The sequence below is a fragment of the Globicephala melas genome, chromosome 16, assembly GCF_963455315.2.
Source record: "Globicephala melas chromosome 16, mGloMel1.2, whole genome shotgun sequence".
NCBI lineage: Eukaryota > Metazoa > Chordata > Mammalia > Artiodactyla > Delphinidae > Globicephala > Globicephala melas.
The window spans coordinates 58,989,552-59,223,315 of record NC_083329.1 but is presented as its reverse complement, the minus strand read 5'-3'; the positions used below and the strand labels follow the sequence as shown (position 1 = coordinate 59,223,315).

Below are 233,764 nucleotides of genomic sequence, written 5' to 3'. Positions count from 1 at the left end.
CGCAGGAGAAAATCTTTTTGGTGCTATAGGCTGCTGTCAACCTATGTCACTAAGACACGGTGAGTTTTGACCAAACTGAGCTCTAATTATTATATCTTTGGTCCATTAAATTATAAAATATAAGTATCTCAAAATCCTATATTGGGGATTACGGATGTATGATTAAGATTTACGTATAAAGATGTTCAATGCAAATTATTTATAACTAGAGAATTTCTAAACAATTAAATTTCCAATATCTAAAATGTCTGACATACTTAAATATAAGTTCTTTTTTTAAGATAAGAACTTTGGGGACTTCCCTGGCGGGTGGTTAAGACTTCACCTTACAATGCAGGGCGTGTGAGTTAGATCCCTGGCTGGGGAGCTAAGATCTCACATGCCTTGTGGCCAAAAAACCAAAACATAAAAAAAAAAACCAGAAGCAATATTGTAACAAATTCAATGAAGACTTAAAAAAAAAAAGATAAGAACTTTGTCTTTTCCCCTATGGTACCCCTAGTGCATAAAACCCTAGTATCTGGCACATAGTAGGCACTGAAATATTGTTGAATGGATGAATGAACAGTGAGGGAAAAAGTAATTAAATCATGATATACCCATATGATAGAATTAAAAACTATATTGAATAATAGTTCATTAAGGTTCCTGAAAATAAGGTAGATAACTCCAGTCCCTGCATACCTCCCCATCCCCTCGCAACTCCCTCCCCCAAGAACTAAACCACAGTGAAAGGCAGACTAGAAAAAAAAAAAAATCTACACCAGTACAGGAAGGTGATAAAGGACTTCTTTGTCCCCAGCCTGGGCAAATATAAAATCTGTGAATTTGAAATCAGTAGCCTGCTCTCATTCAGTTTTGGGGTTTAAATTGGCACCATCTATGTGGTATGGTCCCAAACTCCCAAACTAAGAAAAGACTTTAAGTAGTATTTGTAGACTTGCAGATGTAAAACCCCTCTGGAGGGATACACTCACTACCAGGGCTTCCCACACTGAAAGCTCTGCCATACATGAGGGCCCAGTTCAATATTTAAAGGCACATAAACGTACACAATCTTACATGAGCAAGAGTTAGAAGACAACAAAATTGCAATACTTGTTTTAGATATTGTTGGACATTTGGGTTATTTACAGTTCTCAGGCTGAGATTCTAAGAACAATAACAGAATTACTGAAGTCTAAAAAATGAGTGTTAAAGTGATTAAATGTATTGAAAATGAATTAAAAATCATAAGAAAACTAAAATTCTATCAGTAAAGAATATGGTGTGAAAAATGTTAATATGCTTACAAAAAAAGGCTACAAAGTAGTAGATCAGTTCTAAAAGTACTTATTGCATATGTATAGATGCATAATATTAATAAATACTTTGGAGAATTCCAAGGTATAAACAATGATCATCTGTGAGTGGTGGGATTCCTTTTTTAAAAAATTTAATTAATTAATTAATTAGGCTGTGTTGGGTCTTTGTTGCTGTGCGCGGGCTTCTCATTGCAGCGACTTCTCTTGTTGCGGAGCACGGGCTCTAGGCACACGGGCTTCAGTAGTTGTGGCACACGGGCTCAAGTTGTGGCTCATGGGCTCTAGAACGTAGGCGCAGTAGTTGTGGCACATGGGCTTAGTTGTTCCGTGGCATGTGGGATCTTCCCAGACCAGGGCTCGAACCCGTGTCCCCTGCATTGGCAGGCAGATTCTTAACCACTGCGCCATAGGGAAGTCCCTTTTTTCTTATTATGAAAGTTAAAAAATAGTCATTCTATAGAAATCAGAAAATACAGTTACCAATTTTTTTAAAAAAGGGAAATCATCCAGAATCCCACCACTCAGGGACTTCCTTGGTGACGCAGTGGTTAAGAACCCGCCTGCGAATGCAGGGAACACGGGTTCGAGCCCTGGTCCGGGAAGATCCCACATGCCACGGAGCAACTAAATCCATGAGCCACAACTACTGAAGCCTGTGCACCTAGAGCCTCTGCTGCACAAAAGAAGCCACCGCAATGAGAAGCCCGCGCACCGCAACGAAGAGTAGCCCCCGCTCGCTGCAACTAGAGAAAGCCCGCGCGCCAAAAATAAATAAATAAATATATTTTTTTAAAAAACCCTGCTCCTATGTTATGGGGGTATAAATTAATAATAAACAGTTTAAGTTTGATAATTTTAGTGTGTTATGGTTTCCAAACTATTATACTTAAAGGTGAAAAATGCATTTGTAAGTTATTTATTTATTATTGAAGTATAGTTGATTTACAATATTATATTAGTTTCAGGTGATTAACACAACGATTCAAAATTTTTATAGATTATATTCCATTAAAAGTTATTATAGAGTCTCTGGGAGGGCTCACGCCAAGGAGTACTTCCCAGAACTTCTGCTGCCAGTGTCCTTGTCCTCACTGTGAGCCACAGCCACCCCCCACCTCTGCAGGAGACCCTCCAACACTAGCAGAGCCTTGGACCCTGAACCTTCAGAGACATGTCTGGTGCCCCTCATTGTCCTATGTTTTTAGAATGAAGAAGTTTAATTTCCGAAAAGTTTTGGATGGCTTAACTGCCTCCTCCCCTGGCAGTAGTAGCAGCAGTGGCAGTAACAGTGGTGGCGGGGCTGGAAGTGGTTCCATGCATCCAGGAGGGACTGCAGGGGTTCTCAGAGAGGAGATTCAGGAAACCTTGACTTCAGACTATTTCCAGATTTGTAAGCTTGTGCAAGTAAAAGCATGCAAGTGAAAGCTTGGAGTCCTAACCACTGGACCACCAGGGAAGTCCCACAATTGAATAGTTCTGTTGTTAGTAGTAATACTAGTATTGTAGCTTTGAAACTATTTTACGCATAATATACATTATATATGTATATGTTATGTATATGCATAAGCAAATACGCAATCATGTTAATGTCATTAAAACCAAGATTTTCAGTGTGAAAGCAAAGGGATACGAATATAATAACTGATGATTTAATTGTTCACTTAAATTGGAAATATCCATATGAATGCAAGATTTAGTTTTCTTTCTGAAATTCACATATTTCCTAGCTTTATTTACTGAGAGGGCATAGAAATAATGACAGTCTGGTAGAAGTGAGCATCCCCAGTGCTGATCATAGTCTCTGAAAGCCATTTCCCAACAAAAGGAAGAAGGGCTCCTTGAAAAGAATGGCTGATTCTAGGTCTGGGGCAGGAAATGTACCAGATGAGCTTGATACCTCTTGCTATGCCAGAAAGCAGGAATGCTTTCAATACCACTGGGGTTGTGTGGATACAGGGGTCAACTTCAAGGAGTTCACATTGGCCAAATTTGGGACAATTTGAGCCTTGAATACTGCAATGTATAAAGCATAACGTATACAGGCATATCTCATTTTACTGTTTTGCTTCATTGCGCTTTGCAGATACTGTGCTTTTTACAAATTGAAAGTTTGTGGCAACCCTGCGTCAAGTAATCCTCTTGGAACAATTTTTCCAACAGCATTTGCTCATTCCATATCTCTGTGTCACGTTTAGGTAATTCTCACAATAATTCAAACTTTTTCATTATAATTATATTTGTTGTGATCTGTGATCTGTGATCTTTGATGTTACTATTGTAATTGTTTTGGGGCATCACGAATCTGTGCCCATTTTTTTTTTTTTTTTTTGAGGTACGCGGGCCTCTCACTGTTGTGGCCTCTCCCGTTGTGGAGCACAGGCTCCGGACGTGCAGGCTCAGCGGCCATGGCTCACGGGCCCAGCTGCTCCGCGGCATGTGTGATCTTCCTGGACCGGGGCACGAACCCATATCCCTGCATTGGCAGGCGGACTCTCAACCACTGCACCACCAGGGAAGCCCCATTTTTTTTTTTAACATCTTTATTGGAGTATGATTGCTTAATTGTGTGTTGGTTTCTGCTGTGTGGCAGGGTGAATCAGCTGTACATATACATGTGTCCCCGTGTCTCTTCCTTCTTGTGTCTCCCTCCCTCCCACCCTCCCTATCCCATCCCTCTAGGTGGTCACAAAGCACAGAGCTGATCTCCCTGTGCTATGCGGCTGCTTCCTACTAGCTATCTATTTTACTTTTGGTAGTGTATATATGTCCATGCCACTCTCTCACTTTCTCCCAGCTTACCCTTCCCCCTCCCCGTGTCCTCGAGTCCATTCTCTAGTAGGTCTGCGTCTTTGTTTCTGTCCTGCCCCCTAGATTCTTCATGACCATTTTTTTTTTTTTTAGATTCCATATATATGTATTGGCATGCGGTGTTTGTTTTTCTCTGACTTGCTTCGCTGTGTGGCAGACTCTGGGTCCGTCCACCTCACTGCAGGTCACTCAATTTTGTTTCTTTTTATGGCTGGGTAGTGTTCCATTGTATGTATGTGCCACATCTTTTTTATCCATTCATCTGTTGATGGACACTTGTCTTGCTTCCATGTCCTGGCTATTGTGGATGGAGCTGCAATGAACATTGAGGTACATGACTCTTTTTGAATTATGATTTTTCTCAGGATATATGTCCAGTGGTGGGATTGCTGGGTCGTATGCTAGTTCTATTTTTAGTTTTTTGAGGAGCCTCCATGCTGTTCTCCATAGTGGCTGTATCAATTTACATTCCCACCAACGGTGCAGGAGGGTTCCCTTTTCTCCACACTCTCTCCAGCATTTGTTGTTTGTAGATTTTTTGATGATGGCCATTCTGACGGGTGTGAGGTGATGCCTCACTGTGGTTTTTATTTGCATTTCTCTAATTGATGATGCTGAGTATTCTTTCATGTGTTTGTTTTGCCTGGTCTCTTGAAATCACTTCCTAACTGATTTTGTCACCTCTTGTTTTACCCTATTCCAATTCATTTTGTTATAATAATGGTTATTTCTGAATTATAATGTAATTATGTCATTTATCCTGCTAAAAATTCTATGTTGGTTTCCCTAGAGCAGTGGTGATCTAGAAACAAAAGTCTTATGTAAAATCCCAATAAAATAACACCTATTAAAACAAATAAATATGGTACTTCATTGGTGTACATTAAAAAAAGTTATTATAAAATATTGGCTATATTCCCTGTGCTGTACAATATATCCTTCTAGCTTATTTATTTTTTACTGAAGTATAGCTGATTTACAATGTTTCAGATGTACAACAAGAAAATGCATTTCTAAAAAAAGTGTTCCAATCAAGAAGAATGCAAGGAACTTTTTGGATCTCAGTCCCAGTTCCAGTGAGGCCCCAGGTTTAAGACCTTAACCTGGATGCTTTTGTAGATGTTTTGCTTTTTAGGATCTTTAGGGCAAAGCACAGGTTGTATCACTGCTACTGTTCTTTTACAAAGTTAGCATTTTGTTCTATTGTTTATATTTGGTAACTTCTGAGTGGCACATAGCTCTCCTTTGACATACATTGAGACTTTGTCCCAGGAGGTTGCAGTCACTCACAATAAGTATAAAAATATCATGAGTATTCAAATCTCAGAAAACTGTTCCTTTTGTCTTCTGTTTACAGAGGGCTCACTGCAATCGCTTTTATCATACAGTCAAAAATAGGTTCCTATAGATGCCACTAGGGCATGTTTATCATTTTACTTTGTAGTTTCATGTGGAGCTAACTCTACTGGTGTTACAAAAGCTCCCAGATCCTACAGAAAATATCTCTAAACTGTGTTTCCTACTTAAGTGACAAAATATGCCATATACCTGAGAGTCTGTTGTAGGGCTTTCAGCAGTCAAAATCATTATCCCTGGGAGTTCCCTGGTTGCCTGGTGGTTAGGACCATAGGCTTTCACTGCTGGAGCTTGGGTTCAGTCCCTGGTAGGGTAACTGAGATCCTGCAGGCTGCGCGGCAAGGCCAAAAAAAAAAAATCATTATCCCTAAGGCCGCAGAAGGAGAATCCACATTCAGTCCTCCCTGAATCACGCAGTTCCTGCCCTGATTCCCAAGTCTCTTGAAAGGATAGACTTAGGCCGTCCTTAATGAAGGTACAGAACTTGCTCTATTACGTTTTTTTTTTAAGAGAAACTAATTACAGGATGTTCTCTTTTTCTACATTTTAATTTTGGCTATTGAAAATATTACACTTTGGGGCTTCCCTGGTGGCGCAGTGGTTGGGAGTCTGCCTGCCGATGCAGTGGACATGGATTCGTGCCCGAGTCCGGGAGGATCCCACATGCCGCGGAGCGGCTGGGCCCGTGAGCCATGGCCGCTGAGCCTGCGCGTCCGGAGCCTGTGCTCGGCAACGGGAGAGGGCACAACGGTGAGAGACCCGCGTAACGCAAAAAAAAAAAAAAAAAAAAAAAAAGAAAAGAAATTATTACACTTATTAAATAAGTGTATGTCAAATATGGCTTCACGGATGGGGAGGGTGGGAGGGAGGGAGACGCAACAGGGAAGACATATGGGAACATATGTTTATGTATGACTGATTCACTTTGTTATAAAGCAGAAACTAACACACCATTGTAAAGCAATTATACCCCAATAAAGATGTTAAAAAAAAAAAAAAAAAAAATATGGCTTCACTTTCATCAATGATCCCTTCAGTAGAGATAAGAAGCTAACGGCATCCACCTGGGGGAATAGATGTTTGAAACGAGTGCATTGAAGATAAATTTGCTTTTTATCATCCCTAGATTGAATAAGGGTTTCTGAAGGTATACTGTTTGTTCCTTGTCTGCAATAATAAAGTCTGCTCCCATCTCTAGGTGCTCTGTGGTTGATGTTTTATCACTGAACTTGTTTTCCTTTCACTCCACTGCATGTAAATTCTTGCCTCACAGCATAATATTGGCAAAGTACCTTGAGGTTCAATTCAGTAAATATTTATTACCCTTGAAGTTCAATTCAATAAATACTTATTGAATTGAGCCATTCAATATGCTAATTACCCATGATACAGAACTAAGGCAGACCCTGCCCTTAAGAAGATAATAGTCATTTTTGATAAAGGAGGTAAGAATATACAATGGAGAAAAGTCAGCCTCTTCAATAAGTGGTGCTGGGAAAACTGGACAGCTACATGTAAAAGAATGAAATTAGAACACTCCCTAACACCATACACAAAAATAAACTCAAAATGGATTAAAGACCTAAATGTAAGGCCAGACACTATAAAACTCTTAGAGGAAAACATAGGCAGAACACTCTATAACATTAATCACAGCAAGATCCTTTTTGACCCAACTCCTAGAGAAATGTAAATAAAACCAAAAATAAACAAATGGGACCTAATGAAACTTAAAAGCTTTTGCACAGCAAAGGAAACCATGAACAAGACCAAAAGACAACCCTCAGAATGGGAGAAAATATTTGCAAATGAAGCAACTGACAAAGGATTAATCTCCAAAATTTACAAGCAGCTCATGCAGCTCAATATCAAAAAAACAAACAACCCAATCCAAAAATGGGCAGAAGACCTAAATAGACATTTCTCCAAAGAAGATATACAGATTGCCAACAAACACATGAAAGGATGCTCAACAACACTAATCATTAGAGAAATGCAAATCAAAACCACAATGAGGTATCACCTCATACGAGTCAGAATGGCCATCATCAAAAAATCTACAAACAATAAATGCTGGAGAGGGTGTGGAGAAAAGGGAACCCTCTTGCACTGTTGGTAGGAATGTAAATTGATACAGCCACTATGGAGAACAGTATGGAGGTTCCTTAAAAAACTACAAATAGAACTACCATATGGCCCAGCACTCCCACTACTGGGCATATACCCTGAGAAAACCATAATTCAAAAAGAGTCATGTACCAAAATGTTCATTGCAGCTCTGTTTACAATAGCCAGGAGATGGAAGCAACCTAAGTGTCCATCATCGGATGAATGGATAAAGAAGATGTGGCACATATATACAATGGAATATTACTCAGCCATAAAAGAAACGAAATTGAGTTATTTGTAGTGAGGTGGATGGACCTAGAGTCTGTCATACAGAGTGAAGTAAGTCAGAAAGAGAAAAACAAATAACGTACGCTAACACATATATATGGAATCTAAGAAAAAAAAAAAACGGTCATGAAGAACCTAGGGGTAAGACGGGAATAAAGACACAGCCCTACTAGAGCATGGACTTGAGGATATGGGGAGGGGGAAGGGTAAGCTGTGACAAAGTGAGAGAGTGGCATGGACATATATACACTACCAAACGTAAAATAGATAGCTAGTAGGAAGCAGCCGCATAGCACAGGGAGATCAGCTTGGTGCTTTGTGACCACCTAGAGGGGTGGGATAGGGAGGCTGGGAGGGAGGGAGACCCAAGAGGGAAGAGATATGGGGATATATGTATAGCTGATTCACTTTGTTATAAAGCAGAAACTAACACACCATTGTAAAGCAATTATTGTAAAGCAATTATACTCCAATAAAGATATTAAAAAAAAAAGATCATAGTCTTTCAGGGGAGACACAGATTAACAAATAGCACCATGTAAGTGCAACCACAGAAGTATGGGCAAGGTATACAGTAGGACAAAGGAGGGAATGACCCCCTGTAGCCACCTGAAATCCTTTTTTAAAGAAATTTAGGATGTAAATAAATAAAAGGAATAACTGTGGTAGGAGACCAGTGCAGGAACAGAATTCTCAAAGATGAATGCTGTAAAAGAAACTAAGTATGGTTTTGTAATGCTTTGATTATTTCCAAAACACAGGTATTTATCTGAGCTGAAGGAATATGATGATGCATGTAAAAAAGCCCAGCAGACAGGAGCATTTTACCGCTTTCATAACCTGGCTCCTTTGGTTCAGAAATCAGAACATCAATACCTGGCCCCGCCAGCATAGCCTACTAGGTAAGCCCAGAGTAGACTAGTAAAGTAGACCAGGCTGTGGCCGCTAAGCAGAACTCGGTCCATATCAAATCACTGAGAAGAATCCTCCGAGTTTAGAGTCCAGATTTTTCAAACTTCTTCTGCCAATTAATTATTTAACGTATAAACCTGAATTGCCCAATCGAATATTTTTGGGTGATGGTTTGAACCACTATAGCCTTAAACCAAGGGTCAGGAAAACTGCTGTCCAAATTGGAACCCATGTCTGTTTTTTAAATACATTTTTATTGGAACACAGCCTCACTCATTCATTTACATATTGTTTATGACCGCTTTTGCACTACAATGGTAAAACAGAGTATTGTGACAGAGACCGTATGGCTCACAGAACTTGAAATATTTTGCCAACCCCTGCCTTGGACCAGCAATTTCCAGCCTCCAAGAAGCTGTTCACTGTTACACTGTTTAAGATTTGCATCATGACTTAATTTCTCCTTAGAAGGGTCAAAACTAAACGTGAACTAAAATTGTTTTGAGAACTCTTTTAAGGTATATAACTAGAGATATCTAAGCCATTGGGATTTGGCATTCAAGATGCTACCTTGAGTTTTATATGATGCCACTATGCAGAAACTTCTAAATACATTGCCAGGGTCAGATGTTGGAATACTTAGATAGGTAGTTTCTAGCAGTGCATAAGTATATGAGGATGTTTATCAGAAGGCACTAAATATTATTTATAGATTAGCAATGTAATCTTGTATTATGAACAAATAAATATGAGCCCTTCATGCACAGGAGGATAGATTTTCTCCCTATACAGCACTTGTCTTTACAGGCCAGGGTCTCAGATGAGTAGTCTACCCTGGCCCAAAAAAGCAGCATGATTTGAAGAGTAAACTATAGACCTGCTTTGGTCTCTCTACCATTTTAAGTTTGACACTTATTTTTTTTTCAGTGCTTTAATAAGTCAACTATCATGTATCTTTAAAACTAGGGGATATGCTCCTTTCATGATACAATCATAGAGTAATACAGTGTTACACAGAAAGAATTCCTTTAAACTCTTCAGACTGCTGATGAGAAAATGGAGGCCTTGAGAGGTTAAGTGATTAGGCCAAGATGATATAGCTAATTAGCTGCAGGGCAGTGACTAGAAGCCAGCTGTACCTACTTCAAGTTGAAGTAGATGGTTTCCAATAAGTCTAGTATGGCTCTGATGGTTTAATTAAAACCCTTGTTTTCTTCCCTTCTCCTTCTGTGTTTCTTCGAGTTGGAAAGACTCCTGGGTAAGTTTGGGCAGGACATGCAAACAACAGAATATTCCGTGCTAACTGGATGCTCCGAACAGCAAGAAGCATTGTTTGCTCTGGATCTAGGTCTAAATAGCTCCTCTTCCATAAATGGTACATAACATTATTCCTGATGGGTACTTCCCAGTGGTTCTTAGACTTTGGGATTCCACATAATAGTAAAATTTCAAAGAACATTTTAAGAATACAAAACAATTTCAATTTTTCTTAAGTTAGGACCTTAAAAGATAGTACCATCTACCATCATCATCACTTAAAGGACATTTTAATACTTTCTTTCTCAGCTAGGTGGTGGTACAAAGATGTTTACTGTATTATTCTCTGTACCTTTATACATTTATACCTTTATATGTCTTAAATATTTCATAAGAAATGTTTTAAAATCCATGACATTATTCTTATTTCTCTTATCAATGCAGGTGAATAAACATGTTACCTTGGAGTAGCTCTGGGTGTTCAGACCTGCATTTGGGAACTGGTTTGCTAGAGGCTCATGGCTCCTGTCAGGCTTTCCTTCTCTCTTTCACGGTGTAGCTGTAAATGTAATGATGCTGGAATGGAGGTTCAGATAGGAGCTTAGAGGTCCCCTTTCATCTTTTTAGCCAGGGATAGTGTGTGGCTAGTGCGAATGTTCTTATTGCCCCGAAGAGGATCTTGGGAAACACTATGCTCTAATGTTTCCCAAATTTGCCTGAATATAAGAATCTCCTGGTGCTTGTTAAAAAATCAAGATTTCTGGGCCTCACTCACCTGCTATTCAGAATCTCCAGGCAGGGGTTTGAGAACCTGTATATTTTTTTATTCTCCCTAGTTGAGTCATATTAGGTGAGTTTGGGAAACAATGTTCTAACAGAATATACTTGAGAGGGTTCCTGAGGTAAAGCTTGACATTCATTTCATTTTGTTCTCTTTTCTAATTTTTTAGCTTCCTTACAGAAACCTGAAATGGAGACAGAGCTCAAGGGGTCTTTCACTGGGCTGAGGAAGGCTCTCTTTCAGCTGAATGTGAAGGATGCCTCCTTGCTATCCATGGTAGATTGATTTCTTGGTTCTGTAGGAAATTAAGTAAAGTAGTGTATATGGGAAACATTTGATTTTTTTTTTTTTCAGATCATAGTCCTTCCTACAAACCTTGGCAGAAGGACAATGTGCTGTAGGGAGATTGCTTATTCTTCTTTCTTTTACCCTGTTTTTGGCAGGACCGTTGTTAGTACCATTGTCTCCTGAGGGTGTGCAGATATATGGCAATATGATCTATCAGCCTTATAAACATTTTTAATGACCCACAGCATGACATATACATCATGAGAAGTTATTTTATATTGCTTTAACGACTTGTCCTCCAGCTTTAGATTTCACTTGCTAAAGTGCTTTTGACTGCCCATTTAAAGAGGTATCTCTAAACATTTTTAAAATTATTTATTTATTTATTTTTGACTGTGCCAGGTCTTAGTTGCGGCACACAGGATCTTCGTTGTGGCATGCAGACTTCTTTAGTTGCAAAATGCAGACTCTTAGTTGCAGTATCTAGTTCCCTGACCAGGGATGGAACCCAGGCCCCCTGCATTGGGAATGTGGAGTCTTACCCACTGGGCCACCAGGGAAGTCCCTTAACATTTTTTTTTTGTTTGTTTTGTTTTTTGTTTTTTTTTGCGGTACGCGGGCCTCTCACTGCTGTGGCCTCTCCCGTTGCAGAGCACAGGCTCCAGACGCGCAGGCCCAGCGGCCATGGTTCACAGGCCCAGCCACTCCGCGGCATGTGGGATCTTCCCAGACCGGGGCACAAACCTGTGTCCCCTGCATTGGCAGGCGGACTCTCAACCACTGCGCCACCAGGGAAGCCCCCTTAACATTTTTTATTTGCAAAAAAATTCCAACTTTATTGGAGAGGAGTACATGTTGGGGTGGTAATTATACTGAAAATGTTTTCTTTTTAAGCTGGCTCATAAGTTCACAGGTGTTCATTATGATATTTTATATATCATATTTTTAAAATAATTCATAATACATTTAAAATATGCTTTTTAAAAATTCATACTTCAGAGAATTCCCTGGCGGTCCAGTGGTTAGGAGTTGGGCTTTCACTGTTGTGGGCCTGGTCAATCCCTGGTCGGGGAACTAAGATCCCGCAAGCCACACAGCACAGCCCCCCAAAATAAAATAAAATAAAATTCGTACTTCAGATGCTAGAGGACTATGTTCAAATAGTTTCCTTATTTTAAAGTTTAAATAGTTAATAAGCATTTAAAGTAGGTGAGCTGAAAAGGGATTGGTGTGTCCCTTTGAGTTGCTCTAAATAGTAGCCCCAGCACCATTATAATGAGCCCCACATACTCTCCAAATGAAACCAAGCCCATCTTTGTATTCCTAGGCTCAGGCTCTTCTCCATTGGCATGATGCTCATCAGTTCTGCAGCAGAAGTGGACAGCCCACCAAGAAGAATGTGGCTGGCAGCAAGCGTGTGTGCCCTTCCAATAAGATCATCTATTATCCACAGGTAATTATCGCTTTAAAAGGTCAGTAATCCAAGAAGGCTGTGCACTACTTTGTCTTGTGGATGGAAGCCTGTACAGCTAAAAGGCTTTCCTTAGTTACCCATTACTTTGTTTCATTAACAGGCCCCAAAGCCCTAGTGCCCAAGTTTCCATCCCCTTTTCCTAGATGACTCCTGTGGTGATCACTCTGGTGTCAGATGGGACTCAATGACTGCTTGCCCGCCAGAGTTCCTTTCCCAAGGGAATGTATTCTGCCTTGGCAGGTTTTTGTGATAATAGGTAAGGAATTTCGGGCATATACAGATAACATTGAAAGACATGAAATCTTATAGTATGCAATAGTATGTATTTCTTATTCTTGTTGCCATAGTGTCTCAAGCACATTCTTCCCTATTATATCAAGAAAACTACTTTGTGGCATCAATTCTCCAATATTTTATAGGCAAATTTTCAAACATAAGCATAGCTGGAAGATTTATACAGTAAACACCCATGTACTCACCACCTAAATTCCATAATTACTATGTTTACTTTATCACATATCTGTCTATGCATTCCTCTATCCACCCATTAATCCATCTTATTTTTTGATGCATAGATTGCAGACATTAGTACACTTCCTCCTAAATATTTCAACATGCATATTAATATTATATTAACTAGAATTTAATATTTATTTACAGGTTTGTTTGGTTTTTTGGTCAGTCTATTGGGGTAAAATTTGCAAATGGTGAAATGTGGCATTTGAACTTTATTAAAAACCTGAGGGCAGCAGTAGCCTCTCCGACTCTTATTTTGTGTAACTAACCTAGTAGGTTCAAGTATTGTGGTTCAATACCCAACTTCAGACTTGATTCCTAGTGTAGAGACTCAGAGATTTAGGGCTCCCCCAAGAGTATTTCATTGACTTGGGAGCCAGTTTTGCATTCCTTTCGCCAACGGGCTTCTGTATCACCCTTCCTGCTGCAGGGCTGTCCTGAATTAATCTGTGTGCTTATAGATGAAAGTCTGGAAGAGGCTATCTGGCGAGAAGCTGCAGGAGAGGTGGGATTGGAGGTGGAAAGACTGCAATACTCTGCATCTCAGCACTGGCCCTTTCCTAATGGTGCACTCATGATTGCTTGTCATGCAACTGTGAAACCAGGGCAGACAGAGGTGAGTTCTGATGCTTCCCTTATGATATATCCTTTGCCTCATCCAAGCTGGTCCATAGGTACTTACTAAGCACCTGTCTAGTCCAGCATTGTTTAGATTATACAAAGACATGTAATATATGATTTATACCTTTAAGGAATTTGCAATCTTATAAACAACTAATCACCATAAAAATTGGGAGTGCCAACACAATCACCATTCTTCCTTGTATATATCTCAATCATGAAACAATTTATCTTTCATCATCAGGAAATTAACAGTCTTGCATAGAATAGGCACACAATAAATATATAAAATTTAATGACTGATTTCAGAATTGGTATTATTGCTCCAGTCAGGATGTTGGGGACTAATAATATAAAATCATAGGAACTTCTGATTGAAAGGGACTTAGATGTTGTCTTATCCCACCTCACCTTGCTCTAACATCCCTGACAGATGGTGTTGTGGTCCCTATGTGCCAAAGTCTATTTTGTGCTTTGGTTTCTATACAATGAATAATATCTAATCTGTCTCAGCTCCCTGTGGATGCAGTTTGCATTTTTGCTTCTTGCAAGGCAGATACTATGCTTTTGACTATCATTAATTAACACATCCTTTGAAGAAGAGTAACATGTATATGTTCTTTTTTTTAGTTATATAATTTTACCTCTCAATGTTAACCACTTTTTTTTTTTTTTTTTTTTTTGGCCATGCCTCATGGCTTGCAGAATCTTAGTTCCCCAACCAGGGATTGAACCTGGGCCACAGTAGTGAAAGTGCCGAGTCCTAACCACTGGACCGCCCGGGAATTCCCAAACCACTCAATATTTTACTATTTGAGCTTCCAGGATTTAAAAATTTTTTTTTAATATTTAAAATATATACTTAACTCTCATCTCTTAATTATGGTACTTTTGCTTCTGGACCCTATCTAGAACAGATTATCTCCCAGACTATAGATCCCAGATATTACCTTCTAAGATTGCTCAGTTCTGGAACCATTTTCTCATCTTTGGCCGTCGTATTCTAAGTTTTGTATCTCCTAACCTTATAGCCTGTTTTTCCTTATGTCTTTCAGATCCAGGTGAACTTGAGAGAACTAGAAGCAGCTGCCTGGTTCAGTCATGATGAGGTGGCCACAGCCCTGAGGAAAGACAACCCATATTATCAGCAACAGAATGGGGCTTTCCCATTCTGGTTGCCCCCCCCCCAAGTTAGCCTTTACCCACCAACTGATAAAAGGAGTGGGTGGAAAAACCGACCTGTTCTATCCTGCCTGCTTAGCTCAGATCAGGCCACCTAATTAGATAAATCCCTCCTATCTCAGAGGGGCACATCAGAGATCAACTGATGAAGAGGTGGTGACGAAAGGTCATCTCCAGGCCAACATCATAAGAAGGCAGAGCAGATGGTGAGCCCCCAGCAAGGCACATCTGCCAGCAGTGTTAATAAAAGAAGTTCCTAATCACAGGCAATCAAAAATGCCAAAACTGATGAGATGACAATTGTCAAAATCAGAGGAAAAGCTGAAGCATTAGTTTGGATATGGGCCCTTGCTCATTCATTTTCTCCTGTGCTTTGGAAGCAAACATCTTTTGGCATGTGGCTTGTCAATGCTGGGTTTATACTAACTGCCAAAATGTGCCTGGTATAATTTTGGTTACAACTTTTATTTTAATATTGAAAATATATAGCAGATCTCAACCCTCTACTGAGTTCCTTTTTATCCTCATACAATTTAAAAAATAGCACATATTTTTTAAACAAATTTATTTACTTATTTATTTGTGGCTGTGTTGGGTCTTCGTTGCTGTGCGTGAGTTTTCTCTAGTTGCGGCGAGTGGGGGCTGCTCTTTGTTGTGGTGTGCGGGCTTCTCATTGCGGTGGCTTCTCTTGTTGTGGAGCACGGGCTCTAGGCGTGCGGGCTCGGTAGTTGTGGCTTGCGGGTTCTAGAGCACAGTCTCAGTAGTTGTGGTGCACGGGCTTAATTGCTCCGCAGCATGTGGGATCTTCCTGGACCAGGGCTCGAACCCATGTCCCCTGCACTGGCAGGTGGATTCTAAACCACTGTGCCACCAGGGAAGCCCAGCACAACATTTTTGAATTTGTGTAGAGGTAATTATTTTGTACATTGTAGTTAAATAAAAGTCATATTCCTTTAAGTCCTTCATCCCAGGAAAGTGGAAGTTAAGGTCTTCCTCAAGGTACTCTCTAGTAAATCAGAGGCAGTGATGTTCTATTGAGGTAACTGCATGCCAGTGGGGCTCAAGAGCGTAAGTCTTTTTTGCTGTTACTTGCTCAGTTTGTGACCCAGGGAAAAGATTATCACTTGCCATGCCTGTTTTCCTAAAGGTAAAATGGTTGCTGCCTTTTGCACACCCAGTAAGTGTAACTTCAATGAAGCGATCAGTGAAGATGAACCATTTCTTGAGTTTTATGGGATAAACTAAATTTAGGATTTCTTATCATTCATATATACCATTCTAAACCTTGTCATAGGGAAGAAGCACTTATCTGGAGGAAATGGAATAAATTTCTGTACCTTTGTTCAGATGTATATTTCTGTCTTATGAAGTGAGAAAATTGTAGAAAGTGAGAATTGGGGGTGGGAGTAATCTATTAGTGTGACAAACATTTAAGTCCAGATTCCAAGTCTGTGGAATGACTAAAGCAATATTCAGAAGAAATCCTGTTAGAGGTCTGTTTGAAAAGAGGAATGGCTGGGGAAAGTCTTATCTTCAGGTACTTTTAGGCAACTAAGTAGTGATTAAAGACACAAGTGCCAAAGACCCTAAGATTATTCACACATCCAAGTCCCACAGGACTAAGTAAAAGAGATTCTAGAACTAGAAAGATTGAAGTGACTGAATTTCCTTTTGATCCCAAAAGGTTGTTACTCTCACCATTGCCAGCAAAACATCATTGCTTTGGGGAAATCAAACTGCCTTCATCAGGAAATATTGAGGGATAATATGTGATGGGACTTGATTGTCCTGTTAGATTGGCAGCTTGCCCTGACCTGGGCTGAACCTAGCATGTAGAAGGGAAAAGCACTCTCGAAAGAGAGATCCTGAGATTTCTTCATATCTTGCAGTTAGAAGAAAACAGTTCAGGGTCCATGTGTATTACCATCTCCCAATGTTTTCTATCTCTTTGTGGGTGTGTTTGTGAGCACATGTGTACACAGTATTTTCAGACTGGGGAATCTGAAAATACTGATAGAAAGGGGAGTGTGCAGGACTCCTGGTTGTGAGTTTCTCAAACTTACCATGGAGTGTTTACTTTTGGATTAATGTGTTGTGCTGGAAAAGAAAAAATGAGAATGGCTAATAGGAGGAGCTGCAACATTGAACTTTGTTTCCCAGCAGTGAGTGGGAAGAGGGCTTTGCTTCTTAGAACTCCAAGGATAACTGAAAGCAGAGGCCAAAGAGGGCAGGGTTGGGGTACTGAAAAATGGCAGATAAATAAAAGAAACTGGTGCAGGGCTCACCTGGCTGGAGAATATTTATGTGGCAATGAATCATGAAGGTGCTAAGGATAAAAAGAACCCAATGAGTCCATGAAGAAGAATAGCAAAAACAGGTAAAACGCTAAAATTATTGGACACCTGAGGGAGACAGACTCAAGGTCATTGGTAACTGGAATAAAAAGGCAACTCATTCATTCCTCATGTTTGCCTATCTACCTTCCTTCCTCTACCCAATATTTAATTCTCGATAAACTTAATGTTCTAAACATGGAGTGTACATCTTATCTCAAGGGCTTGATTCTCTCTCTTCTGCTGATTTCAAAACCTTGTGTGCATCCCAGAGTTGAGATCATAAAGACTTGTGCAGAGAGGGCAACATTTGGGGCTCACAGAGGAGAAGTTAATCTGTGAACTTAAAATGAAGAAAACATTTTTACTAAATGTGTAATCAAAACTAGAAATGAGCATAGACAGACTCAATATTTATTTAAGAAGAAAAAACAGAGGCTAGGTTTGCTGGCTAATCTTTTGTTGGCTTACTCATGGGTCCGTGATCAGCACTGTCAGGCAGCTGCACACCCATGCTTTGTAAAAGGTTGGAAGCAGGTCCTGCCAGTCCAGCTTGGGAACTATAGGATTCCAGTATGTTTGAAACCAGGTTCAGGTCTATATCCACTGGTGTCATAACAGATCCTCCTGCACCAGAATCTTCCTCCTCTGAATTGTTACTGGCAGTCTGGGATAGAGGCTCCTTGTTCATGGAGGGAAAAGAAAATCATGGTACAATATGCTATTAGGTTGGATGGTAGTTACATTAAAAAGCTAAGTAAGCAACAATGTAAAATTGATTTCCATATTAGAAAGGAAATTCCCTTGATAGAAAATAAAAATGAAGTCTAATAATAAACTATGTAATTGAACACACATATTAAAATTTGGTTCTGAAGATTAAAACACACTTCTTCCTAGGATAAGTTTCTGCAGATTAAATGGATTTCTTCCCGATTTTGAAATAGCCCAAGGGAGATAACCAGAATTAAGGAGGTAACTTTATAGCTTGCCTAAGAGTTTTAAAAGGGAATAAACAGAAAAATGAACATTAAAAAAAAAAGAATCTAAATTTTCTCTACGTGAAAGAAGTGAGATTTCTTCCCTACCCACAATCCCCACCCCAATGAGAAAACAAAATTAAAAACCTGAGGCCTGGGCTTCCCTGGTGGCGCAGTGGTTGAGAGTCCGCCTGCCGATGCAGGGGACACGGGTTCATGCCCAGGTCTGGGAGGATCCCACATGCCGTGAAGCAGCTGGGCCAGTGAGCCACTGCCGCTGCGCCTGCGCGTCCGGAGCCTGTGCTCCGCAGCGGGAGAGGCCACAGCAGTGAGAGGCCCGTGTACCACACAAAAAAAAAATAAATAAAAAAACAAACAAACAAAAAACCTGAGGCCTTGTGGGATCCAACCACAGAGACTGTGAATTGGTACTTGAGCCTCTGATTTCATAGGCTGAGGAAAGAATTTGAGAGATTGCAGCTTGATCTATAGATTTTTATATCTTTGCTACCCAAAGTGTGGTCCATGGACCAGCAGCACATCCATCACTTGGGAACTTGTTAGAAATATAAAATCTCAGGCCCACCCTAGACATACTTAACCAAAATCTATATTTTAACAAGATCTTCAGGTGGTTCATATTCACATTAAAACCTAATGTATGGTTTCTAGTAGGTTTTGGCAATACTAAAAGTGATTAGTTTTAAATGTGGTTAAGATGATCAAAGCAAGGGGAATGACATTAATTAAGGGCTCATTATGGGTTTTACTGTTGTCTCATTTGGTTCTCACGTTCATTCTATGACATGAAGATTATTGGTTAATGGATACATTCACAGTGGATAGCTGAGCTGGATTTCAAACCCCGCCCATGAGACTCCAGGGTCCATTCTCTTTCTATCTGTGGTTAGACAGTGCTGGTATAAAAACTAGGATAAAAACATGAGTAGAAGATAAATTCTAAATTTGGCTCTAAATACGGGAAACATAAAAAACAAACACTATTAAGACTTGAAAATTACTTGGATATTTAATATCCCTTCTCTTTTTTTAAAATCAATTTAAGCTATTAGTAGAAATATGCAACCACATACTAATTTGAACATATCACATGACTTTAAAAAAAAATCCTGATAGATAACATAGAATAATATAGTCAAGCTTATGTTTAAGAAAATCAGTAATCCGTCAGCCTACCAGTGTTAGGAAAAAATTAGCATTCTTATTTATTCAAATTAAAAAATTCATCACAGAAAATTATCATGAATCAAATAGAAAAAAAGAAAAGAAAAACTAAGATAAAATATGGTTTTAGCTATCCTTTGTACTAGACTCAAAAGGGAAAGAGGTTGAACACACACATACCATTTGCTTCTGGGTGGTGAAACTTTTGCCAATGCTGGTATGTGCGAGTTCCTGGTCCATCTGGGCCATGTATGACTTGAGATCAGCAAGAGTTCCTTTTACAGATGCTTCTTCCCCAGGCTCCTGTGTTTTAAGATCCAAGTCATCATCACTATCTAAACATTCAGAGTCTTCCTCATCCAGTTCCTCAGAGTCTGAGTCATGGGGCCTTGAACCTACATAGACCCCAACACAGAAAGAGCCACTCATTAAATTTTTTTGGAGTGATTACACATCTCAAAAGAATTAGAATGTTATCTAAAATGTTATCAAAAAAGAGCGAATATTAGGCAAACTACTTCAGAAAAATCCCCTCCAGAAAATGGTACTGCTGGCAAACACTTGCAGAAAAGTACACAGCCTGAGCTGAAAGATTCAGCTTTTTCTTTTTAATGTGAATTCAATTAATTAAAATTTTTTACTTAAAAAATTTAAAAACTACATAATCCAGGAATACATTTTGATGTAAACATTCAAGTTATGCAGAATTGTCTCACACTTCACTCTCTTCCCAGAGTTAAAGATCTTTTCACAGTTCAGTGGGTACCCAGACCTTTATTTATGCAATTCTGTGTGTGTGTGTATATGTACATATATATAAAACACATTTGTTATATATATACATATTGAACTATGGTTTGCTTTTCTACTTTTTTTTTTGTAAAACTGAACTATAATCCAATTTTTGCTACTACAATGTTGCAATCACCATCTTAGCATATATAACTTTTTCATAAATTAAATTCCTGGAAGTGAAATAGCTAAGTCAAAGTTTATGAACATTCTGGAGTACCAAACTGCCTTGAGAAAAGACAACTTACACTTCTACTCCCACAGTTTGACAGTGCTCATTTCTCCAACTCTTGAGAAAACTGGCTATTATCAATCTTTTAAATTTTTGCCAATATGATGGGCAAAAAAAAAGTTCTTATTTTTATTGTGTATTTACTTGCTTACTAGAAACAGTTAACTATTTTCAAATATTTATTGATTATATTTATTCTTCAAGGCCTGTTTATATTTATTGATTATATTTATTCTTCAAAGCCTGTTTATATCCTTTGTTGATTTTTTTTAAAACTAGGCTATTTGTGTTTTTATTATTAGTGTATATGTGCAGTATGTCTAAAAGAGAAAAAAAACAGTGTAATACAGGAGCCCATGTAAAACCCTATCTAAACACACAGCATTCATTCATTCAACAAAGATTTAATGAACAGCTATGTCAGGCACTAAGCAAAGCATCCTCTGCAAAATCATTCAATAGGGCAATAATTAATGGTTGAAAGCAACTCAAAATCATTAAAAAAAAAAAAAAAGCAAATGAGATCCAATGCTCCAATGCTCTAGCAATTGCTATACTACTTACACTTGCAAAATGAAAATAAACATCACACTGTAACTCACCTAAGATCTTATCAAAATAATTAAGAAAAGAATCTGCATCAAAAGTGACTGGAGCCTCAGAATGTTCTCTGTAAGATTAAAGGAAAAAGACAATTTATCCCAAACAAAACTCTTTGAAACTTTTTCTAAACTGGTGCCATTCTTAGGAACACTCCAGATATATACTCTCAAAAGAGGCACAGAAAGGAAAACTGTAGTTTCAATTTTAAAACTTATGCTTACTGACAGGGCAACAGAAATGGGAAAGATTGATGAAATAAAAGTAAAAACTGCACTTTGATTATGCATATTTAATTTACGCTGATTTAGGGATCTACCCACCCTCCACCTCCCATAAAATATATCTAACATTAGCAGAAGTTGTTATTTATCCAAGTTCATTTAAATAAAGTTTATCTGGGCTTCCCTGGTGGTACAGTGGTTGAGAGGCCACAACAGTGAGAGGCCCGCGTACCACAAAAAAAAAAAAAGGCTTAAATAAAGTTTATCTTTTTTAAGAACCAAGTCTTTAAAAATAAGTAAGAACAAACCTTCCCTTATCTCTGCTTTCTCAAAGAGAGAATACTAAACATAAACTTTAATCTTCTCATGAGGCTAACGAGCATCAACATTAATGAAGAGATACTTGCTGTGCAAGTAACAATTCTATCTACCTTTTTTCCCTATTACTTGCCGAATGTAACATCTCATTTCTTCTGTTATTATTTCTTCCTCTGATAAACACTTTTACCCTCCTCTTTTGAGTCTGAAGCTTCCAATCTGCTTGAGGGTGGGAGATCAGAAGTCTGAGCTTGATGAGAACTAGAAGTTAGGAGTCCATAAAATTCTGAGTAAAAATCTAAAGAATAAAGTACATGGTTGCCCTGCACAGCTCTGGGGTGGTGGCCTTTACATCTGCTGAGTGGTCTCTTTGGCTTACTTCAAGGATCATAAGGGATCAGGTTACTAGAAATCTGACTCCAGATAAGTAAGTTATCATAGTACTAGGCACCAAAAGAGGAAAACAAAGCAGTAAAAATCATTTATTTAAAAAAAAAATTTAAACAAAGAAAAAGGAAAAGAAAGAGAGAGAGAACTGGCAATGACTGGATGATGTCAACATATAGGCTATAACCATTTAGATATTTATACTTTAACACAAATTACCGAGGCAGCTCTGCTCCTTTGTGGGTTGAGACTTTGGATATGAAAGCTTTCATGCTCTCTGAGACTTGAGTTAAGTCATAGTTCTCCTCCTGCCCCTTGGAAACGGGCTCTGGTTCTTTTTTACCAGCAGCTTCCTGCAGCAGCTGGTCCAGCTGATCTGGTGAGAGATCTAACCACTGGTCATCTGAAAAAGAAGCATGACACTGCCATACTATACTCACATGACAGGTACTCTCAGGAAAGGACCCTCTGAGACTTAGTGGAATGTTTCAATTCTCTCTAACCCCTCTGCTCTATCCTGGTCCATCACTCACCATCTTCTGGGGGAAGATTAGCTTCTTCTTTCTTAAGCTCTTCTATATCAAATGGTATTGTCTGTAATAACGTTAAGATTTCTTCACCTGGGCTCATAGCATGAGAGCTATAAAAAATCAAAGACATGGGTATTTAATGAGAACTTAGAATAATAATCACGAAAACAGAGTATTTTAAAGTTGGAAGGGATTATCTAGTTTAATTTGTTTTTAAACATTTGTTTAGGACACAGAATCCTTTTTCTCAAAATTCCACCAGAAACTCTAAAATATAAAAGTGCTCAAAGAAAAACTGCTCTGGGGAGTTCCCTGGTGGTCCAGTGGTTGCACTTGGCACTTTCGCTGCCGCGGGTTCAATCCCTGATCAGGGAACTAAGATCCCACAAGCTGGGTGATGCAGCCAAAAAAAAGAAAAATTGCTTTGTACAGGAAAAGAAATCATCAACAAAATGAAAAGGCAACCTACAGAATGGGAGAAAATATTCACTAACCAAACATATGATACAGGGTTAATATCTAAAATATATAAAGAACTCATAACAGCAAAAAACCTCCCAAGCAATCTGATTTAAAAATAGGCAGAGGAACTGAACAGACATTTTTCCAAAGAAGACATACAAGACAAGAAAAGGTGCTCAACATCAACTAATCATCAGGGAAATGCAAATAAAAACCACAATGAGATACTACTTCACACCTGTCAGAACGGCTATCATCAAAAAGACAAGAGAGATAATGTGTTGGCAAGAATGTGGAGAAAAGGGGACTCCCTGGTGGTCCAGTGGTTAAGATTCCACGCTCCCAATGCAGGGGGCATGGGATAGATCCCTGGTCGGGGAAGATCCCACATGCCACGTGGTGTGGCCAAAAAAAAGAAAGAATGTGGATGAAAGGGAACCCTTGTGCACTGTTGGTGGGAATGCAAACTGATACAGCCACTATGGAATACAGTATGGAGGTTCCTCAAAAAATTAAAAACACAGCCACCATATGACCCAGCAATCCCACTTCTGGGTATTTATCCAAAGAAAATGAAAACAGGATCTCAAAGAGATGTCTGCACACCCGTATTCCCTGCAGCATTATTCACAATAGCTAAGATTGGAAACAAGTGTTCATCAACAGATAAATGGATAAAGATGTGAATAAATAGACAGATAGATAGTGATTACATACACACAATGGAATATTATTCAGCCATGAGAAAGAAAGAAATCCTGCCATTTGCAACAACATGGATGTACCCTAAAGGCATTAGGCTAAATGCAATAAGCTAGACAGAGAAAGTAAAATACTGCATGGTATCACTTATATGTGGAATCTAAAAGAAAAGTCAAACTCATGGAAACAGAATAAAAAAGAGGTTGTCAGGGACTTGGGATGAGGGATATAAGCAGAGGCTGGTAAAAAGACAAACTTTCAGCTATAAGATAAATACAGTCATAGGATCTAATGTAAAACATGGTTACTAGCGTTGATAACACAGTATTACATAATTGAAATCTGCTAAGAGAGCAAAAATTATTCTCACACACATACACAGAAAATAAATATGTGGGGCTTCCCTGGTGGCGCAGTGGTTAAGAATCCACCTGCCAGCACAGGGGACATGGGTTTGAGCCCTGGTCCGGGGAGATCCCACATGCCACGGAGCAACTAAGCCCATGAGCCACAACTACTGAGCCTGTGCTTTAGAGCCCGTGAGCCACAACCACTGAGCCTGTGAGCCACAACTACTGAAGCCTGTGCGCCTAGAGCCCATGCTCCACAACAAGAGAAGCCACTGCAATGAGAAGCCCGCGCACTGCAACGAAGAGTAGACCCCGCTCGCTGCAACTAGAGAAAGCCTGCGCACAGCAACGAAGACCAAATGCAGCCAAAAAAAATAATAATAATAAATAAATATGTGAGGTGATGAATTTATTAATTAACTCGGTGGTGGGAATCTTTCCATAATGAATAGGTATATCAAATCACTACGATGACACTTTAAATATCTTATAATTTTGTAATTCTGTCAATTACACCTCAGTAAAGCTAAAAAAAAAAAAAAAAACCTGAAAGACTGCTTTGATTGAAATGGACGCTGGAGGCTCAGAGACCTGCCCATTCTGCCTTCCCCTTTGGATCTGCAGCAGGCTCCATGGAACACTATCATGAAGCTGATGATTTACTATCACTCTTTCGATTTATATATATCATATATACGAGGAAAAGAAAACCCAGAAGAAAATATGAACAAAAATTAATCTAACATGCATAAAGTATGAACAAAATTTAATCTGTCAGGGCTTCCCTGGTGGCCCAGTGGTTAAGAATCCGTCTGCCAATGCAGGGGACATGGGTCCGGGAAGATTCCACATGCCGCGGAGCAACTAAGCCTGTGCGCCACAACTACTGAGGCTGCACTCTAGAGTCCGCAAGTCACAACTACTGAGCCCGCGTGCCATGACTACTGAAGCCCGTGCGCCTAGAACCTGTGCTCCACAACAAGAGAAGCCACCGCAATGAGAAGCATGCGCACTGCAAGGAAGAGTAGCCCCCGCTTGCCGCCACTAGAGAAAGCCTGCGCGCAGCAGCAAAGACCCAATGCAGCCAAAAAATAAACAAAACAAAAATTAATCTATCATATATTAAATGCTAGGCTAGCACTTCAAATACATTTTCTTTATTATTAGATTGCTAGGCTAGCACTTCAAATACATTTTCTTTATTATTAGATTGACTTCCCCACCAGGGAAGTCCTCAAATACACTTTCACATTTAGCCTTCTACTTACTATTATGAGGAGGTAATAATCCTGTTTTACAAATGAGAAAACCAGAGCCCAGTGAATTTCTATAAGTTTTGCAAGGTCATTTAGTTGGACAGAGCAAAGGCTTGAAATCAAGTCTTCTGATACTATTTTGTGCTCCTCCTACTATAAACTGATAATGAAATACACACAGATTATTTACATGATGAGTGAGTTATTTTGTGATGGTGATGTGATTTGTTATATAAGTTCATGGAACCCTGTCTGAACTATTTATAATGGAGCAAATCAAGTTACATAATGGACTTGCATTCATTTAATAAACATTTGCACACCCTGCTAACTCATGTGGGTAACAGGAAACTATCCCTACTCCATAATATGTAAATATTACTAGGAGAGAGAAAAGAAATATACAAATAATCATAATAAATTACAAACATATAAAGTCACAGACGAATAGCAAATGCTATCAATACAAAGAATCATAGGAGGGATTCCCTGGTGGTGCAGTGGTTAAGAGTCCGCCAGCCAGTGAGGGGAACACAGGTTCGATCCCTGGCCCAGGAAGATCCCACATGCTGCGGAGCAACTAAGCCCATGCGCCACAACTACTGAGCCTGCGCTCTAGAGCCCGCAAGCCACAACTACTGAGCCTACGTGCCAATAACTACTGAGTCTGAGTGCTACAACTACTGAAGCCCACACGCCTAGAGCCTGTGCTCCACAACAAGAGAAGCCACGACAATGAGAAGCCCATGCACCGCAACGAAGAGTAGCCCCCACTTGCCACAACTAGAGAAAGCCCGTGCGCAGCAACGAAGACCCACCACAGCCAAAATTAAAAACAAATAAAAACAAACAAACAAAACAAGGGTCATAGGAGAAGGTAATTATTCACTGGGGTGGAGGCAGAGAAGTTTAAAAAAAAAAGAGAGAGATAATGGAAGAAGTTGAGTTAGGCCTTAAAGAATCAAGAGGATTCTGACAGGTAAGATAGGGTAGAGAAACTATGCAAGGGGATAAATGAGCATTTGTATAGAGGCAGGGAAGTGAGGAACATGTTCAGAGAGCAAATGGGGTTCAGTTTGGCTTAAGGGTGGAATCCGAGGCTGAATAGATGGGCTGGGATGACAGCATAGCAAGCGTGAAATGGCTAAGTTTAGACTCAATGAAATAAGGAGTGGGTGATCACTGATGGCTTCTTTGTTATTTTTAATTTTTGTTTTATGAGATTTAAATAATATAGACAAGTTGAAAAGGTAATACAATAAATGCCCATATCTCTACCACCCAGAATTATAATATTGTTATACTTATCTCTACTCTAATTATATGATTACATTTATACATTTAACATAAAAACCAAACTAGTAATATGTGCGTGTACTTACAAAAAAATATGATAGATAAAGTTAGTTTCCTTTGATGATCAACACTCCCAGTTCCAATCCATTTCTCTGCTACCCAAAGGTGATTGCTCTCACAAGAATCCTCCTGGGCCACTGAGTGTGTGTGTGAGACAGAGAGACAGAGAGATAGAGATCGAGACAGAGACAGAGAGAGTGTGTGTGTACTATTTGTTGTATTTACTGTTTTGTTCTCTTTACCTGAAATGTTATTCCCTCAAATACCTGTCTGCCTCATTCCCTCACTTCCCTAGATCTCTTCTGAAAGAAAAACTCCTTGGCCAACCTATCTAGAAGAGCAGCCCTTATATCTCTCCCCCCAAACGCTGCTTTTTCTTCAAAGTACTCATTACCATCTAACATCATATAATGGTTTACCGTCTTTCTCCTACACTAGTATATAAGCTCCATAAGGGCAGGGAGACTTTGGGTTCACTTGCTGCATTCCCAGTGCCTGGAATAGGGCCTGGCACATAGGAGATAATAAGTATTTATTGAGTGAATATAGATGCATGTATCTATACATAATACATGATATTTTGTGTATTTTTACAATTTATATGCATAGCACCCGTATTTTACAAATTTACAACTTGCTTTTTTCCCTCAACATTATGTTTCTGAAATCTATTCATTTAGACCAGTGGTTCTCAACTGGGGACAATCTGGCAATGTCTGGTGACATTTTTGGTTGTCACAATTGGTGGGGAGAGGGGAGCCAGTCCTACTGGAATTTACTGGGTAGAGGCCAGGGATGTTGCTTCACCTCATACTAATGCACAGGACAGTCCCCCACAGCAAAGAATTAAGTGGTCCAAAGTGTCAACAGTGTCAAGCTTGAGAAATCCTGAATTAGATTTATGGATATTTAGCTAATCTCTGATTAACTAATGGAAGTAGGCCATCATGTAAATACACTGCAATTCATTTATCTACTATTGATGGACACTTAGATTGTTTGTAATTTTTCACTATTACAATCTCTAATAATTTTTAGGAGACGGGAGTAACATGATTAAAGACGTACTTCAAGCAGATTCTCCTGGCTCTAACGGTTGAATTGGAAGAGAAGAGTCTCTAGAGGTTGAGAAACAAGTTTAGGTGTAGCCATAGTTCAAGAATTAAAGTAAGTAGAGTAGCTAGCTGGGCAGTAAGGAAAAAGAATGCAAGACACAAGATAATAGTAGACAGGATCTAAGGACTGGATCCAAGGAGAGAGAGGAGGTCTGGGTGATAAGGAGGATGGTGGTACTATTAAAAGACAGTAGGAAACAGTCTATGATATTAATTCAGCTAATAAAAAAGAACATTGGGAAGTAAAGAAGAGGTCTGGAGGGAGATGTGAGTTTGGTTTCAAACTGTTTAGAAGTTATCCTGGTTTGGTGAATGGGAGCCTCTCCTGCAACACTCATTAAAATGTTGGATATTTAAGCTATTTGCAATAAGTAAATTATGGTCCATTTGCTAAAATGCTGTGTGGTTATTTAAAACTATGCTTATCAAAACTTTTTAAGGTCATGGAAAATGTAAGATCGTAACGAGTAAAAATTATGAACAGGATACAAGATTTCTATATAGTATAAAAAATGTTTAAAAAATCAACCGGTTATGGGGAAAAAAATCCTGGAAGGCAGTAGATTGGAATAATAATAGTGGTTTACTCATGATATAAATTTTTTCCTTCTTACATCTTTCTGTATTTGCTGTAATGAATGAATATGTTACTTTTATAACAACAAAAAACTTTATTATATTTAAAAAGAACTACCCAACCATCAATCTATCTTATTTTGTGGGAGAAGCCCTAACTCTCCTACATGTGAGTCTCCCTCATTTCTTAACTTCTCTTCAACCTAAGACTATCAGGTAACACTTTTCAACAAGGGGAGTGGTCTCCTAGAGGAGACAGGGATCATCATAGGGGGAGATTCTCCTAACTATGAGGGCCACCTCCTTTACTTTCTTTCCCAAGTTTTCTTAAAGGATACCCTAAGAAGGCATCATCTTTTCCAATTACTGAGATAAAACTGACGGGAATGGGACAAAGGCACCCCTAGACACTTAAAAAAGAGTAAAGACTGCTGTAAAGTCATTACCACCTCACAGACACTGAGGTTGGAGTTCTCTCAGCATCAACTTTGCTTCATGCAGTCTTCAAAGAACATTTTATTACACAAATATGTGATGTTTGAGATGCTGGCAAAATGACTGGGGTTCAAAACCACATTGGTTTGACCAAAAAAAAAAAAAAAAAGCCCAATGACAAAACAAAAACCACACCCACACACAACTCAGGACCTTTTAAACCATAACATATACAAAGTTATTTCTTTCATGTTATTTAATACCTTTATTTCTTTCATGTTATTTAATAGCTTTAAGTATCTCAAATTCAATTTTGCAAACATAAACTGAACTTTTTCCAGTATTCAAATTCTGACCTTTGATTCTTCAGCTCAATAAGACCTTCTGCAGGAGCTCCAATTTCCTTGAGCCACACTGACTAGAAGTACCCTCAAGCGACAAGTCAGACAAATGTGATTTTCTTCTTTCAGTGATCCTATTCCCTCTGATTTTTGCCTGCTTTTGTTGTTTCCCACTGTCTTCAAATAATTGTTTTTTATATTCTGTCCAGGGTTTATCATTGTAATTAGCACAGGGTTATTCTGATATGTTACTCCACCATTACCAGAACTGAAACTCAATTTTATAAAATTTTAAAGGGGAGCCATTTCCTTCCAACCCTGTGTTCATTTCTTTCTTCCCCCAGAAAATGTATGGCAGGTTAGAATGAGATTTGATTTGGAAGGTGAACGCCTGCTTCATCCTGCGTTTCAGATCCACCTAAAAAAATCTAAACACAGCCCAGAACTCCCATAGGAATTAAGCACATGGCTCAATACTAGACTGCCTGAGTTTAAATCCTAGGTCTGTCACTTTATTAGCTGTGTAACCTTTGGCAAATTATTTAATCTCTCTTGGCCTCGGCTTCTGAGCTGTAAATAGGGAAAATAATAATTGTACCTATTTCATAGGGCTTTAAGGGGGATTAAACAAGTTAGTGGCCTATGCTTTGTAAGTACTCAATAAACGTTAGCCATTATATGATGATGATGATGATGATGATGATGACGGTGATGGTGGTGACAGCTGCCAGTGCCAGCAAACTTCTGTAACAACACTTCCTCTCCCTAACCCCTGCTCCTTCAGTAGTCATGAGCCTGGCCATTAACTGTTTAAATATGGAAACTCCAACATCTGCAACTATCTCAAGAGTAAGTAACTCCTTAACTTCTGGCAAGTAATCAATCTCTTCAGGTAGCGATAAACTCACCTTTCTGGCCGGTTTATGGAGAGTTGGAAGTAGTTCTTTGCCATTTCTAGCCTTTCCTGGTACTGAGCAGAACCTTTCATCAGTCCCTAAAAAAATAATAATGCCCATCAGAACATTATATATATGGTATCATTAAAATAACCTGCTCACCAGCAACTTTCAGGGAGGCAGTGTACGATATAATATATTGTTCAAAAATCATGAGGCCTGAGTCGTAGTCCCTGTTTTGTCACTGATGTACCTGTTTGGGCTCCAGTTTCTTCAAAAAAGGGACTAGGTTAAATGTAGTGGTCCCTCATCCTTTTCACCATTAAGGGCCTCTTTCCAATTTGGAAGGTTTTCTATCATTTTCTATTATTTAACTCATTATTAAGAAATAATTGATTAACTAGTAATTAATTTATAAAGCAAAGTACAAATTGAGCCAAAAAGTAGCATAATCCCACCTTAACTACCATTTCTATCTTTCACATGCATGTTTATGGTGGCATTCATACTTAATATTTTATATTCTTTAAAAAATATACTATAATATAAGCAGTTTTCCATACCACTACACAGTCTTTAAAATCATCATATTCTTAAGGACTTTTCTACTTCTTGGATGTTTCCTTAAAGTAGATGATTTATTTCTTTTAATTAATTAATTAATTTATTATTTATTTTTGGTTGCATTGGGTCTTTGTTGCTGCGCGGGCTTCTCATTGTGGTGGCCTCTCTTGTGGAGCATGGGCTCTAGGTGCGCGGGCTTGGTAGTTGTGGCTCATGGGATCTAGAGCACAGACTCAGTAGTTGTGGCACACCGGCTTAGTTGCTCCGTGGCATGTGGGATCCTCCCGGACCAGGACATAAACCCGTGTCCTCTGCATTGGTAAGTGGATTCTGAACCACTGTACCACCAGGGAAGCCCAAAGTAGATGATTTAAATTGAAGGTTCCAAGTTTGAACCTTTCTATAGTTCTTGGAATACACTATCAAATTACTTCCCAGTTAAGGTTCTAACTATTACGATGTTATCAGGAATGTATAGGTGTATTATTTTCACTATATTCTCAACAGCACTGAATATCATTCATATCCTTTTTACATATGTGAAAAACAGTCTTTATTATTATGTTAATATGGTTATCTTTACTACTTGTGAGAGTGAATTTTTTTTTCAGTACGCGGGCCTCTCACTGTTGTGGCCTCTCCCGTTGCGGAGCACAGGCTCCGGACGCGCAGGCTCAGCAGCCATGGCTCACGGGTCCAGCTGCTCCGCGGCATGTGGGATCTTCCCGGACCGGGGCACGAACCCGTGTTCCCTGCATCGGCAGGCGGACTCTCAACCACTGCGCCACCAGGAAAGCCCGAGAGTGAATATTTTAAGAGAAATTTAGTAGTTGTCTTTTTGCAATTTTTTTTTTTTTTTGGAGTATAGCTGCTTTACACTGCTGTGTCAGTTTCTGCTGTACAGCAAAGTGAATCAGCCATACGTATACACATATCCCCTCTTTTTTGGATTTCCTTCCCATTTAGGTCAGGTAAATTTTTAATCCATGTCTCTGCTAACTTTTCTATTTGGTGTCTTCATGTTTGCTTTACAGATTTGTGCAAGTTGTTCATCTGATACAAATAATAACTTTTATCACTTTATATAGATGTTATTATTTTTTCTAAAATATTGGAAACAGTTTATAGACACTCCCTCATTACCACCAAGCTAGAATGGTGCCTTTCAACTCTAGTTCCTACAATTATGTCACACATTAAATACGGACATAGAACTTTAATTCACTGGCTTGACTTACCCTGGATTGTCCAATTTAAAAAATGCATTGCAAGTCCTACCTTAAAGTAATCATTCTTTTTCAGACTTTCAAGGAAGCCAGCCCAGAGCGGTGAGGTAGTCACAAGAGATTTCTTGGCATCAGAAAAATGTGGGCTACATTTGGAGCATAAGATCTCAAATCCATGAGCCTAGATGGAAAAGATAGAATTTTTATTATTAGGTTAATTTCTTTCCATTTAACCACACTCAAGAACTAGGTGATTGGACACATGGGTATGTGGACATTTAAAACACTTTCTGAATTTTAGGAAAAAAAAATCTGACTTTATTTCCAAGTTTCTTAATCTCTACAGATTAAAAATTATAAAGGGGAAGCAAATAATACAAAACAAAGATTCTTATTCTCTTCAAAGAGATTTCTTTTCTCACTAATTAAAAAACTAGAAATTTAAACTTATTTCTTGTTTGCTTAAAAAAGGCTTGCGAGGCAGAAATAGAGACACAGATGTAGAGAAGAAATGTATGGACACCAAGGGGGGAAGTGGGGGGCGGGGGGTAAGTGGGGGGTGGTGGTGGGATGAATTGGGAGATTGGGATTGACATGTATACACTAATATGTTTAAAACAGATAACTAATAAGAACCTGCTGTATAAAAATAAAATAAAATTCACAGAAAAAAGGCTTGCAAAAGGTTTCTTGTCTAACAGAATTATAAATGAATTAAACATAGTCTCAGGCATAGTAAACGGAGGGAACCACTTCATTTTAAGAGTCCTTTGGCTAAAAAATATAATAAATGCACATGGCAAAATAATTCTAATGGGGGCTTCCCTGATCACTCTAGAGAAAACTGTCACCAATTCCTTACATATCCTTTCAGAAGTAATCTATGCACTCAAGCAGATATGTGTGTGTCTGCATATGTCCATCCTCCTACTCCATCCCTTTTATTACTAAATGGCAACATACACACTGCTCTGAACCCTGCTTTTCACTTAGTGATATACCTTAGAGATCATTTCATATGAGCATATATAAATTTATCCATCCCACTTCATGGACAGACCATAATTTATCCAACTACTCCTCTACTAACAGACATTTTGGTAGTTTCCAATCTTCTGCTACTATAAACAATGCTTTCATGAGTATCCTCGTACGTCTTTGTGCACAAGTAAAATATATGGAGGATAGATTTCTGGAAGTGAAAATGCTGAGAAGGGTTTGTGCATTTTAAATGTTATGGAAAGTGACAAACTGTTCTAAGAGACTGATTCAACTTATATTCCTATCGATAATGTTTGAGGGTACCTCTTTATGTATTTTTACAAACCCAGTATGTATTATCAAACTTATAGGTACTTGCCAATCAAATGGTGAAAAATACTATTTTGTAGCTTTAAACTGCATTTCTTTTATTATGAGCAAGTGTCAACATTTTTTATAAAAATCATTTGTATTTCCTTTTCTGTGTTAATGGTTTCTGATGATTTTTTGATTGATTAGTACTATTTTTTTATATTGAATTGTGGGAATGCTATATATTAGATAAATCAACTTTTGTCATTTACTAGTTTTTTTCCTCTTTGTCATTTAAACTGCAAATATAGGGCTTCCCTGGTGGTGCAGTGGTTAAGAATCTGTCTGCCAATGCAGGGGACACGGGTTTGAGCCCTGGTCCAGAAAGATCCCACATGCTGCAGAGCAAATAAGCCCGTGTGCCACGACTACTAAGCCTGGCTCTAGAGCCCGCAAGCCACAACTACTGAAGCCCACGCACCACAACTACTGAAGCCCGTATGCCACAACTACTGAAGCCCGTGTGCCACAACCACTGAAGCCTGCACACCTACAGCCCGCGCTCTGCAGCAAGAGAAGCCACCACGATGAGAAGTCCATGCACCGCAACGAACAGTAGCCCCTGCTCGCCACAACTAGAGAAAGCCTGCACACAGCAATGAAGACCCAACGCAGCCAAAAATAAAATAAATTTAAATAAATAGCAAATATATTTTACACTTTTACCAAGTTTACTATCTTTTGACTATATTTATGGTTTTTTCATACAGAAATGCTTTTTTTTTTTTTTTTTTTGCGGTACATGGGCCTCTCCCGTTGTGGAGCACAGGCTCCGGATGCGCAGGCTCAGCGGCCATAGCTCACGGGTCCAGTCACTCCGCAGCATGTGGGATCTTCCCGGACCGGGGCACGAACCCGTGTTCCCTATATCGGCAGGCGGACTCTCAACCACTGCGCCACCAGGGAAGCCCGCTTAATTTTTATATTATCCAATTTATCAATCTTTTCTTTCATAGTTTCTAGTTTCAAGTCGTGCTTAGAAAGGACTTTCCTACTCAGATTTTCAAAGTTTTCCTATGTTTTTCTTTCAAATTTTATGGTTTCATTTTTTTCATTTAAATATTTGGTCCAACTGGAATTTATTTTGGCATAGGCGTGAGGTAATCAACTTTAATTTTTCAGATAGCTTCACAGTTTTATCATCACTTACTGAAGAATCCACTTTTCCTTCTTATTTGAAATGCTACATTTTACTACATTCTCACATTAATAGGGTATATATCTAGATTTCTAAGCTCTGTCATTATTCTCTTAAGAGCCCTTTGACATAAAGGAAGAAAATAAAATTTTCTGGTTTAACATTACCAACTTCATGCCCAATTCGTGGGCTCGGTATTGGGGATGAGATGGAGGAGGCAGCCTGTATCCACTCCGCAGGTCTGGCACAAACCTTTGTTGCACCAACTGTGCATATAGACATTTAGTGAAAGTGACCTGGACATTGGGGCACAAAATATGTGAGTCTTTTCCTGAAATTAAAAATTTGAATATAATTTCATAGTTAATAATAACTTCATAGTAACTTCATTTATGAGCTTCATATTCATATAAATGCAAAGAAGATCCAACCTATTTACTGCCTATATTTTTTAGTAACAGCTTTACGGAGATATAATTCATATACCCATAAAATTTACCTTCACTTGTCTGTATTTAGTTATCACTAAGGTAATTCAAATCATTAGTTACATTACACAGCAATTTTGGTGGGTGGATGATATAGAATAATTCTTAATTCTCTGGAAGAAATGAAATGTTTTATTGTTAAGAGGATGTAACTACTCAAATAGGGAAAATATGGTCAGAAATAGCTAGGGAACATTGAAATACAAAATAAGGAGTCAGGTCTCTTACAATCTTCCTCCCCTGGATAGGAGAAAAGAAAAAATTTAAAAATGTATATTAACTTGCTATGAGGAAACAGAATATTTCCAATTTTTTTCTAGTGAACAATTAAATAATGTTCCATTTTATTTCCAGTGAGAGAAACTAAATGACCAAGAGAACTAGCTTACCGAAGTCATTATTCGTGTTTCAGGCAAGAATGTCTTGAATATACGACAGGCTCGCAGGTCAATGGGGTCCCGCAGGTAAAATGCCTGGACTCCTGCAGCCACCAATCTGGGGCGCTGCTTTAGCACTGCTACAATGCCAGCTGGAAGGAAGCAGTGTGCTTGATGAAGGGAGGCTTTAATTTTTTCTGGGTATCTGTGACAGGTAACATAATTATTTTTATTTTATGACATGTAAACATCCAGGATTCTTATACCATTTACTTCCCCCTTAACATTTTATCTTGTCTTGGTTCACCAAGAGTGAGATGGAAAAAGTGACAAGAGAGGTGAAGATAAAGATACTGTAGGGAATTCCCTGGCAGTCCAGTGGTTAGGATTTGGCACTTTCACTGCCAGCGGCCCAGGATCAATCCCTAGTCGTGGAACTAAGATCCTGCAAGCTGCGCGGCCAAAAAAATTAATTAATTAAAAAAAAAGATACTGTATATACTAAAGACTACAAGAAGGAAGAGAGACAGAAAAAGCGGGAAGAAATGGAAAATAAAGAAAAGGGATTAAGGTGGCCCAATAAAAAATAAAATCAGAATTTATTCTCCTAAAAAATGGTACAAAGTGTACTGAAGCGAAGCTAAAAGAAATGTTTAATACTGTTAAGACCTGAATGGTGCTAAACATTTAATAGGCACTCATATTTGAATGGCTGAATTAGTATGTTATTAGACTAAGGTATTCTCTTCTGAATAGAGCCTAAGGTGCTCCACCTAGGTCAAAGAATCCCATATATACTCCAAGAACCACAGAAAAAGCCTGAACACAATTGTGCTCACTTAGGTTTCCATTTCTAAAGGTCTGAAAATTTCTATCTATGGATCTACATAATACTTAGCCATAATATCTAAGGTAAATAAATGCAAAACTATTGGGCCTATGACACTTTTAAATGGAAATTAAAAGATACATCTGTTTCCTGATTTTAAAACACGTAAGTTTAATTTGTTGGTCAATTTCACGAACGATGAAGACAGCATGAAAATTAGCATTAATTTAGGTGAAAGAAATTCCAGATTCAACAGAAGACTTGAGCGACATGAAATCAAAAGGCTCCTTAACTAGCAGTGAAAGTGTTATTTTTCTTACCCTCTGATGCGTCTATTCACAGCAGCTCGTATAGATTCTGAAGCCAAAATTTTTTCTGGGTGTGTTGAGATTATATTCAGTGCTTGTGAGATTGTTTGGAGTGTGGTCGGTAACCAGGATACTGCTCCAGGTTTCTTTGGTGCAGGAATAATGCACAACTCCCCATGATGGAAAAACACCTGCAAAATGATGTTTTAATTTTCATACCAGGCAGTGACAAACTCTCAGTGCATATGAAAATGTTGCAACATGATTTCACCTCTGTAGATTTTCCAAACTTGGATATACTTACCCTATTGGCACTATTATCAGGATCCAACCATTTAGGGAGAAAGTCAGCAGCTTCTATTAACAAGAATTCACCGTCATTGTCTTCAATCCTAATGCAAAAGAATTTCTAACTTTATATTCAAAAAAGCACATATTTGCTAATAATCAAACAAATTTGTTCTAATACATTTTCTCCTTCATCTTAGTAAATATATGAGTATGTATCATGTGTAGATTTCTATAATTAAGCAAAATGTTTAAGATACCACTAAGCACTGAAGGAGACTCTAAGATTGTAAGGAGGAATTCCTTAGGTGAGGGTGACAAGGAGAGAAAAATAAGTACATAAATAAATAACAATAGAAAAAAATATGGAAAATATATAAAGTACTATGGGGTTTCAAAAGAAAAAAAATCACGTATAGCCAAGATTAGGAAAACCTTTATGGAGGAGGTATTACTGGACCTTGAAAGATAATTTTGTTTTGCCTCATTTGCATGACTTTTAAAAAATTTAAATTTCTGAATAGATAATACAGTCACATGGTTAAAACTTTAAAAAAATACATAAAAAGTTATACAATGAAAAAGTCTCCTTCCTGCTTTTGTATCTATATGCACAACCCCTCCACCATTGTTATTTCTTGTTTATCCTTCTAGAGTTTGCTTATGTGTAATCCAGCCAATAGGAATATAAATTCTTTCTTCTCTTGTTGCACAAAAGGTAGCATATCATATATACTGTTCTAGATTTTTTTTAACTTTTAATGGGTGGAGATAACAATATACGGAGAAAAGGAGAGATGTTCTTGGGAGAGAGAAGAGCATAAGCAAAATCATGGAGGTAGCAAAGTTAAGGTAGATATTTGAAGAATGACAATGAGTAAAGAACAAGACTAGAAAAGCACAGTTATATAATTTTGTGAAGAGCTTTAAATGTTGGCAGAATCAATGAGAATGAGTTGAATTTTATAGACAAAATGAATGAAAGGTTTTAGAGTAGCGTAGTAAAATGGTTCGAGCTCTACTTTAGGAATATTAATCTGGCAGAGACATACAGGAAAAACGTCTTCCTTTTTCTAATTTTTTAAAAAACTCCGACAAGACAGTAGATGCCTATTAAAGAGCTTTAGGGGCCTAGTGTGTAGGTATGAACCATCGTTACATGTATAAAAATCAGAATCAGCACATGAAAGGTATTGCCCCCTTCTTATTATCCTAGTAAAGATAGAAACTACGATTTTTGTGTCTGTTCATTTAAAATTCTATCATTCATTAAAAAATTATTGCTATGTATTTGTAGGTATGGTAACAGTAGTGTTTGTTATCTCTTAGATTTACATCCTGAAGTATTTAAAAATCAAATGGCATAATACTGGAGATCTGCTTTAAAATAATCTTGCTATGTGATGGGGGAGTGGGGAAGGAAGTAAATGAAATAAGAATCACCAGGAGTTGATAATTACTGAAGCTGGGTGATGGGTACATGAAGGTACCCATCTCTCTACTTTTATGTATGCCCGAAATTTTGATATAATAACAAGTTTCCAAAATTGTTGTTCTTTTTTCCTTCTTGTTCTGCTGGGGAAAAGACTGGGTGGATAGAAGACCAGAATTTGGGGGCCGATGAGGAAAACTAGGACATATGTTAAATGGGTGGAGCGCCCTCTGCTGGCAAAACTTGGGAATTACATATAATTATCCATTCCTATTTTTAAAACTGAATTAGAATGCACTATCGTCTACTTTGCTTCCTGTCCATAAAATTGCACACTAATTTATCTTTAAATTTCTTCTGTATATGATTTCTCATAAAATATAGCTATAGTCTAATAGAGGAAGACACAGTAAAGAAATCTGTGAAATATGCATATCTGAGATGAATTTCTTTTTTTTAAAGACACAAGAAATTTGACGGTGATTACTTTTGGGAAGTCAGAGCAGTACACCCTTTTGTATTGTTTGAATTTTATTTACCATGTGTATTTGTTCTTTCATAACAAGAAGAAAAAGAGAAAATCTAAAATAAGGAGGTTTTGTTTGAAATTTTTTTGAAGTTGAACTCTCAAATGATTCTTTAATTCTTCTTCAAGAAAAGGAAGTCACAAGAGAAAAGGAAGAAAATACAGAAGTCACGTTTAAAATCTACATCCCAAGTTTGTACAATTTCCACCAGACTACAGAAAAAAATACTACTAAATGGATAAAAATGTAGTCATTTTCAATAATAGAATTCCTTTAGAATTATTAATAAAGCTATAATACCTTGCTACTAACTCTGGAAATTCCTTTGTAATTTGCTTTACTATATAAACAATAAACCATTCATCCTCAATGTTATCTCCAAACTTTGTCATGCCAAATATATGAGCAGGAACACCTCCTAAAAACAAGAGAAAAGCAATCATATAACCAAATAAACATACCAGTGCAAATAAAAGTACAAGTAATCATTCAATTAAACAAACATTTATTGACTGGCTATGCTCCAGGTACTATACTGGGAGCTGGGGTTGCAATCCTGAACAAGATACAAGAAGCTTATTCTTGAGGAGCTTAGGGTCTAGACAACAGGAGATAGACAACCAAGCATCACAAAACAAGATGATGAACAGAGGTATACACTGAGGGCTATGTGAGCATAAATATGTGATATCGGAGCTACACTCATCTGGAGGAATGACCAGAAGTAGGCTTCCAGAAAGAGAGAACATGTGCATGTGCAAAAACACAGAGGCATGACAGACAATAGCATGGTTCTGGGAATATCAGCAGAAATTTTCAAACAAGTGCATTATCCAAAAATATGTAGAACTTAAACAAGACACTCAGACAGCCAATGGGTCAAAGAAGAAATCACAAGGGAAATTAGACAATATCTTGAGACAAATGAAAACAAAAACACAACATGCCACAAAGATGCGATGCAGTGAAAGCAGTGCTAAGAGGAAGTTTATAGTTATAAAAGATGTCAAATCAACAACCTAACTTTATACCTTAAGAAACTAGAAAAAGAAGAAAAAACTAAACTCAAAGCTAAAGGAAGGAAATAACGAAGATTAGAGCAGAGATAAATGAAATAGAGAATAGAAAAAATATTTTAAAAATCAATTAAACAGAGTCGGTTTGTTTAAAAGATCAACAAAATTGACAAAACTTTAGTTAGATTAACTAAGAAAAAAGAGAAAAGACTCAAATAACTAAAATCAGAAATGAAAGAGGGGATATTACAACCTATGCCACAGAAATAAAGAGGACTGTAAGAGAATACCTATGAACAATTGTACATCAGCAAACTGGATAACTTAGAAGAAATGCATAAATTCCTGGAAACACACAAATTATCAAGACTGGATTGTGCAGAAATAGAAAATCTGAACAGATCTATAACTAGTAAGGAAATTGAATTAGTAATCAGAAACTTCTGCACAAAGAAAAGCCCAGGACTAGATGACTTCACTGGAGAATTCTACCACACATTTAAAGAAGAATTAACATCAATCCTCCTCAAACTCTTACCAAAAAACTGAAGAGGAGGAAACATTCCCAAACTCATTTTATGAGGCCAGCATTACCCTAATACTAAAGTCAGACAAAGGCAATACAAGAAAACTACAGACCAATACCCCTGATGAATAATGATGCAGAAATCCTCAACAAAACACTAGCAAACTGAATTCAACAACACATTGAAAGGATTGTACACCATGACCCAGTGGGATTTATTCCTGGAATGTAAGGATGATTTGACACAAGAAAACCAACCAATGTAATATACCATATTAACAGAATGAAGGTCAAACAAGTGTAGTGCGGAGTGTCTCAAGAGCTACCACGGCAAAAAGAATCCCCAAACAGGTGGGAAGAGCTGCCCAACCAACTCTTCTCCCTACTCCAGATTTCCCAAGTTTCATCAAGTATAGAAGCTCCAGTTAGGGTGTCTATTTTTATCTACCTTACATATTAAACTTCAATTTGAATTTCATCCAGAAGCAATGAGGAACTCCTGAAGGATGTTAGGCAGGAGAGTGACATGATCAAATTTGTGTTTTACAAAGGTAACTGGCAACAGGGTCAGGAACTGCAGACACTGGAACCAGAGAGGTTAGTTAGGTGGCTACTGTAGTCTTCCAGATGAAGAGATCAAGGGGGCCTAGACTGTAGCCAAACAGATGTAGAGAGGGGTCATATTTTAGGAGTAATCACACTAGGATTTAGTGCCTGACTGAACATGGTGAAGTGAGGAGTTGAGGATGATTCTGAATTACTAACAAGCTTGATAACTAGGTGGCTAGCAATCCCATTAAGCAAGACAAGAAAACACTGTGTAAAAATGATTGATTTACTAGAAAAAAGGTAGGGAATTGGTTTTGGCTGTGCTAATGGGACAGTGTTCTTGCCAATAAATATCACGTGTTTCAGTGAATAGGTGTTTAATAAAATTAACGTTTTGCATTTGGCAACTGCTAGCCAAAAGGAAACAGATAAGCACTAAATTGAGAGCCAGAATGATGGTATCACAAGATGCCACGCTCCTGATCTGAAATAAGACCCCACAGAAGTCACTGCATGAGTAGAGCCTTGGTCACCTATCCATGATTCATTTTAGTAAAGTTATAAGAAATGACAGGACAAAGTACCATATTTGGCCAGAGGTCAGATCTCAAGCACTGACAATACAGGGAAGCAGTGAAGGAACCTCAAAATGCTTCCAAGTGGCAAATAATGGTCATTTAGCTCAATTATTTCTCTTTATAAGCCAAGCAGAGCCACTCTTAGATCCTTACCAAAACAACTATGTGAAAGGCAGCCTAGTAAACATACTATCAAGACTGAGGAATACAGAATAACAGCTAAAAGAACTATGGTTAAGGAAGCCAGATGCCTGAACCTGTTTAGTATAGGTACCTAGATACATTATGGCATAGTAATTAAAGTTCAAAAGAAGAGCCATGGCTTAATAATGTTGAATATATATTAGTACCTAAGATAATGAGTATTAGAAAGCATCCATCAACATGAATTAAAAAAAATTTTTTTTTAAGTTCAAGGGCTTAACTGAATAGAGGCAAACACCATAAAAAGCTCAGGATATAAATCTCCTGACAGGGTTTCCCTGGTGGTGCAGTGGTTAAGAATCCGCCTGCCAATGCAGGGGACACGGGTTCAACTCCTGATCTGGGAAGATCCCACATGCCGTGGAGCAACTAACCCTGTGTGCCACAACTACTGAGCTTGCACTCCAGAGCCCACAAGCCACAACTACTGAGCCCACATGCCACAGCTACCGAAGCCCACGCACCTAGAGCCCGTGCTCCCCAACGAGAAGCCACCGCAATGAGAAGCCCGCACACCTCAATGAACAGTAGCCCCCGCTCGCTGCAACTAGAGAAAGCCCACACACAGCAACAAAGACCCAACACAGCCAAAAATAAATTAATTAATTAATTTAAAAAAATCTCCTAACACTGAATGAACTATGGACTATTACACATCACTGTTGTCAGAATGACATTAAAAGTCACACATATCAAAGCAAAATAAGCAAAAGAGCCTTACCTTTCCCAGGTTTATATTTGAGATTGAAAGGCTGATTCTGCCAGATATAGGGGACCAGCATAGGTGCAAACTGGGTCATTATCTTCTCAATGTACTTTTGAAGAATCTCTCTGTGTTCTTCTGGGTCCCTTGGTTCATCTGGTATCAGGAACAGGTGGTATTCTACAGTGTCTTCCACTGTAGCAAACTTCATATGTTCCTCCATTCTTCTTTGAAAGCTACATTTAAAGTTTCAATAATATAAACCATATAGAATAATGTAGAAGTAATATCCCATTCCCTGAACTATGCTAGGCAATTCCATTAATGTTGTTTCCCAAAATTCAGTTATCCACATACCATCATCATGATTTTTGCCTATACCAACTATAATAACATTTATTTAACATACTTTTAATGACATTGTTATACTTACGATTACATTAAAGGAACTTTTGATATAATACAATAAATGGAAATCCAATACCACATTCCCAAATTAATAAGTATGTAAGAATAAAATAAAAACTGTTTACCCTTGCACTAGCAGTGGTGTGTATAACACACTTTTAGAAACACTGAAATAACATCTTTTGAAACACTATCACAAGTCCCAGTTCTACCAGTAGTCCCAGTTGTGTTATTCTGGGCATTTCACTTTCTTCCTGGGGCTTTTTCCTTAATTGTAGAATAAGGCTGTTACTGTATCGTCTCTATAATCCGTACCTCGTTTAAATTTCTATTATTTAAATTTTCTGAAAAGCAAACTCCCTTACTCTGCAGAATTAAATCTCTCCCGTTGTATGGCATAGAGGAATTCAAAACTACAAAACATTCATGCCCTATCATTTCACCCCCAAATAATCTGCCCATGGCTCTTAATTCTACAACTATCTATCCTAAATTTTCCCCCTTCTCAGGTCTCAAAGGGTATAGCTCTGGCATATTAGGAGGTGGTAAATAACTATTTTCTAAGGGTTCCCCTTACAAAGAAAAGTACTAGCTCACTATTGCTTCCAGGTGAGGCTTGGTAAAGGAAGACACTGTTTTGGATTATCCACTTTACGGCTGCAATTCGATTTTTAGACTTGTTTTTCTAACGGAGTAGTAAAACGAGGTCGAGAGGAACTTGCATCTTCTATCCAGACACTCATTCGCTACTTTCTGTCCAAATCATCATTTGGCCTTTTAACCCTGGTAGACAGATGCTAACTACCCACCCGAGGACTATAAGGGGCTTTGAGATCACTCAGGCTAACTCCACACTGTACATATGAGAAAACACTAGAAGGGGCTTTGAGATCACTCAGGCTAATTCCACACTGTACATATGAGAAAACCGGGAGCACAGCAAGAGAAGCAACCAAGCAGCAGAGGCCTGACTTGGGAGTCTAGAGCTTTTTACTCAGACTAGGCGCTCTCCTTCATCCAACAAAATGAAGCCAATTCCGCTTACGGTTCTAGGGCCTGGGCCTCTCCGGCAAGTCTCTGCTGTGGCACCTTTCCTCAGCCGCCTCTCCTATCACGTGAGCTGGTCAGGAGCTGCCAGTAGCAGCCAAAGCCTGGCTCAGACTGGGTCCACACGCTCCTCTGGGACCAGAAGACAGCAGAAACTCTGAAAGTCAGAAACCGGCTCAGCCTCGGAACCCCGGGCGTCGCCCCTGTTGCGCATCGGCGAGAGCATTAGGTGGGTGCCCGTGTGCCTTCGTCACTTCCGGCTCCACGGGGAAGCAAGGAGGGCGGAAGACTAGGGAGGTGGGGATCCTGTGGGAGTGACGGCCCGGAGTCTAAGAGACGGGGCGTGACGGGGCCGGAAGGTGGCGGGAGGGAGCCGAACCGGAGCCGGCGGGAGGGCCAGGCCAGAGGCCCCCAACCTGGCTTGCCCGCCCCGGCCGCGGCTGAGGAGGAAGAGGAGGATGATCTCCAGATACACTCGGAAGGCGGTGCCACAGAACTTGGAGCTGTGAGTGGACTGCGCAGCCACCCCAGACCGAGGCGGGCCGCAGGCGCTTTGCGGACCCTCCCTGACCAGTCCCTTGCTCCTTTTTCCTTTCCCAGGGCGAGGGAAAGAAAATTTTCTTCGGAATTCTCTCCTCCCAGCCTTGCCGGACGTTGCCCCTTCTACCTCCATCTCCAGCTAAGGGCGTGTTACCTGTGCTGTCCCAGGACTTGGCCCTCTTGGGTTGCACTTCTTGAGCTCGGGGACTGGGTTTCCTAAGGCATTTTGTAGTTTCCGCAGTGCTTCGTGCCCCAGTGTCAATGACCATTGACAACTCGTGAAGCTATTAATAGCTGAGTGCTACAATGAAGTTGAATACGTCCAGTGCCAAGCACAGTGCAAAGCTGCTTACATGCATGCATTAGCTCACTTAATCGTGTCAATAAGGAGAGCAGATAGGAACTATTATTTTGCCCTTTCTACAGATAAAGATCCCAGACTTAAAGACTGTAGCATGCCAAAGATCACACAGCTAGAGGGTGGTGGTGGAGCTGAAGTACGAACCTGTTGTCAATCTGTTTTTGAAGCTTGTGGTCATAACCATTACACATACTGCCTCTGCACCTCTGCAATTTAGTGTCAGAATCCTTAAGGATCAGTTTTGCTTTTGAGACTTTAGACAGCAAATATTTCCCGCTTAAAGACCCACCTCCCACCCCTAGTGAAGTGTTATAATGTAGGAAGTAATGATAATGTCATTCATTTATTAATGCTTTACACTTTCAAAAAGATTTTCACATTTTGATTCTCTTAACAACTCTGTAAGATGGGTATGATTATCTTTAGTTTTTCAGCAGATGAAAATATCAGAAAGGTACACATCTTAAGATTATATAACCAATAGGTTTTGAGCTTGGGTTTTTCAACCCCAAATACCAATATTTTTCCTCCACTAAACTATGTAATTTTAGCAACCATACATTTATTAATTAAATATTAACTATACAGGGCAATTAACAGGCATGGTATCTTCAGTCACATCTGGGTTTCTGTTTAGACTCTTCTGTAGCCTTGTTAATTTTAGGCAAATTACTAAATCTTTGAGCCTTCATTTCTGTAATATAGGAATAAGACCTTATCTAAAAGCATATCTAAAGTGATGGCATAGGGCTTGACACATAGTAGGTCCTCAGTAAATGGTAATTTCCTTGTCCCTTCCCATCTTTGCTTGGTACAATAGCCATACAAACAAAATCAGTCTATGATCTTTCCTTGCCTTTCAGAAGCTTATTATCTACTAAATAATAGGGTAGGACACAGAAGCAGTTCAGTTAATAGGCTTTTTTAGCAAATAGGAAGAAGAAAGTCATTTACCAATAAAGGGAACAGGGCTTAGGCAAAAATCTGCTTTTATAATTAATTCTGACCATTCTGAGAGTGAAAAAAATATCATTTATGGAAAAAATTGTTGATAGCACTTATTGGGCCAGAATTATTGACCCAGTATGGTTATGTTACTTGTTCTCTATTGTTGACTTGATACTCCATAAAGATAACTCTCCCAAAAGATGATTCTCTAGAAGTGTCAGAATAACGTGAATAATGATGATAATGAAGATTATATGCATCTAAATAACAGTGTATATATATATATATATATATATATATATTTTTTTTTTTTTTTTTCTCAGTACACGGGCCTCTCACTGTTGTGGCCTCTCCTGTTGCGGAGCACAGGCTCCGGACACGCAGGCTCAGCGGCCATGGCTCACGGGCCCAGCCGCTTCGCGGCATGTGGGATCTTCCCTGACCAGGGCACGAACCCGTGTCCCCTGCATCGGCAGGCGGACTCTCAACTACTGCGCCACCAGGGAAGCCCTAACTAACAGTATATTAAAAGTAATTTTTACTTTAGGTGTTATAATGATAATTTGCTTTGAAGAAGTAATTTTAGTTTTCTCCCTAATAGTTCCAAATTATAGATATTGAAAACAGGTTGGGATAAAATATACAGCTTAACATTTTAAAAATGGTAAATCTCAAGCATAAATGTATAGTGAATAATATAATGACCTACCCGTCACCTACATTAAACAGTTATCAAAATTTTAATATATTTGCTTCATCTTTCATCTATATATTTTTTTCAGCCTGTCTGTCATCTGTGAAATAAGGAAGGAAAACCCCAGACACTATCATTTCACCCCATATACTTCATTATGCATTTCTAAAAATTATACACATTTTCTTATGTAACCACAAAGCTATGATCAAATTTAATATTTCTTTGGTATTATCTAATTGTCACTTGATAACCAAATTTCTCTGACAGACTAAAATATGTTTTAAGTTTCTATTTCATAGCTGGAATCCACATTTCTGATCCCCGCCACTGTCTCAAAGACAAGCTTTTGGTTGTAAAATCACTGAATGAGAGAAGTACAAATAGCTCTACACAAATCCATGCCCACCATTTGAGAAATAGTTTAAAGTACAAGCTCTGCTGACTAGGTCTTTATATACAAAAATGGTACAATTTACTAAAATCTCAAACTATTCATTTGCTCTGAGAAGCCTCAAACAAACTACTTGGATTTGAATCCTGGCTCCATTACTTACTAGCCATATGACCTTAAGCAGGTTACTTAATCCCTCTGTGCCTCACTTTCCTTTCCTGTGAAACAAGAGTATTAGATTTATAATATACATTTGCATATTAAAAGCCCTGGGAAGACCTCTTGTAAAGAAACCTGTGTAACTTTGTTTAACCTATCATGTTATTTGACTACAGAATTTTGTGGGGAAGGAAAGTCTATTGTGGATGATTAAGACTGGAACATATAATAATTGACCCCATAGTTTATTCTAATGCACATGTTGAACTCTCTAGAACAGTACTGTCCTATAGAAATATAATACAAAACACATATATAATTTAAATTTTTCAGGTAGTCACATTAAAAAAATAGTAGAAACAGGTGAAATTAACTTTTTTACCTTTTTATTTTGAAATAATTATGGACTCACAGGAAGTTACAAAAATAGTACAAAGTCCCATGAACCCTTCACCCAGATTCCCCCAATGATGACAATTTACGTAACTATCATATAATTTCAAAGCCAGGAAACTGACATTGGTACAGTACTGTTAACTAGACTATAAACCTTATTCAGTTTTCATCAGTTTTTATATCCACTCCTTTGTATATATGTATATATAGTTCTATGCAATTTGGTCTCATTTATTGATATATGTAACTACCAATACAATAGAGATACAGAGCTGTTCCATCACCACCAGGAAACATCCTTATATATGCCTTTACAGTCACATCCATTCCTTTCTTCACACCCTGGAACCACTAATCTTTTTTCCACCTCTATAGTTTTGTCATTTGTGAATGTAATATAAATGGAATCATATAGTATGTGTAACCTTTTGAGATTGGCTTTTTTCACAAAGTATGATGCCCTTGAAATCCATCCAAGTTGTTGCATGTATCAGTTCACTCCTTTTTTATGCTAAATCATATTCCATTGTGTAGATATACCAAAGTTTAACTATTCAGCTGTCAAAGAACATTTCAGTTGTTCCAACCTTTTTCAATTATAAATAAAGCTGCTGTGAACGTTTGTGTACAGATTTTTGTGTGAACATAAATTTTCATTTCTCTGGGATCAATGCCCAAGAGTGCAATGGCTAGGTCTCATGATAAACACATGTGTTTAGTTTTATAAGAAACTGAAATTATTCCAGAGTGGCTGCACCATTTTACATTCCTACCAGCAATGTATGAGAAATCCAGTTTCTCCATATCCTTATCTGCGTTTAGTGTTATCACCATATTTTATCTTAGCTGTTCTAATAGGTATGTGGTTATACCTTATTATATTTTCAATTTGCAGTGAAATTAATTTTAAGAATATATTTTGTTTAACCCAAATATATCCAGAATATTATCATTTTAAAATGTAATCAAGATAAAATAATTAATGATACATTGTACATTCTTGTTGTACTAAGACTTCGAAATCCTATGTGTTTTACACTTAAAGTGCATCTCATTTCCAACTGACCACATTTTAACTGCTAGTGATTAATGGCTACTGTATTGTACAGTGCAGTTCCAGAACAGCAAGAAGTAGGTGACGAACTTGTAGATCAAGTTACTGAAAAGTATATATTTTTTCTTTACAGGAAATATAACTTTGTTTTTCTCTTTCACAGGAAAGGAATAACAAAACATCCTCCTAATCATCATCCCCTTCCAGAGCAGCTGGATGCAATTTCCTCTACCAATGACAGCCATGAAAACGACATAAGTTCCCAAAGGTAATAACAAAAATTGTACTTGTTTGCTTATTGCACTTGATAATGGCAAAAGTTTTGTTTTTTTGCCTTAGGATTGGTATCAAGCCTTGTACTAATGAAAGAAAACAAGAATTTTTATCACACTTTTTCAATACCATTCAACTTTCATTCTGGAACAGCTAATGGAAACACACTTATTTTTATAACCTTTGAAAAGCAGTATTATGAAGTAGTTAAAAACAGAGACTCAGGAGGAACCCAAACAGATCTGATTTTTAATCCTGGTTTTGTCATCTATTAGCTGAATAACAGTGGGCAAGTTACTTACCTGGTAATAGTATCTCTTAAAGGGTGTTCTGAATATAAATGAGATAAAATACAGTAAATGCTGAGTAAATATTAGCTGCAGTTATTATTTTAAGAAATAGAGGATACGGTAACTTCACAGAGGGTTCTGAGAAGCAATGTGGTATCATAGAATAATTACAGTCATAAAACCTAGTTTCAACACCTAGTACTAAATCTCAGATTCTTTGTCTTAAAAAAGGGGTTGAGTTCTGCATCACCAGGTTGTTGTGAGGATAAAATGGGGTTAATATCTGTGAAAGTGCTTGGTAAACTACAAGTGCCATACAAGTTCACATACTATTCTATGTGAATTCCTAGACGTTTCTGAAATGTCTTTAGTTCTCAAGGGTAGATATTATAAGTGGAATGTTAAAGTATTCATTGTAAACTAAGACTAGAATTATTTAGAATGGCTGCCATCAATTCTGTAGGAATTAGATCCGACTTTACTATGATGCTTACATTTCAAGTCCTTCATTTATTTTTACCTCTGTGGATATATTTCTACACATGCTTATCACCTAATAGATTGCTGAGTAGTTAATGCTGCAGAAACTTGAGGAAATATAAGAATTTTTCTGTTTTCTCTTCTCCTTCCAAATTGTGCATTTAGTGAGTCTGACATCACACAAGAATCACCTTTTACATCAGCTGACACTGGGAATTCAAGGTCTGCTTTTCCAAGTTATACAGGCACAGGGATCTCTACTGAAGGCAGCTCGGACTTCTCCTGGGGATATGGTGTGAGTTTTATGTTATTGGTCTGATGGATTGCTTGGGAGACTGTTCTGGAAGTTAGCATTTGTCAGTTTGGTCAGTATATTTCATGCCTTCCCTCTCCTACACTGTTTATTTTTAACTTTAGTTTATTTTATTTGGCCGTGCCGCGTGGCGTGCGGGACCTTAGTTCCCCAACCAGGGATCAAACCTATGCCCCCTGCAGTGGAAGCCCGAAGTCTTAACCACTGGACCACCAGGGAAGTCCCTCCTATATTGTTTATTTACTCTTTAAAATAGCTGTAAAGAAGCATCAGCTTCACCCTCTTTCAGTATTGCTCTGTTTTATGGATGTAGTAGTTGATCCTTAGAGATGCTTAGTGTTTGGCTTAAACACTTGCACGTTGGTATGGATCTGAGCTCTGGATCTACTCCTTCTGCTGTGCTCAGTCCACTAGTGTCTCTCTCCACTACTAATATTACCTTGTTGTTTAAAATGTTTTTGAAAGTTTATTACCAAGCCATATAGACTGGGAAAATGTTTATATTACTAAATGAGAAAAAGCACGTTAAAAATAAATGTATAGGGCTTCCCTGGTGGCGCAGTGGTTGAGAGTCCGCCTGCCGAGGCAGGGGACATGGGTTCGTGCCCCGGTCTGGGAAGATCCCACATGCCCTGGAGCGGCTAGGCCCGTGAGCCATGGCCGCTGAGCCTGCGCGTCCGGAGCCTGTGCTCCGCAACGGGAGAGGCCACAACAGTGAGAGGCCCGCTTACCACAAAAAATAAATAAATAAATAAATAAATAAATGTATAGTGTAGTTCTAATTCTATTTTACAGATATTTTTGCTTATATATACTAGAAAAAAAGACTAAAGATATTTACCTAAAATGTTACTCCTTTATTAATTGGGTGTTGAGATAATGAGATTTATTTATTTATTCATTCATGACTATCTGCCATTATAAGTATTATTTTTAAAAGACCAACAACCTTAAAAGAAAATTTAAAAAACAAATTTTATGCATGTTTCTCACCTTGATGCAATAGGTATTTTTATTTCTGTATCCTCTTTCAATCTATATTTAATTTGGCCTAGCTATAGTCATGGTGTACATACAATACTATGCTCTGTTTTCTCACTTACTGTTATTTTGTAAGCACTCTTCCACAATACTGACTTTATACAATATTATTGTTAGCAACCTGCTTTCTTTACAAAAAGCCTGCTAATTGTTACAACCTTTTTGTCACTATGAGTTATTTTCTAGTCATTTTAAGTTGGATGTATATATAGTTGCCTTACATAGTTATATGATATATGTGCATCCTGATCTGCTTCTTCATTCACCATTATTTCATATAGACATTTTCTTTTACTACTTCCATACTTGTCAATTTGAATAGTTATATATAGTTATATAGCATTTCCTTGTTTTAATATATTATATCATAATTTAGTAATTTCATTATTATCTGATACTTGGGTTTTCAGTTTTTATTTATTCAACAAATATTTATTGAACGCATTTGTTGTCAGACACTGTATTTGGGAATATGGGGTGAATGAGATTTACATGATTCAATAGTCTAATGAGGGAGACTGACAAAAGCAAATGAACAAAATAACTACAAAAGGTCATAAGTACTCTAAGGAAGACAACAGGGAGCTGAAATAGAACACTATAAGGGGGATTCACTTTAGGTAGGGTATCATGTAGGGTAGATCTGAGACTTGAAGACTGAAGAGTTAACCACGTGAAGAATGAGGAAAAGAGCTTCCAGCAGGTAACCAGCAGCATCTGCAAAGGCCCTAAGGAGGAAGAGATCTTCATGTTTCCAAGGGAAAGTGTTTGGTATGTTCTTGGAACTGGAAAAAGGTCAGGGTGGTTGAAGGATGGTGTACCAGGGGAGAAAGCGCTAATGAGACTGGAGAGGTAGGCAGCACTAGATCTTGTAAGGCATTGTAGGCCATGGTAAAGAATTTAAATTTTATCCTTACGTAATGATTTAATTAATTTGATGACTTATTTTGAGGTTTTAGTGTACTGACTATATATTTCAATCAGTTATCTCTATAGTTTAATTAGTATCTCTTTATAAGTTATGAATGTCATACAAATGTTTCCCATTTCCCTTCTTTCCTTTTGGTATTTATTGTGTAACAGATTTTTTTAAAAAAATTCAAATATAACCATTTTACTTTTGACCTTAATTTCTTTGCTAGTCAGGATTTTATCTTTAGAAAGATGGAATATTATAATATTCTTTTTCATAGCTTTTTAATAGAATTTTGCGTGTATAACTTTTTAACTCACCAGACTTTTAAAATAGTATATGGTGTGAGGATAATTAAGTTCTTTTACTGTTGAACCTACTTTGTTTGAACAATTTTTCTACATTTGACTTAATATCTTAGGGTTTTCATGATATTTTAAAAATCTTGGAAAATCTATTAGTGTTCATTAAAAAACATGTATTATTTAGTATTTGTGTCCTCTTTGCTCTTTCAGATAAATTTTATTTTCCCTTGTATGAAATTTTATAAAATATTTATGAGGGATTTAATTGATATTGTATTACAACATTATATTAAATTAGGTGCAGGGAGAACTAAAATTTATTGAATATTTAATAGGTGCTAGGCTCTGTACTAATCGCTTTATAAACACATTTCAGTCATTTTGTACCTTAACTGAACTTAGTATTCTACCTAGAAATATAGTTTACTTAGATCTTCCTTTAATTTAATCCGCTTTATCATTTCATTATTTATTTTGAGTAAATCTCTTGTTGTAAGATACAACTGATATTAAAATTGAACTTAGTATTTAATTATACATTTTCCTTGCTTTTGAACTTAGGTGTTTTTGAGTTATCACTGGTATATAGGAATACAGTTTTCCCCCCAATTTAACTAATGGCCTACTACTTTGCCAAATATATTTATAATCATGCTGGCGTTTATATTCTTAGGTTTATTTCTTTTAAAATATTGTTTTAAAATTAACAAAGTTGGGGACTTCCCTGGTTGTCCAGTGGTTGAGACTTCGCCTTCCAATGTAGGGGGTGTGGGTTCGATCCCTGGTCGGGGAACTAGGATCCCACATGCCTCAGGGCCAAAAAACCAAAACATAAAACAGAGACAGTGTTGTAAGAAGTTCAATAAAGACTTTAAAAATGGTCCACATTAAAAAAAAAAAAGTCTTAAAAAAATTAACAAAGTTATTATAATGATGTGAAGGAAGACTTTCCTTTTTTATTCTAATTATATCTATTATTTAAAGTTTTATAGTCAACAATCATAAAAATATCTAACCCAGTTCTATTCTATTTTAGTTTTATCTACTTCGGATTGATTTTTTTTTAAATAATCAAATAAGGTTTATTCTAGGAATACAAAGATGGGTCAATATCTGTAAATGTATTAATATGTTTAACATCAGTGAATTAAAGGAAAAAATATGATCAAGCCAATAGATGTTAAAAAGATACTTGATAAAATCCAAAAACCATTCCTTATAAAAATTTTCAATTAGATAGGGAAGGAAACCCTTGAAACTTGATAATGACTATTTGTCAGTTAAATATCAGTTTAAATGGCAAAACACTAAAGCTGTTTCAGTTACAGCAAGGAACCAGACAGGGATTCTCTATTTACAAATTTAATTGATTCCTTTGCTAACTTTGTACATTTTAATTTTTACATAAAGCTTGTCATCATACACTCTATCCAGGGCTATTTGTTTTTCCACTTAACACTATCAATATATTTTGAAGAATATATTACATTATAGCATATTATGTATATTATAGTATATTCAAATATATATATTATTAAAAAACTAACTGCTTTGTTCTTTGATGGCTGCATAGCCATTGCTATTACAAAAAAGTGCTGCATTTATGACTCTGTACATATATTATTTTACATATATATGAACATATCTGAGGATAAGTTTCTAGAGGTTGAATGCTGCTCAAAAGATACATGCTTTTGTAATTTTGAAAGTTGTTACCAAATTGACCTCTGTAAAAGTTATGACACTCTGCAATCTCACCAGGAACATATGAAAGGGCCTATTTTCTTACACTCTTGACCAAAACAGTGAATTATCAAACTTTTTCATCTTTGCCAGAGTTTTAGTTTTTTTTATTTAAAGGTATCTGATGCAATGGGGTTGATTAGAAAAGAAAAGTTGCACACCTTACAGAAAACTGCATAACTTACATATTGGGTGTGCGTGTGTGTGTGTGTGTGTGTGTGTGTGTGTGTGTGTGTATGTGTGTATGTGTGTATGTGTGAAAACAGTACACAGATCAAGATACAGACAATCAGCATCCCACAAGGCTCCTAGATGCCCTCTCCCAACCCCAAAGATAACTACTGTTCTGACCTCTATCATCAGGTTTACTTGTTCTTGCCCTTCATATAAATGGAATCCTACAGTATGTATTTTTTATATCTGGCTTCTTTTGCCTAGAACTGTTTGAAAAGTTCATACATGATGTTGCACATATTTGTAGTCTGTGAATTGCCTATTAATATTTTCATACTCATTTATTATTTTATTTATCATTTTCATATTAATTAGTAGGAGTTCTTTGTCTTTATTTTTAAATTTATTTTAACTTATTTTTTATTTATTTATATTTTGGCTGTGTTGGGTCTTCATTGCTGTGCGCGAGCTTTCTCTAGTTGCAGTGAGTGGGGGCTACTCGTTGTTGTGGTGCGCGGGCTTCTCATTGCAGTGGCTTCTGTTGTGGAGCACGGCCTCTAGGCGTGCAGCCTTCAGTAGTTGTGGCATGAGGGCTCAGTAGTTGTGGCACAAGGGCTCAGTAGCTGTGGCTTGTGGGCTCTAGAGCGCAGGCTCAGTAGTTGTGGCGCACGGGCTTAGTTGCTCCACTGCATGTGGGATCTTCCCGGACCAGGGCTCAAACCTGTGTCCCCTGTATTGGCAGGTGGATTCTTAACCCCTGGTACCTCTTTGTTTTTTAGATTAGGGGTGGTGGGTGTACTTTTTGTGTAAAGGGCTAGATAGTAAATATTTCAGGCTCTGCAGACTCTGTCAGGACCCTCAACTCTCACTGAGAAGGCAGCCATAAGCAGTGTATAAATACATGGGCATGACAATGTTCCAATAAATTTTATTTACAAAATAGGCTGTGGGCTGGATTTGTCCCACTGGTCATAGTTTGCTGACCCCTGTTCTAAATAGTTATATAATGTCCACTCTCCATGTACAACTATAGAACTTTTGGTATTGTACCCAGTTGAAAATTTATTTACCAACCTCTGTTACAGGTAGAGGTAGGTAATGAATTGTACAATAAGTCAGGAGATGGGGCTTTCTGGAATGCTGTGTTTTTGAGAAAAAATTCTGGAAAATTCCTAATTCCTAATTAGGAATTCTCCTAATTCCTGCCTGGAACATGGAACTATGGCCAAAGGTAAAGCAGCCATCTTGGACCATAAAGTATCACTGAGGATGGAAATGATAGAAGAAACTGAGTCCTTGATAACCATGGAGGCACCATATCGCTTTTAATGCCTACCCCTAGATTTAATTTTTTTGAGAGAGAAATTAAACTTTTATCTTGTTTAAGTCACTGTTGTTTTTATTAGTAGTAACTAAATTCAATTAATCACTGATACACTCATTCTTTGTTAAATGTATTGCAAATATCTTTTCCTGGTCTGTGGCTTTTGTAACTTTCACAATTCCCACGCTTAGGTCTTTAATCCCCCGGAATAGTTTTTTGTATATGGTATATAGCAGGAACATAATTTTAATTTTTCTATATGGATAATGAATTGTTTCAGCACCATTTACTGACTAGTTCAGGATTTCTAAGCAAAGGCATTTTTGGCATTTTGGATATGGCTGTTGTACAGCAATGTCCCATGTATAGCAGGATGTTTAGTATTAATGATCCCTGCCTATTAAATACCTGTAGCAACCTCTAGTCATTGTGATCACTAAAAATGCACATATATATTTCCAGCTTCTTCCATAAAAGGTAGCATTATTTCCGGAGAGTACTGTTGCATCCTTTCTCCATTGATTTGCTATGTTACCTCTGTTATAGATTAAGTTTTAAAATATGAAATAGTCTGTTCCTGGGCTCTCTAAACTGTTCTATTCTAAACTCATGCGAATACAACTGGCTTTTTTTGTTTGTTTGTTTTTTTGCGGTACGCGGGCCTCTCACTGTTGTGGCCTCTCCAGTTGCGGAGCACAGGCTCCGGACGCGCAGGCTCAGCGGCCATGGCTCACGGGCCCAGCCGCTCCGCGGCATGTGGGATCTTCCTGAACCGGGGCACGAACCCGTGTCCCCTGCATCGTCAGGTGGACTCTCAACCACTGCGCCACCAGGGAAGCCCAATACAACTGGTTTTCATTAAACTGTAGCTTTATAATAATCTATAATATGTGATAGGGAAGTCTTACTACATTATTGATAATTGTCTTGGCCAACCTTTTTTATGTATGTTAGAATCTGATTATTAAATTGCATAGGACAATTTGGGGAAGACTGCTATCTTTATGATAGTGAGTTTTCCTAATCATGAATTTGATATATAAATCTTTCCATTTATTATCCATTTCTTTAATGTCTTTCAATACATTTTTATAATTTTATCCATAAAAGTAATATACATTTGTTGAAGATTTATTCCTAGGTACCTTGCATGGTATATTAAAAATCATATTTTTAATCTATTTGTTGCTGGTATATAGGTGTAGAGTTCATGTTTTGTTTTGTTTTTTTAAATTAATTTATTTATTTTTGGCTGTGTTGGGTCTTCGTTGCTGTGCGTGGGCTTTCTCTAGTTGCGGTGAGGGGGGGCTACTCTTCGTTGTGGTGTGTGGGCTCCTCATTGCAGTGTTTTCTCTTGTTGTGGAGCACGGGCTCTAGGTGTGCGGGCTTCAGTAGTTGTGGCACACGGGCTCAGTAGTTGTGGCGCATGGGCTTAGTTGCTTCGCAGCATGTAGGATCCTCCTGGACCAGGGCTCGAACCCGTGTCCCCTGGATTGGCAGGTGGATTCTTAACCACTGCACCACCAGGGAAGTCCCAGAGTTCATGTTTCCTAAGGGAACTGAGTTCTAGGCTAACATTGGCTTCTGGCAGAAATTTATATTCTTTGTCATGTGTTTAACTTTTGATATTTCATTTAAATGTTTTAATAGATTTCTCATCTGTTTAATACTAGATTAGACTTTCATTGGATTATTTTTACTTTTTTTTACTGTGATAGTCACATACATAAAATTCACTCTTTTAAAGTGAACAATTAAGTGATTTGCAGTATATTCACAGAGTCGTGCAACCATCCTATCATTTTCATCACCCCAAGAAGAAACCCTGTCTCCATTAGCAATTACTCTCCATTTCTCTCTCCACCCAGCCCCTGGCAACCACTAATCTGCTTTCTGTCTGTATGGATTTGCCTATTCTGATATTTCATATAAATGAATCATACAGTATATCACCTATTGTGTCTGGCTTATTTCACCTAGCATATGTTCACATTTTATCCATGTTACAGCGTGTGTCAGTACTTCTTTTTTATTAATGAATATAATTTAATTGCATGGATATACCAATTTTGTTTATTCATCAGATGATGGACATTTGGATTGTTTCACTTTTTTGCTATTATGAATAATGCTACTATGAACACTTGTGTACAAGTTTTTCTGTGGACATGTTTTGAATATTCTTAGGTATACACCTAGGAGTGGAATTTCTAGGTCATATAAAAACTCTATGTTTAATATTTTGAAGAATGCATTTCTCTTTGAAACTTATAGCTATAATTGTGATTGTTTTCAAGGTTCCTGGTTAGTATATAAATAATGTTGATATTTTCCTTGTATTACACAAACATTTCATTGCAGATTTCACATGTATGTCAGAGTAGGTAATTCCTGTGAAATCCATTATTAGTAATGGATTGTGTCTTAATCAAATTCAAGTTTTGTGATCAAAGTTGCAATTACTGCACATTGTGTTTTCTTAATAACTTGGAAACAACCTCAAACTTACAAAAAAGTTGTAAGTATAGTAAAAAGAACAGTTTTCCCTTGGTATCCATGAGGGATTGGTTCCAGGACCCCCTGTGGATACCAAAATCGAGGGATGCTCAAGTCTCACATAAAATGGTGCAGTATTTGCATATTACCTACGCATATCCTTCTGTACACTTTAAATCCTTTCTAGATTGCTTATAATACCTAATACAATATAAATGTGTTTTACATTTACAAACCCATGAACATGGAGGCCAACTGTTTTTTTCCTGAATGGTTTGAGAGTAAGTTACTGACATGATACTCCCTTGCACCAAATATTTTAGTGTATATTTCCTTCAAGCAAGGACACACTACATTACTAGAGGGCAAGAATCAAATTCAGGAAATTAACACTGATATATTGCTACCACCTAATCCATAGATCCCATTAAAGTTTCACTAGTTGTCCCAATGATATCCTTTATAGCAAAAGTTTATATCACATTGTCAAGTCTCTTTAGTCTCCCTCAATCTGGAACAGTTCTTGAGTCTATGATACGACAGAAATGAGCTTGTTTTTCTCATTGCATTCTATTAGGTGGCACATAATTCCATTTGTCCCATTATTAATGTTGTTCACTTTGATCACTTAATTAAGGTGATTTGCCTTTGCATTTGAAAGTATTTTATTGGGGATATATGTATACGTATAGCTGATTCACTTTGTTATAAAGCAGAAACTAAAACACCATTGTAAAGCAATTATACTCCAATAAAGATATTAAAAGAAAGTATTTTACGGGGCGGTACATTGAAATTATGTACGTACTATCCTGTTCCTCCTCAGACTTTCAATTTACGATTTACATCAGTGTAGACTCAAGGATTCCTATTTTGTTCTGTTAGTTATAATATATAATACATCATTATTTATCATGAAGTTCCAATTGTCCCAGATTTGGCCCACAGAATTCCCTGCAAGCTGCTTCTGTGCCACTTTGACATGTTCCCATCCTTCTTTAAATATTTCCTTACTTTCTGGCACAAGATATCCAGGCTTATTTTGTACTTTCTTTGCCCCAACCCTGGAATCAGCCAATTCTTTAAGAAGCCCTGGTTCCTTTTATGCCATGTTTAGAAACAAAGATTTGGGTGCTAAGCGTGCTCATTGCTTTTTAGGTGTCACTTATTCCCAAACCCTCCCAGTGGACAGAACTAGGGAATATAAGTACTCCTCCTATCCCACTGTGAAATGACAAGGTTCATTCTAGTTTTTTCCTTTTCTAATTTGTAACTTCTTTCTCTGACAGTGATAAACGTGGCTTCCGTTATTCTTAATATATTTACTTATTTGATTAGTCCCCCTGAACATAACCAGTTCCCCACTAATCCACTGCCTCTTAACCTCTGCAAATGCTCTTCTCACTCCACATATGTTTCAACACCCTGTGCTGAGTCACTGACCCTTGCATTCTCGCACCCAATGAATGATCTCCTCATCCCACTCAGAGTCAGACACCCAATGTTGTCCTTGCCTCCGAATAGGCACCTTCCTCAGGCTGCTTGGGCTATCACCCTGTGTGGGGCTGCCGACTCCCCACATGGTAACTTTCTTCTCCATTGTTGTTCCAACATTATAAGCTGGCTGCTCTCCCGCAAGGACATCCTCCTCATCTCACTTGTGCTCCATCACCCTGCAACGACCTGCTCCCCATGCAAACACCCACTGTGGCAGATTATATTTTCAAGTCATGCCAATATACATCCATCTGACATGCCCTTATTACAAGATACTGATATTCCTCCACTGAAGAGATAGGCTCTTTCCCTTTGTTCTTTCCCTTTGAACCTGAATGGACTATTTAACTGCCTTAATCAGTAGAATGCAGTGAAAGTGATGCTGCATGATTTTTTAGGTTAGAAAGCAACACAGCTTCTGCCTGCCTCTTTCTGTTTCTCTCTCTCTGGATGCTTGACCTTGGAATTCAGCCACTATGTTGTGAGGAAGTTCAAACCACATGGAAAAGCCCATATAGAGAGAAACTGAAGCCCCCAGCTGAAAGCCAGCATCAATTGCTAGATATTTGAGTGAATGAACACTCAGATGCTTTCAGCTCTAAGCCTTTGAGCTTTTCAACTGATATCCCAGATGCTGTGGAGAAGAGACAAACCATTCCTGCTGTGAGCTATGTAAATTCCAGACACATGTAAACCTGCAAAGATAATACATGATTATTGCTATTTTGAGCCATTCAGTTTTGGAGTAATCTGGTACACTGCCAAAGTAATTAGAACACCCCTCTCACACTGCTCAGGGTCAGAAAAACTGCTTAGATGTTCTCTTTACCTCTCTTAGGCTCCTATCATACAACAGGCTGTCTTCCTACACAGACGCCGTCATTACTGTGCTTAGGTTCCAATATCTTATAACAGGCTGCCTTCCCAGGTTGATGCCTTCCTTATTCTGTTTTGGCTCTGAAACTCCATGTTGACTGTCTCTTGAGGCATTGGTTAACAGGCAGCCCATATCGATAATCCCTAAGAGAAAAGAAACTCATAAGGTAGGCAGGCCCCTGTTTACCCTGGCTCCCTGCCTGGGAATAATTTTCTGACTATGGAATTGTAAGATAGAGTCCAAACAAAGCACAGTGGTCCCATTTTGCTGAGTAACAGAGATCAGAGTTCAGGGCAGATGAAGCAGTTGGAATCTTTAGGACACAGGGAGATAAAGAACACCAGAAACTAAATAGGTGGGTAAATACAAAGTCTATATTTTTTAGTGATTTCTCTAAAGGATAACTGACTGAATAAAGCAAAACATGTGCAAGATGGAGTTTATATTTGTAGAAGTAAAAGCTGAGACAAACATAGCTCAAAGGATGGGTGAATATAAATGGAATTATACTGTTATACGATTATTACATTTGTGAAGTGTCAGGTATCAAGACAAGTGGGAAGTATGAAGAGGGAGGTGTGAAGTGGTAAAATATTGACTAACTAGACTTTGATAGGTTAAGAATGCACATTATTAGCCCTAGAGCAAGCATTAAAAAATTATAAGAAGAATAAGCTAAGATGCCAATAGGGGAAATAAAATGGAATACTAACAAATATTTGATTAACCTAGAATAAGACAGGAAAGGAAAAGAACAAGAAAGGCTCCCCCCCCCCGCAAAAAAAGGGACAAATGGAAAAGAAACAGCAAGATGGTAGACTACAACCCAACCATGTCAATAATTAAAACAAAAAAAATGGAATGGATAAAAAATGGATAAAACACAGAATGGATTCAAAAAAAAAAACAAGACTCAACTATATACTATATGGAAGAGACGAACTCTAAATATAAAGACACAGATTGAAATTAAAAGGACAGAGAAAGTTATACTGTGCACACAATAGGCTTATATTAATATGAGACAAAATAAACTTCAAGACACAGAGTTGATTACTAGGAAAGAGGAATATTTTTTACGGATAAAAAGGCAGTTTGGGGGCTTCCCTGGTGGTACAGTGGTTAAGAATCCTCCTGCCAATGCAGGGGACATAGGTTCGAGCCCTGGTCTGGGAAGATCCCACATGCTGTGGAGCAACTAAGCCCATGTGCCACAACTACTGAGCCTGCGCTCTAGAGCTGCTACCCACAACTACTGAGCCCGCGTGCTGAAACTACTGAAGCCTGTGCACCTAGAGCCCATGCTCTGCAACAAAAGAAGCCACTGCAACAAGAAGACCACACACCACAAGGAAGAGTAGCCCCCGCTCGCCACAACTAGAGAAAAGCCTGCACGCAGCAATGAAGACCCAGCGCAGCCAAAAAAAAAAAAAAGGCAGTTTGGGGACATCCCTGGCAGTCCAGTGGTTAACGCTCCACACTTCTACTGCAGGAGGCACAGGTTCGACCCCTGGTCAGGGAACTAAGATCCTATATGCCATGCAGCCAAAAAAAAAAACTTTAAGAAAAAATGCTTGCATTCCTATACACTAATGACGAAAAATCAGCAAGAGAAACTAAGGAAACAATCCCATTTACCATTGCAACAAAAAGAATAAGATACCTAGGAATAAACATACCTAAGGAGGCAAAAGACTTGTACTCAGAAAACTATAAAACACTGATGAAAGAAATCAAAGATGATGTAAACAGATGGAGAAATATACCATGTTCTTGGATTGGAAGAATCAACATTGTGAAAATGACTATACTACCCAAAGCAATCTACAGATTCAATGCAATCCCTATCAAACTACCAATGGCATTTTTTCACAGAACTAGAACAAAAACTTTCACAATTTGTATGGAAACACAAAAGACCCCGAATAGCCAAAGCAATCTTGAGAAAGAAAAACGGAGCTGGAGGAATCAGGCTTCCTGACTTCAGACTATACTACAAAGCTACAGTAATCAAGACAGTATGGTACTGGCACAAATACAGAAATATAAATCAATGGAACAGGATAGAAAGCCCAGAGATAAACCCACGCACATATGGTCACCTTATTTTTGATAAAGGAGGCAAGAGTATACAATGGAGAAAAGACAGCCTCTTCAATAAGTGGTGCTGGGAAAACTGGACAGCTACATGTAGAAGAATGAAATTAGAACACTCCCTAACACCATGCACAAAAATAAACTCAAAATGGATTAAAGACCTAAATGTAAGGCCAGACACTATAAAACTCTTAGAGGAAAACTTGGGCAGAACACTCTATAACATACATCACAGCAAGATCCTTTTTGACCCAACTCCTAGAGAAATGGAAATAAAAACAAAAATAAACAAGTGGGACCTAATGAAACTTAAAAGCTTTTGCATAGCAAGGAAACCATAAACAAGACCAAAAGACAACCCTCAGAATGGGAGAAACTATTTGCAAATGAAGCAACTGACAAAGGATTAATCTCCAAAATTTACAAGCAGCTCATGCAGCTCAATATCAAAAAAACAAACAACCCAATTAAAAAATGGGCAGAAGACCTAAATAGACATTTCTCCAAAGAAGATATACAGATTGCCAACAAACACATGAAAGGATGCTGAACATCACTAATCATTAGAGAAATGCAAATCAAAACCACAACGAGGTATCACCTCACACCAGTCAGAATGGCCATCATCAAAAAATCTATAAACAATAAATGCTGGAGAGGGTGTGGAGAAAAGGGAACCCTCTTGCAGTGTTGGTGGGAATGTAAACTGATACAGCCACTATGGAGAACAGTATGGAGGTTCCTTAAAAAAACTAAAAATAGAATTACCATATGACCCAGCAATCCCACTACCAGGCATATACCCTGAGCAAACCATAATTCAAATAGAGACATGTACTACAATGTTCATTGCAGCACTATTTACAATAGCCAGGACATGGAAGCAACCTAAGTGTCCATCGACAGATTGAGGCCACTCTTCCTGGCTTACTGTCTCCTCACATGACCTTTCTCCTGGGCACAGGCACAGGTAGAGAGATCTCTGGTGTCTCTTCCTCTTCTTATAAGAACACTAATCCTATCAGATTAGTGCTCCACCCTTATGACCTCATTTTACCTTAATTTCCGACTTAAAGGCTTTATCTCCAAATAGAATCATGTTGCAGATTAGGGCTTCAGCATATGAATTTGAGGAGGACACAATTCAGTCCATAACAACGTATACCAGGAAGATGTAACAATTCTAAATAAGTAAGCATCTAATTGAGTTCAAAATGTATGAAGAAACACTGATGAAACTAAAGAGAGGACTAGGTGAATCCACAATTATTGTTAGAGATTTTAGTTATTAATAAAACAATTAGAAAATCAGTAAAAACATAAAAGATCTTATGCTATACTGAACAAATGCAGAGTACATATCCTTCTCAAGAACATATGGAACGTTGACAAGGACAGACTGTATGGTGGGCCATAAAATATATCAGTATTGTTCAAAAGATTAAATCTGGGCTTCCCTGGTGGCGCAGTGGTTGAGAGTCCGCCTGCTGATGCAGGGGACACGGGTTTGTGCCCCAGTCTGGGAAGATCCCACATGCCGCGGAGCGGCTGGGTCCGTGAGCCATGGCCGCTGAGCCTGCGTGTCCAGAGCCTGTGCTCTGCAATGGGAGAGGCCACAACAGTGAGAGGCCCGTGTACCGCAAAAAAAAAAAAACAAAAAAAAACTTCAAATTTACGGATGCAGCTAAAGTAGTTCTTATAAAGACATTTATACCTTTAAATACCTATTTTAGAAAAAGAAGAAAGCTTTAAAATGAGTAACCTAAGTTTCTACCTTAAAACGCTAGGAAAGAAGAGTAAATTAAATCCAAAGTAGAATGAAAGAATTAAAAGCATAATTAATCAAATAGAAAATAGGTAAATAAAAGAGAAAATGAACAAGTCCAAGAGTTGATTCTTTGGAAAGATTAATAATTAATAAGCCCTCTAGTGATACTAGTCAAGGAAAAGCAATAAAATGCAGATTACAAATATCAGGAATGAAAGAGATGTCACTACAAATTCTACAGACATTAAAAGAATATTAACAGAATAATATATACAATTTTATGCCAATAAATTCCATAACTCAGATGAAATGGACAAATTCCTCAAAAATCTGAATAGTTGTAAAACTCTTAAACTAAATCAAGCAACTCTCACAGAGAAAGCTCTAGGCTTAGGTGGAAGAACATACGTTTGTGGAAGAAATAACAGTCACACAAACTTTTCCCCAAAACAGGAGCATTTTCAATTCACTTTATGTGTCAGCATAATATTGATGCCAAAACCTGACAAAGACAATATAATAAAAGAAAATTATGAGATGGGACTTCTAAATAGTGTGGCAGAGTGAGTAGCTTGACAAATCTTCCCCCAAAGCAACAATAAACTGGATATAATTGTCTAAAGCAATCATTTCAGGATTCTGAAAATTGACTAAAGGTACACAGCAAATGGAGTAGCAGTTATTCATGAAAATCAATAGAACTTTGAGTTAGGAACAATAAGAATCTGTTCAACTTTAAAGGGACAAACTATGAAAACTAGCAGCTTCACCACCAGAGAGGGCTCAATAGATTTGGAATGGAACTTGGATGAACTCTAAGTTCAATAGCATTGTCAACAACAGTAGCACATTCGGTAGCATATGAACAAGGAAAAACAGTGGCTCAGATAGTCTGAGGTTTCAATACTAACTAGGGCAAAAAATGGATTGGCAGACTATCCAGAAATTTATTAAGGAGGTCTGGGAAATAAGTCGTAGGAGGGCCTAATAAACTCTCCACATATCCATGCAGGAGAGACCAGAGAGGGCCCAAACTATGCACACACAAATGGCTGACTATGAGTCAGCACACAAATGCAAAGGAGATGCGACGGCACAGAAATTAAGAGCCAAGGCAGCCATTAAAAACTGCTTGAATTTGAACACAAAGTAAACTTTAAGACATAAAATACTACTAGAAACAAAAGGACATCTCCATAATGATAAAAAGGCCAATTCTTTAGGAAAATAAAGTAGTTATAAATGTATACACATCTAACAACGAAGCCTTAAAGCATATGAAGCAAACTACAGAATTTAAAAGAGAAATGGGAAACATAACAGTTGTAGCTGGAGACTTCAATACCCCACTCTCAATACTTGATAGAACAACTAAACAGATCAGCAAGGATATTGAAGACTTGAACGGTGCTATCAACCAACTTGACCTAATTGATTCTATCCAATGACAGCAGAATGTATAATCTTCAAGCATACAAAAAACAAGTTTCATAAATCTAAAGGGATTGAAATTGTACTAGGTATGTTCTCCAACCATGTTGGAATTAAGTTAGAAATCAACAATGGATATAAATTTGGGATATCCCCAAGTATTTGAAAATTAAACACTGTTCTTTTAAATAACTGATGGGTTAAAGAACAATCTACAAGGGAAGTTAGAAAATATTTTCAATTGAATGAAAATGGAAAAGCAGAATATCAAAATTTATAAGACATAACTAAAGTGGTGCTTAGAGGGAAACTTACAGCTTTAAATACCTATAGAAAAAGAAATCAAGCTTATAGACACGGAACAGATTGGTGATGACGGAGGTGGGGTTGCGGGGTTGGGTGAAATGGGTGAAGCATGTCAAAAGGTACAAACTTCCAGTTATAAAATAAATAAATCATGGGGATGTAATGTACAGCATGGTGACTATAGTTAATAATACTGTATTACATATTTGAGAGTTGCTAAGAGAAAAGATCTTAAAAATTCTCATCATAAGGAAAAAACTTCTGTAACTATGTATGGTGATGTGCTATGGAGATCAATTCACCAAATATACAAATATTGAATCATTATGTTATGAAACTAACATAATGTTGTATGTCAATTATACCTCAACAGAACAAAAGTGCCTACAGAAAAATGGAGCATACTGAATCAATAACATAAGCTTCCACCTTAAGAAACTAAAATAGACCAAATTAAATCCAAAGGAAGCAGAAGGAAGGAAATAAAATAATACAGATGAGAGTAGAAATTAATGAAACAGGAAACAGAAAAACAATAGAGAAACTCAATAAAGTCAAAGTTCTTTGAAGAGTCAACAAAATTGATAAGTCTTTAGCTACTTTGACCAAGAAAGAAGACGACATAAATGAACAAGATTAGAAATAAAAGTGAGGACATAACTGTTGACCTTACAGAAAGTAAAAGGACTAGGGAAATATAATAAGCAGCTTCATGTCAAGAAATTAGATAACTTAGATATAACAGGTAAATTTCTAGGAAGACACAATTACCAAACTGACTCAAAAAGACATTAATAATCCATACAGATATATATTAATTAAAGAAATTAAATAAGTAATTTAAAATCTTCCTACAAAGAAAAGCCCAGGCACAGATGGCTTTACTGGTAAATTCTACCAAATATTCAAAGAATAAATAATAACCATCTTTCATAAACCCTTTCAGAAAATAGAGGAAGAGACACTTCCCAACTCATTCAGTGAAGCTAATATTACCCTGATACCAAAGCCAGACAAAGACACCAGAAGAAAAGAATTCTGTATGTAAAAAATTCTCAGGAATTCACAAAATGAACAAACAGAACTGCTTAGCACCAATACATGAGTTTAACAAGGCCACAAGATACAAGGTCAGTATAAAAACGTCAACTGTATTTCTATATATGCTTAAATATTTAAAGAAGAAATAATACCAATCTTTCAGAAAAGAGGGAATGGTTCCTAAATCATCCTATGAGGCCATCCTATAACACCATAGTCAGACAAAGGCATCACATGAAGAGAAAACTACACATTAATATTCCTCTTGAAATTATACAAAAAACTTTAAATTATTAGCAAACCTAATTTAGCAACATAAAGGGATTATTTACCCTGAGTGGGATTTATCCACGAATGCACAGCTGGTTCAACATCAGAAAATTAAATTAATACATTATAGTAATGTGAAAAACTGACATGATTATCTCAATAGACACTTTGAAAAAGCATATGATAAAATCCAACACCCACTCATGATAAAAACTCTCACAAAACTAGAAAATAAAAGGGAACTTCATCAACCTGACAAAAGGCACCTAAAGCTAATAGTGTATGTAATGGGAAAAGACTGAATATTTTCCTCTTCAGATCAGAACAAGATAAAGATGTCCATTCTTGCCACCTTTATTCAGCATTGTATTGGAGGTTCTAGTCAGTGCAATAGACCAAAATAAGGAAGTAAAAGCCATCCACAGTGGAAAGGAATAAGTTAAACTATCTTCATTCACAGATGACATGATGTAGAAAATCCTAAAACTTTCCCTCCGCCCCCACCCCAACTCCATCTACTAGAACTAAGAAATGAGTTCAGGACGGTCACAGTATATCAGATCAATTTACAAAAATCAATTGTAAATGTGGTATATTTATGTAATGTAATATTATTCAGCTATAAAAAGGAAAGAAATACTAATACATGCTACACTATGGATGAACCTTGAAAACATGCTAAGTAAAAGAAGCCAGATACAAAAGGCCACATGTTACATGGTTTCATACATATGAAATATCCAGAGGAGCAAATCTATAGAGACAGAAAGTAGATCAGTAGTGGGCAGGGGCTGGGCAGAGAGAGGAATGGAGAGTGATGGCTAATGGAGCCAGGGTTTCTTTTGGGGTGAAAATGTTCTAGAATTAGATAGTTGTGATGGTTGCACAACTGTGCATATGCTACAAACCACTGGGAATACACTAAAACCACTAAATTTTACACTTTCAAAGGATGAATTTCATCGTATGGGAATTGTATCTAAATTTTTAAAACCTATTGTATTTCTACACATTAGTAATGTATAATCTGAAAGTGAAAATTAAAAATAAATTCAATTCACAAAGAACAAAAAATTGTTAGGGATAAACTTAATGAAAGGAGAACAAGACTTATACACTGAAAAATTTAAAACATTGCTGAGAAAAATGAAATATAAACAAATAAGAGACATTCCATGTTCATGGATTGGACGACTAAATACTGAGATGGCATTTCTCCCCAAATTGATCTATATATCCAATGCATTCCCTATTCAAATCCCATCAGGCTTTTTGTAGAAACTGATAAGCTGATCCATATTGACATGGAATTGCAAAAGACCCAGATTAGTCAAAACAATTTTGAAAAAGAAGACATGGACTTCCCTGGTGGTGCAGTGGTTAAGAATCCGCCTGCCAATGCAGGGGACACGGGTTCGAGCCCTGGTCTGGGAAGATCCCACATGCCACAGAGCAACTAAGCCCGTGCGCCACAACTACTGAGCCCACGAGCCACAACTACTGAAGCCCGCGTGCCTAGAGCCCATGCTCTGAAACGAGAAGCCACCACAATGAGAAGCCCGCGCACCACAATGAAGAGTAGCCCCCGCTCGCCACAACTAGAGAAAGCCTGCACACAGCAACAAAGACCCAACTCAGCCAAAAATAAATAATAAAGTAAATTAATTAATTTATAAAAGAAGACAGAGAACTTACTCTATCACATTTCAAACTTAATGGTACAGTAATCAAAACAGTATGGTAATGGCATAAGGATAGGCCTATAATTCAATGGCACAGAATAGAGAATCTAGAAATAAACTCATATTTATGGTCAATTGACTTTTAGTGATGACAATTCAACAGGGAAAGGATATTTTTTCCAATAAATGTTGCTGGGACAATTGGATATCCATATGCAAATTGGATGAATTCAGACCCTTACCTTACATCATACAGAAAACTTACTCAAATTAATTATAAATTTAAATGTAAGTGCAAAAACTGTCATTCTATTTTTTTTTAATTAATTTATTTATTTTTGGCTGCGTTGGGTCTTTGTTGCTGCGCATGGGCTTTCTTTTTTAGTTGCGGTGAGCAGGGGCTACTCTTCATTGCCGTGTGCGGGCCTCTCATTGAGGTGGCCTCTCATTGCGGTGGCCTCTCTCGTCACGGAGCACCGGCTCTAGGCGCGCGGGCTCTAGAGCGCAGGCTCAGTAGTTGTGGTGCAGGGGCCTAGCTGCTCTGCAGCACGTGGGATCTTCCCAAACGAGGGCTCGAACCCGTGTCCCCTGCATTGGCAGGCGGATTCCTAACCATTGCACCACCAGGGAAGCCCCTGTCATTCTTTTAGAAGAAAACGTATGAGAAAACCTGCAAGACTCTGGATTAGGCAACGAATTCATAGATATGACACGACAAAAGCACAAGCCTAAAAAAATGGATAAATTTGACTCCATCAAAATTAAAATCTTTTGTGCTCCCAAATACACTATCAAGAAAATGAAAGAACAAGGCACAGACTGGGAGAGAATATTTGCAATACATATATCTGACAAAGGTCTTGCATCCAAAACTTAAAACTCCATATGAAGGAGATAAATAGACCAGTTGAAAACAAATGAGCAAAAAGCTTGGACACTCTGTAAAAGAAAACATATGAATGGCCAAGTAGCATATAGAAAGATGCTCAATATCATTATCATCAAGGAAATGCAAATTTAAAACGGTCATGATACACACTCACTAAAATAGCTAAAACTAAAAAGACTGACCATACCTAGTATTAGCCAGGATGTGGAGCATATTTAATGCTCACACATTTCTTGTGGGAGTGCTAACCTGTACATTTATTCTGTGATATAGTTTTAGTAGTTTATTTTAACATTAAACATCCACTCATTATAAGACCAGTAATTCTACTGCTAGGTATTTATCTGAGAGAAATAAAAATATATGTCCAGAAAAAGATTTGTGCATGAATGTTCATATATTTACTCATAATAAAAAATATTGTAAATAATGCAAATGTCCCTCAACAGGAGAATGGATAAACAAATCGTGGCATATTCTTACAACGCAATACTATGTAGTGAATGTAATGTAATGAATACTAACACATGCAACAACATCGGTGAACCTCAAAAACATTCTGCTGAAAAACATTCCACCTCTCTCACTGAATCCGTCATCAAGTTTTGTGTATTTTATCCTCACAATGTATCTCATGTCTTTTTTTCTCCTTTTCTTTTTTCTTTTTAAAAATTGAGATATAGTTGACATATAACATTGTATTACTTTTAGGTATACAGAGTAATAATTTGATATATGTATATAATGCAAAACACAAAAAAGTACATCCTGCATGATCCTGGTTATATGAAGTTCTGTAACAGACAAAACTAATTTATAGTGCTATAAATCAGATCAATGGTTTCATGACATGGGGAACAGGAAACTTCAGTTGCACAGGGGTATGAGGGAACATTCTGGGGTATCAGAAATGTTCTTCTACATCTGGAAAACAATGGTGGTTACTTGGGTGAATACCTTTGTCAAATGTCATTGTGCTGTAGATACTTGAAATGTTATTGTATGTAAACTATTCCTCAATAAGGTTTATTAAACTTTCTAAATACTCAAAGAGTTAAGGGATAAGATAGCATCCATTAAAATTATTGGAGGTTTTAAAACAAAGCAGGTAGAGATTTTAATTTAAGAAAAGACAGATATGAAAATTCAGTTTAAAATCTTAGACATGAATAGCATTTGAAATATCTGAGTAGATAACTGGACATAACTACTATATGTAAACTGGACCTAGTGAAACAGAATAGTAGTGAATTGAATGAGAGAACTAAGAAAATCACCTAGGGGCTTCCCTGGTGGCGCAGTGGTTGAGAGTCCGCCTGCCGATGCAGGAGACATGGGTTTGTGCCTCGGTCTGGGAAGATCCCACATGCTGCGGAGCGGCTGGGCCTGTGAGCCATGGCCGCTGAGCCTGCACGTCCGGAGCCTGTGTTCCGCAATGGGAGAGGCTACAACAGTGAGAGGCCCGCGTACCGCAAAAAGAAAAAAAGGTGTAACTTTTCTTCCATCAGAATGTAAAAGGGAACATAAAAACAGATGAAGTAGAGAGTAAGCAGAGAATCAGATAACATGATCAGATTCACATTTTATAGCCATCCTTTTGGCTGCTGCAAAAGGATAAATTATAGGGCAAAGATTTAATGTAAACTGTCAGGTGAAAAATGCAGACTACAAAGTAATATATATATGGGATTGACTGTCTACCTTACGCTCTAAAAAGAATACTGGAACCAAGCAACTATAATAAAATTAACAATCATTATCTTTGAGTGGTAGAATTATTGGTAATTTTTATCTTTCTTTATACTTTTCTGGATATTTTTGATGAAGAAAATGTTACTTTAAAAACGTAGATATTTCCACAAATTTTCTTTAAATAGGAATAGGGAGGCCATCTGAATATTGTAAGATCCCAAAACTCACTAACTTAACTTTTCTTTCACACAAGTGGACTAAATATTGAAAATAAAACAGAATCTGATTGCTTTCAACCTTTATGATTATTAACAGAGATTGAAGCTCATCTAAATATTTTGGGGTGATAATTTCTTTTAGGAACTTGATCAAAATGCCACTGAAAAAGTCCACGCAATGTTCACAGCCATTGACGAGCTCTTGTATGAGCAGAAGTTGAGTGTACATATTAAAAGTCTACAAGAAGAGTGCCAACAGTGGACATGTAGCTTTCCTCACCTCAGGTATTGGAGCCCTTGTATATTCATGGCTAATACTAAAATTTGAAGAGCAGATTTCCAAGAAAGCTTGTATTCTGAAATCTCTATGGGCATAGATTTATATAAATGAGGCAATGTGGTATAAAGCCTCAGATGACAGAAAACTCATGTTGATGGAAGTTTCTCAGAGTTTTCATAACTACCTATATTGTCCTAATCAAGTAAAAACAACTTCTATACCAGTAACTGTGATCTGTGTACTATGGCTGTCCAAACAGCCTTGCTTTTGAACAAGAGGGTCAGAAAATGTATTTGATTACACTGTTGTCTATAAGTAAATTCTTATGCATGTATACTTGAAAGCAAACATAGGCTATTAGGAAGCTTTCCTTAGAAACCGCATTAGTGCACTTACTACACATACTTAAAATTTATAAAGCTTCATGTTCTTAAGAATATAATTCAGTTTTCACTAATTTGGCCTGGCTTTCACCCACTTTGGCAAATTTAATGAAGATTGCTATAGGGGATGGAGGGAAAATTACAAATGTTTGCCCAGTTCCCTTGGATTTTTTTCAGTGGGGTGGAAAAGCTTTATCCTTTCTATCTCCATTGTATAGGAGAGAGATATACCTTTAAAAAGGCTCTGGATTCACATTTCTCTCAAGAATCATTCTAAATCAGTAACGGACTAAGTATGTACTAGACTTCTATGTAGAGCCATCAAATTTGTTCCAAAAATACCTACATTTTGTATGTATGCCAGGTGAAGGTGCTTAATTATCTCTTTATGTTCTTCACTTTGAAGGATTCTGGGTAGGCAGATAATCACTCCAAGTGAAGGTTATGGACTGTATCCTAGATCCCCTTCTGCTGTTTCAGCTTCACATGAGGCAACAATGTCTCAAGAAAGAGATTCTACTATGTAAGTATTCTAATATGTAAGTACTTATGTATTCTAATGTGCAAGTATTATATTCTACTAGTTATACTAAGGGATTAAAATACTTCTTCCTATTTATTGGTATTTAGTAAAGCACAGCAAATTCTGTAAGATTGACCATAGTCTTTATGCATATTAGAATTTTGTTACTTAGTTTTTTGTTCAAAAGTAAGACATTCTCTAGGATTTAAGGGTTATTCAGATTCATATATATCTACGTCCATCTATAAATCTAGGCACTTCCCTCTTGGAATAAATGTGTAGATAGACTGGTTTAAAGAAATTCAGGGATCTAAGAAACAGACTTTAAAATTTTTTGAAAAAAATTCTGAAAAGTCATTTTCTTAAACATATAATACTAATTAAAACTTAATTTCTTTATAGAAGTTAAACTGGTATTAGTTTATCAGCTTAAAATGGGTAATTAGTACACTAGCTAAAATGGCTAATTCTTTAACACCTCAAACTCTTTATTTTTATTTTTACTTTTTAAAAATATTGGGAATTCCCTGGTGGTCCAGTGGATAAGACTCTGTGCTCCCAATACAGGGGGCCTGGGTTCAATCCCTGGTTGGGGAACTAGATCCTGCATGCATGCTGCAACTAAGAGTCCCCATGCTGCAACTAAGAAGCCCGCATGCCGCAACTAAAGATCCCATGTGCCACAACTAAGACCCAGCACAGCCAAATAAATAAATAAGTAAATAAATAAATTCCTTTACTTTTTCCTAAGACTGTAATTTTACTTATACTGATACCTTCTAAGAGTTGTAGTAATACTTTCTTTTGATGCCTTTTGGGGCTTGTAGTAATTTCATCAGACCACAAAGTAAAACATTATTGTCTTAGGCCAGTTAAGGTTATGAGATCTGGGTTATCAACTAACTGATTTTTGGTCAGAGAATGGGATTTGTTTACTTCTTTCAAAGTGATTTAAGCTCAAGCTTCTGGTCACTAGGCTGAGCTTTCTTTCTAAATTTAAACCTCATGTATTACATCAATAAGCCTTTTTAAGTTTACTCCTTTTATATAAAGGTCAGACTTTTACAAACTAATGTCTCCCACAGAAATGATGTATCCTTTAATTCTCACTGACCAAAATTACATAACTTATGTCCTGCTATTAAGATATATTTACCTGATCTATTAGTATAAACTTTATATATGCCTTATTATTTTATAACTATAAATAGCAGTTCCATTTAGAGATTCCAAAGAAATAAGGAACAAATCTGAGCAGTTAGCTCCTCCTTTTTTAGGACATCTGGCTAAATCATCATTCTGCAACTTAGTACAGGCAACCTTTCTTTCCTTTTTACTTGCTACCACCACTGCTGCTTGGTGCTTCTTATTTTTCGTTCTGCTTTTCTGGATTATTTGACTTACAGTTTTCAATAATTATCTTTCTTTACTATACAGATGAAACAATTACCTATCTATACTTTATATACAGAGATATTTAAATGAAACAAGTTATTCAGCTATATTAGCACGTCACTACTTATTGAAAATAATAACAAATTAAATATAATCCATATTTATTTTCCTATCACTACCACTTTGTCCATACTTGATACTTTCTATCTTGAGTACCATTAATGAACTCATTGCGTTTCAAAATATTTATATATTTTAATTAACCATAATTATTATTGATGCTCAAATTGTTACAACTTGGCCATGTCAAGCTAGTTCCTTTGTTTTTGTCTTGAATGTTTCCTTGTTTTCTGGTTACAATAGGATGCTCCAGGCCCATCCTGGAAAAAAATTGTTTCTTCCTTTAAGGCATGGTATCAGCTGAAATTCAAGGAAATCTGATTCCTTTGAGAGGCTACTAGTATTTGAGAACAAAATTTGGGTAGTGAGGGTATGTAAGTTGGTGATGCTGCTGCAATTCTGCCACTTTTTGTAATAAGTGGTGTGAAAAAATGTGTCAAGAATTCATTTTGATATTTTTCAGTTTAACAAATCAGTTTTCCATAAAATATGAGGTTGATCATCTACTTTCTACAAAAATAACATTTCAAATTATATCCATTCTTGCCCCTCCACATTACATCAGATTCTCCTTTTAAAGTTCAGCGTTAATCCTTTCTGTCCCCACTTAAAAATCTTCAATAGCTTCCCAGTGAATTTAAGATACAAATCTAAAATTATATCATAAGCTGGCCCCAGCCTACATCTCTACCTTTATCTTCTGTCACTCTCTCTCTCATTCATTCATCCTCCCACACTGGATTTCTTTCAAATCTCAAATGTACTAAACAAGGTATTCGGTCCAGCTTCCATTCTTGAGGAGTTCTTGGGCCAGAGGAGAGTAGTATAATAAACAACACAAAAATACAGTCTCTTCCTTTTTGTATCTCTAACACCTCGTACAATGCGTAGAACATGGTTAGCATCAACTTATTTTTTTTTTACTAAATCATATTTATATGAAAACAAACTCCATGAAAATGAATTAATTGATATTATGGTGGCAAAACAATGTTATCAATCAAGACAAATTAGTGTCTAGGTCAAAATGGAATTCCAGGAACTTTATAACAATAGAAGATGGTGGCAGCATAAGGAGAAAACACAGCCCAGAAAAGGACCATGAAGAAGATGAGTCTGAGGACATTTCCATTTGAAAAGAAACTATGCAGTCATCTGCTTCAAGTTAGCTTAAGGGGCTTACCTACCCTTACTTTAAATACATACCTCAACAAAAATTAACTATAATATCTAATAAGTTGCTAAAGTATATGACTATATGCAGAATTATAACCCTTAAAAAATCATTAAAGAATGGAGAGCTCAGAAATAAACCTCTGCGTATATGAGTAAATAATTTTCAGCAAGGGCGCCAAGACTACACAATGCGAAAGGACAGTCTCTTCAACAAATGGTGCTGGGGAAAGAATGCAAAAGAATGAAGTGGGACCCTTATACCATATACAGAAATTAACTCAAAATGGATTTTATAGACCTAAATGGAAGACCTAGAACTATTAAAACTCCTAGAATAAAACACAGGGGAAAAGCTTCAGGATATTGGATTTGGCAATGATTTATTGGATAGAACACCAAAAGCTTAGGCAACAAAAAGCAAAAACAGACAGATGGGACTACATCAAACTCTAAATTTTCTGTGCGTCAACAGAAACAATCATCAGAGTGAAAAGGCAACTTATGGCATGGGGGAGAATATTTGCAAATTGCATGTCTGATAAGGAGCTAGTATCTAGAATATATGAGGAACTTCTACAATTCAACAACAACAACAAAAATAACCCAATTAATAAATGGACAAAGGGGGGCTTCCCTGGTGGCACAGTGGTTAAGAATCTGCCTGCCAATGCAGGGGACACGTGCTGTGGAGCAACTAAGCCCGTGCGCCACAACTACTGAGCCTGCGCTCTAGAGCCAACGAGCCACAACTACTGAGCCTACATGCTACAACTACTGAGGCCCATGCGCCTAGAGCCTGTGTTCTGCAACAAGAGAAGCCACTGCAATGAGAAGCCCATGCACCGCCATGAAGAGTAGCCCTGGCTCGCCACAACTAGAGAAAGCCTGTGCACAGAACAAAGACCCAACGCAACCAAAAATAAATAAATAAAATACAATAAAAAGAAAATGTGGTATATACATACGATGGAATATTACAGAAGGAAATCCTGTCACATGCTACAATAGGGATGAACCTCAAAGATATTATGCTAAGTGAAATAAGCCCGTCACAAAAGGACAAATACAATATGATTCCAGCCATCTTTAGTATCTAAAGTAGTCAAATCATAGAAACAGAAAGTACAAGCGGAGTTGCCAAAGGGAGGGGAGGAAGGGGAAGGGGCAATGAGTGTTTAATGGATATCAGAGTTTCAGTTTTGCAATATAAGAAAGTTCAAGAGATCTGTTGAACAATAATGTGAACATACTTAACACTGTTGAACTGTATGGTTTTAAATGCTTATGATGGTGTATTTAATCTTATATTGTTCACCACAGTTTTTAAAATATCATTAAAGTGACATGGTATGGTTTCTCCTAAGCCCACCTCCCTCATGTCACTCATTACAAATTATAGCTTTTGCTTTCATTTTCTTTGATTTTTTTTTTTTTTACAACTGTCCTAAATGCAAGAGCCCAGTCAAGCTAATTACAAATCAGACTTTTTCAGACATAAAGAGCTTTCTGAAGCTCTCCAAAACCATGGAGATGTTCTCTTTCCGTTTTTCTACTGGTAGGGCCATCCACAATCATATTTCCTTTCCTAGTGTACTAAGTTATATTTTCTTCCTTTTGGCATCATGAGATCACAACTTCATGTAACTTTCCTCTATTTTGATCATCGCTAGAGGTCCACTGGAAGATAAGTTGGTCTGAAATGGAGTTGAGAGTGGTTAATTGTACTTTTCAGATCCTAGTCAGGAAGGAGAGAGCTCTTGGCCACTTGTTCCTCCTAGCCAACCTGGAGGGCCTTGCAGTGATCACCTCCATGAAGGCTGCAGAATTCTGCCTCCTAAGGCCTACACCTGAGGGCTGGCTCCAAATTAAACTCTTTGTTTAAATAAGAAACCCAGCAAAGTCATTTTATCCTCCATGCATGTGGGAGAAGAATAAAGTGGCAATGATTTCTTTCCGCTCACAAGAAAACAGATCTGAACTTAAATATTACTATCAGGGCAATACATTATTAGATAAGACCACTGTTATTTTTTTAGTAAGTAAGAGAATTACAAACATTTTAGAAGTTAAAGGTTATTTTCCAGACATGGTAATCTCTGAAGTCTGATGATTTAAAAGATCCCTTTGTTAGAAACAACATTTGCAAAGACAGCTTTATGATGTAGAATACTATCTGTTCTTTGCTGCAGCTTTAGGGGAAATGGGAACACTTTTCCTTCTCATCTAACTGAAAATTTTTTTAACTGACAAAAAGGCCTATACTTTGTTAGAAAAGCCTATTTTTTTTTCAGAGCAAGTAATTCCATTAGTTACCACTGACTAAAAAATGATTGGTTAGTAATACAAATGGAACGATACAGTAGCACAATAACATAAGGAATGCTGGGAGTGCAGTGTTTGACATGGGTTTGACAGCTTTTAATTTTGTCATGTTGTCATGTTGAAAAAAAATACTAACACCACTGTTTTATAAAAGAAATGACATATTAACACAAAAAAGCATGTCTCAAAATAAGGACAGTCCTTTTCAAGAAAGGGCATTTTGTAGTCTTACTGAGCATTGTTCTTATTTTGCTCATTTTGATGTGGATCCGTAAAAATTTTGTCATGGATTGCCATAAATCTGTTGACTAGATTTTGGGTATCACTGTTTAGAATTTCAGAACAGAGACTTAAAAAACCTAAAGTCTCAAGTTTAGAGACTTTTATAAACGATAATACCAGTTGGTTTTGATATATTTGTTCTTCAAACTGTTTTCCCATCTCTTATTGTCTCTCTGTCCCCCATGCCTCCTGCCATGGTCCAGGCTCTCATCAGCTTACCAGCTCTTGTTTCATCTTTTGCACTAGCCTCCTAACCACATTATCCTCTTCATCACCACCATAGTCATCTTTTAAAGCAAGGATGCTGTCATTCCCCTTCTTAAAAACTTCAATGCCATTGCTATCAATTAGCCAAAGTTAACAAAGTACTTCACAGTCTGGCCTAATACCCTTCCAACCACTTCCTATGAACAATACACCTTATTTAACGGCTTACATAACAGAGAAATTTCTCTTTTAAAAGAAGTCTGGAGGAAGGGTATCTAAAGATAGTACAGTGGTAGTATGGTGTTTTCAGGGTCCTAGACTCATTTCATCTTTCTGCTACATTGTGCTAGCCCAGGATACTTTTCCTGAGTTTTGGGGTTTTTCTTGGTGGTCCAAGACAGCTGATAGAGTTCCAAACATGACATTCACTTTCCAGGTAGCAGGAAGCAGGAAAGGCATAAGGGCAAAAGGGCACCCCTTAAAGCTAACCCAGTTCTCTTTAAACAGCCTCCCCAGAGTCCCACATAACAATTCTGCTCATATCTCATTGGTCACATCTGGCTGCAAGGTGGTGGGAAATGTCATCTTTGAGGTGCGTGTATTGCTCTCCTGAATTAAATTGGCATGATGTATTAGGAGAGGCAGGGAGAATCGATATTGGGGGCACCTAGCGTTCTCTGCCACATATGTATAGAGTTTTTTGAAATTACTGTACATATTTTATAATCTTTTTATAATTACCATTTTATTATGGGAATCTTCCATTTTGTCCCCCAACATTAATTTAGTAACCTCATAGAATTCCACTGCATGAATATACCATTATTTAAACAACCAATCCCCTATCCTATATTTTGAAACAGTTGGGCCAGTTTTGAATTTTAGCAATTATAAGCAGTTCTGTGATGACAATTTTTATAGCTAAATCTTATAGGTCATATCCTCGAAGGAAATCCCCTACAAATGAAACCACTGAATCAAAGTGTATTTCTGTTTTAAGGTTTCTAATGCATATTTCCAAAATGTCTTCCAAAAAGATTTTCCCACTAGCCTTGCTGAAAAGTGCCATAGGTTTATTCTTTTTTCATTGTTTAAAAAATACTTAAGGTACAAAAAGGTATAAAGAATAACACAAAGCATACATTGGTTATATTTAATATTTGGTTAAACTGAGAGCCATTTAAAAAATTGTACTGCTCAGATTTGACTGACTTTCTCCAAAGTAAACCTGCTGAAGTGAAGGCGTCATCATATATTCGTTGAATACCTGGGTAGGATGAGAAATTTAAATAGAAGTAAGGGAAGATACTTGCCCTTTAGGAGTATACATTTTGAACAATGACGGAGTTATTGAAATAAGCATATAACCTCCTGAGGTACTTTAAAGAGCTAATTATGAATGTAAATATTATTAGATTTTAAAAAATATTTTATAGCCATAGCTGTTGCATCTGAAAAGATAGCAAGCAGTATTCAATAGTGCATAATATACCTAAGCAGAGTGGGTCTATGGCTAGTATTTATTTATTCCTGTTCTGAGAAATAACAGGTATTAAGGTTTAGAGTAGCCCAGGAAGGTGTCACTAGGGCAAGGGACCTTGAGCTGAAACTTGTGCGAATGAGTTCCTTTGAGAACTGTTTATGTTGAACATAATTAATATTTTTCCTCTTCCAGATTTGGTATTAGGGGAAAGAAGTTACATTTTTCATCTTCATATGCTCCTAAAGCATCTTCCATTGCCAGATCCCCTAGCTTGTGTTCTATGGAAAGAGAAGAGGAAGACTGTATAATCTTCTCGGAAGGAATAATAGAGGAATACCTAGCATTCGACCACACAGATATGTGAGTATTATGTCTTTTAAACTTTTTACTCCCCTGCTATTTTGTTGTTAATATCTATTTTTTCTAAAGTATACTACCAATACTACCTATAATTAAGTTGATGTCTGTTTATTTCTTTTCTATTAGTTCTCAGTTATCCAGTGTCATGTACTTAGTTGATATAAATTCCTATTGCTTTCATATACCAGTCTTCCTTGTATATTTTCTTCCTACACACGCCATTTGCCTCTTCCTGAGATTAAACATTTTTTAAATGAATTTTTTTCTCCACATAATTTGATTTTCCTCTTTGTAAAGTATCACCAGTAACTCATGAAAACTTTATTCATCTGATTCTAAATCCAGTGCTCTCCTCACTATTCCATGCTACTTTTCTGATATATTAAACTCTTAAATTATTCCTCTAAGCCTTTAAAAGCTCAGAATTGATAGTCACAGTAGTACATCTAGAAGTGAGAATTTCATTTTAGGCTGTGAGGCTGTGGTTAGGTCTAGTTAGTGTCACATGATTCTGGACTTCTTCCCATATTTCCTACTGTGCCATGTTTACTACATGCTCAAGGTACACAGTCCTAGGGTCAGGTAAACACAACCCAGATTTCCAAACATAACACCGTTGAGCTAGCTCATTGTTCCAAGGGAATCATAAGTATGCTGTTTTGGTTTTGCAGAGATTGCCCCCTTCCCTTTCACTTCATCTGGCCTGAGTCAAATTATTCATATTTTCTCTTCCTTTTTCCTCAAAGGTCTTTTCCCTTCATTTTAGCTTATAAAAAATACAGTAGATTTAACTAATTTAAAATGTGATGTTCATGGCTCATAGGTGTCCCTGGGGCATCTCTTCCCCTTTCCTGATAGTAAACTGAAATGAATTTTCAGGTAAAATGGAAGATTTTTAGAAAGGCAGTCTTCTCTTTAGAGATATCACTGAGATATTGAGATGTGATGAATGAAAGCATGTAAGTTTGGAAGAAAATGAGATATGAAAGATTTTTTTTAAAATAACTTGGGAATAGGGAAGGTCTTTCTAACCATAGCACAAAATCTACAAGTCATTTAAGAAATTCTTTAAAAAACTACATAAAATAGTATTTCTGCATAGAAAAAATTCATAGAGTCAAAAGACAAATGACAAACTGGCAAAAATATTTGCAGTTCATGCATAGACCGAGGCTTAATTTCCTTAATATGTATATCAGTAAGGAAAAGATTAAAGATGAAACAAAGAACATGAATAGTTCACATTATAAGAAGATGGATTTTAAATATATGAAATGGAATTCATTCACAATTAGAGATACAAATTAAAACTATAATGAGTATTCTTTTACATGTCAGACTATCAAAGAACAAAAGATAAAGGAGGTTAATAATTCCTTGAATGAGAAAAGAGGCATATTCTTTCACTACTGGAGAATTATACCACCTATTTATTTATTTATTTATTTACTTAGGTTTATCAAAAATTTATTCTTCTTTATTGTCAGCACGTTCCATGGTATGGATGTACCACAGTTTGTGCACCTGTGGAAGGACACCTGGGCTATTTCTAGCTTTTGGCTATTATTAATAAAGCTGCTATGAACATTCACGCACAGATTTTTATATGAACAAAAATTTTTATGTCTCTGGGATAAATGCCCGAGAGTATACTTTCTGGATCCTATGTATACCACCTCTTTAAATTGAAATGCACATACCCTTTGACTCAATAATTCTATTTATAGGAATTTATCCTACAGATATAATATCCATGTAGCCAAAGAAGTACATACATATTGTTCCCAACTTAAGATGAGTTGACTTATGATTCCTTGATTTTGCGATGGTACAAAAGTGATACATATTCAGTAGCAACTGTACTTTGAATTTTGATTTTTTTTCCCTTGGCTGGCGATATGCAGTATGATACTCTCTCGGGATGCTGGGCAGCGGCAGCAAGCTGTGGCTCCCAGTCAGCCACACAATCATGAGGGTAAACAACCAATATACTTAAAACCATACAACCATTGCTTTTCGCTTTCAGTAGAGTATACAATAAATTACATGAGATATTCAACACTTTATTATAAAATAGTTTTTGCGTTAGATAATTTTGCTTAGCTGTAGGCTAATGTAAGTGTTATGAGCACATTTAAGGTGGGCTACGCTAAGCTATAATGTTCAATAGGTTAGGCCTATTAAATGCATTCTTGACATGATATTTTCATAAGTTCATTGGGCTGTAACCCAATATGTAAGTTGAGGAATATCTGTAGAAGGGTATTAATTGCAGTATTGATTATAAAAGCAAAGGTTAGTTGATCAATAACTGTCTAGTTAGATATATTATGGTATATCCAATGGAATACTCTGCAGTTATTTTTGTTTGTTTGTTTGTTGCAGTTATTTTTAAAAAGAGGCAGATTTATATACATTGATAGGGATCATGGACAAGATACACTGACAGAAGAGTGAGGTGCAGTACAGTGTATAATGTAACTATCTCTCTGGACCTACGTGTTTGCTTCTGAGAATGGGGACTGGGGGACAGAGATGTAGGAGACTTATTTTTCACTACATACATATATTTCCTTCTATACAATATGAATTTTTATCATATGACTATGTTATCTCCTCTAAAAAGAAATATAAATTGAAATACATTTAATGCTAATCAGCCTCCTCTGCCACTTAATGCCAGGCTAGCTCTTCCTTGGGAAAGGAGAAGCAAAGGGAGTCTGGCTGCCCTGCTTAAATCTCTTAGCATCCTTCTTACCTGCCTACAGTTTCCTATTTCATTCTTGAGCACTTTGTTGCCCCAGGAGTAACTTTCACTGTAAAGGTACTTCTCTCCACCCAAGCCAGTCCCAGAATTTGCTTTGTCTTAGTTTATAATACATCTGTCATAGATAAGCACATCCATCAGCCAAATTTTCTTCCCCCAGAAATCTGGGGCTACTGGCACTCATTGCCAGAGAAGAGACAGACTTGCCTAACTGGAAGTTTCTGGATTATAGATACACAGTCTCCAGAAGAGTCTCAGAGTAGTTTCCTGTGCTGTTGGGCTTCCCTCTTTTTCCTTTACAGCCAATTACCAAATGTTTATTTGGATTAGTAAAAGTATACTAATTTTAATAATCTATGTGGACTACTTCCCTAATGAATCATTGCCTCAAATAATTATGCAGCATAATCACAGTTATATGCGCATCGTTAAATGTGTCAAGTTAATATTAATCTAAATGTTACCCAGTTACAACAAAAAGAGTATTTTTGTGTGCTTAATTGTCATAGGTTGCTTGTTGATCAATTTTAAATGCCCATCTATTTAAAGCTTAAAAAAGTACAATGATTCTGTCTTCTTTTTCTTGTTCTATTTTTTTGGCAGAGTAGGGGGGTGGGGTGGGATGGATGTAAAAAGGGAAATGCAGAGTCTCCTCTGTTGAAAACTCCCTTAGTTCACAAGCCTATTTAATACCTGTGCTATATATGCGGGGAGGAAGGGGGGGGTGGTGGCGGGGAGGAGCATAAATCACACTCCTAAGCAGCCAAAAGACAGTGGTGAACACCCAGTGAAGAATAACCATGAAGTCTTTCCTTCTTGCTTCTGTTAACAGGGAAGAGGGGTTTCATGGAAAGAAATCAGAAGCAGCTACAGAGAAACAGAAATTAGGGTACCCACCTATTGCTCCATTTTACTGCATGAAAGAGGATGTCCTTGCTTATGTGTTTGACGATGTGTGGAGCAAGGTCCTAAGCTGTATGGAGCAGCTGACACGTAGTCACTGGGAGGGATTTGCTTCTGGTAAGGCTCTTTGTGAAAACAATATAAAAAAATAATTGTTTATGCTTTCCAAACCGTAACCAGTCTATTAAATTATATGTTCATTAGTACTAAAGAATCATATTTGTATTTCTCATAGAAACTAACAGATATTTGGAAAGTATCTGGGAATGAGTGCATAAGTAACAAGGCCTACTCTATGATGACTAGATAGAGATTGTGCTTTCTCTTTGAATATAATTATTTGTGAGAAAAAACATGTGCAAATACATTTAAAAAACTGCTTTATTGAAGAATTGATATACAATAAACCAATCATATTTCAAGTATATTATCTGATAAATTGACCTATGTATACAGCCATGAAACCATGAGACAATCAATACAGTGAATATATCCATTACCCTCAAAGTTAATAACCTTGTAATCCCTCCCTCCTGCCCCTACCTGACCCACCATCCCCAAATGACAAGTTATCTGCTTAAATGGTATCATGTAGTATTTACTCTTCTTTTGTCGGCTTCTTTCCCTCAGTGTGATCATTTTGACAGTCATCCATGTCACTGTGTGTGTCAGTAATTTATTCCTTTTATTGTTGAGTTGTATTCCATTGTTCCACAACTTGTTTATCCATTTATCTGTTGATGGACATTTGGATTGTTTTCATTTTTGGACTATTAATGCTGTTATGAACACTAATGTACAAGAATTTTGACACATATTTCCTTTTCTCTTGGGTAGATTTCTTCAAGTGAAATCGTTGAATTATATGGTTAAATGTATATTTAACTTCTTAAGAACTGTCTGTATTGATTTTCTATGTTGCACAAAAATTATCACAAACTTAGCAGCTTCAAACAACACACATTTATTATCTCACAGACTTGTGGGTCAGAAGTCCAGGAACAGCCAGCTAGTCATTTACTTAAGATCACACAAGGTTGCAATCAAGGTGTTGGCTAAGGCTGGGTTCTCATGTAGAGGCTCAACTAGGAAAGGATCCACTTCCCCTTTTGTGTGTTTTTGGAAGCATCCAGTTTCTTGTAGCTGTAGCAGTCATGGCAGCTTATTTCTCCAAAGCCAGCAAGAAAGACTGAGAGCTAATCTGCTAGCAAGACAGAAACTTATATAACATAATCATGGGGGTGACATCCCATCACTTTTACCATCATCTTTTGATCTGAAGCAAGTCACAGGTCCTGCCCATGCTCAAAGGGAGGGGTTTAAACGAAGGTGTGAACATCAACAGCTGAGAATCATGGTGGGGGGTGGGGGGTGCACCTTGGAATTTGTCCACTAGTCTTCCCACTGGCCCTTAGTGATTCATGTGCTCCCACAGGCAAAGTACATTCAACTCCCTTCAAAGGTTTCCAAGAGAATCATCTATTACAGCATCAGCTCCAAAGACTTTGAATCAGGTCCTGGTATGAATGAAGTTCCTGGATGTAATACAGGAAGTGAAATTACTGGGGCACAATTCCTTTCCATCTATAAACCTATGAAACTAAAGCTTATATACACAGGTATATAAACATCTAACTATATAATCCAGCCATTCTACTCCTAGAGACAAGTTATTTGACCCCAACACACCCAACATACAATAGTGGGCCAGGAAAAAGATAACCATTATAGACACTCCAGTTAAAAGGCTGGGGTCAGGGAGGTGAGAGTAAAAAAGGGTCCACAGCAATTCTGAAATCCAGCTGTGAAAATACTGGGAGTTCCTTCATTAAGTTTTAATTAAGGCCTGGAAATAATCCTCTCAGCTTTCTGCTCTACCCTCTGAGCTCTTGGTTTTGACCTCTGAGTCATCCTTCCTTTTTCATGAAACATAGCACATGTTTGTAGCTAAGTAATTTTATTAGGCTGCTTCCTGCCAGTAGAATTTTGGGGGTCTGATAGCCTTCCTTTATTTAGAATCTTTTGCCATCTAGAGAGATTGAGAATTTTCAAAATCATCAAGTCCTGGTTTCTTTATGTTTAATAGTTTTTCCCTCAATTTATCTCTCTCATCTCGTGTTTGATTATAAGCAGCAAGAAAAAAATCAGGCCTCACCTTCAACACTTTGACTGGAAATCTCCTTAGCTATACAACCAAGATCATCACTTAAAAGTTCTGCTTTCCATGTGACCACAGGAGACCATTTCACTAAGCTCTCTGCCACAAAATAACAAGCATCTCCCTACTTCCAGTTTCTAATAACATGTTCCTCATTTCCTTCTGAGCCCTCCCCTACAGCTTCCTCCAAATCCAGATTCCTACTAAGTCTGTTCAAGGTAATTTATGTCTTCTCTATCATGCTTCTCAAAGTTCTTCTAGCTTCTACCCATGAACAATCAAAAATGAAATTAAGGAAACAACTCATTTATAATAGCATCAAAAAGAATAAAATACTTAGGAATAAACTGAACCAAGGAAGTGTAAGACTTGTATGCTGAATACTACAAAATATTATTGAAAGAAAATAGAGAAGACCTAAAGAAATAGAAAGACACCCTCTGTTTATGGATTGGAAGACTAAATATCGTTAAGATGGCAATACTCCCTAAATACATCTACAGATTGAGTATAACCTTATCATAATTCTAACTGCCTTTTTTGTAGAAATGATCCTGAAATTCATACAGAAATGCAAGGTATCCTGAATATCCAAAACAATATTGAAAAAGAACAAATTTGGAGGATTCATACTTCTTGGTTTTAAAACATAATACAAAGCTACAGTAATCAAAACAGTGTGGTACTGGCATAAGAACACATACTGATCCAAGGAATAGAATCAAAAGTCCAGAAATAAATCCACACATCTATGGCCAACTGATTTTCAACAGGGGTGCCAAGACCATTCAATGGGGGAAGAATAGTCTCTTTAAGAAATGGTACTGGCAGGGAATATAGCCAATATTTTATAATAACTATAAATGGGGTATAACCTTTTAAAATTGTGAATCACTATGTTGTACAACTGAAACTTACAGAATATTGTAAATCAACTATATGTCAATCAAAAACAAATTCAGATAGGAAAAAAAAAAGAAATTGTGCTGGCACAACTGGATAGCCACATGGTAAAGAATGAAGTTAGACTCTTACTTCACACCATATACAAAATATCAACTTGAAGTGGATTGAAGGTACACATTTAAGAGCTAAAACTATAAAACTTAGAAGAAAACATTGGAGTAAATCTTCATGAGCTTGGATTTGGCAGTGGATTCTGATATATGACACCAAGACCACAAACAACAAAAGAAAAAATAAATAAACTGGACTCCATCAAAATAAAAAACTTTAGGGTGTATCAAAGGACATTATCAAGAAACTGAAAAGACCGCCTACAGAATGGGAGGAAGTGTACGTAAACCATACACCTGATAAGAATCTAGTACTCACAGTCTATAAAGATCTACAACTCAAAAACAAAAGAAAAAACAACCCAATTTAAAAATGGGAAAATAGGGCTTCCCTGGTGGCACAGTTAAGGATCCGCCTACCAAAGCAGGGGACATGGGTTCGAGCCCCAGTCCAGGAAGATCCCAGATACCGCAGAGCAACTAAACCCATGCGCCACAACAGCCTGTGCTCTAGAGCCCACGAGCCACAGCTACTGAAGCCCACATGCCTAGAGCCCATGCTCTGCAACAAGAGAAGCCACCACAATGAGAAGCCCACACACCACAACAAAGAGTAGCCCCCACTTGTCGCAACTAGAGAAAGCCTGTGCGCAGCAACGAAGACCCAATGCAGCCAAAAATAAATAAATAAATTTATTTTTTTAAAAATGGGCAAATAACTCAAACAGACATTTCTCCAAAGAAGATATACAAATAGCCAATAAGCACATGAAAAGATGTTCAACATCATTATTCATTAGGGAAATCAAATCAAAACCAAAACCACAATGAGACACCACTTCAAACCCACTAGGATGGCTGTTATTTTTTTAAAAAAAAGAAAAGGACAATAACAACTGTTCATGAGGTTGTGAAACTGGAACCCTCATAAATTGCTGGTGGGAATGTAAAGTGGTACAGCCACTGTGGAAACAGTTTGGCAGTTCCTCAAAAAGTTAAACATAAAATTACCATATGACCTAGCAATTCCACTCAAAGTTATATAATCAAGAGAAATGAAATATATCCACACAAAACCCTGGCATGAATGTTCATAGCAGCATTAGTCATAATAGTCAAAAAGTGGAACCAGGACTTCCCTGGTGGCGCAGTGGTTAAGAATCTGCCTGCCAATGCAGGGGACACGGATTTGAGCCCTGGTCTGGGAAGATCCCACGTGCTGCAGAGCAACTAAGCCCAGGCACCACAACTACTGAGCCTGAGCCTTAGAGCCTGCAAGCCACAACTACTGAGGCCGCATGCCACAACTACTGAAGCCCATGTACCTAGAGCCTGTGCTCCATGACAAGAGAAGCCACCGCAATGAGAAGCCTGCGCACTGCAACGAAGAGTAGCCCTGCTCGCCACAACTAGAGAAAGCCCACTCACAGCAATGAAGACCCAATGCAGCCAAAAATAAATAAGTAAAAAAATTTATTTTTTAAAAAAAGTGGAACCAACCTAGACATCCATCAACTGATGAACGGATAAACAAAATTTGGTATTCAAAACAAAATTTGGTATATCCATGTGTTATGGACTGAATTGTGTCCCCCTCAAAATCCATATGTGGAAGCCCTAACCCCCAATGTGACTAGGTTTGGAAATAGGGCCTTTAGGGAGGTAATTAATGTTAATTGAGTCAGAAGGGTGGGACCCTAATCCTATAGGGTTGGTATCCTTGTAAGAAGAGGAAGAGACATCACAGCTCTCTATTTCTGTGTGTGTAAAGAGAAGAAGTCAGGCAAGGACAGAGGGAAAAGGCAGCTGCATAGGAGCCAGGAAGAGAGATCACACTATAAACCAACCCTGACAGCACCTTGATCATGGACTTCCAGCCTCCAGAACTGTGAGAAAATAGATTTCTGTTATTTAAGCCATCCAGTCTGTCATATTTTATGGCAGCTTGAGTAACTAATACATCATGCAATGGAGTATTATTCATATATTAGAAGGAATTAAGGGACTTCCCTGGTGGCACAGTGGTTAAGAATCTGCCTGCCAATGCAGGGGACATGGGTTCGATCCCTGGTCTGGGAAGATCCCACATGCCACGGAGCAACTAAGCCCCTGCGCCACAACTACTGAGCCTGCGCTCTAGAGCCCTTGAGCCACAGCTACTGAAGCCCACATGCCACAACTACTGAAGCCCATGTGCCTAGAGCCCGTGCTCTGCAACACGAAGCCACCGCAATGAGAAGCCTGCTCACCACAACTAGAGAAAGGCCGCGCACAGCAACGAAGACCCAACGCAGCCAAAAATAAATAAATTATTTTTTAAAGAAAGGAATTAAGTAATGAAGCATCTTAAAACATGGGTGAACCTTGAAAATATTACGTTAAACGAAAGAAGACATACATAAAGGGCCACATATTGTATGATTCCATTAAGGTGAAATTTCCAGAACAGGCAGGTCCATAGAGAAAGTAGTTTAATGATTGCCAGGGGATGGAGGAAGAGGTGCATTGGGAGGTATGGGGTTTCTTTTTGGAGTGATGGAAATTTTCTGAAATTAGATAGTGGTGGTGGTTACAGAAAATCATGAATATACTAAAAACCACTTAATTGTATACTGTAAAATGGTTAAAAATGGTGACTCATGTTATGCAAATTTTATCTCATTAAAAAATTTTTTTTTAATTCTTGCAACCTGAGAGATGTCCTCTAAAACTTTTTGTATGTGAGTCTGTTGGTGAGAAATGCTTTCTTTTGATATATGAAAATTTCCTTATTTTTCTTTCATTTCTGCAAGATAGTTGTGTGGTGTACTGAATTTTAGGTGGACACTTTTTCTCTTGGTACCTTTTTTTTTTTAACATTCAGTGTATCTCATTTATTTTTTAAAAAAATTTTTATCATATTGGAGTATAGTTGGTTAACAATGTTGTGTTAGTTTCAGGTGTACAGCATAGTGATTCAGTTATACATATACATGTATTTCCTTTTTTTCAAATTCTTTTCCCATTTAGGTTATTAGAGTATTGAGCAGAGTTCCCTGTGCTATACAGTAGGTCCTTGTTGGTTACCTATTTTATTTTATTGGAGTATAGTTGCTTTACAATATTGTGTTAGTTTCTACTGTACATACAGCAAAGTGAATCAGCTATACATATACATATATCCCCTCTTTTGGATTTCCTTCTTCATACTTTAAAGATGTTGTCCACCGTCTTCTCACTTGCACAAGAAATCTGATGTCATCCTTTTCTTTGTTCCTGCGTTCATGTATTTTTTCTTTGGCTGCTTTTAAGATTTTTCTCATTTTCACTGGTTTTGAGCAATTTGATTATGATGTGCCTTGATGTAATTTTCTTCATGTTACTTCTGCATGGAGTTTGTTGAGCTTCTTGGATCTGTGGGTTTATTGTCTTCATTGTTTGGAAAGTTTTCAGCCATTATTTCTTCAGATATTTCTTCTGGTGCCCACCATCCCTTAGGACACCAGTTACTCATATATATTAGTCCATTTGCTTACTGATCCCTCAAATGTGATGCTTTAATTAAAGAATTTTCTTCTCTGTGTATTTCAATTTGGATGTTTCCTATTGTGCCTTCAAGTTCATTAATATTTTCTTTTACAATGGTGAATCTGCTGTTAAGCTCATCCAGTGTATTTTTCTACTCATTGTTTTCTGTGAAGTATGATTTAGGTGAATTTTATATCTTCCATGTCTCTTTTTGAAAAAGTGGGATAACTCAAACATATGTGTGAATTCTGGGTTGGTTTCAATGATTGATATTCTTCTCATTGTGAGTTGTATTCTCCTGCATGGTATTCTTTGGGTGCCAGACATGGTGAATTTTATCTTATTGGGAGTTTTTTTTTTTTTTTTTGTATGTATCTTCTTCGGTTTTTCCTGGGATGCACTTAAGTTACTTGGAAAAAATTTGATCTCTTCTGGTCTTGCTTTTATGATTTGTTATAGACAGGTCATCAGTCCAACTAATTATCCCCCAGATACTGAGGCAAGATTGTCCTAAGTACTCTGCCCAATGCCCCATTAATTATGAGTTTTTCTAGTATGGCTGGAAGAACCAGGCACTGTTCCTGGTCCCATGTGAGCAGCAGGCACTATTCCCTCTAATTCTTTCAGTTGGTTCTCTTTCCTAGCCTCAGGTGGTTTTTTCTCATACATGCAGTGTTCAATACTCCTTTGAGTACTCAAAGGACACCCCACACTCTACAGATATCCTGGGTTCCCTTTCTGTGCATTTTTCTTCTCTGATACTCTGTCCTATGAACCCTAGCAGTCTTGGTCTCTCTGGACTTTCAAATCAGGGAGTCCACCAGGATCTGCCTTTGTTCTCCCTCTTTGTGTCATGTCTTGGAAACTCTTTCAAGGCAGTTGCAGAGCTAGCATCATTTGTTTACTATCTCATGGTTCACTGTCTTTCATTACCTGATGCCCAGTGTCTTAAAAGCTGTTGTTTCACGGATTTATTGGTTGTTTTAAGCAGGAGGGTAAAGCCAGTCCCTGTTGCTCCATCTTGGCTGGAAGCACAAGTCCAGGAAATACATTAAAAAAAACACTTCTATTAAAGTGTATCTAGGGGAGAGACTTCCCTGGTGGTCCAGAGGGTAAGATTCCATGCTCCCAATGCAGGGGGCCCAGGTTCGATACCTGGTCAGGGAACTAGAACCCGCATACATGCCGCAACTAAGAGTCCACATGCCACAACCAAGAAGTCCGCATGTCGCAACTAAGATCCCATGTGCCACAACTAAGACCTGGTGCAGCCAAAATAAATTTTAAAAATATATTTAAAAAATATAAAGCATATCTATATAGAATATTGCAAAATAAATTTACATCAAGCTTGATTAATTTTTTTTTTTTTTGCGGTACGCGGGCCTCTCACTGTTGTGGCCTCTCCCGTTGCGGAGCACAGGCTCCGGACGCGTAGGCTCAGCGGCCATGGCTCACAGGCCTAGCCACTCCGTGGTACGTGGGATCTTCCCAGACTGGGGCACGAACCCATGTCCCCTGCATCGGCAGGCAGACTCTCAACCACTGTGCCACCAGGGAAGCCCTTGATTAATTTTTAAAAACTGAGTCGACTTGTATGACCAATGCTCATATCAAGAACAGAACATTACCAACACTTCAGAAGCCCCTTTCATGTTACTAAACTCCTACCCCCCAAAAGTAAACCTATCCTGAGTTACAGCACCACAGATTAGTTTTGCCTGTTTTAAAACTTTTAAGAATGGATTCAAATAGTATGTGCCCTTCTGCATTTGGCTTCTTAAACTCAACACTGTTAGATTCAACTGTTTTGAGTGTAACAATAGTTCATTTTCATTGTTATATAGTATTTTATTGTATGAATATATCACATTGTACTGTTGATGGACATTTAGGTAGTTTCCAGTTTATGTCTGCTGGCATATAGTGCTGTTATAAACATTCTTGTATATGTCTTTTGGTGAACATATGTAGTGGGTACATAACAGTGGCACTGCTAGGTCATAGGATATGCTATTCCCACTTCAGTGGATACTGCCAAATTTTTTTCCAAAGTGGATGCATCTATTTACACTTTCTCCAGTATTGTATGAGCATTCCAGTTGCTCCACATGTTTGCCACAGTTGATACTGTCCATGTGAGTTTTTTTTTTTTTTTTTAAAAGCCACTCTGTTGTATGCATGTTTAAGTTCCCTTTTAAAGCTGGTATTGGAGAAGAGTAGGTCTAAGACCCTTTCAAAACAAACTGCTTTATATTATGTGAGGTTAAGTTTTGGGAGATACAGGACAGATAAAGTCCAGAGACATATCCAAACCCCAATAATAATAAATCCTGGTAATAAAGGAATTACTTCAGTTTTCAGTATCAACCACTGAAAGTTTTCAGAGAAAACTTTCATTTTACCTTTCACAATTTTACCAATGTTAGGCTATGAATTAATATCCTTTTAGTTTATTTTTCCATGCATCCATAAATTTAGGTTATTTCATTGTATAACTATTGTGATTTTGAAACTTAAAGTTTGAAAAAAAGACAATGATCTTATAATGGAGCTGGAAGGTCTCTGACTGGTTTAGTGGGTTGATTGACCTAAAATAGGGATCAGCAAACTTTGTGTATAAAGAGCCAGATGGTAAATGTTTTAGTCTTTGCCAGCCATCCAGTCTCTGTTGCAACTACTCAACTCTGCCCTTGAAAGCAGCCATAAACAATGTGTATATGAGTGGATGTGGCTGCGTATACTACTATATACTCAGTATACATCTTCCCCAAGGACATATATAAGAATATCCATGACAGCATTATATACTGGAAAACATAAACTGGAAACTACCCAAACATCCCTCAACAGCAGAACGTGATATATTCATATGATGGAGTACTATACAGTAATGAGAATAAGCAAATTACTCTTACAGCTTTATTTACAAAAACTGGCAGTGGTAATGGGCATGAGGTTTCACTAGTTGTGTGTGGCTATTTAAATTTTAATTAATTACAATTAGGTAAAATTTAAATTGTTCTCAATCACACCAGCCATATTTTATTTTTTTTTACTTAAATATAGTTGATTTACAATGTTGTGTTAATTTCTGCTGTACAGCAGTGATTCAGTTATATACATATGTACATTCTTTTTTAAATATTCTTTTCCATTGTGATTTATCATAGGATATTGAATATAGTTCTCTGTGCTATACAGTAGGACCTTGTTGTTTATCCATTCTATATATAAAAGCTTACATCTGCTCACCCCAACCTCTCACTCCATCCCTCCCCCAGTGCCCTCCCCCCGGTGACCACCAGTCTGTTCTCTATGTCCATGATTCTGTTTCACAGAATCACAAAGGTTCATTTGTGTCACATTTTTAGATTCCACGAATAAGTGATATCATATGGTATTTGTCTTTCTCTTTCTGACTTACTTCACTTAGTATGATAATCTCTAGTTGCACCCGTGTTGCTGCAAATGGCATTATTTCGTTCTTTTTTACAGAGGAGTAGTATTCCGTTGTATATATAATATATACCATGTTTTCTTTATCCATTCATCTGTTAATGGACATTTCGGTTGTTTCCGTGTCTTGGCCATTGTGAATAGTGCTGCTGTGAACACAGGGGCATCTTTTTCAATTATAGTTTTGTCCAGATATATGCCCAGGAGTGGGACTGCTGGATCATACGGTAATTCTGTTTTTAGTTTTCTGAGGAACCTTGATACTGTTTTCCAGTGGCCACACCAACTTACATTCCCACCAACAGTGTAGGAGGGTTCTCTTTTCTCCACATCCTCTCCAGCATTTGTTATTTGTAGTCTTTTTTAAAAAAATAAATTTATTTTATTTTATTTTTGGCTGCATTGGGTCTTTGTTGCTGCACGCGGGCTTTCTCTACTTGCGGCAAGCGGGGGCTACTCTTCATTGTGGTGCGCAGGCTTCTCATTGCAGTGGCTTGTTGCAGAGCACAGGCTCTAGGTGCGTGGGCTTCAGTAGTTGTGGCATGTGGGCTCAGTAGTTGTGGTGCACAGGCTCTAGAGCACAGGCTCAGTAGTTGTGGTGCATGGGCTTAGTTGCTCCGCATGTGGGATCTTCCCAGAACAGCGCTCAAACCCATGTCCCCTGCATTGGCAGACAGATTCTTACCCACTGCACTACCAGCGAAGCCCCCTGTAGACTTTTTAATGATGGCCATTCTGACTGGTGTGAGGTGGTACCTCATTGTAGTTTTGATTTGCATTTCTCTAATAATTAGCAGTGTTGAGCATCTTTTCACATCTTTTTCATGGCCATCTGTATGTCTTCTTCGGTAAATGTCTGTTTAGGTCTTCTGCCCATTTTTGGATAGGGTTTTGTTGTTGAGTTGTATGAGCTGTTTGTATATTTTGGAAACTAAGCCCTTTTTGGTTGCATCATTTGCAAATATTTTCTCCCATTCTGTAGGTTGTCTTTTCGTTTTGTTTATGGTTTCCTTTGCTGTGCAAAAGCTTGTAAGTTTGATTAGATCCCACACTAGCCGTATTTTAAATGCTCTATAGCCACATGTGGCTAGAGGCCACTATACTGGACAGTGCATATGTAGAACATTTCCTTCAATCTCCAAATGTTCTATTAGACAGCTTTGCTCTAGTAATCTTTGCTTTTCCTTATGCCAGGTACAAACAGGAATCACCAGCCTGGGAAACACTTTAAAATAAATTCATGGTTTAAAGCGTTTTTTTGAACTGTGCAGGTGGTATGAAACTGGGCTGCAAAGCTGTGAAGCCTATCTTGAGATTATGAATTCTCATGAAAGATTTTTTTTCACAGTACTGTTGTTGTGGGTCTGAAGATATTCATGGATAATAGATTCTATTCCTTTGCTCAGATGATGACAGTAATGTTGCAATCACCAGACCAGCTTCAGAAAGCCCCTGTGTGCTGAATGCACCACAACCTTTGGTCTTACCTCGAGTGCCACAGTCTAAGGTGCTGTCCATCACCTCAAATCCGGTAAGTCGCACAGGGGAATGTACTGGAGAACCTAGGACTGTTCTTGTAGATGAAGTTTGCTCAGTTATTTGCCTTAATTGTATCACTATGACTCTTTTCCAGTAAAGTTATGTGTTTATCACAGTAATCCAGTGACTCTTTGCAAAGATAAGTTTAATTTCAGTTTAAAAAATAGCAGCGAATGCACTCATGTCAATGAATTGTACATGTGAAAATGGTTAACACAGTAATATTATGCTATGTATATTCTACCACAATTAAAAAAAATTTAACCTGTTAAAAAATTAATAGAAAATTAGAGTTGATAAGTAATTCTCAATCAGCTCTTTTGAAAAGGCATCTATAAGCTGTGCAATCTAGACTCAACTATATGGTCAACTTAAGTCTGCTTTGGAAAAAATGAAAAATATGAAAAGAGGGACCAATATCAGATCTTCTGTGGCCTTAACATTCTGTCCTTTGAATTTCTTTTTGACTTCTTCCCTCTTTTTTCTCTTATCTCAGACTACCTGGTTTTTGTTTTATTTTTAATATTTGAATCTGTTGACATTTTTGCTTTTTGGATGTTTACTAATCATAACCAGATGTAAAAGGCAAATGAAAGGGAGGAGAAAATGGTTTCAAATAAGTCTGTAGACAAGCATATAAAAATGGCCATTTCTTGCAGAAGGTTGATAAGCCTGGTCTCATCCACGTGTAATGATTTATGTAATCCCAGTTCTTACAATGATAGCTTCCCAGTGTTACTTGTAGCAAAAAAAGTGTGGGAGCAGGGGAGGGATAAAAAGAAAAAGGATTCTCATCCTTGGCCCATGCTCATCGAGCCTGGGTTTAGTACCACATCTAGTATTTGCTTTGTTGGTGTACTGGCCAGATATTGTGCAGCTATATTTTAAAAAGGGTTATTTAAAAGTAAACTCAGCTTGTGAATCACTATACTGTACACACCTGTAACTTATATAATATGTACATCAACTCTACTTCAATAAAAAAAAGTAAATAAAAATAAACTGAGTAAGGCCCATACCTTATCACACTGGAGTATGACCTAGGTAATAATCTAATATTCCTATGATGGTAATAAAATACTTCTACATGTTGAACTGGCCTGGTTATGACCTAGGTAGCCTAAGCCCTGAAAAGTTAACGTACACAGTTCTGGTTGTTAATGACCAAAGGAAGGAGAAGCAATAATCCAAACATTCTTAAGACAAAGTAGGAGGAAAATGCATACTGTGGCAGAGAAGGAGCTGGCCAGAAAGGGCACTTAACTGACTAACTGAGAGAGAAAATAAACAGGACACTAAGGTGGCGGTGGCAGTTAAGATTAAATCCTGCTAACATTAAGATACAATTAACTCCTTCTAATAAAGTCTTCAGAATTTACGTTATTTTTGAGAGCTGACTGCTCCAGGTGTAGTGAAGGAGAAAGCATTAGTTGATGCAGAGCATAGGATTATGTGATGGTAAAAGAGATAGCGTTTACCCCTATTCTCCCCATTTTTGTTCCATATTTTGTTTTCTAGTATAATGTAAATAATAATAATAAAGGTCCTCTCTCCCCTATGAGGGTGACTATTAATTGCTTTCATCTAAGTTGACCAGGCTTCCCCATTTAGAAATGGAGAGGAAAGCACTCTGATCTTGTCATCTTGACAGTGGATTTGGGGCTCCAGCTGGGGTACTGACCAAGATTTACAAAAGTTAAGGCATAGGAGAAAAATGTATAAATGACCTAATTTGGAAATACTAACTTCTGGCAAAGTTGGGAAACCAAGCTGCTATCTTCACCAACCAATGAGTAACACCTTCTTTTGATATGTAGATGAGTCTCTGTCAAGCAGCAAGTGGTCATCAGCCAAATGTGAATGGTCTCTTGGTTCATGGGATGCCTCTACAGCCAAGAAATCTCTCCCTAATGGACAAGCTCCTGTAAGAAGTATAAAACTTTAAGACTATAGAGTTTAAGTAGATCACTGAGAAATAAAAGGAAAGCAAAGTCAGTCAATCAACATGCATGTATTGAGTACGTACCAAGCAACCAGAGACATCTGGGGAGTAAAAACATATAAGGAAAATGGTCTCCACCTTCAAGGAGCTGATAAAATAACTGTTGAGAAGGCACAAAGGTAAAAAGAGACCTAACCATACAGGGCATTCCTGTGACTGAGGGCGAAGTTTGTGTACTCAGTGTGAGCACTATGGTAGTCCCAAAGAAGGGAAGCATTTTGGTGGGTAAGTGTAGGTTTTGAACGTGTCCTTGAAAGACAGAAGTTTGGATAAGCAGAGAAGAGCAGCAAGGCTATTCTAGGTAGGAGGAATGGTGTGGAAAAAGGTTTGGAAACAGGAAAATACAAATATTTAGAAGAGAAAGCCGACCATTTTTGCTGTAGTAGGATAGGAAGCAATAGGTTAGAATTTTAATGTTCTGATCAAAGACCACTGACAATCTTCTACAACTAAAATAGACCATGGTGTGATTAGTGGGAAAGAAGACACTATGAAATTAAAGAACTTTGGGACCAGACTATGGAGGGTTTTGAATGTCATGTTTTTGAGATCCATCCATGTTGTTGCATGTGATTCTCTTTTATTGCCAAGTAGTATTCTATTGTAATAGTACACCACAATTTGTTTATCCATTCTTCCGTTAATGAACACTTGGGCTATTTTCCAGGTTGGGGCTCTTATGTATAAAAGGCACTATAAATATTCTTACACATGTCTTTTTTGTGGACCTATGGTCTCATTTTTCAGTATCTAGAAGTGAAAGTGTTACAGAATAGGTTAAGTGTATGCTTAACTTTATAATAAACTGCCATACAATTTTCCAAAGGAATTGTACCATTTTACATTCCCACGTGAGCAATGTGTGAGTCCAGCTGGGGAGCACATATATTTAAAACAGGAATCTGAAAGATAGATTTCACAGCAGTAGGACACAGATTGGATTGATGCAGGAGGAAATGAAAGTAAGGAGTCTAATGCAGGAGTTTAGGCTGCTATGGGTCTGTTCTCAAGTTGTAGCAAGACTAAAAAAAGGAATGAAATATTTTAGGAGATATTGCAAAAGAAATCACATTCTATAAAAATACAGGAATCAAAGTCAACTCAGATTTCAAGCTCAAGGAAAGCTTGTTTGGCAGGGGGAAAATGAGCTTAGGGTGTGTTGAGTTTACAATGATGGGCCATGTAGAAGGTCAGATTTGAAGGCTGATCTAGAAGTGTGGAGGTGATAAATCCAGTTATGAATGAATAGTCCAGAGGAAGAATAAAGATGAACAAAGAGCAGCTAAGGCCTAAACCCCTGTAATTAGAAAGCAGTAGGTTGTGTAAAGAAAAGGCTTAAGTGAATGGTTAGGAAGATCAGAAAGATCTCATATGAGTAATGCTCAAGGTTTAGCCCTATTCTGTGATGGGCATTTTTCCTTCAAAGTTCTCCAAACCCTGAGGCATATTTTGCACTAGAGGACACCAAAGTGGCCTGAAAGATTGAGGAACTTGCTGAAAGCCAAGAGCACATGGCAGAGCTTTATTCTTTCACTTCCCCTCCACATCACAGTGTAAATACTATCTCTTAGATGCCTTACAATAGAATCAAACATTCTCTCATCTGCTTAAAACACAAAAACAAAGCCGCTGAATCTACAAGGCAGAGTTTAAGCTACTGAACTGTTGAGCATGGTATTTTATCAGAGTACTTACAGGAAAGTGTTATATTTCACAGTTGTTTATGCAAATGGGGATCTACTGCCCTGGGCTGTACAAAGCTCTGGACCCTTTGCCTGTTCCCAGCTTTCCAAGGAACCCCCTATCCCTGTAGGCTCCAGCTAGCTCAGCATTTTAATCTCTGCAGTGGGAGCCACACTAGTGCCACACCACTACTAAGCAGCAATATTGGCCTTTCAACTAAGTCTTTCTGGTGACATTCCTTCAGCACAAAAGAATGCTTCAAACATGGTAGGAAGCACAGACCCTGAGGTAAACTTTTGGGAAGCACTTTGGAGTCGGTACCCTACAGGTTAGTCTTTATCAGTAACTGAAGAAGTGACTGTGATGGCAGGTGAAAAATGGACTTGCTTTCCCAAGTCTCCATTCTAGTAAATTATGTGTAAGATTGAAATGATGTCCTTCTTTTAGGTACACATTCTCATGCCTGAGCTAGATTATGTAACTTCTAAAACTAGGTTATTTATTGTTTTCTCTTTTCGCTTTTTTCTCCCTTGAATGTATTTTATAGTCTAAGGCTTTTTACCTTTTGAGTTCTGTCTCCCTGTACAGAGCAATCTTGATCTCACTGTGGGTTTCTGATATTTGGACACTAGAGATCTTGATGACAAGCTACTTATGAGGCCTGGGTCCAGTACCATCCTTTCAACTCGAAATTGGCCAAATCGAGCCCTGGAGCTTAGTACATCATTTCTGTCATATACAGTGCAGTCCGCCAGGAGACGCAATCCCCCACCACGTACCCTTCATCCCATCAGCACAAGCCATTCACGCGCTGGAACACCAAGACCTATGGAAGAAATACTCAGAGGATCCCGAGTGTAGGTTTCAAAAGCAGAATATCTGGAATCTATGGTAAAACTAATGAAGAATTTTACATAGAGAATGAATTTAAATCTAAGATTGAAATATATGCCTAAACAGTAATCATTACATATTCTTATGATGAACTGCACACTGGTGTAAATCTAATACAGAAAAAATGGAGTTAAATTTGAATGAAATATAGATATACTGGATCTTCCTATTGGTTTAGCTAAAGATTTATATTTCTACAAATAAAATGTTGGCTAGAATACTTCAGTAGAACTCACCAAAGGAATAAAAGACATATGTATTTTATTAAAACATTTTCCTTAGTGGGAACATCCTCAGTGAAATTCTTCCCCAAATAATAGTTAATTCTCCTTTAATATTTTTCTGTACCATTAGGATCTACCTATTCCATTGACAATGAAAACTTTAAAAGCTCAGATAAGTAGATGCTTATACACCAGGAAATATGTCCCTTGGCACGTCTTAGGAAGTAACACTAAACATGTTCTCTTCCCTTTTCCCACCTTTCATTCACTAGACACTCTGAGCCTCACTGTGCAAAAAATACCAAGCCAAGTCTTTAAAATAAAATTCTTTCATTAGTTGTTGACTTACAAAACATCTTAGGATAGTTAATTTCTAAGACTAAGAACAAGGGTGTGAGATGACAACACCATAACTGTGTTTTGAATTCAGCCTCTAAATCCAGAACGTCACTATACTTCTCTCCCAACACTTCTTGATTTTGACTTTTCAATTTCTTGTTACAATTTATCCCAATAGACTTACTAAAAGAGGTGTCCAAAACCACCAAAAATCTTTGTTAGGACACCAGGGTTCTCAGCTGCTCTCTATTTTGTTGATATACCTATATCTATACTGATATAGCTATACATTCATTTGAGTATGAGTGGTCTTGATGTATAATTAATCTCTCATCCCTCTGACAGTGCTTTTTTCCAAGTGGAAAAGTAAGCTGCTTTGTTTTTTCTGGGACATGAAAAGTATCATTCAGCTTTTAATTACTATCTTGGGCATGAGTAATACTGCAAACTGCTCCAAATCCCATGGAAGGAAATAAGTTTAGGAACTTTACCTGGAAATTATAGTTTTTAGTGAGAAGGACAACCAGAAAGCCCAGAACTGTGAGTTCCATCAGATGTGAAATTACAAATCCATAACTGTCAGAGAAATACAACACAATATAGGGAAAATTGTTTTATTCCAGTTCTCTGTGGGAGAAAGGGTCAACTTCTGCTGTATGCTCAGGATGAAGTTTCAACAATAAGAAAATACTATGAAGGAAACCCAAAACTTTAATTCTCCAAAATCCTTTCATTGAGATCTCTTCACTTAAAAATGTAGGCAGCTTAAAGCTTTCTGTGCATGAAATTAAACTCATCTGCTCAATTTATTTGATTCTAATCAGTTTGCTTATATTGTTATAACTTTATGCTTTCATGTCTTGGTTTCTGCTGATGGGATCTGCAGCCCAGTGGCGGCCGACTCACTCTCCTCTCCCTCACCACTGCCCCTGAGTCGAAATAATCTGCTGCCACCTATTGGCACAGCTGAAGTGGAACACTTGAGTACTGTGGGGCCACAAAGGCAAACGGTATGTCTTTCCTATTGCCTTTCAATGTGCTTGTAAAACCTCAGGGTCAGTAATTCTGCAGGGTCTGTGCTCTGGTCTTGACTTAACACTATATTTTGTCAAAAGTACACACTGAATTCTGATTCATAACGATGGCATTGGAGCTGCTTGGCCTGCAGTGACCATAACTGTTAGGGTTGATAAAGGACATGCACAGCTCCACTACGAATTAACTGTTTCTGTAATTTTTATCTCTTCTGCAGAAAACCCATGGCGATTCCAGTCGAGCTCGAAGTGCAGCGGTGGATGAGCCTAACCATCAGCAGCCCCACGAGAGGCTCCTTTTACCAGACTTTTTCTCCAGGCCCAACACAACTCAGTCATTTCTGGTAGAGTGACATACTTCCTCTATGGTCTTGATAGTTGAGGAAAGGGGAAAAAAATAGTTTGGCAGACTTAAGGCTTTACATGGTGGCTTAATCAAACTCTAAGAATAAAAGATGAGGTTCTAATAAAAATAATATTTTTAAGTTTTAAGTATATTTTGTTGAAACTCTAACTGGTCTCTGTCACTCATTCTTTTAACTTATACATAAATTGCAAATTCTAAGCAATTTAAAGTTTAGCTATTTCTGAGAATAAGCAAAATGTTAAACCCCAGTGTGTATCAGATTAGCATTAACTTCATTCTCTAACACTGCTCTTAGGGAATTACACAAAAAATGGTATCAGATTATGTATGTGGACTGGTGGATGTGCGAGTTAAGACTTTTGGGGGTTCTTAGTTAATTGGTGTTTGAAATGCTGACAATGCTTTACCACTTAATGTACATTTACTAGCCCTTTTACTTTTAAACAATAGAAAAAAACCTGATTGGGAGACTGGAGATCATGCACTGACCTTGCCCAAAATTGTAAGCCAGGAGCTCAGCCCCACCTCGTTTGCTTTGTGCAAGAGGGCTTGGAGAGCCTAGGAAGTGACTGGGGCTACACTTATGGCCCAGGAACCAGGCACCAGGAACCCACATCCTATACCAGTTTTCAAGACAGTGGTATTTGCAACACACTTATCTCAACTCATAACCCTTAAAACTGTATCAGCCTAAAGCACTGTACGATTCTTCCTCCATTACAAGAGTGGTGAGAGTAGTAAATGAATGGGACATTGTACTAGTTTCCTAGGGCTGCTATAACAAATTACCACAAACTGGGTGGCTTAAAACAATAGAAATTTATTCTCTCAATTCCAGAGCCTATTAAGTCCAAAATCAAGGTGTCAGCAGAGCCATGTTCCCTCTGCAGGTCCTAGGGAAGAATCTTTTCTTTCCTCTGTCGTAGTTCCTGGGCTGTTCGGCTTACTGCCTGTTTTTGTAAATAAAGTTTTCTTAGAGCAGAGCCACCATGCTCATTCACTGTCTGTGGCTGCTTTCCTACTGTAACAGCAGAACTGAGGAGTTCCACTGACAGTATGTACCACAAAACATAAAACGTTTACTATCTTGCCCTCTACACAAAAAAAAGTTTGCTGATCCCTGATAGAAAACATGGGGCTTCATCAGGAAAGAAAAAAAAAAAATCTCAAATCTCTTAATACCAGTGCTGACAGGAAACTGAGAGGGACGTTTTTATTCTAGAAGTACCAGTGGGATGGTATTGATAGCTTTTTTTAATATCTGCATTTAGGTATTTTAGTTGTATCTTAAAATCTTTAAATCCCTTGAGATAATTTTGAAATGTTTGAGTTCCATATTGAGAGTCACATTTCAAGCATGGAAGTAGTCATGGGTGTTTCAATGTTGCTGAAAAGGTTCTGGTTCTGTTGTTTTAAACAGTCAGCAGGCAATGGAAATCAGATAAAAATTCCCTTCACAGCCAATTTTAAGTATTTAGAAATATTAAACCATACGGATTATTTATAAATGCTAAGATTTTCTTAAAGACATATTAATAAAGTTGTAGAACTTGAAATTTTTACAAGTTAACAATGGCTCTGTGGGCTTCTGGCTTGGGATTTTTCTTACTTGGAACGTAAGAGTACACTTAGCCAACTTGTCCCTCAGAATGTCAGATGATGTCGATTACATTGCTGTCCAACTTCAAGGTTTTCCCTCCTACCAAGTAACACATTATCCTCTGGGAGAAGTCACATCGTAAGAAGTGTCTCATCTTCTCTCTTTTTCAGCCGGACACACAGTATCGTCGTTCATGTGCTACTGAGCATCCTCATCAGGCCCGACCTGGTAGGGGATCTGCAGGAACAGGTCGGGCCATGGCTTTTATTTTACTACTATGTGGTTAAGACCCTGCTGTTTTCCATGTTTATTTTTCCTTCCTCCAGATTTTATTACATTTTGTTTTCCTACATCTTTGTAAATTACCTCAAATTCATTTTGGAATATGGGATATAATAAAAAAATTACAGAACTCCACTGCTCAAAGCCAGAAAGTTCCAGATTTGTTTTCTCATATAAAAATTAACCTCTTGCCATTCCGGCAAACTACTTTTTTTTTTAATCTAAAAAATTTAAGCCAAATAAGTCATTTTCGTAACATTCAAACATTGCATGGATTTTATTACTTGGCAAACCCCATATTGCTATGGATTAAACTGATCTGGTCAGTTAAGCTGCTAGGCCAAGGTAAGAAAAGAAATTCACAATGTCAAGACACAAGGAGTCTGATTCTATCCCATTAACTTTTTTGTCTTCTAAGTTATATTCTATAGTTTCTATTTTCATGTGAGTGATGAGAGAAAATTTAAGGATGTCTTAATTCTTCCTATAATGGTCTCACCATCAGGGTCATTTTCTCTTTATGTTATAGGTGAAATTTAGAACTATTGGGCAGTTGAAATGTTTCCTGTTAATAATCAGATTAATCAGCAAGTACATTAAAAAGTAATCTGCCTCAAACCTTCTCTGTAATCCAAGTGAATTCTTTTAGTTCAGTTCCTAGTAGCATCATTTGGTAGTCTTTGAATGCTTTCAGTGGATTCGGTTCTTGGATCAGTTCTCAGAGAAGCACTGCTGCCTCTGAGCTAGTTATTACATTTGGCCATGCTGCCGGTCAAGTATAACTAGTATAATATTTAGGTAAGTCCTTTTAAATTAGTGGCTATTTTCTAAAATTAGGTTACTGCTTTCATATCTAAATATAGATTTCGTTTCTTTATTTTTACATTATAAAATACACAAACATGATTTTTATTGCCTTGGTAAATATATACTTTACTATTTAGTCACAGGCTCCAAATTTAAAGTCTAACTGATAACTGGAGCAAAAAAGCCCATACATGAACTTGAGACAATCAAATCTAGAATGTCTACTAATGTTACTCTATGATGTCATCTTTGTCTGACAGGTCCTCAGTTACATGGATCTACAAAATCTCAAAACAGAGGTGGACCTATCACTAGAACCAGGCAGGGACCATAGGGCAAGTGAGAAGAACCTGCCTCATGCTGCAGGGAACATGTGGGAAGATTTCACAAATCAGTGTTCAGTCATCTCGTGATGCAGAGCTTGTAAACAGGAGACAACTTGAAACTATCTTCATGAAGAGTTATTTTGGTACAACAGACTGAGAACAGTATCAGCCAAAGATTACATGGGTACTGCTTCTATCTCCAGTTACTGTCTTCTTTCAGCATAAGTTAACCATTTCACTGGACAGTAAAATTTGTACCCAAAGATGTAACAAAAGAGTAATATCCTCCAAATCACTGTTCATATTGTCTGTTAACAATGATCAGTTCAATTATTACAGGATTCTATCAGACTATACATACACAAAAAGTAGGAAATTGTTTGATAACATTATCACTGGCTTCGGAATACTTCTGCTTGTGTTAATTTTTGGACAGGTGTACTCACTTTTACGTCATTTTTAGGAGACAGTGCTGTCAAAAATCTGAGCTACTCATCGAACAGGTGAGTCGTTCCTAAAGTTTTCTCTTTAGATGTCCAATTCCATAGGCAGACAGATATGGCAGGGGTGAGTAACTAAAGACATAAATGTTGAGCACTGGTGTAAAGTAACCTATGTAATAAACCATAATGGATTTTTTTTTCACATAGGACGACTCAACCTCACAACACCTGCTTGACATCAGGTTATGCTTCTTTTCTTCTTAAAGTACTTTAGTGGTCGTATTTATTTCCAAATATTAAACTCACCTTGCCGATTTTCTCCTGCAGATCTAAGAAAGGCAATTTAAAAATTTATAGAATATTTCTATTAGTGAGCCAGCAAGACACAACTTCTTAAAATTTCAGAAACCCTGCAAATTAGTCCAGTATAAACATATCCTAAGAGCAAAGGAAGAGAACTTGGACATTCTTCCAATTTTCACATGGACCTTTCCTGAGTGCACTCATTAACAATGGTTTTAACTATGGCTTACATTTATTTTATTTAAATTTCACTGAATTTTAATTTTGATGATCATACTGGTTTTAGATCTTACTGTTAATCTTCAGAGTTGATCAATTCAATTGGGGTAATTTTATTATTTTGCACTTATCTAATGCTATCACATGAAGACGGATGCTTCAAACAACCTGCATTAAAATTGTATTTTTGATGCAATTAAAGAGTATTTTTTAACCTGTTTATAAACACAAACTGAAAATGTGTCATGGGCTTACCCCAGATAAATCATGATACATAAATCTCAGTAACAGAAGGCTTGTTTTATGTATATGGTATTGAATATATTAGCTTACAAATCAGAGATTTTAAGTTGCACAGTCCCTAAAAAATTTCCATATATTCTAATGAGTTCATACCAATTCAACTAAATATAAGTGAAAATCTCTGTACCATTCTCACAAATCAATACCAGGAGTACATAATAACAAGCCACTGGATCAAGACGGCTTGCCTTTCAAGGTTAAAGTTAAGAGTCAGAAGGAGCCTCTAACAAGTCATTTAGCCCAGCTCCCTTACTCTTTTATAGAGGAAAGAAGTTCAGACAAGCTCAGTGACTTAAGGACATTCAGCAGTTACAGGCAGGACTACAACATCTCTTGAGGCAACTTAAACCAGGCTATCTGCTACAATGCTGACTACGACTACTTTTCTTCTCTCTTCTTTATCCTAAGCACCATTCATATCGTTTCTAGATCATCTTTTAAATGATCACACTGGGATCATTTAAAAAGCTCCTGGAACTTAACAGTCATTTTTTTACTTGTTTATTTAATCATGTAAGATGCTTGAAGTTATCTGAACACCTGTTTCTCCTACAAACCTCAAGTAAAGAGTGCAAAACTTAGTTGTAAAACAAAAAGGAGAGGGTCTATGCAAGAACATTAAGAAAGCAGGGGTTTCCCTGGTGGCGCAGTGGTTGAGAGTCCGCCTGCCGATGCAGGGGACACGGGTTCATGCCCCGGTCCGGGAAGATACCACATGCCACGGAGCAGCTAGGCCCGTGAGCCATGGCCGCTGAGCCTGCGCGTCCGGAGCCTGTGCTCTGCAACGGGAAAGGCCACAACAGTGAGAGGCCCGCATACCAAAAAAAAAAAAAAAAAAAAAAAAAAAAAAGACTGAAAGTAAATTGGCAAGTATTTGGAAGACAGATGTCCAGCAAGTGTGTTGAAGGCTAGGTAAAGTACCTGTTCTAATAAACACACACCACTAAATACCCTGCAGCTCACTCCTGTGTGGCAAAATGACAACTGCTAAATGTGGTAGGGATAGATCTGCATTATAGGTACAGTTCCTTGTACAGAAGACCCATAGAAGAGTGCTGTCAGGAAGCATATACCCTTCCGCTCCCTCAATGATCACCACCAAATTCCTTCATAGGAGGACCTCACAGAATGTCATGGTGTTTCCAGGATATACTAACATCAGGTTGAGAGATTCTGTTTGGTTTATGTAGTTGATCTGAATCATTTAGGCTTGAAAGATAACTTTTCTCAAGGGTTAACTTTTGTCTTCAAATCTTGACGGCACCTTGCCTACAATGGCATCAATTAACACCTAAGGAGTTTTGAAGAGAAAATTCCATTATTTCTTTTCTTTCTTGAGAGTTGTTTTTTTCCCCCCTCGTTTGGAAGGTTTGCAGTACTTTGCTTCCATCTGAGCCAGAAAATTGTCCATTTCCTTTTGCCGATCCTTTTGTCTGCTCTGTTTGAGAAGTTAAAACACAAGCTTTCAAAACACAAGACTGTCCACAGAGATAAAAGTACTTAGCAGCTTCCAGGGGCTGGTGGAAAGGGAGAATGGGGAGTGACTGCTAATGGATAAGGGGTTTCTGTTTAGGGTGATGAAAATGTTCTGGAATTACTGCTGATGATTGTAAAACCTAATAAATATACTAAAAACCATTGAACTGTACAATTTAAAAGGATGACTGTATGGTACCTGAATGTCTTAAAAGAAGAAAACAAAATGCCCACAATACTGTAATACACTCCAAAGAAAATATTAGCAGTAAGAATCAGAACATGAAAGAAGTGGTGGCAACCTTCACAGACAACCTGCCAGGTTTACCTGAATGAGTGCTTTCAAGTTATCCACTCCTTCATCAAGCCCCAACTCCTTCCTGCTCATTTCTGCTTCTTTAGCCTCTTCCTGAGCCTAAAACAGAAACTCATGTGAGACGCTATGGCAATCTAGCAAATACTAAAAATACACCCTATTTCCCCAAAGCAAATTTAAGACTCCTTCAATTTGAAGATTATATAAATTAAAAGGATAAAATTGCATAAATATGACACTCACTAAAAGGCAGCATTGCTGACATCAAGCAGTAGATCCTCTGATTCCAATAAGCATTTCTGACTGCTCCCCATTTGTATTTGCTAGGGGTAAGCAGGTAATTTGGTTTCATAAACCACATGGTGACAGGAAGGAAACCAAAATGCTAGAAGAGCTAAGAAAGGTCACTTAGCCAAGGATGCCCTCAAAATTCTGCCAGGATATAGGCACCTCAGATTCCTCCTCTGGAAACCCAATTTACTACATGTGACTTGGGGCAGCCTTGAGAGCAACCCTGGTTTAAAATTTCCCGAGTAGTTAGGATAAACTCTAACAAATTCAGTTTTAACCTTTCTTTACCGGATTTCAAAGCCACCTCCTCTTGCCAAATGTTACTAGGGCACTGATTCCAAAATACCACAAGAATACCTTGGGAAAGGTTAATAAGTTCATTCTTTCCTTCAGGGCAACAAGTAAGACTATAAGAGGCCCCAACCCCCAGTGAATTTTCTAAGTAGCAATGAATACTATTAATACTGAGAGTTATGATACATTAGGACCCTGTTATTCCAATAAAGAGACACAGTTTCCATTGTCTACTTTCAGTCCCTGTATTCAGTTTATTTCTTTTAATACTGTATTCCCCTCTCCAAGTTTGTGGGAGTCTCACTCAAAAGTATTCCAGCCTCCCGCCCCGCTCCCCCGAACTCTAGGGAAGTTTCTCAAGCTAATAGCCTATTACTGAATACAGCTGTGCTCAGTTTCACCTAAAAAATGATTACCAACTTAAGATAAACTGTCAGCTTGAATCTAGACAGATGTAGCCTATGAGCCAAAATGATGATCTTGATACACATTCCACTTCTCTCAACTCAGCACAGGTGTCAGGTTTCTCCTGTCTCTTTACCTAAAAGCTGCAGACCTACCTCCACCCCCATTTCAGCCATACAAAGTAAAGTACCCACCAAAGAGCTACAGTCTTACACTGTTTGCTCTCCGTGGAGCTCCCATTATGAAAGCCAGGTTGAGGCAATGGTGCCTTTTAATACCAAAAGACCAGAGGCACAGATGTTTGTTACCTTGGATCCACTCCCTCCCTGAACCCCAGATATCCTTAAGCTCCTTTCCCCTGCCATCATCCTTACCCTCACCAACTCCACAGTTTAATATGGGTATAAAGGACACACAAGCCACAGTCCTTGATACTCCACAAAAGTGTACCTCAGAGTGTGTTTGGAAAGACACTGTTATCAAAATAAACTAAATTGTTTGTTTAAAAAAATGTATATTCTGGGTCCAACTCAAGAATCAATCTGGCAAGAACAAAGGAATCTGAATTAACAAGACACAGTTTTAAAGGGACAGCCTCTGTCACCCTCCCCGCCACGCCTTAACCAAGTGAGAATCACTGTCTAGCCTGTGTATCTGGACTCCATTATTTTATCTCCTCAGGAATGCCTCAGCAAGGTTACAAGAATTGGCCCATATAAAGAATATTTCAGTGGTACTTTAAAATGATATTATCTAAATAATCCATGCAGTAAAATCCTCTTGAGCACAACACAGTAGAAAAAAAGGTTCTCTTAATGAGCTGATCTGCTCATTTTATTAGATGAAAACTACAAATCAAGTTAAACCTAGTCTTTATTTCAGCAGTCTTGTATATATTTTCATTATTGTAAATATCCTCAAATTCTTTTTGGAAGCAGTCAAGATATAAACAGCATTCAAAATCTTACCCTCCTTTTCCTTGCATTCATCTTTTGCTTTGCTTCTTTGACAAAGGCATTATAGGACGGGACCTCTCTGGCATCAATGGCTTGTTGAATAATGTTCCTTATCCTGGGTTCCTCTGTGTACTGCACACACAGCACAGACTCCATGATCTGATCCATGTCACCCTTGAAGTCCAGATAGGCCTGTTTAATATCAGCCAGCTCTTCTTCTGAACCTTTGTATGTCTTCTCAAAAGCTTGAATGTCTTCTAGAGATATCTGAACAAATGAGAGGCATATGCTTTAACTTTGAGAATTTTATTTTAAATAAAAGAAATACTAGTAAAAAGTATATTTAGGTGTTGAAATGTTTCTCCTCAACTCAGTTACTTGAGTTGAAATTGTTGCAAGGAACCAAAGTTTCTATGCCAAAGATTTTCCAGAGTTCTCCCTAATCCAACCTTTACAACTGCTAAGCTACAGACCAGGAAAATTTAAGTGAAGTTTCCAAGCTAGGAAAAGTTTCAGGACTTACATCGGAATATGTAAAATAAAGCACATCTTGTAAAAAATCAAATGCCCCCATTTCACTACAAGCACTTTACATCAACGGAAAATTAAAGACCCATTTCAGTAAGAGTGTGTGTGTGTGTGTGTGTGTGTGTGTGTGTGTGTATGTAGGTGCATGTGTTATGGATACACACACACGGTTCAAACTAACAGTGAGATATGTCTTCCCTTCTTCAAAGATCGATAAGTAGATAGGTATCTCCTGAGGAACGCCGGTGTGTATGTGTGTGTTTATTGATATTTCGAGGCCAAATAAAATTCCTCATTCTTACACAACACAAAATGCAAGGCCTTAGAGGCATTCAATAAACGTTTGTTGAATGAATGATGAAAACAGTCACAAGGAAATCTCCAGAGTTCTTTACCTTTTTAAACAGTAATCTCCAATAGGCCTCCCAGTCCCGATCTTGGCTGAGCACATCAGAATCCTCGTCCACTGTTCCCTGCTCATCGTACACTGCTCTCTGATCTTTGTCACTCAGAACGGAATAGACCTTCCCAAGGATCTGCGGGAAAGAGCATCCAAAAATCAACCCTGCGCCTCTCACTGAAACCGCGCCGCGAGAAATAAAGATTAGAAAACGCCAGGCCGGGTTCGGCTCACTCCACCTGGGCGGGGTCGGGCGGCCAGAAGACGGAGAAAAGCCCGGGCAACCGGCGGACCGGGGTCTAGCGCACCTGGAAGCGGCGGGTGGCGTCCTCCTTGTCGCCCTCGCCCACCCGGTCCGGGTGCACCTGGAGGGACACCTTGTGATAGCCGCGTCGGACCTCGCCGTCTGAGGCCTCGCGCCGCACGCCCAACACTTGGTAAAGGTCGGCGGTGCCGAACACTTCCTCGCACAGCTCCAGAAGCCCCATGGCCGGCAGCGGCGTGGAGCCGGCGGCGACCTCAGCGAAATAAGCCTGACTCCAGTGACGCTGAGCAGACGTGGGCGACACCCTTTTCCCGCGCAAAAAGCCCAGGGCGCCGGCGCCACAACAGGCGCCGAAATGGGCGGGGCCACGACACCACACTTTACGGCGGTTGCAAAGGGGGGTGTGGCCAAGCTTGCGTCGGCCAGAATTGAGGCGGAGAGTGGAGCCGGCGTCCCTGGTTTCCTCTAGCGCCAGGACCTCCTTCCACCACGCCCTCTCCTCCGCGGCCCTCCTCCCGATGCTCTGGAAATCTCGCATCTACCTTTTCCCCAACGTCCTAGCTCAGTTTATGCAACAATATAAGGAACGTTTATATTAGGCTGAACCTATGCACTGTTTTCTTTTTGCTTTTACAGGGTATCATCGGCATTTGGCAATTTCACATGGTTTAAATTTAACCTGAAGATTAAACAGATTTGTTCTTTTCCAAAGATGATCTGACAAGAGTACATAGAGCTCTGAGGCCCAAATAATTTTGCAACCTACAGGTTGGGACCGCTGGGTAGGGACTTTCCCTTGAGCCCTGCAATTTAAAAACCCTACATTAAACAAAAAGACAAAATACTGGTCTTTTAAAAATTCTTTGTCTGATAGAACTTCTAGATTTGACATTTATTACAGAATCATTTCCATTCACCTTCCAGCTCCTAAATCACCTTCCACTTTGCTGGAGATAACATGGTCCAAATGCTCATCTTATTAAAACCTAAACTTTGGAAGCAAAAGCTTTTTCAAGTGCAGTCCTGGGTTTGAGCATGCTGGACTTGAGTGGGTAGCAAGACAGGCTGATGCAATCATTCAAGACTTGGTGAAAAATCTGGGCCTGGAAATCCAAAGCAAGGCTAGGGCTAGAGAAAACTTTGGAAATCAGGGAGAGGATGAGCTCACATAGGAAGTTTGCGTATATAGATCTTAGACAAAAGATAGACCAGGGCACAAAGTGAATACGTGAGCTGGAAGAAACTCAGTGGCTCAAAATACCCATTTCACATCAGTTCCCCTCACTGGACAATACTTTCCAGAATTACATTCTCCTCTGCTCTACCAATTAAAGCTTCTCCAAAGACCTCAAACTCTCCAGGGTAGATTATTATCTTTTAAACTTTGAAATGGTTTTCAAAACATTTCTCTTTCCTAGTTCCAAGATCAAACCCAGGTAAAGTCAGTTGCTCTCTGCCTGCTGTGCCTTTAAAGTCGCCCCAAAGTAAGTGGAAGCCAACCAGTGACAACCCTGGGAGAGCCTTGATGACCTCAGATTTTGAGATGGCTGGTAACTGTTCTCAGAATATAAAACCCAGAGAATAAAATAGTTTGGTACATTGATAGGGCTATAGAATCTCCTCTATAAATCTCCTATGTTTTAGTTTTATGGCAGATTATGAAATCTGTATTATCCAATGTGCACTAAAACCATCTAATCCTGCTGCACTTCTGGTGGAACAGAGTATGTGCTATTTGGGTTTTGGGGGACACAACCAGTCATCTGTATTACAAAATCATGATACCTAAACCTGATTCTGTCACTGACTTTTTAAATGGATTTTTATAAAGCCCCTCATCTTAGCTCATTTCCCCAGCTACAGACAATACGACATGTTGGAAAGGGCTCTCCAGGTAGGAACATTGGGGTCTGACTCTTAGCTCTGCCCAATATTAAAACTATGTGGCCTTGGGCAAGTTTCTACTGCTGAACTTCAGCTTCCACTCCTATAAACGAGATAATCCTACTTAATTTCATGATATCTTATAATTCTCACAAATAACCTTGCACGGAAAAGGCCTAAAATGTATGTGGGTACTTTACAATATTATCTTTCTTCCAGTTATTCCTAAAAAGCAGGTTGTTAGAGCCTAAAAGCTCATAACAAACCTACCTTTGTAAATCTGAAATTTTGCATTTACAAGACAATGTAAATCTGCAATTACAAAAACAGTAAGTGAAATAACTGTGTTCCTGAGCTGGTGGGATGACCATAAATGACTAAAGTAGGAATTAGTTGGATAGGACACAGACATGCTGGTTGGGGACTTTGAAACACAGGGAAGTCCTGGAAGGTAGCAGGCTGTAAAGTTGTCCAAGAGACCCAGAGTCCAATCCACCCCACAGCCACTGTCTTTCCCCAGATGAAGGCTGAAAAAGCTAATTAGTACCTATACCCAGCTTTATGTCAGTCAAGAACAAACCTCTCCCTGGGCCCTGTTCAGGTCAGGCCAGAATACCATGGATGACTTAAAAAATTCCATTTATTGACCTCTAAATATAATAAAACTAAGAGATCTGCACAAATATTTTAAGAGGACTTCGACCTTGTTCCCAGTGCTATGATCACTGAAGTCAGTTTGCTTTTGTTTCTGTAGCCTCTGTATCTGTTCTCTGAGCCGCTAAGAGGACTTCTCGTGCCCGTTTCCGTCGCAGCCTCTCAGCATTTGTGATCACCATCGGATGCAGAGGGAAAAAGCCAGAAAGACCTAAAAGTAACAGTATTTTCATTCATTATAACAATACAAGCTAATGTTTCCCTGGGAACTCAGCATCACTGAACTGAGGTCTAACAGAGACCTGATCTAAAACATAGATTCAAATCAAGTTCCTCACTCAACAAAATGTTTTACCTCTTCCCCCAACTCACTTCCTTCCGTTTACTGCAAGGTCACAGTGGATGTTGTCTACTTCCTAACACTATTTTCCTTACTTGGAAACAAAAAAGAACTGACAGATAGCCATTCAAGACACACCGTTCCCATTTTTTAGCATAAAATCTCAGTCATCCAGAAAGTCTCATAAAGGAGTCTACAAAAGGAATCTCCAGATTCAAAATGGCAATCAGATCAATTTCAGTTCTCACTCCAGTCCTGATTAGCCTGGAGATAATGAAAATCGTTCTTAATTCCCATCATCTTGGAGCTGATTTCAATTTAAAATCCCCTCAGAGAGGTAAGGCTAGAGCTGAGTTACCGAGAAGCTTTTCCACAGGCTTAGAGAGGTGGGCTCCACAGCCAATCCAATGCCGGATCCGGTCTAGGTTGAGAGCAACGATTTTCTCTCCATGACTGTTGGGCAGTGGATCATAGGAGCCCAGCTGCTCCACGAAACGTCCATCCCTGGGGCACTTGTTGTGAGCAGCCACGATGCGGTAGAAAGGCCGGTTGGTACAGCCACCCAGGGTAAGGCGGATAGTTAAGTGGCCTCCATGGTAGGCCTTGCAGAGCAGAGTACCTGTAGACAAATAAGTGGTTAAGACACAAGAATCGAGGGCACAAAACCGACAAAATGAGATAGATGAAATGAGTCCCCTTCCTCCACTGAAAGGTCCTTACTTCCAACCAATTCTTGTCAATCTGACTTAGATACCGTTTCTTTGTGAAACTCCTCTTATGCACTCCAGCCATCCCCCAACGCACTCAACACTGGCTCTGGACCATGTCGGAGTCCAGCTGCCTCATTTATAAAATTGATGCCGTTTATCTCATAGGGTTTCCGCGAAAACTTAAAAACAAAACAAGAAAACCACTGAGGAGAGGGTCAAAAGTGTGCAGTTTCAGGTACGGGTTGCCTCTAGCTCGTCTACGAGAGCGCCGCTCCACCCAGTCCCGCACGCCCCCTACCCCCGGCGACCGCCTTTAAGGTCTCCCGGGGCCCCCATCACTCACTGAGCTGGACCATAGCGCAGCCGGCAGGCGCCGGGGCCTGTGCACCAGCTGCGACGCCTCGGAGCTTCTCGCCTCCCGCGCGGATCCGCTCTACCGCCTCGGTGGCGCGGAGGACAGCCGGGAAAGGTCAGCGTTGAGGAATGGCCGGCCTCCAAGCTCCGCGACCCCAGGCCGGGTGCCTCGGTGCCGGAAGCGAACGGCCCACTCGCCCCGCCTCTTCCGCTTTTCGCCCCTACACTTCCCGTAACGCAACACAGTGGAACCTAACGTACCTCAACTGCCGCAAAGGAGGGGAGCTACAGTTTGGGGCCGGATAAGTGCGAGAAGAGCCCTGTGGGGTCTCCCGGCCCTCACTGGCCTTTGGGTTCCTGCCAGAGGGAGGAGTAGTGGACAGTCCTGGGAGCGGCTAAGAAGTGCTAAAGTGCTCCACAAATCCATCCTTCCAGCAAACTTTCCGAGCACCAGTTAGGGCCAAGGCGAGCTGCCGAGAACGCAAAGATGCGCTGTCCCTGCTCCCAGGAAGCTTGACAGTCTGGTAGGGGAGATGGTGAGGTTACACCAGAGTAACTAGGGGTGGTCAGTACACAGTCCTGGAGTGAGCGGAAGAGAAGGTGAACCTGATAATTCCTTTGTGCCTCAGGAAGACTTCATAAAGGAGGTAGTGTTAGGACTGAGAGTAGAAGGACTATAAATGAATGTAGAGTTGATTTTACCGTTCTGTGTTTACTAATATGCCTCTCACCTTCCCTCCTGCTCTACCTCCCTCCTATTCTCTCAACCGCCTCCTTTAAAAAATGAAGGAGGGGAGCCTTTATTTCTGGTTTTGCTGTAAACTGATCCGGAGGACAGGGGTGAGGTATGGTTCCTTTGTCATCTCTAGCCCTAGAATAAATGGCCTCCGTTGTGAGGAGTTTTGCATCTGTTATAGGGTAATGGACTCTTCATGGAGCCCTTGTGATTTAGATCCATGAAGATACCTTCAGCAAAGACCAGTCTATTAAGCTTCTCTGTTCACTGTTGGATCCAAAGGATCTGGCCAACTCATATGCTCTTTGCTCTAATGCAGTGACCCAGCACAGCATTCTTCCTTTTCGCCCACCTTAGAAATGATGCCTTAATTCCCAAGTTCCAGTAAGTGAACCTGGCCAACGACCTTAGCAGTTGACCTCTTTCAGGAGTGATCCTGATAAGCTTTCACCAGAAACCCTAATAATGAAGCTACTATACCTTACTTATACACACACACACACACACACACACACACACAGAGTTATATTCTTATATATACCTCGGTATACCTTAACTGATGAATTCTGAATCTCTTATTTAGATTTTTTTATTGCCATCCAGTTTACTGTCAACCACTAAAACATCCAGTAACATAGACATCCAGTAAGATAGCCAATGGAAATAAGTGAATGGGTTTCAGTTTGTGCTGAAGATCCTTTTTTCTTTATCCCAAGCCCTCATATGGTGAAACATACAGGGTATAATTTCTCTGGGAAGGAAAGGAGCTCAGTGTCCCATACAGAAAATTCTTCAGGTGGAAGGATGTCAGAAAGATGGATTTCCAAAGCCAACTGTCTCCTGTACCATGTGGATCTCTGCAAGCAGACTCTCATCTTTCAATTTCAGCTGCATGAGAGGAGGAAGGGAAGGACACATGTCATACCTGATATACCTATGTGGAGACCCCTCTTTTGCGGAACCACAGCTAAAGAACATAGTTCCTCAGGATGGAATTGACTCTTCCTATATTCTCTATTTCACAATAACTCCATTAAAAAGACCTCAAAACATCGTGCTGGTTAAATGGATGTGTTCACTTTATGAAAATTCATCACGTGGTATGAACACTCACAATTTGTGTATGTTTTTGTAAAATAACTTAAAGTTTATTTTTAAAACTGTTTACCTTATCACCCAATATATCTTAACTAATGAATAATGTTCCTATTTGGCAAGTGAGAGAAAGGAATGAAAGACACAGGAATCAAAGACATTAGACTTTAATTTTAAAATCTAGATGTGTAGTAGACACATCTAGTTGCCTACTGAAAACCCACTCTCTCCCTTCTTTTACTAACAAAATCATTTCTTTACAGGGCAGCAATGTAACCAACTAAAAAGCCACATTTCTTGCTTCCCTTGCAGCTAGGGGTAATTTCAGTTGTTGCCAATGAAATGTAAGGTAAAGTCATATCTCTTTAAAGGGAGGTGAAATAGCTAGCATGGTCCCTTTGTCCTTTCCCTGCCTTGTTCTTTATTGTGCCTGAAACATGGATATGATAGCTGTACCTACAATGGCTGTCTTGCAATTATGAGGGATGGAAACTGCATGCTATGATTGGTGAAGAAGAAAGAAAGAGGTTGGGTCTCTGATGACACTGTGGTACCAATTCTGGACTTTTCATTAGATTAGAAAAATAAAACTCCTAATTTGTTTAAGCCACTGTCTTCCAAGTCAAATTACTTGCAATCATAACTGATAGACTAGACCAGGGGTTGGCAAGCAATTGCTCATGAGCCAAATCCAGCCTGCTGCCTATTTTGTAAGTAAAATTTTATTTGAAATGCAGCCATGCTCATTAGTTGGTGTATTGTCTATAGCTGTTTTTGCACTACAAGGGCAGAGTAGTAGTTACAATAGAAACCATGTAGCCCACAAAGCCTAAAATATTTCCTGTTTTGCCCTTTACAGAAAAAGTTTGCTGACCCCTGGACTAGAGCAACACCTTCATTTTATATGTGAGGAAAATGAGGCCCAGGGAGGTTAACAAAAGATCCCGCATGGTAATATGCGGGTTTTTATTCCAAACCCAGCAGCCCCATGATAATGGCCAAAGATGGTAAGAAAATCCTCTAGAAAAATATTCATATCATGAAATGCTGTAAAGTCAAGTCCTGAATTAAGCCAGCACCTTCCCTCCAGTTTACCAACCTCAGTACAGTATGAACAGCAGAGGTATCTGCATCATACCTTCATCGTGTACTTGTAGGCCTGCTCAGCTTCCAGTTGCCGTCCAGCCTGAAAAAAAGAGCACCGCCTGGTGATGAGGACATATCATAAATATTATGAAGGGAAAGTACATAAGCAGTGGATTTATACCTTCTTAGTTAAGAACCTCTGAATTCAAAGGGGGAAGCAGGAAAATGAAAGATGGTAGGGAAAAGCAGATGCTCATATATATATAATATATATACCCCTCCTTCATTTCAAAAAGCTTAAAGACAACTTGCCTCTCTTTTTTTTTTTTCCTGAAAGCACCATGAGTCATTTGTTACTCTCAGGATTGAAGCTATTCTGTTAATAACAGCTAACACTTACATAGTGCTTGCTTTGTAGTTTACATTTTTTAAGTGCTTTACTTTCATACATAACACTATTATTTATATTTATATTGTATCAATATACTATTGATATTTACATGCCACTAGTATCTATAGTTCCCAGTTTACAGATAGAGAAACCTGGGCACAGAGAGGATAAATAACTTGCCAGGGTTATGAAGCTAATAAGTGGAAGAGCCAGGTTTTAGAACAATGCAGCTTGGCTCCAGAGTCCAGGTTTTTAACTACTACAATTCATCCTGTCTGTATGCATTAGAAAAAGCAGATACTGCAATTACTTCCATGAAGATCTGGATATGAGGTGAGAACACTACTTCTCCTAGTTATTTCTTGTATGAAGTAATCATGTAGGACTTAAATGAGAATAATATGATTTCACTAGTATATTTCATAAGCTTGTGCATAACAAATTAGCTGCAGTATTAAGAGTCACTTCAGAAATTTTAAATACATAAATATGAGAACCACAGACTGTTCAGGTTAGAAGGGAATTTAGAGAATATCAAGTCCAATTCTCTGATTAGTGCTAGTCCATGGTAAATTTTTACTAGTTCACAGAAGACTTCATTACCGTAAAGACTTTCCTAAAATATTTAAACTTTCAAGTGTTCCTACCTGAAGTTCACTGAATTCCAGGGGCATTTTCCAGTACATCTTCCTTTCCTATCATTATTACTTTTGTTTCACTTCTGTCATAGGGAGGCAGAGACCCAAAGGATGGAAGGATCCAGAACAGGCAAAATTTTGAAAAAGAATTTTTTTGTTTTGTTATTATGTAAAATGCTGCAGTAAACATCCTTGTTCATGTTTTCTGCTATTTTCCTTAGTAATGTATCTATATATAAAATTGCTAAGTTGTAGATATGAATGTGACTAAATAACGCCATATTGCACTTCAAAGTAGTTGTACCACTTAACATCCACTAGCAATTAGGACAATCCTTATCAATGTTGCTAATATCAAACTAATTTTTCCCAATCTTATGGGTGTGAATTTCTGTCACATAATTATAAATTGCATTTTCATGGTTACTAGTGAAGCAGAACTTCTTTTCATATATTTATTGACTTTTACAATTTCCACTTCAGCAAATTATATATTCCTATCCTGTGACCATTTTTCAATCAGATTGTGTGTAGGGTTTTTTTCTTATTGTAGGAAATATTTATATATTCTGGATATTAATCCTTTATTAGTTATAAATGCTGCAAGTATTTATAATAAAGTCCTTAAGCTTTATTTTAGTGCCTTTTGTTGTACATGAATTTCCAATTTAAAAGCTGTTAATTTATTGATATTTTTATCTTTGTCTTGTGCTTTTATAGTCATAAGGAAACCATGCACACCCAAGGGCAAAGAGGTATCCTCCATATTTTCTTCTAAAGAGTCTAAAGTTTTAGGATTTAGACCTTTAAACCAGCTGGAATAGTGTGTGTGGGGGGTGGGGTGGGGGGTTGAAGTAATGACTTTTTTTTTCATATGGATAGCCAATGACTCCACCACTATTTATTGAACAGTCACTCCATTTATTCCTCATTTTGGTGGGATGTTTAATTTTTTTTTTTTTTTTTTTTGCGGTATGCAGGCCTCTCCCGTTGCAGAGCACAGGCTCCGGACACGCAGGCTCAGCGGCCATGGCTCATGGGCCCAGCCGCTCCGCGGCATGTGGGATCTTCCCGGACCGGGGAACGAACCTGTGTCCCCTGCATCGGCAGGCGGACTCTCAACCACTGCGCCACCAGGGACACCCTGTTTAATCTTTTAAAAATAGATTTATTGAGGTATAATATATGTACCATAAAATTCACTAATTTTAAGGTTCAACTGTGCAACCATCACCACAATCCAGTTTTAGAAGGTTTCTATTACTCCCCAAAAGTTTCTTCGTGCCTGTTTTCAGTCAATCCCATTCCAACCCTTGGCCCTAGAATCACTGATCTATTTTCATCTCTATAATTTTCCTAATTTCATATAAATGGTATCATATAATATACAGTCTTTTGTGCCTTCTCTTAATTAGCATAATATTTTTGAGGTTCATCCATATTGTTGCATGAATCAGAATTTCATTTTTATTGCTTAATAGTATTCCATTGTATAAATATACCATATTTTGTTTATCCATTCACTGATGTGTCATTTGGAATGTTTCCAGTCTTTACCGATTATTAAATGCTGTAATGAAATAGAGAAATCTTTGTGTAGACATATGTTTTCACTTTTCTTGACTAGATACCAAGAAGTGGAATTGCTGGGATATATGGTAAGTATGTATTTAACTTTTCAAGAATCTGCGAAACTGTTTTCCAAAGTGGTGTACTAATTTGCAATCCCGCCAGCAATGTATAAGGATTCCGGTTTCTCCACATCCCTGTCAATAATTGCCAGTCTTGGGCTTCCCTGGTGGCACAGTGGTTGGGAGTCTGCCTGCCGGTGCGGGGGACACGGGTTCGAGCCCTGGTCTGAGAGGATCCCATATGCCGCGGAGCGACTGGGCCCATGCACCACAACTACTGAGCCCATGGGCCACAATTACTGAGGCCTGTGCGCCTGGAGCCCGTGCTCCGCAGCAGGAGAGGCCACCGCAGTGGGGGGCCCACGCACCGCAGCGAAGAGTGGCCCCTGCTCACTGCAACTAGAGAAAGCTCACGCGCAGCAACAAGGACCCAATGAAGCCAAAAATAAATAAAATTAAATTTAAAAAATTAAAAAAAAATTGCCAGTCTTTTCGATTTAAGCCATTCTAATGGGTGTGTAGCGTGGTATTAATTTATGTTATCTTAATGAATTATCTTTTAAATTTTGACATAATTTCAGATTAAAGTTACAAGAATAGTTCTCTCCTCTCTGTATATACACACATGCACACATATATACATGTGTACATGATACATAAGTATATATTTTAACTTTTCCTGAACCATTTGAGAGTAAATTGCAAACATGATGCAATTTTAGACTTTAGTATGTGTTTCCTAAAACCAAGGACATTCTCTTACATAAGCACAGTGCAATTATCAAAATCATGAGATTAGTACAAATATAATACTATTATCTAATCTGTAGACTTCATTCAGATTTTTCCAAATGCCCCAGTAATATCTTTTGTAGCAAAAGAAAATCCAGGATCATGCCTTTTACTCAGTATTCATGTCTTCAGTTTCTTTTAATTGGGAGTAGTTCTTGATTCTTCTTGTTTCATGATATTGGAATTCCTCAACATTATAGGGCAGTAATTTTGTAAAATATTCCTCAATTAGTGTTTGATGTATCTTTATGATTATATCAGGTTATGAACTTTTAGCAGGAATACCTCAAAAACACTGTTGTGTTGCCCTCAGTGCGTTCTATATTAGGAGGCACATGCTGTTTATTCCAATAATGGTGATGGTAACCTTGATTATTTGTTTAGATTGTTATCTGCCAGGTTTTTCTACTATGGCATTACTGTGTTCCCCCTTGTAATTAATAAATATCTTGTTGTGAAATACTTGAGACTATGTAGATATCTTCTTCCTCCTTAAGCATTCATCAGTAGTTTCAGCATACCTTGTTACCATAGGACCCAGCAATCCGACTTCTGGGCATATATCTGGAGAATAATTTGAAAAGATACATGCACCCCAATGTTCATAGCAGTACTATTTATAGTAGCCAAGACACAGAAGCAACCTAAATGTCTGTCAACAGATGAATGGATAAAGAAGATGTGATATCTATCTATCTATCTATCTATCTCCAATGGAATATTACTTAGCCATAAAAAAATGAAATGATGCCATTTGCAGCAACATGGATGAACCCCAAGGTTATCATACTAAGTGAAGTAAATCAGACAGAAAGACAAATATCATATGATATCGCTTATATGTGGAATCTAAAAAACTGTAGAAATGAACTTATTTACAAAACAGACTCACCGACATAGAAAACAAACTTATGGTTACCAAAAGGAAAGGTGTGGGTGAGGGATTAGCAGATACACACTACTATATATAAAATAGATAAACAACAATGTCCTCCTGTATAACACAGGGAACTATATTCAATATTTTGTAATAAACTACAATGGAAAAGATTATGAAAAAGAATCACTTTGCTGTACACCAGAAAACAACGCAACACTGTAAATCAACTATACGTCAATTAAAAAAAAAAAGTGGCAAGAGTGAGAATCCTTGCCTTATTCCTGAATTTAGCAGGAAGACTTTTAGCTTTTCACCAATGAGTATGATGTTGGCTGTGGGTTTGTCATAAATGGCCTTTATTATGTTGAGATATAGTCCCTCTATACCCACTTTGATGAGAGTTTTTATCATGAATGGATGTTTACTTTTGTCAAATGATTTTTCTGCAACTATTGAGATTATCATGGGAGTTTTAACCTTCCTTTTGTTAATTTGGTATATTACATTGATTGATTTGCAAAAGTTGAATCATCCTTGTGACCTTGGAATAAATCCAACTTGATGGTGGTGTATGATCCTTTTTATACATTGGTGGATTTGGTTTGCTAATATTTTGTTGATGACATTTCCACCTATATTCATCAAAGATACTGGCCTGTAATTTCTTTTTTTTGTAATGTCTTTGTCTGGTTTTGATCTCGGGTAAATGGTGGCCTCACAGAATGAATTTGGGAGTGTTCTGATCTCTTAAATTTTTTGGAATAGTTTGAGAAGGATAGGTATTAGTTCTTCTTTATTTATTTTGTAGAATTCCCTTGTGAAGCTGTCTGGTCCTGGACTTTTATTTGCTGGGAGTTTTTTTTTTAATTTTTGAATTTTATTTTATTTTTTATACAGCAGGTTCTTATTAGTTATCTATTTTATACATATTAGTGTATATATGTCAATCCCAATCTCCCAATTCATTGCTGGGAGATTTTTAAATTACAAATTCAATTTCAATTCTAGTTATCAGTCTGTTCCGATTGTCTATTCCATCTGGACTCAGTGTTGGCAGGTTGTATGTTTCTAGAAATTTGCCCATTTCTTCTAGTTTGTCCAGTTTGTTGGCATATAACTGTCCATACTATCCTCTTATGATTTTTTGTATCTCTGTGGTATCAGTTGTTATTTCTCCTTTTTCATTCTTATTTTGTTTACTTGGGTCCTCTCTCTTTTCTTCTTGGTAAGCCTGGCTAAAGGTTTATCAATTTTGTTTATCTTTTCAAAAAAACCAACTCTAGGTTTCATTGATTTTTTCTATTATTTTTTATCTCTATTTTATTTACTTCATCTCTGATCTTTTTTTTTGCATTTGGTGTTGCTTTTATTTTATGAAAAAGCTCATTTCAAATCTACATTAAAACTAAGCTGAATACAAAGTCTTAGCGAACGGGGTCTGGTGGTTCTTTTTACAAAAACATGGCCGCTGTCCTTTGGCCTTAAAACTTCAGGAAGGGCACTTCAAATGGCTTCATCTTTGCACGTTTCAATGCCAGAGCATAGGAATAGACCTAGCGTCTACTGTCAGATGTTCATCAGCTACCAGAGTATCAAGTCTCTTCAGCAGGTCATTCTTTGGTAAGGAAATTACTTCCACAAATTCTCCAACTCCTGGCTTTGGCTCAGGCCTTAGGTTTTCAGCATCATCTCCATTGATAGTTACGGTCATGATGTGTGTGGTACAATTTGACAAACCTGGATCCATACATACAGCTGGAGAACATTCAGCAACATCTCCTTTATAGCCAGTTTCTTCCTCTAGCTCCCAAAGAGCAGCTGCTTCTAGGCTTTCGCTGTCATCAATGAGACCACAGGGAATTCTAAGCAGTAGCCTCCCAGTGGTGGTCAGAACTGCTTTACCAGAATGATACATTCATAATGAAGGGTTCTTTGAAGCACTGGGATAACCGGCCACACCATCAGCAGACTGTCCTTTCCTAGTAGTCCACCTCACAGTTTCCCAAGTTCTTGTTTTACCAGTAAGATCCCTGTCAGTTGTTTTATCAAGCCTGACCCAGGTTCCTTCTGAAATTAACTCTTCTGAAATAATAGACTGGTGTTTTGAGAAGAATCTGCTGGTTCTAGTTTTCCCATTTTCAAACTAGTTAGTCTTTATAGTCCGGAGGCAAGAAGTTCACGCTACTCCCAGGCATGGGACAAAGGGATAGGTACTCCTTTGGGCGGGGGGGGGGGGGGGGGGGGGGCGGGGGGGCGGGAGGTGAAAGCATGGGTCTGAGGCCGTAGTCTGAGGAGATGTGGTGCTACTGCTCTCTCTAATCTTTATTAATTCCTTCCTTCCACTGACTTTGGGCTTTGTTTGTTCTTCTCTTTCTAATTCTTTTAGGTGGTAGGTTTGGTTGTTTATTTGAGACTTTTCTTGTTTCTTGAGGAAGGCCTATATTGCTATGAAATTCCCCCTTAGAACTGCTTTTGCTTTGTCCCATAGATTTTGGAAAGTTGTGTTTCCATTTTCATTTATCTCGAGGTATTTTCTGAATTCCTCTTTGATTTCATCATTGACCCATTGCTTTTTTAGTAGCATGCTGTTTAGTCTACATGTGTTTGTTCTTTTTCCCATTTTTCTTTCTATAGTTGATTTCTAGTTCCATACCACTGTGGTTGGAAAAAAATGTTTGATATAATTTCTATCCTCTTAAATTTGCTGGGGCTTGTTTTGTGGTATATTAGTGTTTCAGGAAATAATCTTGGGGGAGGTCATCTTTAGAACTCTACCTACCAAAAGAAATTGTATATGATTTTCTTTTTGATCTATGAATTAATTAGAAACATCTTTTTAAGTTTACAAATGTATGTGAGTCTTTTGGCCTATCTTTTAGTTGTTGATTTATAATTTTACTGAAGTGTGATCTACATGTATTCATTGAAGCTCTCTTCGTGGTCTAGCATATGGTCAACCTTTATGAATAATTCACTTGTGCTTCAAAAGAATATGTATTCTATGATTAAGTACAGGGCTATATAATTAGTGTTTGAGCTCAACCTTGTTGTTTTATTCAAATCTTACACATCCTTAATTTTTTCCCTATTTGATCTAGCAGTTTCTGAGAGAAGTGTATTAAAATCTTCCATTTTGACCCTTTTAGTTTAAAGATGAAGAAACTGAGGCCCAGCAAGTTTAAGTAACTTCCCCAGTATCCCACAGCTAGTTGTGGCACAGCTGGGGTAAGAACTAAGGTATTTCTCATACTGATATTTACTCCAAAGAGAAAGTCCAGTAATTTTTATTCTGTTAGTTTCTCTTATAATCACAATATTCCCTGTCAGTTCTGTGTTGTATTGGCCAATGGAAAACTGAGGGCCACTCTCTTTATTCCCAATTTGAATCTTAGGCTAATGTGCAAGTTATTGAAGCAAGTTATTTTAATTATGAGAGGGTTACTTTCTATAGGTAAAGCAGCTATCACAAATTCCCACAATTACACACACACACACAATTTCCCATCTATTTCAAGGATAAGCACCCTCAGCCAGCAGTTCAACAGGATGGAATGATTCAGAAACACTAGTAGAGTATCTCCTTTGCTGGTCTTTGACCTTGTTACATTCTGATACAATATCACTCCCATTTTAAATTTTTTTAAAAGGAAAACAACTTTAATGAAAAAGGAACTCAGGTCATTAAATATAATTAAATACATTTTAAATATAAATACCATGTCTTTCCTGATTAGTATCAGGTAAATATCTAAACTATGTGTCTGAATAGCTAAACCATCTGTCTGAATTCTGGTCTCAAAGAAAAATCTTAGAGACAATTACAAAGAAGATGCTTCATAGCATCAGGTGCATTTTTTAAATGATGGGATCTTTTGGGAAAATAACTTCAGTCTATCAGATTTCTGTTGTTCCTATTGTTGGTAATTCATTTATGGCTACACCCTTGTAGTCTACTTTTTTTCTTTTTATCATTAGATTCTTATATAGTTTTCTAGACCATATATGACATTTTTGTAGATCCAGAGCATAAATAGGATGACTATACAATCCCAGACTTGAGGTCCTAAACATGAGAATGAAGGCAGGCAGAGTGGTGCTGAGGAGGGCACCTTCCCCAAGTCTAATCTGCCATCCCACTGCACAGCCCTTGCACATCTCCTAACTGCAACCCCAGACCAAGATCTGATCTGTACATGCTCCTTCATCTTGAGTCAGGGCACACACTGGGCTGGGCTTAGTTTGTGTGGTCTGGGCTGAGGCCTGCTGAGCAGCTCAAAAGTGCCACAGGGAGCCCACCCCATCTGAAACCCCCACTGACGGTCAACCCCAATCCACCCCATTACCACTCACCTGAGACCACCAAACCCAAATGCCTCATTCCCATTTTTAGAATCTCCTTTCCAGATAAACACACCTAAGTATATGATTTTCAAGCACATCCTAAGTAGAGGCTTCCCAGACATGAACTCTCCTTCATCATCAGTATAATGACCACATCTGAAGCTCATCAAACCTCAACTATCATGCATTGGTGGCCTTCCCGCTATCTCTTTCTTTACTTGGTCCCTCACCCCTCTGCTCTACAAGGGCATTGTGTAAGGATAATAATCACTCACTTTCAGGCAGACCAGGGCCAGATATGCCCATACTTCAGCATTGTAGTTGTTCAGTGCATTGGCTTCAGAGAGAGCATCCTCAGCCTCTGTGAGCTCATCCAGCTTGATAGAAAAAGAAGATAATGTGATTTGTTAAGTCAAAGTAGTTTTCACTTAAGCCAGCTGGAATCTGTTTAGCTGAAAATGCTATGTCCAAATAATACTGATATATGTGACCCATACTAATAATTTTCAACTTAAAAAATTTTTAGCAACAGAAAAAAAATTTTTAGCAACAGAACTCTTTCTTCAAACAAAATCATATGTGGTGGTGTTCCAATATATGAATGAGTTAAAAGTAGAACTGCTCTGATTAGAAAGTCAGGTACAGGAATCTGGAGCCCTGCCTGCTGGGCTCTCGAGTTACACCCCTCTCTTCTTCCTTCTCTCTATAGCAGGCCCATCAGGGCATCCATGAACCATAGAACTTCAGGTGCCAGGGTTGGAAAACCAGAAGTATTCACTATCATGTGTGCCTCATTCAGTGATTTCCCCATACACAGTGGGCTGTCAGATACATTTGTAGTTTTACATTGTACATCCCTTTCTTAAGTTAAAGTCCTATTAGCCCATCAAAATACTATTGTTTAGAAAGCTTCTCTTTCCCCTAATATTAGTTATTGACAGCACAATCTTGAGCAATCAATACAACATTCAGAGATTCTAGGGCATTCCCTGAGCTCTGGGCACATGGATATCATTGCTGCTCCCTAATACTGTGAGTCTGTTTTGTAAAATCTTCCAAAAGGCCACCTAAGGAAAGGATAAGATACCTCTCTCTCCCCAGTAAAATCGTTCTTCATTTTTCATGTTTTAGAAAATAAAATAACTGGTTTCTAGGCCCAAGACAATATGAAGAATGGCCTTTCGGCAATGCCCATACCTTGGTCCACACTTTAAATGTCTCAGAGATATTGATTCATAATTTAATCAACCTATATTTGCTAAAGATTTATTTTACTCTGTGTCAGGCAGTATGCTAGATACTTAGAATAAAAAGAAAAAATACAACTTTTGCCCAAAGAATTCACTGACAGATACGTAAAAAATTAAGACAAAATGAAAACTCAAACACATAAAGAGTTCTGATAGAAAATAAGCATTTCTATAATAAAAGCATATATATATACATATATATACATGTATATATATATATACATAAATAATCTAGTGGAGGGACAAAGGAAAAGAGGAATAATTGTACCCCAAGACTAAGGGATGGCTTCAGAGAAGAAACACTGCTGAAGTCAGTCCTGAAGGATAAATAGGAGTTTGTTAGCTATACTTCAAGGCATTCCAGGTAAGAGGAACTTCATATACAGAGGCACAGAGGCTTCAGAGAGCATGGCATGCTCAGGAAACTCTTAATATGCTTGTGTGGCTGGAGAAGGGAGGGAAGGGAGAGACAGAGAGAAAGCGAGAGAGAGAAGAGAGAAAAGAGAGAAAACAAAGGAAGTGATAAGACCAAGGAGGTAGGAAGAGACCAGATCATTCAAAAAAAATCTGAATATTATTCTGAAATAAGGGGTAGTCACTGAGGAGTTTAAATAGGGAAGTAACCTTGTATTTGCATATTTTAAAGACCACTTTGGTAACAATGCAGGAGATGAATTGAGGGAGGACAGGAGAACACCCTAGCAGGTAAAGAAGGGATGAGGCTTGAATTAGAGCAGTAAAAACACAGATGGAGAGGAGACAGTAGACTCAACAGACATTTAGGAGACAAAATCAATAGGATATTTGATGCCTAATTAAAAGTAATAGAATTAGACTAGGATAGTTATTAAGTTTCTGGCTTGGTTGACTGGATTCATTATAGTCCCATTTACTAAGACAGGGAATACAGGAGAAGGTACAGGCTTAAGGAATGTGAGAATCCTTCTGAGATAAGTTAGGTTATATTTTGGATATGTACATTTTGAGGTGTCTGGGAGACCATCAAATAGAGCTGTCTATTACACTGTTTGATATAAGGGTCAGAACATGAAAAGTGTTATGAATTGAAGCTTTAGGATTCATTGGGGCACAATTGGTAGTTAAGACCACTGGGGTAGATGATATTTCTTAGGGAGAAGAAGTAAGGTGACAGGAGAAGAGCTGGCTATAGAACCCAGGAGGACCCAACAATTATGATGGGCAAAAGACTAGGAGCCAGCAAAAAAAGGCTGAGAAGGACACCAGAGAGGAAGGCGCGGAACTGGAAGGATGTGAATGCAATATTGTGGAAGTCAAGGGAAGAGAGGGTTTCAAGAAGGAGGCAGTCAGCAGGGTTAAGTGCCACAGAGACTTCATCGGAGGGTCTATTGCATTTGGCAATTAGGATGTTATAGGGGGCCCCCATCAGAGAAGTTTCAGCAAAGCGTTAAGGGGTATACACCTAATTGCAAGGAATTGAAGGATAAATGGTACCTGGGAAAGGAACAGATAATTCACATGATTTCAACTTCATTAGTGATGAAAATGTAAATTAGGATATATATCAAACTGGAAAATGATAGTGCCCATTGTTGATGACTTAACAGTAAAAGGGACTCTCACACCTGGCAGAATATACATCAGTTTACAGCCTTTCTAGAAAGTGAGTTGACACTATACTTAAAAATTTTTCTACATTCTTTATGAATGTATCCTAAGGAAATAACAGAATTAAGCACAGAGATTTATGTCTTAAGAATGTTTATTTCTGCTTTATTTATAATATATAGATGTAGAAACTAATGACATGTCCAATAAGTGGTTGGTCAAATAGATATGGTATATCCACACATAGGTATAGCATGACTAAAACTTTGACTGAGGGGCAGAGATTACTTGGATACCTTAGCAGTGGGACTTAACCCAAGTTTTTTTGAGTTTCTATATCAATGAAAATATTTTTTATGCTACTTAAAACAAATAGAAGCATGATTTATGCTGAGTAGTTTGTACTGTTGGTTTCTTGTTCTTCTGAAAGTGCTGTTAGGTTTCTAACAGCTACGGATGTTTTACATCCTTTCTGGGAAGGTGGAGTGGGGGCATATGGCTTCTATATAAGTGATCATGTGTCCTGGTTGGCCTGGGACACTACCTGTGTCCCAGTGTAATTATTAATATCACCCTTTTCATTCTCAGAAGTGTCCTGGTTTGTATGATAAATTACATGATAACCTTACTTATGCATCCAAACCAGGGAATACCATGCAGTTATCAAAATTTATGTTTTAGACTATTTGATTATGTGAGAAGGTACCAATGCTATACTGTTAAGTAGAAAAAAAGATTCCAAAGCAGTAAATATATTATTTACAATTTTATACATTAAAATTACTTTCAGGGCTTCCCTGGTGACGCAGTAGCTGGGAATCCGCCTGCCAATGCAGGGGACGCGGGTTCAAGCCCTGGTTCGGGAAGATCCCACATGCCGCAGAGCAACTAAGCCCATGCGCCACAACTACTGAGCCTGCATTCTAGAGCCCATAAGCCACAACTACAGAGCCCGAGTCCCACAAGTACTGAAGCCCACATGCCCAGAGCCCGTGCTCCACAATAAGAGAAGCCACTGCAATGAGAAGCCCGCGCACTGCAACGAAGAGTAGCCCCCGCTCGCCACAACTAGAGAAAGCCCGCATGCATTAACGAAGACCCAATGCAGCCAAAAATAATAAATAAATAAACAAAAGAACTTTTTAAAAAATTACTTTCACATACGTACGAAAAAAGACTGGAGGAAAATGCATTCAAATGTTAATAGTGGTTATCACTGAGTGGTGGGGATTATGGATACTTTTATGTTTTCTTCATATTTTGTATCATCCAAATTTCTATAACTATCATACTTTACCTTTATGGTTAAAAAAACAGCAATGAGAATAGGAGACAAGGAATGTAAACAATTCTTTTGGTTAAGGGTAACAACCAGGGAGGTTGTTACTGTTGTTATTGTTTAATAAGAAGGGGAAAAGTACAGGGAAAGAGGGGATTGGGAAGGAAAGCTTAAAAATGTAAATCAAAAGAAAGAAAATATTAAGAAAGTGAGGGATTAGGAGAAAAGGAGAGGGATAGAATCAAGAATACACGTGAAGAAGTTAGACAAGAACAGAGGAATGCATGCGTCTTTCAAAGATTAGAGGAAAGGAGGGAAGGGTGACTAAAGAGTTTATAGGGGCAGTGGAACAAAAGATCTACCAGAAGCTGTAGCAACTCCTCCTGAATATAGAAGGGACACAGAGCCTAATAAGTATCAATTAGTTTCTTTAATTTAATTGAGTAGATTCTTTATATCCTATATCACTTTTCTCTTCCAGATAACATAATAAAATTACAAGCTTATGTACCATATAACATGAAATTTTTTATTATATAGCTTCATGCTTCAGTTTTTGTGGGATTTTTAAAGAATGTTTTATTTTTGTAGTTCAGATTGACCTTCAGTTTACTGAACAGCTTTGAAGAGCAACTTTTCATTAGAGAAGACTGCCCTGATAGCCTTCCTACCACCATCCAAACTCCCAGGATACCTGGAAGGCCAAGGAGTCAAGGTCAGCTGTATAGTATACACAGGCTAGTCTCAAGACCTGATCCTCTTACCTTATAACAGGCGATTCCCAGTCCTAGCCAGGTAAGGCATGAAGGCGATCTCTTACAGACTTGCAGGTAGGTTTTCTTTGCCTTTTCGTACTGTAGAAAGAAAGCACCACTAAGCTATTGATCTGCAAGCTTCAAACACTGCATTTCTAGGATAACCATGAGGCTTCTGTAATTGTACTCCACACCAATCTAAGTTAGATGAGTCCCTGGATTATGTATATATATGTTTATATATATATATATATTTAAATATATTTTTTATATATATATATATTTTTAAAATATATATATTTTTTAAGACAACTTTTTAAGAGAAGTTTTATGTTCACAGCAAAATTGAGAGGAAAGAACAGAGATTTTCCATTTACCCACTGTCCCCACACATGCATAGCCTCTCCCATTATCAACATCCCTGACCAGAGTGGTACCTTTCTGTTAGTTAAGTCAAGCTAAGAATGCTTCTACTACTTTTAATAAAAGAAAGCTAAAATAATAGCTAAAATAACACTTACTGAGTTCTTAACAACTTTTTTAGTATCATAATGGTTAAAACCACAGACTCTAGTATTAGACTGCCTGGATTTGAATCCTGCTTCTATTAATTACTGGTTATCTGATGTTGGGCAAGTCACTTTACCTTTGGATGTAAAAGTGTCATCATCATATTACTATTCTTACTCCACAAAGATGGATGTTAATGCTTGAACTGTAATCAGGTCCCAGACAATGACCTGATTTACATAGTTACTCCCTATCTCTATTCCTCACCTCTTTCTCTTCCAGATATATCTGCCCCAGTCGCAGGAAGATGAAGTGCATCTCAGAAGCATCCACTACAAAACTAATGGTTCGCTCATAGCATGCCTTGGCCTCAGCATGATTTCCACTCAGAAAATAGAGATGGCCTTTCACGCCCCAGACGTTAGGGTTCTAAGAAAGTGAAGAACAAGTAGTACATGGGATGAGGTGGTATTTAAAAGTACATTAATGATCTTTGTTTAACATTTAAATTTAGATGAAGTCCATGTTCTTTTGCAAATTAGAAAGAGGGCCATTCAGTTGCACTGGGAGATACTGTTCTAGGACTGCCCTCTCATTTTTTTCTTGCATTCTTCAAAGCCATTTTGTCTTTGGGGAAAATATTAAGAAAAATATTCATGCATAACCATGATAATGTTCACAATGAGAAAGTAGAAGTTCAGGAAACTTGAAATAGATAAAGTGTCTGCTAAAGAGCTGTCCTTATCCTTTCTCTGTCCTTTGTAAAAGTCATGATTGATTAAGAAAAACAAATGGAAGGAAATTAGATAAATGAGTTTACTGACAGCTGATGACCCCCACCTCTGGTAACCAGAAATCTACCTGTGATATGGCATCACCACCTTTAAGAAGGCCTACTTGTCCCTTCTCCAAACTAAACTTAAGACACTCTAGCAAAAGTTATTACCAAGTAGTCCATCTGAGCTGCTTGCTGAAGGTATTCCTCTGCTTTAGCAAAATCCTTCTTGAGTAGGTGTGTCTGGGCCAGCACCAAGTAATACTCACAGCTGGGGCCTCCATGAGGGCATAATAACTCATGTGCAAGCACTCTGTGTACATACTGCAAGGAAAACTCAGATTATAAGAAACATGTAAATGACTGTATGCTGTCAATTCCATAGCTCTCATGGTTGAAGATTATGTCTCTGATAATAAATAATAAGAAACATATTATAGAATGAAATGATTATCAATTTCAAAAGGTTAGAGGTGAATTATAAACATTCAGTATATCATGGTTCCATTACCAGCTATTCATGTAGTAACATTTCCAAGTGAATTATCTACAGTACTGTATAATTCTGGTCTTGCTAGTCATACTAGATGAGTTTTAGCCTATTGTGTAGCAGACAAAAGCATTTCATCAACCACCCCATTTTCATACGAGGTAACATTTTCAGGCATTTGTATTTATACGGAAACTTAGAGTGAGACAAAACCTCCCTTTCTAAAATTCTAGACTCAGGATCTTAGAAACATAAATGTCTGTTTCTGACACACTCTCAAGCATTTGTTATGTTCACCAGTTTTATACTTTGGGCTATACTTTGTTTTAATATGATATAAGGCCTGCAAATTTGACAAAGTCATATGTACTTGCTAAGAAGAGGGGAAACCCTTCTCCCTTTGTTCTCATCTCAGCCTATAATATAGAAACTTCCACTAATAATGAAACCTTCTTAAGAAAATACTGACAGGGAGGCTCTGCAGCTGTTCCCTCTACCTGCATACTGACTCTTGGACATGGGGGAAAAGTGATTTATTTAATTAGGGAGACAGAGAGACTATTTCTCTATTGTGAAAGGTTAGTATATTAAAGCCTCCTGTTTAACATGGCCCACTCCCACCTAGTTCATAATTCTTGCCCTGTCTTGAGTTGCCCACCCTCAAGTGGCACATGCACTCTATAGGTTGAGGGCCAAATCTCTTGCCTCCTGGATCTTGCTCTCTCTTTTACTGCTCACTTCATGGATATGTTTCTCATTTCCTATGTGGTAGGTAGACCTTACAGGATGCTCTTTTTCTCTGAGAGGAGACAGCAATTCTCCAGCTGTTCCACCTGTGACTGCATGGGTAAATCAAATCTGGGACCAGTCACATATCCAGCCCAGTTATATCAATAAAAAATTAGTATTTTTATCCCCCCATATAGCACTGTGTATCTGTTTCCAATTGGTTCAGAACCTGGAAGGGAAGAAGGGTGTGCTTAGGCTCCTGTGAACCCCCAACACTCACATAACATGAGTTCCCACAATAAAGTAACATCAGGCTACATATGACTCAGAGTCTGATTTTGCTTTGCTGGTATTCTATAGGGAGCAGACTTGCAGTGAGGTCTCCTGATGCTCTCTGCAGAGAGTAGTTCATGTTTGAATGTTTATTCCATTGTGTCTATAGTGTGCTCTCAAAGCATGTTTGATTTCTGCGTCATACACAGTTAAGCTTGCGAAGACATCACTATGACAGAATAAGTAGTTCATTAAAATCTTTCCCTCTACTTGCCCTTTTTCAAATATTCTGACCTGCACAGCATTGACCTTCATCAAGAAGCGTATGGTCTCCATGAAGACGGTGGCAGGAGTTTGGGAAACACTATAAAGGGTGGGATGCAGACAAGTAGATGACTCTTGACATTCTGATGCTTCTGAAAATATGATATTAAAATAATAGACAATTAGATATAAAGGAAAAATTCAGAAGCTCAGACACATAGCAGGGAGAGTATTCTACTCTAATATATGAGAGAAATTATAATCTTGAAAGCAATAGATTATTCTACAGCAATGGCCCCCAAGGAGATCTTAAAGGTTCTCGAGGTTATTCTACTGGTGGTTCCAAATGCAAGCTGAATGAATAAAAGCTTTTTACTAAATGCAAGCTGAATGAATAAAAGCTTTTTTTTAAAAAAAAAGTATTCAGATCTTCCTGAATGTGAAACAGATTTGTAGATACTTTGAATCTTTAGATACTGTAAAAATGAAAATTCATTGCCAGAAAATCATAGGTTTATAGTTGGCTACTTCTCTGAGCTAAATGTAAATCCTCACTACAGAAAGAGTTGCATTACTGAGACTGGATTTCAGAGTCTAGCCTCACATGAAGGAATTTAGACAATATTACAGATAAACTAATCAACTTCAAACAAGTTAAGATTGCCATTTTGGTCAGCAAAAGAGTTTTCAACATTGTCTAGTTTGTTTATCCCCTTCGTTCAACTGGAAATCTTTATTCTAATTACCTTTTTTTGATGGTATCTCCTTCATAAATGTGTTGGAAGGTTTTTGGCTGGTAGTTGGATCCTGAGACTGTACAGACAAAATGGGTTCATGTGACTCAGACTGCAGGTTAGAGGATTCATCAAGAAATTCATCTAGAATGGATAATGGAGCTCCTAGTCCTAAAAAGATTAAATTTTAATGAGATAAAAACCTACCTTCCTACATTGTATATTAAAAGGTTATTACAGGAGATAAATACAATTAATTTCCAAAGCATAGGAAACATAACCCCTAAATATTGCATGGAAAGACTTGTTTTGCAGATTTTTTATATTTCTGAATAATTTAAAGAGTGCAAGCTAAACAGACAGCACAGCTCCTGCCACTATGACCCCCAGTCGAACCCTTCTGCCAGCCCAAGTCATGATAGTGTCAAACAAATACCTATTACAAAAGCTATATGCTAAGCCTAGAATCTCAAGAATCCAGAGGAGAAGATTAATATTTAGATAATATTAAAACCCTTTAAGAACAGGAATTCTATTTTATTTCACTGTTCAAAAATCACATCATCGGGCTTCCCTGGTGGCGCAGTGGTTGAGAGTCTGCCTGCCGATGCAGGGGACACGGGTTCGTGCCCCGGTCCGGGAAGATCCCACATGCTGCGGAGCAGCTGGGCCCGTGAGCCGTGGCCGCTGAGCCTGTGCGTCCGGAGCCTGTGCTCCGCAATGGGAGAGGCCACGGCAGTGAGAGGCCCGCGTACCGAAAAAAAAAAAATCACCATCATCATAAGTAGTTATATATGAACATGGCTATATGCCAGGTATTATATTAAGGATTGTAATGTACAATCTTATTTATTTTTCACAACACTATGAGATATACTTATTATGCTCCATTAAACAAAGTGAACCACAGAAAAGTTAAAAAATTTGCTGAAGCTCTTAAACATTCCAAGCTGCCTCTCACATAAACAAATGTTTTAGGAATAAAAATAAAAAGCAATGCTGGTTAGGAAATGATCAGTGCCAGCTGGTTCTGAATCAGAAGAGGTCACTCTCAGCTAGAGAAAAAGATATGGCTTTGAAAAATAGGTAGAAGTTGGATAGGTAGAGAGGTAGGGGCTAAAGCATGGAAGTAGCAAGGTAATTATTTTTATGGGTATTGAGGATTGCATAGTAAAAATTAAGGAAAGGTAGGTTGGGGGCTAGACTGTATTGATATTTGAATGCTAGGAGTTTTCTTCTGTAGGAAAAAGAAGAGGTTTACAATGAAGAGTTTTGAGCAGAAAAATCAGAGGATGAAAGTGGGATTTTATGAAGATTACTCTAGCAGTACTATGCAGCAAGGAGAAAAAAAATGTTGATGGAGACAAAGAAGTCTGTAATAAGGCTGTTATAACATTCTGGATATTGGTAATGGAGAGTAGTGTAAATATAAAAGGAAGATGTAGGGAGCATTTTGAAAGAAAACCAAATGGTCTGGGAAATCAACTTGATATTGGGATCGGGGGAAGCTCAAGCAAGCAAGCAAGAAGAAGCAGGGATGACTCTGAGATCATGAGCTTGGGTGCGTAATATAATGATGTAGAGTCAGTTTGAGATATGAGGAGATGAGTTAACTAGTGGAAAAATCCAACTGCTGGATTCTGGAGGGATGTCAAGGTTAAAGATAGAAATCTGGGGCTTCCCTGGTGGCGCAGTGGTTGAGAATCTGCCTGCCAATGCAGGGGACACGGGTTCCAACCCTGGTCTGGGAAGATCCCACATGCCGTGGAGCAACTAGGCCCGTGAGCCACAACTACTGAGCCTGCGCATCTGGAGCTTGTGCTCCGCAATAAGAGAGGCCGCGATGGTAAGAGGCCCACGCACCGCAATGAAGAGTGGCCCCCGCTCGCCGCAACTGGAGAAAGACCCAACACAGCCAAAAATAAATAAATAAATAAAATTTATATTAAAAAAAAGATAGAAATCTGACAGTTATCAGAAGTGAAAATAGAAACTGTGAGGGTAGGTGAGCTCCTAGAAAGTACGACAGTATTACTGGGAAATGATTACATCTAATGGGTATGACAAGAAAGTGAAGCAATCAAAGGAAACCCAAACTATTGGAGATGGAGTTAATCCAACATGTATTTCAAGAAAAGAGAATGGTTAAATATGCAGACTGATCATTGAGAAGTGATGATTTTAATGAAAAAAATGAAACTGGAGAGGTGGCCAAAATGGCAGAGTAGGAAGACCCTGAACTCACTGCTTCCCATGGACACACCAAAATTACAACCACTTACAGAACAACTATCTACGAAAATGACACGGAGACTAGAAGAAAATATTTTCCACACCAAAGACTTAAAAAAGGAACCACAGTGAGATGGTAGGGGGGACAGGGACATGGTATAGTCAGGACCCACACCCTCAGGTTGGTGACCGACATACAAGAGGAATATCACAATCATAGAGGTCCTCCCCAAGGAGTGAGGGGTCATAGTCCTATATCAGGCTCCTCAAACTAGGGATCCTGAACCAGGAAGACAAGCCCCCAGAACATCTGGCTCTGAAAACCACTGGCACTTAGGATCAGGAGAGCTGAAGGACTACAGGAAATAGAGAATCCAATTTTAAAGGGAGCGCACAAAATCTCTCATGCTCCCAGTCCCAGTGCAGAGGCAGTAGTTTGAAAGAAGTCTGGGTCAGACCCACTTGCTGATCTTGGAGAGCCTATTGGATGGCAGGAGGCAACTGGTACTCCCTCTGGGGATGGAGACACTGTTGACAGCCATTTGGGGATCATTCTACCATGATAACACTGGTACTGGCAAGTGCCATTTTAGAATCCTCCCACTAGCTTACTACCACTGGGGACTGAACCCACCCACCAGGGGGTTGGCACAAGCCATGAGCCCTCCTGGAGCTCACAGACAGCTGCACAGGGATACAGCCTAGCCCACCAGTGGGCCAGCACCAGCCCCAATTCCCGCCAGGGCTGCACAGCCAACCACACAGGAAGCCTACTGTGCCCTCCATTGGGCCCTCAGCCACCACATGAGGCACTGCCTCACAGACAACTGGGCCAGGGCCCAGCTCCGCCTACCAGCATGCCCACATTAGTTCACCTTGCCACAAAAGAAGAATGCATGCAGCCTACATACAGGATACCTCTAGAGCACATAGCTCTGGTGACGAGAATCGAGTGCCCTGCTGGGCCCCATTGGACATCTCCTACATAAGGCCATTTCTTCAAGATTGGGAAGTGTAACCAACTTACCTCCCTACCACACAGAAATAAACAGAGAATTGGGCAAAATGAAGAGACAGATGAATATGTTACCAATGAAAGAACAAGACATAACCTCAGTAAAAGAACTAAAAAAAGTGGAGATAAGCAATCTTTCCACTTCTTTGAATCATCTTCAGTTGCCTTTATCAGTTTTTTATAGTTCTCAGCAGATAAGTCTCTCACCTCCTTGGTCAGGTTTATTCCTATGTATTTTGTTTTGTTTTCTTTTTTGGATACGATTTTAAAAGGATTGTTTTTTGTTTTGTTTTGTTTTGACTTTCCCTTTCTGATATTTCATTGCTAGTGTAAAGAAATGCAACAGATTTCTGTATGTCAATCTTGTATCCTGCTACCTTGCTGAATTTGTTTATCAGTTCTAGAAGTTTTTGTGTGAAATCTTTAGGGTTTTCTCCATATAGTATCATGTCATGTGCATATAATGACAATTATACCTCTTCCCTTACAATCTGGATATCTTTTATTTCTTTTTCTTGTCTGATTGCTGTGGCTAGGACTTCCAATACCATGTTGAATAGAAGGGGTAAGAGTGGGCATCCTTGTCTTGTTCCAGATTTTAGTGGGAAGGCTTTTAGCTTTTCACCGTTGAGTATTATATTAGCTGTGCGTTTGTTATAAATAGCTTTTATTATGTTGAGATATGTTCCCTGTATACCTACTTTGGTAAGACTTTTTATCATGAATGGATGTTGAATTTTGTCAAATGCTTTTTCTGCATCTATTGAGATGATCATGTAGTTTTTGTCTTTTCTTTTGTTGATGTGGTGTATCACATTGATTGATTTGCATATGTTGAACCGTCCTTGTGAACTTGGGATAAACTTGGTCATACTGTATGATCTTTTTTTACGTGTTGTTGGATTCGGTTTGCTAATATTTTGTTGAGAATTTTTCATTAAATACAAAGTTAAAAGAAAAGATATGATAACTATATAAGCAGAAATCAATAAAATTAAAATTGAAAATTAATAGAGAAGATTAATGAAACCAAAAGTTGGCTCTTTGAAAAGATCAATAAAATCAATAAGTCGTTAGCCAGGCTAACTAAAAAAAAAAAAGAAAGAAAGAAAAAGAGGACATATTACTAATATCAGAAATGAAAGAAGAGACATCACTACAGATCCCATGGACATTAAAAAGATAGTAAAGGGCTTCCCTGGTGGTGCAGTGGTTAAGAATCCACCTGCCAATGCAGGGGACACGGGTTCGAGCCCTGGTCCAGGAAGATCCCACATGCCGCGGAACAACTAAGCCTGTGTGCCACAACTACTGATCCTGCACTCTACAGCCCACGAGCCACAACTACTGAACCCTCGTGCCACACTACTGAAGTGCATGCACCTAGCGCCCATGCTCTGCAACAAGAGAAGCCACTTCAATGAGAAGCCCACACACAGCAACAAAGAGTAGCCCCCACTCGCCGCAACTAGAGAAAGCCCACGTGCAGCAATGAAGACCCAATGCAGCCAAATAAATAAATAAATATTTTAAAAAGATAGTAAAGGAATATTATGAACACTTATGTGCCCACAAATTTAATAACCTAGATGAAATGGACCAACTTCCTAAAAAACACAATCTTCCAAAACTTACACAAGGAGAAACAGACAATCTGAATAGGACTATATCTGTTAAATATACTGAATCAGTAATTAATAACCTTCCAATACAGAAAATACAAGGGTCTTTGTTTGGGGTGAATTCTCCCAAACATTTAAATAAGAGATTATACCATTTCTATACAATATCTTTAAGAGGACAGAAGCAGAAGGAATACTTCCTAAGTCATTCTATGAGGCCAACATTTTCCTAATACCAAAACCAGACAAAGACTTTACAAGACAAGAAAACTACAGACTATTATCTCTCATGAACATAGACTCAAAAATTGTCAACAAAATATTAGCAAATCAAATTCAACAATATATAAAAGAATTATACACCATGGCCAAATAGGATTTAACGTAGGTATGCAAGGCTGGTTGAACTTTCAAAGATTGACTAATGTAATCCAGAATATCAACAGGCTAAAGAAGAAAATCATATGATCATATCAATAGATGCAGAAAAAGCATTTGACAAAATCTAACGCCTCTTCAAGATAAAAACTCTCAGTAAACTAGGAATTGAGGGAAACTTCCTGGACTTGATTAAGAATATCTACAAAAAACTATAGCTATCATCATACTTAGTGGTAAGAAACTTGAAGTTTTCCCACAAGGTCAGAAATAAGGGAAGGATGTCCCTTCTCACCACTGCTTTTCAACATCATACATTATACTGTAAGTCCTGGCTATGCAACAAGACAAGAAAAAGAAATAAAAGAAATACAAATTGGGAAGGAAGGAATACAAATTGAAAAGGAATAAATACAACTGTCTTTGTTTGCAAAAGATATGATTGTCTATGTAGAAAGTCCAAAAGAAGTGACCAAAAATACTCCTGGAACTAATAAGCAATTATAGCAAAATTGCAGGATACAAGGTTAATATATAAAAGTTAATCTATATACCAGCAACAAATAAGTGCAATTTGAAATTTAAGCACAACACTATCTATATTGGCATCCAAAAAATGAAAAACTTAGGTATAAATCTGACAAAATATATACAAGTTCTGTATAAGGAAAACTACAATCTATGATGAACTAAATCAAAAAAGAACTAAATAAATGGAGAGATAGTTCATGTTAATGGATAGGAAGATTCACTATCATCAGGATGTCAGTTCTTCCCAATTTGATCTATGGATTCAATGCAATCCCAATCAAAGTCCCAGAAAGTTATTCTGTGGATATCAAAAAACTGATTCTAAAGTTTATATGGAGAGGCAAAAGACACAGAACAGCTAACATAATATTTAAGGAGAACAAAGTTGGAGAACTGACCCTACCTGACTTCAAGACACACTATAAAGCTTCAATAATCAAGACAGTGTGGTACTGCCAAAAGAATAGACAAATAGATTGGTGGAACAGAATAGGGAGCCCAGAAATAGACCCACATTAATATAAACTAATCTTTGACAAAAAAACAAAGGTAATACAATTGAGCAAAGATAGACTTTTCAGCAAATAGCAGTGGAACAATTGGACATCTACATGCAAAAAAATGAATCTAAACACAGACATCATAACATCACAAAAATTAACTCAAAATGGATCACAGGGCTTCCCTGGTGGTGCAGTGGTTGAGAGTCCGCTTGCAGATGCAGGGGACACGGGTTCGTGCCCCGGTCCGGGAGGATCCCACATGCCGCGGAGCGGCTGGGCCCGTGAGCCATGGCCGCTGAGCCTGCGCGTCCGGAGCCTGTGCTCCGCAACGGGAGAGGCCACAACGGTGAGAGGCCTGCATACCGCAAAAAAAAAAAAAAAGGATCACAGAACTAAGTGTAAAATGCAAAAACTATAAAACTCCTAGAAGATAACATAAGAGAAAACCTAGATGACATTGAGTATGGCTATTTAGATAGAACACCAAAGGCATGACCCATGAAAGAAGGAATTGACAAGCTGGACTTCACTGAAACTAAAAACTCAGGCTCTGCAAAGGACAATGTGAAGAGAATGAGAAGACAAGCCATAGGACTGGGAGAAAATGTTTGCAAAAGACACATCTGATAAAAGACTTAGTCAAAATATACAAAGAACTCTTAAAACTAACAATAAGAATATAAAGGACTTGATTAAAAAGTGGCCAAAGACCTTAACATACATCTCACCAAAGAAGATATACAGATGGCACATAAGCTTTTAAGATACTGCATATCATATGTCACCAGGCATGGTGATAATGGGGCAGAAAGACTATGCATGTGTGGAGGCAAGAAGTATATGTGAAATCTCTATACTTTCCTTTTAATCTTGCTGTGAACCTAAAACTGCTCTAAAAAATGAAGTGTATTTAAAAATAAAAGATTAATATGAAAAATCATATTCTAATAAATTTTTAAAACTAGATGAAATTGATGAACTCTAAAAAGTATAAAATACCATGAATAACACAATAAGAAATACAGAATGCAAATTCTTAAAGATTAAGAAAATGAAATGATAGTCAATACCTCCTTTGCCAAAAACCCCAGGTCCCAGTTGTTTTATGGTTGAGTTCTGCCAAATGTTTAAGTCAAAATCAACTGTATCATATATAAGTTGATATAGAAGAGCAAAGGAAAGGTGTCAAATAATCTTGATTATAAAAATAGACGACAGGGGGCTTCCCTGGTGGCGCAGTGGTTTAGAGTCCGCCTGCCAGTGCAGGGGACATGGGTTCGTGCCCCGGTCCGGGAAGATCCCACATGCCGCGGAGCGGCTGGGCCTGTGAGCCATGGCTGCTGAGCCTGTGCGTCCAGAGCCTGTGCTCCGCAACGGGACAGGCCACAACAGTGAGAGGCCCGCGTACCGCAAAAAAAAAAAAAAAAAAAATAGACGACAAAAGAAAATTACCGTCTATTTCATTTATGAACATAGATGCAAAGATCCAAAATAAAGCATTAGCTATTCAAATCCAAAGGTATATTAAAAACTAATACATTATGATCAAGTACGATTTCCAATTATTGCAAGAATTGTTCAATATAAAAGAAATCTGTCAATGTTGTTCACTGTATTAATAGATAAAAGGAGAAAATTATTTGTTTCAACTGATGCAGAAAAAGAATTTGATAAAGATCAACACCTATTAATGAAAAAAACTCTTTGGAAATTAAGAATAGAAGAGATCCTCCTTAATTCTGTAAAGGTTTTTCAGAAAAAGCTTACAGCATATTTTACATTTAATAGACAAACTTTAAACTCATTCCCCTTAAGACAGGAAAGAAGACAATGCTGAACAACACAACTAATATACAACATATTATTGTAGATAATAAAAAGACATGAGTAGTATGAGGATTGGGAGGAAAACGTAACACTGTCATTATTGGCAGATGATATGATAATCATATTCTGGAAAAAAATAACAGAATTAATAATCTATTTGAATCAATAAGAGTCAAATAAGATTGTCATATACAAGTTCAATCTAAAAAACAACAGTATACACTAAAATCTAAAATGTAGAAAATCAACAGCATACACTAAAAAATACAGCAATAACCAACTAGAAAACATAATTAAAATAAGATACTATTATGATAGCAATGGAATCTATAAAATATCTATGAATTACTTAAACAGGGCCTCACTGGAAAAAAATGTTATAACTTTAATAAAGAACCCAGAAGATGACCAGAGTAAATGGAGAGATCCTCCACACACTTGGATGTAATGGTTTAATAATATGTAGATGTTAATTAGCCCTAAATTTATCTATAAATTCAATACAGTCCAAATAAAATTTCCAACTGGATTTTTAATGTACTTGATAAACTCACTATAAAATTCATACAGATGAATAAACATTCATGAATAGGTAAGTCAGGTATAAAAAAGGCAAGTAAATGGGAGAACCTCATATGTCAGATACGAAGGCATACTATAACACCACAGCAATAAAAAGAGTGTGATATTGTTTTAAGATCAGACAAATGAGACAGAACAGAGAGCTCAGAGACATATATACCTTAAATCAAAGGATAAAAGATGATGGTTTAATAGATGGTTTTGAGAAAACTAGATCTATATGTGGAGAAAAATAAAATTTGATGCCTACCTTGCATCACAGTCAAAGATGGAATCCTGATAGATTAAAGATCTAAGTAGGGACTTCCCTGGTGGTGTAGTGGTTAAGAACCCGCCTGCCAATGCAGGGAACACAGGTTTGAGACCTGGTCTGGGAAGATCCCACATGCCGCGGAGCAACTAAGCCTGTGCGCCACAACTACTGAGCCTGCGCTCTAGAGCCCGTGAGCCATAACTACTGAGGCCGCGTGCCACAACTACTGAAGCCCACACACCTACAGCCCGTGCTCCGCAACAAGAGAAGCCACCACAATGAGAAGCCCGCATGCTGCAATGAAGAGTAGCCCCCGCTCACTGCTACTAGAGAAAGCCCACGTACAGCAACGAGGACCCAAGGCGGCCAAAAATAAATAAATAAAATAATAAAAATAAATTTTTAAAATGATCTAAATGTAAAACTAATATTATAAAGTTAATTGAAGAAAATGTGACTTGAGGCAAGAACTATTTAAACAAAACTTCAAAGGCACAAAACTACAAAGCATTTGGAGAGTTGAACAACACAATCAACTAATTAAACCTACTTATAGAGCACTCCACTCAATGACAGCAGAATACACACTCTTTTCAAGTGTATATGGGATCAAGACAGATCAAACACTAGACCATAAAACAAGTCCAAATAAATTTAAAAGGATTCAAATCATGCAAAGCACATTTTCTAATCACAATGAAATTAAATTAGAAATAAAAAACAAAGACATCTGGAAAAATCCCCAAATATTTAGAAAATAAAAAACATACTGTTAGATAACCAAGGGTCCCAGCTATTCAACTTCTAAATATTTACCCAAGATAATGAAAGTATATGTCTATACAAAGACTTGTACACAAATATCCATAGCAGCTTTATTTTAATAGTCCCAAACTAGAAACAACCCAAATATATATCAACAGGTGACTAAATAAACATACCATGGTATCTCTGTACATCAGGATACTATTTAGAAATAAAAAATGATGAACTACTGATATGGGCAACAACATGTTTGAAACTCAAAATAATTAGGCTTAATGGAAGAAGTCAGACAAAAAAGAGTATATACTGTGTGATTCTGTTTAATTCTAAAATTCTAGAATATGCAAACTCATTTATAGTGATAGAATATGCAAACTCATCTATAGTGATAGAAAGTTGATTGGTGGTTATCTGGAAATAGGAGCAAGAGAAAGAGATTACAAATGGGCACAAGGGAAGTTTGGGGGATTTGGGATATGTTCATTATCTTGATTGTGGTGATGTTTCCATGGGTGTGTTCATATGTCAAAACATCAAATTGTACATTAAATATGTGCAGTTTATGAAATGTCCATTATACCTCAAACTGTTGAAAATACATGTTCACAAAATAACAATGTACAATAACTTATAAACAAAATAACATATGGAAGAAACACATAAACAAAAATACACACATTAAATACATTAGAATGACTGATTTCCTAAAGTGGAGGAAAGGAGAATGTCAATGAAGAACAGGAAAAAAATACAGTGTATAAATAAACAAATAAATTTAACAATCACAAGAATGGGACCTTACATACTGGGGAAGAGAGTGAGGGGAAAAAGAATGAAATTTACTCAGCTAAAATGATACCCCTTTTAGGGATACACAGAGACAGTAAATTCTCTAAGTCTCAAAAAACTGAATAGCAACAAGTAGAAGCTTCCAACTTTCTGTCACATGAATGAGGAAACACTTAGAAGGACTCTTTCCTGGTATCCCTGGAACAACTCAAAACTCCACCTTCTCATTCATTTAACAGCTATTTACTGAGTACCTACTATGTGCCAGGTTCTACTCATAAGGCCAGTAATTTATTCCAATAGCCACTCATCATCTCCCTGGTCCTACCTGCTGGGACTTCCACCTTGACTGCTGCTGTAGAAGAACCACTGGTTATTCCCCAAGGGCCTAAACAGGAGTCGTCTTTCCCTCCTTCTTCAACATACTCCACAGTACCGGTGCTCCTCTGCTTCGTAACTTGTGCCTGAAGCACTCGTGCCTGAAGCTGTTTGAAGGCTTCATGAAATGCCATTTCCATTCGAATATCATTGTTTTGAATTTCATAGTACAAGCCTGAAGAAAAAAAGATGTTGAAATAAATGTGACTAATTTCCCACCATCATATACTGAAGAATGACAACATTTCACTTAAATTTCCCACACTTTTATTAAAGTTTAAGAACTACACAATGAGCCATTTAAGAGTGGAAAGAGAAAGGGAAAATCTTCTAATGAAAGAAAACACATTCATATCACAGGAAAATATCAAACCAAGTAAAGTCCAGGCTACAACATTAGTTGGCTCCAAGCAAGTAGCATCTTCAAAGAAAATTTCTGCCTGTTCATAGTTCTCCATCAGGACAGCCAGGACACCACACAGCAACAAGCTGAGAAGAGACCACCAACATGATTAACAACATGGTCCCATGTCACAGTCATGGAACGAAGACAATTTCATATAGAAGCTTATCTGCTCCTACTCATTCCTTATCTCCCTTCCAACCATACCTGTGGATATGATTCTGGTTCAGGGAAAGGGCTTTCCGAAAACACTCTTGTGCTTTGATATTGTCTTCAGTTAGGAGGCAGAAGGCACCGTAGTCCAGCCAGTGCTCCAGGTTCTGGGGCTCACGAACCAACCTCTATCACATGAAACATCAGGAGGACCAAGGTTATTGTGACGCTATGTCATATTCTTTATGCACACAACATCACACAGTAAGCACTCCATAAATACTATAAGCTCTATGAAAGTAGAAACTATGACTAAGAAGTCACAGAACAGTCCGAATGCCTAGAACAGTCACTCCTCTGGCTTATAGTATGTGGTCAATAAATATTTGATGAAATAATGTAAAAAATGAATCCTCAACTCATTGCTTCCTAGTGTCAGTGTTCTGGTCATCATACGCTCATCCAATTACTTGGGAACCAAAAGGTTCATTTTATATTTCATTTTAAAGATTTACATATAATCATTTCTGTCACAGTCTTGAGAATGCAAACATAAGCTTATCCACAAATATATAATAATAAAAGCAACTCATAATGAGTTAAAACTATAAAACATTGCTGAAAGAAATTAAAGAAGACATAAACAAATGGAAATACATTCCATGTTCACAGATTGCAAGACTTAATATTGTTAAGATATCATACAGTCCAAAGCAATTTACAGATTCAATGCAATATCTATCAAAATTCCAATGCTGTGTTTTGCAGAAATATAAAAGCCCATTCTAAAGTTCATATGGAATCTTAAGGGACCCTGAATATCCAAAGCAATCTTAAAAAAGAGCAAAACTGGAAGACCCACACTTCCTGATTTCAAAACTTATAAAGCTATAGTAATCAGCCTGATACTGGTATAAAGACAGACATAGAGACCAAGGGAATAGAACAGAGCGCCCAGAAATAAATCGTAGCATATATGGTCAAATCACTTTTGACAAAGGTGACAAGACCATTCAATAGGGAAAGGACAGTCTTTTAAGCAAACTGTGCTAAGAAAACTGGATATCCACATGCAAAGATTGAAGTTGGACCCTTACCTAATACCATATACCAAAAATAACTCAAATGAATCAAAAACCTAAATGTAAGACCTAAAACTATAAAACTCTGAGAAGAAAACAGGGCAATAGCTTCACAACATTGGATTTGATTTTTCCTCCAGCTGGCTATGTTCCCATTAAGTACACATTTTCCCCTCTCCCCACACCAAAACCTTTGCACCAGAGGAGGGGTGTCCTGAAGCAACTGGGGCCCATGTGCATACAGAGGTCCAATGCACTGCCTGTGTAGGCATCAGTGGCTCTTCTCAGATGCAACCCAGGGTCGAGTCTTTTCCCTGGTTGTGGTCCCCAGATCCAATGCTGCTGTGGCATGGTCTAAGTGGGGCTGGAACATTGGCTTGGCCTGGGCCCAGGTGCATGGTGAGGCAGCCATGGGAAACCTGGCAGCCAGTAGGGCAGACCTATCTCTGCCTTGCCTCAAGGGCAAGCCAGGACGCTTGCACCCCTCAGGAGCGGAGTCCAGGCTTCTCCAGCCTTTTTATCCGTCCCAGCAGTCCTCCAACCAGCCAAGGTGGCTTGTCTCCTCTGCATAGGAACCCAGGACTGGGATACCCAGTCTGTGGCTTGACCTACTTACTCCCCAGTGTGGGTATACACCAATCTCCCCTTTCCTCTGAGTCCCCTCCGAGGGGCACAGATCCTAACCAGATCTCCCCTTCTACTTTTCTTCCCCTTCTACTCAATTGTGTGTGTATCTTTCTCAGAGCCTTGGTTGTACAGGAGTCCTTCTGCCAGTTTCCAGTTAGTTTTCACTGAGAATTGTTCTACATGTAGATGTATTTTTAATGTGTTCGTGGTGGGGAGGTGAGTTCCATGTCCTCTTACTTTGTCATCTTGATCTCTGCCTCTCGAGGTTCATTTTCTGCATATGGATAACCAACTGTTCTAACACAATTTTTTGAAAAGACTATCCTTTCTGCATTGAATTTGTAAACAACTTTGTTGAAAATATAATGGCCTTATTTGTGTGCACCTATATTTGGACTCTGTTTTATTGATCTATGTGTCTATCCTTTCACCAATAAGGTTGGATTTTAAACAATCAGAAACTACTATTTATTATACCCATATTGTACAAATAGCAGTAATGACAACCACCAGAAAGATGTTTAATTACCTCTTCATAGTACACTGTTGCCATTTCATAGTTCTCATTGACTTCTGCTTCAAATGCAAAGAGTCGAAGCTGTTCACTGCTGGTATAAATGGTTGAAGGAGTGCCTTGGACATCATCTGGCATGGCCTTGTCATCATCAAGATGTTAGGCAGACAAAATGAAGTAATTACAAGTAGAGAAGTTTTATAAGAATAAACCAAATGTGAGACTCTAGTCATGATGTCAAAAATGATACTGAGGTTTCGTACAGTCTTGCCAATACACTAAGAGAGTGAGAGTGAACCAAAGGATGAATATCAAGGGTGAAGTAGAATCTCAGGTATCTGAGTACCAACAGTCTAAGCTCATGGAAGTGAGTAAAAAATTATTCAGGGCACAACTGCTCTCTTCAACCCTTAGGGCAGCCAGAATCCCTAAGTCACTTCTAACCTCAAACAGCTTCTTTCACTTTCTCTAGTGTACAGACAAATATTATCATTTTTTAGGTGTCATGACATGAAAAGCGTTGGCAAGAACTAGCTAGAGTCTTTAAACATCAAGAAAACACGAGCCCAGGGTAAATCTTTGGCAGCTACATCTACGTTTTCAGTGGGATATAGAGACAGATAGATTCTACAAAGGAGACATTTTAGAAATAGCCAGAAAGGTAGAAGGAAAAATAATATATCCTATATACCCAGATAGGAAAGCAAGTCTGGTAATAACAAGTAATCTCTTGGGCCAGACGCTATGGCCAGGGAAGACCCCCACCCCACCCCACCAAATTCTTTAACTACAAATAAAAATAATACCACTGACTTGAACAAGCAGAGTTACTAAGGAATGTGAAGAGTAAAGCTAAATTTGAGATGGGCCAAAGTAAGCTTTTGATCATTGATTAATGCCTCTGTTTTTTGTTCTTTTTAATTTTGGTGACTTTGACCTCCAAATTCCTACAGCAACACACTGCCATGCCCAAACCAGAAATATTATACCTCTAATATCCACTCCCCAAACCCACATTACAAGCCTTCTCCCTTCTTGTCATTTAGTCCCCTTAAAACTCCTCTCTGACTTCCAATATGCTGATCATTTCCCAAATGGATAAGCCTGGACCTCATGATTTCTACTCATACTACTCTCTCACCAGCACACTCAAGTTCTGGGCATCCTTGTCCTTTTCCTGCACTTGCCCGGAAAATTCCCAAATTAAAACAATCCTACAATCGGATTTCTTCATTCTTAGACAGGAGCTGCTAACTGATCCTGAAGAAAACCGCATGCAGCTTTAGCTGAAGGCCTTTAATGCTCTCAGCAATCTATGTATTTGTCCTTGTTCAGCAACATTTTTCATAATGCTGTGCAGTATCTAAATTTTCTTCAAGCTTTTCATTCAACTCTTACCCCTTCACTTTCAGTAAAGGCGTTACTTCACAGAAGAAATAGAAATCATTAGGCAAAAAACCCCTCAGCTTTTGAATCCTACACCTGAATTGTTTCTTTTCAACTTCTCCCAGTCTGCTGACTCTTCCTAAACCTGTGGATGTTCTAAAGACTTTTCCATCTTAAAAAGAAAGTCTCGGGCTTCCCTGGTTGCGCATTGGTTGAGAGTCCGCCTGCCGATGCAGGGGACACGGGTTTGTGCCCCGGTCTGGGAAGATCCCACATGCCGCGGAGCGGCTGGGCCCGTGAGCCATGGCCGCTGAGCCTGCGCGTCTGGAGCCTGTGCTCCGCAACGGGAGAGGCCACAACAGTGAGAGGCCCGCGTACGGCAAAAAAAAAAAAAGAAAATCTCTAATTTCTAGCTACTGCTTTCCTACTTCTTCCCTTCATCTTCCAACTTCCTGAATTAATATTCCACCTGCTTCCTAATCACTCATTTACTCTTCAATTCATTATCATTTGAATCCACATCATTAGCCCAATGAAACTGCTCTGTAAAGGTAACAACAACCTCCTTATTGCCAAATCCAATAAAAACCTTTCAGATTTTTTTCTTTTTTCCCCAGGTTTATCAAGATATAACTGACATATATCACTGTATACGCATATATTGACTTAACATATATTGTGAAATTACTACTGCAGAAAGTTTAGTTAGCGTTCATCATCTCATATAGATACAATAAAAAGAGAAAGCAAAAAAAGAAAAAAAAGTTTGTCCTTGTAATGAGAACTCAGGATTTACTCTCAACAGTTTTCATATATACCACACAGCAGTGTTAACTATAGTCCTCATACTGTACATTACCTCCCTAGTACTTATTTATCTTGTAATTGGAAATTTGTACCTTTTGACCTCCTTTCTCCAATCTCCCCTCTCCCTACCCCAGATCTTGTTTTTCTTGAACTCCTCAGAGTATTTGACAATGGTGACCATTTTTTCTTCATAAAATTTTCTTCCCTTAGATCCTGAAATACCACTGTCTTCTGGGTCTTTTGCCTTTTCAACAATTTACTTGCCTCCTTTATTAATTCTTTTACTCATCCATCCCTTAAATGTTGGTGTTTCCTAGGGTTTTGCCACCAGCTTGCTTTTCTCTCTACTCGTGCTTTTCTTGGCAGCTTCATCTATGACCACAGTTTGACTAGCATCTATATACTCAAGGCTCCCAAATCTAATCTCTAGCCCAGATCTCTCTCTTGAGCAAAACCCCACAAGAGTCAATGTTTAAAACTGAATTCAACATCACTTGCCTTCCACCAAATTTGCTTATGTTGTATTTCTTGTCCTAGTCAATGGTATTGCCAACTACCCAGTCACTGAGACTTAAACTTAAGAATCTTTGCTCTCTTTTCCTCCTTAGTATGTAATAACCAGTTAACATCACCAGTTCACCACCTCTAACCTCTAACTGGTTAACATCACCAGTTCACCACCTCTAACTGCTATCAGAGTGCTTTTTGTAAAATGTAAATCTAATCATATTATTTCCCAGTATAAAATAATTAAATTTATTGCATCTAACTGCTAATAAGGGAAAAAGCCAAAACTTGTTTGTGTGGCATATAAGGCCTCCATCCACGCTCCTAGCTCCCCTACCAGGAACTGATCCCTGGCTTCATCGCCATTTTCTCTGTCACTCAACCACTTCAACCTCTGCTCCTGAACTATATGCAGTTTCTGTACATGCCATATTCTTCCAAGCTTCTAAGCCTTTATGATGTTCTCTATGACTCAAATGCTCTAAAACATCTACCTGGTGAGCTTCTTTTTAGCCTTCAAGGCCCAGGTCGAGTCACAGCTCCTCTGTGGATCTCAGGGTGAAGTTGATACTTTCTTTAGGCATCCCCTAACCTGCTCTACCACGGACACACCTTTGTCACAGCACTTACCTCACTCTACTGCAGTTATTTGTATTTTGTGCCTCTCTCCTCTACTAGACAGGGGCTCCTTGGGGACATAAGGCAACAGTAATTACCATCTCATGCTCAGTTCTCAATTGCTTTCCAAATCAAATCATCCAAATCATCTGTGCAGGATTGTTCTCTTAACCCTAGGATACTGGACACTCCTACCTCTTTCAGGAAGGCTGAACAGGTAAAAGAAAAAGTGACGGTGGCCGAGAAGAAAAAAACAGTGAAGGAAAGAACAAATAGAATAGAGACTTTGAGGGACTTCCCTGGTGGCACAGTGCGGTTAAGAATCCGCCTGCCAATGCAGGGGACACAGATTCGATCCCTGGTCCAGGAAGATCCTACATGCCGCAGATCAACTAAGCCTGTGCACCACAACTACTGAGCCTGTGCTCTAGAGCCAGCGAGCCACAATTACTGAGCCCATGCACCCTAGAGCCTGCATGTCACGACTACTGGGCCCACGCGCCGCAACTACTGAAGCATGTGCACTCGAAGGCCCGCATGACGCAACTACTGAGCCCGTGTGCTGCAACTACTGAAGCCCACATGCCTAGAGCCCGTGCTCCACAGCAAGAGAAGCCACTGCAATGAAAAGCCCGCGCACTGCAATGAAGAGTAGCCCCCACTCACTGCAACTGGAGAAAGCCCTTGCACATCAACGAAGCCCCAACAAGGCCAAAAAAAAAAAAAAATCCACCCTTTCCTTTAACAAAAAAAAAGAATAGAGGCTTTGAGGATGCACAGCTGGTTACAGACTATCAGGGGGACAAAAACACTTTGATTTTGTCTTTGTTTTCAAACAAACCACAACTGCATACATAAAAAATGAGCAAATGAAGGCAAGATGTACGATGTACAAATATAAACAGACAAGTGGGAGGAGACCAGTCAGATAGAAAAGGCATATATGAAGTGTCATTGTCATTCAAGTATAATATCTGAAAACTCATAGTTTTTCTTTGTTTGGATTGTCAGTCTTGAAGAAAAAGTTGAGAACTGCACACATTCACAGAATAAATAGAATGATAATTTTTTTCCACAATTTACATAGCTGATTTTATTTTTTATCCATCAAATTTATGACAGTTATGAAATTAATATTTCTATGAAGTTGAAAAAGGATACCCCCTTATTTTCCCTAAAATTAGTCTTATAACTTAGGCAGTTTCTTATTCATCTTTGTGTTTTCAATGCCTAGCACAGAGCAGACACCCCAAAAAATGTTTGTGGAATTAAGGAAGAAAAGAAGCAAGAAAGGAAGGAATCATTGAGAGGAGACTCTGAGGACCTACAGAGAAAAGGAAGGGTTTTTAGCTCTGAAGCACCTACTTGATTTAAGGCCACATGCATCTGATCCACCAAGAAAACGTAGAGCTCACTAATAAATTTCTGCAGCTCCTCTTGGCTTTCAAATGCTGTTGTCTTCAAGTACTTCTCTCTCACAATCTTTACCACAGCATGCTGCAAAAGACACATATCACCATCTGATAACACAGTCTAGCACCATGCTAACAGCACAGGCCTCCCTTGAGTTTCTGATCTAAGGCTCATCAGAACTCCAGGAGGTGATTGATTTTCCCTGGTGACTGCTAGACTATTGGTTCTCTGATTTTCCCCCAATCAACATACTCCACATGGCTTTTCTTTTTTGTGTGTGTGTGTGTGCATTTTTTTTTAACATCTTTATTGGGGTATAATTGCTTTACAATGGTGTGTTAGTTTCTGCTTTATAACAAAGTGAATCAGTTAGACATATACATATGTTCTCATCTCTCTTCCCTCTTGCATCTCCCTCCCTCCCACCCTCCCTATCCCACCCCTCCAGGCGGTCACAAAGCACCGAGCTGATGTCTCTGTGCTATGCGGCTGCTTCCCACTAGATTTCTACTTTATGTTTGGTAGTGTATATATGTCCATGCATCTCTCTCGCTTTGTCACAGCTCACCCTTCCCCCTCCGCATATCCTACAGTCCATTCTCCAGTAGGTCTGTGTCTTTATTCCTGTCTTACCCCTAGGTTCTTCATGACATTTTTTTTTCTTAAATTCCATATGTATGTGTTAGCATACGGTATTTGTCTTTCTCTTTCTGACTTACTTCACTCTGTATGACAGACTCATCACCATCATCACCAATATGGTCAATGCAGGATTCATACTTTGTGAAGAGAGTCATAAAGCAAAAAAACCCTTAGCATTATGTTTATGCATTACATTTCTCATGGTGGCCACATGATTCAAGGGAGAAAAGGAGAAAGGCCTGATTTGAGAGTTTGGAGAATGGAATCCTGGTTCTAATCCTGCCACTGTGCAACCTCATAAATTATTTTACACTTGGTACTTCAGTTTCCTCATTTGTTAAATGGATATGTACTCCTGGTATTCCTATCTTACTTCAGAAGATGATTGAGAAGCCAAAGAGAAATAACAGGTGGTGAAATTTAAAATGCTGTACAAATAACATATTGCTATAGCCAGGACAGCGTCTTCTTTTTTCTCCCCTAAGTTAACATTATTGCCAGGCTTTGTACTAAGCACTTTGCATGCATTATCTTATTTAATTCTAATAATGACCCCATGTGATCATATTAATATCATCCCTCATTGTTAGGCAAAAAATTGAGGCTCAGAGTGGTAAGGTCACTTGAGACACAACTGAGATGTGAGTATGCCACTTGAGAATAGCCTCTTGCCTCCATGGATATCAGCTGTTTTTCCCTTTGTTACTTCCACGTGCTTTCTTCGTATCTGTTTGGTATAGTATAGGGCACATAGTAAATGTACATAGAGAGGCAGTGCAGTGTAGCAGATGAGAATGTGAGTCTGGAGCCAGACTGCCTGAATTTGACCTTTGACCTTTGACGGGGTGACCAAAGACACCCCGACTTTGACCTTTACTAGCTCTGTGATCTTGGGCAAATTATTTAACCAACTAATGTTGCAATTCTCCATCTGTAAAATGGGGGTACCTATCTCATAGGGTTGTTGTGAGGATTAAATTAGTAAAGTATGAAGCATTTAAAAATTTATCTGGTATACAACAAATACTCAATAAATGTTAGCCATTATTATTTGGGAAATTATTATTAAGTAAATATTTCTCAAATCTTAGTGATTCTATGGACTAGGAAAAGGTTTGTAATGGGAGACAGAGATAATTAGTCATGGAATCAATACCAGGTACAGAGTTTCTGCCTGCTAGTGCAACACGAAATCTGGCCCCAAATCTGGCCTAACTTCAAGTGAAGAATTAGTTTCTTAAAAGCTTACACTCAGGACAGATACTGAACCATTCCAAGCCTCTACAGGAGTGGAAGGATGTCTCCAGACATTCTATCCTAGAGAACATAGCTCTTTGCACCAACAGCAAGAAAGGTAGAGCACAGCTGAATATAACCAGAGAAAAAATAACTAGGTATGTAGAGAAGATGCTTCATAAAAATCCATGGAATCATTAAATAAATTAATATTTACCTTGAGTTGTTCTTTAAAAGCAAAGTATTTTCCAGAGCAATTAAGTTCATAGTTGAGCTGGCACTTCTGCTCCTCTAGGGTTTCACTATCCAGATCACTCCCCACTTTGACTGCCTGTTTTCCAAACATCCTGTGATACTCATTCAGAATGGCTCTAGAAATGTTCTTGATCTGCATGTGGTAGTCACTCACCGCCTAGAAAAATACAAAATGTCTGGTAAAGAGGCCTCAAAGAGGTCAAGACATGGAATGGAAGTCTGAAACTGGATTGGGCTTTACATTCAATAATACTTTAGGTATAAATTGCCCTTTTCTTCCCAGCTCAGAAACCATCAGCCAAAGATTAAACACTGTATACTCTTCACTGAATGCCACTGGTCACAAATAGAAGCAGGAAGGAAAATATGTGAAGCTACAATTTCTCACCCCTTCTGGAAAACATACTGAAGAGCCCATGCATTATTTTCACATGGGTGTACTCAACATCTTAGAGTTTCACCTTGGCTTTTGTACTTGCCTTCTGAGCTCCTCCCGTCCGACGGGTAAGAGGAGGCCTTGGAGGTATCATTTCCTTGACCCTGTATCAGAAAAAAACAAAACAAAACTTTATTATATTCAGATTTATGTTCTTTTATTTCCCACCTCTTAAGGTCTAGGTGAGGGAGATCTAAGGTCAGTTGCCCGTCACACTTGAGCACTGAGCTATTCTTTCATGTAAGAACCTCGACGTGAACCTCAGAACAGTGTATGGCTGTGGACTAGACAGGAAGAAAGCCACTAAGCAGCTAGCTGGAAAGTAGCTAAGTTGCACTTCTGGCTAATTTGAGCCCTGGCTTTACCCTTACACATTTTTTTAAACTGTTGTACACAAGCTGCTTGACTCAGGGGTTAGAAAGAGATGGGTGTTAACGACTTTATATGTACTCAGTAGAGTCTCTGAAAGCACGAAGTTTGGGAAATATAAATGGTACAGGCAAGCGAAAGCTTTTCTTTCCTTTCCAACAGGATAAAAAGTATACTCTTGGTCATAATTTATAAGACTGCATTAAACTACAGTAATGATATCAAACTTTATGGTGAATAAGAAAATATATTTTATCACAAACTACTTATGCCAAAACCTCTACCTTCCATTTTCATGAGCTCTTACAAGAACCTAAAGGAAATTAAGTTATAGCTCTTTCTTCTTACAGTTTCACATTCCTACTGAGGTATACTACACTGCCTTGAAGTTTACAAAAAAATTCACAAATTCAATTTTTCTTTAATAGGTCCTATGTATGGGGGAATCCCCTGGCGGTCCAGTGCTTAAGACTTGGGGCTTTCGCTGCAGTGGCATGGGTTCAATCCCTGGTTGGGGAACTAAGACACTGCAAGCTGCATGGAACGGCCAGAAAAAAAAAAGTGAGAATAGGTCCTATGTAATTTTATACCTTGCTCATAATTCCTAATTTTAATTTTATTTATTTTAATAGATAATATATCCACATGATTCAAAACTTAAGACGTATGAAACAATATACAGTAAATTGTCTCCTTCCAACCTTGTTGTCCAGCCACCCAGTTTCCTCTCCAGAGACAACGTTATTCACTTATTCAAAATATATACTGAGTGCCTATTACCCATCAGGCACTTTTCTAGGTGCTGGGGATAGAGCATTAAACAGAGCAGACAAAAATTCTTGCCCTCATGGTGCTTACATTTTAGTCGGGGAAAATAGACAATAAATAACATAAATTGGTTAGTGATATGTGCCATAGAGAAAAATAGTGTGAGAAGGCAGATAGACTATGTTGGGGGCTGGGGGTGGTGGAGTTGGGGAGCATATTTCACCAGGGAAAGACTCAGTGAGATGACAGTACTTGAGTATGACCTGATGGAAGTGAGGAAACAAGTCATGTAGGTACCTGGGGTAAGGAAATTATAGGCAAAGCAAGCAACAAGTGTAAAAGCCTTGGTGCAAGAGTGTGTCTGGCATGTGTGAGGAATAGTGAGAGGTCAGTTTGGCTGGACCAAAAAAAATGAGGACAAAATATATGCAGAATATGTAGGCCCTTGTAGGCCACTGTAAAGCCTTTGACTTTTACTCAGAGTGTGATGGGGAGTTGCTGGTAGTTTCTGAACAGAGGAGTCACATGAATTGACTTCCATTTTAATACAATCATTATAGAACTCTATAATAAGAATAAGTTGCCCAAATGTCCATCAACTGAAGACTAGAAAAACAAAATGTGGTATATTCATAGAATAAAATACCACTCAACAATAAGGAAATGAAGTACTGATACATGCTACAGTTTGGATGAATCTTGACAGCACTATGTTAGATAAAAGAAGTCAGTCAACGAAGACCACATATGGTATGATTCCATTTATATGAAATGTCTCAGAGTTGGCAAATCCATACAGACAAAAAAGTAGATAAGTGATTGCTTAGGACTGGGGTGCAGGGTGTTGGTGGGGAAATGGCATGAGAGTTGGAGGAAATGCAGAGGGATTGAGAATGTATATGGAGACATTACTCCCCATTTTATAGAGATAAAAAGGATATAAAGGAATGCTATGAATAATTACACATCAACAAACTGGATAATCTTGATGAAATGGATAACTTCCTAGAAACACAATCAAAGCACTGTGGTACAATATAAAAATAGTCCTAAAAAATTACATATATTTACATGTGACAAGGGTGCGTGTGTGTGTGTGTGTGTGTGTGTGTGTGTGTGTGTATAATATAGGGACTTTACAATAACTCCAGAAGGATAAGTACCAAGGTGTTAAAAGTGGTTATCACTGGGTGAGTAGAAAGAAATCTGGGTATTTTTAGATACTTTCTTGTTGATTTTTTTTTCCTTGCCTATCTTGAAATTCTCAATTTTTTTGTAATTGGCAACATACTGCTTTTATAACAAGAAAACAAAAGAAACTTATCTGAAAAAATAAAAACAGAAAACTGTCTGCTGCTTAGCCCAAGAAAAATTACATTTATGTGGACAAAATGACTTACTTTTATTTATACCTAAACTGTCTTGCAAAGCAAGTATGAGAACCATTGCTACACACCTTCTGGCTAGTTCCTCCGGCATTCGCTTTGGAACCAAGGCTTTGTCCAGCTCAATCTCCAACACAATGTATGTCCCTGCTTCTACATATTGCTGTAAAGACATTTTTCTCTAATTTATTCTTTCCAGAAAAACAGATATTTATGAAAAAATTTTAGTAACATAAGATAATGCTCACAATATAATAAGTGAGAAAATTGTGTATATAACTATATATAGTGTGATTCTGACTTAAAACATTTTTTACATAGAAAAATAACTGGAAAGAGAAATAGTAACACTGGTTATCTCTTGCAGAAAAAGGTTTTCAATTTTAATCTTGGAAACTTCTACCCCAGCTGAAGTCTTGTTTAATTTGTTCGATACTGTTCTTGGAATTGTTTCAAGTGAATGCAATTCTTTCTTCTACCAAACCTTTCAGGAGTCATGAAGAAATAACCTCATAACCGTCTGACATTCCCACCCATACCCTCTTAAGTGCCATAGATCAACTTCAACCTCATGGACATTTCTACCCAGATTCTTGCCAGCATCCTAACTATCAATACAACATGTCCAAAACTGAACTTATCATTTCCCCTATATCCATCTCTATTTTTACTTTTCTCTTAATGATTCTGTCATCCTTCCAGAAAGTGAGGCTTGAAACCTGAGTTATCTTTAACTTTTCTTCCTCAACACCCCAAAGCTTTCAAATTCCACACCCTGCCTCCACAGGTTTTTTACTTTCTTTACTACAATCCCTTCCCTAGATTAAACTGTCATCAACACTCATCTGTACTGTAAATAAAACCTATAAACTGACATCTGAAGATCCTACCACAACTTCAACCTCTTTCTTCCATATCCTGGCAAGAGTACTGCTCTGAAACACTCATGAGGTATTTTTTCTACGTGACTTAAAAAACTTCAGTGTGAGTCTCTATGATAAGGCTTAACAGTCTCTCATCATCTATACAATGAAGCCCAAACTTTCTAGCAAGCCTTTCAAAGTCTTTCTAAAACTCAACTCAGTCTCTGTCCTCTTTATCACCTCCTTCTAGAACCATTACTTTCATTTCTCTATACCATACACTGAATTAATTGATGTACCCTGAATTCTGCTACCTTCTTCGTGCCTTGACTCAAGCTGTTCTCTGGCCCTGAAATTCTTCTCCTGAAATTCATTTGGCAAAGGGCTCTCTTTATCTTTCACTACTTAGCTTCGATACCACCTCTTCCTGAAGTCTTCTGAGACTGCCCCATCTGACTCCTCTGAGGCCACATAGCACTTTCATTTGTACCTCTACTACAGCATTCATCAAGATTCTTACAGTTAGTTATGTACCAGTCTGTTTTGCCCACCAGAGTGTTGAGTGTCCTGAGGGCAAACAAATAAATGCTGCAGATGATGCATCTTTGCATCTCTCATAGTGCTTAATATAGCATAATTAATAAAAGACATAAATTTTTAGTGCTAGAAAGGACCTTGAAATTAATCTGGTATCCACTCCTTTTAGAGAGTCTCAACAAGACAAAGAATTTTACCCAAGGTCATAAACTAGTCGTGGCAAATATGGGATGGTTACTCAGATAACGAGCATTTTCCTGAGCATTTTCCACTATATCATACTATCTTGCTCAGCAAAGGACTGATGAATTTAAATTTAATTTTCAAACTCTTCATGCATAGTTACCTGTCCTTCTGGATTGTTGCAAAGAGAGGGTTCAACTTCCAAAGGAGTATCTGAGCTCTGAGATTTTATACTAGGTGCTTGCTGAAAGAAAATAAGCACACCTCAAAAATTCAATTCTTGAGACTTCCCTGGTGGCTCAGTGGTTAAGAATCTGCCTGCCAATGCAGGGGACATGGGTTCGAGCCCTGGTCTGGGAAGATACCACATGCCGTGGAGCAACTTAGCCCGTGTGCCACAACTACTGACCCTACCTTTTAGAGCCCACGAGCCACAATTACCGAAGCCTGCGTGCCTAGAGCCTATGCTCCACAACAAGAGAAGCCACCACGATGAGAAGCCCACGCAACACAACAAAGAGTAGCCCCCGCTCGCTGCAATTAGAGAACGCCCAGGTGCAGCAACGAAGACCCAACGCAGCCAAAATAAATAAATTAATTAATTAATTTTAAAAAATTAAATTCAATTCTTGGAACTTCCCTGGTGATCCAGTGGCTAAGGCTCTGCGCTCCCTATGCAGGGGTCCCGGGTTTGATCCCTGGTCAGGGAACTAGATCCCACATGCCGCAACTATGAGTTCATGTGCTGCAACTAAAGATCCTGTATGCTGCAACTGAAAGATCCCACATGCTGCAACTAAAAATTCCACATGCTGCAACTAAAGAAAAAAAAAAAGATCCCACATGCTGCAATGAAGACCTGACACAGCCAAATAAATAAATAATAATTTTTTTTTTAATTATTAAAAAAATTCATCTAGCCCTCTCAAGTCCTCCACTTTGGGGAGCTTGTCCAGAAATTAATAAAGCTGGTTCTTTGACTTCTAAAAAAAAAAATTCAATTCTTACATGGTCTCCACAATAGCAGAAGCAAGGACCATTATGTTGCATCAAAACGCAAGCTAGGGCTTCCCTGGTGGCTCAGTGGTTAAGAATCTGCCTGCCAATGCAGGGGACATGGGTTCGAGCCCTGGCCCGGGAAGATCCCACATGCCGCGGAGCAACTGAGACCGTGCACCACAACTGCTGAGGCCCGCGCGCCTAGAGCCCGTGCTCTGCAACAAAAGAAGCCATGACAATGGGAAGTCCGCGCACTGCAGCGAAGGGTGGCCCCCGCTCGCCACAACTAGAGGGGTCCCGCGCACAGCAACGAAGACCCAACACAGCCAAAAATAAAAAAAAAAACAAATAAATAAATAAATAAATTAAAAAAAAAAAAAAAACGCAAGCTAAACTGAGGCAATTCACCAAATGAGAAATCAGTGCAAGCCTCTGGAATGTAACAAAACCAGCAAAATCATCACCTTCTCAACAACCTACCACATCCCCAGGCCTAGACCTTGCTTCCATATCCTTTTCTTTGACTGTTTTCTCTTCTTTCAGGTTCTTAGAAATAACTGGTTTGGACACTGGAGAATTAATTCCTCCTATTTTATTATTCTGAATCAAATGATGGCCAGTATCCCGGAACAAGCTAAATGAACACTTGGTCTGAAAAGAAAGAAAGAAACAAAAAAATGTAATGACTCACAGGCAAATGAAACAAACTCAGTAAAAACCCACATTATTCATTAATATCATTTAGTTTTCTAGACAATTTCAATATGGTACAATCAGAGATGGATAGGAGAAGCAAAAAACAATTGCCTTGTCGTACTTGTTGAACAGGTGAAACCATCACAGAAACATAGCTGCCTACCCTGTTTTTTAAATTAATAAGAGAACTTTCAACCTGGCTTGATTTGGTGTCTCATAACTTATTACCAGAAAGCTTTTAAACTTTGACACATAATTTCAGATTAACTTTAAGTGGTAGAATTTATTTCTGTACAGGAAATATCATCTGTCTAAATACTACTGGCCTATCAATTATAATTTGAAGAATAGTGCAAGTTTAAAGTAAAAATTTGTATGGGAATATTCAAACTATAGATAAATAACTGGAAAAGAATCTTAAAATAATTTTTAAATTAAACAACATGGATGAATCTAAATGTAATTTATGCTAAGTGAAAGAAACAAGACCAAAAAAAAACAAAAAACAAAAGAGGGGAGGAGTGGACAGAGGTGGGAGAGAAGGTTAACAGATGAGGATAATGGATATTTTCATTATCTTGATGGTGGTGATAGTTTCACAGATGCAAACCTACGTCAAAAGTTTTAAATTGTACACTGTACATATATGCAATTTATTGTATGTCAATTATACCTCAATAAACCTAAAAGACAGTCCAACAATATTAAAGAAAAATTATAAATAGTAAATATCACTCACAATCTTACCACCTCTACAGTAATTGCTGTATTTCATATATTCTAAGATGCAAACTGTTTCAAATTTTAACATCTCTGGAAGAGAGAACTTTACATGTAAGTGGTATTATACAATATGTAGTCATTTGTGTCTCCCTTTCATTCAGCATGTTTTTGAGGTTCATCCATATTATAGCATGTATCAGTAGTTCACTTTTTTTTCTTAATAAATTTATTCACAAAATATAGTGAGACTGTAGAGGGTCTGGGGGCTGTACACGGGCAGGGCCCTGGGGAGCTCTGTATATGGGGTCGGGAGACAAGGGAGCCTCCAGGTGGAAGGGTATTTTTTAATAAAAAAAATAATGGGAGGTACAACCACCCCTCTCCCCTCCCTGATTAAAAAGACACAAAAATAGACATCTCTGAGGTAAATGGGGAGCCTGGGGGCTTAAGGGTGTTGAAAGGGTACTTCGTGTTTTCTGCCGACACCGGTCACACACTGGAGCATTCTCCAATTCTAGCTCTTCTTCCCTGGTGAAAAGGCTGAAGCTATCCCGCAGAGACACCTTGCCCCCAGCAAATCCTTTCTTGGGTATGGGCAGGAACAGGTCACAAAAAACCTCGGAGGTCGTGGAGTGATACCCACAGGCCTGGCACTTGAGACAACTTTTCAACTGGCCCACAAACAAGTCCACAATCTTGCTGTCCTCTCGCTCGAGGTAAGCTTCCCATTAGGTTGGCTCGATTGTCACCGCTTAACTCAGGTTCTAGCAGAGCCCCTCCGCAGCAGGGTGGGTAGGGAGCTGGACTATTGGCCAGAACTGGTGGAGCCCGGCGGCCTCGTCAGTTGATTTCGAAGTGTAGCAGCTCCATGAGGAGCTTCAGAAACTCTTGGGCATCCTGCTGGCTGTATCCAGAGAAGGAGGGAACATATTTCTGGAAGACACCTCGGAATCGAGTAGGATTCACAGCTTCGCAGGAGTCAGGGTGCCACAGGGCACCAATCACATCTGCAAAGCCTTCAGAGTTCACTTTTTTTTTTTTTTTTTTTGCAGTACGCGGGCCTCTCACTGTTGTGGCCTCTCCCGTTGCGGAGCACAGGCTCCGGACGCGCAGGCTCAGCGGCCATGGCTCACGGGCCCAGCTGCTCTGTGGCATGTGGGATCTTCCCGGACCGGGGCATGAACCCATGTCCCTTGCATCCGCAGGCGGACTCTCAACTACTGTGACACCAGGGAAGCCCAGTTCACTCTTTTTTTTAAAACAGCTTTACTGAGATAAAATTAACATTCCATACAATTCACCCGTTTAAAGTGTAGTCAAAATTCAGTGACTTGGGAAAAAAAAATCTGATTTACAGGCCTAGGCAGCACCTTCCTGAGGATGTTTTTCTGCTTGGTTGAAACACAATGAAATATTTATAATTTTGGATATTCTCTGTTTAGGCTAGGGGTATTATAGACTGCTAGCCCATGAAGATTAAAATGGAATTAACTGGGCAATATCTAACCAAGTATCAGAATGGAACAGGCCACCAACAAGGGTGAAAGCAGGTTCTGTTTCAGCAGCAAGTCCAACAGAGACAAGGAAGTAAATTATTCCAGTTTTGCTCCAGGAAAAAAAAAAATTCAATGATTTTGGCATATTACATTAATTGTAGTTCATTCCTTTTTTACTGCTAAATAGTATTCCCTAATATAGATATGCCACAATTTGTTTATTGATTCACCAGTTGTGGGCATTTGGACTGTTGTGAGTTTTTAGCTATTATGAATAATGCTGCTATGAACATTCATGTACATGTCTTCATGTAAATGCAGGTTTTCAGTTCTCTTGGGTAGGTTCCTAGGAATGATTTTCTGGGTTGTATGGTAAGTTTATGTTTAACAGAGATTTTCTATATAGTTGTTCTGCCAAGTATTGAGAGTGGAATATTGAAATTTCTAAATGCTACTGTCAAATTGTCTATTACCCCTTTCAATTCTGTTGGGTTTGGCTTCATGTATTATGAGATTCTGTTGTGTGTATTCACTTATAATTTACACATTATATATAATAATTTATAAATCCTATCTTTCTGATTAATTGACCCTTTAATTATTATGACATGCCACTCTATGTCTTTAGTAATATTACTCATCTTGAAGTCTATTTTGTCTGATATAAATATAGCTACTCAGCTCCATCATGCTTTCTATTTGCATAGTATATCTTTTCCATCCTTTTACTTCAACTTATGTGTGTCTGAAGCAAAATGTATTTGTTATAGACAGCATATCATTGAATCTTGATTTTTTTTAATTGAAGTATTAGTTCAATTACCATATTGTATCAGTTTCAGGTGTACAGAAAAGTGACTCAGTTATATATGTTTTTCAGATTATTTTCTATTAGAGGTTATTACAAGATATTGAAAACAATTCCCTGTGTTCTGAAGTAAATCCTTGTTGCTCATCTATTTTATGTATAGTAGTTCATGTCAGTTAATCCCATACTCCTAATTTATCCCTCCCCCCACTTTCTTTCCCCTTTGGTAACCGTAAGTTATTTTCTATGTCCGTGAGTCTGTTTCTGTTTTGTATATAGATTCATTTGTATTATTTTTTAGATTCTACATAAGTGATATAATATTTATCTTTCTCAAATCTTGATATTTTTAAAATGCAGTCTCATAATCTCTTTCATTGGGGTGCTTAGACTACTCACATATAATGTTATTGTTGAAATATTTACATTTATTATTTGACATTTTGCTATTCCTTTTCTATTTATCTTGTCTTTTTTGTTCCTCTCTTCCTTCTTTAAGTGCCTTGTTTTAATGTTAAATATATATATACTTGAGTATACGCATATGGTATATGTACACAAACACAAACACACACATACACACACACACGCTTTTCTTAGTGGTTGCTTTAGAGATTACAATATGCATCTGAACTAATCACAATCTATTTCACACTGAGACTAATTTAATTCTGATAAAATATATAAACTTTACTGTGCTATAGCTCCATTCTATCCTCTTTCCTTTATGCTACTATTATCATATAAATTACATCTATGTATGTTACAAACCCAATAATAAAACTAATGCTTTATATAATCACATCTTTCAAAGAAATTAAGAGCAAATATGAGAAAAACATATATTTCTAAAATCTTTTATACTTACTTACATTTAACCATTTCTAGTGTTCATTTCTTCTTGTGGATTCAATTTATCATTTGGTTTATATTCTTTCAAGCTGAAGGACATACTTTAGTAATCCTGGCAAGACAGGTTTATTAGCAACAGATTCTTTCAATACTTGTTTATCCATGGATGTGTTTATTTCACCTTCATTTTTGGTTGATAGCGTTTTCATTCAACACTTTGAATCTGTGTTTCCATTGCCTTCAGGATTCCATTGTTTTGGATGAAAAATCAACTGTTAACCATGTTGGTGCTCCCCTGTAAGTGATGAATCATTTTTCTCCTGTTGAATTCACAATTTTCTTTTTCTTTCAATAGTTCACTATAATGTGTATACTATAGACCTCCATATGCTTTTCCTACCTGGAATTCTCTGAACTTCTTAGGCATGTAGATTAATGTTTTTATCAAACAGGGGACATTTTCAGACATTATTTTTATATACATAACTTCTGCCTCTTTCTCTTTTCTCCTAGGACTCTCATTACAATATGTTGGTTGCTCTCCACCAAGATCTCCATTTCAACCAACGACATTGTCAGCCATGGGTCCTTCACCCACTGCTCCAAATTTTGTGAGCCCTCTCTGTGGCAGCAAAGTTGCTGGCCCTCACAGCCCATCCTGCCCTAGAAGAACCACCTCACTGATTAAGCTAAATTAGAGAAGAGGTAGGGGGAGGTGGTTTAGGAGCAGATCTAGGCAAGAATGCCTCAAACTCCATTGTTTTTCATGCATGAATACTTCTCAGTTTGTTGATGCCTTTGGTCAATTTCCAGAGCACTGAAATGGCATTTTGTCAATTTGTCCAGCTTTACAGTTGCTTTTAGGGGGAGAAAATTTGACAACCTCCTCACTCAGACATACCCAGAAATGTTTCCTCCCCAGTATTTTTCATATATTTAAAAAATTATGATTATATATTTTTAAAAAGTTGTGATCATAGTGGATGTAGTTTTATATCCTTTTTCATTTAACAGACTATCACATGCACCATCTGTTTTTAAAGTTTTCATGAGAATAATTTTTAATATATGCACAATATTCTCCTTCATATGGGTATAATAAAAGTAACAGGCAAAAATGTTTGTGTGTCAACTATATCCCTAGCTCTTTACATATTTTATCTCATTTAATATGTAAAACAATTCTAGGAAACAAGCAGTGTCTCCATTTTACTGATGAATAAAGTTAAGAGAAATTTAGTCACTTGCCCAAAGTCAGTAAATGGCAGCCTGTCTGGCAGTTCCAGAATTCAGTCTAGAAACTGGCCTGACATCAAAGCCTATAACCTTTCAGTTAATATATTGTTTCCCTCAGATTCACCAAAAATATCTTGATATGACTGATACAATAAAGTGCTTTATATTTTAGAAATAGTAGCCATCTTCTGATACGTATTCAAATATTTTTCCCAATTTTTTAGTTACATTATAATTTTGTTAATGATGGTTTCTTCTATGTATAGAAGATTTTTATTTTTTGGCAATCTAAATCTTTTATATCTTTCATTTGTTTTCAAGCACAGGAAGTCTTCCCTTAATTCATATCTTTAATTAATAGACACTTCTATTTTTATAGACTTCACATTTAACTTACTTTAATAAACTCACTTGGAATTTATCATGATCTATGCTATATGTAAAATTTTTGCTTTCTTTTTTTTATTTAACTATCTACAAAACATTAATGATTATCTTTTTAATGGATGCATATTCCACCATTTTTATTTACAATAATTTATTAATCCTTTCTCTATTATTAGACATTTAATCTTAATTTTAGTCTTGCTATTATTGATCCCCAAAAGTTTTCATGAATAGGAGGGTTTTGATCCTATTAAATGATTTATTTCAGACAAATCCCTATAAGTTTGATTTCTGATTCAAAGGATACTTATATAGAGTTTATGACTCAGTTGGTTTTCAAACAGCTGATGGATCTTTCATGACTCTGTTATTGAGAAATACTTGTCCTAATAATGATAAAATAGTAATACGTTTTTGTTGTTATTACTGTTGTGTTTTACAAAGCCTCACTTTCTCCTAAGAAGAAACATGATAAAGTTGATTTTTTGCTTAAATAAATAAATAAATAATGTGTATTTTAACACCTGAAAATTGCAAGAACTATATTATAGCTCATTAATCAGTACATATATTTAAGTTTTTGCATACTTAACACACAATACTTCATTATTTGGAAGATTTTCTTTCCAACTTTATTGAGGTAAAGTTGAAATACAGGCTTACTCTGGAGTTATTACAAGTTTGGTTCCAGACCACCTCAATAAAGCAAATAACTGCAATAAAGCAAATAATGGTTATCTTGGTTTCCCAGTACACATAAAAGTTATGCTTACACTATACTGTAATCTATTAAGTGTACAATAGCAGTGTCTTAAAAAACAATGTACAGGGACTTCCCTGGTGGCACGGTGGTTAAGAATCCACCTGCCAATGCAGGGGACATGGGTTTGAGCCCTGGCCCGGGAAGATCCCACATGCCATGAACAACTAAGCCCATGTACCACAACTACTGAGGCTGTGCTTTAGAGCCTGCGAGCCACAACTATTGAGCCCACGTGCCACAACTACTGAAGCCCACGCGCCTAGAGCCTGTGCTCCACAACAAGAGAAGTCACCGCCGCAACGAACAGTAGTCCCCGCTCGCCACAACTAGAGAAAGCCGGCACACAGCAGTGAAGACTCAATGCAGCCAAAAATTAAAAAATAAAAGTAAAGATCTTAATTTAAAAATACTTTATTGTTAAAAAAGGCCAAAATGATTACACTAGTGACAACACAGATCCCAGATCACAATAACAAATATAACAATAATGATAATGTTTGAAATAGTGTGAGAATTAATAACATGTGACACAGAGACACAAAGTGAGCAGATGCTGTTGGAAAAATATCACCCATAGACTCGCTCATCATCTCAGGGTTGCTGCAAACCTTCAATTTGTAAAAAAAAAATGCAATATCTGTGAAGAGTAATAAAGCAAAGGGCAATAAAATGAGGTATGCCTGTATAATAAATTACATATTTAAAGTATACAATTTGATCAATTTTGACATGTGTATACACATGTGAAGCCATTACTGCAATTAGAATAACCAGTATTTCCATCATCCTTAAAACTTACCTCATATTTCTTTTGTAGTCCATTCTTCCCTCTATCCCTGTTCCCAAGCAACCACTGATCTGCTTTCTGCCACTACTTTCTGATAATTGTATTTCATTGGCAGTATACAGCATGTACTCTCTTTTGTCTGGTTTCTTTCATTTATCATAATGCATTTGAGATACATCCATGTTGCACGTGTTAATAGCTCATTCCTTTTTATTGCTGAGTAGTAGTCCATTGTATGGCTATACCATATAATTTGTTTTTCTGTTCACCTATTGATGGAGATTTGGGTTGTTTCCAGTTTTTGGATTTCATTATCCTAAAGTTTTTAAGGTTCAAGGGCAGAAGACTTCAAGGTTCCATATTTAACATCCCAGTATACCAGCTGGTTCCAAATATCAATTGCAAAGCTATGTGTGCTAAAGATGTAGGTAAACACATACATAAGAATAAATTAGGATGATACCCTCTCTTCAAATTTTTCTTACCTTTTCATAGACTGTGCTACCTAAGTAAGGGTAAACATGAAAAGCTCCCCGAATCCTCTTCACACCTGGATACAGCAATGGCACCATATTAACATAAGCCACACCATGAAATGAAAGCCGACCTTCATCATCAGTCTAAAGGAATAAAAACAGAGAGCTGTTAGTGCTACAGAGTAATGTAGCTAAAGTATGGAACTCTGACTTAGCAGTTCAAAGACCTGACTTTAGGACTAGCTGAGCTACTTGATTTGGGTCAGTTACGTAGACATTTTGGGTCTCTGCTCATTTATCTATTTATTTATAATTGGGTTTAAAAACACCATGATCTCTGAGATAACGTATACTAACACTATGAACAGTAAAGATAATAGTTGGATCAACATATATGCAAACTAATTAATAATATATATTCAACCAAAATGTCAATTTCACCATGTTGCTTCTTAGAAAAAAGTGAAGCTTTGCAAAAATCAGTAATAACAACAAAAGCTTAAAAGAAAACAGATTGTGGCCTTAGCTTTAGTTTACAGATTCATACGAATGAGAGGGGCCTTACAAATCATCTGCATCAGTAACGACACATACGATTTAATTTATGCTTAAGTTCTAACCAATTAGTGGAGGTGTTTTAGAATACTGTGTTGAGAAAGATTCTGTGTCCTTATTTGGGTTCAAAAGAAAAGAATGCTTTGATTGATCAGTAATATCTCCCATGGATGAAGGAGGATGACTGACAGTCTGCTGTCATGTATTTGCCAACCCTAATCTCATCTAAATTCTCATTACAAAGATGAAGAACATGTCAGTAAATATATTTTAACATAATTTTTAATGGTTGTATGGTTTGCCATAGAAAACTTTTATAAGGAAAAAAATCAGTGGAAGAAAGTTTAGTGAAAGAAAAAAATCAGTTTAGTGAAAGAAAACACAGTTAATTTCTACAAGGTTAAAAGTAATCTCTTTGAGGGACTTCCCTGGTGGTCCAGTGGTTAAGACTTCGCCTTCCAATGCAGGGGGTGAGGGTTCGATACCTGGTTGGGGAGCTAAGATCCCACATGTCTAGTGGCCAAAAAACCAAAACATAAAAAAAGAAGCAATATTGTAACAAATTCAGTAAAGATGTTAAAAATGGTCCACATCAAAAAAAAAATCTTTAAAAAAAAAGTAATCTCTTTGATTTAGCTGATTATAACAATAATTAGAAATTAGATTAAAAGCCCTATCTTCATGTGATAACATTATATTGCTTTAGAAATCTAAGGAATGTTAGCCAATACATATTATATATTACAAAGATACCAAAACCAGACAAAGATATCACAAGAAAAGAGAATTACAGGCCAATATCCCTGATGAGCATAAATGCCAAAATCCTCAACAAAATATTAGCAAACTGAATTCAACAATACATTAAAAGAATCGTACACCATGATCAAGTGGGATTTATCTCAGGGATGCAAGGATGGGTTAATACCCACAAATCAATCAATGTGATATACCACATTAACAAAACTGAAGAATAACAATTATATGATCACCTCAATAGATGCATAAAAAGCATTTGACAAAATTCACCATCCATTTACGATAAAAACTCTCAACAAACTGGGTATAGAGAGAACATACCTCAACATAATATAGGCCATATATGACAAATCTAAAGCCAACATCATACTCAAAGGTGAAAAGCTGAAAGCATTTCCTCTGAGATTGGGAACAAGACAAGGATGCCCACTCTTTTTTTTTTAACATTTATTTTTATTTATTTGTTGATTTATTTATTTATTTTTGGCTGCATTGAGTCTTCGTTGCTCTGCACGGGCATTTCTCTAGTTGCAGCGAGTAGGGGCTACTCTTTGTTGCGGTGCGCCAGCTTCTCATTGCAGTGGCTTCTCTTGTTGCAGAGCACGGGCTCTAGGCATTTGGGCTTCAGTAGTTGTGGCATGCAGGCTCAGTAGTTGTGGTTAGCAGGCTCTAGAGCACAGGTTCAGGAGTTGTGGCGCACGGGCTTAGTTGCTCTGTGGCATGTGGGATTTTCCCAGACCAGGGCTCAAACCCGTGTCCCCTGCATTGGCAGACGGATTCTTAACCACTGCATCACCAGGGAAGTCCCAAGGATGCCCACTCTTACCACTTTTATTCAACATAGTATTAGAAGTCCTAGCCATAGCAATCAGACAACAAAAAGAAATAAAAGGAAAACTGGAAAGGAGGAAGTAAAACTGTCACTGCAGACAACACGATATTGTATATAGAAAATCCTAAAGACACCATCCAAAAACTACTAGAATAAATGAATTCAATAAATTTGCAGGATACAAAATTAACATACAGAAATAAGTTGCATTTATATATACTAACAACAAATTAGCAGAAAGAGAAATTAAGAAAACATTCCCATTTTAAAATGCATCATTGGGATTTCCCTGGTGGCGCAATGGTTAAGAAGCCACCTGCCAATTCAGGGGACACGGGTTCAATCCCTGGTCTGGGAAGATCCCACATGCCACGGAGCAACTAAGCCCATGTGCCACAACTAAAAATCCTGCATAAAGAAACTAAAACATGCCGCAATGAAGATCCCATGTGCTGCAACTAAGACCCGGTGCAGCCTAAATAAATAAATAAATATTTTAAAAAATAATAAATGTTTTTGCACAGTGAAAGAAACTACGAACAAAATGAAAAGGCCACATACTGAATGGGAAAAAATATTTGCAAACTATATTTCTAAAAAGGGGTTAATATCCAAAGAACTCATACAACATCAAAAAAAACAAACAACTTGATTTAAAAACAGGCAGAAGACCTTAATAGACATTTTTCCAAAGAAGGCATACAGATAACCAACAGACACATGAAAAGATGCCCAACATCACTAACAATCAGGGAAATGCAAATCAAAACCACAATGAAATACCGCCTCACACCTGTCAGAATAGCTACCATCAAAAGACAACAGATAAGCACTGGCGAGGATGTGGAGAAAAAGGAAGCCTCATGTACTGTTGGTAGGATTGTAAATTGGTAAGATCCTATGGAAAACACTACAGAGGTTCCACAGAAAATTATAAATAGACCTGCCATATGATCTAGCAATTTCACCTTGGGGCATTTACCCAAAGAAAACAAAAACATGAACTTGAAAAGATATATGCACTCCAATGTTCACTGCAGCATTACTTAAAATAGATATGGAAGCAACCTAGTTGTCCATCAAAAGATAAATGAAGATGTGGTATGTATATATATATATATATATATATATATATATACACACAATGGAATATTACTTAGCCATAAAAATTGACATCTTGCCATTTGTGACAACATGGATAGATCTAGACAGTATTATGTTAAGTGAAATAAGTCAGACAGAGAAAGATTAATACCATGTCATCTCACTTATACATGGAATCAAAAAAAAAAGACTAAAACAAAACAAAAACAGACTCAGAGATACAGAGAAAAACGGGTGGTTGCTGGAAGGGGTGGGAGAAACAGGTGAAGCAGCTTAAGAGGTACAAACCACCAGTTATATAACAAATAAGTTACAGAGATATAATATACAGCATAAAGAACGTGGTCAATAATATTGTAATAACTTTGGGGACAGATGGTTACTAGACTTATCATGGTGAACACTTCATAATGTTTGCAAGTGTCAAATCATTATGTAGTACACCTGAAACTAATAATATTGTGCAACAACTATATTTCAAGTTTTAAAAAAGACTTTTTGCAGGGGACATTTCTTAGGCTATTTCCCATGGTTTTCTTCTTCAGCATGATAGGAAGCAACTGTTGGCATAGTAAGTGGGATGAACTGAAAACACAGTCATTTGGACAAATGCATTTATTTTTATCATAAACAAACAAACAAAATACAGTAGAGAACTTTTCTAGGCTCATCAAAGCTGTATCTTTTCAGCATAGTAGTACACCTATGAATCCTATTACTCTAATTAGTGGGCTAAAACAATTTAAGTAGGTAAGTCTAAAATAAATTTAGAAAGATGTAGTAGGTTGAACCATATTGCCAATATTTAACTACTTTTGATGTATTAAAAGGCTATTTGGGGGCTTCCCTGGTGGTGCAGTGGTTAAGAATCTGCCTGCCAATGCAGGGGACACAGGTTCGAGCCCTGGTCCGGGAAGATCCCACATGCCGTGGAGCAACGAAGCCCGTGCGCCACAACTACTGAGCCTGAGCTCTAGAGCCCGCAAGCCACAGCTACTGAGCCCATGCTCTGCAACAAAAGAAGCCACCGCAATGAGAAGTCTGCACACTGCAACAAACAGTAGCCCCCACTTTCCGCAACTAGAGAAAGCCTGCACACAGCAACGAAGACCCAATGCAGCCAAAAATAAATAAATTAAATAAATAATTTTTTTAAAAAAAAGAAAAGAAAAGCATTAAAAAAAGCTATTTTTCATGGTTTTACCCATGTTAAAACTATAATAAAGAGCTAGAGGAAAACAGGATAACTGAGAATAAAGCCTAAATAATTGTTAGTGGACAATAGGGAACTAGGGTTACCAGTCATCCTGATTTGCCAGGAACAAGGGAGTTTCCTGGGATATGAGACTTTCAGCACTAAAACCGAGAAACTATTAAGCAAATCAGGATGAGCTGGTCACCCTAGGGAGCAGCCACACAGTTCATATTTTCCTTTGGTATCAGAATTAGAAGCAGAAAAACAGGTTGGGTCTGACCCAGCATTTCTTATATAAATATTTTTAAGTAAACTAATTTACCTTCTCAAATTTAGCAGATTTCCCTTTGGGTACAGTAACCAGAGGAACCCTTGTGATCTCTACAGGCCAAAATCGACAATCAGCAATTCGCTTCTGAAAACTGCAGATCAAAAATCAGCCCATTAGCATTACATGCAAAAATGGGGTTAGTATAATTTAGGTCAAAAGGAAGTATTCCTCTCTTAAAAAGTAATGGAATACACATATGTAAAAATTTTTATTAGGCGTGTGGGCTTTTAAAACCTTCTCATAGGGCTTCCCTGGTGGCGCAGTGGTTGAGAGTCCGCCTGCCGATGCAGGGGACACGGGTTCGTGCCCCGGTCCGGGAAGATCCCACATGCCGCGGAGGGGCTGGGCCCGTGAGCCATGGCCGCTGAGCCTGCGCGTCCGGAGCCTGTGCTCCGCAACCGCAGGGGCCATGACGGTGAGAGGCACGCGTACCGCAAAAACAAAACAAAACAAAAAAACCTTCTCATAGCAATAAAATTCCAAAAATAATTATACTATACTGCTAGCAGAAGCAAATTGTATATTTTTGAGAGCAGTTTGACAACATGAATCAAAAGTCTTTAAAATGTTCATAGCCTTTGACCCACAAATTCCACTTCTAGTGATTTATTCTAAAGAAATAATCAGACAAGTATGCAAATAGTATAAAGTACATTTATTTCTACTGTGAAAATAATCATAGTAAGACTTCCATTGTCAGCTCAAACACATAAAGAGCTTGGAAGCTATCACTCCTGTCCTCACAACAAGAAAAGAGCTGGTCAGGGACTTCCCTGGTGGTCCAGTGGTTAAGAATTCACCTTCCAATTCAGGTGATGAGGGTTCGAACCCTGGTGGAGGAACTAAGATCCCACGTGCCACAGGGCAACTAAGCCCGTGCGCCACAACTACTGAGCCTGCGCACTCTGGAGCCCTAGCGCCACAACTAGAGAGACTGTGCGCAGCAACTACTGAGCCCGCGCACCACAACTAGAGAGAAGCCCACACGCCGCAACAAAGAGCCTGCGTGCCTCAACTAAGACCCAATGCAGCCAAACAAATAAATTAATTAAAAAAATAAAGGCATATGTAAGAAAAAAGCTGGTCAAACTGAAAATCAATGACTTTTCTTAGATCCATCTAAGAATTAAGTTCACAGGGCAAATTGCCACCTGGAAGTTTAGAGAAACAGGCAAGTACAGAGAATCACAGCTGAGATCAGCTTACAGGCATCAGAAGCCATTAGAGCCAGTAACTGGTAGAAACACTTTAATGATAATTTTGAAAGATTGTTGGAGGCTGAGAGTGAACTAACCAGAGAGTTAAAAACTCCTGGGTGCCCAGTCTTAGGGGGTTCCCACACTTTCTTGGGTTTTAAATCAAGGAGCTCCATCAGACTCTCATTGTGAAAGCAAGAGAATAGCCTTAGGCAGGGAGAAAGGAAAGGTAACCATATTAAAATATGTCCAGAGTATTCTCCATAACAAAGGCCTGCTCTGTAAGGGAAACTACTTCACCAGAGTTTTATCTGACCCAGGGAAAGGGCAATTAGACAACTCCAGTCCTATTTAGCCTTCCTGTCTCACACGAAGAGAGGAAGAAAAAAAGACTATTACACACTTATGAAGTCACAACCTATGGGCTCAAACCCATTAAAATACTGAGATTTAATCACAGGATTATAGAACACTTCCCTTCCCCAACACCTTACCGCCACACATCAACAGGATCCAGTATAATAACAGTGAATTATAACTGAGAATCTGCAAAACACAAACCCTGTTTAGGAAAGAGCTCTTAGCAAAACCAAAGACAACAGGGAAGGAGCAAAAGGACACTGAAGCCTCTAGCATCTACAGCTACAGCAAGTGTTAAACACAGCCTACCTCCTAGCCAGGTTAACATAAAAACTCACAGTAAAAAACCTAATTACCATATTTCTTACTACCCAAAACATAATGTCCAGTTTTCAATAAAAAACTACAAGGAATGGTAAAAGGCAAGAAAAAATACAGTCTGAAGAAACAAGGCTAGCATATGAACTAGACTCAGATATGACACAGATTTTGAAATTACCAGATAGAAAATTTTAAATAACTATGATTAGTATGTTAAGAACTCTAATGGATTAAGCAGACAAAATGCAAGAACAGATGGGTAATGTAAGCAAAGAGATGGAAATTCTAAGAAAGGATCAAAAGGAAATGTTAGAAATCAAAAACACTAAAAAAAAGGAACAATTCTTCTGATGGGCTTATCAACAGACTGGACATAGCTGAGGAAAGACTCAGTGATCTTGAAGCCACTGAGCCAATGAAAACTTCCCAAACTGAAATGGAAAGGGGAAAAAAATTTAAAAATCACAACAGAATATCTAAGAACTGTGGGACAATTACAAAAGGTATAACAGGAATACCAGAAGGTGAAGAAAGGGAGAAAGAAGCAAAAGAAATATCTTAAGTCATAATGGCTACAAATCTTACCAAATTAATGGCAGATACCACAGATCTAGGAAGCTCAGAGAACACCAAGCACAATAAATACAAAAAAAAAAACTACACCTAGGTATATCATATTCAAACTGCAGAAAACCAAAGAGAAAGAGAAAATCTTGGAAGAAGTCAGAGAAAAAAACACCTCACCTATGGAGGAATAAGGATAAGAATTACATTGGGCTTCCTTTCAGAAATCATGCAAGCAAGAAGAGAGTGGTGTAGAAACAAACCACCAACCTAGAATTCTGTATCTAGTGGAATTATCCTTCAAAGGTGAAGGAAAAATACTTTCTTAGTCAAACAAAAATGGAAGGAATTTGTGGCCAGTAGACCTGCCATGCAAGAAATGCTAAAAGTTGGGGGCTTCCCTGGTGGCGCAGTGGTTGGAAGTCCGCCTGCCGATGCAGGGGACACAGGTTTGAGCCCTGGTCTGGGAAGATCCCACATGCCACAGAGCAACTAAGCCCGTGCACCACAACTATTGAGCCACGTGCCACAACTACTGAAACCCGCATGCCTAGAGCCCGTGCTCCCCAGCAAGAGAAGCCAGACAATGAGAAGCCCACGCACTGCAATGAAGAGTAGCCCCCGCTCGCCGCAACTAGAGAAAGCCTGCACACACAACAAAGACCCAACACAGCCAAAAATGAAAACAAATAAATTTAATTTTTTTAAATGCCTATTAAAAAAAAAAGAAATGCTAAAAGTCTTCAGAGAAAAGGAAATGATGTGGGCCAGAAACGTGGATCTACATAAAGAAAGGAAGAAAATCAGAGAATGAAACAGATTAAAGTAAAATAAATTAAAATTTTTTTCTTATTTTTAATTAGTCAAATAGATAACTGTTCAAAGTAATAATAGTAACAATGTGTCCTTAATAACATATCAGCAAATCAAATCCAACAATGTACATTAATATTATATACTACTGTCAAATTGGGTATATAGGAACTCTGAAATATCTGATCAATTTTTCTGTAATCCTAAAACTGTTCTAAAAAATAGTCTATTATTTGAAAAAACAGAGATTTTCATTCAGATTATACATATATTGATAATCCTCTATTTCTCACCTCTCCCTAATCTCCAGGTCACTGTGACAGAGACCGATAGTTACCCACACAAAACTGTGTCATGTTCTGCTTTAGTATATAAATCCTGATCTAGTCTGGGTGACAATGTGTCCAACAAAACCATTATTTCCTAAGCCTCTTTTGCATCGAGAGATGGCCAATGAGATGTAAACAGGGGTTGCCAGATTCCAGGAAGGTTCTATAAGAGGGGCTAATACAGCCAGCATGTGTCCTTTTTTAATCCATAAGCACTCCCCTCTTCCAACATTCTGACAGGAATGTGAAAGTGCAGGCTGGAGCTCCAATAGCCATCTTGAACCATGAGACAACCTTGTGGATGGAACGTACATGTTAAAGAAGGTAGAGCAAAGAGAAAGATTGAGCCTGGATACCTAATAATACTGTAGAGCCACCACACATACCAGCTCTGAACGAAACAAGAATCCCCCATGGTTAAGCTACCATCACTAGAAGCCTGCTATTAGCAGATGTGGTGGAAGAGAACCTCAGGATCACCTTAACTCAAATATAAATAAACAAAAGCAACATTTCTTCCCACCTACATCTCTGTTGGTTAGACATATTCCCTCCCTCTTCCTACCTGATCACTGCAGGAGGATCAAGGTAGCAGCGACTTTCCAAGTCCCAAGTAATCCTTTTCTTTATGCACTCTGCTTGGTTCCTAAATTCCCTGTCCTATAAAATCATAAGACAGAGACTTTTACTCTCTCAGTATGCCATGGTTGTCTCCTGCTCCATCTGTGGGGCATTCTTTTAATGGATTTGGTCACAATACTTTTATTACTACTACTAATACTACTATAAGTATGACTACTACTGAAAATACTACCACCATCTTAAATTTTAGGGTACTTTACTATTAATACAGTATATAAAATAAAATACTTATATTATCCTTATATCAATCTAATACTAACTGCCAAATATTCACTCACATAACCTTAATCAGTGATTCTCAACCGTGGATGCATATTAGAATTATCTGGGAGCTGATAAAAAAAAAATCAAAAACTGGGCATTGGTATTATTTTAAAAGTAAATTCTTATGTAATTGATCTGGGTTAGAGCCTGGCCATGGTTACTATTTTAAAAGCTTTCCAGGTGACTGTGATGAGCAACCAGGGTTGAGAACTAGTTATCTAAATTAAAATGCAATATAAAATCTAAATATCTAAAATAAAATATCTGCTCTAAATGAAAACATTAATGTAAGAAGAGTATGAATTTTTAGTAATCACAATGATGAGAAAAGACACTGCACAATGTTTTTAAAATATTGCTAGCCTTATCTCTATTTAAAATATTTAGAATCAGATACTGAAAGTAATTCAACCACTCATTGTAAAATTACTTTATTGAATGTTTCCACTAATGATTATCAGCTCATTCAAAATACATTTGCAAATGTGTTTACAGCATTTTCTATGCTCTTGACAAACATAGGTTGTAGAAAAATGTGAAGTAAGAGTGAAAGAGAAAGAAAGAAAGAAAGAAAGAGGAAGGGAAGGAACAAGAAGAAAATAATTTCAACAACTGAAATGTTCACCAACAGGAGACTGGTTAAGCAAGTTAAAGTATGTCTATACTTTAAAAAAAGTATATCATAAAGCAAGTGTTAGCGCAAGTTCGTGTGCCGAATGCACAGCGAGGCCAAACAAACCAAAACGTTGGAGTTTGGAGCAGAGAAAAAAAGGTTTATTTCAGGGCCATGCAAGGATACGGGTGGCTCATGCCATAAAAACCCCAAGCTTTCTGAAGAGTTTCAGCAAAAATTTTTAAAAGCCCGGTGTGGGGGGGCAGGGGGGTCGCAAGGTATGTGATCAGCTCATGCACAATTCTCTAATTGGCTGATGGTGAGGGAACAGGGTGGTGTCACAGGGGTTAACATTTTCAGTACTTAGGCTCCAGGAGGCCTGGGCCTATGTGCTCATGGTCATCTTCCATTTGGTGGGGGGTTTTCACATCTGTAAAACAGCTCAGGAAATGTGCCTCAAATATTATTATCTAGGTACTTCAGAGAGGAGCTAAAGCAGAGGATTTGGGGGAAAGGCCTGTCCCCAGAAGGTCCCATAGGGTCCTGCTCTGTTATACAAGTACAAATAAAGAAAGAAAAAGAATGTGGAAGAAATCTCCAAGATACGCTATAAAGCGAAAAAAGCAAATTGCAGAAGTGTGTGAGTATGCCACCATTTGTGAAAAAAAAAATGACAGGGAAAGAATACGTGTAGGTATACGTGTGTATGGGTATGTGAAGAAAAAACACATTTTCCCTACTTCCAATATGATTAAGCACTTATATATACTCAATTAAAAAGAAATAAATAAACATTTCACACTTGAGATAAAGCAAAAATAGCAGAGTCTTCTTGACAGGTTCTAGATCTCAAAACAGCAAGACTTTGAATACTTCCTATAAATCTGGACTCCCTAAAGAAAAACAATTTGATCCCTGACTTTTACTACACTGATGTCTTTGAGCCAGTCTTTCTGAAATCTGACTCCCTTGCATCCTTTTCGAGGAAACTTTACTTTTCTAAATGTTCTTGCTTCTGAGTCTTCTTTTGACTATTTACTTTTGCTTTTATATGCGTAAAAATGTAACCAGAAGGAAACACAAGAAACTATAACAAAGGTTAACTACCAGGGTGATGATCTGGGAAGGAATTAGGAAGAAGAGACATGGAGGAGGGGGGAGACTTTAACTGCATATCTCTTAATGTTTTATTTTGACCTGTAACTGTATTATAACCTACTCATAAATAAATAAATGTCAAATAAAATAAAGAATAAATATGAATTAAATCAATGATTTTGTTTGTTGGACTTAAGAAGTCAGGAAATATTTTAATCAGAACTTTATAGATAATTGTTTTATTTTGACATACACCTGTTTTATTTTAAGAGGTGATGGATGTATATGAATTACAGTGATTTACAAACTGTAAACATATGTTTTATCATATGTCAGTGCACTGAGATTATCACCAAATCCGCCTAATTCTCTCACCTCAGGATGGTTGAGTTCCCCTTCTTCTTCCTCATAGGGCCCACCAACGATGAAAGCATCAGGAATGTTATTAGCTCCTGGAGCCAGAATGTTGGCAATAGGCCATTTTTTGGGCCGAGGAAGAGGTTCTCTTTCCCCTCCAAGCTTCAGAGTTCCATTCTTGAAGAAAATGGGATAGTCTTTCTACAGAAATAAATACCATGTATCAGGAAATTTTGTGAAAGACTTTGAAGTGGACAAAAAAAGATTACTGAAGTGTCTTTTCAATGGAATGCCAGGTGTTGTCTAACAGATCCTTCTGTGATTATCTGTTTCTAAAGAGGGGCCTGTGTCCTTCATTGTCTTGCTATTTTATAATTCCATAATTTATAGAAAATTGATAATAATGCAAATTATTCTTGTCCATAGATATGGACATGTATTTTGTCCAGTGGAGATATAATTGATCATTGCACTATGGCTGATAAGTTTTGAATTATTAGCAAATATATTTCAAGATTCCTAGTTGCTTGTATATATGGGTCATTTGTTCAGATTCTCCTTTTTCAAAAATATTTCTTTATTTCTTTATTTGGCTGGGTTGAGTCTTAGTTGCAGCATGTGGGATCTTCACTGTGGCATGTGGGATCTTTAGTTGTGGCATGAAAACTCTTAGTTGCCACATGTGGGATCTTTAGTTGTGGCATGAAAACTCTTAGTTGCCACATGTGGGATCTACTTTCCTGACCAGGAATAGAACCCGGGTCCCCTGCACTGGGAGCACAGAGTCTTTAGCCACTGGACCACCAGGGAAGTCCCCAGATTCTCCTCTGAACTGGTTTAAACACTTTATGTCATTTTATATTTATATGAGAGTCATGATGTACCTTTTTAAAACTTATCTTTTAAAAAATAAACAAATCTGACAAAGGGCTAAAAATATAGGCATTTTCATATCTGTAATTTATCTAAAATATACTTGCAATAGAAAACTGATAAAGTTATAAACAGACAATTTATAGAAAGAGAAATTCAAAAATCCAACATTTAAATAAAAACATGCTAAAAATCATTAATAATAAGTGAAATGCACATTAAAACAATGAGATACTATTTTAAACTGTAGATGGGCAAAGTCAAAGTCTGAAAATATTGTGTTGACAGCATTGTGAAGAGAATGGTATGCTTATACATAGTTGATGGAAGTGTAAGTTTGTACAACTATGGAAAGCAATTCTGTAGCCTCTTATAAAAAGTAAAATTGGCATAACCTGTAACTCAACTATTCTAGTTCTTTGGGTTAAGTTTTAAAACTTCTGTGAAGGAGGGGCATTTCTAGAATAGCAGAGTAAGAATCTTTGAAAATCTGCTCCTCAAAAAAAACCCAAAAAAACCAATGCCAGCAAAAATTGTCAAAATTAAGGATGCCAAGACCACTCAGGGCTTCCCTGGTGGCGCAGCAGTTAAGAATCTGCCTGCCAATGCAGGGAACACAAGTTAGAGCCCTGGTCCGGGAAGATCCCACATGCCGCAGAGCAACTAAGCCCGTGTGCCACAACTACTGAGCCTGCGCTCTAGAGACCATGAGCCACAACTACTGAGCCCACGTGCCACAACTACTGAGCCCACATGCCACAATACTGAAGCCTGCACACCTAGAGCCCATGCTCGCAACAAGAGAAGCCACTGCAATGAGAAGCTCGCTTACCACAATGAAGAGTAGTCCCCACTCACCGCAACTAGAGAAAGCCCACGTGCAGCAACAAAGACCCAATGCAGTCAAAAATAAATAAATAAAATAAATAAATTTATTTAAAACAAAAGACCATTCAATAGGGACAGGACAGTCTTTTCAACAAATGGTGCTAAGCAGGTGCTAGTTATTCACGTGCAAAAGAATGTAGTTGGTTCTTACCTAACACCATATACAAAAATTAACTCAAAATGGAGCAAAGGCCTAAACATAAGAGCTAAAACTATAAAACTCTTACACACAAACACAGGGGGAAAAGCCTTGTGACATCAGATTTGGCAATGATTTCTTGGTTACAACAACAAAAGAAAAAAATGGACAAATTGAACTTCATCAGAATTTAAAATTTTGGGGTATCAAGAGACACTAACCAGGGACTTCCCTGGTGGTCCAGTGGCTAAGACTCCATGCTCCCAATGCAGGGGGCTGGGGTTCGATCCCTGACCAGGGAACTAGATTCCACATGCTGCAACTAAAGATCCCACACGCCACAACTAAAAGATCTCACATGTGGCAACCTAACGAAGAATTTATGTGCCGCAACTAAGATGCGGCACGGCCAAATAAATAAATTAATTATTTTAAAAAGACACTAAACTTGGGCTTCCCTGGTGGCACAGTGGTTTAGAGTCTGCCTGCTGATGCAGGGGACACGGGTTTGTGCCCCGGTCCGGAAAGATCCCACATGCTGCGGATCGGCTGGGCCCGTGCGCCATGGCTGCTGAGCCTGCGCGTCTGGAGCCTGTGCTCCGCAACGGGAGAGGCCACAACAGTGAGAGGCCCGCGTACTGCAAAAAAAAAAAAAAAAAAAAGATACTAACCAGAGTAAAAACGGCAACCAATAGAATGGGAGAAAATATTTGCAAATCACATATCTAATAAGGGAGTAATAGCTAAAATATAGAGAGAACTCCTAAAACTCCAACAACAAAATGACAAACAACCCAATTCAGAAATGGGCGAAGGACTCGAATAGACATTTCCCCAAAGAAGATATACAAATGGCCAATAAGCACATGAAAAGATGCTCAACATCATTAGTCACCAGGGGGATGCAAATCAAAAACACAAGGAGATGCTACTTCACATCTATTAGGATAGCTATTATCAAAAAACAGAAAATAACAAGTGTTGGTATATGTGGAGAAATTGGAACCCTTGTGTACTGCAGGTGGGAATGTTAAATGGTGAAGGAGAATTGGAGATTTCTATACGAAAAATGTAAAATGGCAATAAAGCAGGTAAGAGTATTAACTAATTACATTTTTTTAGCAAGCAATTTGGAAATCTCTAGAGCCTCAAAAGACCCATACACAAGCATTCTATAGAAATCTGGACTAAGAAAATAACCCGGAATTAAAAGAAAGTTTTGTATAATAAAGTACATTATATAAAATATATGCATAAAAGTAATCTGTGTAGAAATACTACATCCAGGGCTTCCCTGGTGGTGCAGTGGTTGACTGCAGGGGACACGGGTTCGTGCCCTGGTCCGGGAAGATCCCACATGCCGAGGAGCGGCTGAGCCCGTGAGCCATGGCTGCTGAGCCTGCGCGTCCGGAGCCTGTGCTCCGCACTGGGAGGGGCCACAACAGTGAGAGGCCCGCATACCGCAAAAAAAAAAAAAAGAAATACTACATCTAAAATTGTCAGATTTTAAATGTTTTATATATTTTCCATCATAAATATGTATGTATTGATATAAATTATATGTAGTGTATATATATATACATGTATATAACATGTAAACTATAAATATTAACATGCATGTATAAAACAGAAGTAAACTTTATGTTTTTGAGCCTAAAATAAATCTCAGCCATTAACAGAGCCTGCTTTGAATGAAATCTTAGAAGGTGAGGAAGAGATGACCATATGAGTGTTTAAATCTCTATAAATATCTTGCTGTAAGTCTTTACCTCTCCAGCTGATGGAACTTGCAGACCAACCATGAAGTTCTGCAGCAGCCCCATTGGAATGAAGGATTCAGGCACAGAGTAGGCAGCCTCCAATGTGACCTTCAGGAGATTGCCTCCTGAGATCTGGGCTGTGGTCAATAAGGGCTCCGCCACAAATACTTTAACTTCAAGACTGCACTGCTGTATAAGAATAAAATTACGCAGACATTTGAAAATGCTAGAGGCCTCCCTTTTTTCACATTATCTCATTTGAACCTCACATCATTGCTCAAGGTAAGAAGGTCAGGTTTAATTATTTCCATACAGAGGATTCAAATAGCTTTTTTAAGGTCCCATGAGTTAGAGATAAATCCAAGAAGAGAACCTTATCCCTAAGCTAGAGCCCTTCCCTTCTCTTCTTCTATAAGATCTAAGGGAAATCAACAGTACATAGACTGGGACACTGGACCACGGAAGGCAGATAGAGCCCAGATATCTACCTCTTTCCAGCACAAATCACATGGAATGACAGAAGGATATTAAATGATTATCTTTATACCCAATAAAACAATAATGCTACAATAGCCCTGGAAAACAAGAAATGCCATCACTGGACTACACATTTTTAGGAATCATTGAAAGACAGAAAGCAAATTAAATCAGATCTACCAAAAAAACCTAGAAGAAACCAATCACATCCTAAAATAAGAGGAGAGAATCACAGCAGATGTAGGAGTGGATTGTGGCAGCTCGAAGGTCAGAATCAACAAGAATCAGGAAGGGGCTTACATCAACAGTTAAGTAAGGAACTGCATTCAGAATAGTTGGGGCAGTTGGGTCTTACTTGTGCAAAACTGAAGACAGCTGTGGTATCTGCTGAGAGTGAGTGTACTTGCACAAGAGTGGCAAAAGCAGTGCCCCAAGAAGCTACTGATCCCAGGAGGAACTGGGAAACAAAGTCCAGAACACAAACCAGTAACACAGCCTACCAATTCATGCTTCCCCTCCTCCAATGACCAGAGGCAGGCTACCATGCCAGAAAGTGTGTTAGATGCATTCATATACTATTTAATTTAATTCAACAGGTCATAGTTAAAGAGGCATTTCCATGGTTAAGCCTTCCCTGCATCTACCCCTGGGCAAAGTAACAGATACCTACTCTGTGTCCATATGCCCCAACCCACCATTTAATCACACTGGTCATAACCTCTGATGTGTAGATTATGAACTCCTAAAGTAGGAGTTTCCTTATTCATCTTTGTTTCCCAGAACCTAGCACTATGTGTGCCTGTGAAAAGAAGGTGCCTGATGAATTGGACTCAACTAAATTTAACCTTAAGAGCAGACAGGCTTGACTGAATATCAGGCTGATATGTTAAGAGTTAAAACTCTAATTACCTTAATACCTGATCGAAGAGCTTCCAAGGGCGAGCCTGGCACAGGGTGCAATGGGACCATCGTTTCAAACGAACTCTCTCCTGCGAAAAGAAGGCCAAGTCAAGCCAAAGAAGGAAGGGTTAGGCAGAAATAACTGTGCTCATCTTTCAGTGAATCCCTCAAACTCACTGAGGCTGATTTTTGCACTTCTCTGGAACTAAGTTTTATGAGAAATAAGTTTATTTCTGCTTTTGAGCAAATCACACATCTGACCTTCCAGTAAAGGAAGAAGGTCCACCACAGCTTGACCAAGAATCATGGTCTTCTCCTCTTTCTGTTTCTTTTCCTTTGGTAAAACTTCAGTCATCGTTACTAGAAAAATCAAAACAAAGAAAATGAGAACATGTCTAGCTCACACATCAGATAACCAAGATGCAACAAACAAATCATTGTCAGAGAAATTCAAGTTAAGAGAAATGAACTTGAAACTTGAGAAGGCACCATTATTAGTGACTTCCAGTGGAAGATACTGGACCTCCTCAGTGACTTATTAATCTTTTTCCATGCAAATTATTTTTAAAAAGGATTTTTACATCATAATCATGTACACACATATGTATAAACTTACTGATACATATGATTATAACAAAGTTTCATGTAATATTCATCCCTAGCTCAAAATCCTTAGGTATTTTCTATTCTATTTCATGTATAAGAAATTACTGGTCATGACTCCCTCAATCAATTTTAGGAAAGACTAAAAATCATCATCTGGGACTTCCCTGGTGGTGCAGTGGTTAAGAATCCGCATGCCAATGCAGGGGACACGGGTTCGAGCTCTGGTCCGGGAAGATCCCATATGCCGCAGAGCAACTAAGCCCATGTGCCACAACCACTGAGGCTGCACTCTAGAGCCTGTGAGCCACAACTACTGAGCCCGCATGACACAACTACCGAAGCCTGAGCATCTAGAGCCTGTACTCTCCAATAAGAGAAGCCACCACAACACGAAGCCCGTGCACCACAACTAAGAGTAGCCCCCGCTCGTCACAACTAGAGAAAGCCCACGTGCAGCAACGAAGACTTAGTGCAGCCAAAAATAAATAAATAAATAAATTTTAAAAATAAAATAAAATAAAGAAGGAACCTGAAAGTCCCTTTTTCCTTTTTTTAAAAAATATTTATTTATTTGGATGCATTGGGTCTTCGTTGCGGCACGCAATATCTTCATTGTGGCGTGGGGGCTTCTCTCTAGCTGTGGCACGTGGTCTCTAGAGTGTGTGGACTCAGTTGTTGCAGCACACGGGCTTAGCTGCCCCGTGGCATGTGGGATCTTAGTTCCCGACCAGGGAATAAACCCATGTCCCCTGCATTGGAAGGATTCTTAACCACTGGACCACCAGGGAAGTCCCCAGTCCCTATGTTTATTTGTTTTAATTCCATGATTTCTTATGGTACTTACTTACATGGTTTAACTTTGTACACATTTTTATCCACCTAGAATTTATTTTGGTGTAATTCTGAGATATTAGTTACATCTTTTTCCAGAGAGCTACCCAGGTGTCCTTACACCATTGATTACATAGACCACCTTTTTCCCTACTGATGTGAAATGTCATCTTAATCAGATGTTAACTTACCAGAAGTACTGGTGACGATCTCTGGACCTGCTAGTCTGTCCTAATAATCTGTAAGTCTCTGCATGCACAAACACCTCATTGTTTTATTATGGTCTTACACTATGTTTTACTCTCGTGTAGGATTAATAATCCCTCATTAACTTTTTCAGAAATTCCTGATTATTCTTACTTTAAAAACTTTTTTCTGGGCACTTCCCTGGTGGTGCAGTGGTTAAGAATCCTCCTGCCAGTGCAGGGGACATGGGTTCGATCCCTGGTCCGGGAAGATACCACATGCCACGGAGCAACTAAGCCTGTGTGCCACAACTACTGAGCCTGCGCTCTACAGCCTGTGTGCCACAACTACTGAAACCCGTTTGCCTAGAGCCCATGCCCCGCAACAAGAGAAGCCACTGCAATGAGAAGGACGCACACTGCAGCAAAGACTAGCCCCCGCTCGCAGCAATTAGAGAAAGCCCATGTGCAGCAATGAGAACCCAATGCAGCCAAAAATAAATAAAATATAAATTTTTTTAAAAAAACTTCTTTCTGTAAGCATTCTATAATTAAAAAAATAATGTTGGCAGATTTATAGAGATCATGTTAAACTTATAGGTAAACTGAGGGAGAATGACATCTTTGTTATGTTGAGCATTCCTGTTTAATATGGTATGCCTTTCCTTTTGTTCCACCTCATACCTCTCAACAGCATTTTCTTTGAATCAGGATCCAAATAAGGTCCACACATTGTGATTAGCTGGTGTCTCTTAAGTCTCCTTCACTCTACTGATGTGTTTTCCATTTCTTTAGGTTTTCTAAATTGTCCATTTTATCAAAGTTTTCATGAGTAATGGCAGAATATTCTTTTTTATGTCTTTTTAAAATTGTTTTAAAATACACATTACATAAAGTTGATCATCCTAACCATTTTTAAGTATCAGTCCAGTGGTACTAAGTATATTCACATTTTTGTGCCACCATCACAGCTATCCATCTCCATAACTCTTCACCTTCTAAAACAGAAATTTTATACCTGTTCAACAATAACTCCCCATTTTCCCCTCCCCCTGGAAATCACCAGGATACTTTCTATCCCTATGCATTTGACTACTCTAGGTACCTCATATAAGTGAAATCATACAGTACTTGTCTTTTCATGACTGGCTTATTTCACTTAACATAATGTTCTCAAAGTTCATCCACGGTATAGCATATGTCACACTTTCCTTCCTTTCACAGCTGAACAATATTCTACTGTACGTATATACCACATTTTGCTTATCCATTCATCTGTCAATGGACATGTGGATTGCTTCCACATTTTACCTTTTGTGAATAATGCTCCTATGAACATAAGTGTACATATATCTCTTTGAGACCCTTTCAATTCTTTTGTATATATTGCCAGAAGTGAAATCGCTGGATCATACGGTCATTCTATTCTTAATTTTTTGAGGAACCACCAGTTCCTACAGTAACCACACCATTTTACAGTCCCACCAAAAGTACACAATGGTTCCGATGTGTCTACATCCTTGCCAACACTTGTTTTCTGTTTCTTTGACAGAAGCCATCTTAATGGGTATGAGATTGTATCTCGTATTTTTGGTTAGCATTTCCCTAATTAGTGATGTTGACTATTTTTTCATGTGTTTACTGGCCATTTGTAGATCATCTTTGGAAAAAAGTCTATTCAAATCCTTTTCCCATTTTTGAATTAGGTTGTTTGGGGTATTTTTGGTATTGAATTTTAGGAGTTCTCTATATATTCTGGATATTAACCCCCTATCAGATATATGATTTGTAAATATTTTCTCACATTCTGTGGGTTGTCTTTATACTCTGTGGATAGTGTCTTTTGATGCCCCAAAGTTTTAAATTTTGATGAAGTTCAATTTGTCCATTTTTGTATTTTGTTACCTGTGCCTTTGCTATCCTATCCAAGAGTCAATGAGAAATCGAATATGATGAAGTTTTGACCTATGTTTTTTTCTAAGTGCTTTATTGTTTTAGAACTTACATTTAGGTCCTTGATCCATTTTTGCATTAAGTTTTGAATGTGGTGTTAGGTAAGAGTCCAACTTCATTCTTTTGCATGTGGATATCCAGTTTTCCTAGCACTACTAGTTGAAAAGACTTACCCTTCCTATTGAATGGTCTTGGCATCCTTGTCAAAAATCATTTGACCATATATATTAGGGTTTATTCCTCAGCTCTCTATTCTATTCCACTGTTCTGTATGTCTCTGTTTCTGTCAATATCACCCTGTTTTGATTACTGTAGCTTTGTAGTAGGTTTTGAAAACAAAGTATGAGACCCCCAACTTTGTTCTTTTTTAAGACTGTTTTGGATATTTGGGGTCTCTTAAGATTTCATATGAATTATAGAAAGGGTTTTTTTTTTTATTTCTGCAAAAAAATGTCTTTGGAATTTTTATAGGGATTGCACTGAATCTGTAGATCACTTGGAGAAGTGCTAACATTTTAACAATATTAAATCTTCCGATCCATGAACATGTGATATGTTTCAATTTATTTGTGTCATCTTTAATTTCCTTCAGCAATGTTTTGTAGTTTTATATTTATGTAGATATATCTTTCTCTATTCTTTTACTTTTTACCTTACCATATGGTTATATTTTGAGTTTCTTGTATATAGTGTATTTCTTTATCGAATTTGTAATCTCTGTGTCTTGATATATTTAATGTAATTATTAATATATTAGGGCTTAAGTCTGCTGGGTTTTGTTTGGCCTCTCTTTTTCATTTCTCTGTTTTCTTTTCTCAGCCTTTCTCTGGATTACCTGAGCATTCTTTAGAATTCCATTTTTATTTATCTATAATACTTTTGAATATATCACTTTGTATAGATGTTCTAGTCATTGCTATAGGTATTGCAATTATATATATACTATTTATTACAATCTACTGATGTCATCATTTCACTAGTTTGAATGAAGTATAGAAACCTTACCTCCCTTTATGTCCCCTTGCCCTCCCTGTTTATAATTGCCAAAAATACTTTCTCAATATACAGAACCACATCAGATAGTGTTATACTTTGTTTCAAGTGTGAAACACAATTTAGAAAACTCAAGGAGAAGGAAAGCTTATTTTATCTGTCCAAATTTTTGCTTACCATATTCTTTCTTCTTTCCTGATGTTTCTAGGTTCTTTCTTTTATCATTCCCTTTCTGTTCAGAGAACTTCCTTCAACCATTCTTTTAGGGTAGGTCTTCTGGTGACAAATTCTTAGTTTTCTTTCATTTGAGAATATCTTGATTTCCACTTCATATCTTTTACTTAGGTATTCCATTCTAGGTGAGCAGTTCTTTTACCACTTTGTAAATATTGTTCCATTTCCTTTGGGCCTCCATGTTTTCTGATGAGAAACTGATACCATTGTAGTTGTTTTCTCCTGCTTTCAATTTTTTTTTCCTGTGTCTTCAGTTTTCAGAAGTTTTACTATGGTGTTCCTTAGTACAGATTTCTTTTGGGTTTATCCTGTTGGGACTTTGCTCAGCTTCCTGAATCTGTAGGTTTATGTCTCTAGCCAAATTTGGGGAGTTTTCAGGCTTAACTTCTTTGAATATTTTTCGAGCCTCACTCTCTTTCTTCTCTCCTTCTGATACTCCAATAACACTGTTAAATCTTTTGGCATAGTCCCACAGGACTCTGAAGTTCTGTTCATATTCTTTTAGTCTATTTCTTCTACATTACTCAGATTGAGTAATTTCTATTGTTCTATCTTCCAGTTCACTGATTCTTTCCCCTTTTTCCTCCATTCTGCTGTTGAGCCCATTCACTGAGCTTTTCATAGCAGTTAATATATTTTTCAGTTCTAAAATTTCTACTAGATTCTTCTTTATATCTTCTATTTCTTACTGAGACTTTCTATTTCCCCTATGAGTCTATCTATTGTTTTTTCATTTGTTTTCAACATGTTTACAATTGCTCATTGAAGCATTTTTATCATGGCTTCTTTAAAATCTTTGTCTAATAATGCTAACATATCTATCATCTTGGTGTTACCATCTACTGATTATTTGTTTAATTCAGTTTGAGATCTTCTAGTTCTTAGTATAATGAGTGATTTTCAAATGAAACCTGGAATTTTTATATTATGCTATGAAACTCTGAATCATACTTAAACCTTCTTTTTTGCTGGCATTTTTTGACACCGCTCCTACACAGGAAGGGGAGAGGCAATGCCTCATTATTTTCAGGTGGAGATAGAAGTCTAGGTTCCCCACTCAATCTCCATTAATACCTGAGTGGGGCAGCTCCTCCGTACTGCTGAGGGAAAATGGGGGTTCTGATTCCTTACTTGTTCTCTACTGATACTATAGTGGGTGTAGATGCATTACCACTAGGTGATGGTGAGTTTTGATTTTACACTAGACCCCGTTTGACACACGCCAGTGGGGAGTGGAGGAGCACCTCATTACTGCCAGATTGGGGCAGAAGCCCTGGCTCCCTGTGTGGTCTCCATTAAAACCACATGTTAAAAAAAACAAAACAAAACAAAACAAAAAAACCACATGTTGAGGGAATTCCTTGGCAGTCCAGTGGTTAGGACTTGGTGCTTTCACTGCCTGGGCACAGGTTCAATCCCCGGTCAGGGAACTAAGATCCCACAAGCTGCGTGGCATGGCCAAAGGGAAAATAACAAAAAACAAAAAACACATGTTGAGAGAGGGGGGTCATTACCATAGAGCACAAAAGTCCTGGCTTCCTACTTGGTCTTCTCTGACACCACTCAAGTAGGGTGTTGAGGCATGTTATTTCAGCTTTGTGCGTGTGTAAGCCTAGGTTCCCCACTTGGCTTGGGTATGGGTGGGGCCACAGTTTTTTTTTCTGGGCATTTGACTGGAGTAGAGCAGTTTCTGTCTAAATGTTTTCTGTCATGCTAGGCTGCCCCCTTTCCTGGTCTTTTGATTAGAGAGAGCACTTTTGTTGGTGGTTGGTTGGTTTGATCTGTACCCATTTTTGTTTCCAGGCTGCTGGCTTCTTCAGCATACAGTTTGGGATAGATGAGGCGAAAAGAAAACCCAAGGAACTCATACTGTCTTTCCTCAAGTCTCATTTCTTTCTTCTCTCTACCTTTCAGAGTCTGTTATATAAATAATGTCCAGGGTTTATAGCTCTGAGAGGAATAGAGGAAAGTATATCTAGTCCATCTTCTTGGAAGCAGAAGTTCTGTTTAAAATTCTTCTTGATGGGCTTCCCTGGTGGCACAGTGGATGAGAGTCCACCTGACGATGCAGGGGACACGGGTTTGTGCCCCAGTCCAGGAAGATCCCACATGCCCCGGAGCGGCTAGACCCATGAGCCATGACCACTGAGCCTGCGTGTCCGGAGCCTGTGCTCAGCAATGGGAGAGGCCACAACAGTGAGAGGTCCGCGTACAGCAAAAAAAAAAAAAAAAAATTCTTCTTGATTTCTAATGACTGTACTTAAGATTACAAATGTATCTCTAAGCACTACATTAGCTATATCCCACAGTTTTGGTATTTGGTGTTTACTGTTGACTTGATTCTAACTGCTTTGCAGTTTTTATTATGATTTCTTCTTTGTCTCATGAATTATTCATAATAATTTTTGCTATATATTTATTATTTCTTATTTTTTTGACTGTTGTATTTTGGTCAGAAAGCTTTGTCTGTATGCTATTGATTCTTTGGTATATGGCAGGACTTGCTTTGTGGCCTGGTAAGTGGCCAGCTTTTATTATACAAATGTTCCTTGCATGTTTTAAGAAAATACATATTATTTAATGATCAACATAACTCTATGATTACTAATTCTTAGAGAAATTTTTTTTGTCTACCCAGCACCTAGACAGATATGATGGTGAGTGAACTTTTTTTCTAGTCCAATCTTTTTGAGAGTCTCGGCTTACGACGAGGTAGGTGGTCTCACTCTCAACTTCCCATCTACAGCAGCCCAAGTCTCTGTCTCTGTAAGAGCATTAAAATCCAAGCCCCTGGGTTTTAGAATACTGCCCTCTCCCTCCACACCACCACACACCAACGGCAGCTGTTCAAGAGTTCCAGGTTTCAGTTTCTGTTTTGTTTCTGGAACAAAGGAACTACCATTTCTTTCTCACGAGTTCAGTGACATGCTTAAAATAAGGGTCCAGTATTGCCTTTCCTATCCAGTATGCTAGGGAAGAAGGCAATTGAGATACAACTATTACTTGGGGTGACAGAGAAGCACAGAAGAAAGAAGAAAGAAGTAGAAGAGAGTGGGTGGGATAAAAGAGTGCAGGTCAGATGGATGCCTCCGTGGTTGACTGATTCCCACCTATGCCAGAGCTAGGAATCACTGCTCTTGAACAGTGTTTCCCAGTAATCACCTGAGACATTTTTTTCCCAAGGTACAGCTACCTAGGCTCTTCCCATGGCAATTGTGAATTTAGTGGTATGGGGTTGGACCCTGAAGATTATTTTCTCCCAAATTACTTTCTCTCAGGTGACTGTTATGGAAAGAAAGGTCTGGAAAGCATTGCTCTAGAATACTGTATAGATTCTCAGGTCCACCTCTCCGGGTTTGGGATCTTGGAATCTGTGGGTTTTCGCACGCACCTTAGGAGATGTGCCACTAAAAAACAACAAAAACAAAAAATAACAAGTATGGGTCATCAATCGGATCAAGATTGCAGAGGAATAGGATGGGGAGCTCACCTTCTGACACAAATACATCAAAAATACATCTACATGTGGAATGATTCTCACAGAACATCTACTGAATGCTGGCAGAAGACCTCAGACTTCCAAAAGGGCAAGAAAATCTCCACATAACTTGGAGAACAAAAGAAAAGAGAAAAAAAAAGAGAGAAAGGAATCAGGATGGGACCTGCGCCCGCAGGAGGGAGCTGTGAAAGAGGGAAAGTTTCCACACGTTGGGAAGTCACCTCACTGGTGGGGAGATCAGCCAGAACAGAGGGGGAGCTTTAGAGCCTCAGAGGAGAGTGCAGCAACCGGATTTGCAGAGGGCAAAGCAGAGAGAAACCTGCACAGATGGTTGGTGTCACCACCCGGCACTCGCCAGCCTTATACGCTTGTCCACTGAGGTGAGCAGGGGCTGGGTGCTGGGGCTCAGGCTTTGGAGGTCGGACCAGGGGAGAGGACTGGGGTTGGCTGCGTGCAGACAGCCTGAGGGGGCTAGGGTGTGGTGTGCCTCAATCAAGGGAGTACAGGAAGAAGCCTGGGCCCACGAGAGAGGCAAGACGCCATTGTTGGGGGTGCGAGAGGAGAGAGGCGGGACCTCCATAGGAGTTTCTTTCTCCACACACACTCTCAGGTGGCAAGGCACTGCCTACCTGAGCTCCAGGGGCAGGTACGAGCCGCCACTGCCATCTCGGACTCCAGAGGTGGGCGCAGACTGCTGCCACTACCAAGGGTCCCACAACTGGGCATCAACCGCTGCCCCAACCGCTGCCTTCCTGGGAGTGTGCTCGGGCTGCGCACCCGCACACCCACTATCAAGGGGATAACGGCCAGAACAAACTGTGGAAAGAGACAGCAAGCATCCAAACCAAAAACAGCCCTCGTGCCAAAAATATATTTAACCCACACAAGCTATGCAGGGACATTCCCACATATAAATAGCCCTCCAAGACGAGAGTAGATAACCATTTCTCCTAAACTCACAGAGTAAGAGAAATATAAGCAAAATGAAGAAGCAGTTAAATTGCTTCTTTGACCCCCAGTTAAAAGACCAAGAGAATTCCCCAGAAGAAACAAACAAGGAAACAGACCTCTTCAGTCTAAGACACCGAGTTCAAAAAGGTAATGAAAATACTGAAAGTATTAAGAAAGGCTATCGGCAGAAACGCAGATTACGGTAAAAAGGAACTAGAAATTACGAGGAGGAGCCAAGAAAAATTAGAAAATTCATTTGCCAAGACAAAAGCTGAGCTAAAGGCAATGAATAGCAGAATGAATAATGCAGAAGAAAGAATAAGGGATCTGGAAGATAGAATAATGGAAATTACCCAATCAAAACAGCAGAGAGAAAACCAAATGAAAAAAAAAAGAAAGCAATATAAGAGACCTATGGGATAATATAAAGAATGCCTATCTATGCATAATAGGTATTCCAGAAGGAGAAGAAAGAGAAAAGGGTATTGAAAATGTATTTGAAGAAATTATGGCTGAAAAAATCCCAAATCTAAAGAAGGAAACAGATATCTAGATACAAGAAGCACAGAGGGTCCGAAACAAGATGAACCCAAACCGACCTACACCAAGACATATTCTAATAAAAATGGCAAAAGTTAAAGATAAAGAGAGCATTCTAAAGGCAGCAAGAGAAAAACAAATAGTTAATTACAAGGGAACTCCCATAAGGCTATCAGCTGATTTCTCTACAGAAACGCTGCAGGTCAGAAGAGAGTGGCAAAATATATTCAAAGTTTTGAAAGGGAAAAATCTGCAACCTAGAATACTCTACCCAGCAAGATTATCATTCAGAATAGGAGGGGAAATAAAGAATTTCTCAGACAAGCAAAAACTAAAAGAATACAGCAATACTAAACCTATCCTAAAAGAAATATTGAAAGGTCTTCCCTAAATAGAAAAGAAACAAGAAGATATAGGAAGGAGGAAATCACAGTTTACAGTTGGAAAGTAAATCACTTAAATTAGTCAGTATACAGATCAAAAAGAAAAAAAAAACTTATTTGTGAAAGTGATGATAAACACAAGGAACAGAAAAAGGATAAACATGAAGATGTAAAAAAGGACATCAAAATCCTAAAATGTGGGAAAGGAGGGTAAGAAAATGTAGATTCTTTTTTTTAGAATGTGTTTGAACCTATATGACTATCAGTCTAAAGCAAGCAGATATAGGAAGAGGTTACCATACTTGAAAAGCAGGGCAACCACAAATCAAAAATATACAATAGATTACTAAACCCAAAAAGAAGAGAACACAAGCATAAAAGGAAATCATCAAACCACAAAAAGAAAAACTAAAAGAAAAAGAAAGGAACAAAAAATAAACATAGAATCAACTGGAAAACAAGGTTTAAAATGGCAATAAAGGACTTCCCTGGTGGCACAGTGGTTAAGAGTCCGCATGCCAATGCAGGGGACATGGGTTCGAGCCCTGGTCCAGGAAGATCCCACATGCCGCGGAGCAACTAAGCCCATGCGCCACAACAGCTGAGCCTGCGTTCTAGAGCCTTTAAGCCACAACTACTGAGCCGACATGCCACCACTACTGAAGCCTGCAAGCCTACAGTCTGTGCTCTGCAACAAGAGAAGGCACCGCAATGAGAAGCCTGCGCACTGCAACAAAGAGTAGCCTCCACTCGCCACAACTAGAGAAAGCCTGTGCCCAGCAACGAAGACCCAACACAGCCAAAAATAAATAAATAAATTTATTTTTTTAAATGGCAATAAATACATATGTATCAATAATTACCTTAAATGTCAATGGACTGAATGCTCCAATCAAAAGACAAAGAGTGGCAGACTGGATTAAAAAAACAAGAGCCTACAATATGCTGCCTACAAGAGACACACCTTAGGGCAAAGGACACACACAGGTTGAAAGTGAGGGGATGGAAAAAGATGTTTCATGCAAACAGAAATGACAAGAAAACAGGAGCTGAAATATTCATATCAGACAAAATAGATTTTAAAATAAAGGCCATAAAGAAAGATAAAGAAGGATATTATATAATGGTAAAAGGATGAATACAAGAAGAGGATTTTACACTCGTCAACATATATGCACCTAATCCATTCACGATAAAAACTCTTACCAAAGTAGGTATACAGGGAATATATCTCAACATAATAAAAGCCATTATGACAAACCCACAGCCAATATAATACTCAACGGTGAAAAGCTGAAAGACTTCCCATTAAAATTTGGAACAAGACAAGGATGCCCACTCTTACTACTTCTATTCAACATAGTATTGGAAGTCCTAGCCACAGCAATCAGACAAGAAAAAGGAATAAAAGGTATCCAAATTGGAAGGGAAGAGGTAAAACTGTCCCTATATGCAGATGACATGATACTATATATAGAAAACCCTAAGAACTCCACGCAAAAACTACTAGATCTAATAAATTCAGCAAAGCAGCAAGATACAAGATAAACATTCAGAAATCGGCTGCATTTCTTTACACTAACAATGAAATATCAGAAAGGGAATGTAAAAAAACAATACCTTTGGGAATTCCCTGGTGGTCCAGTGGTTAGAACTCCATGCTCTCACTACAGAGGGCCTGGTTTCAATCCATCCATGATTGGGGAACTAAAATCCCACAAGCCGCTTGGTGCGGCCAAAAAAGAAAAAAAAAAAAAAAAAGCTTTTTAAAATCGCACCAAAAAAAATAATACCTAGGAATAAACTGACCAAAGAGGTGAAAGACTTATATGCTGAGAACTATAAAACATTAATAGAGGAAATTAAAGATGATTCAAAGAAATAGATATCCCATGCTCTTGGACTGGAAGAATTAATAGTTAAAATGGCAATACTACCCAAAGCAATCTACAGATTTAGTGCAATCCCTATCAAATTACCCATGACATTTTTCACAGAACTAGAACAAATGATCCAAAAATTTATATGGAACCATAAAAGACCCAGAATTGCCAAAGCAATACTAAGGAAAAAAACAAAGTAGGAGGCATAACTCTATCAGACTTCAGACAATACCACAAAGCTACAGTAACCAAAACAGCATGGTATTGGTACAAAAAACAGACATACACATCAATGGAACAGAATAGAGAGCCCAGAAATAAACCCACACACGTATGGTCAATTAATCTTCGACAAAGGAGGCAAGAATATACAATGGGAAAAAGAAAGTCTCTTCAGCAAGTCGTGCTGGGAAAGTTAAGACAGCTGCATGTAAATCAATGAAGTTATAACACATACTCACAGCAGCACAAAAATAAATTCAAAACGCCTTAAAGACTTAAACATAAGACAAGACACCATAAAACTCCTATAAGAAAGCATAGGCAAAACATTCTCTGACATAAATTGTACCAATGTTTTCTTTGGTCAGTCTCCCAAGGGAATAGAAATAAGAACAAAAATAAAGAAATGGGACCTAATCACTCTTACAAGCTTTTGCATAGCAAAGGAAACCATTAAAAAAAAAGAGAGAGAGACTTCCCTGGTGGTCCAGTGGTTAAGAATCCACCTTCCAATGCAGGGGATGTCGGTTCAATCCCTGGTTGGGGAACTAAGATCCCACATGCTGGGGGACAACTAAGCCCGTGTGTCGCAACTACTGAGCACACGAGCCACAATTAGAGAGAAGCCCGTGCACCACAACGAAAGAGCTACATGCTGCAACAGAGATCCTGTGTACCGCAACTAAGACCTGACACAGCCAAAAATTAAATAAATAAATAAATAAAGATTGGGACTTCCCTGGTGGCACAGTGGTTAAGAATCCACCTGCCAATGCAGGGGATAAGGGTTCAAGCCCTGGTCTGGGAAGATCCCACATGCCGCGGAGCAACCAAGCCTGTGCACCACAACTACTGAGCCTGCGCTCTAGAGCCCATGAGCCAGAACTACTGAGCCCATGCGCCTAGAGCCCATACTCTGCAACAAGAGAAGCCACAGCAATGAGAAGCCTGCGCACCGCAACAAAGAGTAGCCCCCGCTCACCACAACTAGAGAAAGCCCATGTGCAGCAACGAAGGCCCAACACAGCCAAAAATAAATAAATAAATATTTTTTTAAAAAATTAAAATAAATAAATAAATATTAAGAAAAGAAAAAGGAAAAAAAAGAAAAGACAACCTACAGAATGAGAGAAAAGATTTGCAAATGATGCAACCAACAAGGGCTTAATCTCCAAAATATACAGACAGCTCATACAACTGAACAACAAAAAAGCAAACAACCCAATAGAAAAATGGGCAGAAGACCTTAATAAACATTTCTCCAAAGACATACAGATGGTCAGTAGGCACATGAAAAGATGCTCAACATCACTAATTATTAGAGAAATACAAATCAAAACTACAATGAGGTACCACCTCACACCAGTCAAAATGGCCATCGTCAAAAGTCTACAAATAACAAATACTGGAGAGGGTGTGGAGAAAAGGGAACCCTCCCAAACTGTTGGTGGGAATGTAACTTGGTGCAGCCACTATGGAAAACAGTATGGAGATTCCTCATAAAACTAAAAATAGAACTACCATATGATCCAGCAATCCCACTCCTGGGCATATACCCGGACAAAACTATAATTCAAAAAGATACATGAACCCCTATGTTAATAGCAGCACTATTCACAATAGCCAAGACATGGAAACAACCTAAATGTCCATCAACATATGAATGGATAAAGAAGATATGGTACACATATACAATGGAATACTTCTCAGACATAAAAAAGAATGAAATAATGCCATTTGCAGCAACATGGATGTAACCAGAGATTATCATACTAAGTAAAGTAAGTCAGAAAGAGAAAGACAAATACCATATGATATCACTTATATGTAGAATCTAAAATATGGCAGAAAAAAAAGTGGATATATGTGTATGTATAACTGACTCACTTTGCTGTACAGCAGAAACTAACACAAGATTGTAAACCAATCATACTCCAATAAAATAATTTTTTTAATTAAAAAAAAGTCCTCATAGGTCAAATTACAGTATATCTTAATGTGAACATTCAAAATGACAATTCTAATTTAAACATATCTCGAGGTTACTAATGTTAATAGTAAAAAGACAAAACAAAACAAAAATAAATAAATAAAATATGGCACAAATGAACCTATCTATAAAACAGAAACAGATTCACAGATATAGAGAACAGACTTGTGCTTGCCAAGGTGGAGGGGTGAGGGAGAGGGATGGACTGGGAGTTTAGGGTTAGTAGGTGCAAACTATCAGATTTAAAATGGATAAACAACAAGGTTCTACTGTATAGCACAAGGAACTATATCCAATCCCCTGGGATAAACCGTAATGGAAAAGAATATTAAAAAAGAATGTATGTATGTGTATAACTGAGCCACTTTGCTGTACAGCAGAAATTAGCACAACACTGTAAATCAACTATACTTCAATAAAAAATAAATTAAATAAATAAAGTTTTAAAAACCATACTACCAAAAAATAAAAAATAGTATGGGTTAAAACAAACAAAAAAGACTTAGCCTAGAATACAGGTTTAGGAACAAAGTATTTCAGAGATAATATTATGTAGTTAGAAACTGTAAAAGTGTGAATACAGAAACTATCCATCTATTTATCCATTCATTCATTCATTCAACAAACATTTTTTGAGCCCCTTTCTATCCCAGATATTTCTAAGCACTAGAAATTCTGAAATAAATAAGATACAGCCCTGATTTCAAAAAGTGTCTCCTCTAACAAGGGAGGCGAATTAATAATTGCTATACAGTTTGGTGAATATACAGAAGTACAGATATGGCTGCCAGGTAAAATACAAGATGCCAAATTAAATTTGAATTTCAGATAAACAACAAATCATTTTTTTAGTGTAAGTATGTCCCAAATTTGGTTTTTGGGTTTTTTGTTTCTTTGTTTTGTTTTTTTCCCCTAAATCTGGCAACCTTAAATATAGGAATACAAAGGAAAAGCTCACAAATCAGCTTAGGAGACGAAGGCTGCAAATTTCAGTTATATGTCTATTCATATACGCCCATGGATTGAATTGAGCATTATCTACATTCTTACTTGTTTGACTGTTAATAAGAATTGATTAGTTACTAAAAAGTTATTAAATAATATTTTTTAGGGAAATTAAAATGAGTTGTACACATGAATAGATCAAATTATCTATATATGATTGGTCTTGTTTCAAACTGGGGGCTGTTTTTTTCATAAAAGAGCATGTTTGCTTCATGTTATTGCTTATTGTTCTTCAAAATTGTATAAATATTCTTTTTTTTGATCATATGTATGTTTTACTATCAGATGCTGGAAAAAATAAAGTCAATTTGGAAAATAAAAAAAAATTTTTTTTTAAAGTTCAGTTATGTGTCAAAAGGTCTTCAATACAAACTGATTAAAATTAGTAGGTCATGGTGACAGCTGCCAGAACCAGGTGGGACTCAAAGTATACTGTGTTATTCCCAGATTGAAAAGGTAAGGTGTGTTCATCTGTCACTACAACAGCTACTAAATATCTCAGAATATCCTGATCACTCATGTAATTAACATATTTAGAATCCCAAGCACTTACAGAACACAGGTTTGTGGGCGAGGTCATGTAAAGTGACTCCTCCTTCAGGATTGAACTCAAAACTGCAAGTGAAGTTGTATTTTGCAGTTCCTTCTGGAGAAACAGCAATTTTTGCAGAGTCTCCCAGAACCACCTGATTGAATTCTGCACGGATAAAGGTAACTGGAGTATCTCCTTTAAAACCTTTCTGTTGACAGAAAAATACTTTACAATTATATTCAAATAGAGAATTTTCCTACATATCTGGCAACCCATTTTGACTTTATATAGCATTTTGCACGTTTTCCTAACAAGCTATGTTACAAATACAAACGGGGGAAGTAGAAAGTCATTAAACAAATCTAGTTGTAGCTAAATGCAACATTCTATTTAAAGGCCGTTAAGTTGGAAGCTTTGAAAAATAACAGTAATTGTGTTTATATGATTATATAATTGTGGAAGATTTGAAAAAGTGAGGAAAGCACATAGGAAGACATTACCTGTAATAATATATTTTCTAGTGTTTTGCTGTGTGTGTGTGTGTGTATATATATATATATATATATATATATGCACACACATTTATATATACATTTTTATATATACCCTTTAAAAGAAAGTAGAGGTCATTTATTACATCCTGTTTTGGAATAAGCTTTTTGACTTCATAATACTGAATGAATTTTTTTTTTTTTTTTTTTTGCGGTACAAGGGCCTCTCACTGTTGTGGCCTCTCCCGTTGAGGAGCACAGGCTGCGGATGCGCAGGCTCAGCGGCCATGGCTCACAGGCCCAGCCGCTCCGCGGCATGTGGGATCTTCCCAGACCGGGGCACGAACCCGTGTCCCCTGAATCGGCAGGCGGACTCTCAACCACTGCGCCACCAGGGAAGCCCCTGAATGAATATTTTGACGTTTCATTATTCTTGTAAATTTTAATACTTATATCATATTGTAGTTTTATTATTTAAATTCATCAAATGAAATTAATCACAAGAGAAGTTCTGGAGGAATTCAGATCCTTTTCAGGAGAAAGGAACTGCTGTCTAGGAAAATGAAAACCAGTTGTTTCACCCCCATTAAATTTAGTATTCAAATTGCCAGATATTTTACACATTAATATGACTTGCTGATTATAGACTAACAATAAGGAACACTGAGAAGGAAGTGCCATTGCTATGTAAAGCCAGGAGGTTTGGTGGTACAGAATAATGCAGAACTCCATGCCTCCTGCTAATGTTCCCAACACATCTTCCCCAAGCCACAACTGGATGACTGACAGGGAGACCTGAGCCCAAAGACAAAAGTACATTCAAGGAGAATGAATAAACTAAGGACTTCCAGGATTCCCAAAAATAACTTTACCAAGTCATATCCATCTGTCACAGTGATCTGCACGGGTCTGCCTGTTGATGACACCTGCTCCATATCAGCACCTGGGCAAAGTCTCTCTGGTCTTCTTTGATCTCTGTGAACATAATGAACGAACCTGTCCCCTTATATACCATAGTTGCACAAGTATCCACATTACATCATAACCAATACCAGGGGAGAACCTAGAGAAATGCCCTAGTCCAGCACTGTTTTGTGCACTTTCCAACCTTTGTTGCCAGATAGGCAGTGCCTTAGGGACCTGGTCACAAGGATGACTCTGCTGGTTAGTGCTAAAAAGATTCTTATACATGTAACTAACCCATTAAGCACAAATTATCACAAGGCAAAGAGGGTAGGAATGCCATCACCCCACCTCCCATCCCTCACCTGCTTCAAAGTGTTTTTTGGTAGCTTTTTTTTCTTTGTGATGTGCAAAACTCCCCTCAAGCATTACTTAACCTCTCAGTTTTAGAAAAATATATTTTGATAACAAGAAAGAGGCAGCCCCACAGAATGTTAGTCCACTGGAAAAAGTCCTGATGTATGTCTTATTTAATCAAAGGTATTTTCAAATTATTTTACAACACTAAGGATACAACTTCAAAAATAAATTGGATATATGTTAAGGAAAAAAAAAAGGTCATGTTTTCTGACTCAATTCAAAATGGAACTTAATGCAATTCAAATATTTACATCGGCTATACTATGCGAAGTGTGTCTAGGACTGGTGGTAGAAAAAAGAAAGAGATATCTTGCTGTCTCCAAGCTTTATAAGTATTCTGCATCTTTCTAGCGACTCCATTTTCCCTGTTACCTACAAGTCTCAGATCACTTGTTCAACGTTATGTCTCCAGGCTCATTCAGGGCCTAAGTGGCCCTGACAACTTTCTTATCAAGTTTACATTTGAAATGATCTTTCACATTAGTCTCCTTTCCTTTTCAATAGTAGCATGTGAATTACGCCTTCACTAGCCTGACCCTGGACAAATGCTTAACTTCTCTGAGCCTCAGTCTCACCTTCTATAAAACAGATAACATAACTTCTGACCTGTTTCACATTTGTTGCGAATATCCACTAAAACAGTAAAACTGCTTAACCTATGAAGCACCGCACAAATGGTGTTATTAATAAGCACTACGTTTCTTGAATGCTTAATTACTTCTTTAGAGACAAGTAATCTATCATACATTTCTGCAGTCCCTGAGTGTCTGGCACCATGCCTTGCCCGCAAGAGGCATTAGCAGCATATCTGTTGAACAACGAGTGCAAGAAATCTGGCTAGTTAAAAGTTATGGTCAAGGCAGTTAAGTGGGGGCTCCTGTTGCCGCTGACAAGGCACGCATTTCTTGTCATCTGCTCAGAAGAAGGGGAAAAGTCAGATTAGAAAATGGTTAGATGCACAACACTGTAAATCAACTATACTCCAATAAAATTTTTTTAGTTTAAAAAATTAGAAAAACAAAAAATAGCTTAAACAAACAAACCCCAAAAAACAAAAAGAAAGAAATCGTTTAGGTGAAGGAGATGATGTGACTGGGAGTGGTCTGGGGACAGGAGCGCAGTCTGCGCTTACTGTAGGGGAATCTCGGCGCAAAGTGGGAAGTGGGGTCTCGGTCTGGCTTATGGGTGGGAGGCCTGGGCTTGGCGAGAGCGTCCGCGCCTGGCGGGGTCGGTGGCGTTCGAGTCTGTACCGGAGTACAGTAGTGCAGGGATGCGGTGTGTGCGTTTCAGCCTGGCCGAAGCTTAGGGAGAAGAAACTGAGGTAACACGGTGTGGCCGCAGGACCGGGGTGGGGAGGCCGGGAAGAGACAGTTTTCTGAGGAGTAAGAGCAGACTTACCTGACTTAGCCGCAGAGGTGTGTTTTTTTTTGCAACTATAGCAACCAATTACATCTCGCGAGAAATTTGTCTCCACAATCACCGCAAGTTTAACCCAAGACTCGCGATAACATTGTCCGGGAGGGAAAGGGGGACGGGGCGCAAGGTGAGTTTCTGCGCCTGAGTTCCGGAAACCGTGCTCCTCAGCGACAGCCTCTGTATTTGCGGTCACTTGTGTTTTCGCCGATGCCACTTTCCCTTGGCATAAGTGTTGGCTAAGTACAAAGATTTCCACCTCTCGAGTTTGCTTTTTCGACCCCTTTCTTTCAGTATCTCTCCATAAATAGGAGAAAAACCAAAAGCAAATTTATTTAAAGATAAAATAAAAGCCTTTATTAAACGGTTTTGAAAACAGGTCATTTAAACCTTTCTCCGTGAAAAATGCACATAAGACAATACTTTAAAAGGGAGCCTGTGTCTCACACACTGTTGGGGAGGATGCAGAACCGCACTGCTTCTAGTGCTAAATATTTATACAATAAACAGACTCAAAGTATATGATGTTAATGCAAAAATTTAATACGTTTGAAATTCAACATTACTTTAGAGTTGGAATGGCAAAATACAATGGCAAAAGCCTGGAAACAACTCAAACGGAAGAGTGGATGAATACACTGATATATATTCACAACATCACGTATTACAAAGGAGTCAAAATGAATGAACTACAGCTCTTCACAACATGGATGAATCTTAGAAGTATACAACTTTAAAATGTTGCACTGCTAAGAGCCAGCTTGAAGGGGCTCCTGGCCAAATCACAGACAATTTGAGGATCAAGATAAACAATGATAATAATGGATTACAATCCATTGAATAAAATAGGAATACACAAGTTCACATTGATATAAATAAATGAAGAGAAAGGAAAGCTCTTTCTAACAGTAGAATGCCAACCCAATGATGGAAATAGAGAATTACCATTTGGCACCAACTATAGAAGTGGATGATTTAGACATGAGTCTTCAGTGGTAAGATTGGTGTGTGGAGGTTTGATGAGGAATAGGATACTGGCATGATTTTGGAATACTAATCAATTACAAAGGGAAAAACAGTGAATTTAAGAAACCAGCATGACCAAGTGATCAACGTTAACATCACCAGTGTTGGGAGGGAGTCTACATTTTGTGCCTCCTGATGAGACTCACTGGGAAAAGCAAAGCATCATTTTGTGGTACTCCTGCAAACAAGGCACCTCGGTTGTAAGCCGTCCTGTAGAAACTAAGGTCTGTACCCTTTAATAAAACTGTCAAGGCCATGAAAGACTGGCAACTCTTGCAGATTAAAGGAGTCTGAAGATACACAACAACTAAATGCAATACTTATTCCTGTATAGCATGTTGACCCAGAAAGGAAAAGAAACATTGTTGGGATAGTGGGCGAAATTTGAATGGGCTTAGTAGATTGGGTAGTAGTGTTGTACCAATACTGATTTCCTGGTGTGGAAGATTGTTTGCTGTTATGTAGAAGAGTGTCCCTGTTTGGGGGAAAATACCAACTGGAGTGTTTAGGAGTGATGGGACATCATGACTGCAGTTTGCTCTCTCAACCCTCAAAAGTTTCAGAAAAAGACTAATAACAAAGGATATATGCGCGCACACACACATACTCAAGAGTGAGCAATGAACCAACAACATGTTAACTATATGAGAATCTGGGTGAAGAGGAAATAGGAGCATGGAAGTTCTTTGTACTGTTCTGGCAACTTTTCTATACATTTGAAACTATTTCAAAAGAAATTATTAAACTATACACACACCCACACACTACTCCCCATGGAAACTCTGCTTAGGATACAATTACCAGAGCCAAAATTTAAAAACAAATTGTATTTCTGCTAATAAACATATTAAAATTATAAAAATTAAGAAAAAGATTTTTTTAAGTTGCAGTGTTATAAGTCATAACAGTTCTCTAAATAAAACTATGCAACTGTTGAGTAAGGCATTTATCTCTGGATTTTTCCCCCAGTGAGGGTTGTGAGTGAATCTGCGCTGAAATAACTATCCTACCTTGTGCACACATACCTTTTTTTTTTCGCTGTAAGGCTTGCAGGATCCTAGTTCCCCGAATTTAAAAATGGGTATTTGAATAGACATTTTTCCAAAGATATGCAAATGGCTAATAAGCTCAAGAAAATATGCTCGTTAGTTATTAGGGAAATGCAAATCAAAACCGCCGTGAGATGCCACTTCACATCCACTAGGATGGCTATATTCAAATAGACAATGATAGTGTTGATAAGAATGAGGAGCAATTGGAAGCCTCATTCATTGCTGGTAGGATCGTAAAATGGTGCATACAGCTGCTGTGGAAAATAGTCTGGCAGATCTTCAAAAGGTTAAACATTCTCTCTCTGTGTGTCTCTTTCTTCCCCCCAACACTTTCTTAGTCTCTTTCTCTCTCCCTTTTTTTTTTTCAGCCTCTTTGAATCTTTCAGTCTCTCTCTGAGTCTCATTTTTAAAACTGCTCTTTTAGAACGGGAAACGGTTCAGGTCCTGCTGTGGCATGGGGCTTATGTCTCAGTCACGTCTGCTGTGAAGCACACGATGCTCTATTTATTGTAGAAAGTGACTTTATTTGCTTTCTAGAATTGTTTCTAACAGATGGTATAAGAGAGGTAATAAAGAGAAAAATCTATGTCTGTAAAGAATACAAAAGTTAGTTTTACTTACTGTAATATGACTGTCTTAAACTTATTTTCTGAGAAATAAATGTTCTAATGAGCAGCAAAAAAAAAAAGTTAAACATAAAAATACTGTATGTACCAGCAATTCCACTCATAGTACTATAGCCAAGAGAATTGAAAACATGTGTCCACAGAAAAAACTTGTACATGAATGTTCATAGCAGCATTATTCATAATGGTCAATAGGTGAAAACAACCCAAATGTCCATCAATTGATAAATGGACAAGCAAAATGTATATCCAACAATGGATTATCCAGCCACAAATCAGAATGAAGTATTGATTCACGCTACTACACAGGTGAATCTTAAAAACAGTATGCTAATTCAAAGAAGCCAGACACAAAGGGCAACGCATTGTATGATTCCATTCATATGAAAAGCCCCAATAGGGAAATCCAGAGAGACAGAAAGTAGATTAGTGATTCCCAGGGGCTGGGCAGGAGGAGGGGAAAGGGGGAATGACTGCCAATGGGTATAAGTTTTCTTTTTGGGTGAGGAAAATGTTCAAAAATTGATTGTGGTGATTGTTGCACAAATGCATGAATATCCTAAAAACGACTGAATTGTACACTTTAAAAGGATGAATCGTATATGAATTATATCTCAATTTTAAAAAATAATTAATTAGTTATGTCTGTGCTGGGTCTTCACTGCTGTGTGCGGGCTTTCTTTCTATTTGCAGCGAGCAGGGTCTACTCCTCACTGCGGTGCGCAGGCCTCCCATTAAGGTGGCCTCTACTGCTGCGGAACATGGGCTCCAGGCGTGTAGACTTCAGCAGTTGTGGCACATGGGCTCAGCACCTGTGGCTCGAGGGCTCTAGAGCACAGGCTCAGCAGCTGTGGCGCACAGGCCGAGCTGCTCCACGGCACGCGGGATCCTCAGGGACCGTGGCTTGAACCTGCGTCCCCTGAATTGGCAGGCGGACTCTTAACCACTGCACCACCAGGGAAGCCCTCAATTTTTAAGTTTAAAAATATATAGCTCATATCTTTCCCTAGTACCTTATACCCCTCTTTCTCACCTTTACCAAATCCCATCACTGTTACTTACTTTTCCAAAACCTATATCAAAAATCTATCTTAGGGCATCCCTGGTGGCGCAGTGGTTGAGAGTCCGCCTGCTGATGCAGGGGACACGGGTTCGTGCCCCTGTCCGGGAAGATCCCACATGCCGTGGAGCGGCTAGGCCCGTGAGCCATGGCCGCTGATCCTGCGCGTCCAGAGCCTGTGGTCCGCAACGGGAGAGGCCACAACAGTGAGAGGCCCGCGTACTGCAAAAAAAAAATCTATCTTAGCCAGTGATCCTTCTGCCTATGTATCTTGCTTTTGCCCTGCGCTACAGTTGTACATAGGTCTATCTCTCTAAGAGTAAAGTTGTGTCTTATACCACCTTGTATGTATGTCCCTTGGTACTTACACAAAACAAATGTTTATCGAAATATAATTGATAATTACTATTCTCCCCCTCAATTTTTAGTACAATCATTCACCAGATCTGTATTAAATATCTGCTTTGTACCAGGGAGCTCAACACAAAGAACAAATAGGGTTATTACCTTCAGCAGAATTTATAGTCTAACATTTACAATTTCCTTGTATCCTAATTTTTGTTTAGAACCCCCCACTAGATTACAAACCTCCTTCCTTTGTATTGATACTTTCCCTAACCTACTGTAATGCTCAACATACTCGATAAGTAATTGCTCAGTACTGGGAATAAAGCCAGGTTTGAAATCACTGACTCCCTGAACTACTTCTCCAAAGAGCTAGTATTCAGTCTCCCAGGAAGATGATTTAAGCCTCGTTTATTCATTAATTCAGCACCTCTTATGTGTCAAGCTTCACTGTCTTGAATCATGATTAAATTGCAACTAAAATTAAAGTCTTTCATAAATTTTTTTTCTTTCTTTTTTCTTTTTTTTCATAAATTTTAAAAAAAAATCAAGGGCCAATAAAGATCTCTAGGCAGTCTCAGTAGACGTAAAAGTAGGCTATATATTTTATGCACATAAACACATAATCCCTCTTTTAAAAGTTATTACAGGCAATACTAAACTATTTTCTATGTGGGAAGTTTAGTGTTTATGAATATAGAATACCTATGTAAATACTTATGTAAAGTAAGATGCAAATTGCTCTTCTAGGTCAAAAGAGCTGAATTTTTTAAAAAAATAATACAGTTTTGACATATTACCAACTATAACTGTCCAATGGAAGGCAAGGGTTTTTTTTAAATTCAATATTTATTCAAATTTATTCAATATTGAATTTTTTATTCAATATTATCACACAGAATTACAGACTGTTGTGACTTTTATTCAATTTGGTATCCTATTTAGAATAAGAGCAGTGAGAATTATGCTTTACAAACATTGCATTATTACTTCATCATTGTGATATGGCTTTACTTGATCGTATATAGAGAAAAAAATAACATTGGAATTAAGGCAATAACCACATGTGCAAACCAAGCACAATACCCTGACACAGTCTTTAGTACAAAGCTCTTTTGGTTAGGTGAGGATTGATGTTGCTGCATGCAGGTCAGTCATTGCTTTGAAGGATAAGCTCTGAATAGCTTCACTCATTTAAAAAAATCTCTCCTACTGGCCCACAATGGCCAGAAGAAGCCTTCGGTAATCTCCACTCGTATCACTTGCAATCCTTTTGCTCAGAGTCTTCTGATACATCTGACTGAACATCTGTTTTATTTGTACAAGATCAATCTGCATGCAAGACATGATATTTTTGATATTAGAAAACAGCTGTTAAAGAAAACTGATATTAGGATTATTCTTTAATAGTGAAAAGATCCTAATTATAACCAAAGCAGAGGGGAAAAAACACCAGATGACTGGCATTTTATAGCTAGCATTCATACCAGTACTAGCGTCACCCAGTGAATGTCTGATTCACTGTTCTGTAAAGATATTGAATAAGGGTGATACTAGTTTCATCTACTATTCCAAATATATTAGTCATTTAAAAACCATTTGATAGAATGGCTATTATCAAAAACACAGAAAATAACAAGTGTTGGCAAGGATGTGGAGAAGTTGGAACTCTTGTACATTGCTGGTAGGAATGTAAACTGGTGCTGCCACGGGAAAATGGTATGGTAATTCCTCAAAAAAATAAAATAAAAACAGAATTACCATATAATACAGCCATTCCACTTCTGGGTATACACAAAAGTGAAAGCAGAGGCTCAAAATTTGTACACCCATGTTCACAGCAACATTAATCATAACAGCCAAAAAGTGGAAGCAACCCAAGTGTCCACTGACGGATGAATGAATAAACAAAAAGTTGTGTATGCATACGATGGAACATTATTCAGCCTTAGAAAAGAAGGAAATCCTGACACATGCTACAATGTGGATGAACCTTGAAGATGTTAAAAAGGACAAATACTGTATGATTCCACTTATATGAAGTATCTAGAGTAGTCAAATACATAGGACAGAAAGCAGAATGGTGGTTGCCAGGAGTTGGGGAGCAAGGAGAATGGTGAATTATCGTTTAATGAGTTTTCAGTTTTGTAAGGTGAAAAAGTTTTGGTGGTGATGGTTGCACAACAATGTGAATGAACTTAATGTCACTGAACTGTACACTTAAAAATGATTAAAATGGGAATCTTGTGTTACGTATATTTTATTATAATTAAAGAAAAAGGGATCCTGCTTAGAAAATTTAAGTCTAAAAACAAATACACAAGAAGGTTTTTCCAAATACTGTATTACGGTTCTCTTTTAAAAAATGATTTACCTTCTTTCATATAATTTCATAGCATATGTTTTCTTTTGATTAAAAAGAAGTCCACTAAATAAACAAAGTCAAAGAAAGGAATACATCTGAGGCTATATTTAGGTAAAAAGATAAATATAAAATTTTTTACAGTTATTTCATAATTAAGTGTATGCTAAATTTTAAGAATTTTTATGTCCAATGGGATTAATCTGCATAGGTCTTTCATACAGTTCTTTTTTTTTCCCCCCGCACCTCGTGGCTTTCAGGATCTCAGTTCCCCGACCAGAGACTGAACCCAGGCCATGGCAGTGAAAGTGCCAAATCCTAACCACTAGACCACTAGGGAACTCCCTCATACAGTTTTTTACATAAGCAAAATGAAAACCAAAAAATAAACATCTGGAGTTCCCTGGCGGTCTGTTTCACTTAAGCAAGCCTCTCTCACAGCATGAGGAAAGTGAACACTGTGCTTTATACAATCGCTACCAGCCGTGAGAAAGAGAGCCCTTTCTTAATGTCAGTCCTGAGGGATTGACAACCAACTAAGGAACTTTTAAGAAATTAACATTCTAAGTCAGACAGAGAAAGACAAATACTGTACAATTTTACTTATATGTGGAATGTAAAAAAACAAATGAACGAACACAACAAAACAGAAACAGTTATAGACACAATGAACAAACAGGTAATTGCCAGAAGGGAGGGAGTTGGGGGAAGGAAAGAAATAGGTGAGGGAGAGTAAGAGGTACAAACTTCCAGTTGCAAAATAAGTAAGTCACAGGTATGCAATGTACAGTGTGGGGAATATAGTCAATAACTATGTAATATCTTTGTAAGGTGACATGTCATAACTAGACTTATCATGGGGATCCTTTTGAAATGTATAGAAATATTGAATCACTATGTTGTATAACAGAAATAAGCATAGTGTTATAGGCCAATTATACTTCAAAAATGAACAAACTCATACAAAAAGAGATCGGATTTGGTGATCAGAGGTGAGGGGTTGGAGAGGGAAGATTGGAGAAAGACAGTCAAAAGGTATAAACTTGCAGTTATAAGATAAGTAAGTACTAGGTATGTAATGTACAACGAGATAAATATAATTAACACTGCTTTACATTATATATGAAAGTTGTTGAGAGTACATCCTAAAAGTTCTCTTCACAAGGGAAAAGATCTTCCTTTAATCTTGTATCTATATGAGATGATGGATGTTCACTAAACTTACTGTGAAAATATTCATGATGTATATAAGTCAAATCACTATGCTGTATACCTTAAACTTATACAGTGCCGATTATAAACTTACACAGTGTCAATTATATCTCAATAAAACTAGAAGAAAAAATGTGTTTAATATTGCTAAGAAAAAAGGATCAACATTCAAAATCAAGTAAGATCAGACAAACAGAGAAAGCCTCACCTCACTTCGAGTGACCACAATCCTGACCAGGGTGGAGTCATCTGTGCCGGCACCTTTCATAGAATGGTACAGCCTCTCAGCGAAGAAGGCAGGGCGGTTCAGGGCACACTGCACTGCAAGTGGGAGACGCTTCAGACGTGAAATGACTTGAAAAAGGTGTGCACACACCATCTATCACTTCTAGCTGCTTTTGATCATTTTCTACGTAATCATCTCAGAAATCTGAGGTGAGCTGAAGATATTCATTCTCCCCTTGATTTTTCTCAGCCTCCACCTTTCTTTCCAGCAGCATCAGACAGGCTACCTTCAATTCTACAAGATTCCCTCTGGCCAAAAAATCCCATTTTCTCTCCATAGATGCCGTCATTAGCCTCTTAACATTTTCCCCCTTAAAGTGAGAAAATCTGTAGCAACTGTGCCTTGGTAATATCTTACTTAAAAGGAATAATGACTAAAATCTGAATTCTAGATGTCAAATATATCATTTGACTGAGAGAAGGATGTAAGATACACTCCAATATAAAAAAAGAAATCACAGATTTGAGCAAAGATTTGAGAATGATAATAAGAAATCTGACATGTTTTCTCTTAGGAAAATTAAATTAGCAAAGTCTCTTCCTGCAGATGGTAGAGATGTACTAACTATACATCATTACGTTAGCTACAATTACTATAGTAGTATTTGTAAGATATTCAATTGCTAATATCAATGTGTTACTAATAGTCTCTTTAGTTTTATATTCTCCATGAGAATGAAATTTCCATTTCATTAAACATCTGAATGTCAGGACACCAAAAACTGGGTTTTTAATTTCCAAATGGAAAAGGGTCTCATTGGGCTAAGTACTTGAAAGGTGTTTTGGAGAGCTCAAAATGACGCTTTGTGTGGTAGCAGCACTCCGTAGTTCCTTAGGGCTTTCCTATTCACCTTAATGGAAATGCCACAATCTATCATATATTTTTGTATACTCCTCAAGAAGGGCATAGAGAATAAAGACCAAATAATTTCAAAACAATCCTATTTGATCACACCACCAACCATTCATAGAGAATTGCATATAAAAACAGAGGGTTAGCTTGGCCTCTGCCTAAGCAGATTCCAGGGAGGCTATATTAATAATCACCACTTAATGGGAACAACTATTCAAAGCCTCACTCATTTACAAACAAAACAAAGCAAAACACTAAAGTATCTTACAGATGGTCTTCAAACCACTTTCAACACTTCCAGAAAACTCACGGCCGACACTGCTTAACAAATCTCGATTAGCCACCTGTAAACAAAAAGTATAGTGGTTAAAATATTTTCACACCTTAAAATAGAAGCCAAATCTTCAAAAGAAAAGCTCATACCCTGCAATAGGCCTCCATGGTAGCTTTCAGCTGAGGAAAGCTTCTTGTGGCAAGAATCATGTTAAAGCAAGATTCATCTGTCCCTAATTTCCCCTCACCAGCCTGATAGAGACGCTGAGCATCTTCCTGAGCCAGCTGGTGGTTAACATTCTGGTTCTCATCGCGATTTCCCTGCAAAAGAGGAAGGCAGGAATTAGAAGAAGGTGATACAAGTTCTATTAAAAAAAATAATAATTTTTTTCTGGGACTTCCTGGTGGTCTGGTGGTTAAGACTCCGCACTTCCACTGCAGGGGACAGGTCCCCATGACAGGGACACGGGTTCGATCCCTGCTCAGGGAACAAAGATCCTGCATGCCATGTGACAAAAAAGTAAAATAAAATTGTAAAAGAAAAAAAAAAGTTTTTCCAATCTAGTCACTTCTGGATTTAAAGGGACAATTTACTAAAAATTAATGTATAAAGTTTGTCACACTTATCTTTCATTTCCAAAGAAACTATACTAGTGTAACTAGTACTTTATTACACTGCCAACTTTGGATTTTATATGACCATGGTTTAATGAGGTTATATTAAAATGAGAGGTTTTCAGGGCTTTGAGAGCTAAATTAAATCAGAAAAGGTTTCCATGAAAAATCACACACACGTTTTATTTTTGAAAGTGTGGAAAATTTTATTAACATTCACTTTAAAAAGCTTTCTCTTGGTACACCAAGAGAAAGAGGTTCTTAAAAAAGTTACTCTTCAGGGTTTGGTCCTTGGTTTAGAAGTTTTGGGGTTTTTGTTTTTGTTTTTATTCAATAAACATTTATTAACAGGTATTAAGAGACTAGGCATGATAGAAACCACAAGGACTGGAAGTGACTATGGCCACTCCATTCTTCCCATTAAGGAGATAAAAGATGCCTCCACAGTGGGATTAGGGTTATAACTGAGGTCTATGGGAATTAAGTGCAGGCTCAGAGCAGGGAATGACAAATGGCCCAGGAGAGTCCAAGAATGCTTCTCTGAGGAGGTGGCTTGAAGGGTGGTAATTGGGCCAGGAGAAACAGAATGGTGTGTGTTGAGACTGCAAAGTATGACACCTCCAGAGGCTGTGGCCACACACACACACTCGGGATCTAGCAAGTCCTGAACACTAACAATGCAGCCACTTCTATCCTCCGGGAGAAAGCCTTCTGCTACGAAAGGAATTTCATTTTTCACTTCTCTTGTGATAGGGTCTACTTCTATCGGTTCATGTTCTGAGCCAATAAGCACCGTGCCCTGTTCAGTTCGGAGAGAGAAGCACTGAGGTTTCCTGGAGGCTGGATATCCCTGAACTCCAGGGTCTGAAGTAACTTTAGATTTCTCATGATGAAGCGACTACTGAGCCACGCTGAGGACCTCCTCTAATAGGAGATATAAACTACCACTCAAATAAATTATGAGTCTGCTTAGCTGGGATTTAAGATCAATATGCATTATACTGAGTTCCGCTTTGTATTCATCCATATAACTATAAGGTATGGAGCACTTGCTTTGTACCAGGCTGTATTAGTCAGGGTTCTCCAGAGGAACAGAAACAACAGGATGTGCTAAGTGGTGGGGACACAAGAAAGACAGGGCCCCTCCCCTCAAGGAATTTAAGTCAAAGGAGGGAGTATATAATATGGAGGTTTCGTGAACGTCCTTTCATTCATCCAAGTGTAATCTTAATATACAAGTATTTATTATGAATGTATACATGAAAATGACATGTGAGCCTTTTAGAAGAAGTTATAAATAACTCAAGTACTGCTAGCCTGTACCAATTTATAGACCAAACTCTTCACTGGGAAGAAGAGAGGGAGGGCCTGGGCCTGAACAAGAGTAAAGCTTAGATGGGTAGTTGGTTTCTCTCAAAAATATCAATAGAAACACAAACCCAAACAAAGGAAAGGCTGCCCTCTGGAGTCTCAGTGTCTGTCTGAGCAACAAAATGGAGAGGTGTTCCTTGAAGGTGAGAAACTGTCTCCTGAAGAGCACTGGGCACAAGGCATGTGTAGAAGCATATTCTAAATGGGCTACTGAACACAGCACAGGCAAAGGAGCTCAGGAACAACTCCCCAGATGATTGCCTTTGGATTCAAGCACATAATACAGTCCCATTTTCCTAGGAAGCCACTCCCTGGAATAGGGACCTTTACTTTGAAAGATGGCTGGGCCTTGAACCCTGCATAAAGAAATATTCAGCACCTCATTAAAGTCTTAATAATCATTTTTTAGCATTAACTCTCTGGTCCTGATTTTCTTTTCATGCTAACCTACTCCCCTGCTCTGTTACTCTGTTGTGGGTAAATTCAATGTCCTCCCATCCATTTGCTTTCTTTTCTCATTTCCATACCCACGCACTTTGGCACACTGTCTTTTCTGCAACTACCTCCCTTTGCTGTGAAGAGCCTCTCCTCTACTTTTAGAATCTTCAAGACTGTCCAACCTGTGCACTAGCAGGATAGCCAACAACTCCTGATACTGAATCAGTGTGCTAGTATTTTGCCTCATCTCTTTCAAATATACCCTGATTATCTCATTCTAAGTGTATTTGTAGTATCATTCCAAATACCCTATTTGGAGAATTTTCTGCCACTTTTCCAGCACATTTGGGGAATCAGAACAAGGAGGGTACTAAGCACAGTACCCACAGTACTAAGTACTGTGAACGCTGAAACATTTTCTGCATTTATGGCTCTCCTCACAGTCCTCACTCTTGTAGCACTTGCATGGCGGACCTACATACCTTCAGTTGATGGTCCGACTTAACTGGCAGTACAATGCTAAGCTCAAAAGTACAGATTCATCGCCATTCTAAGACACAGAGCCTCAAGTTGATTTCTGATTTCATACAACCTTAAAGAGGTTAATTTCTGATTCCTTACAAAGGCCAGATTTGCAGAAATAAATTTCAGTAGTGACTACAAAGAAACCTGTACAGTGGATTCTGCATTGTCCCTCCTAAAGATGTCAAGATTCCAAGGGGGCTAAATATTAAAAGGAATAAAGAATGGCCACTGGCAACAGGCAGTAAAAAATGTTCCCTCCACCAACACCCAAACTTTCATGCTATACTCACCTGGCACATGGATACAAGTAAACGTTCAAAATGCCCTGATGTATCTGACCTAATGTCCTTTTCAAGGTCTCGTCCAAATTCTGATTGATAACATCTGACAATTTCTCTGATTTCCTGATTTGTTCTTGTGCATAAAATTTCAATCAATACACGTTCCTGAGTTCCTACTCCCTATGTGAAGTGAAGAAAGGGAGAATTATACAACAAATCATGAAATTTCTGAAAGTAGTTAAATCTTACTGTTCCATCAAATATTTCTTTAGCCCCCAGACCTAAAAAGCTCTATATATTCAGATGATATAAAATAATGTACTGATTTAGCTGTCACTATAAATTCAAAACTGCCAAAATTTATGGGGCTTTACATTTGAAATAGGATAAAATACTCAAAGTAAATGCCATATACTACCTTCATTGCATTCTGTAAACTCCAGGCATCATAATACGTAGGTGGCATGAACAGGGCAAGGATCAGTTCTTCCATATTTCCACTTAACTCTGACTTAAGATCTTTGATTAAATCCTGTTAAATTACAAATACAAGCTAAGTATATGTGCTCTCCAAATTTTCTTTTGCTTAAATTTTTTAAGGACAATATGAAAAAATGGAATTGAATTGCTATATGAAAGCCTCAATTGCTGTTCTGAATATTATATACTAAGGAATAAATATTTATTTTAAGTTTATTACACTCAAGCAGATATATTTTACTCATTCTATCAATAAACACTTAATAATAAATTTATTATAGTTCCACCACCACACTAGGTACAAAATAAGAGGTATAGGAAACAAAGAATAATTCAAATTAACAAAATGATAAACAGATATTTACTTAGTATAAGAAACTGTTCTTACTCTATGAGGAAATAGAAATTGTCATCATCGTGTTCTTATTTGAAAAGATAAGATAAACATTTTTAAAAAGTTAATATAAAGCAGCCTGTACTCCAGCGTGAGATGAGTAAGTAGCACAGAAATAAGCTGAAATAGGAAAAGTTAAAGTGGGCTAGAGAGCTCAGAGAAAACTTTTAGTCCAGATCTTGAAGAATATGTAAAAATTAGCAGGCAAAGAGAAAGAAGAAAGGTATTTCAGGCAAGGAGAAAGAACACAAACAAGGAACAGAAAAGTGGTTCCCAGCCTTGGCTATATGCATTAAAATCATCTGCAGAATTTTTCCAAAAAAAAAAAACACAAACAACACTTATGTCAAGAATGAATACCCAGAGATTCTGCGTGTGTTTTTAAGTTTGAAAAGAGATTATGATACTCAGCTAAGATTGAGAATCAACAGTATAGAGGCAAGAATGAGCAAAGCTTGTTCAATGGAACAACAAGACAACCAATTTTGTTAGAGGGTCATGTTTTCAGAGATTAGTAAAACAAAGTTGTAACTACATGCTTGGATTATTACCTTGAATACCAAGCTAAAGAGTGTGGATTTGATTCTGCATGTTGGGAGGAGTTGCTGGAAACTTTTACGTAAGAAAATGGCATTGATATAGCAACAACAGGCAGTATCAACAGGCAGGACGGACTATGACGACAGAGGCTATAAATGAAATTTAGGCTACTGGAATATTTAGGTAAGAAGTAATAAAGGCTTGGACTTGAGTGGTGGAAAGAAAAAAAGGAGACAGAAGACACATTTTTAAAGAGCTCTTTTACAGATTAGATCAATAAGACACAGTCAATAACCAGTTGCTAGGACAAAGCAGTGCCTGGCATACAGTAGGCACTGAAACAATATTCACTGATTAATTGACAAAGAAGAGTGTGGAATCAAAGAAGACTCCAAGGCAGGCTAGAGGAATAGTATTTTTATTAATAAGAAGTCAAGAGAAAAGGTGGCTGTGGGTAAGGAAAATAGGCTGGGAATTTAGTTTTAATTCAAAGGTGCTGTATGAGAAAATTCAGGACAACAAAGCACAGACCACATGTGAACTAAAGAAATTCATAATGTGGAAAATACTTTTGCGAGAAAAGTGAGTCTGATGTTGAACCCTAAGAGAAACTAGAGTTTGTGTCACTTAATCAGCCTTAAGACTAAGGAAGTGGATTTTGGGTTGGGCAGGCAAAGCAGAAAAGATGAGGTGGGACCAGCCAGTGGAACTCTACTTCCATTCTGAGAAAAGTAAACTGGATTCAGAGGATATCGGAAAATGTTTAGGATTCCTATCTAAATGGCAAACCAATGTTACCCAGTCTTGCCCTTTATATTTGAGAAACGATGACACCTTTCAGCCACAGAATCTTGCTGGATTTAGTCACTGATCATCCACTCAACAAATATTTAAGTGGCTATCTGTTAGTGTTCCTGTACTTGGTACTATAAATACAAAGATGAATATGACATGGTTTGCCTGATGGGAGCTCACAGTTTTGGGGAGCGGGCAGTGACGTTAGTTACAGCAGAGGTTTTACAAAGTGCTATGGGACCACAGTGGAAGAAGCAGCCAAATTATGCCCAGAGCAATGAGAGAAACTTCACAAAGTAGCTTAATCAAGACAAATCCTGGAGAATTTGTTTGCCATGCAGGAAAAAAGGAAAAGTTGTTCCAGGACAAGAGAACAACATATACCAAACACAGAAGTATGTGTGCAGGGAATGGCAAGAAGTTCTATGAAGTCATAATACAAGATATGTTTAGAGGGAGGAAGAGGAGTGAAAGATGATACCAGGGACCAAAAATAAGCAAGGGCTACATAAGAAGTCCTTGAATCCAACTGTAAGGAGCAGACTGAGAACCAAGCTACTGATCAGGATTGTGGTCATAATCTACTTTTTACTGAACATGTGTCACCTACCAGACATAGTAAATAGGTATGACTGTGAGATCAAGGACTACTCTAGAATTGGAAAGCCTTCTAAGAGAAATAAATATTGATGGGACTTCCCTGGTGGCGCAGTGGTTAAGAATCCGCCTGCCAATGCAGAGGACACAGGTTCGAGCCCTGGTCCAGGAGGATCCCACATGCCGTGAAGCAACCAAGCCCGTGCACCACAACTACCAAGCCTGCGCTCTAGAGCCCATGAGCCACAACTACTAAAGCCCGTGTACCTAAAGCCCATGCTCTGCAACACGAGAAGCCACCACAATGAGAAGCCCACGTGCCACAACGAAGACCCAGCGCAGCCACAGATAAATAAATAAATTTATTTAAGAAAAAAGAAAGAAAGAAATATTGAATACACCTCTCCTGGGGTCTCTGAAATCTAGTTGTCTCTTCTTTGTACTAACCAGTACGAGTAAAAAGATAGTAACCAACCTGACAGAATGCAGGGCGTAAGGCCACTGTTCATGCTCACTCCTGAAAAGGAAACAAAACATACCTTGCCATACATGGTCTTAAAAGCTGCTTTAATTTTTTGCCTTTGATCATTGGAACGATTGGCCACAACGTCTACAATTGCCTGTTCGTCTGTACCTGAAAGAACCATACATGTCTAAGTAAGGATGAGGTCTGTGTGGGGTGCTCCTTGATGACATCTTTTAGATGCTTACAAGGTGTCTGGTGCCAGATTAAATTGAGGGATGTGCACACAGGCTCACATATAAACTTGGTTTATGATATAAAGCTTATTTTTACTCTACAATCACTTGAATTTGATTGTAAATGAGACAAAAATATGTTTTCCTCACCAAAACCCTTCATTGCTTTACGAAGAATTTCTGCATCTCTCATGGCATCGAAGTTGGCAGCAGGTTGGATTGTTCCTTGAGTTCCCTGAGTCATCGAAGCAGGCTGAGAACAAGAGGCATAAAATCCAAATCAGTTATTGTGGTAATCATTTCACAATACATACATATACCAAATCAACATGTTGTATACCTAAAACTAATACAGTGTTATATTTCAATTGGGTCTCAAAAAACTGGAAGAAAAATAATATGAAAAAATGTTCAACATCTTATTAAAAAAAATACTAACTTAAAAAAAAAAGCCAACTCCGGTTTCTCTGCTTACAGGAAGACAACTTAAGACTTCTCCGATTATGGGACTTCCCAGGTGGCGAAGTGGATAAGACTCCACACTCCCAATGCAGGGGGCCCGGGTTTGATCCATCATCAGGGAACTAGATCCCACATGCATGCTGCAACTAAGAGTTTGAATGCCACAACTAAGGAGCCCACCTGCCGCAACTAAGGAGCCCATGTGCTACAACTAAGGAGCCAGTGAGCTGAAACTAAGAAGCCTGCCTTCTGCAACTAAGACCTGGTGTGACAAAATAAATAAATAAATATTGGGGGGGAAAAAAAAGACTTCTCTGATCATCACTCTTAGGCAAGGAAGCCAATACTTAGGTTTTAGGATAAGGATATTTATTTTCATGGCTCATTCTGGAACAGACAGAGACTATCTTTCTCCCACCAAAAGACAGCCAGACACCAAACTTTCAGGAAACAAGAGAGTCAAGCTTGTGAAGATAGTCACAATCTTTCCATGCCTTGGTTTCCTTCTTGGTAGAACAGGAGGGCAAAAAAGAGATTGATCCCTGGATAGTGCGAGTGGCAGTGTTTTATTTAAAGAATATAATAATGGCTTTAGTGAGGTAGAGCCAGACTTGCCCAATGAGATTTCAAACAAGCAATATACTTTTGGTAATAGCTCTTCATTTCCTGTACGGGCCCTGATTATTAGACATAAAACATTTTATAATAAGAAAAGCATGAAAATGAAATTGATGACTACAGACTCTGGGAGTTACAATATTCTTCATCGATTTTATAAGGAAATAAACCAGAAAGCAAAACAAGGACTATATGTTTTTAAATACAAATCTATAAAGAAATTTAAAAATCACCATATGACAAAGACCACAGTACTAAGTGTTTCAGGCAAGAATCATCAATGGATGCTAAAATCAGTGGGTAAAAGTATAATGAGAACCAAGATATTTGCATACTTTGTAACATTACAGCAGAAAACCTAGCAGACATCATCTGAAGCAAATGATCAAAACCAATTATCACCAGGAATGGGGTAAATCAACAACTAGTGCCTCCTGATATGATTCACTAGGGACACGACATCATTTCTGTGGTATTCCTGCCAAAATGGCATAACCTAGATTTAATCAGGGGGACTTATCAGACAAACACAAATTAAGGAATATTTTACAAAATAACTGGTAGTATTCTTCCAATGTATCAAGGTGATTAACAACAAAGACTGAAGAATTATTTCATATTAAAGGAAACTTAAGAGACATGACAACAAATGCAATGTTTCATCCTGGATTTGATCCTGAACCAGAAGGACATTACTGGGACAAGTGATGAAGTCTAAAGGTTGGGTAATAGTATTATAAAACTGTTATTTCCTGTACTGTATTTATGTAAGAATCTGAGTAAACTGTATGTATACAGGAATTCTGTACACAATTTTTACAACTTTTTTATAAGTCTGAAATTATTACAAAATTAAGTTTAAAAAAGTTTAAATACAAAGCTATGAAACAATTCATTAGTTTTCTTAAAATATTCGAATCAGGGTTTAAGAGAGATGGGATACAGCAAGATGATATCCCTTCACATTTTTTTTTTTAATTTATTTATTTTTGGCTGTGTTGGGTCTTCGTTGCTGCACACGGGCTTTCTCTAGTTGCAGCGAGCAGGGACTACTCTTCGTTGCGGTGCGCAGGCTTCTCACTGCGGTGACTTCTATTGTTAATGGAGCATGGGCTCTAGATGCGTGGGCTTCAGCAGTTGTGGCACGCGGGCTCAGTAGTAGTGGCTCACGGGCTCTAGAGCGCAGGCTCAGTAGTTGCGGCGCACAGGCTTGGTTGCTCTGTGGCATGTGGGATCCTCCCGGACCAGGGCTCAAACCCGTGTTCCCTGCATTGGCAGGTGGATTCTTAACCACTGCGCCACCAGGGAAGTCCCCCCATCACATTTTTTAAAATTTAATTTTAATAATATATTTTATTTAACCAAGTATCTCTAAAATATCATTTAAAGATGCAATCAACATCATTTCAAAACATAAAATGATTCAGTTGCTTTCTAGGCAACTGAAACGGTATTTCGAGTTATACCCATTGAATACAGCAACAGCAATATGCCAACCAATATGCCCCTTTGTAGGGGCAAAGTGATTGGGGAGAAGGAGACCAGACCCTTCGACAAACATTTTTATGGTCAGTAATTCCTCCCACTCATCTCTACTCTCACGCCAACATTTTCTTCTACCAATGAGCCCTAACAATCATCCTTCAGTAGTTTCTAAGCCAGGAATGTAAGCAGAGAACTAACAAGAAATATTTGTATATTGGTTTTAAGGAAAAACTAAAATTAGTCTACTTGTAGCAAATATTCAAGCAGAAAAAATTTTTCAACATATTGCCTTTACATGAGGCTTAATGTATCAAGCACTGATGCAAGTTTTCTTTGATGTAACCACTGTCACTAAAATCCTAAGCAGGGCAGAAGCTTCTGTTTATAATACACTGAACTAGACAGTAAGAGAAACTAACCCTCATCATGCACTATTTGACGACTATCATTTTCTGTCATCCTCTTGTTTCTAAAAACGAACAACCACCAAAAGACTTATTCCATTTTTCATCTAGAGGGAAAAATGGTTTTGTTTTATTCTTTGTTGAAAGTCTAAGTTTGAAGTGAATCTTCATCAAGAATACTATCATTCTGCAGGCATTATACTGAACTCAAAGAAATCAGGGTCTATATTCTTGAGGTCAAAACTCTAACTACAGAGGATTTCTCAGTACAGCAAAGCCCATACTATCTGCCACCAAAAGTGCCACCCTTTGCCTTCCATTTCATTCTGATCTTCCTGCTGAAAAACTGCCATAGAATTAGAATTGGGTCAATCAGGAGAGGTCACCTGGCCCCAAGACAAAAACTTTCTTTACATCTTCCTATACACACACACACACACACACACACACACACATACACACACACCAACTTCTATCAGGGGATTTTCAGGGACAGGGAGCTCACCCCTCACAAGGTAGTCTATTTCACTTCCATCTATTCCACTTTCCATCTCCCAAAATCTACTGCTCTGTAACTTCCTGGTTTCAATTTAGGGTCGTAATTGTTATGCAAGATAAGCTGCATGTGTATGTGTGTTTTACTTTTAGTGTTTTTATGTTTAAAAATCTTTTATATTCAGTCATAAAATGATGTCTTTAAAAGCAAATGCATGCTTAAACTAAACTAAAATAAAAATTCTCATAACAAATGATTAGAATAACTACAGATTTATAATATGATTAATAATCAACAATTTTTTTAAAAAAGGATTGAAAGCAATTTACTATGGGCTTTGGAGGAATATCATTTACTGTATCAGCAAAGTAGCACTGTATAACAGAGACCACTGGTCTGAGAGGCAGAAGAGCTAGGATCTAGTCTCAGCTTTGACTTTCACTAGCTGTGTGGCCTCTCTGGAGCTCAAAAATTCCTCAAATCTGGAAAGGAAGCCAGAAAATGGCTAAGTTTTTTTCTTCCAATTCTGTAACCCCTTACCAATCCCAGCCTAAAAAAAGCTTTAAAATGCTAGATCTTTATGAATAGACAATATGAAATGAGAAAATCAAGATAAGGTAAACATAAAACTGCTTATGTTCCTATTAACTTGCATAGGATATAAAAGAATTAACAAGTCAATTAAAGAATAAAACTTAATATTAAAATAAGGAGCTATATTGAGATAGGGCAAAGATTTGATATACGGGAGACCTTCTGAGACTCCTGAAAAATCAATTTAACAGACATTAATTGACTACTGTATTTAAACCCCTGCCAAGCACTACAGGGACATAAAGATAAAAACAGATACAATGAGCCCTCAAGGAAGTGGTGAGAGACAAATACAGGAGAAATTAGAAACAAATGAAGGCATATATAGGAGATCTAGTGATTAGTGAACATTAAAAAACCTTACTTCACTGCTATAATCCACAGAAACAGGAGAGAAAACAGGATAGGAAGGTAAGGATTCTGTATTGATCTGAAAGAAGAGTGGAAAGTTATAAAGGTAAAAAAGGAAAACAAAAACATACTTCATAAAACACTGCCAGAAATATCAGCCACCCAGTAAGTTCATAGTTATACTGCCAGCAAGGGAGGAGGAAAAAGAACTAAAACCAACGCCAAGAGTCCAAGTGAATCACTATGAAAAAGAGTATGGGTGTCATCACCTGTGAGAAGGGACCTATGTTTGTCTTATTAAAGTCATCAGGACAGTACTTAAAAGCAGGTGGACCAAAGAGCATGGAGTCTAACAGAAGCAAAGATTAAAGTTTTAAGTGAACTGTTTTAGACCATCTCCTCTGCTTCATGGAAACCTCTAATGTTAGCAAAGGAGTAGTGCCCTTCTTTAGCATTATCCAGTTACCCAGACTAAATTTAAAAGGTAGGAAAAAAAAAAAAAATACCTGACTAGGGTAAGGAGATTGTCCTCCAGGGTACTGAGAAGGCATCGGTCCCCCAGGAAAACCACCTACATATTAAGAAAAAATACAGCAATCAGGTCTTAACTGATTTAATTTTTCAAAACAGCACTGATTTATTATGAATATGGAAACATATGAGAATATTCACACTATTCACTAGGATAATTTTTAAGTTTTATAATTTACTGAATCAAAAACCAACTTTGGTCACAAGGACCTTTTAAAATATTCCATGTCCTAATTTCTTTAAAATAATTTAACATAATTTCTTTATAAACAATACTCTAAAAAAAGAACAAAACACTTGAACCAGATTAAATTCTGATTCCATCTGGAAAGGATGACAGGACATAGTTCTGGGGGTTGTTTCCTTTGTGCTATACTAATGAGCAGAAAAGTTCCTGAAGGTTTTGCTTTTTGGCTTCAGGACAGGTAATTTTTTTTTGATTGAAAACATAGGTCCTTATTACCATCTTGCTGATTAAACTTTTTCATCAAATTAATACACTTCATGAAACCATATACTACCTAAGAAGTATTTAGTATAAACGTTTACTAAAGACGATCCCAAACATAAACTACTAAGTTCCTTCAACAGCAACTGCAAGATTCAAAATATCAAGGTACTGTTTTTCTCTGGACAGTTAGTACATACCAGGTAGTGGGACCTGGGATGGGCCCCCGCCATAAGACTGTGAGGGTGCCTGTGGATAGCCAGAAAAGCCTGCTCCACTTGGTGGGGCTCCAAACCCTTGGCCTGGAAGAAGAACAAGAGAAAAAAAGAAACAAACTACAGTGACAGTTCTCATGATTGAAGTGAAAACTTTAGAAACAGTAGAAGAAAATATACTATTAATGCTATAGCAGTAGTCCCTTTTGGTCTAAATTCAATTTCTCAACAAATCCTTCCCCATTAAAAAATAAATTTAAAAAAAAGGTTACTTCATTCATCTGCCTTAATAACTTATAATACAAAAGTGCTAAGATTTTTGTTTGTTTGGTTGGTTGGTTTGGTTTTTTACATACTGTGGACAAAGCTGTCCTAAGGTCACAATCATGCCAAATGAAATATCTTAATCAGTTCTTAAGATTACAAATTATCAATCAAACCATTATATATTGGTCCTTTATTACCATGAGATTTATTCTAATTCCTTTCTCAACAGAATTTTGGAGACTGCTCCCAGCTTTCATGCCTCCTTAGAACCTTTATCCTTCTATCTTGCCAGCTAGGTCCTTACTGTCTAAGGTAGAAAGTAGGCTAAGAGCAACTCTGACCTCGTACAAAACAAGAAGGAACCGAGAGGATTAAAGAGAGAAGAAAAAAAATGCTATACTAATTCCACAACCCAGGACTCACCTCCAGGATAGGATGGAGCTCCCCCTGGCTGTGGGGCACTGGGATAGCCTCCAGGGGCAGGGTAGCCTCCAGCTCCTGGGTAGCCTCCAGCTCCTGGGTAGCCTCCAGCTCCTGGGTAGCCACTACTTGGTGTTGGTGGGTAGGCACCTCCTCCCACTGGAGGAAAGCCACTAGGATAAGAATACTGACCAGGAGGAGGAAAAGATGACTCCTGACCCGCAGGCTGAAAAACCAGAAAAATTTTCAAATGAATGTGATCACCGAGAAATAGAACCTAACTAAGGAAACAAACAAAGATAACTGTTAAGGTCTAGCTTATTCTTTTACATATTAAAAAGCCCATTAGAAGTCCTGGTATCTCATACTAGTTTATCAGTATACTAGTTTTTCAGGACACTTGTTTGTCAGAATTCAGTTATATATAAATCTACCTGTGTTAGGCAAGAAGGGTCTGTTTCTCTATTTGGGAGTAAGAACCAGGCTCTTTCCAAACCTCAAGCCTTCAGGAACAACTAGCAAAGCTCATTAGTTCCTTCATTTTCCTAGCACCTGGAAATAATAGGAAGATTTGCCTCTCTACCCTAAAGAGAAGAATTCATGGCTTTCTTGCAACACATCTGGACCTGTGCATAACAGGGGGGAAAAAAAAATAAGGTGACCTGAGTCATACACTGGGTGTGACATTTTGGACCTCAGTTCAGATCACACAATGTCTAAGTATGGAGAGACTGTTACATGTTCACTAAACTTTTTCCCAGGCTACAAAACTAGACTACATTTCCCAGGACCCCGTTACAGTTAAATAGGACCATATGACTGAATACTGGTAAACGAATGTGGACAGAAGTAACATACACGACTTCCAGCCTGGTCCCCTTAACTTTCTGCCCAATCCTCTAAGCTCTCTCTTCCCCTCTCTTTTCCTTCATCTGCCAGCTGGAAGCAGAAGATCCAGTGGAGGACTCCAAGGCAACAGAGGATGGAAGGAGCCTGGGAACCCTCAAGACGACATGGAACAAAGCCTCCTAGCTCCCCACCACACCCTTCCCCCGGCCACCCCCACCACTGACTTCCAGGAGACTGAAGTAAGCAAGTAATAAGTTTTTATTGCTTTAAGTCATTGGGATGTTAGGGTTGTCTGTTTTAACAATTAGCTGATATTGACTGAAATGGTGGTCAGGGTCCAGTTTAGTACATAGGGACCTGGGAACATATTCATAATTCTCATCTCTTCAATGATAAATTCGGGAGAGCTATATATTCACTTTACATAAGAATATACACATAAGAATATACATTAATCTGTATAGGCCCCTCTTTCTATTCTCCCAGAGTTAGAAAGAAGCCCTGCATACTTATGAGCATAAAATTGAAACACAATTCTTACTTATGCCTCAGCTATGAGGTTAGTCCTCAGAATAGTATAGACATCAACAAGGCAGAACTTGGTAGCACATTTATAACATGCACTCCAAATACTAAAAGTCTCAGAAGTACTAATCCAGGGACCTCTAATCCAATGCAATTTGTTACCTATGAGTCAAGCTCCTCTTAAGTTTTTTTTTTTTTAAAGATGTTGGGGGTAGGAGTTTATTAATTAATTTATTTATTTTTGCTGTGTTGGGTCTTCGTTTCTGTGCGAGGGCTTTCTCTTAAGCCCCCTCTTAAGTTATTTTAAATCTTCTAACACAAAGATTAAAAACCAGTAACTCAGGACTTCCCTGGTGGCACAGTGGTTAAGAATCCGCCTGCCAATGCAGGGGACACGGGTTCGATCCCTGGTCCGGGGAGATCCCACATGCCGCTGAGCAACTAAGCCCGTGCACCACAACTACTGAAGTTGGCGTGCCTAGAGCCCGCACTCCGCAGCAAAAGAAGCCACCATAATGAGAAGCCCACGCACCACAACAAAGAGTAGCCCCCGATCTCTGCAACTAGAGAAAGCCCACGCACAGCAACGAAGACCCAACGCAGCCAAAAATAAATAAATACTTAAAAACAACAACAACAACAAAAAACCCCAGTGACTCAGGATCGATTTAGCTTACCTACATGTTGTACTGAATCATACAGCATTTAACATTTTAAAATATTCATTTCCCAATTTTAACAATTGGGCAATTTCACATAAAATCCAGATTGTTGGCTTTACTTGAAGATATGGAATTATCCAGCAACACTGGGTCAGCCTCCCTGCATGGACACATGCGGCTTAACCTGACTAACTGCTGCCTTTCCACAGGTGAGCCAAGTCCCTGTAGTTCCCCACAACACCTGCCTTCACTCATGAACTCTACTCAGTACTTCTGGCCATTTGAATTTATGACCCCTGCTCTAGCATATTTGTAAGAACTGTCATGGGCTGGCTAGTTCTATACAAGATCTGTGCCAAGGACATGAGCTATTTTAGTATCATAAGTGGCAATACTTACAGGATATCCAGGGAAAGCTGGGTAGCCTGTGGGGGGATAGCCCGGGTACGACATTCTGTAACAACAATAAAAAATGTCTTCTGTAATTTCCTATAAGGATCAAGGCCTTTGAAGATATATTTTGTCATAGGGTTTAATCAAAACACACCTTCTGTCAAAAGAGTCTAGCAGGCAGACTCATTCAGTAGTTCTGAGATGGGGCCCAAGATTCTGTATTCCTAACTAAGCTTCCAGGTGATGCTATTGCTGCTGGTCTGTGAATGATATTTTGATACCAGAATATTTTGGCATTTCTGAATCTACCACCTAATTTGCCAAATTTTTCAATATGTGTTTTGGCTCGTCTCCCCAATACAGCTATAAATGATTTGTATTTCTTTTTTATCAAGACCCCAAACAATGACATATACACACTATTATATATAAAACAGATAACTAATAAGGAGCTACTTTATAACACAGGAAACTCTACTCAATACTCTGTAATGGCCTGTATGAGAAAAGAATCTAAAAAAGCGTCAATATATGTATATGTATATGTATAACTGATTCACTTTGCCATACACCTGAAATTAACACAACATTGTAAATCAACTATACTCCAATAAAAAAATTTTTTAATAAAGGACCCCAAACAAATCCAGTTCAACACTTACAAAAGCCCACTATTTAATAAGCACTGTCCTAGGTGCTGATACAGAGATGGGGGGGGAGGAAAATGAGAAAATAAATTTAAGTTATTATAGTGCTCCTTATGACATAAGCACAGTATAGAAGCTAAAAACTTGCTAAATTGAGAATGAATGGGCATATATTTAGTCGAAGTTGAAAGAAAATAAGAAAACTGATCCAGTCAGTTTTAAAACAGTCATTTGGAATCCAAAGACCTGGATGCAAAGGACGTTAAATCATTTTTTGCTGTCTTCTTCCCCAAGCCCAGCTGATAAAAAAAAAAGGAGTAAAGGAGAAACAATATCACCCAAGAACAGTCAGATGGACCAAGGGTAAAAGAGGTCAGGGTCAAAATAAAGTGAAGAAGTCTGAAAATAATTTATGGGAGAAATTAATAATTATTTTATTTATTATTATTTTTTTTTTCCAGTACACGGGTCTCTCACTGTTGTGGCCTCTCCCGTTGCGGAGCACAAGCTCTGGACGCACAGACTCAGCGGCCATGGCTCACGGGCCCAGCCACTCCACGGCATGTGGGATCCTCCCGGACCGGGGCACGAACCCGTGTACCCTGCATTGGCAGGCGGACTCTCAACCACTGCGCCACCAGGGAAGCCCAATAATAATTTTAAAGGCAACAAGTTTTATAGCACCAAAGACTACAAAAACAATTTAAATTTCTAAATCTCAGGAACTGTTCCAGTGACAAAGTCCTATTTCTACAGCCTTTAGCTACTACATTAAATCTTACCTTTAAAGGCACTAGAGGAATTACGTCAACAAGAGTTTCTGAACAGAATGAAGATAAAGACTATCCGTACATGAGAAAACTTAAAGCAACTTTAAGAAAATGAATCTGGGTACATTTTGAAGTATAATTATATAAAGGACTAGAATGCAATTCTATTTCCAGGATGTACCTCATAAAAATACTTACACAAATGCAAAATTATATACGTTCAAAGCTATTCATTACACACTATTTGTAACAGAAAAAGGTTGGGAATTCCCTGGCAGTTCAGTGGAGAGGACTCAGTGCTTTCACTGCCATGGGCTGGGTTCAATCCCTGGTCAGGGAACTAAGATTCCGCAGGCCAAGTGGCACGGTTAAAAACAATCTAAAAGTCCATTAATAAGGAACAGGTAAAACAGATTATGGATAGCCATACAATGAAGTGTTAGGCAACTATTAAAAATGAGCAGCTCTCTTTTTACTCATATGTGAAACCACTCTAAGTCATATTAAGTGGGAAAAAAGCAAGATGAAAAACTACATAATTTGCAACCAAATGTGTAAAAATTACATTTATTTGCTTGTATATAGAGAGAATATCCCTGAAAGTATACTCAAGAAAGTAGGAAACAGTACTCCACTGCTGCCTCTGGAGAGGAGAGCTGGGGCATAACAAGGAGATTTTTCAATGTACTAAAAAAAAGTGCTAAGTGTCCTTTTGGAATTAGGCATGTATCATCTATTCAAAACGCAGATTGAAAAAGCTTTTGTAAAAAGCTGAAACAAACCTGAGTTTGGTGACTCAACAAACTACTCAACTTTGCCCAAGGAATAATCAGACTATACCAGTGAACCAGAACTTTTATTTCCTTTTCAACATCCTCCGTCAGCAACTACTTTTAAAAGACTAGAAAAGCATTCTTGGTTTTCCAAACCATCTCCACCCAGTGAGTCAACTACTAAAAGGGGTGGGTCTCACTATTCAAGTCTCAGAGATGGCATGAAGCCCAGGAACACAGGAGGCAGCTGTTGCAAATTTATGAAACAAATACAAAATAGAAAGGGTGTATGAAGATGGCCAACAGCAGATACTACAATTTTCCAAAACCTGCCTCTTGATTGGGAAAGACCATTTAAATCTGTCAGCAAGGGCCCTTCAATAAAGAATTGGAGGCACGACTAGGCTCTGCATGGACAGGGTAGGCAGTCACCACCAGTGAGGACTGAAAGGAGGCTTCACTTTGCAGTGGTCAAAATTCTCTCTTCTACCTCCCTATCTAGTACTTGAACATCTTCCCTGCCTGATAGGTAACTCATTACACTCATTATCTAATTAGGACAGATTATCAGATCAGCTCCCCACCAGCTGGCAGAAATTAGAGAGTTTAAAGGCAGTTGGACGACTTCTTTTCATTTCTGTCACTTTATGGTAGACATCAGCCATCTCCTGTAGAATTGTTCACACAGGTTGGGCTCAAATCAGCACACGTTTGCTGCTGCTAAGGTACTAGGAATCTAATCTGGAATGCCACTTCCCTGAATAGTTTCCAAGAATTATAAACCTGAACCAGTGTACAGTTTTAGGCTTCCGCATTCTGTCCTAGGTTCACTAAGCAAGTACAAACGTCCCAAGTTTCCCTAAATTTGCTGTGTCACCAGGAAGTCTAGTCACCAGCCGGACTTAGCTTTCGGTGCTGCTCACCGGTTTTCCTACTCAGCCCTCCGTGGGGTCGCTTCAGCAGGGCCATCCTCTGGCCTCAACCCCTCCACCTGTGGTCCACCTGCCTGCGCGGGAGGCCCCTTGGGCAGTGAGCTCCCTCGGACCTCCGGACAGCCAAGGGGCACAGACGACCGGCGAACAGGACTTCCCGTTGCTCGGCCGCCTCGCCGATCCCGCCCTAATGCGCCCCCGCCCGAACGCCCCCACCAGGCAGCCCGGGTACCAAAACGCGCACACCGAGTCGCTGGCCACTCCCGGGGCCCACAGGCTCCTCCAGCGCCCCCCTGCTCGGGGACACACGCGGGGCCCCGCCCTCTCCCGGCTGGCAGGCCTCAGAGCAGGCCGGGGCGAGGCGACCGAGGGGGACGAGGGATGGCAACGGTAGGGTACGCCGTTCCTCACCTGACCCGGTGGAGCAGCGTCTCGTCCCAAACTGATCTCGGGCAAGATGGAGCCGGGGGCGGGCCCGGGAAGGGCGGGGCGCCGAGGGCCGCCGCCCGAGGCCGTTAGGATCGCAGGGGGCGGTGCCGACAGGGCCAGTCCAGGCGGCTGTCGGTGCCGCTGCTCCGGCTTTCCCTTCCGCCCCGCCTCGCCGCCCCACCTGCGAGAAGACGCTCTCTTCGGGTGCACCAGCCAGTTTTATCACAGTTCCTTCTGGGCTCTCTCAAGCCATTTGGGAAGTTGAAGCCGTCCTGAGGAATCCCGAAGCCCCTTCAGTGGTGGGCGGCAAAGAAGGGCTCGAAACTGGGAGGCCAGGGGCAGCCTCTCCGCCTGATGTGCCGTCCTCCCTATCTTCTGAGGACAAAGACGGTGTCTTTTATTAGTCCCTTGTGAATTGAATTAATATTTATGAGGCTCCTAGATAGTGGGAACAGGAGATGCACTAATCAAAACCACTCCAGAAGGGAGTTGTTAGGTGATTCCAGGCTCCCCTCACACTAGAGCCCTACCATTAAACATTTGAGGCAATTTCAAGGGCCCAGACCAGTATCTTAAACTCATTAAGAAAGTTTATATTCCAGAGCAAAGAACCAGTTGGCTACCTTTTACAGTGGTTCTCAAACTGTGGTCCCCAGACTGGCAGCCACCACATTACCTGGTAACTTGTTAGAAATGCAACTCATTGGGCTCCACCTTAGACCTAATGAATTAAATTCTAGAGATGAAGCCCAGCAATCTGTTTTAACAAGCCCTCCACGTGGTTCTATGCACACTAAAGTTTGAGAACTAATTAACCTATTACTCCACATGCTTTTCTACCCAAAACCTTCCTCATGGGGGTGGGATAGGGTGGATTAAATTTTTAAGTGGCAAAAGCAAGATATACATGGCCCTAAAACAGGAGTGAAGTGGAAGGTACTTGAGAAAGGTCACTGCCAAATTTAAACAA

The 233,764-nt window shown here is 38.2% G+C and overlaps 7 protein-coding genes and 1 pseudogene across 17 annotated transcripts; 2 read left to right on the top strand and 6 right to left on the bottom strand.

Annotated features, from left to right (window-relative positions):
• Positions 1-11,004: 11,004 nt before the first annotated feature.
• On the top strand, positions 11,005-14,975 carry NUDT13 (nudix hydrolase 13). The gene is given in 7 exon segments (XM_060286013.2): positions 11,005-11,091; positions 12,431-12,556; positions 12,721-12,827; positions 13,550-13,709; positions 14,770-14,895; positions 14,897-14,929; positions 14,931-14,975. Coding segments are annotated over 7 exon segments (684 nt in total).
• Positions 14,976-17,625: 2,650 nt separating this feature from the next.
• ECD (ecdysoneless cell cycle regulator) lies at positions 17,626-107,735 on the bottom strand. 2 transcript variants are annotated; one of them, XM_060286234.2, is made up of 14 exons: positions 107,704-107,735; positions 42,091-42,308; positions 38,797-38,914; positions 36,554-36,641; positions 36,262-36,440; positions 35,125-35,317; positions 34,415-34,543; positions 31,809-31,937; positions 29,979-30,064; positions 22,481-22,587; positions 22,167-22,350; positions 21,021-21,088; positions 19,575-19,789; positions 17,626-17,911 (listed from the first exon to the last, which is right to left on the bottom strand). In XM_060286234.2, the coding sequence occupies exons 2-14, from the start codon at positions 42,293-42,295 to the stop codon at positions 17,681-17,683; spliced, it is 1,932 nt and encodes a 643-aa protein (XP_060142217.1). In that variant the 5' UTR covers positions 42,296-42,308; positions 107,704-107,735; the 3' UTR covers positions 17,626-17,680. The 2 variants fall into 2 exon arrangements, with proteins under 2 accessions (XP_060142217.1, XP_030718442.1); XM_030862582.2 differs by lacking the exon at positions 107,704-107,735 and adding an exon at positions 43,526-43,757.
• On the top strand, positions 43,799-107,760 carry FAM149B1 (family with sequence similarity 149 member B1). 3 transcript variants are annotated; one of them, XM_030862583.2, is made up of 14 exons: positions 43,799-44,032; positions 48,237-48,341; positions 49,282-49,411; positions 71,336-71,478; positions 72,263-72,379; positions 79,557-79,724; positions 83,324-83,511; positions 94,941-95,065; positions 96,891-96,997; positions 99,391-99,615; positions 101,102-101,225; positions 101,468-101,593; positions 103,387-103,465; positions 104,566-107,760. In XM_030862583.2, exons 1-14 carry the CDS (start codon positions 43,986-43,988, stop codon positions 104,637-104,639), a joined length of 1,758 nt encoding a protein of 585 aa, XP_030718443.1. In that variant the 5' UTR covers positions 43,799-43,985; the 3' UTR covers positions 104,640-107,760. The 3 variants fall into 3 exon arrangements, with proteins under 3 accessions (XP_030718443.1, XP_069899959.1, XP_060142218.1); XM_070043858.1 differs by lacking the exons at positions 43,799-44,032; positions 49,282-49,411; XM_060286235.2 differs by lacking the exons at positions 43,799-44,032; positions 48,237-48,341 and having other exon boundaries at positions 49,286-49,409.
• On the bottom strand, positions 106,738-111,585 carry DNAJC9 (DnaJ heat shock protein family (Hsp40) member C9). The gene is made up of 5 exons (XM_030862588.3): positions 110,874-111,585; positions 110,561-110,701; positions 109,650-109,904; positions 107,704-107,790; positions 106,738-107,337 (listed from the first exon to the last, which is right to left on the bottom strand). The coding sequence occupies exons 1-5, from the start codon at positions 111,366-111,368 to the stop codon at positions 107,218-107,220; spliced, it is 1,098 nt and encodes a 365-aa protein (XP_030718448.1). The 5' UTR covers positions 111,369-111,585; the 3' UTR covers positions 106,738-107,217.
• MRPS16 (mitochondrial ribosomal protein S16) lies at positions 110,584-114,984 on the bottom strand. 2 transcript variants are annotated; one of them, XM_070043859.1, is made up of 4 exons: positions 114,762-114,984; positions 114,067-114,327; positions 113,418-113,579; positions 110,584-110,701 (listed from the first exon to the last, which is right to left on the bottom strand). In XM_070043859.1, exons 1-3 carry the CDS (start codon positions 114,772-114,774, stop codon positions 113,446-113,448), a joined length of 408 nt encoding a protein of 135 aa, XP_069899960.1. In that variant the 5' UTR covers positions 114,775-114,984; the 3' UTR covers positions 110,584-110,701; positions 113,418-113,445. The 2 variants fall into 2 exon arrangements, with proteins under 2 accessions (XP_069899960.1, XP_030718454.1); XM_030862594.3 differs by lacking the exon at positions 110,584-110,701 and having other exon boundaries at positions 113,337-113,579; positions 114,762-114,983.
• Positions 114,985-116,068: 1,084 nt separating this feature from the next.
• Positions 116,069-202,975, bottom strand: CFAP70 (cilia and flagella associated protein 70). 5 transcript variants are annotated; one of them, XM_030862577.2, is made up of 27 exons: positions 202,831-202,975; positions 201,489-201,675; positions 185,922-186,020; positions 185,670-185,749; positions 184,293-184,472; positions 180,642-180,824; positions 178,215-178,309; positions 174,058-174,157; positions 169,300-169,434; positions 161,547-161,717; positions 160,231-160,311; positions 158,556-158,647; positions 156,006-156,066; positions 155,489-155,683; positions 153,346-153,477; positions 148,678-148,803; positions 146,494-146,627; positions 146,257-146,372; positions 145,834-146,058; positions 135,021-135,179; positions 134,305-134,426; positions 132,690-132,842; positions 132,011-132,172; positions 131,243-131,332; positions 126,638-126,739; positions 117,742-117,789; positions 116,069-116,396 (listed from the first exon to the last, which is right to left on the bottom strand). In XM_030862577.2, the coding sequence occupies exons 1-27, from the start codon at positions 202,891-202,893 to the stop codon at positions 116,316-116,318; spliced, it is 3,372 nt and encodes a 1,123-aa protein (XP_030718437.1). In that variant the 5' UTR covers positions 202,894-202,975; the 3' UTR covers positions 116,069-116,315. The 5 variants fall into 5 exon arrangements, with proteins under 5 accessions (XP_030718437.1, XP_060142465.1, XP_030718441.1 ...); XM_060286482.1 differs by lacking the exon at positions 202,831-202,975 and adding an exon at positions 197,456-197,560 and having other exon boundaries at positions 201,489-201,585; XM_030862581.2 differs by lacking the exon at positions 201,489-201,675 and having other exon boundaries at positions 202,831-202,936.
• On the bottom strand, positions 123,503-124,157 carry LOC115856376 (ADP-sugar pyrophosphatase pseudogene; annotated as a pseudogene).
• Positions 202,976-205,214: 2,239 nt separating the features above from the next.
• On the bottom strand, positions 205,215-232,862 carry ANXA7 (annexin A7). 3 transcript variants are annotated; one of them, XM_030862596.2, is made up of 14 exons: positions 232,777-232,862; positions 229,250-229,304; positions 226,818-227,040; positions 226,113-226,214; positions 225,440-225,504; positions 224,947-225,012; positions 220,674-220,776; positions 220,364-220,458; positions 217,437-217,550; positions 217,028-217,198; positions 213,939-214,109; positions 213,784-213,859; positions 212,586-212,698; positions 205,215-210,135 (listed from the first exon to the last, which is right to left on the bottom strand). In XM_030862596.2, the coding sequence occupies exons 2-14, from the start codon at positions 229,301-229,303 to the stop codon at positions 210,013-210,015; spliced, it is 1,476 nt and encodes a 491-aa protein (XP_030718456.1). In that variant the 5' UTR covers position 229,304; positions 232,777-232,862; the 3' UTR covers positions 205,215-210,012. The 3 variants fall into 3 exon arrangements, with proteins under 3 accessions (XP_030718456.1, XP_060142301.1, XP_060142302.1); XM_060286318.2 differs by lacking the exon at positions 232,777-232,862 and adding an exon at positions 232,357-232,391; XM_060286319.1 differs by lacking the exon at positions 224,947-225,012.
• Between the last annotated feature and the right edge of the window lie 902 nt (positions 232,863-233,764).

Coding starts and splice junctions, on each gene's coding strand:
- CFAP70 (XM_030862577.2), bottom strand. CDS start 202,893: ATGGAGCAGGTGTCATCAACAGGCAGACCCGTGCAGATCACTGTGACA. Junction 201,676..202,830: donor TGACAGATGGATATGACTTG/GTAAAGTTATTT, acceptor TTCTGTCAACAG/AAAGGTTTTAAAGGAGATAC. Junction 160,312..161,546: donor GGTCTAGGCCTGGGGATGTG/GTAGGTTGTTGA, acceptor ATTTTCTTTCAG/CAAGCACCTAGTATAAAATC.
- ECD (XM_060286234.2), bottom strand. CDS start 42,295: ATGGAGGAACATATGAAGTTTGCTACAGTGGAAGACACTGTAGAATAC. Junction 22,588..29,978: donor TCCATAAACCGGCCAGAAAG/GTGAGTTTATCG, acceptor GATTTTTTATAG/CTCTCATGCTATGAGCCCAG. Junction 21,089..22,166: donor AAAGGAGCAGAGCTGCCTCG/GTAATTTGTGTT, acceptor TTAATCTTACAG/AGAACATTCTGAGGCTCCAG.
- DNAJC9 (XM_030862588.3), bottom strand. CDS start 111,368: ATGCGAGATTTCCAGAGCATCGGGAGGAGGGCCGCGGAGGAGAGGGCG. Junction 107,791..109,649: donor TGAATGCAAGGAAAAGGAGG/GTAAGATTTTGA, acceptor TTTCTGTTTTAG/GCTCAGGAAGAGGCTAAAGA. Junction 107,338..107,703: donor ACTTGAAAGCACTCATTCAG/GTAAACCTGGCA, acceptor CTTCTCAAACAG/AGCAGACAAAAGGATCGGCA.
- ANXA7 (XM_030862596.2), bottom strand. CDS start 229,303: ATGTCGTACCCGGGCTATCCCCCCACAGGCTACCCAGCTTTCCCTGGA. Junction 217,551..220,363: donor TTAAGACCATGTATGGCAAG/GTATGTTTTGTT, acceptor GTAATTTAACAG/GATTTAATCAAAGATCTTAA. Junction 210,136..212,585: donor TTGTGGTCACTCGAAGTGAG/GTGAGGCTTTCT, acceptor TCTTGCATGCAG/ATTGATCTTGTACAAATAAA.
- MRPS16 (XM_070043859.1), bottom strand. Junction 113,580..114,066: donor GCCTGTGGAAAAGCTTCTCG/GTAACTCAGCTC, acceptor TGTTACTTTTAG/GTCTTTCTGGCTTTTTCCCT.
- FAM149B1 (XM_030862583.2), top strand. CDS start 43,986: ATGATCTCCAGATACACTCGGAAGGCGGTGCCACAGAACTTGGAGCT. Junction 48,342..49,281: donor AACGACATAAGTTCCCAAAG/GTAATAACAAAA, acceptor TTGTGCATTTAG/TGAGTCTGACATCACACAAG. Junction 99,616..101,101: donor ATACTCAGAGGATCCCGAGT/GTAGGTTTCAAA, acceptor TGGGATCTGCAG/CCCAGTGGCGGCCGACTCAC.